Source organism: Pholis gunnellus, assembly GCF_910591455.1.
Source record: "Pholis gunnellus genome assembly, chromosome: 24".
Lineage (NCBI taxonomy): Eukaryota > Metazoa > Chordata > Actinopteri > Perciformes > Pholidae > Pholis > Pholis gunnellus.
The window spans coordinates 10,373,798-10,660,616 of NC_136551.1; the positions used below are offsets into that span (position 1 = coordinate 10,373,798).

The 286,819-nt window shown below is 47.5% G+C and overlaps 13 protein-coding genes across 24 annotated transcripts; 8 read left to right on the forward strand and 5 right to left on the reverse strand.

Annotated features, from left to right (window-relative positions):
• The first annotated feature begins 47,289 nt into the window (after nt 1-47,289).
• On the forward strand, nt 47,290-50,454 carry LOC306715173 (L-threonine 3-dehydrogenase, mitochondrial-like). Of its 3 annotated transcripts, none has more exons than XM_079185450.1 (9): nt 47,290-47,377; nt 48,164-48,345; nt 48,434-48,476; nt 48,583-48,902; nt 49,032-49,204; nt 49,308-49,398; nt 49,514-49,606; nt 49,699-49,875; nt 49,956-50,454. In XM_079185450.1, exons 2-9 carry the CDS (start codon nt 48,171-48,173, stop codon nt 50,093-50,095), a joined length of 1,212 nt encoding a protein of 403 aa, XP_079041576.1. In that variant the 5' UTR covers nt 47,290-47,377; nt 48,164-48,170; the 3' UTR covers nt 50,096-50,454. The 3 variants fall into 3 exon arrangements, with proteins under 3 accessions (XP_079041576.1, XP_079041577.1, XP_079041575.1); XM_079185451.1 differs by lacking the exon at nt 47,290-47,377 and having other exon boundaries at nt 48,011-48,345; nt 48,583-48,653; nt 48,753-48,902; XM_079185449.1 differs by lacking the exon at nt 47,290-47,377 and having other exon boundaries at nt 48,011-48,345.
• Nucleotides 50,455-51,891: 1,437 nt separating this feature from the next.
• cUnh8orf74 (chromosome Un C8orf74 homolog) lies at nt 51,892-53,281 on the reverse strand (the record flags this gene model as incomplete). The annotated part of the gene is made up of 4 exons (XM_079185628.1): nt 51,892-52,038; nt 52,121-52,347; nt 52,436-52,700; nt 53,234-53,281. The coding sequence occupies 4 exons, from the start codon at nt 53,279-53,281 to the stop codon at nt 51,892-51,894; spliced, it is 687 nt and encodes a 228-aa protein (XP_079041754.1).
• Nucleotides 53,282-58,060: 4,779 nt separating this feature from the next.
• On the forward strand, nt 58,061-68,082 carry rp1l1a (rp1 like 1a; the record flags this gene model as incomplete). Its single annotated transcript, XM_079185629.1, has 8 exons — nt 58,061-58,270; nt 58,434-58,826; nt 58,918-59,161; nt 59,269-63,806; nt 64,063-64,938; nt 65,022-65,711; nt 65,808-66,203; nt 67,669-68,082. 8 exons carry the CDS (start codon nt 58,061-58,063, stop codon nt 68,080-68,082), a joined length of 7,761 nt encoding a protein of 2,586 aa, XP_079041755.1.
• gckr (glucokinase (hexokinase 4) regulator) lies at nt 59,121-86,049 on the reverse strand. Of its 3 annotated transcripts, none has more exons than XR_013767691.1 (20): nt 75,455-75,582; nt 74,911-75,060; nt 74,764-74,832; nt 74,620-74,688; nt 74,335-74,408; nt 74,089-74,155; nt 73,942-73,995; nt 73,723-73,817; nt 73,529-73,634; nt 73,324-73,442; nt 72,865-72,963; nt 72,622-72,719; nt 72,361-72,428; nt 71,422-71,518; nt 71,233-71,342; nt 71,082-71,159; nt 70,620-70,763; nt 70,221-70,355; nt 69,952-70,141; nt 59,121-59,143 (listed from the first exon to the last, which is right to left on the reverse strand). XR_013767691.1 is itself a non-coding variant. In XM_079186036.1 (20 exons), exons 2-20 carry the CDS (start codon nt 75,503-75,505, stop codon nt 70,028-70,030), a joined length of 1,797 nt encoding a protein of 598 aa, XP_079042162.1. In that variant the 5' UTR covers nt 75,506-75,526; nt 85,917-86,049; the 3' UTR covers nt 69,639-70,027. The 3 variants fall into 3 exon arrangements, 1 of the variants encoding a protein (XP_079042162.1); XM_079186036.1 differs by lacking the exon at nt 59,121-59,143 and adding an exon at nt 85,917-86,049 and having other exon boundaries at nt 69,639-70,141; nt 75,455-75,526; XR_013767692.1 differs by lacking the exon at nt 59,121-59,143 and having other exon boundaries at nt 70,015-70,141; nt 70,620-70,818.
• xkr6a (XK, Kell blood group complex subunit-related family, member 6a) lies at nt 82,383-87,840 on the forward strand (the record flags this gene model as incomplete). The annotated part of the gene is made up of 4 exons (XM_079186037.1): nt 82,383-82,966; nt 85,933-86,129; nt 86,783-87,200; nt 87,336-87,840. The coding sequence occupies 4 exons, from the start codon at nt 82,383-82,385 to the stop codon at nt 87,838-87,840; spliced, it is 1,704 nt and encodes a 567-aa protein (XP_079042163.1).
• Nucleotides 87,841-94,734: 6,894 nt separating this feature from the next.
• On the reverse strand, nt 94,735-99,863 carry enpp4 (ectonucleotide pyrophosphatase/phosphodiesterase 4). The gene is made up of 8 exons (XM_079185372.1): nt 99,733-99,863; nt 98,678-98,915; nt 98,287-98,583; nt 98,071-98,175; nt 97,526-97,724; nt 97,256-97,429; nt 96,900-97,169; nt 94,735-96,613 (listed from the first exon to the last, which is right to left on the reverse strand). Exons 2-8 carry the CDS (start codon nt 98,912-98,914, stop codon nt 96,513-96,515), a joined length of 1,383 nt encoding a protein of 460 aa, XP_079041498.1. The 5' UTR covers nt 98,915; nt 99,733-99,863; the 3' UTR covers nt 94,735-96,512.
• Nucleotides 99,864-100,776: 913 nt separating this feature from the next.
• On the forward strand, nt 100,777-107,767 carry clic5a (chloride intracellular channel 5a). 3 transcript variants are annotated; one of them, XM_079185972.1, is made up of 7 exons: nt 103,205-103,441; nt 103,796-103,847; nt 104,885-104,994; nt 105,358-105,483; nt 105,574-105,680; nt 106,214-106,377; nt 106,464-107,767. In XM_079185972.1, the coding sequence occupies exons 2-7, from the start codon at nt 103,830-103,832 to the stop codon at nt 106,626-106,628; spliced, it is 690 nt and encodes a 229-aa protein (XP_079042098.1). In that variant the 5' UTR covers nt 103,205-103,441; nt 103,796-103,829; the 3' UTR covers nt 106,629-107,767. The 3 variants fall into 3 exon arrangements, with proteins under 3 accessions (XP_079042096.1, XP_079042098.1, XP_079042097.1); XM_079185970.1 differs by lacking the exons at nt 103,205-103,441; nt 103,796-103,847 and adding an exon at nt 100,777-101,362; XM_079185971.1 differs by lacking the exon at nt 103,796-103,847.
• Nucleotides 107,768-109,564: 1,797 nt separating this feature from the next.
• mgat5 (alpha-1,6-mannosylglycoprotein 6-beta-N-acetylglucosaminyltransferase) lies at nt 109,565-160,013 on the forward strand. Its single transcript, XM_079185773.1, has 17 exons — nt 109,565-109,702; nt 116,710-117,202; nt 119,652-119,816; nt 127,905-127,981; nt 129,450-129,539; nt 131,284-131,355; nt 132,931-133,092; nt 134,081-134,250; nt 134,657-134,791; nt 137,930-138,063; nt 140,784-140,917; nt 148,941-149,090; nt 154,201-154,347; nt 154,428-154,544; nt 155,375-155,449; nt 155,570-155,727; nt 155,957-160,013. The coding sequence occupies exons 2-17, from the start codon at nt 116,962-116,964 to the stop codon at nt 156,153-156,155; spliced, it is 2,226 nt and encodes a 741-aa protein (XP_079041899.1). The 5' UTR covers nt 109,565-109,702; nt 116,710-116,961; the 3' UTR covers nt 156,156-160,013.
• A 38-nt stretch (nt 160,014-160,051) lies between these two features.
• On the reverse strand, nt 160,052-170,064 carry LOC306715196 (transmembrane protein 163a). Its single transcript, XM_079185479.1, has 8 exons — nt 169,858-170,064; nt 168,237-168,356; nt 164,617-164,660; nt 164,437-164,528; nt 163,348-163,444; nt 160,827-160,938; nt 160,429-160,570; nt 160,052-160,141 (listed from the first exon to the last, which is right to left on the reverse strand). Exons 1-8 carry the CDS (start codon nt 170,045-170,047, stop codon nt 160,081-160,083), a joined length of 858 nt encoding a protein of 285 aa, XP_079041605.1. The 5' UTR covers nt 170,048-170,064; the 3' UTR covers nt 160,052-160,080.
• A 1,148-nt stretch (nt 170,065-171,212) lies between these two features.
• Nucleotides 171,213-177,381, forward strand: LOC306715202 (cyclin-T2-like). Its single transcript, XM_079185488.1, has 9 exons — nt 171,213-171,621; nt 172,161-172,242; nt 172,337-172,465; nt 172,986-173,046; nt 173,200-173,262; nt 173,382-173,427; nt 174,831-174,994; nt 175,258-175,328; nt 175,433-177,381. Exons 1-9 carry the CDS (start codon nt 171,464-171,466, stop codon nt 176,474-176,476), a joined length of 1,818 nt encoding a protein of 605 aa, XP_079041614.1. The 5' UTR covers nt 171,213-171,463; the 3' UTR covers nt 176,477-177,381.
• A 12,241-nt stretch (nt 177,382-189,622) lies between these two features.
• zranb3 (zinc finger, RAN-binding domain containing 3) lies at nt 189,623-246,137 on the reverse strand. Its single transcript, XM_079185986.1, is given in 23 exon segments — nt 189,623-190,138; nt 190,807-190,938; nt 193,558-193,750; nt 194,441-194,559; nt 196,914-196,931; nt 196,933-197,116; nt 201,252-201,394; nt 203,817-203,921; nt 210,708-210,835; nt 215,807-216,034; nt 221,247-221,703; nt 222,447-222,620; nt 222,754-222,933; nt 223,478-223,597; nt 226,406-226,525; nt 229,282-229,416; nt 233,377-233,548; nt 234,912-234,997; nt 238,141-238,372; nt 240,212-240,390; nt 240,637-240,655; nt 244,683-244,856; nt 245,981-246,137. Coding segments are annotated over 22 exon segments (3,369 nt in total). The 5' UTR covers nt 244,829-244,856; nt 245,981-246,137; the 3' UTR covers nt 189,623-190,039.
• A 199-nt stretch (nt 246,138-246,336) lies between these two features.
• On the forward strand, nt 246,337-278,305 carry r3hdm1 (R3H domain containing 1). 6 transcript variants are annotated; one of them, XM_079185390.1, is made up of 26 exons: nt 246,337-246,420; nt 253,798-253,957; nt 257,092-257,284; nt 260,183-260,200; nt 260,779-260,868; nt 263,182-263,305; nt 264,191-264,269; nt 264,564-264,623; nt 264,809-264,949; nt 265,087-265,195; nt 265,352-265,447; nt 265,770-265,795; nt 265,970-266,023; nt 266,518-266,744; nt 266,847-267,116; nt 267,221-267,372; nt 268,397-268,771; nt 268,873-269,005; nt 270,994-271,151; nt 271,382-271,515; nt 273,126-273,229; nt 274,083-274,264; nt 274,845-275,001; nt 275,850-275,947; nt 276,052-276,136; nt 277,033-278,305. In XM_079185390.1, exons 3-26 carry the CDS (start codon nt 257,132-257,134, stop codon nt 277,299-277,301), a joined length of 3,294 nt encoding a protein of 1,097 aa, XP_079041516.1. In that variant the 5' UTR covers nt 246,337-246,420; nt 253,798-253,957; nt 257,092-257,131; the 3' UTR covers nt 277,302-278,305. The 6 variants fall into 6 exon arrangements, 5 of the variants coding, with proteins under 5 accessions (XP_079041516.1, XP_079041518.1, XP_079041520.1 ...); XM_079185392.1 differs by having other exon boundaries at nt 271,385-271,515; XM_079185394.1 differs by having other exon boundaries at nt 276,052-276,123; nt 277,033-277,169.
• A 539-nt stretch (nt 278,306-278,844) lies between these two features.
• LOC306715313 (uncharacterized protein) lies at nt 278,845-281,158 on the forward strand (the record flags this gene model as incomplete). Its single annotated transcript, XM_079185630.1, has 3 exons — nt 278,845-279,046; nt 279,598-279,692; nt 279,796-281,158. 3 exons carry the CDS (start codon nt 278,845-278,847, stop codon nt 281,080-281,082), a joined length of 1,584 nt encoding a protein of 527 aa, XP_079041756.1. The 3' UTR covers nt 281,083-281,158.
• Between the last annotated feature and the right edge of the window lie 5,661 nt (nt 281,159-286,819).

A 286,819-nucleotide genomic window follows, 5' to 3' on the forward strand; every position in this document is an offset into this window, starting at 1 on the left:
TACTCAAGGTACTGAAAGTAAAAGTACTCATTCTGCAGGAAGATGATATATAAAATATTATTATATAATATATATTATCAAATTATGTATATAATTATTTAAAAAATAATATGTTATTTTATTTTAATAATATATTTGAAATAATATGATATAATAATAATGAATATTATATTATATTTAAACAGTATTATATTTATTATTTGATCATAATATTATTTAAAATATATATTATTACCTTGTGTTAGGATATATGTGCAATATAGGAATCAAGGCTTTGAGCATCACTGCTGTAATTAAATCAATTAGTGGCCTAATTAGGAAACAATGAATCCACGAGTACTCTCATTGTTTAATAAGAGAGGGACACACTGAAGCATACAGGTGCAACGTGCAAGGTGTTTAGCCTCTCTCACACACACACACACACACACACACACACACACACACACACACACACACACACACACACACACACACACACACACACTTGACACGGTATAGAGTGATTTTAAACCCCTTACATTCTACACATGGCTTCCTTCAGTTTTTCTTTCTTCCCCCCACTGAAGTGCTGCTGGTGTCCATCTTCACGCACACATGCGGGCTGACAGCTTATCCTACCTCCCACATGGGTGACAGGTGTCAGGCCCAGTGGGAGCATTTACAGCCCTTAAACCCTTGACATTTGACCCTTGACCTTCTCTACCCTTCCCCCGCCCGCCCCGAGGCACCTGCAGTGGCCCAGAGAGAAACTCTTCCTGCGAGGTGGAACCTGTCGTGTTGATATGTAACTGTGAGGAATACTCGCGGTAAGGAACCATGTTTATGAGGCGCAGACGATCCACACCAAGGAACAAGCTTTCATAAAAAAGAGACACGCGATCAGCAAATAACATGATTTAAAAATATATATATAAGTGCAGTTAAATAAATGAAATAAAAAGGACTAAATGTTTGTGAAATACAGACGCTGAAAAGTACTGTAATAATCCCACAAACAGGGCGGGGCAGTTATGGCTGCTGCTCTGGTCTGAGCGAGTGAACAGCCAATCACGGAGCTGTATCCGCCCCCTTTTGCCTTCAGTGACACATCTTGCACATATTTTGACATAAAGAAAACTGCTGGAACTAAATAAATAATGAAATCTAATTGTGAGACAAAGCAGTTTTCAGTTTGAGTTTAAAAAAATATATTATCTCACAATTTCATGTAACGTAATACAATATATATATATATAATATGTTGAATATTCATAGGATTATTTATCTCATATCGTCTTGGATCTCCATAGTAATATTTGTATAACTTGCAGTCTTATTTTCATTCTTCTGTCTGTGAGTTGTTCTGTATTATTCATAAAACTGCAAAGAAGTTTAGTTTTTTATTGGTTCAGGAGAAAACGCTGGACTTTTAAAAAACTTTTTCTGCAAAAATCAGGATTTAAGACTGAACATGACTAGTCCTCAGTCTGTGAATATTTATTTTTTATTGTCTTCTGTATTTAATTCATTTTTACCACTTTGGGCCTCCATATTAATCACATCATTGTTATGTTTTATCCTAATAAAAAGGCAGCGATTTGGACAGTTATTCTCAAAACGTTGTTGCCATTAAGTGAAAAAGTGTATTAAAACCTTTTTAAATAGGTTTTCTTAAAGATCTGCATGACACACAAACAGTTCTACAGTCACAAAGAATAACCCTGAACCCCTAGACCCCTGAACCCCTAGACCCCTGGACCCCGGACTCCTGGACTCCTGGACTCCTGGACCCAAGTCTCAGAGGGCAAACACGTAACCGCTTGTTCCTGCCACTTGCGACTGCTGATGTGTTTATGCACACCGAGGTCTTTATCAAGTGATCAGACATTAACATGCGTACAGTGCGTACAGCCGCGCATAGAAAACACAACACACACACACACACACACACACACACACTGGAATGACACCGAGCAGCTGGGTGCAAAGAGGGACAATCGCTGTATGTGTTTTCTGTTTTGGGCGCAAACCGGGTAAAACTTAATTAAAACTCACAATGATTTGCATATGCATTGTGTGTGTGTGCGTATGTGTGTGTGTGTGTGTGTGTGTGCTGGAGAGTCAGACCCCCACCCCTCCCCGGTGTGTTGGCAGTGGAGTGAGTTTAAAGAGGATAAACACCCCCTTTAACTCTCCCCTCATTTCCTCCACGGCCTCCTTAAATTAATCTCCACACACACACACACACACACACACACACACACACACACACACACACACACACACACACACACACACACACACACGGCTGGCTGGAAGTTGACCCTTGACCCGGGACAGATTTCACGGATTATCCCTTTTTTTGTCCGAGCGATGCTTCCTGATCCAACCACTTTGCCTTCATGTTAGAGGAGAAAGGCTCCCTCCCTCCTCTCCTTCCTTCTTTCTTCTTCTAAGCTTCAGCTGGTAAAGCCTCCGCATGCTTCACCTGGATTGCCGGGATTTGCGACCGCCGCCGCCGCTGTTTCTGTAAATCGCATAAACACAAAGGAGGCTGGAAAAGACGGATCGAGGGGGGGACGCAAGAGGATGAGAAGGACAAGTGGGCAGAGGGAGGTGTGGAGGAGCAGAGAGAAACACATGTAGAGGAAAAGCAACGTTCAAGCATCCGTTTTGACGTGTTATTTTGCCTCAATGAATAAGTCAATGCGTGGAAAATCATAAAGATTTAATTCCGCTCGTCTATATTTCAAGATTTTTCACTGGAGAAAGAAAATGACAAACAGAATAAAGGGAGGGGGGGTAGCAGAGGTTAAGCCCTGAGAGAGGCCCAAAGGAGAGGAGCAAAGAGACAGAAAGAGAAAATAAGATGAAGACAGGGCTTTAGCTGGGAAGGGAGGGAGGGAGGAGGAAAGTTAAACGCTTCACCCCCCCCCTAACCTTTGAAGTGAACAGATTGCTTCCAGGGCAGAGGGAGAAGCCATTTACCCTCCATATATTCATGTCCCCGGTTAAACAGCCGACTTAGGCACAAGAATGGAGATTAGCTGCACTCTCAGCATCTCATTACATCCTAAAGGAAGCCATTCAAGTGGGCTTTAACAGCTGTTTTCCCCTTTCACACAATACAAGAAACAGTCGCACAAATCTTTTTTTCCGGTCGTGGAGCATGAAATAAAGAACAGCCCGACGTCCATGCGCCGTGGAGCGGCGGCAGACAAGACGACAAAATACGACCAACAAACAGCAGCGGTGTGAGTGACAGAGAAGCTAATAGGAGCTTGTTACCTGTCAATCAACGAGCGGGGGAAAGAAATGACATGGCGTCCCTCTCTGACCCCTCCCCTCGCACTGTGAGTGACGCTTTGATTGGACAAGGCGCTTTGAATATAACATCTAACAGGGCCTTGTATCCTGTCAGTCACAGGTCCTTTCAGCTCCGCTGCCTCCTCAGAACACACATTTCAGAGGTTCAGTGTGAGGCTGCGGCACACTGCAATAATCATTCTGTTACTGACAATGCTGCTGCAGTGACTCCTTTGATATAATTGGTTGTACATCAAATTGCTTCAATGCAATGTGCATTGTTGTATAATGTAGGAAAAAAATATTGAATTAAAAATGTATTTTTATTTGCTTGTATATTTATTTATTTTGGTTTTATTATTGCTGTGTGTATATTTATCTTATTTATTTATTTTACCTTATTTTATTTATTTGATCTATTTTATTTATTTTATTTAAGACTAATTACAGCAACATGCATGTAAAAGGTGTAAATTGACAGACTGTGTTTTTGGTAACAGAAGTTGAGTAAAGTTAAAAGAGTTCTGACTCACGATGGACAGTCAAAACCTGGTGCTTATATTACCCACAATGCAACTCATTTGCTGACTCATGGAACAAAAACAGCATAAAATCAAAGGTTTTCTCTATGAGAGACAAAACTGCAGCTAGAGATCAAGAGAATTAATATAGTGAGTATAAGGACATGTCCGTAAAGCACGCCAACCTTCAAGTGCACAAGTTTGTGATTAAAGTCCAACTGTATGTGTGTGTGTGTGTGTGTGTGTGTGCGATGTAGGAAACAGCACAATAAAACAAAACAGACCGGAACACATCAAACTACTGGCTGGCCCCTAAAACGATGAATGCGTTCTTTGTTGCTTAATCTAAAGTGAACTTGTGCTATTCAGTAGTGTGTGTGTGTGTGTGTGTGTGTGTGTGACTGTCCGTGCGCTGCAGTGGAGATCCCTGTGCTTTGACAAGAGGTTAGCAGCGCTACAGTAAACCTCAAGTGAACCGTTTTGTCTGATTTTCCCATCAAAATAATGGAACGCGATCGGGTTTCACCGCGCTGTGCCAGGGGAGCGTCCGGGCTCCCAACATGTCGGGGCCGGCTTCAAAGACTCGTGGCCCTTGTGCACTTGGCCTGCCCTGGCCTCCACGACTTGGCTGGCTGGATGACATTCCTGGCTTGTATCTGCTTCTTCTTTATTTTATTTTTACATCCAACCTGTTGCTCCCGGAGCAAACTTACAGCAGATATTTAAAAAGAGAAGAAAAACGGGAGTCAGGAGGATGGAAGCTCGAGGAATGATGAAACGACTCGGAACGTTTGCGGGTAAACCCGAGCTAAAGACTCGAACGTCTTGGACCGGAACATGACAGGAAGTGGGTTGAAGATTCCAACATGGCCGCCCTGTTCGGTAAAGCCAGACGGAAAACAAACACGTGGAGCGACAGAAGGGAGTGAGAACAATAGCTGATCGAGTAAATCTACAGCAAAGCAGCACTTTGACTCCAGCTGAACATTTGAATATTATTGTTTGCTATTAACACATCATCTGTCACTATTTGCACATGTCCCAAATGCGGTAAACCCCCGTCCATTTGGTGCTCGGAGCGTGTTCAAACAAGAATTGCGGACAGACGGATGCAGTGCGATGCACTGCAGAGAGCTCATTCTGCAGTGCTGGGTGTCCTGCGGCCTGCAGCGTCACTACTGTCCCTCTCATTTGGAAGCGCCTGGAATGTGTGTGTCCGTGTGTGCGCGCGGTGGACAAATGAAAGGAGATCCGGGTAATCGGAGTTGACGCGGCAGAGATGCACTGTTCTGAGGAGATACAGGACTCGGAGATCCAGGCCTGGACCTGATTGTCAGCTCCTTGTAATCACTCTCATACTTAAAGATACGCAGAGACCGACCGAGGTGAATGAGTGGCACGCGGACAAATGGCGAAAGACAAGATGTGTATTGAATGCAAGTCCCCCCCCCACCCACAAAATCTGGTTGTGATATTAAGATACGCATCGCTTTACATTCCTCGGGTCATCGAATGCGGCAGCCTGCAATCACTGCCGCGGGTTACTGGCAGACCATCCCAAAAATAGAGAGGGGAGAGAGACGGCCGGATGGCTCTGTGGTTAATTAAAGGAACCGACATTCAACTGGAGAATGTGGGTTCAAGTCCCATTTACTGTCTGCGAGCTTGAACCCCGCCGAGGAGTCCTCGAGCAACGCGTTGAAACCGGAGCGTAACGGCACAGAGAGAAATGAGGATTCTAGGACATTTACCTAAAACCTGGCTGGCTTTGGAGAGCTTCTGTGGCCGAGTAGAGTTAGCGTGTTAGCTGTTAGATTGCCAGCTGCACCAGTTCACCCACGAGCCCAGCGAGGAGGCTGGCGCAGGCGTCTGGAAGTCTAAGTGTGAGTTGCCTCTGGTAAACCATGACCCAGTGTGTATGTCTAGGGCTTTTATTGTGAAAGGTAAGGACAGAAGGAGTGGTCATGGTTGAAAAGAAGGCTCCCTGTTGTTTGATAATCCTCATAAGGCGCAACTCATGACCCCAGGTCACACTGCGGGGGACGTGCTGAACGTTGAATGCTCGTTCCGCACAACGTGATTGGTTGACACCTTTATTCGTGTTGCGAACGCTCGTAAAAATCTGCCTCGTTCCGAAATACATTATGTTGCTTTTTCATAATATCACAAGTTTCGCAACAATTAAAAAAGTTTGCAAAAGACAAAAAGTTTGCGCAAGAATGTGAGATAAAAAAAGAAAGAAGAAAAAAGAAAAGATTAAATGAAATGTCATAATTCAGATGACCTCATATCATCGGAACAGAAGACGTCATGTATCTATAAAGCCTCGTTACATCATCAGTGGGACCTGGATCCTGTTTCACAGCTCATGGGAACCAGACAGTAGCTGGAGGAGGACAGCGGTCCCCCCCCCATGGAGACGGACAGGAATCTGAAAGGGGACACTTCTGGAAATTTGAGAGCAGTCGGTGAACTTTTTGAGCAATGCTGATGACGGCATTTTTTTTTTTGGAGAGCATGAAAAGGCGCCGCCGTGCGCAGGTCGTGCTGCGGTGCGGCTTCTGACTCTGGTTGAGGCTCACGCCCCCAAATCACACGAGACGTTTCCTATGAAGCTGTGAAAGTGGATCCATTTGATGTCTCGTCTTGGAGGGACGTAATGCTGACGCACGAGCATATACATTCTCCCACAAAATACGTTTTAAAGGCGGATACTTAAACAAAACGTGCCAACAAAAACATATTAATAAAGTGACTGCATATCAACATCAGTGCCTGTAACAGAACCTGAGTTTGGGAAATATAAATGCTCTGTTTTTGTAAATTTCAAATAAAAAGCTTTGCCGCGACATCGTTTCGACCTTCCATCTCCTCGCTCTGAAAGGAAGATTTGTACAGGATGATATCTGGGACATTCTTCTGTGTCTTGTCCACACACACACACAAACACATACACATATATATATATATATATATATATATATATATATATATTCACACACACAAGCATCCTTTTTAACCGCAGGAGCATCGAGATAAATAAAGCAATCTAAAGCTGGTCACAGCGCCAAGAGCTGTAGCGAACGTGGAAGAATGCAGATGTCAACATCTCAAACTGGTCGCAAATTGGCAGTTGTGACACTACTGAGGTTACCGCCTCCCCCAACCCCAAACCCCCACGACCGTGTTCATTATTCAGTTTGGAAAAAGCAACCGTGGATCTCAGGTTCAAGTGAGGATACAAATGGTGAAGTCTGTCGGGGGAGAAGAGACATCTGTCATTCGTAAGAAAAAGTAAGAAATAAAAATGCCTCCGGACATTCATGGAGGAATTTGGAAGAGAAGAAAAGATGCTGTAGAGGAGGAGGGGATGAAAAAGAGAAAGGCTGGAATAAGACAGCCTGTTTAAACACATTGTGTCAAATACGAGGGAAAAAAAGGAGGTGATGAAAAGAGACAGCGAATGAGAGACGGGGGGGACGGGGGGGCATAATGGAGGAAGAACTGATTTACTTAACTTTATTACAAAATGGCCCTCATCCTAAACTTGGGAAGACTATTACCCAAACACCAACGCTACATGAACGCCAATCACTTGGACGATCCGTTCTCGTGGTGAACGTAATTCATTTTGTCACCCCCCCCCCCCGCCCCCCCCCCCGTCACCCCAAGAGAACAAACACTGGATTGAAACCAGGAGGAAAGAAAAGACGCAACAAGGAGCGGAGAGAGCGACGTCCATCAACGCTGGAGCGGCTCCAGGGCCCGAGATTTATTTGGAGTGTGTCAACAAAACGCTTTTTATTTTACCCTCAATGACTCTTTGCAAGAGAAAGCATTGGCAGTCGGGGTGCGTACGGGTACTTTATGAGGTGTGATGACACGGGGAGTCCAAAGATAAAAGTGCATGGATGAACTCTCAGCGACTCGCTCCAAAACCACAGGTACACTTCCTCGTTAAAGTGCATTTGACTGTACAATGACAGAAAGTGAGAGGACTTAGCTGTAATCTCAGACACATGGGCTTGGGCCAGTGTGGAGGACTGAGAGGGATGTATTGGCAGAAATGGGATATAATATTCATAACTATGTTTTTATTGGTGTATAATCAAGAATCACTGTGTTTTCGCTGGCTTAGAATGAGCCCTTCATATCCTCATAGGGAGTCATAGGGACTCTTCACGGAGTCCGCCGTGTTCCGACGGCAGCCCAGAGCGGACAAACCAAACACTAGAGTTCTACTAGTTCTAGAGAGAGCCTTTGGCCTTTCCACGTTACCTGAAGGCCACCGTAGTTCTCCAAAGCGTATTAAAGAGGGAGGGGTACGGCACCGCTGGATGCCGCTATATCCTACACACCGCTCCTTTAAGGGCATTTAGCTGATAATACTTCCCCATTCAAATGGAAATACTCGAGTAAAGTACAAGTACCTAGTGAGTTTTTAAAGAACTCATTACCATTGAATGTGTTTTTATGTTCCACTTAAAGAAACGCTACTGTAAGACTATGAAGCCCTGCTGTAGAATATGTCACCTCATCATTCTCTAAATTAATTTGCAGGGCTTGGCGGAGCGGCTTTCAGACAGCTCATGTGAAATATTGCCGCCGAGGGACTCGGGGGGGTCGCAGAACTCCTCACGCTTCAAATTCTGATGGTATTAGCTTAAATTAAAAGACTTTGATAGGGTGGATATTTTGGTTTGCAGGCAGACGTACCTCGATGGGCCAACGTTGATGTTGACTGATGGCATATGCAGGCGCAGAGATGCACACACACACACACACACACACACACACACACACTAACGGAGACGGTGCACTGCAAACCGTCAAATGTCAGCAGCCACTCTAAACCGTGACACTCAGACATGTCAGCATAATAACATAAAGTGACTCGATTGCAGCCGGTAGTAAACCCCGGCACAGTTAAATTAAAGATAGATGAGGGAGAGCATCCTGGGTAATGGAGGACAGCCTGTAGACGAGTGCATTACATCGGTTCCAATCTCGTCTCACACGGTGTGGGAGGAAAAAAAGGTCGTGAACTATTTGGAGCGACATCCATTTGAAGTAAAACGACAGACGCTAAACAGCGGCCTCATTATAGGATCATGCTAAATGCTAAACCACTGGTTATCATTGAGCTAACACGCTAAGCTAAGAATAAGAAACTAAAGTAAAGCCGGGTGGGTATTCATCCACTGTGACTAGATGTGATTAGTAGCTAGCGTAGCATAGAAGTGCTAATGCTAGTTAATGAGGTGCTTACCTACCAGGCTTTTCAATGCCGCTCCCAACTTCCTCAACCGCACCTCAAGGAGGCTTCTCAACCGATGCGTCTGGTTCCGCTTTCTGTTTTTTCGGGATTCGAGACAGAAAGCAGTTATTGTGATGTAGCGTCTCGGGCAGAAACATAACTTGCATGTCTCAAATGCAAACAGACACATGCCCACACATGTGCAGCGCAAAACTCTGTGCAGTTGACTGATGACTTAATCGGTCTCAAAAGACGGAGAACTTCATCCCCATAAAAACGAGTTTTATCAATACACACACACACACACACACACACACACACACACACACACAACCTCTCCAAATGAAGGTTTAACAAGGGAGACATGGATAGCAGAGTGAGTGAGATGATGGTTGTAATGTCAGAGACAGTCTGTCCCACATGGTTCCCATAAGTGTGTCTTTTTGTACGTGTGTGTGTGTGTGTGTGTTGCATTAGCGGGACGTGACTTTAAATCACCATCATCTTTCAGAGCGGATGAAGTTTTGGGGGGTCGTGGCGAGCAACGGGGGGGTGGGGGGGATGCAGTAGATATTTAGACGCCAACACACACATCCGAAACGCCTACACACACACACACACACACACACACACAGAGCAGTCGAGTACATCTTGATCGCGCTGTCAGCGATCAGCGCCAGCACCCTCATCTCCCCCGTCCAAGTTCATATTTCACTCTCACCCTGTCCAACAGCGCACACATATTTATCCACACACACACACACACACACACACACACACACACACACACACACACACACACACACACACACACACACACACACACACACACACACACACACACACACACACACTCACACACACACACACACACACCGTTTACTACGTGGGTCACATGTTGCAGTGATCCGACCCCGCTGATGATCTGTCTGAGCACACGGTGGATCACAGTGGACACGCACGTCATTAATAAGTAGATAAACATGAGCGAAAGCTCAACACGGTGACGTGGGAACACGTTTTATTTCTGTATGTTAATGTTCGTACGTACGAAGTCACTTATCAAGACAGAAACTTAACCGAAAGATAGACGCTGTGATTTATGAACAAAAGATGAAGATTAGCAGCAATATATAACTAGAGAAATGAAAGATGTATCTGTGATAGGAAGGTGAACGTATTCAAAAAGTAAAGTAAGCCAGTGAGGGGAAAACACTCCAAGATGAGAACTGGCTGCGGAGAGTTGCTGATGCGGCTTTTTGTGTTTGCTATCAATTTATTAGCTGCAGAGTTGCAATCTGCGAGACGATCCGCTGAAATGCAAAAAGTAAATACAAGTGTGCCACCGCAAAACAACGCTGACTAATGCTGATGAGTCGCGCTTCATTTCCTCAGGAGGTACACGTGCAAAAGAAGAAGTTTAATCACGCGTTTAAGTGTGTTAATGTGGAGCATGATACCGAATGACCTCTGACCTCGCACAGTTCCGACAGAGAAGAGAACCCTCCCGGTCGAGTTAATTAACAAGCTAACCTTTGTCTGCTCTCGTCTCGGGGCCGGCACACGTTTGAAGCCCGGCGTGAGCTGTATGCGCGCCGAGCTCCACGTCAGTTTTGCGTTGACCTATTCCTGCTTCGGGCCCCCCCCCCCTCCCCCGTAATTAAGTGAATTATCTCGGCGACGACAGTGGCATACATCCCCAGTGGCGGGTAGAAGGCTGCCGGCTGGCTGAAGACGCCGCCCCTGACAAAGATGGCCTCTCTGTACGTAGATAATGAGGCAGGGCCCTGACAGGTGGGCCCTGATTAGGAGGGACGGTCCTGCGGTGGGCGCGGAGGTACAGCTCTCACACACACACACACACACACACACACACTGTCCCACCACGGTAAACACACTCATCAGCACCGAGGCTGCCCCCCCCCCCCCCCCCCCGGAGAAGGAGAGCGTGTTTGACATCGTTAATTGGCTTTTTCAGCGCAAGGATTCAGGGAGATGAAAAGCTTTATCAAGCTGAAATAATTAATTTTGCCCTCGCCACCCCGAATTCGCTGACACTTCACTTTTCTCAGAAAATGAAGAAGGGGAGAGAAAACGACTACTTCCCTTCTCCCCCCCCCCCCCCCCCCCCCCCCCTTTCTCGATTCAATCCCTCTATTAGCTTTTTTTATGCTCGGGCCCGACGAGACGTATTAACCGAGGTAACGTGCGTTTTTGTATTCTAATACAATTAAAGGGAGATTTAATTAACTTGAACCTGTACGAGGGGGGAAAGGTTAGCTTTATCTCAACCATTTACAAAGGCCATAGATTAGAGGGCCGCACTATGTGCCCAGTGCACCGTGCGTATTATTTCCAATTAATTCCAAATGACTGAGAAAATGTATGGGCGTTTGATAATACGCCATCAGAAGGACTAGAACCTGAATCACTCCTATCTAACAAAGCTCTGGTTGGATAATTAGTTTAATTAAGCTCTTTGAAAAGACACCCACATGTTGAAGTGGTGGAAGTTTAAACTACACCTTTGAGTTTGACAATGTGGCCAAAGATTGGAGGTTAGATTGGAGGTTAGATTGGAGGAGAAGAAGAACACATTGTGTTTGAAATGACAGCCTTGCCCATAAAGATCATTTAACTCAAGTACGTTAAATGGCACTGATTCGCTGCCATGCTTTGATCACTGGTGGGTTAGTACCGCAGTTATCAGGGATCAGGGACAATAGACAATTTCCCTGATAATGCTGCATAGTGGAAAGTTGAAGAGTTGAAATCGGCAGGAGGAGAGCTAGTTAGCGTTAGCGGTTAGCAGCCATGGCGGCAAAGTCCTGCTTGGCTAAAGCAAACATTACGGAGGTTGCATTGAGTCACACTGTGATGCGTTCAAGCTCTCCTCGGTAAAAAACGACTACTGGGAGAAGATCAATTATAACGTTATCACGATGTAATCTAGGGAAATGTAGTTTTTGGCAAAAAAAATACCTTGAGGCAGAGCAACAGAGGCAGAATTCCACCGGTACTAATATCTTCTACTTCTGGTGTTGAGACATCCCTAGTTTAGGTATGAAGATGGCGGAACCCAAACAAACATGATCATCTAAAAGTAGCATGAAAGTCATCGTGGAGGAGCAGAGCACCAACCATTCATCAGAATTGGTATTCAAGACTACCTGAGAGTGAGTCTCTCAGTGAAATACAGTTATAATGTGTTTGATTATATTCCATGTCGCCTCCTTCCTCCTCTAATGGTTAATAACAACAATAATAATAATCATAACACGAGCTCTCGCAGGGCCCTTTGTGTATTTTACCCTCCCCGGAGCAATTTGAAGAATATGAAGAGACTGAATAATAGAGTCAACTCTTGGCGTGCACACACACACGCACACACACACACACACAGAGAGTATTCTCCGAGCCTTCTGGTGGCAGAACAGCGAGGGTTCTGCTTCACTTCCCATGTGGAGAAGCTACATATTAAACCAAATTCGTGTGTGTGTGTGTGTGTGTGTGTGTGTGTGTGTGTGTGTGTGTGTGTGTGTGTGTGTGTGTGTGTGTGTGTGTGTGTGTGTGTGTGTGTGTGTGTGTGTGTGTGTGTGTGTGTGTGTGTGTGTGTGTGTGTGTGTGTCTCTCGTCTTCAGCACATCTTTAGGCTACTGCCTCGCCTCAGCGGCTCCCACACATACACAATATTCAACCTCCTCATTCGTCACACGCTGCGCCTCCTCTACAGGAGCTGCGTTCAAGCTAATATTCTTAGCAACAATTAATATACGTGAAGCTAAAACGCAGCTTTGACCCCCGTGTTATTTGATTAAAGTGTATCAATTATTCATGCTGCGATAAGCAACGGCAATTAGGATGAACGTGGAGCGCTTGTGTACAGTTGTCCCCGTGGTAAATGTAAACGACTGGATATTATTTATCAGTATGTGTGCCGGCGCTTTATTACTTCTGGAACCACGCGACGGCTTCGCAGCGGTTTTAATTAAGAATAATTGTTTTCTTTACAGACGCGCTTAAGGAAGAGCTAATTAAATATAATGCATGTCCCGCAAGAGCACAGAGACAGGTTTATCCACAGCGGGATGTCTCCGAGTTATGCTCCATCGTGCGTCAAAGTTTCACAACTCAGACACCTGAGACGGAGAACGCAAGGCTTTTATTTAGTCATTTAGACGCAAAATCAAAGTGTGTATCCTTCGTTCAAACATTAGAAAATGGGCTTTTTCTTTGACTTTAATAATCCAAGGAACGCCGACTCATGCTCCATTTCCACAACATGCCTCTCCAGAATCCACGCGGAGCGCAGTCCTCTGCTGCTGCAGCTCCACTGGAGCCGGCTGGGGGTTAAGTGCATTGTTGGTCCAACCTTGACAGAAGTTGTTAACAGAGGAAAGAGGAGCTTCCAACAAGGGATTCAATCCCCCCCCCCCCCAGTAGGTCGAGCCTCCTGTGATTCACTTCTCCGTCGGTCTCTGTCTCTGTTCACGTGTTACTGAACCGCTCCTTACATGTGCTCAGCGTTTAGCTTGGAAATTATTTTAATGTGCAAATGTGGAAATTGTTTGCTCCGTTTAAAAAAAAAAAAGGATTCTCAAGAGGGAAGCTGGTGTTTTAAAAAAAGAGAATCGGCCACGTCTGCAACGCAAATAAAAAGGTGCCTCCAACCGGAAACCCCTCATATATAAAAAGACTGCAACAATTTAAAGCTTCAATCTGCAGCGTTGCACAACATTGTGTCAACCAAACCAATTGATTGAGATTCCCACTGCGGCCCACGTAGCAGGGCGTTTAAAGTGTGGTTTCTGCTGCATGAACTGCAGCTGCAACTATTGCTGACTCAAGCTTTAAACATCTCAACCCAGGGTCATGTGTTTCTGTCTATAAATAGGAGAACTGTCAGTGAAGTGTTGCCTCTTCATCTTCAATAATTAAGAACTACAAAAACACCTGTATTCGTTTAATATCAATGATTTAATTCATTCAAATAAATAACATGAAAGTTAAACTGTTTGTCAAGACTTAGATGAGAAGATCGATACTACTCTCACGTTTGCACATTTGTTACGGAGCGAGCTGGGAGATGATTAGCTTAGCTTAGCATAGAGACTGGAAGCAGGGGGAAGCAGCACGCCTGGCTCTCTCCAAAATGGCAGATTATTATTTCAAAAGGGAATTATTTTACATTTGGGGATACAAAAATTTGCTCTCTAGCCAAGAGTTGGATGCGAAGATTGATATTTCTCAGCGGGTGATTAGCTTAGCTTAGCATAAAGAAGGCAGAACAGGGGAAATAGCTGAATGAAGTGTTATGTGCCAGACTATAATTTTTTGGCGGACGCAGTGACTTCCTGTAGTCTTGACATTGCCACATTCTCATAATCATACACATATTCGTATACTCGGCAAGGAAACAAAGCATATTTCCCCAAATGTCCACATTTTCCATCCAGCTTTCTGCACACAGATCCATACCGGTCCCGTCGCGCTTATCAGTCGCTCTGTCAGCGAGAGACAAGAACAGTTGGCTGGGTTCATATCTGTGTAATCTATCTTTTCAAGTTGCAGCTTGCAGGAAATAGCCACGTCCTCTGTGGGCTCCGTGTCCACGCTGGCCTGACGGCCGCTAATTGAAAACGAAGAAATAATTACTGTCTTAAGAGTGATGGAGGAGACACCGGGGACTCCAAGAGAAGAAATGTGGGGAGTCCAATGGGACGAGAAGTCTCGCTGGGAGTGAATGGGTCCACTGGGAATTCCTCCATTGTCATTCAGTCAGCACCCAATGGGATCCGCACACATTTATTTATTACTCTATCTATATATATATATATATATATATTTTTAACTCGCAAGCACCAGCGCACACTGTAAATGTGCAAACTTTTAACGCACGGCTCACGTATTCACGGACACGACTGCAGTCCCGGGGGGGCCCGGGACCAGCAGGCCGGGCATGTGTGCACGAGTGCCGATAACAAATGGCGACGGATCGGCGGCTGCGTCCCGTTGTCTGAGGAGCAGTTGGCGCTCCGGCCGTCCTCATCAGCAGATTTCAATTGGCGGTGCAGTCTAGCACGGAGGCCGCCATCTCTCCGCGGACCGCCATTTACATTTATCACCCTGCTAAAGAGGCACATAAAACAGAGCTTCAGAGCCTTTTTGCTGCGCAACTCTTTTCCATGCCGCTCTCATTGTTTTCCTGATCTTCAACAAAACGTCCGGTTCTAGTGGAGACAAAGGACGGGGATGGATTTTGATGAGAACGGAGTAGATGAAAGCCCTCGCTCCATCCATCTTGTTGGGTCGGACACTCGACTCGCCCCCTTTGGCCTTTCAGCGGCGGACCCCGGCACCCACCTCTCATCCCCACTGACAAATGAAATCAATGGGCCAAAAAGCACCACTGCTCTGCATTTACCGCAACAGTATTGTTTGGAGATATCTCAAAAGTATTTCAGTTAGCGTCCATGCTTCAGTAAAGCACGACAAAGCGTAATATAAATTGCGCTTGCGTCACTTTTTTCCATGCAGGGAATCCAATGAGGTTCACAAGCGGTTGCTTTATGCCTGTAGGCCCTCAAGCTCTAAGCTGAACACTACAGAGGGGTCTGTGCAAGGCATGGGAATGTGTGTGTGTGTGTGTGTGTGTGTGTGTGAAACAGAAGTGCAGACTATGAGCGAGTGAGTAGTGTATAATCTGCAGAAGAGCACGGTCTAGTGGCGTGTTTGGAGCACGGCAGCACAGGGCTCAGCGGGAGCAGACTGCCTCTCGGTCTTTTGTCTGTCGCTGCTTCGCCCCAGCAGCCGGCCTTTTCTCACACACACACACACACACACACACACACACACACACACACACACACACACACACACACACACACACACACACACACACACACACACACACACACACACACACACACACACACACACATCTCCGAGAGCAGGCTGTCTTTTCACAGCAACAACAAACGCTCTCCTCGCGACATGCCGCTACATGGGAGACGCCGCAAATAGCCGCCCCGGTTTTTTTTTGAGCAAAACATGTTTTGCTGTGGGGACACTGTCACAGCAGCGGGTGTGGATGGAGTTGGGTTTTCCGTTGTAGGAAAGGACCACAGCAGACGCTGGCTATAAACTGCAGCCTTTTGTTTCGGATTCTTGGTATGACAAATCCATTTTGGCCGTTATGTTTCCATCACGTCTCCTCTCTTTTAAAGTTTATCAGCTGTGAAAACGTCGCAGGACGCTCTCGCCTTCACCTCTTTAAAGAGTTTAGTATCCGTTACGCCGTCGCCAAACCTCGTTGACCTCAGCCAGAGGGGCAGGGTTAGTCCTCTATAGACCCTCTTAACAATGGCTAACAATAGGACCAACTGGCCGGCCCTGTTCGCATCCACAACAACAGACCACCAGCGTCCCACCGGCCGTGACTCACTATTTTGAGCGCCACCTTTTGCCACCGTACATGTTGTAGTCAATCACGGTGCGTGGCACACAATTGCTGTCGCTGCACTGCTTTGTTTCGTCTATTTGTCTTTTCTTAGTCGGTCTGCTTCGTCATGTTTAAAACATATATGTCCAAAACAGTTGGTACACGTGTCCCGGTAAATAAAAAAGTGATTGATATGATGAGGTAAACAACCACTAATATAACACAATAGTCATTCTACATGATTTTAATGAGGTTAGTTTTTAACATATTAGTTTCTCAAAGATGAGTAAATTCAGCATTTGTTGGGGGACTATTTTCAGCTGCGGATTAATCCACATTTGGGGCTCTGGTGAGTATTTGCAGCAGCAGGACGGTGTGTGTGTGTGTGTGTGTGTGTGTGGCACCGAGTCAAAATAAACCACAGTGTGTGTGTGTGTGTGTGTTCACGGTAATGAAGTCGCCGCGTGCAATGTGGTTTAGCTGATGTGTTTTTAATAGTTTTTGGACAGCAGCGGAGCAGGAAGAAGATGTTTGTTGTAGCTTTGGCTGCACAGACTTTTGTTGAATTTGTTTATTTAATCAGCATGTGACAAAGTGCTAATATGATTATTTTTTTTTCTTATAATTGTTATTCTAGATGTTTTCCATTTATGCCCTCGGTGCGCTTTCCCACCAGCTTTATTTGCCAAAATCAACAATTATCCAATTATCCCAGATAGAGCGCCGTCTTTCTCATTCCAAAGGGTCTTGAAGGCATACAGTCGATCATACATGTCCCATGAGAGCCTTTACTATACAGTATGTATACGAACACAGCAGGTGTTCGCAGCATTTACAACTCTATTGTCTTTTATTGTCTTTCCATTGACTTTGTACACACATTTTACAGCTACTTTTTTTCTGCAGGGATTCCCTGACATGCACCATCAGAAAGATTGCGCGTGTCCCTTTGTGTCATTTCAAAAATACGATTTGAAAGTAGTTTTGATGAAGGATATGAGATCGCATTTGTGGATGAGAATCGGAGGTTCGATATAAGTTGAGCTCACACTGGGAGACACAAAGCCTCCTAATTTCCTCCCGGTGCAGCGGGGCCCCGGCCTCGGCCAATCTGCGGAGTCTGCCGGGAACCCCGAGGGACCCGCCAGCCACCAGCTGACCGACCAAGCGGCCTGCTCAGAGGCACAATTAGAGGGTCTTTGTTTCACCCGGAGTGGCTCTTTGTGCCGCGATTTCGCCTGGTGCTGGAAGGGGGGGGGGACGTCATCAGTCACTGGCTGAACGGTCCGAGCGAGGGGGAGAGATCACGCACACACACACACACAGGTTTGGAGGCCTGTGTCCCTGACGGCACCCTGCGGTGCTTCAATAGGCAGCTCCCACTTCGCTCCTCTTCGGTGTAAGAGGGTGCTAATGTCATGTGGGTGACGGCTCATCGGACGATTCCTGGCTGTCACTTTCCGGCCGAGTGCAACCAGAATTTTGTCGGATTTCGAGAGCTAATTATGCACCTAACCATAACTTTGATCTTGATCTTTTCCTTTCTCATCCTTGTAATTACATACTTGTGGAAACTTGTGGGGTGTTTTTGCACACTGAGCCGTTAAAAATCTAACCATGTACAGCTATTTTCCCCCTTAAAAATACAAGTTTTTGTCCCTCAACCGGGACTGAAACACGACCCGAGCGCTTTTTTAAAACACCACCATCATCAACGCTCCTCCGCCAAAATAAGACGCGACCTACGCCAACGTTAACAAGCCGAGACCTCGTGGCGGGCGAGGCGATTCGTTGCGTCACAGCGCTTGCGGTTGCAGCGCTCCTGACTGCAGCGACGCGAGGTTGCGGCTTTGCGATCCGTCAGAGAAACAAACCTGAGGGAGCTGCGTGTGAGAGCAAGACATCAGACATGGGAGTGGAACAGGCAGACAGATAACAATATCTTTGTTTTAGGGGCCCGGGGTTTCCGTAAATTGGTGAACGGAGCTCCTTGTTGAAACGCTGTCACCCGCTGCCGGCTTTGTTTACACAGCGCTTCATTTGATTGAAGATATCTCCTCAGTGTGGAATCTGCTCGCTCGGCTTTACGGCAACGAGCGCCCACAGTATGTTAAAGGGGAACCTAAATATTTGCAGCATTTCGTTTTGGAATCGGCGTAAAGGTCAGGCGTGATCTGGTTTGCGGCGGGGCAAGAAAGGTCTAGAACTCTTTCCTTCGTCTTCAGATTACGTCCCTGCATTGTGAACTACGTCGCGGGGAGACGTTTGCGCCAGGAGACGGGGTTGCTCAAATTAAAACTCTAAAAGGCAGTCAACCCCCGAAACGCTGATGGTCAAATATATTCCAGACTGTCAGAGCTCCAGTGATGTCTCCAGCCATGTACATCAGACGTCACAGATGTCAGATCAGAGCAGTCATGATAAGCCCGAACCCCCCACCATTCCAGCCCTTCTCTCTTTTATTATAATTGTACTTTACACGGGGCCAGGTCTGGATTATGCCATGGTTGACATCATTTGATTTCCCCTCCCAGGAGCTCTGAAAGTGCTCCATTAGAGTTATTGCTGTTGGGGCGCCTTGCCAACGCTAGCAGCCTGTCCCCGTTACCAGACTCACCTGCTGAGTGTAATCTGTCCCCGTTAAGATTAAGCCAAGTTCAGATTTACACACAGAGCTCGTAGAAGAGGAGGGTTCATTTAGAGCTTTATTGTACGAATGGTTAAAGTGTGTATTCGGTGTATTCAGAATTGGTTCCAGAGATGGAAGAGACACCACTAAAGCCCCTAAACACAGCTCTCTAATCCCATGATTCGCTCGTGTCTGTATTATGGCTACACACAAGACAGGCCGTTCTCGATGAAGACACGCAAAACCGACAACGTGCCATAAACCATCACGGTCTTCGGGAAAAGAGGCCATCAAAGCACGTCGAGGCCCTTCGCCAAGGCGTGGAGGCAAAACCGGGCCGAGAATAGAACGGGGCAGTAAATCAACGGGAATCCTTTCTGTTCTTTTCCTCCCGGTTCTGGTCCGCATGTCTTACCAGGACGTGTTGTTTTTCTCAAGATGGAGGACAGGCAGGGGAGAGGAAGAGAGGGAGGAGTGTGTGTGTGTGTGGATAAGAAGGGGGGGTTGATTGGGGAAGAAGAGAAAAAGGAGGTGGAGGGCAGGCGGGCGAGCAGGACAGTGACATTCACGCGTTGCGACGTGGCGACACTGACAAGGTGTCCTCCCCGCCGCTCGGCCAAGCTGTTATCACAGTCGGCCGCCGTTTCCAGGTCGCAACCCTCAGCGGCACCGGCATTATTGGGTCGCGGCTTGGTGCCACGGCCCAGCCCCGGCGTGGGCCGGCGATCGCCATTGTCCGACGGTGAAGCGTGGCTTTGAGATACTGAACACACACACACACACACACACACACAGGCCCACTGATCCGCCCTGGCAACCTCCTTAGCAACCATCTGTGCTGCTTTGCCATGCTCGGGCTCGGGCACAGCGAGCGACGGGCATGCCTTGACACGTCTGAGTTAATGGGACAAAACGGAGGCGCACAAGAGGACAAAGGGACTCGCGGATAAAAGAGCGACAGAGGGAGGTGCGGCGAAGAGAAAGAGGAAGAGGGGAACGAGTGGAAGTAAAGAGAAATACTTCAAAACCCACCGAGGACAAACTTACTTTGGGGCCTTTTTCTTTTAAAACACAGTCCTGGAATCCTGGATAATGTTAGTTTGTACATTATTTATACCTCTTATAGTCAAAGATACATGATTATTGGAAGAGAACACGTGAGCATCAATAAAAAGATTACAAAGTAAACTATCGTATCGACCCATGAGACCACCCACACAGTGACCTGTATCACTGTAAATAAACTGCAGGACGATGTTGGACGCGCTCCGTATTTATCACCGCGTTTCTAAGATTGTGTTAAACAGAACAAAAGCGGTCCTTTGCTTGATGGCAGGATCTCTCTCCATCTTGCTTCTTTCTGCATTCAGCACCTTACCCCTTCGACACCAGCGCTCGTCTCACCTAATCAGTTATCTTGTCACTGCATCGCCAGCTATTACCATTACAACCGACAACAAACCTGTTGCTGACAAAGCCGCGTGCAGGCTTTTTTCTTTTCTTTCTGAAGACGCATGAAAGGGGGGGTTTTCTTCTGAACGAGCGTCGCGTTCGGTCGACATTGAGCGGCGTTCTGAAAGGAAAAATTAGCAATCGGGAACACAGAATTTGACGGACTCCGATTTCTTAGCTGAACGTTTGTCGACTTTTCAATGTGATTTCCACCTCGAGGGCGGTTCAGAACGTTGACGCCCTGGAGGTCAACGCTTGACGGTTTCGCTTGCCGACGCTACAGACGTGTAGTCGGGGGTTAGGGCGGGGCCGGGGGTGGGGGGGGCGGGGCACGACGCCATATCACATGCAGATACATCTTCCCCCTGTCGAATACCCCGGCTTGTGTCGCCTTATCAGCGCTGCGCCAAAAGGCCTTCAGAAGCAGTGAATCGGTGACCTCGCATCTTCCCCCCCTTCCCAAAAAAAAAGAAGCCTTCTTTAAACATGCAAACGCACAAACGCCGCCTTTGTCACGCCGTACACACAAATCAATCCCCCAAACCCCCCCCCCCCCCCATCCAAGAGGCAGAGGGGAGCCACAGACAACTCATGATGGAGCCTCTTTTGATTGCGACCCGAGTTCGGCGGCATTCGTTCTCCTCGACCAGGTCTGGCTCGTACAAAGCAAGCTCCAACAACGCACTTTTATAAAAGAAGTGTGCATGAAAAGAAAAGAGAGAGCAGAAAGAATACGCGGGATTAGCCGATATGGGACTGCGCATGTCCACAGCAATAAACCGTGATGGAGAGACGGTACTTCCTTGTAAATTTTGCCCGTTTTCTTCTGTCTCGACCCGCACAACAACATAAAAAAATCTGTTACCCTGAGAACTCCCTCGCGAACAAGCAATGTCAAGTCAAAACTAGAGCAAAGAGAGCGCCGCACCACCCCCCTGGGTCGCGCAGGCTGTGAGATCAAGCGCTCATCATTTCCCCCCCCCCGGTTTAGCTCTTTTATTTACTTCCTCTGAAGGGTTCGAGCAACGAGGGCGGCTAAAGAGCGATCGACTCGAGGATATGATGAATGTAGCAGATGAAAATGAGGGGGGAATTCTGCGCCATGCCAACTCTGAACCCCCCCCTCCCTCCCTCCCTCCCTCCTCCTCTTTTCCCTTCTCTCTTTCTTTCACCATCTTGCACTTTCAAAGAGCCGAGAGGCCATAGCGAAAGTGAATGAACCATGACCGCAGGCAGATGCTCCCCACATCTCTCCCTCTCGTCGGGGCCCTTCCCACTTTACACCCTCCATTTCCCACCACTAGCTCGACACACCGCCGTTCCAACGAGGCATGCCAGTTCAGCTCCTTTCAAGTTGTCGTGGCCGACTGTAACTCAAAGCGGATCTCGAGACCTTGTTCCTCTACGCTCTCGGTGTTTAGCTGACATTTGTAGTTCGGTGTACAGATCAGGCATCACACGTTCCCCCTGCTTCATATTTCAGCCCTTAACATGCTTTTAAACGCTCATTGTATTGTATACGGTGGTACAGTTGAAGTTTTTGCGACAGTGACATTTTGAGTAAATGCCATTTGTTAATTTCTCCTAATTCCCTCTGGGCACTCGCAGGCCAAATGAGCACAGATGGGACATTTTCAGCCTTTTGGAACAGCTCATTTGACTGATTTGGATTCAGAATTATTGTTTCACACTCTACATAGCACACGGTGTCTCCACTCAGGACATTGTGGAACTTTTTGAATGAATAAGTATTATTACATTTTGTGTAACGGAAATAAACCAAGTTTCAGTTCACTGGAACAGCTTCTTCCTTCATAATAAAATCACTGCAGATATAATCTGCAGCACAGCTGACCTCCTTACATTCATTACCTTTTATTTACTGTTTTGTTAAACTACTGAATTTTTTAAATGTTTATATGACCCAACAAGATAAACGGGAGTAGTTTGACGTTTACGTTTTTAACCTAAACAACAAAATATATTTTCTCCTTTTGGTGACATTTGCAATCCTAATTTTTTACTAAAATGTAAATAAGAAAGTGTACTTTGTGTATTTTGGCGTGATCCAAATACAAGAGATGATTTGTACTCATTGTAAGAGACCGAGGACTCCCAAAGCTTTTCATAATCAGAAGCACATTCACCGGGCTGCACCGTCTAATACAGTTTGTAGCAGAGGTGTTAACACCGACAAGAAGTATTTGAGCTGTGTACCAAATATTTGACATGTATTTAGTGGAAGTATTGCTGATGAACGCTGACACATAAAATAGGTCTGTTTTTGACTCTGTAGAGAAAAGCTTTTTATGATGTTCAATTTATTTTATTAGCTTCTTATGAATAAACAAATAATAGTTTAATGTTACACCCAACCTGCACATTGTTCAGCACTCATCCCAAAAGTCTATCGCATGTTCTGCAAAAATTGTGTCAGTACAAAAGAAGTTTTATTCAATGTGTGTGTGTGTGTGTGTGTGTGTGTGTGTGTGTGTGTGTGTGTGTGTGTGTGTGTGTGTGTGTGTGTGTGTGTGTGTGTGTGTGTGTGTGTGTGTGTGTGTGTGTGTGTGTGTGTGTGTGTGTGTGTGTGTGTGTGTGTGTGTGTGTGACCACGACCCGTTTCAGGAATCGGGCCAATCGCTGGCAAGCAACGGGGGCGGCGAAGCGACCCAAAAATCCACTCTCCTGACTCTCAATAGGTTTCTGCTGCGGAGCCAACAACACTGCCTCATGCCCCCCCCCCCCCACACACCTCCCCCCGCTCTGCCAAAAACAATGTTTGTGTGTTGTTTCCGGAAGACTTTCTAATTCCAAGATGCTGTTTGGAATTAGAAAGCTCCGCCTGAGCTGATTAAAAAATGTTAGCGAACCAAATTATTTATTTTTCTCTTTAGTCTCACTAAAAACACTAAATCTGGGGTCAATTTGTGTCACGAGTACATTTCTTTTCACTGGTTTAATTTCTCAGTTTTTCTTTATTACCCAAGGAGGTTCATGTTTTGTTCGTCTGCAGGATTAAAGCGACTGGTTTTCATTGAGGAGGTGGGAGGGTGCAGCATGGGCCGAGCAAGGATTCGATTTTGGAGCAGATTCACGAAACACAAATTATTTTCTCACTTTTGTTACGATCGGGCATCTTTCTGCATGACATTAAAGGTCGAGACCGTAAACACGTTCAGATAATATTCCAGATCAATGTATTTCATGTGGATATCACTCTCCACTCATGTGGATTTTCTGTGTTTTACATATCAGTGAATGAAACACAGAAGCTCTTTGTCACTACTCTCTGTTACTCATATCATATATTCTGCTTTTGGACATTAAATAAACAGGGTTTCATGGCACTCCAGCCATGGCGTTTTAAAATACTATCAAGAAAAAAGAAGAAGAAGAAGAAGAAGATTGTCCCGAAGCTAAACTACAAATGCACAAAAAAAAGAGCAAACGCATTACACTTTATTTTTTCATTTCAAATGCAGCGCAGCCTTTACAGGCCAGTTTGAAAGCACACTGATATGGTTTTACTAAATCACACACACACACACACACACACACACACACACACACACACACACACACACACACACACACACACACACACACACACACACACACACACACACACACACACACACACACACACACACACAGTATTGTGAAGGACATGATATGGGTATAATCCCTCCATATAAAAAAAAAAGCAGGCAGAAATCCGTCCTCCACCAAATAATTCAGTAAATTGAAACCACTCCGTTGGCGTGATGTGTACGCCGTGTTATTGCTCGAGACAACTTCTCTGTTTGGAGGAGAGGAGGCTTCCTCTCTCTCTCTCTCAGTAAAGAATATCCTGATAAAAAGGTAGAGCAGATGAGAGGGGGAGGGAGGGGGGAAGGCGAGGTGATACGGCGCACAGTGGAATTTCATTTCCTGCCTTGTACGGAGAAAATAGTATCAGCTGGGAAAACCTGGCCGAGAGATGGGAGATCTAGCCCCCCGAACATTGATAACCATTTGTTCATTTCCTGACAACAACAGGGGTGAAAAAAATAAGAAATGGAATAGGTTGAGTCTTCCCCACTCTCTCTCTTTTTTTTGTTCTGCGCAGGAACGGGAGTCTATTTCCCCTAATCACACAATCAGTTATTATTGGAGGGAGCGTCGTCTGCATAGCTGGGGGACGGGAGAGGAGACGGGGGTCCGCGGTCAAATTCTCCCGCTCCTGTGTCGCTTAGCTCCCCCCCCCGTCACTTTTTCCTGGATTTGCATTTTAATAGAAGGCCTTTATAGACTTCTCGGTGGCGTTCGTGGCACCACAAGTGGCATCATTAAGTGAACTAAGCCGGATTAGAGGCGATGCCGAGGTCAGATACCCGTACGCCATAACAGAACCCAAGCTTTCTCCTCCAGGATTAGACAGAGAGACGGCGGCGGGAGGAGGGAGAAAGATGAGGGGAGGGAGGGGATCCTTTTTTGTAGGGACAGAGAGGAAGAGAGGAGAACAACTAGAGTGATAAAAAAAAAAAGCCAGAGCAGTGGAAAGAGAGGGAGACATGAAGGGGAAAGAGGAGAGACGGGCCGCGGCAAGGTGATGAATTGCTTGTAAAGTGGCTCCTCTTCACTCTCGCGCCCTGTATTTTTGGCTCCGGTTCCACTTTGTGATATAAAGAGCAAACCTGGAAAAAGAACAGTGTTTGCAAAACACTTCTAGGCAACCGGAGAGGCGATAGGACCGTTCACACGCGGTAGTCTCAGCTGAGAGCTCAGTCACAGGAAGGACTCTCATTTAAACTCCACAATCAGTCAATGACCGACCAATCGGAACAACACAGCCAAGACTTTGCAGTTTGACTGACTAAATGGCTTCTAAAACAATACAAATGAGAATCCTGCTGACAGCGTTGATCTCGTCTTTGATTGATCCTACTTGCAGCATCGCGCCTTGGTTAACGCCGTTATTCACGCTTAAAAATGTCTCTCGTACTCTCAACTTTTAGCTTGGCATGACTGAAAGTCTTTCAACTGGTTCTGCCGTCTTGTTTTCCAATTAACCTTTCCGGAGGTCCAACCTTTGCATGGAAAGACACGGATCAATGCCCACGATGATAACCGTCCGCCGAGCGCCCATAACCCACTGGAAAAGTGGCTTTTGTAAAAAGAAGGCTGTGTCAATATTAACTAGCGGGTGTTTGCCGTCGGTCCACAGGCCCGGAGCGTGCCAGGTGCACATGTGAAGGGGAGGTTTACTGGAGCGCTTCGGGCAACAAAAAAAAGTGTCGGGATGGACTGACGTTAAAAACGGCCCGGAAATAGAAAGTAGCCTCGGCGTCCAAGTTTATGTCGGCTCAGTGTCTCCGCACGTCGTCATTTAAACGACGCGCACCGCGTGAGAAGACTGAAGAGGGAGCAACAATCAGGGGAAAGCACACACAGCGGGGACAAAGTCGGCACGGGTGTGTTTAATTTGTCAGAAAGTTGAAGGCGCATTCTTCTATGATGCTGCAAACGACGGAATACAAGAGGTCACACGAAGGGATGCGATCGAAGAGAGAAAAGATGTGCTTTCATCACGCGTCGGCGAAATACACCAGAGCACAAAATACCCAGATGTCGTTTCCGTATGTACAAAAGTGTGTGCGTGCGTATTGTTCATGAGCCTAACGCGGCGTGCTGCGCGGGGATGAGCGGCCCGTCACTCAGCGGGCGTCAGGCCGTAGAGGTCACACCCCGACAGTTGCAGGAAGAAGAGATTATGTGTGTTGTTCCTGTGTGTGTGTGTGTGTGTGTGTGTGTGTGTGTACTAAAAAGGCAGAGATTATGCATTGTGATATCAAACTGGGGTAACGTAGCGGACGGTGTTTGCATACAGGGGTGCCACGGCCTCGCGGGTTACGGCTTTAATCCCCCCCCCCCCCGCCGAATCCTCGCCGGCTGATTTGGCACTTTTTCAGAGTATTAGGCCACCAGGCGAGGAGGCTTTGTTTACCCCGACAGACGAGTCGCCACGTTTTTGATGAGATCCCCGCAAAGCCTCCAGTTTTTCCCTTTACACCTCTTGTGCAGGAATTATTCTTTCTACTTCGGTTCACCTCGACGACGTCGATCCTGGTCTGAGACATAAAAAATACAAAAAAAATACGTATAAAAGCAACGCGCAGTTGAAAATAAATACAAAATCCAGAAAGATTGCAGAGTTGCTTGTGACTAATCAAAAGCAAAGACAGGTTGCACATTTATATTAATAGTATTTTGGTGATATTTTGATGTTTAATGACGCTCTGCTTCAGACCAAAGGGAAACGCTCCGCCTTGTCTTATTTCTAGCTTTTTCCGGAGCTTTCACCCGCACGTCATGTTCTTCCTCTGCAGATGAAGATTGCTTTGTCGTCATCATGTGACGTCACTATGCCACTTCAGTTGCATGATATCAGGTTAGTCGATCTCAACCCGTAGGTGAGCGATGCGGCTGAAAGCTCCGGCAACAGCTAGTAAGGGGTTCTTGACTCAAAGCCTTTAGCTTCGGCTCATTCGTTATTCACATGAATGATGTGGCGATGAACACATGCATGAAGCCTGATTCTCACCAGCAGCAGACTCAAAATCACAAAGAGTACTTTGTGGGGAAATGAACTAAAGGGATAAAATAATAGATTCAAATCAATAGTAAAAACATGGCTTCACAGTTGCTTTGATTAATGCTCTCTCCTGGGATGATAAATTAAAGTTGAAAACTTTCTGTACACATTATTAACCCCCCATCTTCAAACTCATTGCGAAAGCTGCAGGCTTATTTCCCATTATGTTGATAATGTGGGCATGGTTTGCCCAAACTCTTTTGTGCTAATTGTGTGTTGATTCAAAAAGCCATTTTCTGTTAGAGTGCACAAATCCATTACGGCCTCCTCCTTAGCCCGGATAATGGGGATTGAATTAATGCGGGGGACTAAAACATGTGGCCCGGGACTCCTGAAGATATGATTGATCATCTTATTGCTGGCTATTCAAGCGCTTTGGTGGTATTAATCGATACCATTACCTCCTCCGGATTAAACAGCGGCCTGTTAACGAACCCAAAGAAAGAAAGAAAGACGTGAGAAGGGCTCCAGTACAACCACTTTAATTTCTAGTTAAACTCTCTAAAGCAGCAACACTGACTACTCCCAGAACCCAACACACAAACCATACTTATGTTATGACTGGCATTTAGTCTGTTAGCTCTCTATGTAGCAAACTGCATTGTCAGTGGCGGAGTCCGCCGTGCACGCACTTGATTCGAATGGTCTGCACATGCATAAGGCAGTGCGAGGGATTCATTCAGACCCAGCTGGTCCCATACGGACGCTTGGCTTCACTTGTTAAATGTGGCGGGTACCCTTTCAGCGCCTTTTTTAACGTGCAGGTTAGTCCGATTGACTCAACGCTGTGAATTCAAACAGAACAAGTCGGTTAGGATTCGTAAAAGACCAGATAGACCAGTGTTTGTTACATAACTTAGAAAAACCTCAACCTTACAAACCTCCTGCATGTACTAACCTAAATGAAATAAATGTATCTGCATGCAGTAATTCAAGATTACAGCGCAGGTACGCGGATGTCTTCCTGATCACGATCTGTGAGGATGCGGCCCTCTCAGTGTTTGCGTCTTCACTGCCAACTAGGTCGCAGCCAAATGATCCGCAACGAACGACTGAAGGAGAAGAGCCAAGCACGACAACAACGGGCAAACAATTCATTACACTGCACGCCGAATGCATGACAATCGCCCCAAAAGGGCAGAGCGTTTAAGGAATAGAGCTGTTGAAACGTAGGAGAACGCATCCGGGGGTTAGAGCGGCAGGGCAGGCGGAGGCTGAGAGGTGTCGGCTAATCTGCTGCAGGGTGATGGAGATAAACAGGACGCCTCCCAGGGAGCGGATGCTGAACCCAGATGGACACGGAGCGGGAGAGACAAGAGACAAGAGACACTGTAAAAAGAAATGTCTTCTTGGCTCTTTTTTTTGACCGTTTACAATGACATTTTCAGTTAGTATGCATGAAAATTAATGACTTTAAATTGGTGTACAGTCAGACTACAATTCCCAGCAAACAGGATGTTTGCCTCTTCCTTTTCTGTGTGTCTGCAGAAGGAAATAAACGTGTTGGAAGCTGGATTTCTCGCCAGCTAGCTCCAGAAAGCTGATCTCCGCGGGCCAGAAACGACAGCGATAATGATGTACCGGTGTGTCCTGAACATTTTCAGGAGGGTGAGATTCAAGACTTAATACGGAAAGACTTGAAGTGAAGGAGACTAGAGACAAGAGGAGAGGAGACAAGAGGAGAGGAGACATCAGGTCGCCTGTCCTGGACTCCTCGGATGTGTCATCTCGCGCTAATAACCCTCATCTGATCGAAATCTCTCGCCTCTGTTCCCTCTCTCCTCTCCTCACCTCCTTTCATACGTCTCCTCCTCTTCTCTCCTCTCTCATTAGACCTTATCTGAGCTCCCACATTCGCTGTTAGTTCTTTTTTTTTTTTTTTATCTGTCTAATTATGTCGCCGCTCACCTACGGAGGGAGTAAGGGAAGCCCTGTGGCATGCTGGGAAGACGATTCTTCTGCTGGGGCCCTCTTGTGTGCTGCCCTCTTGACTTTTACACACCCTCGTCTCCCCCATACACCCGACGCATAAAGACAAGCAGAATGTCCCTACCCTCTTTTCAATGCAGTCACCTTTTCAGAGTCGCGGGGGCCCTTTGAGCCCCCCCCCCCCCCGGTTCCCGAGTCCCCCGAACAGCCAGGCCCGGTGATAAAACTCCCCAGACACTCCTCCATTATGGAGCAATGATAGGAGGTAATGCACACAGACACACACACTCTCCTACAGGAAATACACAAATGCTGCGAGCACATAAAGGAATTCACTCTCTCTCACACACACACACACACACACACACACACACACACACACACACACACACACACACACACACACACACACCCCTGCTTCCTTATCAACCTTTTTCAGTCCCCGCTGCGTGAGCTGCGTGAGCTGCATGTGCTCTTTCTGAAACATAATCCTTTGAAGAATCCAGCCGTCATTGATGGAATATTTTAGAATGCTGGCTGCTCACGATGGATCAGCCCCGTCCCCGTAAAGACGAAGACTACGTCCCCACGCGACGAAGCCGCGGTGTGAACTAGGTTTAGAGGGGAAGCGTATTTCGTCGTGGATTATGTTTGCTTTTGATGCATCACATACGAGTTTCTAATGGGTCTGCGGAAGTCCACTCAGGGAGGAGGTCGGGTCCAAAAACTGATTCAAACAGAAATCTAGGAACTTCACCGTTTCCCTCCAACGTAATCGACGGAAGCAGTTCAGTTGAACGTAAGTTTGCAGGAGACGGGCTGTAAGAGTTTGTCTCATATTTGTACACTCTTTTGCAGAAAACCTTTCAAATTGTACACCATGATAAGAACCCATAATATTACAAAGTGGTGTCTTCAGGCCCCTCCCACACCTGGCACAACAGGTGGATGTAACAAACGAGATGAGGAAAAGCAGCAAAACGGTGTTTTTGTTTAAATAATGGGACAAACTGAATTAATTTCCTTGTTCTATGCAATGTAAGGTGCATCACATGTGTATCTGGGTGTACGTTCTACAGGGGGGATCCTTTAAGGATTAGGCCCCCCCACCATGTAAAGGGTAACAGATAAACTTCCTAAAGGTTTCTGTAGCACTCGTCACAGCGGGACGTCTCACAGACGAGCAAGAGTGGAGCCTGTCAGGGTCAAACCGCTGCAAACCGACCAGGGGGGGTCATCTGGAAGTGTGCGTGTGTGTGTGTGTGTGTGCGTGTGTGGTAGGACCTGCATGGGCGATAACCCCAACACGGATGGCCCTTCCCTATCTGCTCACTTGATCCCAGCACACACACACACACACACACACACAGGAGTGCGTACAATATGTGATTTTAATGAACCTAATCTCCAGGATCACCAGGTCTGTGAGCCGGGAAATTAACGAGAGTAGGTTAAACACACACACACACACACACACACACACACACACACACACACACACACACACACACACACACACACACACACACACACACACACACACACACACACACACACACACACACACGCGGTAGGTTCAGTGAAACCTCTTTCAAATTATGTGTGTGTGTGTGTGTGTGTGTGTGTGTGTGTGTATAGGGGTGAAATTGGTTTTCCTCAGGATTAAAGGATTAAAAAGGCTGTTAGTTCCTCAAAGTACTCCAAATGCCCCCCTCAGTATTCATTACAGCCGATACAAAAGGCAGAGAGGAGCTCATAATGGCCCCGACCTTCTAATCATTTCAAGCAGGGCCCGCTGCTCATCTCTCACACACACACACACACACACATCTTTTATTATCATTATCCACACTATTAGCATGAGATAAGAACTGTCTGGAATCTTGTTTTTATGTATTATTGAGGAAACTGTGGCGTCAAATGTTTGTTATGTTTTTTAATATTAGAATAAATACGCTGGCTGCTGCAACTTCTCTCAACGGTTCCCTGATGCCAACAGGTCCGCAGTGAGGCCTGGACTACTGTAGATAATAAATCAATATCTGTGTGCCCCCTTCACACACACACACACACACACACACAACTGTCCCTTCAAGTGAGGAGGGGGGGGGATTAATTGAAAGTGATTGAGAGCATTTCTCACCGTGCCCTTTTTTCACCCAGCGGGTAGCCACTTGTTCGCTGACAGCAAATGGAGGGATTGGTTTACATTGTGTGTGTGTGTGTGTGTGTGTGTGTGTGTGTGTGTGTGTGTGTGTGTGTGTGTGTGTGTGTGTGTGTGTGTGTGTGTGTGTGTGTGTGTGTGTGTGTGTGTGTGTGTGTGTGTGTGTGTGTGTGTGTGTGTAGGCCTAACAAGGCTGAAATTGATGCCATTTCTTAGGGGGGGAGGGGGGGGGTCTTTTCTTTTGATGGTTGCTGACAGTCGGCTCCAGAAATGACTGCATCGGACGCGGGAAAAGGTCAAAGTCAAGGACGAGCGACGGGGCAAGGAAAAGAGACGAGAGGACAAGGAGACATCAGGACAGTAAAAAACAAATGGAGGCAAACGGGAGGTTGAGACTTAAAGTTGTAGCTGTCAAACATCAGTGTTTTCCCTCCGACACATCTTCGGAATACTTACAGTTTTAACTCTTTACTGCTTTATCTGCTAAAAAAGTAAAATACAGGAATCAAGGGAATAAAATAAAAAGTCCCGTTAGCAGGTTATCACTGAACACCGGCCGCACTACATTCCCCAACTCAATGGTTTCACTGTCTTCAGCTCGTGTGTGTTTTACACAGGCACTACTCACTCACGCATGAAACACCCCATCAGCTACTGCAGGAGACAGGAAACTATTACATGCACGTCGTTTCTCTTCACTGTTGGCACACTGCAGTGATCATAGCCCCCCCCCCCCCCCCCCCCCGTATAGTCTTCCTCCTGCACGAGCGCTGAGGAATACTCCTGACAAAACAAGCAGCGGATCCTCAGCTCGTATTTCTTCTGCCCAGCTCTTCTTCTTTATTTCCCCTCATCATTTAAAGAAAGGGGTGAGGGGGGGGGGGGGGGGGGGGGATGTTTGTCACATCCATTGTCTGGGTGCACAACAGCTGCTCGGGATTCTGGTTATCTCCACATAGGATTCTTCTTCTCTTCCTTCTACTTCTTTTGCATTGCTCCGGATAAGAGCGTCAGCTAAACGCTTAAACTGCATCTGTACACGTCAGCGTTTCTCCAGGTTTCATTGCTTCTTCTTCTTCTTCTCTTTTTTTGGGGGAAGATTGGAGTTTTACTTCTATAAACAGTACGAGAGAGAAAAATGCTTCATAGGCCGAAATAAAGAGTGAGCTTCAACCACGAGAGAGAACAACAATGTGACTAATTTCAGTCTCTTAAAGGGCCACGACGCCTCATGAAGAGGAGTGAGAACTTGTAAACAGTAGGAATGTGAAGGAGCTTTCTAAAAACAGGAGTAAAAATTGCCCCGATGATGTGTAAGGAAAAATGTTATTGAGTTGCATGATGGGAAACGTAGGAGCCAGTGTTTTTTGGGGCCACAAGTCACAAGATCTCAACCACTGCTGCTTTGATTTTCCCCGTTCTTCTTTCAGTCGTTCTCTCGCTTTCTGCTTTTTCATTTCTTCAGCACCAATACACAGACGTCTGCCTCCCTCCTCCTTCTCCTCCTTCTCCCCGTTCCCCTTCTCGTTCCTGCTTCTTTTAAAAAGCCTAATGGCTCCCGTCGTCGGACCCGCGGGTCGATCCCGTTGATCCTCGGCTAACCAGGTGTGATTAGTGTTGGTTTAATTCACCGTCGTGCTGCCATTACTCTGATCTTTATTGATTTCCAGGCGGACTTCCTCCCAGGATTTCTGTCTCTCAAACGGACTATTTCAGCATCAACCGCGATCACGTGATCACTATCCATGTTTTCATTCCTGCAGTGCGTCTCTATGTTTCGCATTATCCCCGCAGTCTGTCTGGCTCTTTGTTTTTTTGAAGTGTCAGAGGAGGCATGGTAGCCCGGACCTCCGTGGCTGAAGCATCCCAGAGGTTATGAGGATGTCGACACAGCAAATCGCAGTCTGATGGCATTCCCATCTGCTCCCAGCTGACCGGGACCAGCTCCTAATAACTCTGTGGATTGGTTTCAGCCTCGTTAAGGATGACCAGGTGGTTCTTTTTGTCACATTAAACCTTTTTGTTTCCTCTTTATAATTGATGGAATGAAGCATTAAATGTTATCTATTGTGTTCAACTCCTCCAGGAATATACACTTTATAAAACTCTATAGTCCCAGTTCCTAACTTTTGTGTAAAAACGTGTCATTACATACCATTTCACGTCTTTTAATTAGCAGAAATATGATTGTAGTCAATTGGAAATCGTGCCATTTGCAGGAGCGCTTCATTGGTATTAGCTGAGGTTTCAGAATGTGCAACCAGTTCACAATCTTCCCGTTGAATATCTGGTCTTTAGCGTGTGAAATACAGTCAAATAAACACGCTCGCATTTAGTTTTAGTCAGATTTCACTGATTCTGCTAAATCAGTCATTTCAGGCAGTAAGTGTAAAAGTTTGACACTTCAATACTTTACAAAGATGTGAATTTATAAACTCAAACTTTCTTGTGGTTGAGAAGCACATAATCTGCTTTAAAGGTGTTTTTTTCCCCCCTCGTCACACCTTTTAATATGAAACGAAGTATCTAAATAGATGAGCTGTTTGAGCAGGAGGACCTACTTTCTCTGTTTGCTGGTGTCTCAGACGGGCCTCTGAGGATTCCGCTCTCTGCGGTTTGCATCTGCTGGTTTGATAATCCAGTGGCTTCGCCGTCAGAGGGGATTCTGGGAGCGCAAACACGCAACAACACACAAACTCCTGGACTGTGACGCAGCCATTGTTCCTCCCAAACAATGTCTTCACTTTGATGTCCGTGATGCTTGGCCGGCCGAGGGGAAGTTTCTTTTTGGTTTTTTTCAATCTGTGCTTTAGCGCCCAATTCCCTCTCTTTACTCCCCCCTTCCTCCCTCCAAGTCTTCACTGCTGGGAAACCAATGAAATGTGATAAAAGACTTTTATTCTCCACATGGACAGTATTTTATATTTAATATCATATCAAATGGGAATTCTCCAATAAAAAGAAATGAGTGAATATTTTGCTATAAATGTACAACACTGCGCAGACACAAGTTCATGTGAAAAAAAAGGAAAGTGTGAAAAGTCATAAAAGAATCATAAAAACTGACTCTGGCAAGAAGACGGATTTTTGTGCAACATTTTTGTCAGTAAATCAAAGACTTTTAATGTGTGATTTATTTATTATTCATAATTTATATAAACTTTCAGGGATTTTCAAGACTCCAGTAAAAGGAGCTCAAGTAAACCCACAATAAGAATAACTTTAAATCTGAAAGGCCTTTTGAAGAAAAGGCTTCTTTTAAAAATAACAGCTAATGAGGATTATCTAATTAATCCCATTTGTGCAGAAATCCCCGGCACTGATATCATGTGGGCATGTTGTGTGTGTTTCACTAAAATGCCATTAAAAAGGCCCTTCAAAGGGCTGAGCCTTTAAGGGGTTCGCTCATTGTGCTGCTTGCGGGGCAACATGCTGGTTCGAGTCCTGATTGACGGGTTCAATCCTCCAATGTGCTTCGGCACAAAAGGTGACAAGCAGAAAGGAAATTGGCTTTTGTCCCCGACTCTGAGCTACTTAACCTGCGCCTGATTTCTCATTTATTCAAATTCAAACTGACGCAAACACGCAGAGTTCATACCGAAAGATGGTTTATTGCCTCGGTTATGTTTTACCTTTGTCTGCGAGCCCTGCTGTTAATTTACACGGTTTAAGCAGAAGATCATTAATACAATTGTATGATTTTCCTCGTTTTCCTTTCTCTTTATTAAAATAATTCATTCCATTCATTTTCTGCCATGAATTGCCCTGCCGTTTTTTTTAAGTATGATATATTATTTTAAGTGTTTAACTCTTTTATTTGATTCTTTATGTGTTGTTTTACATTGTCTTCAGTTCATTTTATATTTTGTCTTCATGCATTTTATGTCTCATGTAAATAAACTTTACTGTTATTTTATTCTGAGATGATTTTGTGCCCCCAGCAAGAAATAAATAAATCCAGACAATTTGAGAGATTTTTTCCATGAAACAGAACAATAATCCGAAGATATAAAAGCTTCCACACATTAGGAGCGTTGCACTCTGTAGGTTGGAGGAGGACCAGTGGAGGCCTGAGGCTCCTCTCCGGTGGGCCTGTGCCGACTCTAAGCAGGAGCTTTGTGCCCCCTTCTGGCAGCTGAGGCTAAAAGTGACCAGCTGACGGGCAGACATCAGACGGAAGCTGATAATAAAGCGGTAATATCTTTTATCCAGCGACACAAAGGACAACTAACACGATCCAAAACATCTTTTACAGATTTCTCTCATACATCCTGTACTCTACAGCATACATGAACAAGAACACATTATTGGTTTTCATACCAGATGAGGAAGTATCTCTTTAACCCTTGCATATACCTGCCCAACGTTAACCCTTACCAGCACAACAATAAACACACACACACACACACACACACACACACACACACACACACACACACACACACACACACACACACACACACACACACACACACACACACCGAGGAACACCGAGGTAAAGACGCCAACTCGTCACATTCATTTCCACGACGGAGGCCGACTTCGCCTCTCTACCTTCCTGATCTTTCTCTCTCTCTTCCACCTGCTTTCCTCCTCTTCCTCCTCTTCCTCCTCCCTCGGTGTCTCTGTCCACTCTGCCCATTTCCCTTCCTCTCCTCCTCTGCTTCTATCCTTTCCTCGTTCCCTTTCCCCCCCGTCTTGACCCTCATATCTCGTCACACTCCCCGTTCATTTCCATGAAAGAGATGCTGACTTTACGGTTGCTCAGCGGGGTGAGACGGCATGGGATGTGTGTACATGTATGTACTGTGTGTGTGTGTGTGTGTGTGTGTGTGAGGGAGTGTGTGTCCATGGGAATGAGGATTTTAACTGGTGGCAGAGAGGAGGAGACTCCGAGTCAAACTTTTATTGTGACTGATGGCTTCCTATTAAAAGGGCCCCGATCACCATGATGGAAAGAGACAAACAGAGAGGCAGAGGGAGGAAGAGGAAGAGGAAGTGAAGGCCGAGAGAAGAGAGAGAGAGAGGGTGGAAATAAAAAGAAAGGAGAGAACACATAAAAAGAGACGGAAAGCAGGATAGTGAGAGAGTGAAGGAATGAAAGATCAGAAGAAGAAGAAGAAGAGAGAGGCAGGTGGAGAATATTAGAGGAAAGATGGAGATTGTGAGACAAAAGAGACGAGCGATGACAAAATAGGTTGTTGTCCTCGTCACGGCCCAAATAGAAACAGATGACGGAGAAGAAGAACAAAAACAAAACCAGATTACATCTGAACCTCTGCTGCTCCGGAGATGCTTCGATACCACTTGGAGAGGAGAAGAAAGTGGAGCGAGAAGCTGTTTCTCTTGTGTTGCTTTACCGAGACCGACTCCTCAAGGCTGCAGACTACAACTACATTTGGGTTGAAAGGATCCTTTAATCTGCCGGTTAATGGCTGCTTTAGTGACCGGCTGGCATGAAAACCTGCAGACGTTTAGGCCTTCATGGCACAACTGCTGGTGAGTTAGGAGATGCACTGCCACATAAATTGTTGCCATGAGCCGGTCTTGTTCTTCTCCAGCCGGTAAGGTTACCGATCAATCACGTACGGGACCGTCGCAGGGGGTTTGAGGTCGTTAGCTCTGAGTTACTGTGGAGACTTCAAAACACACACACACAGCCCAACAAGGTGAAGAAACACCAGACTCCATGCTCCAATTTAACACTTCAGAGTTTCTTTAAATATCAAACGGGCGCTTTTGGAATTCTACATGAACCAATCAAAAAGCATCTAACAAGCTGGAACCAGTGATTGTTTTTTGCCATTTATGCAAATAATATATAATAAATAATATTTCCTATTGTCGTCCGAGGTTGAGCATTTCCACTAATTCCCCCCCCCACCCAGCTGGCCGGGTTCACCGCGGCTCTTCTCACAGCCGGGTCACACTGTTTGTGTTGTCGCCGCGCACAAGCAGGAGGGTAAACAAATCCAGTTTTAATAAGGGCTTGTAGCTCATAATCCTCGGCCGCCAGCAGGTGAGGGCCAACATATGGGGCGAGACCACGACGAGCGGACACACACACACACACACACACACACACACACACACACACACACACACACACACACACACACACACACACACACACACACACACACACACACACACACACACACACACACACACACACACACACACACACACACACACACACACACACAGCAGCTGTCGCTTGTTTTCCGAGGCGAGGCCGATCCAACGAGGACGCCGTGGGTCTTGGGGAGCTTCGCCAAGAGGGGAAGGAAGGAAGGAAGGAAGGAAGGAAGGAAGGAAGGAAGGGGAAAGGTGGGAGAGGGGGAGGGAGAGATATATTGGCAGAAGGTGAAGAAAGGAGGGACTTCTCTCTTTCCAATGTAAGTCCATGTGTTTCCTGCCGCCATTACATTTGCTAGCACAGGCCGATATGTTACACAAAGTACTCCGCCGCCATTATAGTCGGAGTGCGGTATTTTACCGCTGTGCGTTTTAGCTTGACTAATTCGCCACTTTGCCGTTTTGTAAACACAATGCGTTTGAATGGTGGGACTTGTTCATGGTTACTTTGCCCGAGTGTGCTTGATGGCGATAAAACGCTTTCAGCGAGAGGGGGTAGAAAAAAAAGAGAAATCAATTTCCCCCCTGACCGATTTGGTTACACACGGCACACAGAGCTGTTGTCTTGCTCTTTAAGCTTGCAAACACTGTGTTGTTCTGGTTCCATGCGATCCAGACTGGAGAGGTTTTCATAGATCAGCAGCCCGTAGAGGTTCAGTCCTGTTAGTTTAGAACTGAGGGGATTTGAGGTCCAACAGAAAAGAAGCGGCTGCAGGAGCCACTCGGTCTGGTTTACATCTCTGCTTTCTCTTTCCTTCTTCTTGCTCTCTCATACCGTCTGTCATCACTCTCTTCTCCTCCTCTCCTCCCCCGATCCTTTCCGTATATCCCTCTCCATTTCCCCCTCGCCTTGTATTCTTAATTTCTTCCCTCTCTCTCTCTCTCTCTCTCTCTGCCTTCTCTTTTGTCTGCCTCTCCTCTCTCTTTCCTCATCTGCCTCTCCTCTCGCTCCCTCTCCTCCGTCGCAACCCATTTCGGCTTCTTATATGAGCTGTGAAAAATGATCGTCTGCAGGATGAAGTGGACAGAATTCTTCGCCGGGCGTAATGGCCTGACAAAATGAATCGCGGCCTTCCTCGCCATCCATCACCGCTCCGAGGCGACTGCGGTTAAGATCTGTGAAGGTGCTGGCTTATTGATTACTAGTTGTAACTACAGAGTGTCTGATTCAGTGTTCGTGGCGTGGCAGGGTGGGGGAGGGAGGGAGGGAGGGAGGGAGGGAGGGAGGGAGGGAGGGAGGTGGTTTGGCGGTGGGCGGAAAGGGGGGAGCGTGGGCTCTCAAAAATCCTCTTTTGATAGATTTTAAATGGTGAATTATTGATTTCTGTCCGGTCCAAGGCCTGGCCGAGCGGGCCGCGGCCATTTGTCGGAAGGTATAATGCCGGACACCCAGTTCTGCCGGCCACCATCCGTCATTCTGACACGGGGAAAAATGAGAGAGGAAGGGAGTAGAGGAAAATAAATAAATCAGCGGTACAACCCTTTACCTTCATTCAATTCTGGTTGAATCTCCTTCACATGAACCGCTTCATGCATCCAGGTCAAAACATAAGCTGAACTGTGTGAATATTCGGTGTAACACACTGACTCATTGGTAGAATAACAGCAGCGTCCCGTTATTGGGTGAAAGCTGGGACTGTACGAGATGGAGGGCAGTGACCTCCTCAGAGAGCAGACCATGAAAAGGTGATCATTGCTCTTAATTGCCGTCTACAGCGGCAGCATTAATGCGGGCAGGTAGCATTAATCCACATTAAAGACGTTTCTGCTGATTCACTCTCATCTAAGGGCTGCGTGTTGTTGGGCTGATAAACTCGAATTAATAGTGGTTTTTAATGCGGCGGGCCACGATTAACTCATTGTGGTCCGAGCCTCACACGTGCAAAGAGAAGCCACCATTACCACCGCACGAACAGCGGCACACAACACAGAGATCTTTGGGACTTTTGCACCACAAAGTCATTTTAATAATGCAAATGAATACCTTCATGTGGGGAAAACTGAAAGTATACTTCAATAAACAAGAGCAAATGTTTTAGGCATATCACGGAGGAATTAGCAGGGAGCGTTTGTGGAGCGTTGAGCAGCTAAAGAGACGCATCTTTCTCTCAGGAGACCAAAACAGAGCTACATTTTGATAATAATGGTGATTTACAAAAAGGTTAAAGTACAAACATTTAAAGTTTAAGTATGGGAAAACGCCTCAGATACAGCCTGAAATGCTGGATCGGGTATTGGCGAGTATGCAAGTCTACATAGGAACAACAGCAACACGTGTCGCTCTCTACCTGACCCGTACATGCTGCCGGATCGGTACTGAGCATGTGCAAACCAGTACTACGCACTCAAATCAGCAGGAGGGGAGCTAGTTAGCCGTTAGCTGGTGGTCAGCATTGTTTTAATACAATATAAACGTATGATAAGGGCCTTAAGATTGTGAAGGAAAAATAAATAGCTGACAGACTGCAACATGCTGACCTGATGGGCCAGTAGGGGTCGGTTAATCTGACCCGGGTCTGTGTGAAGCAGTTGCAGAATGTGGATTTTATCAACTCAGTCTAGTTGCTGCATGTGATATCCTGAGGATTGGAAATCATACGGTGTCCTGAAAATATGAACGCGTTTTAAATTTGACATTCCAGTTCTGCAACCCAAGCCGTTATAATTTAGATTTGAACCCCACTGGGTGCAATGCAATGTTTTGGTCCTGAGAAGAAGAAAAAATGGGGTCGAGAGCAGGTGGTGACCGCCACCCACGCACCCTCTGCACGTAACACACACACACACACACAAACACGCTTGCAGCACAGAGGAAGCTCGGCCCTGGTGGGAGGTCTGAGGTCTGGCCCTCCACATTCCACAGACAAGTGTCTAGCACCTGCTAGGCCTCAGCCAGCCTTTACTGGCCAACAGATTAGGACGGGCGGACACACTCCAAATCCGTTTACTTTACAGTCTGTGTATTTGCATGTGTGTGTGTGTGTGTGTGTGTGTGTGTGTGTGTGTGTGTGTGTGTGTGTGTGTGTGTGTGTGTGAGAGGGAGAGAGAGAATGCAAATCCATTTTGAGACGTTATTCTGCAACAAACTGTGAAATATTTGGTCACACAGTCGGTCGATCGCTCACCGAATTATTGTCGGTGTGCGTGAATTTGATTGCACTAAAAAGAATAAAACAGTGACATTAAATCACAATATAACAACACAAATGCTTCTGAGAAAAAGACTCATGAACACTGTCTTACACACACACACACACACACACACACACACACACACACACACACACACACACACACACACACACACACACACACACACACACACACACACACACACACTGTACCGCATGGACATTAGAAATGCACACATCCCTTCAGCAGCCCATGTCTGACAGGTGCACATGTCAGTGGTTAGTTCAACCTGGATAAGAGCATTTGGTCTCACTCTGCAGCAGCCAGGCCCCTAGGGTGTGTGTGTGTGTGTGGGTGTGTGTGTGTGGGTGTGTGTGTGTGTGTGTGTGTGTGAAGCCCACGGGCCCCGGTGCTCAGTACCCAGACACTACCCATATTGTTTTCTTCAGTGGAGCTAGAAAAAGGGGAGCCGATTTACAGAGCTGTCTGGCACTGGAGCACGCGGATGCATGACTGACTCGGCCCCTAATGGAGTTTTCAGCTTTTGGATTTACACCTCTCCGTCTGCGGGAGGAGCGGAGAGCGCCGCGTAAGCACCGTCTCTGTCTGGCGTCTTCCTCCAGCGCCATGTTGTGAGCGTTATCAGAGGTTATGGATCCCTAGATTGGACGTTTTCTTGTTTTCAAATCTCTTTTTTGTGCGTTTGTGTCCTTACAACTGTGTTAATATTCAATAAAATACATGCAAAGAAAATTCATCTAACACCAATTGGCGATTCAAACCGAGAAAAGCCCAAAATAATTGAATTTACTGTTACAGAAGACTAGAAAATCTACAAACATACACATTTTTTATTCCCCTACTCTTTACCCGCTCTCACTATCAAATGAAGGCATAGAATGCCCCCAATACTAACACTAATAACATTCTAATGTATTCATTCTAATGTATTCATATTGGACAAGAAGCAACAATGTTGGATAACTAACAACAAAAGCAAAGAGTGTCCCAGCTTCCTCCGAGACAGAAGACCAGAGGACACAAGGTGTTCAGACCTTCACACTCTCCTGTAAACATGGCGGCATGACCATCGCCCTCTTCACAACCACCCGTCAGAGAGCCGGAGCCGATAGCGCTGGGAATCCAACATTTGCGTGTCAACTGGCCTTAAATCGGTTCTGTGTGTGTCGGATTGCTGAACTGCCATCGGGGCAGGTCTGTGTAACTGAGTGCAGCTGCCCCCCCCCCCCCCATCCCCCCAAAGCATTTAGCCTCCAAACTATGTGAAGGAATCCATTCCTGAGCTTTTGGGAAGGACACCATGTGGATGTAACGCTTCTATCAGTGTAGTCCCGATGGCACGGACCCGGGTCTTCATCTGGTCTTAAGGCTGTGGGCCAATCGAAGGTGAGGAGCGTACTGTTCAATCTGTATGACTTTGTAGAACACAACGTCAGAGAGCGAGGGGTGAGCGAGCAGACTCCTTCATCATCTCCTCATTCTGGAGGAGACAACAGCTCGTGACGGCTCCCACAGCAGAAGCTCTGGTCCGACGTTAGCTGCTGGCAGTGGCTAATGAATGCTCTATTAAAGTGATTTGCTTAATCCACTTACATTTCTTCACATTCTCTGGCGCAGTATAAGCCTATTAGGCCATAGAGCTGTGGCCAATCGCTGCGATAAAGAGGGGGGGGGGGGGGCAGAGCAGTACGTAAGGTCCGATGAAATCACGCGCGATGTAAGCCACGAAGAAGAACGAAATCAAACTGATTTCTTCATTGCATAAATATAAATATATATAAATATAGGAGAAGCTTGGATTTGTCTCTCGGGTTATTTGTTGAGAAAAACCGAGACGGATCAAGGTCTCTGCCTATAATTACAAAGATAGCACGCCGCACCCTCTCCCCGCTGGAGAGGCGTCACTCCCTGTCCCTTCATGTTGTAGAAAGACCGTTCTATCAGCACCGCTGCTTGTACATTAATTTGGGGTTCCTGTCAGTCGTGGGGCCCTTCTCCTCCTCTTATCTGGCAGCGTAATATGGGAAGCTGAGAGGCTGGGGAGATACTGCTGAGGGCGCTGGAGGAGACGAGGTGAGGGTAGAGGGGATGGGGGGGGGGGCGTGGATATGAGTATTAAAGAGAAGAGAGATAGATGGGAGGAAAAAGAGAGGCAGGGACGAAACAAGGGAGGCGAGTGAGAGAGGCGAAATGCGTCCCTGCTGGATGTCAAGAGCGGATTCGAGGAAGTACCTGACTCAGTGATAAGTGAATATGGTCTGGTTTCCTATTTTCTCACACACACACACACACACACACACACACACACACACACACAAGCTATTTGTTATCCGGACTGGACTCTACACCGAGAGGCCTTCACCTATCAGCACTATTTGTCCCCGTGTCACAGCCCGCGGATAAATCTTCTCCCGAGGACCCTCGTTTTCAAATCCGCCCCCCTATTACCGAAGGTCCAGCCCTCTCATGACCACATGTGTTCAACACACACACACACACACACACACACACACACACACACACACACACACACACACACACACACACACCTCTGACCCCTTCGGTTGTTTCTAATTAACCCCTCACACACTGTATGTAGCCTCAATTCCCTAAAGGCGATAAATAGGCCTGCCTACAATCCCATTAGTGGCCGGAGTCATGATGGTGAATTAGGGGAACATTGAGTGAACGCTGGGACGGCTCGGGGGCCGAGCTCGTTCACGCGCAATAAGAGCCCCGTTACTTAGGGCCACATTCTCTGGCTTGATCTTCTGAGGGGTTACATCCTTAAAAAAAAAGATCTATTTGTGAACAGCACATTACGGTAATTATATAATGCTGTTCTTTGTACAACAGCCTGTGTTAAAAATATTAGAGGCTTGTGACAAGCGGTGTGTGTTGAGCTCAAATCATTTGTGGGCGGCTTTAACGAGGAGGAGGCGAAATGCAAAGACAGACGCTAATTAATGGAGATGTGTCGTATCTGAGAGGCTTTTATTTTGATAATTCATAACAGTCTACACTGGGTTTTTCTTTATTCAAGCTAAATGTGTTCGAGGAAAATCACAGCAGCTCCATTAATTTGAGAGACAATGGGATTCATTGTTGCAGATTACAATGCTCAACTATAAAGTAATTAGCCACACATTGACAGCATTAACATGCAGCTTGCATGTTAATGCATCCATAATAATATGACAATCATTTCTACTCTGACCGGGGACATTTTGCAAATAGGATTTTGATTTTTACACTATGGGACTGCAATTTTTATCCAAGTAGAAAGTTCTCGATACTCCTCCCAACACGGCCGATTACAAGGGAGACAATAAACGGTGTGCAGCGCGAACAACAATTAGAGTGAAATCAGTAGAGTTCGTATCAAATGCATAATTCAACCACTGCTGCTGTGTGGGCACTTTGCTCCGGGGCAAACAATGAAGCAAATAAGCTGAAACTTTAAGTGTAACTGCGCTGTCTGATTACACATGTGATCCCTTCTATAGCTGCCAAACGCTAGTAAAGAAGAAACGCTGTTTTCCACCATCACACATTGTAAGGAGGCTAATAATTGACTGAAACTGTATTGTTTTGACAGCGTTCGTAATTGCACGAAAGGCATCACTTCATTGTAAAATTATTTATTTCAACCAGGAATAGGTGATTACATTCATTTTGTGTGTAAACAATAATTATTTCCACATGAAAAAAGGATATCTTGTCTGCCGCAGCAAAGAAGAAGAGAAAAAGCCTCCTATTATTTCAAGCACGTACACGAGGCAACAATGAGCAAAACAATCGTGGAATTAGTGCACACTACATCTTCAGATATTTGGCAGACCTCCACGGTGGCAAAAAACAAATGAACAATAAGACATGCATCATCTATTGTGGCCCATTCTGCACAGCTGGAACAGAATCAACCAGAAAAAAAAAATTGGTTCATGTCCAAAAGCTTTGGGTGCAGAGGTAGGCGGATAAATCCGGCTTCATTTACTGCTGAAAAGCAATTTTGGGTGTATTTTTAAGTTCACCATCCAGTAGTTCCTGTAGAGATCACGCAAACTCCAAACATAATACATTTGGGGAAAAACTCATGCAAAAAAACATAATTTGATGTAGATTTAACATCTGATATAACTGCCTTTTGTGGTTATTCTGACAGCTATTTGATATGATGGATAATAAAAAGGAAATGAAAAGGGCACAGGGACAGAATAAAAGGATAAAAGTGATCATTATTTCCTTGCAGGCTGAATAACAGAGGCTCCTGATGCGTTGGTGTCTACTGCCACCTGCTGGCCTCCAGCAAACAGACATGCACACAAATATCTACACTACAGAAGAAAGTGTTTTCAAATGAATCGTGTGTCATAATTTAACATTTAGGATTTGATTTCAGTTCACAATAAATGAAAGCGTGTTAACAGCTGTTGTGGGCCCTTGAACCCACTTTGTCCACCATTCAGTTAGCAATGCACGACACGGATTAATCTGCCCGCGTGCAACAGGGGATACATCACCTGTACATGATTAGCAGGGGCAAGGTTATGACTGACACCTAATTCCATCATAATTATATTTGTTCCGTTCATTTTATGGGGCTTGCGTGAGCACATCTCAACTTTAAACGTATTAAGTTATTCACACCTGTCATTGGTCCAGTAAATGCTCACAACAGCTGCACGATGATTTATCCTTATGTTGAACTTCTGATAATTAATAATGAGCAATTAATAAGCATGCACTTGTTTGCATATATGTGAATGTAGCTGGCTATTTATATCATGTTGGGGGCCAAACTGGGGCCAGCTTCAGAGGGGCCACTTCAATTATCTCTGAAACTAAACATGCATTCATCAGGTAGGATTATTTTGTATTATTTCACCCACAATAATTGCACGTATCAAATACATGACTTACACAGTCCTATCTACAGTAAACTGTACGCTTGGCATGCAAATGTTAGCCAACACAGTATTCCAGTTAAAGCTAATGACTCATTACTGCTCAACAATGAGGTCACAAGCAGCGAACGGGCAGTATGGCTGGCTTCACTTCAGTTTTCATTCACAGTTTCGCGGTGCCATGACAGTGTCACGCGCCATGACAGTTTTAGCTTTACTCAGCTAATACTTTTTAATTAACTTCTTCTCTCACAGACATACTTCTGTAAAGGTGTAATGTCGTCTTTTAACCACAGAGTGGGCGACGTTCACCAGCCGTTACAACCCGGGGGGCGCTGTTTCACCTGTTTAAGGACGCAACAAAAGATATGCGAAATCAAAGAAAACTATTACGTCCTCCTTCGTTAAAGTGACACTAGTAACAGCTGTTTTGGATAGTCGGGATTATAGTGGATTATAGTTGCTCAAATTAGCAACTAAAACAATGTCCACAATATCACTCTTTTTTCGCCATGGTTGAGCCGACCACACACTCCGGTAGGCGCTAATAAGAAGAAGCTAAATGCTAACACGGAAAACCGAAATAGCAGAAAACACGCCAATAACACATTGAATCCAAAGATATCTTCACTATTTATCTAAGTGAAACCATCACAGAGCTGTGAGCAAACAAGCACCAGAACAACACACCAGCTTCACCGCTAATATTTCATAAACTCCTTACCTTTGTGCTGTTTTGATGTAGACGAAGGCATATTTCCCGGGTCCTACTGTTTTATCAACATCCTGTGACGGCTCTGAACTGTTACCTGAATAAATTGGGATCAATCTAACATAGGGTAACTAACGTTTGACCTATTTCAGTTTTGGCCAATGGGTTTGACCCATGGGGGCGGATCACGGTTTTCGATTATTTCATTGGCTTAAAATTCTGTCAAACAACTCAAAGATCGCATTATACACTGCTCAGACTCTTCCGGTTCGAATCTTATGTCACATGCGCAAATCGGCCAATCACAGGCTTTAGTAAGGTTCAGATACATCACGTAAAACTCAAATTCAGACGGAAATGAGCCATGTTTTACAGGTTATTATATGGCCCAGGCTCTCAAAATGATGCCAAACTGCTGTATTAGATAGATTGAACACTATTAGTGATAAAATAAGTGAAATATATAGTTAGATAGTTTATAAAAGTAAAATAAAACACCTATATCGGCTGCTTCTAAAATCAGAATTGACGTTGGCTGACCTCAGCTGACCCTGATTTCTCAGGCATACTTCACTCTATCAAAGCCAATTCTTTTTTTAAAGGACTGCTGACATGTTGTGATTTGATTTAGGAGAGTTTAGGCCAGCTTCTGCATCATTTCAAATCAATAAAAGTGCTTTTTAGGGGGAAAAAAAAAGGCAAACCTGAAAATGTTCAATTTGAGCTGTGTTTAACATTCGTCCAGCATTTACCAGGAACATATACACTGATATGTACACATCTTAACAAAGCTCACATTTATTTGTGTTATTATGCCATTTCAATTATTCAAATAGACCTTGTAGTTAGAGATTTACACTCTCTGGCGTATGGGTAAGACATTTTCAGCAGAGTGCTAAAAATAGGCCTAGGGTTCAAGAGGTTAAAGGGTAATGTTTTCTTTTGAAAATACGGACTTTATTTTGAATGTTGTAACCGGAAGTGTGTGTCTATTCTGGGCCGGCTCGGGAGCCGAGCCTCTCGAGCTGAGCCAATCAAAGTGCAGCGAACCTCCCTTCATAGCCACGCGACTATTTTCATGTCTCAACACAAAACACTGGCTGGGTGAAGGAGTCCCGAGTCGTCTTTTCATTGTTCCCGAGTCACATTAAAGTAAGAAATTAACGTCATATCACTTCACGTTGTTAATCTGAGCCGCGCTGCAACCGTTGCACGTAAAGCATCAGAGCCTCAGCTAAAGTTTACGTCAGACGGTGGACTCAGACGATAGCTAGGCTAACGTTACCCGTTATCTAACGGTCAATGTGTGGCTAACGTCAGTACATACGTTGGTGTTTCAACACGGGTGCAGTTTGCGGCGAGAAGGTCACGTCGAAGACGTAAAGAAAACACGTATAACTCTTAAAACAGGACGTAAATAAACGCGTGGGTAACGTTGCAGTCTTAAATTCGGCATAAACAGTCTGAATGTGTGTACCAGTACTGCATGACGTTACACAGTTAAACAACCATATACGTAACTATTGCAGTACACCACACACCATATGATGAAGGGTGGTCTGGAATACATAAGAAGTGGTGTATATTTAGACCAAGTCAGCAGCAGCAGGCTGGGAGAAGCTAATCTTAGATAGGTGCTGGGATTAGACAAGACTCCATTCACATGTAGTGGAGTTCCTCTGGTCCTACTAATAAATACACACATGTGCCTTTAAACTAATCGACTAGTTTCACACAATGTGCAGATTTAATGATCCAGTCTTAGTACACAAGACAACGTGGACATTTATTAGTTTAGAAAAGCACACACTGCTCTGTACATCAGGGTATCGACACGCTCGTGCCCTTGACAACACCAGCGCGTTAAGTAGGAGCGATGTAACTTTACTGCTGTGCACCATGGTAGCAGATGCACCATAAATGTCTTGTGTGTGGAAGGTGTGCGATGCCGGTGATGCAGTTGCTGAGGGGCGCAGTGAAGCATGCTGGGAGCGGCCCCCGGTGCAGCGTCCAGAGGGTGATCTCGGCAGCACGCGGCGTCTGCTCGTCCTCGCGACACTCTGGGAGAACTCATCCCCCGTCCTGCGCTGATACCGATCACCCCAAAATCCTCATCACTGGTTGGTCATTCTCTGTGTCGCTACATCTGTTTGTTTTTAGGAAGTTTCCTTCTATAATATCAAAATATAACTTTTTTTATCGTTCTAGGAGGGCTTGGTCAGCTAGGGGTAGGGCTCGCCAAGCTGCTGAGGTAAGGAGTGTGGAGAAAAGCTCTGATTTCACATGTTTAGTGCCAGCAGTCTCCTCTTCAGTTGCCATGTTGTCACCTATGACCTCTTCTGATGTTTCACCCTCAGGAGACGCTTTGGAAAGAACAACGTGATCCTGTCTGACATCAGGAAACCCCCCAACCACGTCTACCACGGTGGTGTGTATTCCAGTACAACCTACTGTGTGGAATTCTGCCACCCAAAAAAAAAAAAAGAAGCTTGGGATGAAAGTGTTCGTGCACGTGTGCCCTCCGCAGGTCCGTTCATCTTCTCAGACATCCTGGACTATAAGAACCTCAGGGAGCTCGTGGTGAACAACAACATCAGCTGGCTGGTTCACTACTCGGCCGTGCTGTCCGCTGTGGGGGAGAACAACGTCGCGCTGGCCAAAGAGGTCAACATCACAGGTACGTGCGCGCACTCGCCGAAGCTACCAAAGATAAGCTGCTCTATATCGGATCCTGAAGGCACGTTCGCAGCAGCGATTAGAGCCGCCCTAACGCAGACACTTATGCGCAGCCTCTCTCTCTTCGTAGGTCTCCATAACATATTAGACATAGCAACCGAACATGGTCTGCGTCTGTTTGTCCCCAGCACCATCGGTGCCTTCGGTCCGTCGTCGCCCCGGGACCCCGCGCCCGAGCTGTGTGTGCAGAGGCCGCGCACCATCTACGGCGTGTCCAAGGTCCACGCCGAGCTGATGGGCGAGGTGAGACGCGGCGGCACGGACACGCGGTTTCCAAACACCTTCTTGCGTTTTACCACAAAGTGTTTTGTTTTGTCTTAAAGCTTTGCGTACGCCTCTTTGTCAGTACTACCACCACAGGTATGGGCTGGATTTCCGCTGCCTCAGGTATCCGGGCATCATCTCAGCCGACTCCCAGCCTGGAGGAGGAACCACAGGTGAGCAGGTGGTGGGGGGGGGGGGGGGGGTGTTTAAGGTGTGACCTACCCGAGGATGAAGAGGGTGGAGCTCTGGTGGTGTTCTTAATCTTGATCTGTGTTTTCCATCACCCAGACTACGCGGTCCAGATCTTCCACGCAGCTGTGAAGACGGGTTGCTTTGAGTGCAACCTGCGCAGTGACACGCGGCTTCCTATGATGTACATCGGTAATAAAACTTGATTTTGAACGATAGTCATACTGTGATCCACCTCTTTGTCCTTCATCTCTTGTCCCCCCCCCCCTCGTCTTCCCGTCTAGACGACTGTCTCAGGGCGACTCTGGAGTTCCTGGAGGCTCCCGCTGAGTCACTGCTCAGCCGCACCTACAACATCAACGCCACGAGCTTCACGCCGCACGACCTCGTCCGGGAGCTACAGAAAGCCCTGCCCGACCTCAAGGTCACCTACAACGTGGACCCGGTCCTGCAGGCCATAGGTGACACCGCCGGGTCTAAAGATGTCTCCACTGCTACCAGAGTTTAACAAATCCCTCCCCTTGTCTCCGTGTCTTTTCAGCGGACGGCTGGCCGATGGCGCTGGAGGACGGCGCGGCGCGGCGGGACTGGGGCTGGAAGCACGAGTACGACCTCTCAGAGTTGGTGCGGACCATGCTGACTCACATCGGCGCGGGGAACCAGCTCGCACAAGCCTACTGAGCCTCGCGGAGATTTTATTTATTTATTTTCTTGCAACCCTATTTTTAAAAAAAAGCAGCTTTATTTAAGAGGACGTCTAGCCCTCACTGTCACACTTTAAACAGTTAGATTAATGAAACATATTTAGACCAGCGGCATAAAACCATTCCAGACCTCCTCGTCCGTCCGGCTCATCTCTCTGGTCTTGTCCATCCATCCAGCTTTTATGTCAAACCTGATGCATGCTGGGTACGATCGCCAAGTTACTGAACTGTTAAAGAGAGTCGAGTCCTCTCTCTGTGAATGTATTTACAGTGGGTACGGAAAGTATTCGGACCCCTTTAAAAACTATTTTTTGATTTTAGCAAATGGCTGCAATGAAACAAAGAGTGAAAAATGTAAAGGGGTCTGAATACTTTCCGTACCCACTGTATGTATCTGTGAGTATGCAGATTTGCTTGCCTTAAAAGCCGCCATCTTGAAAACCAGCTGGCTTTGAGCACGAGCTTCACTCCCAGCCGTCCCCCAGTACGTACTGCAGGCACCAGTGGAAACTGTGCCGTACTGTAGGATAGTTTAACGGTGCTCGGACCGTAGTTGCCTGGCATGAAAAATAAGTGTTCAGAGTTCGAGAATGTCTTTCTGTCAGCCACTTCACTTTTGAACTACCGTAGGTGCTTTTAATGTTCATGTTTGATTTCCGTTTTAAGTGATTATGACTGTTGCTTTCGTCCTCTGCGTTGAGTATGTATGAATGTTGAATCAACGGCTGCGCTCGCGGTTCATTTTCGTCCATTGAGGGGAAATGGAGATCTTCAGTTTTTTTAAGGGCTTAGATCTGTCAAGTAGTAAAAAAAGAAAAAGATATGTTATTTATAATGCTATTCTTTGCAGCCTTTTCTGTCAAAACTATTTTTATTTTTTAAATAAATACTTGAATGAAACCAGCAACCAATCACAAGTCTATTCTCATTGTATTTGACAATCAACCTGACAATGAAACGCACCTAACACGGTGGTCACTCCGTCGGCTGTCCCACCTGCGAGGATATTTGTTCCTCTTTGAGGCCTTTTATCTTCAGGTTTTCACACAATAATCACATAAAACTATTTCAATTCAATGAAACAGTTACAGTGGCTACAAGAACTCATTTTAACACTCCTATTTTAATAAGTTCTCCTCTTTGTCTGCTTTCACTGATTTTGCTATGAGGTATAATCCACTAGTTGGGGGAAACAGGCCCCCCCCCCCTTTCCTTCTCTCTGCTCCGCTCTGCTGATCTCCTGTCAGTCCAGGAAGCTCAGTCAGCTCTCTGACGTTCCTACTTTTTTGGGGGTCTATCTCTCCTTTTTATGCTGTCCTCTGATAGCAAAAGGGTCTTAGTTTGGGTAAATAAAAGGGTCTTATTTTGCTCTATTTTTGGGGGGTAAGACCCCCTAAGGATCTAGTGGGGAAAAAGTCCATCTCTGAGGGGGTAAGACCCCTAAAGGGTCTTCTCTTCCCTTTAGAGTGGGTAAGACGTCTATCCCGTACTCTAGTTGGGGGAGAAGCCTGAATCTCTCAGTTTTCCTGCTGATCTAAGGCTGGAAACTCCTCCAGTTCATGTGTCACTCACACACGAGTCCTCTCTCTCTAGAGCAGACACAGAGTGGAACTGGTTGTAACTGGTTTCATCCTGTTCAGAAGAGCAAGGATTCTAAACGTTTGGAGTGGGTATTTTATATAAGGCATCTATGCAGCTTATATGTTCATCACGTCTATCATAAAATAAAAGAGAGCTGAGAATGAAGAGATTAAATGACTTTAAGATTTGACTTTAAGATTTGTTCCGTCTGCGTTGTGAGGACCTGTGTTTGACAGAGCGGGGTTGTGGAGCCTTCCTGTGGCCGGTGGAGCCCGCTGCAGTTTGAAGCTGACAGAGCGTGAGCTCACCTTGATGCTCCCGCTCATGCAGATCTGTGCCCTGCAGCACATGGACATCAGACACATCAGACACATGACAATGTGTTATTGTAGCTGTGTAGTGATCGCAAAGACTTCGTTACCTGCACTAGAGGACACGGCGTGGGCGGCAACTGCACCTCCAGGTGGAGCTGAGCGACGGACGTGTCGGCGGCGGCGCCGCCCACCACCGCCTGGAAGAGCCTCCGCCGGGCGACGCAGGCGCCCGCGAGGAACCCGGTGAACTCGTGCCGGTGGACGGGGGTGAGGTTTAGCAAACACTCGGACAGCGCGTCTCTCACCAGGGGCGATAGTCCGGGTACGTCGGGACCTGAAGGGGTTTTATTAAAAACCAAACAAAGCAAAATAAGACAAAACACAGGAGGAGTGAAACACTGGAGATGAGTCACTAACGTGACCCTTGATCGTGACCTCCAGATGAAGCACCTGTGGCCCCTTCGAGGCCTCCTCCACACAGCACACTGCACACTGCCCTTTACCGTCCAGCCGTGGGAAGATGCCTTTGGCGACCGCCGCTGCCTGGATCACGGCGGGCCAGGGGAAGCCGCGGGCCGCGGCGAACATGGCGGTGTCGTACACAAACTCCTGGTGGAAGCACCGCCGCTCGTCGCAGAACTCGGGCCACGAGAAGTGGTGGCTGAGCCTCGGCACGCCGGTCTCTCTCTGTCACCGACACGAGAACACACAGTCACTGTTGACGCTAGTGCATCATTACAGATGCTATTAAGGTGGTTTGTGTTGTGTTCAGCACGGTTTCTGTAGAGGCTTGTTCATGCTTTATTGTGTATATAGCGTTCCAGCTTTTTACGGTTATAGTCTACTTAGTGACACTTTCCTCTCATACAACTAATAGTTATGTAGTTCAAACAAACATCAGATTACATGAGGCCATGTTATTGTGCTGCATAGGGGAGGTATAGAGTAGCATGTACTTAGTGTACTGGATCTAACTGATGCTCTTATGATTTAATTCCCAGAATGTCACAATGAAAAAACAAAGTACAGCAGAAATCTCACTAATGTAAGTGTGAACCACGAGTTAGCTAAAACTGTAGCTCAGCTAATAGTTAATGGCCTCTCTGTGCTAATTTGTTGAGCTACGTGACGTCATAACAGTGTGCCCACGTGTTAGGGGCCGATAAGTGGCGCGTGCTCTTTGATGGTTTAAACCCCGGTGTTTACTCCACACCGCCTACCTGCTGCCTCGCTATCTGCTTTATCTCACGCTCAGTCAGGGAATCCATCCCGCTACGCGACGAAAGTGCGCTCGGTTGCCATTGGAGACGACGAACGCGGGCGCGTGGGTGGAGCGTGCGCTTACGTGATTACGTCGCACTCACGTCCTGCGTGAGGCAGCTGATGGAATGTTCAGATACTTTGGTGCAAGACGCTTAATTTTCAGGTTTCTGTCATATTACTATTATTATTAAGCATCATATCACATTTCAGTAGCTTGTTACACACTATGATATAACCACATAGCTGTTTGATAAGAGTTTAGGTGACACCTGTTGTTTCCGAGCTTTAATGGCGACTGGTTCGGTTGACAGTTGACAAAAGGCTGCTAAAAGCCCAAAGGAGCGGTCGGTTCACCCTCAAACACACCGCCGCTCTTTAGTTAGTGTTTGTTTAAAAACACCGGAGTCAGGAACGGTTCTTGAACGCAACACGGTTTATCAGTCCGCCGCTACAGATGGCTCGAGCTAATCCTCTTTCACGAGAATCTCACTCCTCCTCCTCCCCTTCTTCTTCTCCTCCTCCTCCTTTCCTTTTTTCAAGAAATAAATCGGACAGTTGGTTTTCTAATGTAAAGACAATGGATTGAGATGACGTCAAGATAGCCGTCTCAACAACACACCACTTCCGGTCACGTATCTCAAAATAAAAGTCGTATCAGCTGAAGAGCCTCTGCATTTTGGTGTGTCTTTCTTTTTACAAATGATTGCGTATTAATTAATCACATTAGAAAGGTAAATGTCATTTTTATTCACATGAAACGAGTGTTTAGCAGTATCTGAAGGAAATGTATTTCTCTGTGGGTTCGTAATCTCTGCGAAATTTCAGGGAATTTTCATTTCATTTGTGCTTTTATAATAATGATTTTCCACAAGATCAATGTATCTCAAAGGGATTATAGTAGTCTGTGTAGCCTTCCCACTCCCTCTAATGAATACTTGAAAGGTTTCTCGACACCTCAGGAGGTTTGTTGCTTAAAAGATATTTGGAGGCTAGAAAACATCTATTTATTTATTTAGTTTGTTGCAGAATAGAATCAGGCGTCAGTATGAACAGTGCTCTTTCTGCACATTTGAAACAAAAAAACTTTGTGTACATTCGGCACTTCTACACATCTGGTTGTCTGGTTTGATAATAGTGTCCTCTTATTAAGAGTTTTTACTCATAGATTCCTTTTGTACTATCTTCCATCTAATATATTTAGCCTATAGGTAGCACCAAACCTCATACTCTTTGTCTGATAGATTTTCTAAATTATATTAAATCCCTAAAATACATAAACAAGAACAAGCTAATTATGCCACTAATGCCCCAGTATTGAGCCTTTTCATTTGAAAGAGAGCTGCTCTTTATGACCTTACAGTGGTGTTAACGATCAGTCAAATGCTTTAAAAAATGTCAGTTTTAAACACATCCTATAAACGTTCCGTTAAAAACTAACGCATTTATTTGGGAGGGCCAAATCAGTGTACTTCCGGTCTGTAAGCCGCTGACTTGACACGTGCCTCAACGTGCGCCTCACAGCGACGATCTGCGGGGAGAACTGAAACGCGCGGCTGCTGCTCTGCTGCTCGCGACTCCACCTGACTTGTAAACATCGTACATGTGAATGTTTTCCTCTGGATGTGTCATCGGCACGTTAATCTCCCATCATTCCTATCGGTACGTGTCCATAAAGGTAAGAATGATCTCTTTTTATTTCAAACTCCTTTTTAAACCTTTAAACTCTTTTATATGGCTGATAAAGTTCTACTGTTGAGAGTGTGTTCATGTAGCTATGTGGCCGTTATACACACAGTCTGTTTGTGTGTGTGTGATCCAGTTGTGAGTATGAGGTGAGTCACACACACCTGCTTATTCGATGAGAGAGGGATCGAGGAGGTGCAAAGAGTGAGTGGACCTCCTAACGTAGGCCACACATCATCATCATAATCTCCCACTTGTTTTCTTCCTCCTTTGTCCTGCTGATGGAACCAATAACACGTCAGCGACTGAGGGCTTTAGTTTCCATCGTCTCCTTGATTTCTCCACAAGGAATCCTCATTAGCAGCAACAGTCTTCCTGTCAGCACAGGACCTACTCATCCCAGACTTCCTGTCTACCCACAAGTCTCAGAGGCTCCGTCTCTCACCAGAGCTGTGAAGCAGAGACCGGTTCATCAGACGGGGAGCTCAACGAGGCGCAATTGTGCAAGAAGGTTTATATTGTGTAGGGGGGGTAAAAACAAAAAGGACTGTATTGTAGATTGTTTTTTGTGAATCTTCCTCTGCAGCGGCAGGAGACTCTGCTCTGATTAAATTTGAAGTTTTAAGGACTTTCGTGACAATGATCCTGTTCTGTTGTTCAACAATTAGTTGCTTTTAAGAGAAAAGGTGTTTGTTTTTTTCAAGTTTTATTTTGTAGGCCCAGACATACTTCCAGAGGTCATTATTGCATGTTCTTAAAGCTGCTCTAATGAATATATATATATATCTTTTTATTAACAATGGATCAAGTGACTACTTGTTTGTGAAAGAGGGTCCCTTGTAGAGTTAAACCCAAAGAGAATTATCAGAGTTTTAGCATCTTTCAGCTCATTGTTTTGGTTTTTACGGGCCGCAACTTTCCCGTATTTGGTTTCGGGCAGCCGGTGAACAACACAGCGGAGCATTTAGCGGCTAAAGAGCGAGCTAGCTTGGGAAGCTTCCCATTGGTAAACTCAATCCTGAGGTGCTTTACCCGACGTCTATGCCGCCGTAATTCCAGTTTCACACCCAAAACAGGCCCAAAGATATAAACATGTAAAAACAACACAAGTGAAAAGATGAAGTAGACCACTCCTCCAGTGATGAGCAGTTGGTGTTGTCAGTGATTTCTAAACCCCCCCCCCCCCCCGCTGTCAGACAGATTGTCTTTAGATTACAATCCTCTCCGACTACAGCCATGTGTGTGTGTGAGAAGAAGATAAAGAAGCTGACAATGTAATATCTCTGATTGCACGTTAACTCACATACAGACGGTAACATTTTACCGCCCTCTCATCTCACTCGGTGATGAATTTGAATAACAACGTTGCAAATTAGCATGTGCCTCCTCGCCGGGTCAGGTGTGCATAAGAACGTGACTTTGTCTTGGCCTCACCATAGCAACCCCCCCCCCCCCCCCCCCCCCCCCCCTCACACACACACACACACACACACACACACACACACACAGGCTCTTAAGCAGGCTTTTCATTCTATCCTTAGCCTCTCCTCCTCATTTCTCCTCCCTTCCCCCCCCCCCCCCCCCTCCGTGCACCTGATTAGACGGCCATTTTGCCCCAAGAGCCGTGGAGACGGGGGCTCTGCTTTACATCTGTGACTCAAGCGTCACGGGTAGCCGACACACACACACACACACTCACTCACTCAAACAGTTAGTTTGGACTCGACCGGTCAGACCCGGCACGGACAGATTCCCCTCCAGCTTGTTCTCATCTCTTTGGACCATGTTTCCTGAATACGTGAGTGGTCACCTGATAGAGAAGTGTTAAGTTTATGGGTTTTTCTGAAGTTTTTAAGTAGCGATTTAAAAAAAAAAGGCTCTTTAGTTGACTTTAAAGTTACAAAGATGAGTCTGTAGTTGACATATGTGACGATGGCTTAGTGGTAAATATATATATCACCAACATGTGGCAGAAATGGGTTGATATGGTAGTGAAAGCGGTTCTTGTTATCTGAAAAAGTTCCCCAACTTGTCTCTATTGTGCTCAAAGGGCGAGTGTTAAAATGTCTTATCAATGTGCTGTTCAGGGTGTTTGTGTCTTTTATTGTCTCGTACACTTTAATAAGTGTCAACAAGACGTTAACTGGGCGACTAACACTGCAATTCAATGTGATTATCTATTGACCAGCTATTGAGGGCCTCAGCAGGGAACAATAATTAAAAGTACAGGCCTTTATGGACTTTATCACCATTTAGTTGGTTGGAAATGATTTGATCGGCGTCACTTTGGAACCCGGTGATTCGCAGCTCGACCTGCGGTGTTTCATGTATAAAGGTGTTATCGGACACGGAGCTGAGGAGGGATTAAGAAGCACAGCGTCACGTTGAGTGTCTCCAGCTAAGAGCAGTGACCTGGCCCGCGGTCCAGCCTCATGGGACTTTAAAGCCTTGCTAAGCCGGCTGATAACGGTCCCTTTTCTTTTTTTTCATAGGTGATAGAAAGTCATCACAGTCATGATTAACATCTTTATCGCTCTGAGCTGCAGCCTCATGAAACGTACGTACTGGACATGATGCAAGCTGCTGAGAAGCAGGACAGAAGGTCTCTGCGTCCAAATAGGATTTTAGACGTGTCCTAGGCCGCTCCACTAAATATAGCAGGCTGAGGGAAGCTCGGTCTCCAACATGTACTGTGTATAGATGAGCAGGTTGCTGCATTTGATATAACGTCATGTGACTATACTTCCCAAAATTGATGCCGATCCATCCGTCTTTTGCCCCAAATGCATTAGATGGAATGAGAATGTGTGGGAATCTTACTCGTTTGATTTGGACGACTTTGTAGAAAGTACTTCCTCTCCTGTCATATGTAACACCCTTATATACCAGGTAGTCCTGTTAGTGGATCTGCTGCCCTGAATCCTCAGTCAAACACTAATTAGTTCCGAGTGTGATTAGAAAGTGTGGGAACAGCAAAGCAAAAGTAACACTTCAATAGGAAATGAATCTTTTGAGAACTTCTGCAGTGATGTTTCGTCAGATGCCTCGACAACGTCTCGTTGTGTGTGTGTGTGTCCCTCAGGTGTGCGTGAGATCGCAGCATGCGTTCGGTCCACGCAGAGATGTGGGACCCCCGGCCCCCGTCTAAACATGCCTCGCCGCGGCCCCCCGCCCATGTGACCACAGCCAGCCCGGCCAAGCGGATCACCTTCTACAAAAGCGGCGACAGCCAGTTCGGGGGCGTCAGGATGGCCATCCACAAGCGCAGCTTCAAATGCTTCGACGCCCTGCTGGACGACCTTTCCCAAAAGGTCAGTGGGACAAGGGATTTCTTTTGAAGATGCACCTGCACTGCACTTTAATCGTGTAGTAGAAAGTGATATTTCCATCAGCTCGGCTCAGTGTTTTTTCCTACATTAAAGCATAGATAGATACAGACATGTACCGTCTACACATGTGTGTTTCCACGTACAGGTGCCCCTGCCTTTTGGCGTGCGGACCGTTACCACTCCCCGCGGCACCCATGCCATCAAACACCTGGAGCAGCTCCAGGACGGCGGCTGCTACGTCTGCTCTGACCAGCGCCAGGCTAAGCCGGTCAACATGGAGCTGGCCGGCAAGCGTCCGACCATCTGGTACCATCACAGCCGGAGGCCCCAGCGGCCCGAGACCTCGTCCGCGACGCCGCCCGGCCATTCCTCCCACAGGCAGCGACGGATCCTGCTGGTGAAGAACAGCGAGCCGGGCATGAGGAGGAGCGTGGTGCTCAGCAGGAGGTCCACCAGGAGCCTGAGGGCCTTTCTGGATGAGGTGTCTGAGGTGATGCAGTTTCATGTCCGCAAGCTCTACACTGCTGAGGGACGCAAGGTACGAATAGTTTTTTAATGTGTGGTCATGATTTAGAGTGTTTTGTTTGCCATTTTAGTGGAAAACTGACACTGTGTGAATTTGTTTCCAGATTGACAGCGTGCAAAGCCTCATGACTTGTCCTGGTGTGTTGGTGTGTGTCGGCCGGGAAGCCTTCAGCCCAGTGCTGGTGAACTTTATCAGGAAGAGCTCAGAGGAAAAACTGCCCGGTCTGGGCAGCAGGTCTCCTGGTAACGGGGCCCGATCTCCTGCTGCTCAAGGAGCGAGATCCCCACCTCATGGAGCTCAGTCCAGAGCCAGCGATAACAGTGAAGGGCCTGAAAGCAAGAAGAATGGTAAGTTTGTTTGGGTAAATACCCGAAACACAAACTTCAATTTCAACAAGAAATCTAAAGTAGATCAAAGAGTGCATTTATATTCCCTTTTCTCTCTCTCCATTCAGTAAACTTTGGTCTGGAGACCAAAAAAAGCATCATCCACCCTCGTTCGGATTCCTCAAACCGCTCGACCCGTTTCTCCTTGTCTTCAGAGAAGTCGTATGGCAATGGTGTCGGCGCATACTCCCACTCCAGACCGGCTATTATGAACGACGACATTGAAAAGCGGGTCCTGGTCAATAAAGACGGCAGCCTCTCAGTAGAGATGAGGGTGCGTTTTCGCCTACACAATGACGAGACCCTCCGGTGGTCTACACAAGTTAAAAAATCCCCATCTCTGACCAATGAATGCTGCCCCCTGAGCCAGACCCAGTCCCATTACCTGCAGCAGGGCCAATCAGAGAGCTGCTCTGACCCTGATTCCGCATCCTTCGACCCTGAAGGTGTGGACTATTCCAACCAACCTCCGCAACGTGTGTTGGAGGGGAACTGTCCCTGCTGCTATCAGAGGCCGGAACAGCAGTACGACTTGTGGGAAAACCCAGCACACAGCCACAGAAAGCCTCCTGTCCCTCCCCCACATGCATCCTGCCGCACTGTGATTCGACACACACACTCTTCTAGCTCTTCCTCGTCGTGCAATTCCAGGAGGGTGGTGCGCTCTCGAGCACGGGTCTCCAACCGCGGAGGAGGTTCGGAGCAGAGCCAACTGGTGCAGGAGGAGATGTTTGTGACGGAGCAGGTTGAGCGCAGAGTGGAGGTGGAGCAGGATGAAGAATCCCATATCGAGGTGTGCAGGGTGAGCCGATGCTGCAGCCGAAGTGAAGTAGTGAGCAGGAAGTCAGTAGAGGATGAGCTAATGATGGAGGAAGAGGTGGAGCGTGCCCCGTCTGTTATCAGTAGCTCCTCACGTGTCCTTCAATCGCTGCAAGAGGACCAGGATGATGACCTGCCACCCAGCGCCTCACAGTGCTGTCATAGCAACGGACCATCTCCCTCCCCAAACTCCCAGACTCGCCTGAATGACGAACCAACAAGCAACGTCTCGGCCGGTTCTGTCCACGCTACAGAACACAGGAAGGGCGAGGGGGAGACAGGAAGCAGAGCCGTATCTGCGGCCTCTTCCGGTCACTGCGGAGCAGCCGACGCGCATTTAACAGCCGAAGCGGAGGAGATGGATCGAGCTCCCAGCCGCAAGTCCAACGTGAGCAAAGCCACGATCGCAAATTCAGAGGAAGAGGGGGCTACAGATGATGAGGATGAAGAAGTAAACAGGGTTGTCAGTGGCTTGTCTGGTCACACTGGACTTTCTCTGCAGTCAAGGGCATCCAGTGTGTGTCCTGATTGTGGCGGGTGCACACTCGGGGTCAACTCTACATCTAACAGTAGAGCATCACAGAAGTCCCACCATTCCAAACAAGCCTCTCCAAAGCTCTCAACATCTCTATCCAGCCAAGAGAATGCAAATAATGGCAGCGATGATGATGGCTCCGAAGGTTCGGCTGTGTCAACGCAATCTAACAAGACCAACCTCACCAGCAATGGCAGCTGCTCTGCAACATCAAACGTCCTGACGGGCAGCGCACCTAGTGCCATGTCCAGAACGTCCAATCCGGAGTTGGCAGTTAGGGCTCCTAGTGCCACCTCAGCCACAAGTCACAGGTCCAATAGATCACACAAGTCTGGCTGTAAAGGCAGTGGTGCAGCAGAAAAAGAGGAGAGAAGCCCCAGTGCTGTGTCGGCTCAGTCCAACATGTCCGCCAAGTCCAGCAGGTCTCACAAGTCCAACAGCAGTGCAACAGTTGACATAAAGACAAGAGAGGAGGCAGAGGGAGAGAACACTGTGGAGAGAGCACGGAGCTCCTTGTCAGCCAAATCTGGTGCTTCGGCAAAGACCAGTGCTTCAGTCAAGATAAGCACTAAATGTGCCTCTCCAACTGACAATACAGCTGTGGAGGAGGATGACAGTAACAAAAGAACTCCCAGTGCACTTTCTGTTAAGCCTGGCACGGCGCAAAGACCCGATAGCGTCCTATCTGCTAAATCAGCAAAATCAAATGTGTCAGCAAAGTCCGGCACATCTCACAGGTCCACTTGCAGTCACTGTGCGAGAGCAGTATCTCCAGCTGATGAACCTGAAGCAACCGGACAGGAAGAAGGAATTGAGGCAGAAGAGCGAGCGGCGAGTGCCATGTCAGCCGAATCCAATCTTTCTGCCAAGTCCAATAAATCCCATAAGTCCACCAAAGCTCCGGAAAGGTCACATTCTCCCAGGTCTGAAACCGGAGGAGACGGAGAAGGAAGGGCGGCGAGTCAAGTTTCTGGCAGATCAGTCAAGTCTTCAACATCATGCAAGTCTAACGATGAAATCGCGGCATCTCCAAGCTCCAGGGAAAATGAGATGGAAGAAGATGAACAGCAGAGTTCTGAAAGTGTAATATCATCTGCAAAGTCTTGCCGCACAAATTCTCCAGCCAAAGACGCGGCAAAAACAGAGGACAGGAGCCCCAGCGTCATTTCGGGGAAATCGCACACCTCTGCGAAGTCCTCCAAGTCACAGAAGTCGAACCGGACCGCAGCATCTCCAAATCCAAATGAAGCGGATATTCCTTCTGCTGAGACGAATGGAGAAGCGGAGCAAAATGAAAATGGCCGGGTGCCCAGTGCCATGTCTGTCAAGTCAAAATCATCAGTGAGGTCCCGTACTTCTCACAAGTCCAACAAGAATCTAAAACCGGTGTTGCCAAATCCAAATGTCACCATTAAATCACCAGAGGGGGTTGATGAGGAAGGAAATGAGACGACGGAGAGAGCACAGAGCGCTGCATCCGTTAAATCTAACGTTTCGACTTCATCACATAAGTCCCAACGCAACGGAACAGCTGTGATTGATGTTGAAACGGCAGATGAAAATGTTGTGGAAGACAATGCACCAAGAAGTAAATCTCAGGGCCAAAAGCTCTCACCCAGGAGTACATGTCCATCCCGGACCCGCTCACCCAAAGCTGCATCCCCGGTGCAACAGTTGTTGCCTGGCCCCAATGTTGGAGAGACAAGAGGGCCCAGTGCCTTGTCGGTTCGCTCCACAACCTCTGCAAAGTCTGGCAAATCCAAATGCAGCTGTGGGGCAGCGTCAGCAAAGGATGAAAAGGAGGGGGAGAAAAAGCAAGATGATGAGAAGCTGGAAAATGAGGAGGATTCTGATCGGGCTGCCAGCATCCTGTCGTCCTCGACCAAAAGGTCGAGGAGAGAATCAGGAGGCACCGAGCAACCGCTGACTCGAAACTCTTCAGGGTCAGTCTCTCTCGGGTTGCCAGAAGACCAAGACACAGCTGACTCAGACAGTGACAAGTCCAGTGTTTCTTGTCACACAAACGCTGAGAGAAAGAGCAGAGTGAAGACAGCAACTCCTCATGTCCCCAAAAGCACAGAGCAGACTTCTACGAAGGAAGAAAGGGAGGGAACGGGGTCCATCGTGTCTCAAAAGTCCAGCGGTAAAACCGCTCACAAGCGCCCAGCAGTCGATATCCCGACTATCGAAACACCAGGAGGGAGTCAGCACAAAGGTGAAGAAGGTGGAGGACAACCAACAGAAAGAGGAGCCAGTGTATTTTCAGCCAAAAGCAGCAGGTCCCACAAGTCGTCTTGTAACTGTGGTGTCAAAGCAGCAGCTCAAACCGAAGCAGGAAATTACCTAGAAACAGGAAGTGTGAGGTCTGTTTCATCGATCAGTAATGGTGACGGAGACAATGACGCTGAAAATCAGGCCGTCAGTAGACCAGCTAGTAAGGCCAACGGGAAAGAGGATCCTGCAGACAACAAGGCAGCTAGTGTCCACTCCGCTCAATCAGGGTCGACAATAAAAGCCTCAGAGAGCAAAGGAAAGGATTCAGTCAAAGATCACAAGGCCAAATCCAGTGGCAGTGTCAAAACGTCCAGTTCTCAAAAGAAAGAAATCAAGTCCTTGAGCCCGTGTCCCGTCCACAGCCCCAGACCAGGCAGCAAAGTGGACTCCCGTAGTGAGAGCATCCTGTCTCACTCTCTGTCCGCCGCCGACATACTGAAGGAAACCATGGCTGCTGCACGGCCACACAGCCGACAATCGAAGGCCAGTAAAACCAGTGGGAAGCCCGCGACGAAAAGTTGTGAGAGGAGCAGGAGCCGGATGGATCAGGAGGAGCTGGAGCTTTCACCTGCCTATCTGCCCAACATTTCCCCCAATGAGGTTGTCAGCGACTGGCTGCGGAGCATTCCCGCAAACAGCAGCATGCTGGCGCTTGGTGATGAGCCGAACGAGGAGGTGGCGGAAGAGAAACTCGCAGAGGAGCAAGTAAAGGAGGAGGAGGAGGGTCCCGGCGAAGTTGAGGTACAGGAGAAAGTGGAGGCCGAAGAGGGAGGAGAGAGAGAGGAGGGAGCCGGATGCGATGCAACAGAGGAGGAGCAGAGTTCAGATCCAGCTCCAGGTGATCCAGTGGAGGCGTCTTCTCGCCCCAAAACCCTGTTGTTGAACGGTGACTCTCTGCCCAGGAGCTTGCGTTCCTCAGCCGCAGTGATGAAAGTTCTCCTGAGGTCCTCTCTGGGTCGTTGTCAGAGCATGCCAGAGGTAAGTCAATTAGTATTAGGCTGCATATAACAGCTATTTATTTACAATATTTATTATTATTATAATCATATTTAAGAGAGAAAAGCACCCAATCTTCTAAATTGAAAAGCTGGATTAAAGACTTTTGGACTTTTAAGCAATTCAAACCTTTCTACAACAGAAATATATCCACATTTAAATAATAATCTTTAATTTAAAGGATACCTAATTTACTAAGATGTTCTGTATGTAACAAACTCTCTGCCGTCTTCTGTAGGTGTCTCCAGTTTATGGGCGTAGACTGAGCACATCAGCCAGGGGTCTCTTGGACTGTTTGGCCCAGCTCCAGCTCATTGAGCCGACATTGAGCCCTGGCTTTGACCCACAGAAGGACCAGCACTATGAGGGTATTATGACCATCCTTCAGTCCCTCTGGCTCACTGAACCCAGGGACAATGAGACAGAGCAGACCAAGGACGTTGGCACAGAGCAGGTGTCTCCGCCGAGGTCCTCATCCGGGTTGGGAATGAGCACTGGCTCGGGCGGATCAGGGAAGGAGAATGGAAACCAACCAAGCAAAACAAAAGAGGCCTCTTTACACGAGGATGGGGGAGCGGAGAAGGTTGTCAAAGAGGAGACGGACGTAGCAGAGGAACCGGCACAAAGTGACGAACAAAGTTCAGTCCTGCCAAGTCTGGACAGCCCAAAAGCCACCGAGAATCCCTCGTCGTGGGACAAGAGCTCTGCTAACGGCGGCTCCAAATCCCCCACCGATAACGAACGGGATGACTCCAGCTCGGCCACGCCCCCGACCATCCTGCGAGCACCCTTGTCAAAAAGACAATCCCAAGACCCCGATCCGGTGTGGGTCCTGCACCTCCTGAAGAAGCTGGAGAAACAGTTCATGAACCACTACGTCGACGCCATGGCGGAGTTCAAAGTCCGCTGGGACCTGGACGACAGCCTCGTCCTGGACACCATGATCGGCGAGCTGAGGGACGAGGTGAGCCGACGCATCCAGAGCAGCGTGGAGTGTGAGGTGAGGAAGATTCACAGTCGCGCCGGCAGAGGGGGGAGATTGCCCCGGCCGCCGCAAAAAGGGAACCTCTCCAGGGAGTCCACCATGACGGAGAAGAGGCGTCGGATATTGAAGGTAATTCCACCAAATCCTCTTTACAAATATCAAGAGACTGCTGCTTGAAAATGCGGAAAGATAACGTTTGATTTCTTTTTCAGGTCATGAAGAACCAGTCATTGAAAACTGCCGAGTGCTTGACCGACGGAGAGACGACGGGCGAGTGCAGCGACCAGCGGAGCGACGACGAGTACTGCCCCTGTGATGCTTGTGTTCGCAAGAAAATGGACGCCCGGCCACTCAAAGTGAACCCGCTGGCGGCCGAAGCACCCGTGATGATGGAGTTTGACCTCCTTAAGATACTGCAGCTGAAGAAAAGCCCTGCGCCTGCAGCTGTGCCCGCTGAATCTGCGGCGGCGGGAGGTGATGGCGAGGTCACAGACGAGGAGGTGAGGAGTTTAGAGGTACTGCAAGAGGTAGAGGAGGAGGAGGAAGAGGAGGAGGAAACTAAAGAGGATATCAAAGCTCATGTTGTTTTAGAGGAGACGATCCCGGAGGAAGATGAGGAAATGGATAAAGAAGAGGATGGGGTTGAGGCAGGAGAAGAGGAGGAGGTAGAAGCTGAAAAGGAGGAAAGTAGTGCAGGTGATGAGGAGCAGGAAGAAACAGGTGGTGAGGAAGCAGGGGGAGAGGAGACATCAGAAAATGGTGAGGAAGAGGAGGAGGCAGAATGCATATGCCAGTCTGCTAGAAATGAAGAGGGAGAGGAGGAAACAGCAGAAGGAGAAGATGCTGAGGAAACTAGCGACAACACAGGTGAGGGGGAGACAGGGGAGGAAGAGGGGGAGACAGGAACAGGGGAAGAGGAGGAGGGGGAGACAGGAACAGGGGAGGAAGAGGGGGAGACAGGAACAGGGGAAGAGGAGGAGGAGACAGGAACAGGGGAAGAAGAGGGGGAGACAGGAACAGGGGAAGAGGAGGAGGAGGAGAGTGACAAGGAGACGGTAAAAGAGGCAGCAGCAAGGGAAGGAGAGACCACTGAAAATGTCGAGGGTGAGGAGGAAGAGGAGTCTGAATTTAAGGAGGAAGAAGAAGAAGAAACGACAGGCAGGGAAAGCGGAGGAGAAGAGGCGTCTGGAGAAACGGAGGATGACAACGCTGCAAAAAAAGAAGAATCCACGCTGGTGGAGGAGTTCGGGGAGGGAAACATCAGCGCCTCGGCAGATGATGAAGATGACGGGGATGAAGGCGCCGAAGAGGGGGAGTCACATGGAGACGAAAAGGGAGGCGAGAGTGAAGAGCAGGGAGGGGAGGCATCAGAGGAGGAAAGAGCCTCATCAAAGGTAGGATGAAACAAATGACCACAAACAAAGTTTATAAGCAACACAAAAACTGAATAAATCGTTTAACATAATGATGTAGCTTTAAGCAGACATTCTATATCTGTTAAGCTATACAACTATTTTGTGTTAAGTCGGTCGGATGACATAAGTGACTGTTCCCGAACAAGAATATACTGAAGTTCTAGTTCGAATACCAATTTGAGCACCACCTATATTTAAACACCGCTGAGTGCCTGAACCTGACCGCCGGGTTAAAGTCTACGGCACCTTTAAAGAGGAATCTGACCTACTGCAGCCCGACCGCTAATTCTAAGCCTGTGGGAAAAGATAATCTCGCTATCCGATTAGACGGACCGAACAAATCTGTTTTGTTAGGCAGCAACACAGCGCTTCTACTGACGGACGTCTGCTGTTGTTGTCAGTCGTTTTCCTAAAAGACCTTCATTGACTCCGTTACTGCAGCCTGTTTTCACTGAATGAGTGACACCGATGTTAATACCAACCATTACTTTTGCTCATGGAGGGATTACTGAACAGGCCAACCGGGCACAGGCCCAGGGGCCCCCTGGCCTTGACTTGCAAGATGTCACTCGAAGAGGCACGAAGAGATGCAAAATGACCACAAAGAAACATAAAACGACCAGAAAGAGACACAAATGACTACAAAGAGATACAAAACAACTACAAAGAGACACAAATTACTACAAAGAGATACAAAACAACTACAAAGAGACACAAATGACTAAAAGAGATACAAAACAACTACAAAGAGATACAAAACAACTACAAAGAGACACAAATGACTACAAAGAGATACAAAACAACTACAAAGAGACACAAATTACTACAAAGAGATACAAAACAACTACAAAGAGACACAAATGACTAAAAGAGATACAAAACAACTACAAAGAGATACAAAACAACTACAAAGAGACACAAATGACTACAAAGAGATACAAAACAACTACAAAGAGACACAAATGACTACAAAGAGATACAAAACAACTACAAAGAGACACAAATGACTACAAAGAGATACAAAACAACTACAAAGAGACACAAATGACTACAAAGAGATACAAAACAACTACAAAGAGACACAAAACAACTACAAAGAGACACAACGTGATGACAAAAAGGCACAAAATGACCAAAACACACACAAAGACGTCAGAGACAACAACCGAAAAAAGACAACAATTACATCAAAGAGCCACAGAAAGACCACAAAGAGACACAAAAGTACGACAAAGAGACACAAATGACTACTAATATACACAAAACACCAACAAAAAGAGGCTATGGTCTTTTGTCTGTGCCCAGAGGCCTGTTGTCTTATAATCCGTCCACGCTTCCACTATGTAACCAACATGCAGCTATCATTACTCAGCATCCCAGTTGTACCCAATTTAGTCTATAACAACGGTTCAGATAATTCACTGTTATCTTGTTGGACCCTCAGGCCCAGGGCGTGACAGCGACCGAGGAAGAGGAGGCCGACGCCGAAGACTCAGACGGCAAACGTCCGAGCGACACCAGCGTCGACGATTCGGGACCCGAGGGGGCCAGGGCCACGGGAGAGGAAGATGCTGTCGAAGAGTTCCAGCCCGAGGAGGAAGGGGACGGAGAGGTGAACAAAAGGGTGGATGGCGCTCTCCTCCATCAGTACACCAGGACCTCTGTGGAGTCCCAGCCCGGCTCCCTGGAGGACGTTGACACAGACGCTCACCATCACCCCGTCATCTCCATAGAAGTGCCCAAAATGGCTGGCGGTGGATCGGCTGGCGGCGGCACGGGTCAGAGGAGGAGCCGCTCGCCGGGCAGGGTCAAGTGCCGCAAACGCAAAGAGACCGACAGCGAACTGGATGACTTTTGACTCAGACTCCCATAAACCCTCGCTCTGTCAGCGACCACGCGGGTAGAACTATGTAGGTTCACAAACTCAAACATTCGAAGCACTTTATCACTCCGGATCGGGCGTAGAATCTCGAAACCACCACGTATCCTATTTAATTATAGATTTTTTAAGTGAATTGTACGTACGAAGGGATATGTCTATTTCTGTATTGTATGTGTATAAATAAGGTATATTTTTGAAACAAAAAAAATAACATTTTTGACACCTATGGGTGTATTATGTGATTATTGAATCATAGAGCCATTAATTTACCAAGTACCTCGGAGATATGTTAGATGTTAATTGCCTGTTTCTGTAGTGTTTAACAGAACCAGTGTATTGATGCTATCAGTTCAATTCTCGTGTATTTTCTTGATCTTGTTTCATTCTCTGGGGTTTGTAAGGTCATCTCCTCGCTGTTACTTAACTACCCGCTTAAATCTGTTGTCCTTAAAGAAGCCCGCTGTTTTAAATCACCTATAGCTCTGTGACCTAACCGGATTACCTGGGAGGAATAGTTTGACTTTTTTTGGGAAGTGTGAGCGAGGCCGAGAGGATCGATACCACTCCAGGGTCTAGGCGCTAAGTATGAAGCTAAAGCCAGGAGACGGTTAGCTTAGCTTAGCACGAAGACTGGAAAAGGGGATCCATACGTTAAAGTTACTTTTGGATCACTTTCCACTCCAAAATGGACAGAAAAAAAAATATTTATTTCTAAATCGCAAAGTGTATTTTAGTAGCTTTATTGTACGATGTAAATTCAGCAATCATACCTCATCAACTCGTCCGATAATGGCCCGGGACTTCTATTCCCGGGTTTGCAGTTCCAAAACGGAGCATCTCTAAGGCGAGCGTTCGGAATTTCAGGTTAAACTCTCCTCTGCTGTTTAAATGTGAGAAGTGTGCGTTTGCAGGACCAGCGTGACGCTGATGCCTTACTGTATCCATGGGTACATGGCGGTAGATCGACGGAAACAGAGAGATCGTGATGAAGTCGGAATCACGGAGGTTGTTCAATTGGCTGGAATGGATCAAATCTGCTCGTTAAAAATGGTGTAAATATATACTGTTGACCCGCTGAATGAGCTGACCTCCAGGCTCCTCCTGTATGTGGTACCAAGGGTGTGAGTGAGTGTGTGTGTGCCTATGCTGCTTATCAGCCTGTGACGTCACCAAGTGAACATCGTGTACCTCTAGCAAATGAATGTAACCATGTCGATGTGAATAAATAAGTGCACAGGAAAGGAGGATTCTCGTGTTCCTAACCCGGAGTGGCTCCGCTCCAAAGCTGCTCAACTGCTCCCAAGATACACAGGCGTCAGGCTAATCCAGTACCTGTGAGCCACAAAGGGATTGAGGCTAATTGACATCACATGGACCGATATGGTAGAGCCTGTACCTGCACATCACTGTTACAGCACACAAGGAGGGGGGGGGGGGCAACGAAGCTTCATAACAAAGTATCAGTTATAGACATTTTAACATAATTCAGTTGTGCGGTTATTATGCCAATCGCAGGAAAAAGTGCATCAGATAGAATTTTTATTCTGACATTTTCCTGATTTAATTGCACACACTACATTCTAACATCTTGTATGTGACGCTACTTTTTTAAAAACAGTGTCTACTAGTACATTTTCAGGTTATTATGCTTGTGTTGAGGTGTCAAGTCTGCCCTCCAGTGTTACAACACGGTGTTGTATTTAAGGCCCTCCACAGGTGCCAAAATTACTTACAAACAGCGTAGTTTTTGGCTTATGATAATCAAAGCAATAACCAATAATGATGACCTTTGACTCGAGTGTCGTAATCACACTAAATGTGGTAGAAATCAGGTCATCTGCTGACCTCTGACCTCTCCGTGGAGGGGAAATAGAGGGATGATTACATGACTGCTTGGGTAGATGACATCCCGCCATGTTGATTATGACAGGCACGCCTCCACGGCCTCCCTCACGATTGGCTGTTGCTCCAGATGAGTCCCCGCCTCCCGGAGAGATCGACCCGTCAGCAAACAGACCAAAGCCAGAGGGACCGCCTACACACGGAGAAGATGTAACAAGAGACAAAGCCTCCAATCCATACGTTGCTCTTTACGCACCGCTCTGCCGCCTCACCTTGGTGCTGCTTCTGGCAGTGCGCGCATGAGCGCTGACGTCGGAGGACGTGATGTCCGCCGTCAGCTCGTCCACCCGGTAGACGGCCTTCAGGAGAGCCTCCTCACACCGGGACTCCGGACCACCGGACAGCTTCTGGAAGCAGAAGGAGACGTCTTTCAGTGTCCACTGTCAATCTACCGATGATTTGAACCACTAACGTACAATATGTCCTGCATTGTTACATAACCTGTGTCAAAATCTAGTTCTAAAAGCTGAATTATTTCATTTCATCTGCATTGTCTGGCTGCACAAACTTACAAGATAAGATTTGGGGCTCATTCATTAAAAGTATTACTCTGGCTTTGTTTTGACATTTTCATTTCAACTGTTATGAAGCATCAGATGGTTCTGACATACCTGCAGTAAGCGTGAGGCCCTGCGGTAGAGTTTGCTGTTGGTGACCTGCAGGTCCACCATGTGGTTCTGGTAGATCTTCCCCTTCAGGACGTGAGCGCCGGTGCTCACGGCGTTCAGCAGCAGCTTCGTGGACAGCTCCCACTGCTGAGAGAGAGACGACCCGGGAGTGATTTGTCTCTACATTTACGAAAGCTTGACTCTAAGGCAACAGTGGGAAAAAAATAAAATAACTGTCATCTAAAAATAAGATTTTAAGAACACGAGAAATAAGAAAAACTGAAAATCGATAAAGAGTAAATTAGTTTTACAGCTCTGCTGGAGGAGGGTGGGAGACAGAGTAAATGAGGCAGAACTGTTATTTATCGTGCTCCAATGAGTCACTGAGTCAATGTGTGTCCGTGTGTGTGTGTGGGTGTGTGCGTGGGTGTATGTGTGTGTGTGTGTGTGTCTTTGCTGCTGTACCATGTGCAGTGAGATCCCTGAAGCAGGTGACGGCCAAGTGAATTTCAGTGAAGATAAACACAGCTTGTTGATGTCATCCTGCAAAATAAAAAAACAGACATTACTAGATTGATGGATGGACAGACAGACAGACAGACAGACAGACAGTTACTTGTTGTTCAGCAGCTGCAGTGTCTCCATCAACCCGATGATAAACGGCGTGGAGGTTGGACGTCTTTTCTCTCACTGTGCGCGCCAGCTCCGCCACTTCGCCGACGTCGCCTGCGGAGAGACGCCGTCAGGACACGTGACATCGATGTGATACGGAGTCCAAACATGAAAAAAAAAAAGAATGTCTCACCCGAGTGTGTGTATATGAGAAGAACGGCGTCCCGGTCATCAAGAGAGGGCAGGACCAGACGCAAGAAGTCCTCGTGTGCTATGCAAAAGTTGGGACCCTAGAGGGCAGAAAAGACACGATATGAAACCTCCTTAAAGGATACACCGTGTACTTTAGAAACACGTACTGTACTTTTTGCGGAGGTTGTTACTTCCTGTGTTTCATCACATCAAACCCAATATTTGATGGCATGTACGACTGGCATCATTTGCTAACTTTATACAACGTAGTTTGCATCGTCAGTGGCGGAGTCCGCCGTCCCAGTGCTGAATTCAAATAGTGTTCACAGGAAATGGCACATGCACAAACAAACTGAACCCTGGGACTTGCAGTACTAAGAAGTTCACAGCGTCCACAGAAATCCTAAACAATATAACTTTAAATATATTAAATAATACATTTTTTTACAAGGTTTTTAGTCTTTTTTTTTACTTGCACATTCCGAGAAACCAAAGTCATAGTAATTCGTAGTAACGCTCGACTGAATGAAGACCACCCAGCGGTGTAATAAAGACTTAAGCAGATTCATTGAAAGCAGACAAGTCCTTCTGGGTTTCACAAAGCAGGTACATACTAATCCTGCTCTGGGTTAATCTAAAAAGTCAGATACGGCGGAGACAGATGTGTCATCACGCGCTGCAAAATAAGAGCTGGATTTTGTTTTAATTGGATTACACTGGATTCCAGTCATATTAATACTCTGTAAGGTCGTGTAAGGATTTCTTTAACACCCACAGATGAGCCGAAGCAGAAAGCTTCGTGTTTGGAGTCGGCTGGTACTGACGGCACTACTGTAGGTGGGAGAAATGTTAAATCTTCTACATTTCTGTACAATAATTACATGTTAATAAACTCTGTTCTTCTGTTTAAATAGTTAATCCATTGTCTCCATTCACATACCAGTGGACCCTCATTGTTGTTCAGCTCTCTGTATCCTCCGCTGATGAAGCCCCGAACATCTTCACAGCCTTTCTCACACACACACACACACACACACACACACACACACACACACACGTCAAAGCAAACTTGGTAAAACGCATCGCCTCTGATCATTAATTAATTGTTTCCTTTATGCCTGATTTTGCAACAATATTATCACCCAGAAAACATGGTCGTTCTGGTGCGATCGAAGCGGCCGGCGCGTCAGACTCCCCTCACCTGCTCCGAACGTGGGGACACACTCGCTGGCGTCGATGAGGCCCAGCGTGCCCAGGGGGCCCCAGCCCAGGTAGCACACGCGCCCGCCACGCCGCAAGCTGAAAACGCACAGAGCGGCGAGTGGTTAGGTTCCAAATGGGTCAAAAAGAGTTACACGAGTGCCATCATCTTATACATTTTAGACGTCTGCAAAACTGTCTAATGATCTCAAAACACAAGGTTACAGTGACAGGTGTTAAAAACCTCTGCCCGGCTGCCTCCAACAGAGCGCCTATCCCCTCTCTCTGAGCGTAGGTGATCTCCAGGGTTTTCTCGTATGCTCCCATGTGCTGCAGGAGGCCCCTGTTGAAACACAAAGGAGCTAACTTTAGACCATTCTGCTACACACTCGGGTACAAAGGTGTTCGGACCCCCGAATGCATTGGTTATGCAATCCAATAAAATATTGGATTTTCATTTTCCTGGAATGACCTCTAGAGGTCAGCGACACACAATGGAAACAAACAATGAAAATGCTGTTGTGTTATAGAACACATTAGCTTCGGTTTAGCATGAATTTTAATGAAGAAAACACTCATTTTGGCTATTTGCTGATGAAGCAATGCACGTGTAGCCACACATGCCTTCTTCTGTATTAACATTATCATAGAATTTGTATATACTTGGGAGACTAGAGGTTCTCGTGGACTTTGAAATGCTCACTTGGGAGTGACGGGCGTGTCCGCGAAGGTGGCAGCGTGAGCAGCGGACAGCACGACCTCCAGGAGAATCTTAGTGGCGCTGCCTCCCTTCATCCTGGACGAGCCGCTGATGGCTTCTGGCTGAACACACATTCACACGCAGTCTTAAGTACGGACACATGCGCCGCTCTCCTGGGTCGCACAAGAGCACAAGCGGAGGTTCTCACCCCGACCGCTGGGTTGATGAGGAAGGCCTTTTGACGCGTGGCGAGCTCCTGCATCCTTCGCACCACACTGCGAAAAGTGAACGTGCAGCCTGGAATGCGCTCATCCCTGACACGTTGTTGAATTTGAGATGTCAAAAAGAAACTTTATTAAAATCCAAAATGGATATTTCATTATGTAATATTATTGCACACACCTGGCCTGATGTGTAGGATTGAAGCCAACCAGTACGGGAGTGTAGACCTCAGGGTGCTGCAGGCAGAAGTCCAGCTGACCTGCAACAAATGGGGCCTAGCGGAGACCAGAAACCAAATGTACACAAACTAGCGTAAGTTATCTGCGTGCAAGGTCCCGACTCATGAATGACCCATGCCCAACACAGATTTCAGGTTTCCGACCAATTGGAGTGACTTACAGATAACCCACAGGAAATACCGATGAACAAGACGCGCTTCTGTCCCTCACAGACCTGCAGGGCGGCAAAAAACATGCAGTGGAGTTATATATTTACACTCACACATATACACACACACACACACTCCCTCTCCAGCATGTGCCTGACCTTCTTCAGACTGAGCACGCCCAGTTTGGGGTCATCTTCAGGAGCTTCTTGGGAGGATAGCAGAGCTCTGAGGAAAATGAGAGAAAAGTGAAGTCAATGTAACTCCATAAAGAAATAATACATTCTTCCTCTCATGTATGAAAAGTTGAATTCCTTTGCCATAAAACACTGCTGTAGCTTTACTTGGTCTAGTATGACCAGTAGCTTATGGTGGCTAACGTTAGCAAACATTAGCTAGATATTTACCTGTCTCCTCCTGCTATAATGTAGGAATAGACCGAACTCTGGTCCAGCTCCCTCAGCGCTCTGTTAAAAGCTGACTAACACACACACAAGCAGAAAACAGCACAGGAAGACATTTTTCCCATAAAACAAGTGAGATTTGTACACATGATTACATTAAGTGTCATTAGCCTAATATTACTGCCGTGGTCTGGCTTATACAATATCAGTATCCGCTCTTGAACACATGCTTTGCTTCCTTATTCCTGGTGGGCAGTGGGCTGAACCACATTTCAGGACAGCTCTTACCGCGACAAGGAAAGCCAGTCGACCAGAAGTCCCACAGCCACTCAGTACGATGAGACTGTCCCGGGGATCCTGTTAAACAAAGACAAGACTTCAACAACACACCTGACTGAGCAACAGAAATACAGACGGACAGAGAATAGATACCTTGAGAATGTGCTCCACCTTCTTAGCAACCTCCGTCAATGTTTCCACCACTTGTTCACTCAAAAGCCTCTAAAAAAGGACACTTAAAAAATCAGTTTCTTTAAAGAACACTTTCAGAATAAAGGTTCATCACAGGAACATCTGTACCTGGTAGGTGGCTCCCGTCCCGTCCTGAAACATCTGGGCGTCGCAGGCCTGCAGCATCCTCACAATGCAATTGGCCGAAGCCCGGTCGATGTCGCGCGTCAGGGGGTTGGACTTCTCTGAAACAGGAAGTGACGGCTCGTAATCTGGGGACTGAGAAATATCAAATATACATTTGAAGAACAATTCAAAGCATTTGCTGCATTCAAACACTCTGTATACTAGCCAATCCAAGACTAGAATAATGTCTTAGTAGTAGTTAGTAGATACTGACAATATAGTTTAACACAGAGGAATAGTCTGACACTTTTTGCTCTCTTGCCGAGAGTTAGACGAGAAGATTGATACCACTCTCATGTCTGCACGCTAATTATGAAGAAATCTGCATAGCTTAGCATAAAGACTTGTGCAGTCCTTGTGCTAAGCTAAGGCTAACAAGTTCCTGACTGTAGCTTCATAGGGGTACAGACATGAGAGTGGTATCGATCTTCTCGTGTAACACCGGGCAAGAAAGCGAATATATTTGCATTTATCACCCGAAACGTACCTCCCACTCATGCATAGCAGAGAGACTGCAAGTCCAGTCTGATCCAGCCATGGTGCGCGAGTCTGTCCTTTTCTGTCAAAAACAACAGTTAGTCACAAGAAATGTGCCTCTGTGTCTGTTCCTGTTTTGTCAGTCACGGGGATCTGAAAGGAAAAGTGTTGGGCTCTATCTGTAGTGACAAAGTTCACTTAAGGACCTTTGAGACTGAGGAGTGAAAGGAAATAGGGACCTCTGTGTCACGCACCAACACAAACGTCCAGAGTATCTGTGGATTGAGAGCGGCAGGAGTTGTTTTTTGCAACTCTTTTATGGGCAAATGAGAGAAATAAACTGCAATAACTCAAAATGTACCAAAGCAACAAAAAAGAACGCAGAGCTCAAACTCTGACAGCGAGCAACAGAGGGTTTGGACACAAACATGCTTTCCAGCCCTAAAAGATCCAAGTGATTCTCAGCAGTGTGAAAATATTTACGCCCCAGCAGATTGTGGAGTCTAATATGTTCCCATCGCTTTCAGAGTCAGTCTGTTTGACGCGAGCCTCTCACTCCCCCGAAACTCCCACGACTGTCTGTCATAACAAGCCGGCTAATTCGCCGTCAGTGACACATGCGAATAAACAACTAACATTATTCCTCCTCGCACTTCATAGACGTAAATCCATCTTTCTCTCTCTTTTTTAACACAAATTGAATTTCACGCACAGTACAGTACGCTGCAAAGGCCCGAGACTCTTAGCAGAGAGCTGCATATATACTACTTGTTGCTGGCTCCCACTGATTATTAATGATACCAGGCATCTGAGGCACAGTTTGGCGCTAACTTCTCTGAGTCAGTCCGACACCAGGGCTGTGCGTAGGGCCGTGAGATAACTTAGTCAAAGCCACGATGAAGCGCCTCCATTTTTATTTGCTTCTCAGTAAACACTTTCGGGGCCTTGGACATCAACACGTTTTCAACCTGTGTTCACAGTAGCTCATGTTCCTCGTGTCTCGACTCGACCGTGGCGCCAAAACCGTTAAAAGGGTCCTTCGGTGGAGAGCGAGCCGCGGTAGCTCCTTTAGCATCCCCGCTGTAATTCTTGACCCAAAAGGAGCAAGAAGGTCACCAACGCTTAAGTGGGTTTATTCTCATAATCCTCTTCTCGTAACACCCTGGAAAAGAGAAATTGAATTTGCTGCCTGATGCCGTCGCTAAGCCAACTCCAAACCACTTGGTTGGAAACAGTTGGTCACATTTAGGGGCTCTCTGCATTTGTGAAGCCCAAATAACACGCACTCAAATAAGCTCTAATAAGCATGAAAGTAGATTTCGCCTCTGTGAGCAGAAAATAAATGAACATGCCTGATTAGTTATATCTTCAGTGTGCTTAGCTTCCCTATATTTGCATTTCCCGACTCCAATCCACCCAGAGGCTTACTGCTGACCCAGGAGCTGCTGCCGCTGCCGATACGCTTTTGTGTTGAACAAAACCAAATCATCAGGCAGCATCTGATCTCCAGTCCTCCAGCATTTGTGGCGGATTCATTTCTGATACATTTTGCAGAGACTACACATGGATCCTTCATGGATGTTTGGGTTTTTACTGCATGTAAGTGCCATTTTTTTGTACATTCTTTGTATAATTTGACACGTTTTCCCTCCAATACTGTTAAGGAAAAGCTTCTTTTGTGGCATATTAAGCCTCATCCTATTAGTTTGGATTTACAATGTGCAGCCTTGACTTTAAGGATTTCATTTCATATCAAACATCTACCCAGACATATTTGGTGTTATTGGCATTAAGTGCAAGTGTCATGGGTCACACACAAACATACGCATATACACAACCATTGCCTCCATCATATACACAACCATCGCCTCCATCATATACACAACCATCGCCTCCATCATATACACAACCATTGCCTCCATCATATACACAACCATTGCCTCCATCATATACACAACCATCGCCTCCATCATATACACAACCATCGCCTCCATCATATACACAACCATCGCCTCCCTCCATCATATATACAACCATCGCCTCCCTCCATCATATATACAACCATCGCCTCCATCATATACACAACCATCGCCTCCATCATATACACAACCATTGCCTCCATCATATACACAACCATCGCCTCCATCATATACACAACCATCGCCTCCATCATATACACAACCATTGCCTCCATCATATACACAACCATTGCCTCCATCATATACACAACCATCGCCTCCATCATATACACAACCATCGCCTCCATCATATACACAACCATCGCCTCCCTCCATCATATATACAACCATCGCCTCCATCATATACACAACCATCGCCTCCATCATATACACAACCATTGCCTCCATCATATACACAACCATCGCCTCCATCATATACACAACCATCGCCTCCATCATATACACAACCATCGCCTCCATCATATACACAACCATCGCCTCCCTCCATCATATATACAACCATCGCCTCCCTCCATCATATACACAACCATCGCCTCCATCATATACACAACCATCGCCTCCCTCCATCATATATACAACCATCGCCTCCCTCCATCATATATACAACCATCGCCTCCCTCCATCATATACACAACCATCGCCTCCATCATATACACAACCATCGCCTCCATCATATACACAACCATCGCCTCCATCATATACACAACCATCGCCTCCCTCCATCATATATACAACCATCGCCTCCCTCCATCATATACACAACCATTGCCTCCATCATATACACAACCATCGCCTCCATCATATACACAACCATTGCCTCCATCATATACACAACCATCGCCTCCCTCCATCATATATACAACCATCGCCTCCCTCCATCATATATACAACCATCGCCTCCATCATATACACAACCATCGCCTCCATCATATACACAACCATTGCCTCCATCATATACACAACCATCGCCTCCCTCCATCATATATACAACCATCGCCTCCCTCCATCATATATACAACCATCGCCTCCCTCCATCATATACACAACCATCGCCTCCATCATATACACAACCATCGCCTCCATCATATACACAACCATCGCCTCCCTCCATCATATATACAACCATCGCCTCCCTCCATCATATACACAACCATCGCCTCCATCATATACACAACCATCGCCTCCATCATATACACAACCATTGCCTCCATCATATACACAACCATCGCCTCCATCATATACACAACCATCGCCTCCCTCCATCATATATACAACCATCGCCTCCCTCCATCATATATACAACCATCGCCTCCATCATATACACAACCATCGCCTCCATCATATACACAACCATTGCCTCCATCATATACACAACCATCGCCTCCCTCCATCATATATACAACCATCGCCTCCCTCCATCATATATACAACCATTGCCTCCCTCCATCATATATACAACCATCGCCTCCCTCCATCATATACACAACCATCGCCTCCATCATATACACAACCATCGCCTCCATCATATACACAACCATCGCCTCCATCATATACACAACCATCGCCTCCCTCCATCATATATACAACCATCGCCTCCCTCCATCATATACACAACCATCGCCTCCATCATATACACAACCATCGCCTCCATCATATACACAACCATTGCCTCCATCATATACACAACCATCGCCTCCCTCCATCATATATACAACCATCGCCTCCCTCCATCATATACACAACCATCGCCTCCCTCCATCATATATACAACCATCGCCTCCCTCCATCATATACACAACCATCGCCTCCCTCCATCATATACACAACCATCGCCTCCCTCCATCATATACACAACCATCGCCTCCCTCCATCATATATACAACCATCGCCTCCATCATATACACAACCATCGCCTCCCTCCATCATATACACAACCATCGCCTCCCTCCATCATATACACAACCATCGCCTCCCTCCATCATATACACAACCATCGCCTCCCTCCATCATATACACAACCATCGCCTCCCTCCATCATATACACAACCATCGCCTCCCTCCATCATATATACAACCATCGCCTCCCTCCATCATATACACAACCATCGCCTCCCTCCATCATATACACAACCATCGCCTCCCTCCATCATATACACAACCATCGCCTCCCTCCATCATATACACAACCATCGCCTCCCTCCATCATATATACAACCATCGCCTCCCTCCATCATATACACAACCATCGCCTCCCTCCATCATATATACAACCATTGCCTCCATCATATACACAACCATCGCCTCCCTCCATCATATATACAACCATCGCCTCCATCATATACACAACCATCGCCTCCATCATATACACAACCATCGCCTCCATCATATACACAACCATCGCCTCCCTCCATCATATATACAACCATCGCCTCCATCATATACACAACCATCGCCTCCATCATATACACAACCATCGCCTCCCTCCATCATATATACAACCATCGCCTCCATCATATACACAACCATCGCCTCCCTCCATCATATACACAACCATCGCCTCCCTCCATCATATACACAACCATCGCCTCCATCATATACACAACCATCGCCTCCCTCCATCATATATACAACCATCGCCTCCCTCCATCATATACACAACCATCGCCTCCCTCCATCATATACACAACCATCGCCTCCCTCCATCATATACACAACCATCGCCTCCCTCCATCATATACACAACCATCGCCTCCCTCCATCATATACACAACCATCGCCTCCCTCCATCATATATACAACCATCGCCTCCCTCCATCATATACACAACCATCGCCTCCCTCCATCATATACACAACCATCGCCTCCATCATATATACAACCATCGCCTCCATCATATACACAACCATCGCCTCCCTCCATCATATATACAACCATCGCCTCCATCATATACACAACCATCGCCTCCATCATATACACAACCATCGCCTCCATCATATACACAACCATCGCCTCCCTCCATCATATATACAACCATCGCCTCCATCATATACACAACCATCGCCTCCCTCCATCATATATACAACCATCGCCTCCATCATATATACAACCATCGCCTCCCTCCATCTCCCTGTCCTCCAGCTGTGGTCGTCATGGCAACCAGGAGGCAACTCTCCAGTGGGGGGGGGGGGGGGGGGGGTGAGCAATTGCTTGCACAGAAACGTGCTTCTGAGAACGAGGAGCAAGCGCGTGCGCGATGAAGATATGCAGCACGTGCTTTGCATATTTCTGAGCCTGTGTGTGTGTGTGTGTGTGTGTGTGTGTGTGCAGTTAGGCAAAATAAATTAGGCGCGTGTGTGTGTGAGTGTCACGCTCGTGAGAGGGCTGGCTGAGCATGCACGTGTTTAAGACGTAGGCTGTGCATTCTACTTCAGTTTGATAGGAATCCTCTCAGAGTGCCCTTTATTATTTCTCTATGATAAAAAAATATTGCTTCTTATCTCACTCTCATTTCCTTCCCTAAATCATCCCTCCTTCCTTCGTCATCTCCTTTTTCTGTGGATTAATCCCCCTTTTCCCCCTCCTCCGTCATCGACACACCCATTTTCTCCCCTAAATCTTCCAGTCATCCTCTCTCTTTCTCGTGCATTCTTCCTGTCAATCTTTTCATCCCTTTGGAGCAGCTTCCGCTCGAATCATCTTTTCTCTTTCGCTCTCTCTTTCATGCTCCTTTCATCTGTCCTCTAACTCCATCCCTCTTCTCCATCCGCGGCCTCGCAGCTTTCTAACTCCCATAGTTCCTACTCTCCTCTCTCTTACACTTACACACACACACACACACACACACACACACACACACACACACACACACACACACACACACACACACACACACACACACACACACACACACACACACAGAGTCCATCCCAGTTTCTCGTATTCCTAAATCCTCTCTATCTCCCTGCAGGGATCACACACACACATGTTATGGTTGATTAGGCTGGCGGAGCCACGGGGCAGTCGGCCCACTCCAGGGATAGATGGAGAGTGTGAGAGGTGGGAAGTGGAGAGAGAGAAAGAGAGAGATGGATGGATGGAGGGGGATTATTGAGAGAGAGGGTATGGAAGGTGGAGGAAAGGATGATGATTGATGGAGAGGTGAATGTCACACGCTGGAAATCTCATTTTCCCTCCTATGAAGGAAACTAGCTGATTTCATTAGAAAACAATCCACCCTGTTCCAATACAGCGTATTGTAAAAAAAAGAAGATATATAAATATATATATATTCTGACGCACGTGCGTGTGCCCGCGTGCAGATGTGACTTCGGGGTTGAGGTTCCTCATCCGGTAGGGGGCGGAGTGAGAGTGTGAGGGAGAAAGTGAGGAGCTGAGGCTGGAGCTGCAGAGGGGCTGGAGCTGCGGAAAGGAGCGGAGCGGTGGCTGCAGCGGATGCCGGGTACCTGCAGCCGGAGTGCGGGCTGGATGAGAGACAGGAGACGGTTGACTGAACGGGAAGGTTTATATTAGCGCGAGTCGTGGCTCCTGGTGTCCGGTCCGCACCCCCACACACACACATCCACACAGTCACTCACACGTCTTAAGAACAGCGGGAGATGCATTACGTCATAGCCTCCCGTCGCCCTAGATGACCGCGTGCGCAGGACGGGATGATGCAGGGCTGCTGGACTAGAACGGGTACGGATTCCACTGCTGCTCGCGAGAGCCCGGTGGCGGTGTCCCGACTGGACGAGGAAGAAGGGGATCCGCCGTCGCGCGGACACTGGCCCTGATGGCTCCTCGCGCCCCGAGCGGGAAAGAGACACAGCAGTCGCCGCTGCACGAGAGCGAAGGGGACAGCAGGTATCTGGGAAGTGACGTGGTATCCGCGCCCCGCAAGAAAGCACCACGGTGCGTTTGTCGTGCATTTCGCAGGAGGGCAGGAGCGGGAAGGGGAACATGGCCGCGCAGTCGGACGGCGGCAAAGCCGGGGTCGGGTACGGCAGCAGCGGTTTCGCGCAGCTGTACGATGTTGACGGCGAGGAGCCGCTGGACTCCGCCGCGATCCACATCTGCCAGTGCTGCCGCACCTCCGCTTGCTACTGGGGGTGCCGCTCAGCCTGCCTTGGCTCTCTCGGAGGGGGCCAGCCCATCGGAGGGCTCGGCATCCGGGAGACTCACTGCCCGCCCCGCGAGCAGCTGTGGCTGGACTGCCTCTGGATCGTCTTTGCCCTCATCGTCTTCTTCTGGGACGTTGGCACGGACCTGTGCCTGGCGAACGAGTACTACCAGAGGCAGGACTACCTCTGGTTCGGCCTCACGCTCTTCTTTGTGCTGGTACCGTCCGTGCTGGTGCAGATTCTGAGCTTCCGCTGGTTCGTGCAGGACTACACCGGCGGGGGGCTCGGGGAGGTGGAGGGGCTGACCAAGCGGGGCGCGGTGGCTCTGGGGTGCCTGTATCCTGGCAGGGACCGCCTGCAGCTGGCCACCATCTGGCTGTGGCAGGCCACCATACACATCCTCCAGCTGGGACAAGTGTGGAGGTAAGGTGGGGTGGGGGGTCACAAACAACAACACACACCTGATCCTAATCTGTCACCACACTCCCTCCCCCCTTTTCACCCTCTCTCACACACGCACAAGCTCTTTCTCACACGCACACACACTTAATGGGTTGAGTGGTGTCTACCCGATGTAGCTAGAAGAAGGCAACGCTTGCTTCACACTGACAGGCAAGAGAGGAAGAGCAAGAGGAGGACAGGGAAAGGCTCTCTGACCCCCCCCCAGCGCTTCACTTACTATCTGGGAATGACAGACAGTTAGGCGATGAAGAGAGACAGTCAGAGAGTTTCTCTTTCTGTTCTGTTTTTTTTTGGGTCACCGTATGAAAAGTGAATTCTGCAACTCATACTGTACAATCTCTAGATACAAATAAAAAGCAGAATGTAAGCCACTGACACTCTGTGCCCTCAATCCACAGTGTCATTCTCAGCACCATGGACAGTCAGGGGTCCTTCGCTGTAGGTGAAGAACAGAGAAGTTGGGGCTGTGTGTGTGCGTGTGCGTGTGCATATTTGTGAACCTGTGTTTGCGTGTGTGCACGCTCTTGTGCGTGTGTGTGTGTGTGTGTGTGAGACCAGTGGAAAAAACGGTGTCATGGCCCTTCCCGTGAGTGTCAGCATGCATGGAGAGTACAAAGAGGGAGAGCATCTGCCCTTCTGGCAACACATCTCCCTCTCTCTCACACTCACACACACACACACACACACACACACAGACACACACACACACACACACACACACACACACGCGCGCAGTTGGACAGGGGTAGGTGCTAATTGTGGTGCTAAAAGCCCTGGCGGGAAAAAACAGAAACACACATGGACCCTTTTGCTCTAATACAGACGCACGTCTTATTTCACATACTTGTTTGTGTAGTTTTAACAGAAGAAGTACTAGCAGTACTAGCAGTAGTACTAGCAGTAGTACTAGCAGCAGGAGTGCACTGTTTGTCTCCCTCCTAGCTCTCTATGCAGGGACAGTGTTCACTCTCATTCCCTTCCCCTCCCCTCTCTCCAAGAATACTCCTTAATGGTGTCCACTTGCCTCTGGGCGGTCAGCAGGGAGAGTAGAGTGATGAGTGTGTGTGTGTGTGTGTTGACATCCTGCTGTGCTACTCAGCTCCTCTGCCTCGGCCTCTCTGTGGTTGTAGGTTTAAAATCGGCCCTCGCGTACACACACACACACACACAGACGGAAACCTCTACCTCCATGCACCCCACCCAGTAGTCGCCCCCCTCAGCCTGCGGAATGGACTCTCCCACGTGGAGGAAGTGGAGGGGCAGGAGATGGAGGAAGAAGAAGATGGAGGAGGAGGGAGTGGGGATGTTTGTGGCTGAGGAAATGGTACGGCCTGATTGAGACGGATCGCTTAGAGATGGAGAGGCTGTGGGGGGAAGGAGGAGGAGGGAGAAAAGGTTGCACATACACAACGCGTAAACTGGGGGGAGGGGAGTAGAAAAAAGAGCAAGAGGAGTGAGAGTAGAGGGGATGAAGATCTACTGTATTCGGTAGGTTTGAAACCACATCCCTCCGTGTTAAGGCATTAAGTAAAGCCTCAATCCTTACCCTGAATACTGGGACTTCCTGTTAACAGATTTCTTTAAAAAGCCAAACAAACGATGCTGGTAATTTATCCTTCATTGTTGAGTCAAGGACAAACATCATTTTGGTGTTTGTGTATCATCTTAAAGCTACATAATCCACTCATTTGGCTGTAAAATGGTTTGGTTAGAAGCATTAACATATCTGAAGACTAGGATAATAAGAAAAGGTTGGAATATATGGGATGGCCCCTCGCCCCTGATCTAAACACAGGAAGTCACTCAAGCATGTTTATTTGTAAAGCACCTTTCAAGCAAATCAAAGTGCTTTACAAATAATTGACGAGACGAAAACAAGACGAAAATGGAGAGACACCGAAGACACCACATTAAGTAGAGAAAATACCGAAAATTAAATGTAAAACTGAATAAATGTATCATGGTAAAACAGTAGAACGCCGGAGAAGCACTTTGGCTCGTCCGTCAGAATATTCACATTGTAAGTTGTCCATGGTCCACAGGCTTGTGCTTGTAACCAAGTATGGGAATGATAATGCGGTCCACATTGGAGTTGTCAGGTAGCAGACACTCCCTCCTCAACGTGCCACTAGATCATTGATTAGAAGCCCTCCCATGGTTGATCGCACACAGGCATCTGCATTAAGACAGACTGCTATGTGACTGAAGTGGCGTGCATGCACATGTGGGCGTTTTCCCAGGGATGCTGCATTATTTATGTTTTGTGAATTAAGCTTGTATGTTTCAAACATGGAGCCGCACTTGCAGACTCCTGCATAATGTAGGAGTACATGCACACACGCGATGACACCCGTGCACGGGTATTAGTAATGCGCTCACGGGGAACCAGGAGGATTTGCGCACGTACATACATAAACACATACATGCATCCACACAGAGTCGGTGAGTGCCCTTGGGCAATTTAATGGAAACCGCTGCCTACATCCCGCCCACATGTACTGTAGTTTCCCACATCTTTGTTCATAAAGATGTTCTATCAACGATCAGACTGTAATGAAACCTAGAAATATTTACAGTACAAGTCCGGTAGCGCTATACATTGAAGCCACATTAGGGCTTCAACTATTGAGTAATCTGTTGATTGTTTTCAAGGTGCTATTTTTATCCAAACCAACGTCCCAGACCACAAGATACTCAGGGTACTATCATATGTGATGAAGAAAAGCAAATGTTTGCAACGATTGATTGTCAAAAAAGAAGCTGATGGTAGCTCGTTTCTGTCTGTAGGATAATCCGATTCATATTTCATCAAGGATTAATGATAGCAGTAGTAGAAGGGACCATCTTAAAACTAAAGGTACAAGCAGGAAAAACGCAGGAAAAATGGTGTGTTTATAATTAGTGCTGTTACCTGTGATCCCCTGCAGGTACATCAGGACTCTGTACCTGGGCATCATGTCGCGTCGGCAGAAGGAGCACCAGCGGCGCTGGTACTGGGCCATGATGTTCGAGTACGCGGACGTCAACATGCTGCGGCTGCTGGAGACTTTCCTGGAGTCCGCACCTCAGCTGGTCCTGCAGCTCTGCATCATGATCCAGGAGAACCGGGCCGAGACGCTGCAGTGTGGGTGGACGGACACGTTTACGAAAAACACAACGCCCTGTTTTCATGTAGACCACAAAGCACATACAAGTCAACAGCTGCACAAACAGTAATTAGCCGTTTGCACACATCATGCTCTGTAATTTGTGGCTGCAGATGGTGCGGTTTTCACAGTGCTTTTGGTTCTGGTAGTCCTAGAAGAAAAGTGCAATCATAGGTGTCCGGGGGACGTGCTAGCCGAACTCCATCGGCCTACTCTTCCTTATTCATCCAGAAAATGTATCATCTAGGCGGCCACCCACTGGTGTTATTCATCCCTATGCCTCTGGAGTTTAGGGACACCTTCTACTTTTATGCAAATATGTGACTAGTACAGGGGGCGGATGCACACAGCAGCTGGGACATTAAAAATAACTTTATGTTTCAGGCTCATACCATTAAGAGCTATTACTAAATGTTTGTCGCGTCACACACTGCTTCTTATTTAAGGATTTGCTAACATTGTTACACAAAACACCCCGACTGACTCATAATCAAATTTGTGTGCTTTTTGTTTCACGAACCATGAAAACTTGATTCTACTTTGCTCTGATTGAGTCACACAGGAATAAAAAGCACCCACATCATCAGCCTCCTCTGTTCTCTGATTTCGCCTCCTCTGACTCTCTCTATAGGCATCTCCTCCCTGGGCTCCCTTCTGTCTCTCGCCTGGGTCCTGGCCTCCTACCACAAGCTGCTGCGGGATTCCCGTGATGACCAGCGCAGCATGAGCTACCGCGGGGCGCTGCTGCACCTCTTCTGGCGCCTCTTCACCATCTCGTCCCGCGTCCTCTCGCTCGCCCTCTTCGCCTCCCTCTTCCACATCTACTTCGGCATCTTTGTCGTGGTCCACTGGTGCGCCATGGCCTTCTGGGTGGTGCACGGAGGCACCGACTTCTGCATGTCCAAGTGGGAGGAGGTGCTCTTCAACATGGTGGTCGGCATCGTCTACATCTTCTGCTGGTTCAACGTGAAGGAGGGCCGGACGCGGTACAGAATGGTGGCGTACTACATTGTGGTGTTGGTTGAGAACACCATCCTGACTGGACTGTGGTGAGTTGCATTTTCTAGCATCTTGAACCTGGAGGCAACTAATACAATATCATGTTTAATCAAAATGTAAAAAGTTATAGCATTAGTACAAGTAGACACCTGAATTGAACCCTGTGTGTCGCCACCATCCTGAAGGTACACCTATAGGGACCCGGTGTTGACCGACTCCTACGCCGTCCCAGCGCTGTGTGGCGTCTACCTGACGTTCGCCGGCGGCGTCCTGGTCATGCTGCTGTACTACGGCTTCCTGCACCCCGCCACCGCCCACCTCCAGCCGAGCCCCGCCTCGTCCTGCTGCGCCCAGCTGCTCTGGGGTCTCCCCCTCCCCCCGTCGGCCCCGCCCACCGCCCCGCCCACCCCGGCCCACATGGCCAAGTCCGAGACGGACGAGGACGTGGCTGAGACGTGTCTTCCCGTCTTCCAGGTGAGGTCGGCACCCATCACCTCCAAGCTAGAGGGCCCGCTCATAAAAATCGACATGCCCAGGAAGCGTTACCCGGCGTGGGACGCCCACTACGTAGACAGGCGCCTGCGGAGGACTATAAACATCCTGCAGTACATAACGCCGGCCGCTGTGGGCATTCGCTACCGTGACGGACCCCTGCTGTATGAACTGTTGCAGTACGAGTCCTCACTCTGACACACACACACACACACACACACGTCAACACACAAACATCAGCACACATAAGCACACGGGCACCCTAAAAAAAGATGGATGTACACATGGATGTTCAGATTTAGAGAAGATTCAGACGCACAACGTCCTACTTGATGTAAGCACACATGCATAACAGCAATCAGTCACACTTTTATGCACACACGTATTCACACACATTCCTTGCGGGCGACCACGACCTGCGAGTCCCATTGCCACGACTCAACAAAGCTGCTTCAGCGCGAGTCCATCTCCTTCCTTGCTCATCCTTCTGACGCTCTATTTCCAACTCCTCTGACCACTCTTCATCTGGTCTCAGTGAATTAATATCACACGTTCGTGCTGAGAAGAATAAAAAACTAAAAATAGAAAAAGGTGCCCGGTTTCACATAGGAGTCTTTGACCACCGCATGCCGTTTACGTTGTGTCGCTCGCACTTCCACGGGTTTCAGTAGAATAAAAAGATGTGACACAAAGTAAGAACGTCACTAAGGAATTTGTGAACATGTCGTCGTTAGTCTAGTCTAAAGGTAGTGTATATATTTTCTATGTATAGAAGGGATGTTTTTTTATGTACCGTGACGTTATTGTTGACTGGGGACAAAGCTGTTGGTCAAATCGTTTTGAAGGGTATGTTGAGTCATCAGGGAGAGCAGCAGAGCATGATGGGAAAGATGGAGACAGAGACACACACTCAAACAAATTCAGAATTCCACTCAAAGTTTGCGCTAAAGGAATGGTTTGACATTTTGGGAAATACACATATTTGTTTACGTGCCATGGTTAGTTATGTTTCTCTCTCATGTCTGCACCGTAAACATGGAGCTGGAGTCAGGAGTCCATTAGCTTAGCTTAGCATATAAACAGCTAGCCCTGCTATGTTTGAAATTAAAGAAAGGAGAGATGAAACACAGGTATCATCTCTCAGCCAGAAAGACAATAAGCATATTTTCTAAAATGTCAAACTATTTCTGTAAGAATGCTAACACTAAAGCATACACGACACACGACGACAGTTAGCAACATCAACTCCAAAAGAGAGAACACGAGAAGCCAAAGCAGCTCAAAATAAGACCTCTAAAACAATGTCATGTTCTTGTTTCTGAATGGCTGTCAATGTGAAACTGTGCAAATAAAAATGTTCTGTGCCAAATTAAAAACTACAGTGAGATAGCTGAGATATTAGCTGAGACAGTTTTAAACGTTTCCAATCTACAGGCCATATGTTAAAGAAATTATATTTGTATTGCCAAGAGGACCGTCACTCTCTCTCACACACAAACGTGTATGCTATGGCGTTAGCATGGAGCTAAATATGATATTAATGCTACCGTTCTTATGGAGACTCCAACATTTTCCAGTGTTAAAGTGAAACACAGTGGCACCATCATCTTACAGATGAATTCCCTTTATGCCGGGAGGTTAGATTGTCTTTAGCTACTCTGTCGGTTTACCTTGCTAGGTAACGCGAGGCTGATTCCTTCTGATCCATGTCTACTACATTTTGGTGTGAAGTCTTAATTATGTTGGTCTCACGCTAACAGGGTGCTGCCACTGAAGCCGACACTAAACAGTTTTGGTCGTTAATCGTCACAACCCTCTCGATGACTCGTCCAATATCAACTCCTCCGAAGCCGCCCACGGCTGAGCTGTGATGTGTGGCTCATTATTTATTTATTTGGTTTGTTTATCCCTGTGATCCAAGCTGCTACATTGGCAGGCGACACAGCACGAGTCGAGATGTCGGTCATCAGTCCGTCGCCGGGGGACGTTGCTCCCGAAACCACACGCCGCTCAGGGGGGGGGGGGCGCCTCGACACCGGGCGAGTAAGACACAAGCGGCGAAAGTGTTTTCTCCAGTCCCACGTCAGCGGTAGAGCAGGTGAAACGCAGCCATGTGACGCCTTCAGATGAACACTCACAAGCTTCTTATTGTTATTAGCTGCTGTCCAAGAGGATCGAGCACGTGAAAGAGAAAGGTGTTGTAAAGAGAGCTAGAAAAAGGGGGACGTCAACATTTTCGGGTGCTTATTTTTCTTTAGTCACGGTGTGTCGAACTGTTTTCAATCAGTAAAATTGACAATTAAATAAAATATTTTTTTCGTGCTGAAACAAATACTTGATTAGTCAATTAATATAATATAATGATTAAATAAATCAGTAATCAAGCAAAAATTAAGATTATAAATACACTTACAGGCAGGAAACCCTGTGGATTAAAAAAAAAAAAAGATCAAAATTGATACCTTTCCTTATCAAAACCTGCCGCCTACATTACCCACAATGCAACTCACCCACCAACACTTCGGTGTTTGACGCTAGTAGCGGCTACTGCTAGCCTCAATCAGAGATCAGCAGCAGGCTGTGGAGGGGATCAAACCGACCCCGACTCAAGTGACATCACTTGAGTCTATCAGTAGGACCCCCCCAAGACTGAAAACAGACTTTGATTGGTAGAGTACGGCCCTCTGTTAAGGACTAAATAATGAATCAAAAAAATGCTCAGCAGATTAATGAACCATGAAAATAATAATTTGTAGCAGCCGTGTCATTTTTCAGCCAAACGTTTAAAAAAAAAATCAGGAGACTAACACCAACAAATGTTGACGTATCCTTTTACGTTAGACCAACGTGAACGAACAGTGAGCTGACATTATTTTTCTGTGGTGCTATAGACGATTTACAAAAACAACAACAACAACAAACAGGACAAATCAGTTCATTTGCTGCCAACTAGATTCAGTAGGTGCGAACGCGCAGCAGAAGCAGCAGCATCGGGTTCATATGGTGCAACGAGCTACGGAGTCAATTGGCTGCTAATCCCACTTCATATGGTGCAAATACGAAACACACACACACACACACACACAGGTACTTATGGTGCAATAAGGGCAGATTGTCCCTTTGAATTCTATGGTGCAACTTGAGTACTGCCTTCAGTTGTCGGCCAAGGCTGTGCCAAAAGGCTCCGTCCGAACGCACAACTGCTCTTCCCGGTTCCTACAGAAGCTATGCAAGTCTCCGACGCTAGGAGAAGTGCTTCATGTACACACACAACACACAGGGTCCCCCCACACACACACACACACACACACACACACAGCAGGGAGACATGCTTAGTACACAGTGAGAAATAGTGCAACAACATGGGATGTGTCCCTACCTCACCGCTTCAACACACACACACTAATGTCCAATGATCCCTTACCCCTTTATAATTTGGGAACAATATTCATATGGTGCTATCGAGTAAAGACGGATGTTTTTTGTATCGTCATGGTCACAGTGGTGTGAAGAATTTAGCCAGGTATGTTTAGTGTTTCACGTTGAGTGTACAGAAAGAAAAGCAGCAACACCCTCCGTCTCTGAGGAAAAAAGCAACAAAGCCTTCTCCGCTCCACAGAAGTGGAGATGGACAAGTCTTCTTTTTGTTTAAGATACCCGAGTCATGGTTAGAGATTAACTTCAGGAGGGCGGTGCTATTGTTTTGGTACACTCTGACGTGGACACGCACTGTACATTAAGCATGGGTTTAGATGTGTCCGAGCACAGGAATCGAAGGAGAGAAAAAACTAAACACGAAGATGCAACATTTTCTGTTCAGATCCTGAATTTCTTGCATGAATGTCTTAGATTTTGAGGAAACACGTGGTCACTGCAGAGGCGTAAAGGTTTAAAGACAGCTTATTTTGGGTTGCAGTCCCACTAGCTTCCCCCCTCTCCCTCGCACTGACCTCTGACCCAAGACCGTGGCCCCCTTCGCACCCAGAGCTCCAGCCAATCAGAGATCAGGTTCAACGCAAATCAGGTCTGACACAACCAAAAAAAAACAAAAACACAGTTCCTTCTTTACAGAAGTTCTCACGTGTGGCATTCAGACTCGGCAGTAGCCTCGTAATCAAAACTGCAGGTGTCATACCTTCTTACCGTCTCCATTTTGTTTAGAAGTCACCCTAACCTTCATATCTGGTCCAAAAATAAATAATGTACACTCTACAGTTGAGTCTGCACGCTCCAAATGAAACTTCACCCAGAAACCCAGAGCCTTAGCCAGGCCCCCTCTGCAGGGAGAATCCAGGCGGTGTCATTGTATGGCTACACATCCACAGCTATGCAAGGTTACAGACAGAGGTTCTGGGCTTGAATAACCTTTACAACAAAAAAAAAATACCACATCACTGTTCTCATGTATTCCTTGTAATTGTATCGCATTTTGTCTTTGTTTGCAAATAAGAGAAGAAGAAAGCTGAAACCAGGAAGTGTTAATGTGCAACAATGCAAACGTGATACATCAGGAGTTGACTTCTTACATTTGTCTGTGATGATGTTGGTAATCTTGCATATCTTTTCTATGGAGTTAATTTACATTTCTCTCCATCAAGTTGGTCTGGGGCGGAGGGTCACTGTAATGTACCTTTAGGGTGTGTGATGTACCTTTAGGGTGTGTAATGTACCTTTAGGGAATAACCAGGAAGGATGCACGGAGGTATGTGCATCCGATTGTGAAACGTAAAACCAGAAAGTTATTTTTTTGTTGTTCTTTGGATAAACATGTAAATGTTCCAGTATCAGGGTCTGCAAAGCATATGAGGCCTGTGGTTAGGCTGTGTGTGTGTGTGTGTGTGTGTGTGTGTGTGTGCATGCATGTGTGCGAGTGCCTTGTGTCCGTAATGCTTCATATGCTTTTTTTCTTTTTCGCCAACGTTTTTGCTTGGTCCGGAGCTGTGAAGTTATGATTACTCGTCATGGTTCTGTAGAACTGGAGAGCCAGACGCTAAGCTGGTTCTGATCTCAGACCAGTTTTGACCAGATCCGAGTCCGACGACGGCTGAAATCCGTTCTTTTTGGGGAAAGCGTCAGGAGTGATTTCAGCGGTTTGACTCAGGTGTGGACACTATAAGCACAGGGCAGGTTCGAACTAAACCTTAAAGTGGATATATCTATAAGATGTACCATGAGCTTTTATTTTGTCGGGGCCATGCTTTTTCTACCGTGTTCTTCAGCTTGAAAAAAAAAATATTTCGATGTGCAAAAGTACCTTTTATGTTCTCGTGGTTGGCATTTTGATTGTAAATACCTTTTTCTGGTAATCCTCCTCGGTTGGATCTATGTTCGATGAGTTGGTTAGATGGCTCTTTCAAAATGTACCGATAGTAAATGTTCTTTATAAATATCCAGAATGTAAGACGGGAGAAGACTGGAAACTGTGTTTTTCGTAGGAGTCCGTGCCATTGTGTTGTCTTGAGTATAAGCACACTGATATTAGATCTGTAGGCAGAATGAGGTGTTGGGAGGTGCAACCAAGCTTTGGTTCCCTTTCTCTGGAAGAGCGATTAGGACGAACGGATGTAATATTTGTCTCTCACATTCCTGATAAACACAACAAATAGTTTGTAATTGTTCTGCAAAGAGAGGCCATCAATGATTAGTGAAGAAGTCAATTTATTTATTCATTCAGAGTACAAAAATGTCCATTTTGACCCCTCTTATTTTGAATAAGAATATTCACCACTTCCATATTTGTACGCTATAAATGAAGCCGGAGCCAGCAGCCGGCTCGCTTAGCTTAGCACAAAGAGCAGAAGCTAGCTAGCTTTGTTCGAAGGTTTAAAAACGTGGGAAGGAGCTTGCTCGGCTCGTTCCAAAGTTGAGACTTTGGCCAAGCTAGCTCTTTCCAACATTTTTTACTTTGGACAAATCCAGCTATTATCCGCTCTCTATTTCCCCTTACTTCCAGTCATTATGCTAAGCTAACCGTCTCCTGGCGCTAGCTTCATAGTTTGTGTACATCAGTGTGTGTGGTATCAATCTTCTCGTCTAACTCTCAGCAAGAAAGCAAATAAGTGTATTTTTTTAATTTGTCAAACTGTTTTTTTAAATATAATACTGTGAAATAAGAGGTAAATTCCATTCACCTCCACTGTATTGGGGTGTAGGCAGATATCTAAAGAGAAAAACCTCTCAAAACCACTTTCTGAGAACCAACTTTTGAGAAAATAATATTTAATATGCGTCATTTCATGTGTCGTATTTGTGAAGATGGACATTTTTGACTTTGCGTGTGAGTAAATAACTTGATGCAATGGTCCTATTTGCAGCGTGCAGCTACATGCCAAACAGTTCAATACATAAGCACATATTTCAAAGTTAAGGAAGGAAACGTTCAGAGGGACAAACCTCACAGTTTTTATTCTGATGGAAGCAGGGTCTGTCTAATCACCCGTCTTCACTGTAGAAATGATGGCTGCCGTCATCGACCGTGTTCAAACCGCTCCTGCTTCATAAAAAACACCATTCAGGAATCTTCTGGCCTTTTTTTTGGGAAGGCGTTCCCGAAATCATAGCGAATGTTTTCTGACCAACCGCAAAAGAAACGGGAGCGAAACAAGACGGCACATCGGGTGTCTTGTTTGTTCGTGTGTTCCGTGTCTACGATAACCGTTAAAGCATTCTGGGGAAGAGTTGAATGATATTTTCAATGGCTCTACGTGGCCAGCGCTGGGAAATGTGTTATTTTTGTTACAATACCTCCTGAAAATAAAGTCTATTTATCTGTGAAGAGACAAAGATTTACAATTATACAGATGACTACATAGAAATAACAGATTTTAAATGATGTACAACAGTGATATAAATGAAAACATGTACAGTTCATTTTGGTTTTGAACACGATACAGAAATGTATATGCGTCAGTATTGAGTTTGATTTTATATATTTATCATTTTATTACATTGTAATGTTGTGACTGCGATGGAGAAAAAAATATAAAGGAATATAAATTAATTTTTCCAAATGTGTGTCACTTTTTCTTTCCATGTAGGGACACTTTTTAATCACAAAACATCACATTTTCAATCAACTTTTATTTTCAAAAATGTTATTTCACAGGAATCTCTCTACAGGCCGGGCAGGATGAGCACTGTGCCGACGTTTTACCAGCTTTTACAACCAGAAAACTAATAAGAGTAACTATGGATGAAACGGCACAGAGTGCAAAGACGCAGCTTACATGCAGCATTAAAAGACCACAAACACCCATAAATATGAACAGTTTGGACGTGAAATTGTTCCTCTTCCCTTCAGCAGCAACACATACGTACACACATAAATAGATGCATGGACACTATATACACGTCACTAAATACATGAAGCAGCTGCATTAAAAGATGAGGCTGGAGATATTCTAAAGTTCAGTTATTTTTAATAAATCCCATGAAAAGATCATCCCTATCCACTCACAATAAACTAATAACCTCCTGGATCAGCTGGGCACTGTGGCTTTGAGCAAACATTCCTCAAAAAAGGAGAAAATAGTGCATTTGTTAGGGTCTACTTTGAGCCGTGGATGAATACACATTTGGTGCTCTCGTGAGTATTTGGGGCAGCAGGACGCTTTGTGTGGGATTGAGTCAAAGGTGCGGCTCAGTGATGTGTTTTTAATAACAATGGAGCTCTACGGCACAGCGCAAAAGGATTTATACGGCTTCAACACACACACACACACACACACACACACACACACACACACTACTTTCAAACATTCATTGTTGGTTTCGGTCTTTTCGTGCGTGGGATTTGATGACAGTGAGAAAAGAGGCATCAGGGAGATTAAGAAGAAGAACGTGCTCCTAAATATTCATTATCACTCGAGTTTCATCTTGTGCTACTCTTAACATCCAGCTGATCCAGGAAGTTACCGCCCCGCATGACGCTAATAAAATTCATTGAACTGCTTCACATTTCATGAAGCAAATCCCTCCGTAAAAACACGTGTGTTGCACATCTCCTCGGAGTGCCTGTTGTGCATCTTAACAACAGTCTTTGGTATCATTAGAATACATGCTTAAGTACAGAATGGATACCTGAAACCGACACTTACTGAAGAATTTGCATAAACGCTCTCTCTCCAAACACCATTCCACTTTACGGTTGGTTACCGCTCACACTATAATTCAGCAGTAAATATACATCAAGTCAGATGTGAAAGTTCAGTTCTTAAATAAGGATAAAAGGAGAATCCAAGTGTTGTTTAGATCACTTGAGACTTATCAGTGTAACAAATAAACCTAAACAGTAACGGCACACGCAGAAACACCATCAAAAGATTTCCAGCGAACAATCTTTCAAGACAAACAGGGTCTCAGTGAGAGTAATATAAATCTTCATTGAGCTACTGGCTCCCTCTGCTGACCAACAGTAACAACACAAGTACAAAAGTCAACTCCACACATACAAAATAAAGATTTCTATAAACAATTACCGCAGAACAATAAAGAATAAATCTCTTAATCTTAAACAAAAGTCCTCTTTTTCTCCCAGAATAAAATGATTAATCTCAATGTTCATCCGACCACCAAAAAAAGGCTTCAATGTTCCCTCAGAGCTGTTCCGTTTCTACAACAAAACACACACGCTTCAAGTCTATAGTAACAGATAGTTTAAAAACAGCACATTATGGAGAGTTATGAACTGTTTCCACAGCAGTGAACGACTGGCCAGCGGTGTCAGTGGGCCTGAACGTATTTAAAACAACCTTTCTACTGTTTATGTGCACATGAACAACACACACACACATGCCTGAGTGACAGCCGGGGGCCTCGGTGAGTAAAGTGCATCATGTGAAGTACCTCTGGAGAGCCCGGCTGGGATCGGTTTACTCCAACAGGGGCTCGTCGTCGTCGTCGTCGTCAACCTGCAGCCTCTGGAAGGGCCGGGAGCCTGCCGGGCGGCGGTACCTCAGGAACCCGAACAGAACTGAAGAGCAACAGGTCCCGTTAGTAGAGCTCAAACAAACCTGTTGGTATTAACTTATCACACTCGAGTTATGGCCACAAAAGAGTTTTTTTGAGGTCACAGTGTCCATTAAACACAAATCAATTCATCCTTGAGTACAAGGGGACGTTTGTGCCAAACTAGAAGGAATTCCCTCGAGGTGTTCCTGCGTTTGAGATAATAGTAATAATGAGTAAATATATAGAACACATAAAAACACACTCTGGATCATTGAATGTGAACAAAGATGCGGTCATGTCGGACTCACCCGTGATCGCGGTGAGCACCAGCAGGACGCCCACCACCATGCCGACCACCAGAGGGACCTCCCAGCAGGTCTCGGCGGTCAGCAGGCACCGGGCCTGGTTCAGGGTGCCGTTGTTGGGCTGCGGGGGCACCGACAGCAGGTGGCACATGAGCGGGTAGATGTCCACGCTTTGCAGGCGACTGAGCCGATAGCCCTCGCGGAAGCTGGGCCCCGCCGCCGCCATGAAGGGGTGCATGCTGGGTAGGGAGTTGTCGTAGCCGTGGTCGCCCACTGGAGGGGACAGAAGGAGAGCGGTGGGTGAAGGGGATCAAATGTCGGGCTATCACAGTAAAGAGGAACGCAATGACGAGACGTACAGCGCGGCAGCTCGGTCCCTCGCTTCACTATGGTCCAGCCCTCGTCGGCGATCACTATGATCGGCTGGATGCGCTCGTTGTTCCGGTAGTGCAGCCTGTCGGGGATGGCCGACTTCAAAAACGCCCTCATGTGGGTATTGCACTTATTCAGCAAGGCGCAGGCGGCCTCCGGGTCTGCAAAGCACAGAAACAGGCGTTTGTGTGAGTAAATGTCCACGGCCGGCCGCATGTTCGTACGCAGGCTCTTTCATCTCGCGTGGGCCCGGTTACCTTGGCGCGGGATGAGGGCCGTGACCGGCGAGAGGTCCACCAGCGTGTAGCTGTCGGGGTGGAGGCAGTCGTCCAGCTGTATGAGGCGCTCGGCCGAGCACTGGGCCATGCCGTGGTCGCTGGTCACCAGGACGTTGACGCGACCCCAGAGGTCGGTGCGGCGCAGCTCCGAGATCAGCAGGCCGATGTTGTCGTCAACCTGGTCGCACACGAGCAGACACACTCAGTAGCGGTTTACGCCGAGCAAAACCTGAAGTGTAGGGGAGCTCTGTAGGAATCTAATGTGAAGAGGCTCGATCCATCGAGCCATGGCTTCGGACATTTCTACAATGAATTTATTGAATCTTTATCAAAATAAACCACTGTTGTAAATAACTGCACAGGCAGGAAACTGCCACTGTATATCTCACTGGTGAAAATAACCTAGATTCAGGTTAAACTGTCTTTTTATTATAAGGATGAGAAACTGATGCTTCCCACAAATACATTATAGTTCAGAGCAGATTTCAGGAACATGTTGTGGTGTCGTTAATTGATGACAGTACCTCCTTCAGCACTTGGCTCATGGCAGTGTCGTTGTCCGGGCCGAATATGTGACCCGACTTGTCCGGCTCCTCCCAGTAGAGCGTTGCGAACATCGCTCCTTCCTCCTGGTGGAATAGAGTGTGTGGTACAGGATGACAATGGCAAAAAAATAGGCGGAATGGAAACCCCGAGAGACACCAACGGGCAAACAGAAGAAGCGCGGTGCGCTTTCCTACCTTTCCGTCTCCCAGCATCCACTGCGTCACGTTCCCCAGCCGCTGTCGGAACGTCACGTGGCTGTCGTAGGGCTGGAAGTGCGACGCCGTGCGGTTGCCGAAGGCCACGTCGGAGCCGGGCCACATCGAGGCCGCCGTCTTGTAGCCGGAGTCCAGCGCCGTGATCCAGAGGGGCTGCGCCTCGCTCCACCACACCGGGTCGGTGTCTTTGGCGCCGGCATGGAAGCTCTTGTGGCTGACGGGGTCGTACATGTTGCTGGCCAGGATGCCGTGGGACTCGGCGTACAGACCCGTCACCTGGAGAGGAGAAGATTCTTGGTTATCTTCTATTCATCTCTATCTTGTTAAAATGTAGTTGCGCCACACAATCAAAACAAGCCGCGGGGGTTACCAGGCTGTAGTGGTTGGGAAACGTCTTGGTGATGAAGACGTTGGTGAGCTGCTCCACCAGGACCCCCTGGCTGTACAGGAGCTTCAGGTTGGGCATGGGGAACCGCCGCAGGTAGTCGGCGCGGAAGCCGTCGAACGACACCAGCAGCAGCGGCGGAGGGCCCTGCCGAGCCGTGCCGTTTCCCGCGCCCGAGGCCCCGACGCCGCACAGGAGGCCCAGCAGCACTTTCAGTAACATCCTGAGGAAGGACAATGGGTTCTCTTACAATTCCATGAGACTGGATGGTGCGCATGCACAGAAGACAGAGTCTACAGCCGCACTATCTGTTCGGCAGGTATAATAAATACAATCGTCTCCATCTCAGTTCAGTGTGTGAGCACAATGATGAAGCCAGTCATCATTCTGACACGCAGAAGCCCACAGAGAGAGAAAGTGAAGCCAAAAATAGGATTTGGTTGTTCCCTTCTTCACCGATCCAACTTTTTCAGTCCCGATACCTCTTCTCACCAACAACATCCTGTTTCATATGCATCAAACTACAAGTCAACACGATTGTGAATGCGGAAACAAGGTGACAGAGGACTAAGAACAGGAACATTTGGCTCATATGCGCATTCTCAGAGGACAGCATCAGAAAGCAGCACGTTTCAGTTCCTCAACGACACAAGCACACCAGTTAAAAGGTGTATTTTAAATTACAAGGACGTGACTGCAGGACTGCAAAGAGCCGATTTTACACACGAGTTGGCCTTAGAAATTAGATTGACAAACAAACATTGAATACAGCCGGAAGACAAGAGAGGCAGGGAGTCTCTCTTTAGAGAGTTAGAAAGAGAAATGAGGTCAAACCACAACCAGGAAGTCCACGTTCGTCACGAAAAATACGATATACACGCCTCTAATAATCACATTAATAAATGCTTAAAACAATGCAGAAGTCAAAGGAATAAGAAATACTATCAGCGGACAAGCCGGTTAGCTGCACGCATAGCATATGCTAGCTTGCTAATGTTACAGCGTTCACGTAACGCTAACAGTTTAATGTATAACGCTACCTGTAAGGGGGCTGACAGCCAGTTGTCCTCCAGACAGTTTCGTTGAATACTGTTAACTGTATAATGTTGTTAACTTTCTCCTTCAGTCTACTTTCGCAGCGACATCGTCACTTGACTTCCTCAAAACAAACGAAACGCGGGGACGCAGTCGAGGTCGAGCTAGCTAAGATTGTTTACGGACACTTCCGGGAACGCATTTCAAAATAAATACCTCTTCGAAATGCCGCACGCCGTGCTTAAAAAAAAAAAAGGTTTTCCATCTATAGTTTCGTTTTCCGTATAATTAACATCTCAAATTATATTATATTGTGAATAAAAATACCGGGACGCATACGAATTTATTTATTTAAGAGTTTGAAAAAACACACGGCTTTTATTTTGACGCACAAATTGCCCGCACTCTGCTCATGTTGTGGCCACCTTGACGTAAGAGTTGAGGGGACGTGTTACACATTTGGCAGTTCAAGCAGCGAATCAGCGTTCAGATTCGTTGAAGGGGGGGCGGGACAAGTATGTGGTTGAACGAAATGTTTAAAAGTTGATTTTTAAACGTTACAGAAGTTGAATTAGGATTTGAATAGCCAGATATTATGCCCCCAGTCTTAATCCAATCAATAAAATCGTTAAAAATGCTTCTGTGAAAATATATTGTGGTGAATTAGTGCATGACCAGCTAGTACACAATACCCCTGGGTTACATTCCAGCATTGTCTTACAATTTGTCAATGCAGGCAATATATTTTAAGGGCAACAATAACAGGTTTCCGGTCCCCGCATTGCATTGCAATGCTCTGCATGCTAAATTGACATAGGTTAGGTAAATTGCTGTATAATCTTGGTTAAAAATGTTAGAAATGGTCCAGTGCATGCTCACAGTCACCAAATGATGAACTCCTTGAAGCTACTGGCTCTCAACAACAATGGCAACAGTATGCCATGTTGTATTCTCCTTTAAGGATCATCACCGCTGTCCTCCCTTGGCATCGCCTTCCTCCCTTCCCTGTCCAAAGTCCTTATGGCTTTTCTGATAAGGTAGAACACGGTTGGCATCACGGTCACTCTGCTGTACACCGCCACATGCTCTGCCATCTCAGGAGGATCTCTGTTTGACCTCTTCACCCCCCACAGAATGGATCCCTTGTACGAGAACCCAGAGTCCACCTACGAGAACCAGTCGTCGGGCGTATACGACTTGACCTACGAGGCGCCGTACGACGAGCCCCCCGAGCTGACCGCAGAGTACGAGAACACCGGACGGGTCAAAGCGCAGATACCGACTCCCCCTCCTCTCCCGCCGCCTCGCCCTCCCACGGAGGAGAGGCGAAGCAGTTCCTCCTCATCCTCCTCGTCCTCCTCCTCCTCCTCCTCCTCCTCGCACGCCGAAGATGAAGACAAAGGTGAGGCGGAGGACTGTAACCGTGAGGGCGAGAGAGAGGAAGAGGAGAAGATAGAGGTGGAGGAGAGCAGCAATGAGCTGAATTGGGAGAGGAGGTCTCCAGAGGCCGGGGCGGACAGCAGGAACTCATCCCGCAGATCCTCGTCTTCGTCGTCATCGGCCTCTGAGAAGGAGGAGCCCGAGGAGAAGCCAGAGCCTGAAAAAGAGGGACCTGAAGTCAGACTTTATGTTAAGGTAGGGAGGAAGTGGGTTTGAACTGAGGTGTCACAATCACATCTGTATCAGGTGCTCATGAACAAGTGCGCTAAGGTCAATGAGGTCAAAGTGTGTTGAGCTTATCCGTGTGTGTGTAAGTGTGTAATGTGATTGTACATCCAGAGCCTTTCACACACACACACACACACACACACACACACACACACATGTATTTATACGTCTTTATGATGAGTCATTTCTGTGCGTGTGCGTGTGTGTGTGCGTGTGCGCGTGTGTGTGTGTGTGTCACTCTGGTTCTAAATATAAGTTAAGTTGAACTGACAAGAATGTTATGACTCAGTGCCGGGTTAGTTGGGGACTGTTCCTGTCGCACGGCCATGTGAATTCCCGTGTGTGTGTGTGTGTGAGTGTGTCCATCTCTCTATCTCTCTATCTATGCTGAAAATTCCCCAAACTCCCCAACCCAAACACACACACACACACACACACACACACACACTAACTGAATTGATTACATAATCTGCACATTGCACGGTAAAGTCCAGTTGCACTGTAGTATACAGCCATCATAAATCAGACACTTTGAAACTAAAACCATAAATGTTAGCACTGTAACTCAGAGGTTACTGCAGTAGAGAAAGAGGGACTGCTCAGTGCTGACTGACTCAAACGTTTTCTTAAAGTGTTAGCATTGCGTTAGCATTGGCGCTTAGCTTTACTTAGTAGCCTTTTATTCAATATAAAGACCAATCTATAGCATATTTGTTATCATCAAATGTCAATAAAAAGTTACTTTATCTCATTAGATACCTTCTGGAAAAAGACTTCAGGGCATCTCGATCAAAATCCATTTATAAACAACTTATTAACCTTTACAACCACAACAGACTCTGTGGATCAACCTTTCTTTAATGATTCATCGACATTTATTATTAACACTTTCGAGGTGTTATTAGAAATTGAGAACACTTTTTTGATTTGAGGTGGCTGATGAATTAAAGAGCTAGCTAACAAACAGACACGGCATTTAGGATGCTGGAGGAGGATTTTATACAACCTGGCAACCCAAAAGTTATTCTTATCGCTGGCTTATGACTGATGAAGAGAGCATTTGTAAATGATTTATTTACCATCATAAAGCCATCAATTATGGCAACTAAACTCTATTTAAAGGTTGTTTTGTTAGAAAATGCTCAGGATTTACACATTAACACCATTTCTCCTGTAAAATGGGTCACAAATATCTAGTTCCATTTTAAGGAAATGCTCAGTAATTTCCTGCAACAGCTGGGCACTGTAGTTTTTAGCGGGCGTTACCCAAACAGGAGGAAGCAGCGCATTTGTTGGGGACTATTTTCAGATGCGGATTAACACACGTGTGGTGCTGTGGCGAGCAGTGAAAGCACCAGTGGGGTATTTATTCAACTACAATGCGTGTGTTTCTTGTAATGAAGTGCAACAGGTGTGGCCATTGACCGTGAGGCTCTTTGACACAGAGGAAGAACATAAATCAAAAACACTTTGTAGTCGCTACACTCATTGTTGGTTTTGTTCCCATGTGATGAGTCTGAGAAGGAGACGATGACTCTCGATGATTCAAAGTCAGCCGGTCAATCAGAGCTGGAGGAGGTGGGAGGGGCAGGGCACCCTTGGGTGACTTGGTCTGCCCCACCCCCCCCACCCCCATCCCTCACAACGCTTTCCGTGACACCCACCTCCCCACGCCATCCGAGGGGGTTATTTTTGCCGACAGTGTCACGCCCCACTGCTGAGGCCTCGGGTACAAATTGAACCTCTCTCTCACACACACACACACACACACACACACACACACACACACACACACACTCTCTCTTGCTGGCACCGGTCCTCAGCCGACACTCTGACAGAGCTGCTATGGGACCAAGCGGACTTCAACACATGGACCTGGAGTAGAATCTGCTGTAAACTGAACCGGCTCACTCACACACACACACAGACAAACACATCTACACACTTGTGGAAACAAAACACACAAGCAAAGCGCGTTTTTTCCTGACCATGACGGATACTGCGGCCGAGGAGGACAAGGACCCTGATATTGAGCTATTTGTCAAGGTGGGGAGTCATGCGTGTGTGGGTGTTGGTGCAGTTTGAGCACGTCACAAGCTGACACTGGATCAGTTCTCTTCTCACATTTAAATTACATTTATGGGGGAACTTTACTGTCTCACTTTGCCTGAAATAGTTTTGGTTTGTTTGTTAAGGTCAAATTGAAGCTGCGTATGCACACTATAGAATCTGTTTAGTGTGTCAGTGTGTGTGCATGTTGGGGGTGGCACCTTTAAGCGCGCGCATGCCATGTTGTTGTTGTTGTGTGCAGATTTTCCATGTGTTAACCTGACACCCACGTGTGCACGGACAATCTCTCTCTTTCTCTCCCCCAATGAATTATTACTGGGGTCCTTTCAGTGTTGAGAGCAGCGGCTTTAAATGGTCTGAAGTCATGATGCAGTGTGTGGAGGTACGCATACTGTGTGTCAGTCTGTTGAGTCCACCGCATGCGCACTCATTTACACTTTTACTTGACTTTCCAAAAAGAAAATGTAATGAATAGTTCATCGTGTTTCATTTTTTTGCAGAGATTTGGACGAGAAGATTGATACCACTCTGCATGCTAAATTTGCCAACTCGTTAGCTTAGCTTAGCATAGCTATAGGAAAACAGCTATAAAAAATGTCTACCATCCCCTCTAAAGCTCACCAAGTGTGAAGTATATGTCTGTTTTTTGTGTGGCTACCTGGATCCTTTGGATCAAGCCAGGCTACCCCATGCCACCGGTCTTGATGCTAAGCTAAGCTAACCGACTTCTGGCTTTACCTTCGTATTTAACATACAGTGGTATGTGTGGTATCGATTTTTATTGTATTGGTTAATTATCAAATGACTCAGTTGATAGTTAACTTACGCACTGTGCTGAAATGAATGGACAGTAACAGCTGTATCGAAAGGTAGAAACGCTTCAAAAGTAAGTGTCAGTGTCTTAAAACGAGGTAAAGCAAAGCAGGTTGTGGTTGAAGCTCAGTGAAAATGTGAGGACATGTGAGGACATGTGAGGACATGTGAGGACAGTAGGTTATAGACATAGCTGATACACTGCTACTGTATTGTACAGTAGGAACCGCACGTCCAAACAGGCAGTGAGGCGACTAATGGAAGCAGCGTGGATTATTCATGTTGAACTCGGTGTCTGATTACAGTGTCCTATTGCAGCCGTGCACGCACACACACACACACACACACACACACACGCAAATACATGCATACTCATACTACTGTATTTGATCATATGTCAATTATAAATGCGGTCATGTGAACACCCAGACCCAACCCTCTACTTCAAACTAAAAGCACCGATTGTTCTTCTATATGTATGTGATTTGATTAAGTGATTGAGTACTTGTCAGTTGTTGGTCAGGAGTGTGTGTGTGAGAGTGTGTGTGTAAATCAGTGTATGTAGTGTTAGTGTCTTACCGTGTCTTCACTTGTGTGCGTGTACAGGCTGGGAGTGATGGGGAGAGCATCGGAAACTGTCCCTTCTCTCAGCGCCTCTTTATGATCCTCTGGCTGAAAGGAGTTGTCTTCAATGTCACCACCGTCGACCTCAAGAGGTAATTATAACCTCATGTCACATCGCAAGTTTGTTATCTTAGCATAGCTGTACTGTGACAATTTAAGTATTGCATGGGCCAATAGACACAACATCCCATAACTCACTGTTTGATTAAGCAGCTTAAGAGCAGCTTTAAGATGTAATGCTTCAAGTGCTCCTTTGAGCAATACGTGACGGTAATGAATAAAAGCCTAAATGGAATGGAAATGAGGCCCGAGGTAGTCGGCGTTGGCAGCAACAGCCTCCGTGGCTGAATAGACTAATAAAAGAGCATCATTTGTTTGATGGAAACTGTAATATTGAAAAGGCATTTCATTGCAGTTTGATAGTAGAGGTTGTTAAATGATTCCACTCTGATTAGGAAACCATCTGACCTTCACGACCTGGCCCCGGGGACACACCCGCCGTTCCTCACCTTCCAGGGGGAGGTTCTCACCGACGTCAACAAAGTAGAGGAGTATCTGGAGGAGATGCTGGCTCCACCAAAGTAGGCCTCACAAGCGTAAATAGACACGTGCGGGGAAAAGGAAATAGGGCGAACGACATCCCAACTAACGCCATGTTCATTGTTTCTTAGGTATCCCAAACTTGCAGCAAATAATCGGGAATCAAACTCAGCGGGGAACGACATATTTGCCAAGTTCTCCGCTTTTGTCAAAAACAAAAGACCGGATAAAAATCGAGGTAAGGATATGGATCAAATTTGCCCCTCTGGGAATTTGCTTTGCACAAAAAACATAAAAGAATACAGAGAGAACACCGTTAACAATACATGACAGCAGTGGTGGACCCAGGTTGTCTGAAGGGAGAAAAATATAAAAAAGGCACAAGCTGCATATAAAGGGTTCCCACACAAAGAGTGCCTTAGCATCACATTTTCTCCACTGGAACGACATCCTAGAGGGCATTTAATCACATTTTCCCCACCAGAAGGGCATCGGGTAGGGCACTACATCATGTTTTCTCCACTGGAAGGGTAGCCTAGAGGTCACTAATTACATTTTCTCCACTGGAAGGTTAGCCTAGAGGGCACTTAATCACATGTTTTCTACTGGAAGAGCATCCTACTGGGCACCAAGCCCCCCCCCGATCATTACGGAAATTGAAAACGGTGCAAGTTAAAAACACATCCAGTTAACATATATATCCATTATAATCCAAACACAAGGTTTAAAGACATGTATGACATTGTAACCTGTGTTCTACGTGTGTTCCAGCATTAGAGAAGAGTCTGGACAAGTGCCTGGCTAAGCTGGACGAGTATCTGAAGAGTCCGCTACCTGACGAGGTTCAGGAGGGCGAATCCAAACGCAAATACCTGGACGGAGACGACCTGACGCTGGCTGACTGCAACCTTCTGCCCAAACTTCACGTGGTCAAGGTGACCTGCTTTTGGATTGGTTTACTTTGGCTTGAGTTCGCATTCTGTCTTGACGTACAGTATTACAATAACTTGTTGTCCTGCAGGTGGTTTCAAAGAAATACCGGAACTATGACATCCCGTCTGAATTCGGAGGGTTGTGGCGTTACCTTGGCAATGCCTACAGCCGAGATGAGTTCACCAACACGTGCGCGGCCGATGTGGAAATCGAGCTAGCCTACAAGGACGTTGCTAAGAGGTTGGGAAAGTGAATGCGTCGCTACCACAGTCACTGTTGTACCGTTCTCTCCATCTGGAGAATCTACTGAATCACTCACAGAAGCATATACAGTCTCACAGAAAAGACACACGATTTAAAAAAAGGTTTCCAGCATCTGAAGTCTGTAATAATACTGACTGTGAACAAATGGAAGAGGCTGGAATAGTTTGTGATTAAACTGCTGATATTTCTATTGGAGATGTCAAAAATTAAAGGTGCCCCAAAAATCAAAAATACATATTGTTCTCTATTTTCCTTCAACCATAGTTCCGACATGAAACTGCTCACGACACGGTGTCAGGATTATCTTGAGTAACCGTGTCAGGATTTCTGGAAAGAGAAATTTATTTCTTAAATGTATTTTCAAGCCGAGCGCCATATCGTCCCATTATATTGGAGAAAGGGCAGATATCTCCAACACTAGGCAACTCACACCAAAACAATCTAAATTGATGTATAGCCCTACAGGTAAGAGAAAGAAAATGTATTTTTGATTTTGGGGTGAACTGTCCCTTTAAGGGTCGTTTTCTCCTGAGCTCTACTGAAGTATTACTCATTTCTGCTCACAGTTAATCTGCTTAATAAACCTTGATGTTCATGCCGTGAATTTACATATGCAATGTTATGCATGAATCAATGTTTGATTATTAAACATCGGTAAGAATGTGTTTCAGCCAAAGCAGTTTGTCTTTTATTGGGGCAGCGTGAGAGATACTCCCTCCTTTGCTTAAAGAATGATCACACCTAATGTATAACACGGATCGTGGTCGTGAAATGATCAGTCTCTTGGTGTATTTCAGATTAAAGAATATACTTTGAATGTGATAAATCAGCCCATAGCAAAAAAGAAAAAGCACCAACTTTAGCCCAGCTGTTGTGCTGTCGTGTTAGTTTTAATCACGAGTGCCTTCGTGGGAATCAAGCTCTGCTCTGCCTTCAGCTCTTCATGTCTGTACAGCTAATTTTATATGAATATAATATGAATGTGATGGCATCAAAGGAGCTGTGTGACACTAATATAAGCTTCATGTTTCTTTAATGGTCGCAGCTCATATTCTTTCTGATGATTAGAACCGTGAACCCACTGTGTATAAGTCGCTTATTTGAATAATAAATCTATTTTCTCAGAGACTGAGCTTGAGAGTTGTGTTTTTTCTTCTTCCCCTCTCTCTCACTGGTACTCACTGATACCCGTGCTAAGAGAATGGATGTTGAATGTGTTTGTCCCCTGCAAATCAAGCTGGACATCGTGCAAATGTTCTCAGGAAAAATAGCAACACAAGAATGTGTTCATGAAAATACATGCAAGGTCGCCTCAGGCGTGTCGTGCTGTCTGGTGAGTCCACCTTTCTTCCTGAATCTGAGGCTGAGCAGTAAATATGTCTTTAGCCATTTAAACATACGCATCCTGACCTCTAACAATCAGTCCTTCATCATCAATGGGCAGGAATAAACTAAAGGAAACCTTAAATGCGAGGACCAAACAATGCATTTCCCTCGAGGCTCTGCAGCGCACACAGCTTTCCACCTTTTTGCTTCAACCTTTGTTATCTCCTCACAGCAGGTTCTCCCCGTCAGCCTCTGTTCCTCCCTCAGCACAACAGAATGTTTAGAAGAAGGTTTATACACCTCACAGTTTTCTATTTTTATATAACTTTAATCTAATGTCCTCAATAATCAGCTGCTGAGCCACCAGACTAAACTCATAATGCACATTATTGAGCAATGCTTTACTTTACATGCCTTCATGAGACCCTTGCTGGATTCCAGCGTCTCTACAAAACGATACAAGGGCCCATTGTATCACGTGACAGCCAGCAGATGGCAGTAAACACAAAGCTTTTATTGGTCTGTGGAGCACATACTTAGGGACCGTCGTGTTTTAGGTCTCCACTTTCGGTTTTTAACTACGTTGATGTGACAAATGTTACTGAACGTCTCTGCAGCTCACGAGTTCAGTCATTTGCACGCCTGGTAGTGATTAAAGATTAAAGCAAGCTTAGGATGAGAGAGCATGAAAAATAGTTATTATATTTGAATACAAACTCAATGTCATTCGACTATACAAGGTTTGTTTGATGTCTTGAGACCTATTGCTGTTAATAAATGACAGATTATTATTTTAACACTACAGAATTTCTTTCTTTTAAATTGAATTCTGACTTTATTTCATGTATGCTTCAGTCAATATCAGTGGTGGGAAATGTATTCAGTAACACCACCACACTGTGAAAAATACAAGTTAAAGCCCTGCATTGATAATACTACTTAATTTGGAATATTATTAGCATAATGTAGTGGAACTACTGTAGTTGGGAGGCAATAGAATTGCTCCCAATTTCGTTAATAGCACCTTTAACGCCGATGCAATGATTTAATTTAAGTAGCATTTTACAGCTGGTCAACATGGAGATAATTAATGTTTTAACCAATAACAATGCATCACTTTTTACAAGCTCATCATTCTAGTGTCAGCAGTCTGAATTTCTATATTTAACACGTCAAATATAGTGGGTGGGCTAGATATGTGTATTTACATATTGTGGTTGAAAAAGTAAATACTCTGATAAAGTTACATCACATGTGTTCCACTCAGCGTATTCGTATTAGTTTGTTTCTGTACGTTTGCTCTGGTTTATGCTCTTAGATGCTTGTTTAACAAAGGAGATGCACTCATGACTTCTAGTAGTTCTCTTGAATATTTACGTTGAATCCACTTATTGTAAGTCGCTTTGGATAAAAGCGTCTGCTAAATGACTGTAATGTAATGCACTGTAATGTGATGTAATGCACTGTAATGTACTGTAATCTGATGCATTTGCATGGTAAATATAGGTCGCTGTCCTCCACCCTTGCTCTTCGTTTTTCTGCGGGCCGCTAACACGTGGATGGTCTCTTACTTGTTCCTCGCGTTCCTGCCAGTGGGCAGAGCGAACACACAGAGGCTCGTGTGCACGGTGTGCTGTGGTCCTTCACAGTCTGATCAACGCAACGACGTCTCCGCAACAAAGTCTTGTGATCGCCTCGTACCACCACCGTGGAACCCAGACAGACCCCATTAGAAAGGTAAGCCCCTCTCTCTCCGTGGCACAGCCCCCCACGGGAGCTCGTTGTTCTGCCTCTATTGTTGAGGAAATAACGCTGGTGGAAGAGGCGCAGTGCTCGGCTGTGTGTGTGTGTGTGTGTGTGTGTGTGTGTGTGTGTGTGTGTGTGTGTGTGTTTGGGGCGACTTGTCATTGCGGCGGTGCGTGTGTTGTTGTGCGATGCGCGGTGGTCGACCAGCTAGCCTTAAAAACATAACAACAACAACGCTACTGTAGCGAGATGCGGCGGAAGCTCGCTCGCGAGGCGGCTGGCCTCAGTGACGCGAACGTGGCCGGTAACCGAGCTGCACCGCTAGCGGCAGCGCTAGCTGCGCTTTCTGCTTCTTGCAGCCAGTTAAGGAACCAGCGCGTTAAGAGCATCATTGTGTCGCGAACAGGTTGTTCAAAGAATGACGTTCAAGGTGCCCGTTTCCACCAGAGGAGATACCACAGAGGAGCGCTTATTATCGCTCTGTGGTGGACGGTCCTCACAAAGGCGGGACGTTGGACCGCTGCACCGTTCAAACATTAACCAGACATTTCACGCTGCTACACGGAAGCTACGGAGGTTATATGTGCTCGGCTTCTCCTTCTCTCTCTCAGCTTCCAGAGAACGATGACACAGACTCACAGGTGTAGTCTGCGGAAGAGACTCGTGTTAATTCATGCCCTTCAGGTCCACGGTGACTTCTGGGAAAAAGGCTCGACTGGAAAGAAAAACTGGCAGGACCTGTATTTCCAGTCACTTCCCACACTTCCATGTACATTTAAACACAATAGACCAGCGAGCCCAGTAAAATCTGAAGTGAGAGCCCAGTGACCAGGATGTAGATGAGAGGCTGCTGTGCATGAGGTCACTTAGCTCACCAGGGCAGTCCAGTCATTTTCAGCCCGTAATCAGGTTAGGACATGCTGATTTGATCACACCAGATGCATCTTGTGTCGTTACCATGCGTGAGTACTTTCAACAGGAAGCAGCAGTCAAAACGCCTGGGATTCGGTTCCCAGCGGGACATTTCCCCACAGAGACAGTGAAGTACATGCCATGTTATTTAGCGTGACCCACCATGGTGCTGATGCTGTGTATAGTGGCCATCCCAAGGTGAGCTGCCCCCCCCCCCCGGCTTTATGAAGAGCTCTTTCAGACACCCTTTTCCCCCCCGCGCTGGAGCCCATAATCCTGAGGAAAAGGAGCTTTGCTTCGGTGGCATGCTTCACTGGCAAGAAATGGTTGGAGGGTGTGTGTGTGTGTGTGTGTGTGTGTGTGTGTGTGTGCCGGGGGGCTCGGGTGGAGGGATGAGGATGGAGGGATCGGGAGGCTGCGGTGATGGAAGTGGAACACTTTGATGGGGCTCCTGTTCTCTCAGCACACATGCAGCGGTCTCCTCGTGGTGAGGTCAGAGCGAGGTGTGGAATCGGGTCTTTCGTGCGTCCCCACGAGACGCTCTTTCTCCAGTCACGTAACGCACATTTCGCTTCCCGACAGTCGGCCTCCTGTTTGAAGCATTTATTCGAACCGGTCATTGGTTGGGCGAGTCACAAAGCCGCCGCTAAATCCTCTCCAGAAGCTGCTTTCATATCACGGGCAAAAAAAAACCCTGAAGAGGTAATAAAAGGAAGATTATGGATTTCTTTTTCAAAAGGCCTTTGCTGTGACCTCGAGCGTTTATCGCATCCTCAATTTCAAGCCTGCTTTTTTGTTGAAAGATTTCCATCACATGATCTGCCTCTTCCTGACATAGAGTCACAGTATGCAGATCAGCAACGTCACTTAGCCACAAGCATAAACTCCTAATACGTCTTTATCATTGTAATAAGGGGAATAGGTTGTTAGGACGGTGGTTTCCTGCACCATGTTGTGAGTTTGAAATGACCCAGGAGGACAGAAAGCGAGGACGTGTTGCCGCGCCGGACTTCTTTGAAGGGTTTTCAGAGGATTTGGATTGCATTAAGAGGGAAGACCGGCATTAGGATCAGCTTTATGTCAGGGAAAGTGTTCTCGGCATGAAGTGCACTGCAGAGGGTTAGGCTTTCAGATTGTCATGCAGTCAGTGAAGGCCCTCACAGTGCAGAATATTCTGTAAACATTTAAGAGCATATTAAGATAGGATTCTTATGTGTGTGTGTGTGTGTGTGTGTGTGTGTGCATCTTTTTCCAGAAATCACTCAAGCGTTGTGCTGTTGCGTAATGTAACGAGGCCGGCTGGCGTTAGCATAACAACAGGGCTTGTATGCGGTGGTGACAGGGAGAAAGAAGTGCCGCCCTCAGCACCTCATCTGCTATTCCTACCCACACTTGTCGGCGGGCCTGTTTTTCGGCATGCAGGTCATGTTCGTGGCCGTCTCGTCCTCTCCCCTCGTGCATGTCGCGGCGGGTTCAACTCCTCCGCGGTAGTCTGAGGAAAGTGACGCCTCGGCAGATGGCTTTGTGAAGAGAGTTTTCACCAAGTCTGTCTGTCACAAAGGGCAGAGGTATGCAAAGAGCCGGAGTGTTGCTCGCATGTGTTTGTTAGCGCCGGCAGACATCCAGGGGGAAAACTCCGGGTCAGAGATGTAATGTAGAGAGCCGGCGTTGTAGTTCCTGAGAATTCTCTGGGTGGTGTTGGACATCATTGTCTCACACAGAAGGAGAGCTTCCCGTCTTGTAAATGTGCGGAGCCTCAAGACCTGCAAGAAACAGCCCGTCTGTTGCTTCCTCTGTGTTCTGGCTTTACCCTTTTGTGTTTTCTTTTGTCGCTAAGGAAACCAAAATGGGTTGTTTTAGAAAAGAAGAAAATTGAGGTGAATAGAAAAGAAGAGGAAGAGACAGAGAGAAGCAGACGTGACAACCTTTCATTTGAATGCTCAACATAGGACCGCTTGTTGTCCACCAGCATGTGTTTACATTAAATGAATTATTCGGTTTTACTTCCTCGTGCATCACCTTCCTCCTTGATCTGACCACCTGACGAACAGGGATTTTAGATAATTAGCGTCTCACATCTCTGGCTGCGAGCTGGACTCGCACCTGTAAGGTGGCGGAGCTGCAAAAGGTGCCCCCCCCCCCATTCCTCTGGAGGGCACCTAATGAATAATTAAGAGGCGGGGCTTGTGTGAAGAAGCCCATTAAGATGCAGAGTCACACCGGTCTCCATGGCAGCGGGGGAACCTCATACTCTGCTGCTTGATCTGCAGGAGAACCTGTGGATTCATCGATACTGAACTCGGTAGTAGGAGACGGTGCTGCTGGCTGTCACCACCTGAAAGCCTATTTATACTCCATAACGGATTCTTTTTCCAAAGCCGATCCATAATTGATGTCCGAAGCTACATCTAGAGCATATTTCCGTGGTTATGCAACGGGCTCTTAGTGTACGTTATTTCAGTCCGGTAGAACGCTCTCTCTATTTGAGAACCGGAGTAATGCACCGGAATTAATCCGGACCTCCCTCCGCCTGCCTCACCTTTCTAAAATTACCCCCTAAACTGCACTTTTAAGGGAGTTATTTTCAGCTTTCCTATCGCAGATGCAAAGGAAAATGGACGGAGTCTTTTCCTCGCTCGGGCCATCTGGCCCCGGTCTTCATTCAGCATATGACCGACGGAAGAAGGGCGAAGGCTGCGTGATTACAGGACCTCGGCTGGAGAGATATTAAAAGCCTAAGATGATTATTTTGACAACGATGAGATATCATCTTTTACTCGAAATCCCTGCGACTTTATTATAAACCAGTTACATCTGTGCGCTCGGGTCAAATAAACCCAAGTGATCGCAACATAGAGCATTTATTGCAAATATTCATACTGGCTTTTACCACGGCCAATCCTGCAGGTGTTTGTTAATCTGAACAGGTGTTTGTTAATCTGAACAGGTGTTTGGTAATCTGGTTAAACAGGTGTTTGGTAATCTGAACAGGTGTTTGTTAATCTGGTTAAACAGGTGTTTGGTAATCTGGTTAAACAGGTGTTTGGTAATCTGGTTAAACAGGTGTTTGGTAATCTGGTTAAACAGGTGTTTGGTAATCTGGTTAAACAGGTGTTTCTAAAAGCTGGAAACTACCTGTTGAGCCATTAAAGGCTTAAATAAAAGTCATCAGTGCAAACACACAAAACATTATTTTTTGCAGTTGTATCCGTCTGTAAAATATGCTTCTGTTATTTCCTCTCTTGGGAGCAGAGCGGACCCTCCTCTCGTCTCGCTGGGCGTATAGCAGCACGACACTGTGGTCGATACTTGAAACCGAGATTATTTGTTTGTTGTAATTTTTAGAGATGTAATTTCAGCTCCGTTGTCTCCAGATTGTAGCAGATATGGGAGGATGCCGATTCCTCCCATGACCGTGAATGATTCAATTGTTTCAGTGCTCGGCGCCTCTTGAGCCCACGGGGGCTTCGCGCGTTGCCTCTTCTTCCAACAATGACACGACGAAAACCCCACTCAGCAGGGTGTTACGTTATCATCTCAAGTTGCGAAAGGTCGTGTATTGTGCGGCCTTAGCTGGCTGTGAACGCGGGTTTCATTTGGCTGTTGCTGCCGAGAGCCAGAGGGCTCCCTGCCAGACAGATGAAGATCCTGAATTAGAAACCAGAAGGTAACGGAGAGCTGATATATGCTCTGCTGCTGGGGGGGGGATAGCCGCACCGCCCCTGTGATTGGAGGGTTTCCCAACAAAGTGATGAGCGTTGAATAAGATGGCAGAGAAAGCCGCCTCTTGACTGACAACTATTCAGAAACGGAAACTTGCATTGAGTTCTGTGTAGGTTTTGGCTCTTGCTCCTCACGCCCCGAGGATGTTATCGGCACTGCAGATTGCACAGCGCCGCTGCCAAGAGGCTCGTCTCATGAATTCACATCGCCCCCCCTTCCTCCACACCGAAACCCTGGTTTTGCACGCATCACAAAGCGAGTTAGTGAGTTAAATGTAGTAAATAAATCCAAAGAGACGTGAATCTGCATTCTTCCTCCTGTGACGTTCCCTGCTTCGTCACAATAAAATGGCCTCTGTCCGCACGGGAGGCACAACACGAGCCTTTTGTCTTCAACGGACGAACAATTCTGCTTGTGTCGTTGTGTCATAACCCTCCGTGAGAGTCCAGGCCCGGTCGGAGGCTGCTCGCAGCTGTCTCTGACCTATTTATGAAGCTGATGGATGGAAGGTGCAGAGAGCCTCTTTTGTGTGGTTTTCTTGGGAAGGTGCTGATGATTCCCCCCTCCCCCGCCAACAGCTCTGTGCCGATACGATCCGTTATTGCCGTGCGTCACTCTCAACACCAGATCAGATTCTAGAAAAATGTTCAGTGCATTATTATTTTGCATCCACGGAGGCGGCTGCGGTCCGGACCTCTGGAATGCAGATGAGAGAACATGGAGCGTCTTCCTGGCTTGATTGCGTGCCGAAAAAGATGATTTATTTTTGTATTTTTGGGGAGTTGCTTGATGCCCAAAGCCAGAGGCGTTTCTCTCGTTGTGCATGGATTGCCTTGAGGTCGTCGGTAAAGACTTGTTGAACTGTTTAACAGCTCCGTGAAGCGCTGCAGGGCGGACTCGTTTTGCATTACGGGCAGCCGTCTGATTGGTTTGGGCCAAATGTGTTCTCATTGGCGCGGTTGATCAGCAGTAAAGACAGCGAGCATGAAATCTCATATTGCAGTTTAATCTTTACATAAATATGCAGGGTGGGCTTTATTCTCTCACATCTCTGCAGCTGCTGGCACACAGGACAGAAGGGATTTCTGGTTTTATATGCACAGCTTTTTAGGAATATTGTCTATTTTTGTGTTTGCTCTGATTGGATCAAGCTAAGTACGCCTTAATAAAGTGTTACACGTGTGTAATAAATTAAATGTGGTTTTGCCGTTGCTACAAATGTGTAAAACAAACAGTACATGCATTGTTAGCAGCAGCCTTAAAGGGTTTTCAGATTGTGTGATTGAGACGGTGGAAAATGCTGCAGCAACAGGAAATGTTGCGGTTTGTGTTTTTGCAAAAAAACGTCTCACACTTTCAGTTAACACTTTCCAGTTCATGCTCGCTGCACCCACGTTCTTTGCCCCTCTGAGCACGGAGAAGGTCAGCGTGGTTCCCCAATGAGTCGTGACTAAGTCCCGACTCGATGCCCCCCCCCCCCTGAGGCCTTAAGCCCTGAACCCTCAGGGACTCGACTGACGTCACCCGGTAAATGGTTGAGAGGCTCCAGTGGCTCGAAATGGTGTAAATACAAACGGCCACTTTACGGCTACAGATATGTAAGATATGAGATGCATGTCATGTCCGATTGTGGGTTTGTATTGACTGATTGGAACGTCTTCCAGTGTTTCTTACGTGCCATCTTAATGTTAATGTTTCTGTGTAAAAATGCATCGTTGGACAAAACAAGCCATTTGGCAACATTACATTGAACTTAAAGATGTTCTGATGGCCGAGTTCAGCAGCAGCTTCCTTCACTTGTCAGGCAGAAAAGCCTGTTGTGCATTTGGCAATAAAAATAAAGAAATAAAGAAACAGAAAAGGCATGTACTTAAAAACCTGTCCGTGCTCTCGCTTTGCCTGCAGAAGATAAATCTCTGGCTATCCAAATGTTTATATTTTGACCCTCTTGCAGTAATCCCTCACAGCTCCATCCATCTTGGAGATCCCGCTGTCTGAGGGAGACGCCGCCGCTCTGCGCTGCCTCTCTTTCAGGAGACGCATTCAACTTTAAATTACTTTTGAAGACCTCAAAGACCTGTTTTTTTCTCTTGCTTTAAGTCTGTATTGCTTTCACGTCAGACACAACCTACGCTAACATGCTATTTACACTTATTCCTCCTTGTGGAAGAGAAGATTGTGGATGGACGTCAGGCCCCGTACATATGCTTTGTTTTCTGAAAATGTATATATGCTATTGATAAAACAAGCTTAAGGAGAAGTTCTCTGGATCTCTTCGATACGTCAGTGCCCCATACGATGAAGTGAATTTGGGATTGGGTCATGATCTCCTCTCATCTCTCTTCCCTGTCTGTCTCCTGCAGGATGCAACAGGCCTGAGTCCAGTGAGATGCTACTGAGCGCTGACGATGGGCCAGAGAAGGAAATCCCGCCGGTGAGGCAAACAAGCAGCCCCCCAAAAACCGCCCGACACCACACCGACTGACGCAGCCATGCCCCCCCTGCCCTCCTGAGTCTTCCTCCCCCTTCTCCCTCACCTCTGCACCCCCCCCCCCCCCCCCCCCCCCCCTCCCTCGGTCAAATCAGAGCCACTGCGGCCCCGTCGTCCGGTCAGCATGGCCACGCCCTTCCTGTGGAAGCTGTCCTCCCAGAAGCTGGGCTTCTTCCTGGTCAGCTTCGGGTTCATCTGGGGCATGATGCTGCTGCACTTCACCATCCAGCAGCGGGCCAGCCACGAGAACAGCGCCGTGCTGAGGCAGCAGATCCTGGACCTGAGCAAGCGCTACATCAAGGCGCTGGCCGAGGAGAACCAGAGCGTCATGGACGGGCCCTATGTGGGCACCATGACGGCTTACGGTGAGTGGCTTTACCAGAGTTTTACATCTTCTTTAAATTGCGGCGAGTGGTTCCACTTGTCTTCCTCCCGAGCAGGCGCAGCGTCGCCTTACGTTCAACAAAACCGGCCCGGGGAGATTTAACGGCAATTGCAGCCGCACAACGGTGTAATAGCACAGGTCCAGGAGGCCCGTCAATAAGTTATTCATGCCGTTAATAGACCTGTATGGCTCGATGGGAGGCTTCATTAGGAACCTGAGATTGGAATTGATTGTCCTCTAATGCCCCGAGAAACAACAGGATACAGTAAAGCTCCAGGAGATTAGAATGAGTTCTCAAAGAAACCAGAGCAATACTAAACATGCACACCCACTCTGAAGGATGGAAACAAACATATTTTGCCCAGCTATAATTCCCCAGACCTATACTTTATTTTTCCTCCAAGAAGAGAAACTCTGCCTGATTACAACATCCTCATCAATCATGTCAATAATTAGATGATGTCCGTGGGTTTCCCTGTCACACGATCCGGTCCGGTTTCCCCTCATATGAGGGATTGATCTTCACAGTCTGCAGACCGCCGTCCCAGCATCCCGCCCGCTTCACGTCCTCCCGTTAGATGGGGAGGCAGCAGGATCCTCGGTGCGTCCCGTGCTCACTCGCTTTGGCCGATGATTCGCCCCCGATGCGATCTGTGGGAGCAGAGCTTCCTCCTTCGATCAAATGGCTCATAAAAAAACAAAACGAACGCGTTTGAATTTAATGTTGCGTCTACCGAAAGCCCATTTGTCAAGTCAAGTCAGTTTTATTCATGCGGCCCCGTATCACGCGTGTTCGTCGAGGGGCTTTATGGTGCGTGCAGCACGCGGCACCCTCCGTCCTCGGCTGATTGGGAGGCCTGTTGAAAAGCTTAAAGCTGGCAGTCTGCCTGTTTACACACAGCGTGCAGCCAATCCTACATCTCAAACAGCTTAGAGAACTTGTTTCATGTCTTAAAATTATTGTTGAAAGTAAGATTTGTTTCCCCCCGTCTAAATTTCAGCTAAAATGCTGTTTTATAATAAACATTTAGTTTAAAATACTTACTATCGTACAATTGTTTTATTGCAGAGAAATCTTCCTCTAGGTCTATAGTCTAGAGAGCCGCACTAGTGGACCCGTCAGTGCAACGCTTGCACACGTCTCTCTACCTGTGACACCTCGTTACCGCACCGCTCGGCAGCTGTTGCGGACTCTTTGTGGCACACCGTGGCCCCCCCCCCCTGCCTCGGACCCGCTCCTCAGGGCCAGAGAGTCGGGACTCGGGAGGACCGGGTTGCGGCGCGCGAGCTCAGATTGCTGGTCTAATCCTCTCCGTCCTCCCGAGGGTGGGAGGTCATTGTGTGCTGTTAGGTCGGTATGATATGGAGACCCCCCCCCTCCTGACAGGCCGGGGCTGAAGCGGATGACGAGGAACAATAGGAATCGCTGATGAATGCCTTCGGGCTTATGCTCCCGTGTAATCACTTCTCTTTAATGCTCACGGGCTTAATGAAAAATCCCAGGTCATCGTGCACCCAGATTATTATCTGAAAAGCAAAGCGTGTTCACCGCTCCGGGATTTGTTTGGCGTCACCTCCTGAGAAATCAGACGTATTTGAGACGGGCAGAGATGTGTCCCCCGGTGTGCTGCTGCTCGTCTGGTAACCTGGCAGCAGCATCCGTGCACAGGACGAGTCAAAGCATCACTCGCAGCGCCGCGGATGCTTCTCCAACATGCCCGCAGACTCGAAGCGTCACGTTTTAATCATTTATTTTCCTACGCAGATGTTTTTACACTGCGCCGTCCTCCTCCCGGCACCCAGCTCGTCCAAATCAGACAAAACGCTCTGCCAGGTCCCCCCCTTCGCCCCCTCGCCAATCTCTCCGACGTGATGAAAACTGGCGCGTCGAATGCATTGCGGCGATAAATCGTATGTGATGGACAAGCTGCAATTATCTTCATCATCTGATGAAAAGCACGCTTGACGCACCCTGGAATCGCTTCTGCACACACGTACGAGCCAAATGCCTCGACGTTACGCAGGACGAAGGCAGCAGCTCAAAACAGCTTCACGTTCCGAACACTAGACTGCATTTTGAATGTATGCCCTCTATGCGCTTTCTACTGGGCAGCTTCCCTTCTAAAATGATCCGTGTCTTCACAGACCCAAAATAAACGGCTCCAGTTTTACATTTAAACGAGCCTCCAGCTGACTGCTTTCAGTCCAAAGACTTCTTCGTAGTCTGGGGATGAAAAGTCCACACTGTAGCTTAACTGACATGCTCTGTGGTGACAGTGCAAGAGCTGCTCTTCCTTCGTCCTGACGTGGAGCCTGATTGCTCATTTAATCAGATACAGATCGACCTTTGACTGAGAGAAGCCGGTTGGAAGCAGCAGTAGCGGCTAACGCTAGCATTACATCATCTGATTCCCCTCCTTTGCGCGCAGATTTGAAGAAGACCCTCGCCGTGCTGCTGGACAACATCATGCTGAGGCTGGGCAAGCTGGAGTCCAAGGTGGAGAACATCTACAACGGCACGGGGGGCAACCTGACCAACGGCACCGGCACCGCCACACCCAGCGCCACCAATGCGGAAAAGGTCAACGTGGCGGGTATGTACTGCGTCATCTCCTTTTTGTCTGATGTGTATGTTTTATACGCTTTCCTTTTTCAGAGAAACCCTGTTCAGGGTGTGAACACGCACAATTATTATAGTAGCCGAGGCCAATTAAAGAAATGAGCCCCCCCCCCCCACGAGGCACACAGCCAGCTAAACCCTGCCAGCATTGCACACTGCACACCAGGCACTTTATGGGACCAGACCGCATCCTTGGACATAATTCAAATAAGGCCTCCCGTTCACGCTGCATGACCCTTTTATTAGTTTTCATTGATTTTCCTGCCAGCTTTCAGATGATGAATTCAGCCCAGCTGAGGGAGCGCTAGTGTTGGTTTTTCTGGGACCCGGGGACCTGCTCTCGGTTGTTTGCGCAGCATTAAACCGTAGGAATGTGGGCTCTGTGCTCTGAGGCGGTACGCAGGGTTAGATTAGGCTGATTTGGTTGCACAGTCACATTTGAATGGATCTGATCCCCAACGACAGCTGCTGCACTGCTGCCTTTTTTATCAAACGTCGACGCTGTTGTGTCACTTTTTACTCTTTTAAGAGTTGAATGTCAATAAGTCGTCCTATTTATGGACATGCGCATCATTCACAGCCCTACTATATTAATACGTTTTATATAAATAATTATATGATTAATCAAACATTAATCCACAATAAAAATAAATACTGTAAAATAAGGTTTTATAATAATACGTAAAAATTAAACAAGAGAAAAATGGAATAGACTCTAGTTGTATAAAATGCTGTGATTGCAGACTAGCCTCCTGTACAACTGCACACAGCGTCTCCTCGAACTGACGAAGCGGCGACACTCCGGAGTCTCCGTCGGAGCGCGTCTCCCGTCTTGGGGAGGGTGGCAGCGCTGCAGCCGACTCCTCTAGTGCTCCTCCCCGACCGGAAGGCAATTACCGAGATAAGAATCGGGACAGTGAGGCGAACACGCCTGGCTTTCAGAGAGGCCTCTATCAAGATGGAGCTGAGCAGCAGCCCTGGGACTGCGCCAAGAACTCAGCTGGGTCTCTTCAGTGTTCAGGCTTTTGTCACAAAATTCCCAGAAAATGCGAATATTTACACATTTCCACCTACTAAAATGGTTGCTACTCTTTTATTTATGCACAAATTGTAATCTTTTCCCTAAAAACAGGGCTGTGGTAAGGCACTTAAAGCTGACTAGAGCGAACGCCAACGACCTGGCACCCGAAAAAAACCTCTTTAACTTGTATTTCAACCGACTCCCTTTTTAAAGGAATTCCACGACAAAGCTCCAGCCTCATGTTGACGTGTGATCAACGCAGCAGCTGCTGTAAGTCCAACTCTCTGGTGATCTCACAGCTGTGTACACGCTGCAGAGCACGGCTTCTTTCTCACGATTGGTCATCTCACAAAAATGTGACCCACACACACATCCCCACACCCCCCCTCGCTCCCATTGTTTTACAGTTGCACTCTCTTGTGTGTGTGTGCTGTAAAAACTGCAAAGAGGTTGTTTTTTTTAGTGCGCTGCAATGCTCAGGAATAGCTCCGGCCTTGTGGCTCTGCCGCGTTTAGCCAAGGACAACAGGCACAGAAGCCCCCCCCCCCCTCACGGGATCAAAACAAGTCGATCTGGCCTCGGCTGCTGCTCAGCGGGAGGCAGATGGGACTCGTTCCAACAAACAGCCCGCAACGCCGCGTCTTGCTGATGGGGGGGGGCTAATCAAATCTCCCCCAGCGGTGTTTCATCCGTGTGGGCTGGTGTGGAAATGTGATTTCCTCCCACACACACACACACACACACTCAGGCGTAGAGTGGCTGTAACGAACGGTCAGGTGGTGATTTGCAGCCCCCTCCTTTTACATTTTTCTTCCCTCTCCGATCCATTCCTCCACCTCCTTGTGTTTAGAGTTGTCAGCTCCACCGCCGCCGCTGCTGACATTTGGCAGATTTGTAGTGACGCTTGGCTCCTTCGGTGAAACAGAGACCTGTGCTTTCACAGCTCAGGGCGTCCTCGCCGCTTTGTCTCTCCCAGCTATCGATCGGCTCGCATCTCTGTTCGCCGCTCGCAGTGAAAGACGAGACCCGAGGTCTCAATGTCAACAAAAGGATGGGGACAAGGACGGGGTTTCTGGCCGGGGGTTACCTCGTGACCGCGCTTCATTTTCAGTCCAAACATTCGCACAAGGATTATTTTCCTGCAAGAACCTGAGCAATGGAACTCATCAGCAGTCGCATTAAGTCACCAGTGCATCTCGAGGGTTAGATTCAGAGCAGGGTTCCTGAAGGCCTGTTTACTTCCTCAGCGCGCGGATCGATACTAATAAAGTACACACAGAACCCACCCAGTGAAAATAAGAGGCTGAGAGATGCTGTCCGATCCCACGCGCTTACAAACACCCACGCAAATACCAACGCTCATCACCCTGCAGCACAAATTCTGCAGCACAAACAATTTGTTTTGCAGCCAGCTGATTTCTACTCGATTTGTATTTTTCACCCTTTTGATGCTTCTGTACTGCAAGTTAAAGCAAAAAAAACCCCACAAAGATGCTGAAGGACAAAGTGAAGTAGAGATTGTTTGTATCCATTTTTCCTTTTCTTGCATATCCTCAGGGACGAATACAATAATACCTTTCCTGTGGCTGCTTCACAATGAAAGCCTCCTCGAGTTTCACACATGAAGTGCTTTTAATTTAAAGCTGCAGCAGTTGGAAATGCTACGTTTGCCGTGAAGGTGACTTGATAGAGTATGAAGAGAGTAAACGCTGAGGCTGTTATCTATTCAATGAAAATTGCACTTACATACATACATACTTGCAACCTTTCCAGTAAATCCCTTGTGTGCCTGAAGAGAACGGCGGACTCCGCCACTAAGAACACTAACATGTAGTCACTGACATGTCAGCTCCTACTTCACACAGCTCATACCAGAGATACCATTGTGATTACATGCTGGGACAATGAGCCGTTGGACTCAAGGTATTTTGGTGATAAGGGAGGAAGGTGCGGCGCTCGATCGCTCTCACTTTAACGGTTCCCTTTCTTTGACTGGGTTCCGCTCTTTTTCTGTGTCTTTGATGCAGTTATTTTGAATGTAATTGCTTATTTCTTCCATTTAATGTTTGCAAATCTTTTTTTGCGTGGTGAGACTAAAATATAATAAAAAAAGGAAATGAATTAATCTCACAGCACCCCGTAGCTATACCTTTAAGACACCCGAGGTAGCAGCTTTAAACAACAACAGAGTCATCGTTCCAAGAAGCTCCTGGTGGAAGAGCACTTCTCAAATCACAGAGGTGCCTCCATCCATGCCCTTTATTCCTTTTTGAAAGTAATTTCTTTCCTTATAGTTAAATATTCAGTAGCTACATTGATTGAGGTCCAGAAGTTGTGGTCTGTAGACAAACAACAGCGTCTGTCTTGTGTTTTAAAGAGAGTGATCTCAGAGCGGAGCCTGATCGTCCATCATTGGACTAGAATATCAGCGTTGACGCTGCAGTGTTTTTCAACACTGCCAGCTGCAGCACAGCAAGAATTTTAAATGAAAGCTTCTCGCTCATCTGTAAATCAGCTCGACTCTAAAGGCCAATCCAGAGAAACACTCTCACACTGCAGGCATGGGTGGGACGGGAGGAACATCTGGGTCTAACGCACCATTGGCTGGGACACGTGCACTCCGCTCTCTCACAGACTCTGCCTTCTTGTTTTTCACTGAGTTTCATTCGGTGACCGTTTTGCGGACTGGAATTGGAGAGATATAATTTCGGGGGGGGGGCTGTTTCAGACGTGGAATGAAAGTTTAGTTTTTATTAACGTTAGAGCTACACAGCACATTAATCCACAGTGTGTATTCCGTTCTCTCCCCCCGGGCTCTCTGCCTTTATTCTCCCTCTCCTCTCTGCGTACTGCACTCCATCCTCTTCCCTCCGTTGTCTCCTCTCCCCTCTGTGTGCCAGCATTCTTGTTGTGCCGGTTAAAGCCACAGCCCTGTAGGAACATCATCAGCATCGCCTCCTTCTACCAATTATCAGCCGTTTCCTGAGGCAATCCCCCCCCCCCCCCCCGTGTTTCTTCTTTTCTTTTTCAATCCACACGCACGCTCTCTCGCGAGCATCTTCTATTCGTTTGGCTGATTTCTCTTCAGGCAAAGAGGATCCACATGCGAGGATGGAGCAGGCAGATGCGGGCACACTTGAACCGAGAGTAGAATGCAAAGACGAACGCATTCACACGTTACGCAGAGCTAAAAACTGATGGTGGGATCTTTTTTTTTTGGGAGGGGGGGGGGTTCTCCTGCATTATGCAACTCCGTGGCTCTCGAGCTGCCTCTCTAGATGACTGCACACCACTGCTAACGCCACCGCTCACAGGAAAATGCAAATCATCCGGCAGTTCAAGCCTTTCATAGGAAGCAGAACATGTTCTATGGAACCATTCGTGTAGCTGTGCTTTTGGTTCAGAGGCGAGAGTCGACAGCCCCCCCCCCCCCCCCCTCGTGGTGACAACAATAACACGGCCCGGCGCGTCCCCCACAGCCCAAACCCGCAGATTTCCAACCAGATCCACAGTGGAACATTAGTCATAGCTCTGCAATGACGGGGAAGCGGATCGAGGGTTTTCTGGCGCCCTCGTGTCCCCTCTTGGATGGTTTCGGAGAGAACAGTGGGCCGATCAGATCGCCCGAGCACAAAAGAGGGATTGATTGCAGCTCGGACGCTGCGCTCTTTGCGGCAGAGAGAGAGGAAACTCAAAGTGGGCGGGGGTGTGGGGGTTACGTGGGGGACATTTGGATTCTTGACAGTGCGAGACATGCGTTTTAACCAGCTCCAAACACGTGCCCCTGTCACACTGCGCGGCGCACATAGACCCGTGTAGTAAGAGAGAAGCAGTTTGGCTGTTGTGCCATGCATTGTGTGTCGATTGTTGTTTTTTTATGTCCTGATGACGTACAATTTCCTCTCCCTATTTTCACCTCCCTCCCCTCTACTCTACTCGTGTGAAGCGAGGAAGTTATTCAGAATGTTGTTTTTTTTAAGGGCATGGAAAAGAATCTGGCAAAGTGAGAACTAGCAGCTATCTGTGGAATCAGGTGGAACTCAGCTAACCTGCTTCGGGGTTATGTTAGGTTATGTTTCGTCGGTATGTTGTCTAACTGTGAGGCTTTAGAAAGCTAGCCTGAGAATAATCCTGTTTTTAGGTGTTCTTCTCTGTCAAAGTAACGCAGTGCTGGCTTTCTGTACGTCATTGTAAACACTGTAAACACTGTAAACGGGAAGCGTTGGACTCGGCGACACTAAGAGAGTGGAACTAAGCAGAGCTCTCCTTGCTCTCCACCTGCACAGCTGAGAGGACGTCGTCCGTCATCCAGCCTGCCTACTGTCTAATTGATGAGGCGCTGCAGAGATTCACACACACACACACACACACACACACCTCTGCTTCGTCTCGCAAAGTGCATCTAAAATGAGTGTCTCTGAGCTCGTGGATCAGAGGACACGGAGATGATGAAAGCTGCACTGTTCACCCCTTTCTGTTTCTTCTTCTCTCTACATTTTATTTTCCAAGCTTTCCGCTCCACAGAGTCGCCATGGCGACACTTTTTGTTCGTCACCAAGGTGCCTTCGCCGAAAACATGTAATGAAACATGTCGCAACACCTCTCTTGTGCGGCAATAGATTTAGTCACTCGAACACTTATTTGGCGTGTGGGAAGGTTTTGTTTGTGACTGAGAGTGAAATCAATGAGGGGGGGGGGGGTAAAGAGAGAGAGAAGTGCACAAGAGAAATGATAATAACACAAACCAGATGTCCTCAATCCAATTTTGGAGTTGTCATTTTTCACATTACCTCATGGCCTTGTGTGTGTAATACCCCGTGTTGCTGACCTGAGTGCTGCGAGAGGCTCTTTGAGGGATTGCGTGTGTTTTCCTGCCTCTGGTTCTCCGTGCAGTGCATTTAAAATCACTTCTATCAACGCCGTACGGCCTCTATTTGGTGCCCGACTGGATGGCGGTGACTCGGGCGTCTGAAGGAGATGAAGGCGCCACTTCACCAAACAACAAATCCTGTTTTTCACATTCACAATCAGAGAGGAGGTATCACTCTGTTGTTGTCCAGGAAACAATAAGAAGCTTTTATTGTGTGCTGTGGGAGTTCATCACCTCCTCTCCTCCTTCAACCACATGGGATTAAAAATCACATTCATCCCCAGGAGTGTTGGGTCTGCTGCTTTAAAAATAGTAGAACACTTGCTCCTTGTTGCTCATTTCAAAGTGGTTGTCATCAGCTGGGCTCGTACAGGCCCACCCAGGACTGAGGCTCATTCATTTCCCTTTAGTGTGGACGGTCACGGAAACCAAACGTCCGGTGTACTCGTCACCTGCTCGTGTGATTGAAAACAAAATCTAACAAGTGGGACTTTTCTGCCATAATACACGCGTATGTAACAGTGTTTGAGCCAAGGATTGTCTGGAACGGGGTCCAAAGAGCTCATTAGGACTTATCTAGGGGATTACTGATCCAGCCGAGGGGGGTGGGGGTTAAAATCATAGACCGTATAAGGTGTGGACGTAGGTTTTAACGTTGTTGGATATCAGCTACAGAGACCAAAACTGTATCTTTGTACCAGGCTGTGAAGATGTTTATTTCTGCTGTAAAGTTGACAGGCTAACATGGGGGTCTATGGGGGACTGCCTCCAGTGGCCATTTGGGGAACTGCTGATCTATATCTAGCGGCGACCGTGGTGCTGACTCATGTGTGTCTGCATCATTGCTACGTAGCCACATCCGACCGTTAAAGGCTGGAGATATCAGGTATCGTGTAAATTGATCCTGTTAACAGCTCTCAGTGTGCGCCGCCCTGTTGTTTACCGACAGGAAGACAGCTGAAACACACACACACACACACACACACACACACACACACACACAGGGGATGTGAACTTGTGTCTTTGGCTTTCCATCGAACCCACTGATGTTTTTTTTGCCGTCACCTCTCTTTTCATCTTGTCCTTCTCTCCCAGAGAGCGTCTGTGAAGTATGTTTCTCGCATCTAATCTAGGCGATGAGGGGGAGGGGTTAACCAGTAGAATTATCTGTCTCCTGCAGCAGCTTTGTCGGTGTAAATGAACCGAATCAACGATGAACATGATGCAGGAGCCTCTGCCCCCCCCCCTCCAGACAGAAGCTTGACCCAGTGCTGATTAGCTTCACACACAAACCCTCCTGCAACGCCACCCACAAGCTCATTACATCGTTCTGGTGTCTGCTGTGGAGCTTTTATCTATTCGCCGCACAGCCTGCAGTCATGCATTATTTATGTTCCGGCTCGCAAAGGTCAGCGGCGAGGACGTTAACGTCTCTGAGGCGCTCAAATGGTGATTATATAGCCCGCGAATGTTAATCCTGGCGCGGATATTGGCTTCCTGGGATATTAAAGGCAATTCAGGAAAGACATCAGCAAACCCCCCCACACACACACTGCACTCGGGTTGCATTTGTTTATTGCAGAAAGCAAACTGGTCGGGGAAATCGTTTCTTAAAAGCTGCCCGTGTTTGCATCATCGTGGGGCTCTGAGCTCTTTGTGGTTTCTGCTTCTGCTGAGTTCACATTGCCAGGTCAAAGGTGATGCCGCTGGCTGACCGCAGAGTAATGGGCGGTCTCCGGCTGTCATTCAGAGATGCAACATGTCTGCAGCACTGAGCTCAGACCACAGGCTGCTGCTCGCGGTGACGACCATTTCGCTGATTAGCACTAAACACAAAGCAAAGCCGTGGCCGATAGAGTGATTAGTTTCTCAGGTATTTGGTCATAAACCACATTTGATTTTGACCAGATGATTGGCGTGAACGATCGTGAACGTCTCCTACAAATCTCAAGAGATGAAGAAGGAAAGAGAAATCCGACTTCCGCGAATTTGACACCATCGACCGGCTAAAAGCCCCAGTATCTGTGGTCCAGGGGCCAGTTTTTCGCCGCTTGTGTACAAGCTACTGGAGGTTCTTTTGTACTCTAAAGAAAGCTAGCGAGCGGTGATGACGCTGGAGAGAACAGGTGGAAGTTTGGAGCTGACCTTATTGATTTTCCTCTTCCTTTCAGACCTTCTAAACGGAGCCCAGGAGAAGTGCGAGCTGCCGTCTTTGGAGGGTTTCCCTCACTGCGAGGGTAAAGTCAAGGTGAATCACACACACACACACACACACACACACCACCTCACTCTCTGTCTGTTTTTATATCTGTGAATAGGTCATTTTGGAAATAAGTCAGAAGAAGAAATATGTAGCGAGAAGAAGAGCATCACAAAAGCTCCTCTGGGCGAAGCAAAAAAGTATAAACAATGATTTCATTTCACCGCCATGGCCCGTGTACGGAAATATTAAACTTCTGCGCACACCGACGCAGGTGCATGCATCCACACGAATAACACGCACAGATGGATGCACAATTTCAATCCGATGTCTCCCCGGAGCTGATAGGGCCCGATCATACACACCATCTGCTCAGCCGGTCCCAATCCTCCACCGATACTGTCAGTGAGCCAAAGCCTGCTCTACACACACATACTGTTCACAAGCTTGCTTTGTTTTGGTTCATTTAACTGTTATTCTGCTGCAGTTTTACGCTCAGCACACAGTTAATAACATCTGACGAATCCATTTTCTCATTTTAGAGAGCTCTTAGGTTGCCGTTTAAGTAAATACAGTGCAATCTTCATGCCTTCGCCATTCCAAGCGAGTCTGATTTCAAGCCCATCTGCCACGTCTCCCCTCTGCGAGCGGCTCTGCAGACTCGAGTTTACACTTCGGTTGCTGTAGCTCTGCACGCGTGATGCACTCCGGGCCTATGAACCGTGCAGGAAAGCTGTCAGCCCCTTCACTCCACACGTATCCCCGGAAGCCCAAAAGTCTGCCTCTTTTCTTTAGCTTCTCACTATTATGTATTCTGGGAGATTCATTCGTCCAGAATGCTGTTTTCACCTCAATTTCTTTCCCACACGTTCACACATGAGCCCCCCCCAGCACAACCTCCCTCTCTTCCTGTTGGCGGAGCAGTTCCACTCGATGACTTGCACATGTATTCGCCGAGAGGCACACAGTCTCAAGCCCCAGATATTTTTTTTTTCTCGTTTGATTCCGGGGATTGAAGCCAGCGACTCTTTAACGCACAGTCCTGCCTCTCGAACCCTCCGAGCCGCCAAAAACAAGCCTGGACTGTTTCCACCCGGAGAGGGAAAACTAGACGCTGTAGATTTCCTAAATGTGCGTTATGTATTCTCCCAGCAACACAAACTGCCCACACACCAACCTGCCCACACACACCAACCCACACACCAACCTGCCCACACACACCAACCCACACACCAACCTGCCCACACACCAACCTGCCCACACACACCAACCCACACACCAACCTGCCCACACACCAACCTGCCCACACACCAACCTGCCCACACACCAACCTGCCCACACACCAACCTGCCCACACACCAACCTGCCCACACACACCAACCCACACACCAACCTGCCGCTTTGCATCCATTCAAAGTATCCATTAGTAGAATGGGGAAACAATGAAGGGCAGAGTTACTTAACAGCTGATGAAGGACATTTGACTGCTATTAACTCACATCCTCCTCTTCCTCAGTGGATGAAGGAGATGTGGAGCACGGACTCCTGCTACGGCAGCTACGGCGTGGACGGGTCCACCTGCTCCTTCTTCATCTACCTCAGCGAGGTGAGCCGTGTGTGTGTGTGTGTGTGTGTGTGTGTGTGTGTGTGTGTGTGTGTGTGTGTGTGTGTGTGTGTGTGTGTGTGTGTGTGTGTGTGTGTGTGTGTGTGTGTGTGTGTGTGTGTGTGTGTGTGTGTGTGTTGCAATGGAGGAAAGTATAAGAAGATGCCGTCACTAGTCGGGTTTCCAGTCAAATGTGATGCAGAATTTCCATAACATCCACAAAAGAAATTCAAACTACGGCGCTGACGCAGAACAGGCAAACATGATGTGTTTTAAATAACATTCAAAGGGAAACAAGTTTCAAAAAAAATTTCTGGCTAAACATGAAAAGACCAACAGTGTTCCAGTCTGTAACTCAATACTGTCTGACGTTCCCTCTCTGGCCGTCAGGTGTCAACTTACAAAAAGAAAAGGTGTGACAGATTTATAGCTATGTTTAAAAAAGGCTCTTATATTCCCTGAATCAGCTGGCTGCTGTCTGTAGCTTTTAGCAAATGTTACTCAAACAGGAGTTAATTGTGTATTTGTTGGGGACTATTTTCAGCGCCCTGACTACGTCCCTGTCACCTGAGAACGATCATAGAAAGCACTACAAACACGCAGAGAGGTGGAAGAGATTTCACTTTTTAATGAGAGCAAATCAGAGTGCGCTGAGGAACGATGCGGGAGATCGAGGAGATGATTCAGTGGGAAGGGAGGGAGAGGAGGGGAGACGAGGAGCGACTCGGCCGCCCCGCCGTCGTCGTCGTCTCCACATTTCTCTGGCAAACGGGAAAAAGCAGCCGAGGGAGGAGCCATGTATTATTGACGAGCGCTAACATATAGAGGCTTGTGTTCCGCCAAGGGACACTTTGAAGGCTTTTAATTTTGCATGATTTGTCATTAATTCCAATTAGAGGGACAGTTCGCCGCCAAATCAAGAACTACGCATGTTCTCAGCTCCAGAAAAACGTCTCTGCTTCTCACAAGACACAACCGCGATGCATACATTCAAAGATCCCCGTAGATCACAGCCGGGATGACCATTCTCTTTCATGTGGACGCTTCCATCTTAACCGGCCGATTCAAGTGAGGATCCCCGTCTGAATTGAGAGCTATTTTCTCAAATGAAAAGTACGATTTCAGTCGTGGCTTCATCTCCGGGAAGGTCAGTAGCCTGGTATGAATATTACATGTGAGCTGAAAGCATTGCAGGGAACCAAAGAAAGCGCGCAGAGAGCCGGCCTGCTCTGTGTGTGGAAATAGAAGTTAGATGGACAACAGCAAAACCCATTAGGGGAAAAACCCTCTTCTTTCTCTGCTCGTGTCCGTCCGGTGTTTACAGAACGGAGATGCTTTATAGGAAACAAACAGCAGATTCAAAACAGATGCGTCTCTGTGAACGTCTCCACCCTGCTCAGCCTCCGCTCCCGTCACGTGATCTCCCGGTTCCCATTGAAATTGGTATTTCCGTGCGAACGGTCTCTCCGTCCGCCGTGGTTATTGTGAGCACACTCGCTCCGGAGAATGCTCACCGATTGCGGCGTATCACTCGTACCTGTCCACCAGCGCGTTAGCAACATGCGTCAAAAATAACCAGATCTCATGACGATGAAGTGTTGCTCGGTTCCACCTGTACACTCGGCTAACGAGAGACACTTTAACATCGCCGTGCTGCTGTCTTTGAGCGACTACGTTTTCTTAAGCGCACACTTCTGTGTTGTGGTTGACAAATGCTGAAAACTAAATGTGTGTTTTTATTTGACAGGTGGAGAATTGGTGTCCCCGCCTGCCCTGGAGGACAAAGACCCTGAACGAAGAATTGGACCGGAGGGGACAGGTGAGGAAACCACAGAGCACACTCTCCAACCAGATGAAAAGAACTTCACTGCATTTTGAGCGTCAAATTTTCAAGTGTCCCGTTTGTGGTCCAAGTGGCTTGCATGTATTAATTTCAAAGAAGCTCGGGTGTGTGTGTGTGTGTGTGTGAGAGAGACGACTCCAGACTCTGTGACAGCGAGCCCCCATTAGCATACATTTTTAAACCGCTATGTCCCGCTACTGAGGCTGATCCACGACGTCAACGCAAAAAAAAAGCGCAGCAGTTCTCGCGGAGCAGGAGCCCGGGAGTGACGGGGCCGTGGGACAAATCTGCAGTAATGATCTTCCATCCCTGCCAACGCATCGGCTCACTCAAATCCCACTTAGGGCGCCTCTCCGGGCCGCCGGGGCTCGCGCGCCAAGGTCCACAGTGGTCCGGGTGAATCGATATTAAGCAGTCTTCATCCCGTCTCTGGAGGCATCAACAGCACTGAGCCCTCTGTGGTGGGGAGACGAGCGTTTGACAGGCTCTGGAGATTTTAATTCGGGCCCCGGATTTTAATAGGTGCAGTCCGCGGAAGTGATTTCCTGTCGCGATGAGGGATGCTGATGCCCCGCCAGCGCCTTGTTTCAGCCGCCTTAGCGAGCTGGTAATGGCACCGCTTCTGCTCCTCCGCTCACTCCGTCTTTCTCTCGGCCACGGCTCGCTCCCGGCTCGTCCGTCTTCCTTTCCGGCTGTGCTCCAGTCCTCGAGTTTCCATATCTGATATTTACACCTTTCATGCTGTTGTGTGCGGTGTTCACACCAGTTGTTTTTACAGTGTGGTGCAAACATGTCCGACAGTAGCCTGGGTCTTATTTCCACATGTTCTATCGCGGGTACGCCACTCTTAGAACTGATGCAACACACGCGATCCTGTGGTCATGTTGATAAACATTAGGACATAATGTCATAATGTCTCTTCGGCTCACTTTCATGTTTACTTTCCTCTTCTCTCATTTCCTTGTTTATTGTCCTTACCTCTCATTGTCTCCTCTCTTGTCTCCTCTCCTCTGTAAAGCCTTCTTACTTATCTGAGCTATAAACTGTATCACTCCTGTGTTCACTCCTTTCAGCCTCCACACAGAGCTCATGTTAGTTGCTACCACAGAGGGCTCTGCGCTCTGAATGCTTCAGTATTAGTTGTTCCGTCTCCATGAATACCGCTCCTTTATCTCTTAAGACTCACTATGTGAAGGCTACTTTGATGCTTTGCGCTCAGGAGAGAAACAAACATGCTCCCTCTATAAACAACTTCCTCTGCAGTCGTCTCTGCAGCTTAACGTGGTTATTATCACCTCAACGCAATGACTTGAACTCCAGCTTCAGTGATTATAGACGGGTTTCTTAGACAAATGGGACACAGAGGCTGACAAATTGTGCAAAATATCAAACCTTCAACGTTCATTCACCCATCCGTTTATCTATTAACACACCCTGCTTCCATCTGCCAGTCCAAGATGGTCAAATATAAGAGTTGGATAACCCTTTTTATCCTGAAGCATGCAGTGTTTCCCTTAACACCGCTGTCTGTCGTTGTGTCCACGTGTGCAGGCGGAGGTCCGGACCAGTTTCGAGGAGCTGTACCGCGTGATGTCCCAGCGCGAGGAGTTCCGCTGGATGATGCTGAGGATCAAGCGCATGGCCGAGCCGTGGGTCAGCGCCGTCCGCTCGCTGGCCTCCAAGCAGAACCTGGCCAGGCGCCGGAGGAAGAAGGTGGGCACGTCGAGATCACGACTGAGTATCGATAAAGTAGTGAGCTCAAATGTATATCCTGCTAAAGATGGGGGAAAGCCCCTCCCCTAAGCTGTCAGCCTCACACACACACTTTATCCACACTTGTGGACCGGACCACTTCTGCTCAGCCAAGTGATGGCGGTGGGAAAAGGACTGACACGGATATTCCATGGCGTCCCAAGCCGGTAGCGGCTCCCGGCACTGAATAATGCACTCCGCGCGCTCCACTTGGCCTCGTGAATAATTCACACATCGCACTCCCGCGACACCTCGGTGCCGATGCAAAGCAGCATCCCCTTAAACAAAGCGGAGAGGACAAGAGGCGAGAGCCGTCATCCGTCTATCCGCGGTATCTCGCCTCTCCTCCCTTACGCTCCGTTTGTCCCGACAAGTTCTACAACTCGGTCGTTAACTAAACAAAAGAGTGCTTTTTTCTGCGGGTGCTTTCAAAGCCAGGTCTTTTTATTTCAGCCGCTAATCTCTCTCGGATAATAATCCGCACATATTAATCCTGGACTAGTGTGCTGCTGGGGCCGGGGGCCGACTGTCAACAATGAAAAATGCGTCGGCCACTTCAAACAAAGCCGGCTATTACTTCCTGCTCCCGCTGAGGAACGCGGTGTTCCCCCTCCCTGCGTTGATCCTGTTTGTTGCAGATGTATTCGGTGTGCACTGTGCACCTGACAGCACACGTTCACAGTCCCCCTCCTCAGAGAAATACGCTTCTTACACCCCGGCGTTTACATCTTTTCTAATGCGAATCCAGCGGGGTGTCTGTGAACTAGTGGTCGGAACATTTGTCTGTCTGCATTTCCTACATTGTTTTGTCTAGAAGGGAATTAAAGGTTTTCAGATGACACTGATCTCTTTTAGCTCCCTCACATGATACATTCACGCTCAATGAAAAACAACCTCATCTCTAACTGCAACTGTAGTTTCATTCCTCACTTTCCCCCCCTTCCATCAGGTCCTGGTGCACCTGGGCCTGCTGACCAAGGAGTCGGGCTTCAAAATAGCGGAGAACGCCTTCAGCGGCGGCCCGTTGGGCGAGCTGGTCCAGTGGAGTGACCTCATCACCACGCTGTACCTGCTGGGCCACGACGTCCGCATCTCAGCCTCCCTGGCCGAGCTCAAAGAGTCAGTACCCACCGAGTGCTGCCATGTTAGCCCATAATACTTATGATTGTTGTGTATCCAGATGTTCGTCTGCACAACAGATGATTCAGGTCAGATGTAGAACATGTTTTCTTTAACACCGACGCAGCCCTTAGTGAGCAGACCGTAACGTTGTTGGTTTACATTTAGGTAAACCAACAACTGCGCAGGATTTGCTTCAGGTTATTTGACTGAGATGAGGCTGGCATTGTCGTTTGTCAAACAATTGCTGTCGGTTTTTCCAGGTAGAGAACGACTGTAACTACAAACTTTGTTACTTTTGTCCTAATGCGTTGTTTAGTTCTTAAATATTGTATCCAAAATGTTCATAGTGTTTACATATGTGGATGGAGGAGAAAAGTAATTTTTAATCCCGAACTCCCCCAAGGATCATGCGCAAGGTCATGGGGAACAAGTCCAGCTGCCCGACCCAGGGCGACAAGGTGGTGGAGCTCATCTACATCGACATCGTGGGCCTCACCCAGTTCAAGAAGACGCTGGGACCTTCCTGGGTCCACTACCAGTAAGTACATTGACATCGGGGGGGAACCTACTTTATCCAGAGGGGGTTTGCTCAACATGCATCGTCTCTGTCCCACTGACTGGCTGTCCAATACTTCCCTCACACGTGTCGACGCACTTGCCGGGACAAAAGGGTCTACTTTCCGCTCAAACATTACCGCAATTTCCCAGAAGGCCGCGGTGGTTGTCTGTCGTGTTGCGACGTTTTCGACTCCATTCTCTTCCCGATTGCTCCGCTGAGGACTGTGGATGAGGCCTTCTGGTCGTTTTTCTTTTCTTTTGGCACAAGCTCTCATCAGCGCCGACTGACAGGAAAAGAGAGGGAACAATAAGTCTAGGGGCCTCTAATGGCCCCGCTGGTTCCTCCTGCTTGTCACCAGGTTTTCTTTGTCTGCGACATAACACCTCCAACTGCATCCGCTCCCTTCTGTGCCCTTGAGGAAATTGATTCAGCCTCAGGCGTAATGTAAGGTCCAGATGCTGTTTCTTCTCCCCCCCCCGCAATATTTCTTCTCCCATTATTGAACACTTGCGGATGTCAAAGCACTTAACGTCGCTGTGCTTTGTGAAACAGGACCTGGACGATGTTCTGTCCTCTCTTTCACTGAACGTTTCCCCGCGTCGCCTTTCTGCCAGAAGCGTCTTTCACTTTGCGGCCTCTTGTTAGTGAATTACATTCTTTGCCCCCGTGGTCTGAGAACCCCTTTTCTCTTGACTTTATGTGTCACACAGGGCGGCAGGGAGAAAGATACTTAATGGACAGAACACATCGGATGTGTTTGCATATCAGACCCCCCCCCCCCCCCGCCCTTCCTGTTTGTGATTAATGTGTTTTGTTGTCGCCGCGGTCTCCTGGCTATCCGTCTTACAGCGCCGTATCTCTGTGTTTCATACCGCTCCGCTCTCAGCCAATGTTGCCCTGTTGTTTTCATTTAATCCCTTCATCCAATAACCGAGTCGGCGTGGCGCTCTCATCTGCATCAGCGAGGCTGCAGGACATGTGGCAGCGTGCAGGACCGGTTCTACATTTGGTGTCAATGATGGAGAAACGAAACTGGGCGACCAACAAGTTAGTCATCAGGGGCGTGTGTCCACAAGTTTGATTTCATCAATTCTCTTCTGGCTGCTCTTTCCGTTTGTCACTTCCTCATCTTTCCTTTGTTTGTTTTTGCCAGTAAGTCACAGTCTGTGTGTATTACTACACAGTAACACTACAATGTAACGCCACATAACAATACAAATAGAGCCAGTTCAAATGCTGCGTCTAGGCCCTGAGTTCTGCTCGGACCGTAGAGTGTCGTTAGCAGACGTGCTCATGTTGCTGCAGGCTTTTGGTTCACAGTCACTTCAACATGTTTAAAGCTTATCAAAGGTTCAGCGGGTGTTATTTATTGCTTGATAACAGTTATAAATCAGGTGAAAGTCTATTAAGTGGAACACATTGTCCATTAATAGTTCACGATGAGGACATATCATCCAAGAGTAACTGGATAATCAGATGTTATTAGCAGGATGACAATGGCAGTAAAATAATCCTATTATTGTGTTTATATCACATACTACAGTGTCTATCTGAAGTTTTATATCTAACCAAACTCGGCTTTTAAGACACATAATTAATTCACATGTCTGTTTATGGTGCAGCTGCTGTGTAGCCTCCAGGTAGTGTCTCATAAAACACAAACTCCCAACAGATCCCAGAGCTTCCTCATCACCGATACGGCCGTTTTATTTATTGCTCGTTTCACGCGGCGGGAGAGGAAGTTATAATTTACGACGGCTGTTGTTATACATTATGCATGTGGGATCCCTTGAGGTGAATCGCATTACCGTAAAAAAAAACCTTGACGACCACATCCCCACTCTGCACAGCTGGGTCGCGATGTCGCATCGAGTGTAACCCGTCGAGCCCGAGCAGCCTCGGCCTCCTGCCGACTCACTGCAGCCATGTTTACATCACGTCACGCCTCCATCTGTTGAGGATACATCGACCGGGGACAGATGAGGGCTGCTTTTCCTCCGGAGGGCTTGTTGTTGTTGTTGTTATTGTTCTGCTTTCAGTCTAAAGTTAAAATGGTGGATGTGTTTCCCAGCTCTCTGCTCACTAAGAGAGGGGGGAGTGTGTGTGTGCATTCATGTCTGGTTACACCTGGTTTCCCACTATTTGGGAGTATTTTAACTTAATTTTATTCAGCCATGATTAAATACCTTCCTTCAGCTCAAGATGGGCTATAAATAGGGTCGTCATTCTAGGATTGTGTAGGAGAAACAAACTGGGATTAATAGCGTGAGACGTTTCTCTAAAGAATTGTTAAAAACGTAGATAATGAAGGACGGGGCCGACCAGACGTGAGCCGACCGGCGTCTAGAAAAGAGAAGTGAGTAACAATGAGCGAGCGAGTGAACGCAGCGCAAAGGAGTTTAAGGTCGTTCCCTCTCCTGGCTGTGGTCCACTTAATGCTGTGACCTTTGAGTCGGCCATGTTGTTCATTCACAGTGGCACTCGTCCACGGGACAGGACTTCACCGTCTGCATTCCTTCAACATTAATACAGCAAAAATGCCAAATAGGATTTTTGTTTTGTTTTATACCATTAAAATACTCCACATGGGATTACCTTGTGACCGGTCCATCACAGCTGGACCGGTCATCATGTCGTGCCCTCCTGCTCCTGTCCGGGTCAGGTTGACACTCTCGGCAGGTCGGCCGATATTTGTCTGGTCTGGACAACGTTCTGTTTATCTTTTAAACGTGTTCAAACGAGCTGGGATTAAAGTCTGTTTGAGGTCTCGTACGGTTGTTCTACAGCGTCCTCTTGATATTAACAACATAAAGAAATGTTTTAGTTGACTCAATGTGATTGTAAATCATGAGTATAGATAAAGGTTGAATTCATGAATAAATACTAACTGTATTTCTAGTTCTTCATTTAAATGGTAAGAATGATGTAACCTGACGACTTTCACTTCAGCTACACTCTAATTGTGTGAACAGCCCATAATATCAACACTGAGTGTGTTGGCACAGAGATGATTCATAAGGGCGTTTGCAGGTTTCATCGATTTCACGAGATTCAAAGCGAACTTGTGGTGCTGGCGTGGAGCGGCCATTAACACTCTTCTCTTGCGTGGCGTCACAGGTGCATGCTGCGGGTGCTGGACTCCTTCGGGACGGAGCCCGAGTTCAACCACGCCCACTACGCCCAGTCCAAGGGCCACAAGACGCCCTGGGGGAAGTGGAACCTCAACCCGCAGCAGTTCAACACCATGTTCCGTAAGTCGTCACCACACACACACACACAATGGACTAGAATGCTTTAGCGCTGGTAGCTCAACTGTGGCGCGAGTGCAGGATTTAAAATGTAATAAAAACAAAAAGAACCCGTCCAAAATCCCAAACACTGCTGCTTGCAGTATAAATCATTTTCCCATCATCACACCCTTGTTGTCTCCTGCGTCTACACTGCCAGTTCTTTTCTCCTCTGAGTGAGATGTTTTGGTTGGAAAAGAGGCATAAATGAAAACCCAGCGCGTTGCTAATGGAATATGATCGAGCAGATTAAAGGAAAAGTGCGAGCTCAGACTCTGTCATCATGAACGTAGGACGCAGGGGCTTTACTGCTGTGTGTGCGTCACTGCTGCCGTGAGATCGCTCTGTAACTGGAGTCAACGGTGGCGGTAAAGCGAGGGAGGGAGGGAGGGAGGGAGGGAGAGAGAGGGGAGCCGGCCCCCTTGGGGTATTGACCTTTTCCCCGCGGCGGAGAGAAAGTGAAATGTTACCCCCGCGGTCTCCGCTTGCGAGGTGAGGCCTGGCGCTACCCAGAATGCCGCGGCACCTGAATGGGCCCTTTATCCCCGGAGTAGGGTATGTCTTTCTCACAGCACACTGGGGCCTTTGCACGAAATCCAGTCAAGAGTCGCGAGGTTAGATGATATCGCCGGTGAAACAAGTGCACGGTGGTTCGGTAGAGTGTTAAAACCGCAGATTGGCATCGCTTCCAGGCACGAGAGACCTCTTCACAACCTACCTTCAGTCTAAAGAGCATGTGTGCCGTGCAACGTTAAAAGAGTAACAGCCTCAAGGGTGAGGAAGTACATATCTCAGCTTTGTGATTGTAATCAGAGCGCGCACAAATAATATTTAAACAAGAGATTTGTGAATCTGAGCAGGTGCTTCAGTCAGCTTGGAGTTACAGTGGCTTTGTGTACACGCCCCTGGTCTGTGCTGTGCATTAAAACTCACCTACTGAATGCAGATGTAACAACGGACAAATCGTGTGCAAGTAGGTAATCCATCCTGGACTTGGATTGGCCATTTGTTACGATTAGGCAGCGCCCTATAAATCCTTGGTCAGAAGTGCGTGGCCTCTGGCCAATAAGACAAGACGAGGCCAAATTGACCTCATTAATCTATTTCAGAGGGGGGGTAGCAGGGAGTGTTTTGTGGTGCACAGTTTGTGTCTCACAGCACAAGTCATTTATAATGAATGTGCTGAATTGCACATATGAGAAGTATCTTTTGGTCACAATACCATGAATTCAAGTCCTGTCAAGTGTAATTTATCAGCTTAAAAACAAGCTTTGGTCTGGGACCTGACTAGCGACAGATATATCCGGACTTTTGATCAAGTCTGCCCTTTAATCGAGATGTATGGACAGACGTGGCCGAGAAACCATCTTTGGTCAAGCGGCTTTTTTTAAAGCCCGTGCCGCAGTGTTTCCCCGCAGCTCGATGCGTAATCCCTCACAGAAATGATGATTAATACCGGTCAGAGGTGGGACACGGCAGCAGATAGTATTTATCTTTGAGGCATTGCCAACTACGTAATTGACCCGTGAGATCTGCCCGGCCGATAGCGGCTGTAAGGCTTGATTGATAACGTCGCTGGCCAACAGACCCTTCTACAGGGCGTAAACAATGAGGACGTCTGGAAGTGTGAGCAACAGAAGTAAGGCAGAGTGCATCAGCTTGTCAAGCTATGCAAGGGCATGAACCACCAAGATGGCTGCCGACACGCAGACGTTCTAGAGCCGCGGGATGTCAGTGAGTGGGTACAACAACATTGAGTTTGCAGATATGTTCGTGGATTTGGTGAAACCTAGCAGGTGACGTCGCACCAGCAAGACATCCGCAAGTAGACCACGTTATCTGTGCTCATGTACAGAAAGTCACAGCTCATCAGCATACGTCTCACTGAACAATGAAGCGTTTGAGGAGAAATTAGTCTGCACTTTTTCGTCATTGTTCAATAATTGCTTTGCTCATTTGCTCTGCATAACACATTTCCTGCTCCCGGGTCCTTTTCTTCTTTCCTTGTTTTATGTTTGCCCAAAGATATTTAGCCGGAGCCAATGTGTCAACTGCACCGCAGAGATGGAGCGAGCAAACATTGGCTTTTCTGTGGAGCGGGGTGTGTTATGTCACATTCCAGCCAACACCCTGATTCAGAACGCGTTTGTCAAACTACTACGTCATTGTTTCCGCCGTTCAATCATGATAGAGCAGATTTCAGTGTCATGATTCATCCTCTATTATCACATAAGGTGGGATCGGTCCAGAGGATGTTTGCAGAGTTTGAATGCCGGCATGTTCCTGAGTTTCCTGAAGATCCCTCTTTTATTTACTACTGAAGCGAATCCCACCTCCCTCTGACTGACTGACCCTAATGTGCCTCTCTAGTAATGGCGGTGTGGTTAAAAAACGAGCCCCGACCACAGCAGCTCCCCGAGGCACTGACACAAACCACACTGTGAACACCTCCGCCTGCTGCAGTCGCTCCACGTGAGCGACGAGGGCGGAGTTTCATTCTGCTGCACCTTTCCTAAATTAGATTATTAAGCATGTTGGAGGTTTTTTTCTGAATCTTTTCTGCCCGCGCTCGTCTTCACGTTGCTTTTACGAGGCAGATGGCGGTGAGGTAAAGAGCTGCCAGCTTTCCGAGCTCCACACTTGACCCGCTCCTCTCGGTTGTTCCCATGTTTTGTTGTCTGCAGCTCACACCCCAGACAACAGTTTCCTGGGCTTCGTGGTGGAGCAGCACCTCAACGCCAGCGACATCCGGCACATCGACGACATCAAGAGGCAGAACCAGTCGCTCGTCTACGGCAAGGTCGACAACTTCTGGAAGGTACTGTCGCCCTTTGATGCACGAAACGTTCGCACATTTGCACCCTAAAACACGCAGAGGGCCGGTTATACGAGTGCAAACCAGGTCGGGAATCAAAAGTTTCCACCCACAGAGACGTCCACATTCTGTACACTTTAAAATACTTCTGACATACATGATCTACGCTAGGATACATACCTGCAGAGGGAAGGGACAGACGGGGTGAGCCACCATCACACTCTGCAGTGAGACTCTTGGGTAAAAGCTCAAATTCAGCTCATCGCCCTCTCCGTGAAGTCCTTCTAATATATTCAAATGCATGCTCACACTGCGGCACAGAGACCGAGGGATTACTGTATCCCAGACGCACAGAAGAAAGACGACTCCCAGACTTGGAGAGATCTGCTCGTTGTTTGGCGTGCCAGGGCTGCGTTGGGGATTACTGGGCCCTGGTGAGCTTTCTGCCCGACGCCGTGTTCGGTTCAAAGCGGGTTCCACTGACGGATCTCTCTCCAGACGTCTGGAGGAGGAACTCGGTGGAGCGATAAGAGACGCTTGTGAGAGAGAATTGTCTTTGCGTGACGTGCGCGCGGCGCAAAATGCCGTCTCACATCAGGACGCGGCGTGATTAAGAGGTGTAGCGTCGAATAATACCGTCACGTCAGGATTCCTTCCACCTGGCTTTACCTAACCTCACCAACTCATTGGCTTTATATGTGAGCAGAGAGGAGATCAAGGGCACTTCAACACTCCCTTGGATGAGTGTTTGTTCGCTCACACGTCCATTTCTCAAACTTGAAACCTTTGTTCTGAGTGAATAATCCACCCAGAGGCCGTTTAAACAGCACAAGGAAGTACAAGTGGAATAGGAAAACATTACCCGCAGCACAGTCTAAATTTAATAGTTAATCTAAAACGTATTCATTTGAATTTCAAAGCCACACTGTAAGGTTTTTTAATCCACAGGTAGCTGCTGTACTTTATGGCTTTTAGTACAGAGTCAGAGAACTCACAGCAGACGAGGGGGGGGGGGGGGGGCATCAGCTCACAGCAAGGGGCATAAGTTGCCAATCAGACTCCCAAGCGTGTTCATTACCTCCTGCTTTTAATTAAAGGGCCATTTTGGAGCCGACTGATAACGAGCTTCCTCCGTCTTCCCTCCTTCGTCCTTTAAAGCGCTCTCCATCTCTTCCTCTGCTCTCGAGAGGCTTCAGTGAAACGTGATGCGTCCCCCGTTTGAAATAGAACCCGGGAACCACTTCAATAAACCTACTTCTCTCACAATGGAACTATATTCAGGTTGTGGGTTTAATTAATTAATGATGTGAAGACTCGCCAACGAACACTTGAGCAAGGCGCAGTCAGCTTTTTAAAATGAGGCAATCTAAATAAATCTCATTTCAGCCCCGATACCGGTGCCAAAGAAATCCTCCTTCTTGCCCCCCCACGTCACTGGACCTGCCCCCCCTCAAACTGAGAGAGGAAGTGCTCCACTAAAGCGACACGTGCAAAGGCCAGCCTCTCCATAACGGCCCCAAAAAGCCTTGTCTTTTCAAAGAGCTTCTTGTACTACATCCTAATAACAAAGTTTATAACTTCACATGTGGGCCGTTTTTATTGTCTGCTTTACAGACATCATAAAGTAAATGAAAAGAAACTTTAGGCTAGATTAGATTTTACAGACTTTGGAACCCGCAAGCGGAATTTCCATCGAAGTCTTTTCCCATTTTTCTTTTCTTTTATTGAGCTGTAAAAATAGAAACTCTGGACGTTGACCGAGCCGGCGTCGATGCAGAAGCTGTTCTGCAGCCGAGCGCCTTTAATCTGGAGGGTTAATGTGGGTCAGACGAGTAATGGCCTCCCTGTCCAAAGGCCCCCCCCCTCTCCGCCTGATCAGTATGCAGAGGTGCTCTGGTGGCTCTCATCCCACCGGTGTACGGCGCGAACCGGTGTGTGTGTGTGTGTGTGTGAAGCAGACTGAGTCATCTCCCGCCCACACACACATTCTCTCATTCAGAGAGTTTTATCAACACCAGCACCACTGGAGTCAAAGGGAGACACAGTTATTGTGACGACAGATGTTTGGAGTTTGGGGAGAAATGGTGGTAAAGCTAATATTTTCTTGTTGTATGTTCTCAGGTTTATAGTTCTATGAGCTCATGTAGACACAAAGTTAGGGATGTTGAAGGTATGCGATCCTTCCGTTCATTGGTTTTCCTTTTCTGAAACTAAAATATCTTTAAAGCCGCGTGGATTCAACCTTGTGTGTCGTAAAAAATGACCCCAACAAGCAGAGAACGTGTACGTAGAGGTCCAGCTGATTGATTATAAGTGACGGCAGCTCAGCGTCCTGCTGGTGAGACCCCAGAATAAAATGACCAGACCACCTCTGAGGGAACTGTTTCCATGGCAACCCAGTTGAGAGCCTTTCCTCTCTCCCTCGCTCTGCCTCTCTCTCCATCCGTACACACACACACACACACACACACACTGTACAAACAGATATCACGTCATCTCTGTAACTGGTGCAGATTGAATTAAAGAACGAGGCGTCTCCATCACATCGCTCAGTGTGTCAGAAGGCGTTTGACGAGGCAGAAGGGAAGCATGGAGACAGGTGAGGATGAGTAGGAGGCAGCAGATCAGAGGACGTGATGAAGAATGATAAACCGCACATAGCTGACAGGGACACACACACACACACACACACAGCGAGCTGGCGTATGCAGAGCAGGGAGGGCAGCCGTCCCACACTTCTAGCCCTGCAGGCTCATAAACACACAACAATGTGTTGCAGCCCTCTTTCATGATTGATAACGGAGTTGAACATTAAACCGTCTGTAGTCGTTGCCGTGCTCGTCTGATCCTGAGTGTCAGGCTGGAAACCTGAATTTGACGTTTGCTGGATCGGAGCGGGGAAATGTTACTGCGGCTGTTGAATCGACTCCTCCCGTCACAGATGCTTTATTGAATTAGGCTCAAGAATATTTCCAACTAGCTGAATGAAGTTGAAGTGTCAATTTGTCAAAGTGTTGAAAGAAGCCAAAGATTCAGTTGATTCAAGCACTGAAAGGAGTTGAAATGTCCGTTGTGTGTCGGTCATGAATTGAGATGATGATGAACCACTTTGAGTGTGTAAACCGAAGTGTAAGCGCTGTAAGCAGTTGCAGTGGGTGTGACCGGTGTGAGACTTGCAAGAAGGTTTTATTGTAGTTCAAAGGTGAGGATCTGAGCCCTGAAAGGGTGCGAAGTCTCAGTTGAAGTGTAAGCATTAAAGGCTGATAAACTCAGTAAACGAAGAGGTGAAAGCAGTCAAGCTGTTAGTTGACACGCAGTCGCAAAAAAATCATAACGAAAAAAAGCGTAACCAGGAATGATGAGTCATGATTAGTCATTGTCCTCTCTTATCCCGAAGTGTGTTCTGTTCCATCGACTTCCTCTACGATGTGACTGAGCACCAGCAGGACGAGCAACTTCAACGTCAACGAAGCAAGTAAATGAATTATCCAGATTTATGAGGGATGCAACCAAACAAATGCGAGAGCACGTCAGGAAGTAAAAAACCAGATGAAGTGGAGCAGCTACGACAGGGCAACAATGAGTAAAATGATCACAGCCTCTGCTCTTAATGGCACCCAATGAAGCATGTGACGTTACAGGTGTTCCCATCTATCATAATATACCTGCTTTTTAATTTATTTCTCTTTAACTGGGCCTGTTACACTGAGATGATTACGCTGCCCACGTATACGCATTAGGGACGCACTTTACATCAATCACAGGGCGCCTCCTCTACGTTCTACATGCTCTGGCCGGCCACCAAACTCCAACAGGATACACAGCGTTATGTGTAATGGGGCGTGGGAGGGCGTTGAGGTAAATAACATCTCCTGACTGCACTCCAAGCGCTTCTGCATACTACTTACCACCCGTGTTCCCCTGGCGGTTTCTCTGTATCCGTCTAATGGGTTTTTAAAGTGCATCCGTTCAGGTGTTTATTTACACGTGCGTCTGTCAGAAGTCTTTTTAAATGGGACTTTTGTGATGGGTCGATAGTGGTCGGATATATTTCGTGGCAGCTGTAAAACGGTGTATTAACGGACTTCAATTCCTATAAATTCTTATTGTTATTTGCTGCCCACTCTTCTTCCCTGCAGTGTTAGAAGACGAGGATTAGAAGAGTATTTTTATTGAAGAATAGCCGCTAACAAAGCCATGCTAATTCAGTGCTAAAACACATTTAATATGCTATGAAGTCTTTAATAGTGAAGCAGCAAAATGAGGAAATGTTGGGTTTTCATCAGCGGTAACTCAACAGCTGGAATCCAGCCCCGGTTTTACCTACATCCTCTTTATTAATGCATTAAATAACAATGTTTCCATAATAAGCTTATGTACACACACATGATCAACGCAATGCAATTCTGGATGTTTTGAAATATCAGTTTTCAGAAAAACTGTTGCTGAGATATAAATGGAATTGATGATGACTCAGAGTGCTCCTGTGCAAATCACAACACTTGAAATGAACCAGTACCGTTATTTCTGACCGGCTCAACATTATGACATCACTGTGTGTGTGTGTGTGTGTGTGTGTGTGTGTGTGTGTGTGTGTGTGTGTGTGTGTGTGTGTGTGTGTGTGTGTGTGTGTGTGTGTGTGTGTGTGTGTGTGTGTGTGTGTGTGTGTGTGTGTGTGTGTGTGTGTGTGTGTGTGTGTGTGTGTTGGGTGGAGTGAATTTCCCAGTTTTGGGCTCCCAGAGTCTGTCAGTTGGAAATTATTTTGGATGGGAAGACGATCAGAGGTGCGTTTGATGTTTGAGTAAGTGGAACCAGGTGCACTCGTCTGCATCCCGATGAGGCAAAAAGCTCTTCTCCGTCTTTTGAGGCAGTAGACTCCGAAACTATTACGCCGATGAGGAACATGAGGAACGAACACGCGGGAGACAGAATTGGATGAATGCGGGCGGAGAAGTGGATTGTTTCCGTTGAAATGTGCAGTAAAGCGAGATTAATCTGCTCCCTCCCTTGTGTCTTGACATCACTACATGTCAAGAGAAAAGCGCTGAGTCTTCAAAATCTGCTCTCAGGCCTGCAGCTCTGCCCCTCAACAAACGTATAGAGAGACGCTCAGAGTGAACGGCTGCTGTAGACTCACTAATCAGGCTCGTTGCTTTATTTCTATATATGAAAATAATTAAGATAATAATCAGTAAACGGTTAAATGTTGTGAGGAAGATAGACGTGACACTGATAGATTTGTTGCAACGTCTGACTCATTCCTCGTTGATAAACTGAGTGCTGTAATGCTAGCAGTCATAAAAAGGGATCATTAGCACGTTAGCTGTTGGTAGCAACCTTCTTTCCCTTTATTTCCTCGCTGTGTCTGTCAGCCTGTGAGCTCTCCTCCCTGGACACCATCCCTCTGCCAACAGCAAGCAGCCGCCGCCTCTCCTGTTTCTTCTCCGAGCCGGCGTTTACAAATTCCCTCTGATTTACAAGGTCATAAAACTCTCCTCCTCCTCCTCCTCCTCCTCCTGCTTCAATCAACCTCTCCAGCTAAAGCAGCTATTTCCCCGAGCACGTGCTCCCGTACAAGGCTGCCACAATCGATCCGCTTCCTGGTTTCAGATTGCTCGTTGCATGTGGTCGGAGGATGCAAGGATCCACAGGGGCTGTCCGAGGACACGGAGGGGGAATAAACTGTCCTGTGATGTTTACGGTCTGTCTTCAGACGCGTAGCTTCTTTTCACAGTGTGCTGACAGCCAAGACGGGATAATGAGCTGCAGAGAAAATCCACAACGGATCTAAAAATGACAACATGTTGTCCTACTTCTGTATTCCTGTCGCGCATTTCCAGCAATTGGGATTTTTACATCTCTCAACGTGTTTCTAGGTTGTTCTCTATTCCATCACGTGTGTGTGTGTGTGTACGTGTGTGTGTGTGCGTGTGAGTGAGAGACCATGCTCCAGAGAGCACCGGGCGAGTGATGCCCTCTGACCGTGAAGCTTTGTGTACGGCAGCGACTGCCTGGAAGCGCGCGCGCACACACACACACACACACACACACACACACACACACACACACACACACACACACACACACACACACACACACACACACACACACACACACACCCTGCTGCCTTAAGAGACTATAGCATGTCTTTACTTTAGTAATGTGTTTGTTTTCGTTCGAGACGAGGTCAGAGGCCTTCGGTGCATGTTTTAAAACAATAAGTGGACTTCAAAATGTCAGCTGATGTAAAAGTGGAACAACTATCTTAAACCATTCAAAAATATGAACATGAAGGAATTATTGTGTTTTTTGGCCTCACTTCCAGACGGGTAAACATGTAAGAAATCAGTAATAACGGTGTTTATTGACCCTTTACTTTTCCGTCACAAAGTGCGAACGTCTCAACTCTTCTTTATTCATCTCATGCACCACCTTCTATAGATGTGTGTGTGTGTGTGTGTGTCTCCTCTTCAGCACCACCTTCTATAGATGTGTGTGTGTGTGTGTGTGTCTTCTCTTCAGCACCACCTTCTATAGATGTGTGTGTGTCTCCTCTTCAGCTGCCTACCTGCAACCTTCACTTTTAAATTCCCTCACACACACACACACACACACACACACACACACACACACACACACATATGCACATATGCACATAAATCCTAGCTCAGCTCCCCAGAGTGAAAAGATTACAGGGTAGTGATTTCACCTTCTAATTAGGACTTCATCTCTCTCCCTCTCTCTCCAAAACACTGACACACACACACACACACACACACACACACACACACACACACACACACACACACACACACACACACACACACACACACGCATAAAGACACCAGGCTGCTTTAGTTACAGCAGGCTGGCTGGAGGCATCTGATAGCCGGGCCTCCAGGGACTCTGATGAGCAGCTACCTGAAATTTAAGCCCCAAAAGGAAGCACTGAGGTAGACACACACACACACGCACACACACACACACACACACACACACACACTGTGCGTTCCACTGTACGCGTCCCCACTGCGGCTCAGAAGGACGGGGGTTCTGCGCTGCGTTTTGGGGCAGGAGACACGGGAACATTCTGTGTGCAAACTTGGCGCGGTTGTGCGGCAGTCATGTCCTCGTTTTTTGAAAATCAAAGGCCTGCTGTGACTCTCAGCGTGGGGACCATCAAAGGCCTTTTAATGGAAGCTCCTGCGGGGCGCCTACGACCAAACTTGACAGTGATCGCCAGGAAAACCGAAGACGTTTCAAGTAAACACATCACGGGCCGGTCCAAGAAACTGTTGGCCTGATGTTTCAAGTCAGTCGACACTTTTAGGGGGACGCCATTATGACATTTTACGATTTTTGCTGCACGGTCTGCTTAAGCCCGACCCGCCCAACACCCTCGAGTCACCATTAGTACTTTACAACATCTTCTATACCATTTGCATTTCTGCCTCAGTGCCCGCCGGACGGTCGCCACGCTGATGGAATTCTTAATCCTGCAAACACGTGAAAGAATGCCAAGGCAAAGTGCAACCGCTGCAGTGCATTCTGAAACATTAAAGGTGCCCTTGAAGATGAAAGCGCAGTTTGGCAGAAAAAAATATACTATTAAAAACATCTATTTTCGGAGCATAAAAATGGTTAAAAAAAGATGATCACTTTCGAACCTCACTGTGTTTTTGCCACGGTGGATATCATTTAAACAGCTTGATTATCAGCAGGGTGGCGTTGGACTTTTGGTTTAAAGGAATCGGACCTTTCTGACGGGTCAGGTAGACTTTAATAACAGGGTGTCGTGTGCACCGGTGCTCCTCATACAGGGCTACTTTTAGCTCCGCCTGCCTTTGTGGCCAGATGGTCAGTCAGGTAGCTCGAACAAGAGTTCACCGGGCCACATAACAAAAGTAATGATCCTGATCCCCTCTCAAAAAAATGTAATCCACTCCAGGACTAGTTTGTAGGAGGATTCTGGTTTGTGGACCTCTTTTAATAAAATAACCTGAATGTTTCTCCCCGTCTGTTCCAGGACAAAAAGAAATACCTCGACATCATCCACAGCTACATGGAGGTCCACGGCACCGTGCACGGCACCAGCACCGTGCACCTCCCGAGCTACGTCAAGAACCACGGCATCCTGAGCGGCCGAGACCTGCAGTTCCTCCTCCGAGAATCCAAGGTGAGACCGCCCAGCTGTAAATTCGACCCACTTATGTCTAAATACAAAGAGTAAGTAATAACTGAAGTAAATAATATTTCTAAAAAGAGACGTTGGATGTTGTTTGGAGAAAAGACTCGTCTCCTTGTGTGAATGGAGGCGGGTTGTAGTTTGTCTCCGTCCTTCCACAGAAGCACTTCTCCATTCACGTCAGGACTTGTCTCCTCTCGCCACTCAAACCGCTCTTATCCACAAAGACAAGGACGCAGCCACAGAGGCTGAAGCCAGGCCGGGGTTGTGCAGCGCGGAGCGAGCTCTCTGCGAGACACTTTACACGGTCACTGAATGTGTGTCGAGCTGTTTCACACTAAATAGCTTTGTTCTGTGGAAAGCTGTGAAGTGGAGAGCATGTAAGACGCTCTGGTATGAGTCCTTTACTGCTTAACTCTGAAGCTATTAGAACAGAAACAAAACAAGTAATGCAAGCATATGTAGTTGTAAATAACGCCTGAAAACCCTCTCAAAATTCCTCATAATTTAGCAGACAACCTTTGATTTTTCCAACTGACGCGAGCCATTTTTAGCAGCTGTAGCTAGCTAGCTAATTAAGCTAGCATTAGCTTCCACAAGCTGGTTGAAAATTCGGTCTCTGGCTGACTTTTTAAGGCTTCATGTCTCATTTGAAAGCTAGAACGCTGCTGAAGGGCTCCAGCATATGGTGCTAAAACACTGAGCTGGAAGCTGCACCCTCGAGGCAAAACTTGATGATCCACGTAGAACAATTGGAAATAAAGGAGCCACATTGTTTTTGTATTGCATTGTGGAACTAGTTAGTCCAGGTAGTATGACGAGCCAACGTAAGGCCTTCTCGGGTATAGCTAGCTAGCGCTCCTCAAATCCAATCAAGAGTGGAGCTGCTAACTTTAGCTGAAACGCTGCTAGCGTCCGAGACAGTGAGGAAATACTGCACAACAGATGTCGCTAATCAACCTGTAACACTACAAACTAATGCAGCTGGTTAATGATGTGCTCCTCCTTCTTGGAGCTAACGCTAGCTAACTACTGCAGGGAGTGAAAAAAAAACTGCCAGCAATGTCTGCTGAAGGTGAAAACCATCGTTACTGCTGGCATTGAAAGATGATGTCTGTCCTTTGGCTCCAGTCTGCATCCTTTTCAGGAGAACAAGGTGGGAGGGAGCTTCGATTTCTTTAGCCTCTGAAACCAGACGCCTTCCCATCAGAGAGGAGAGGCAGACGTCAGACGTTCTCAAGTTCAAACGAGATCACGGTTCAGACGGTTCTAGAGAAAATGACGGCGTGAGATTTAAACACAAAAGATTCTCAACATGCGACGCTTGGCTGTAAAACCGAGGACTTGGTGACTCGGAGGCGCTGACGGAGAAAAGCTAAGGTGTATTCAGCAGTGGAGCAGATCATTGCAGTGTAGAAAACAACTTGCTGAAGACTAAAGTGGAGCAACACTCACATAGTGAGTCTTAGATGTGCTGGATTGCAGGTTAACTGTCTCCGCATAAACTCCCACATCCTCTCATTACACGCAGGTTCTGCGTGGAAAACACCAAAAAGGGGGGAATGGCCAATTAAATCCCACAAAAGCCCAACAGTTCATCCACGGGGCTCACTGTTACCTGCAGTCAGACTGCTGAGCTAATTGGCCTCGCAGGGTTTAACTATCGACAGAGCGGATTGTGAAGGCAGGGCGGAGGCGCTTCTGTGAAGAAGAAGAAGAAGAAGAAGAAGAGGGTGTTGTTGGCGTCTGACCTTTTTGATTTTCCCTCAAACTGAATTTCCTGAAATAAACTGGACACGCTGCTCTGCATCAGAGGAACATTGTCAATGATCAAACCGCTGCAGAGTGGGGCAAAGCTTTAGAGCGACCGTCTCTCCTCGCACCACATCATACATTAACTACAGGTTTGTGCGTGAGGCAAAGTAGAAGTTAAAGTGACGGCTCCTTCCTCGTCTTCATTACTGTCATTATATTCTGCACTCAGTGGCGGGCTTTATATCTGGGCCTTCAGTGCTGTTCTACACTTCTAATAACCTCATTATGACGTCACAGCTACGGGTTATTATTTGTTTCGTGTAAAAGCCGCATATTCACATAACACTGCAACATTTGACAAATGAAATAAAATGTTACATGAAGTTCAACACCTATCATACAAAACACGAAATGCAGAGTGCAGATACATGAATACATGACGGGACGCTGCGTCATTACCGGACAATACAGTCCAAATCACCACGTATGCACAGTGAACCGCGCAAGCTACTGCAAAACTCCGCGAGCTAATTAGTCAGCCTGATGCAGCAGTCGCTCTCCTGCAAGCACCGCTCTCTCGCAAGCACCCCCTCCCGCCCCTGCCGACGAAGGTCCGGCAACAGCCGCTCCTCTTGCGATCAGCAGCACCCCCAATTCAAATATTATTCATAAAAACGCCACGATGGACAAGTGAACAGTAGAGGTAACCAAACGAAGTTCACTTACCAAATGCAGTCTATCCTCCTTTCTTTGTTGACAAAGAGTTTAATCCCAGTACATCAGTTCCAGTAAGAAGTCCTTCTCCATTCATCGACGCCAGTCGAGCCTCCCCAGTTATATTTCGCCTTCACCGCCGGTGGTCGTCTTCGGCCGTGGACCGGCGAAGGGCGGGCCGCGGTTGTGGAGCTGAATTCCCTGCGAACGTGGTCGTTGAGTTGTAGATCCACTCGAGTCTCTCCAAAAGTACCGACGCTCAGTTAAAATGAAACACATTCACAGCCATAACATGTGCAACGCTTCTCCGACGCTGCATACAAATCCTTTTCCTGGCTGGTCAGGGCTGCTAGCTGTGGGGTCGTTTCTTACTGTCCAGTTTGTTCAGAAATGTCCTTCTTGAGAAAAGCGTTGCCAGTAACTCCGCCACTAAATCCGTTTCTCCTCCTTCCGCCATTTGATATTAAAAAAACAAAGCTAGGTAAAATATCTTTCAAATATTTCCACTTGAACTCTGTCTGCTACAACCAAAGCTCGGCTAGCAAGCATTATGTTTCGCGGGCACATAGTCACGTGCCCGCCCACTGACCAATCACAGCACACTCTGCACCTTGCTGGCAGAGAGGCATCTGGACTCTGAGCTGACGTAACTAGGCCTGCAAACTGCTCTGGTGGGGGGCCATGTCCACCACTGTCTGCACTGTAGGAAACAAAACGCGCCCCACGGCAGCCTCATTAGCGCTCTGGGGTCATTCAGCTCCTTTGTGTGATCATCATTTGCGTGAAAGACTCGGATATAAACTTCTATTCTACAGAGAGCGAGTCACAGCACAGGTGGTGTGATGCTCGTCGTCACCGTGGCAGGTCGTCACCTCTTCAGCGGGTTATTTTTAGCTCTTTGTTTGTCTGTTTAGTCACTGCGGTCGATAGCTGCTCGTCTATCTTTGTAAAGCTGAGTAATAACGGAGGCAATCAACAAATACGTCGACATCCATATTGTAGGGCTTTCACAAAATACTTACACAATAAAGTGGGTAAAACCAACAAATAGAACAGAACATGAAGATTCTCCTCCATGTGAGAATTACAAACACTGCTGGCGTATGATGATAAGAAAACGTAAGATGCACTTAATACAACGCTAAAGAACACACTAGTGCTAATAGAAGATCTACAAAGAGGTCGTTTTCAAAGGTGAATCAGCCTCCTAACTGATTAACATCGTTTGCATGCGAGTACCATTGTGACGTTTGTGCAGGTTTGTGTGCGCTTCTCTACGCATGCGGATGAAGTTCCAGCGCTGGCGGTGGTCAGTGGGTCGGGGATACGAGTGTCCACTCAGGCAGGACGTCTGCACCGGCGAGGACGGATCAATAGAACTACGGCTCGGATCCTACAAGACGGATGCACGTTGGAGACCCAAACCTGCTTTAATGCGCACTAACGAGGAGCTTTCAGATGAAGGAAAGGATTCTTATCGACTCCTCGTTTTCACACAGGAGACGCAGGCATCAGGCCTTTCTCCTACATCTCTGCTCCGTCCCCCCTTCTTCATCCCCTCCTCCTCCTCCTTCCATAGAAATAGGGGGCGACTGTTTCTCAGCATTGAGGAGGTTTTGCGCACACACACACACACACACACACACACACACACACACACACACACACACACACACAGACAGAAGAAGTAGTGAGCTTTGCTGCCACCTGTCGGCAGCACTCTGCTCGGCTGTAGGCATTAAACAGAAACGTTTGAGTAAGTCCACACATCAGTGAGTTAAAGGAGCATAAACTAACAACCCAGGTCTGATTATTCAAGTGTATCCGCCACACACACACACACACACACACACACACACACACACACACACACACACACACACAGACCAGCCATTGTAGCCACCGCTACACAACCCCCCCTCCTCCTCCTCGGTCCCACGCTCATGTGGACAAGCTGCCCCGCAAATATTTGCTCTCCCCATCCGGGAGGAGTGAACTTGTTAATAGAGCCTCCGCTTGTTCTTCAGAAGTATTAACTGTAAAGTCTGTGGGACGTACAATAAGTGGACACGGAGAAAACACCCCTCACCCCTCCCTCACATTAGGAACACAGTTTAGAGCAGGATGACTTCCTGTGACTCGCTGTATGAAAAGGATCTTTAGACGAACGGGAGGGATGACGGCAGCAGAACCTGGTTCATGCCGGACTTTTGTTTTTCAGACAAACATCCTTTAACACTTGTGCTTCATTTCCTTTTTAATATTTCCTCGTCTTGCGTAACAAGTGGTGGACGTGTGCAGCCGGTGTTGAGGGGCTGCAGGTAGTGGTGTTGAAGTGCTCCGTCCCATCAGACAAAGCGTCCTCGGTACTCCCTCCTCACCAAACATCCAGCGCCCTTTGAGAGGAATCATCATTAGAGCGGTGTCCTCACATTATCCTGCTTGTTTCCTCCCTTGTTTTCTAGAGAAAATGTGCTGCCTCTGCTGTATTTAGTGCTGATAACGTGAGAGGTTTTGTTAACTGCTGCTATCAGCAGACATCAGAAACGCCTCACACGGCCGGTGGGCTTTTCTAGCTTCTATCAAACCGTCTGGTGGAGGCTAATCTCCATATCTTCTCTCTCCACTGCAGTTGTTCGTGGGTCTGTCCTTCCCCTACGAGGGTCCCGCCCCCCTGGAGGCCATCGCCAACGGCTGCGCTTTCCTCAACCCCAAATTCAGCCCCCCGAAGAGCAGCAAGAACACAGACTTCTTCAAGGGAAAGCCCACGATGAGAGAGGTGAGCGGAGCTCACGGGCGTCTTCTACTCTGCTGCTCAGGATGTGACGTCTAACCTCTTCTCCCTCTCGTTGTCTGCAGCTGACCTCTCAACACCCGTACGCCGAGGTGTACATCGGCCCGCCCCACGTGTGGACGGTGGACATCGAGAACCCTGTGGAGGTGGAGGGGGCCATCCGCTCCATCCTCAGCCAGAAGGTAAACGTGAAGGTCTTCCTCATGCAACGTAAAGGACTTGATCTCTATCTCCTGTTCATTTTCTAAAGCAGTGTGTACAATGAAAAGGGATATAAATAATGACTAATCATGTTAGAGGTACATGTGAGGCTGGCCAGATGTATTTACAGACATACTGTACATACATACAGCACCTATACTGCAATGGACCTGCAACTAATGACTATCAATGAGTCTGCAGGTAACTTTCTGGAGGGAAGTTTGGTGTATAAAATGTCAAAAAGCTGCCATCTCCTCAAACCCAAAGATATTCACTTTAGTCTCTCAGTAAGTCCTCAGTTAAGAAGCTAAAACCAGGAAATCTGATCAAAAATGTCCAGAGTGAGTGAAAGTACAGGAGAGAGAGATCCAGTTCCGTCTTCCCGTCCAGGCCCGTGCATATTTAAAGGGCCGGGACCTCGTGTCGTGTTGTGCTCCGCCGAGCGACTCGGAACAATGGCCGTGTTCACCGGACGAGCCCGCGGAGCCTCACGTGTTCTGTGATCCGTGGAGAGTTGCAGCCTACCAGGCTCCAGCTCAGCTCCCCTCCTCACCTTCCCTCCCCCTCCTCACCTTCCCTCCCCCTCCTCACAAAGACGTAGAGAAAGCATGCGAGTGACTTAGTGCCACAACAAAGGCTTCGGTTGTTGGTCCTCCCCGTTTGAAGTTTCCCTAAATCAGAGTCGGTGGAGGTCGATGGGACTCTAAAGGGCGGCAGATGTTTCACCGGGCTCTCTCTCTCTCTCACACACACTCACACACACAGCGCGTGACACACTTCTCTGATCAGTCCGTCTTGTTTGTGCGATCAGATTGAGCCCTACCTGCCCTATGAGTTCACCTGTGAGGGGATGCTGCAGAGAGTCAACGCCTTCATTGAGAACCAGGTACTGACAGTGAACACTCACTAAAACACCACAACTAGCTGTTCAGCTTCTTTGTCAGCGTCACGATTTGTCAGCTGGTGCTGCGTGTCCAGTAGTGTGACTCCGTGTTGTGTTGTGCAGGACTTCTGCCACGGCCAGGTGATGTGGCCCCCCCTCAGCACCCTGCAGGTCAAGTTGGCCGAGCCGGGACGCACCTGCAAGCAGGTGTGCCAGGAGGAGCAGCTCATCTGTGAGCCGTCCTTCTTCCAACACCTCAACAAGGACAAGGACCTGGCCAGGTGGGACACACACACACATAAACGCTGTCCTCTGTGTTATAGTTGTGATTTTTAAAGCAGCCAGCAGGTGGCAGCACACACCAGGTTTGAATTCAAATGTGCAGTTTGTCAGCCAGAGTGGAGAATTTAAATAAACTGCAGTGTCGTGTTTAAACCACCGGAGGGACCAGTTTGTTTACCGGGAATAAATGCTCCCTCTCTCTCTCCCTCTCCCTCTCTCTGGTCTCAGGTTCGGCGTGGACTGCCAGACGGTGGAGTCCAGTGCCGACACGGTGGTGCCGGCCTACAGCGAGACCCGCCGCCACTGCATCTTCCAGTCCGACCTGCTGCTGTTCAGCTGCGCCGGCTCCCACCAGTCGCTGCAGCGCATCTGCCCGTGCCGCGACTACATGAAGGGCCAGGTGGCGCTGTGCAAAGACTGCCTATAGCACCAACGCGCAGGCCGAGGAAAGGAAACGAGTGTGTTTGAGACTCGTGCCGCTCTCTATCGAACACACTTTAGTGGGAAGACGTCTGGACAGAAGAGACGGTGTATGTCCATCATATTTATTGTCTCCCCCCCCCCCCCCCCCCCCCCCCCAGCAGCAGGAAGTGAAGCAGCCGAGCATCCGCAAGCCCCCCGCCCCCCCGGATTATGCGGAAAGCGCCGTGAAATTACTTGAATCAACAAAAAGGGAGCCGTCGTAGACTTCAGAGTGCTGCTTCCTCCTTTGGTAGACTGCACCAATCAGTCCCCCCCCAATCAGTCCCCCCCCCCCCATATCCACCCCCCCATATCCACCTCCCCCTGGTCTAATCTGACACTGTTTATTCTTTTGGTAGGTTTGCACTGGACTGGCTCGCCAGAAGGCCCACATCCCCACCACACACACACTCACACACACACACACACACACACACACACACACACACACACACACACACACACACACACACTAAAGAAGAACCCAGTTCTACACTGTAACCAACTCGTTGGTCTCGTCCGTGCGATCATGGGAGCGGACCCGATCCTAGGAATCCTTATCCGGACTCTAAAGCAGCGGTCCTCTATCGGGACAGTCCAGTCGTGGATCACCGGCCCCCCTTCGTTTTCACACGTTCACTTTTGAATCGCACACTTGCTTTAAATGTCAGAGTTTGTGTGTTTTCTACTAAAAGGCCAGTAGAGGAGCGTAGAACCGTCTTTGTCCGTCCGTTAGCTGAAGCTGTCGCGTACGGGAGTCGCCGTGTCGTAGACGGAGATGACAGGAAGACTCCGCAGCGTGCAGAGAAACATGAAAACCTAACCGAGGTGTTTGTCCGTTTAAGCTGTTTAAATACAAGAATAAAACTAAACACATCCACGTTCTCCCCCCGTCTGCCAGACAGCAAACTGTCGGCAACAAACATGCCAACGAAAAACCCCACTTCTTGTTTTCTTTAAAGAATCGTTAGGATTCTTATTATAGAAAAAGAAAATGAATAAAAAAAATTCAGAGTTCTTGTGGTGAATTGGGGGAAATGCACTCCGGTGATCTGAGGCTTGACAGGACGTTAGTAACACTGTATATTGTTCATAAGGGTTTTAAAATCTTTCTTTTTTATTTATTTTGTATACAAATCTTTATCTGTGTTGCTGGAAATCTTTTCTTTTTATTTATAGGAGGGTCTTTTTCCTTTTGATAGATTTGTATTTATGGAGAGTAATATAAAGCTTGCTTGTCTTGTATGAACGAGGGTCTGGAGGCTTCTGTCTGCTTCCAGCAGTGATGAGGACACGTTGAGGGTTACGCTCATTTCAGCATTTTTATAGTTTCAACAACTAAAAAGCGATTTGATGTTTCACTAAAGCTAAAATCATGATTGGGTTTAAAGGGAAATCTTTAGTGTTAAATAGCTGTTAACGGGGGATCGTCTTCATCACTGAGTCACTGATGGACAGCGGTGGACAAACAGGAGCCTCGATCACTTTGTGCTTTGATTTCCAATCACTTTTCTGTTTGCACGTGTAAATCAGCACCGTCCACCATCTGTCTTTTGTTTTTTTTTACTTTTGTAAACGGGTCAGCGATCTGCCGCCAAGTTAGCGTTTCAGAGAACATGATGTGCCTTTCCACGGTTTAGTTGGTTCTGATTATGGAGAAACATTTAACGACGCTTGTGATTCGGCCTTCAGTCCCAAAGCGAGAGGATCCGCTCTCTGCTGAGGCCGCGATCGGGTCACGTGAATTTAAATCATGTTATCTAATTTAAAGTTAATACAATTAAAATCAGTTCAATTGAATCAGTCTGACCCTTGTAACTATAAGAATGGATGTTCATTCAGCTCAGATGTTTCCTGTATTCTTCAGAATGTTTTACAGTAATCGGATTACTCGCTTCCAGCAGCAGGTTGAGTTCAGAAGCATCCACGCAAACTCATCATGTCCAGCGGATCAATGAGGAAGAAGCAGTGTGTTGTTACGCGGGGACGGTGGACTTCTACGGTCACACCGGCTGCAGTGAGAGCCTTATTTACTCCGTTATTCTGAGCATGCCGTCCGTCGGATTATCAACCGTTTGGTTTCTAGAGAACCGCATTCGTCTTCGTTAACCTCCGCATCAAACGTCTCCGTTGTATAAACCCGCTGCTTCCAGCCACGCGTTTGGTGATGTTGGTCCACGCAGCGAAAGGTGAAGAACGCAACGACAACTTGTTCTGTTTTCTTTGTTTTCACAGTCGTTGACGAGTAAGAGGGATATAACTTTATTTTTAAATAAACCTTTTTTCTGTGACAAAAGGCTCAGACTCTGGTTTAATATTTGTTTTACATCACAGCAATACAGATTCAGTATTTACACGGCACAGAAGAGGACGGTGTGTGTGTGTGTGTGTGTGTGTGCAGAAAGTTTACATTTGGGCCTCATAAACATTTCAGGCTCAAATATATATAATATAACACCTTAAAATACCACTTTTCTATTCAGATAAAAGTCCTTAAATGTGACAAAACACAAATAAATACGCCGCACAAACTAGTCCCACAGCGCAGCACATTCGGTTACAGTGACTGAAGAACGGTCCTCCTCATCATCACGTCCACAGTCACCAAAACATTCAGCAGTACGATGAAGGTTAGGAGTCAGTTTGGTGATTCATAGTGATGGAATACTAATATATACTAATAAATAACAGCTTCCTCCCCGAGGCCCGGGAAGCCACTGTGCTACAGAAACTCACTTTTGTGCTTTTTACACATATTCAAGTTTCAGGGTAAAACCAACCACCATTAAAAATAAAGACTTCATTCAAAATGTCCTACAAAAGAAGTCTCGTCATAATTGAATCAGTAATTAAGTCCACAAGTTCTAAGAGAAATAAGGGTTTTCCCTTTCAGATCCCAGAGACAAACAGCAGCTCCAGATAAGAGGACACGTGTCGACAGCGTATCAACAATACATGTGGTGGACACAAGGAGTCCAAGAACCCCCGACTCATTCCACTCACTAGTGTCGCTCGTATTACTTCTACTGAATCCCAAATAAAGTGGGGACAAGAAGCCGCTGCCCTTCCAGCATCCAAACCAAGAAGAAACCTTCCACGAACACCTGGTGTGTTCCTTAACCTCCCCTCATTCTGGATTCTATGGATCTATGACATAGACAATGTTTGTGTAATTGGACTTAATATTGACGGCGCTGGAGTCTGCTGCGTTGCATCATGAGCCGGAGGCTGAGTGAGGTCCTGACTTCTCTTTCTGCGACTGGATGCCAAAAAGATTTCTATCGTCCAGGACTGGAAGTTGGCGTTACGCTGCTGAAACGGAGCCAACTCCGGGCTCCCGCCACCACAGTCTCTGTGAATATTGTAAACAGTAACTCACATGTTAGCGAGCCTCTCTGTGTGCTTATATACCCCCCCCCCCCATTAAGCCTCCGCTGCTACATCAGCTACATCGATCACTTTAGAGCACAGCTGAGCAAAGGCCTCTCAGAGCCGTGGGAGAAATGAACTGCAGTGCTTTGACCGGGCGACGAGGTGTAACTGAGGTAATGTAATGTCTCCCGTACGCTGCAGTCCAAGCTTTCACAATCAACTCCCTCCATCTCTTCAACCGTCTTGTTTAAATACAGAGGCGTGAAAACAACAGACTGACCCATTCACTGTTAAAAGACAGATAAAGATATTATATGTACCGAACTGTAAAACACTTAAAAAGGCGGCAAGGATTTCATCCATCCGTTGCTGTCGTCACCGGCCGGAGCCTCAGAGGAATGAGAGAACTGTACACACACTGGAGGACCGGATGTGATTGTCTGTGGAGAGAGTGGACTGTGACCCCCTCCCCCCTCTTCTCCCTCCTCTCCTCCCTCCTCTTCTCCCTCCTCGGTCCGTCACTCAAAGCGCTCGTAGTTCCTGGTTTGTCGGACCCGCGGGACCATGTCGAGCAGCAGCCTGCGGTAGAAGAAGAGGCTTCGTTAGTTGATGCGAGCACTCTGATCCCCGTTCCGACGCGCTGCAGACGCACATAAATTGATTTTATGTTTCTCGCTCAAGGCAGAAAGTCTCAGCGCGTCAGCAGTGAAGATAAAAGTGTTCATCTGAGATGTTTGTACAGAATGTGCATGACCTCTGGTTCATCTTAATTGGTTAATTGGCAGTGTGGGGTGTCAGTGATGTATTCATTTAGACAGGGCAACAGCAAAGCAAACCTTCATCTGCTCTCTCTAGCGATCACTCACTTGACTCCGTAGGCGAGGATGATGAGCCCGATGAGGACGCCTATCGACCCGTCCAGGTACCACACCTGGGGCTCGTGCTTGAACACTTCGGCACTGATGAGGATGGAGAACCCCATGACTCCCCCCACCAGTGAGTTGAATCCTGGGAAAGTTCAAACAAACACGTAGTCAGCTGATGAGGGTTCTGGGCCCCAGTGGACACGTGATGCTGCCTGCTGGGGGCCTCGAGCAGGACACGCTGGGCAGATACTTTAAATGTCTCTTATAGTCGTCAGATACTCAAAGGTCACCTGGAACGTGGCGGTTTAACTCACGCTACATGTCACACTGTGATGGTTGTGTTTAATGAGGGGACAGGCTGAACTAGAAGGTGTTGGAGTATCTGTGTGCGCGCCCACCGTCGGTGATGAGGGCCCGGCTGGTGAGCACTCTGCCGAGCATGAACTTGACCACAGCCAGGCTGATGCACACCAGGCCGCTGATGATGGACACGCTGAACAGGAATTCATCCTGAGGGAAGAGAGGAAGTGAAAAAAATCAACATTTCTGTGTCATAATTAGCAAATTAATTATTGCGTTTTGGCCAAAAACGTCACAGTGACCCAGACCTTCAGCCACCAACATATGACCAGTGCTTCCCTGAGTCCAAGTGTCCTCCAGGCCTTACTGAGGCAACACGTGGTCCTAAATATGAGCTCCCCAAAGCTCACATTTAATGACTTCTTATCTCCATCTCATCAAATGCTCGGCCTCTGAGTTGTAAAGATGTTTTCTTTCTTGTCACACCGATTGTGAGTAAAGAAAAGTAAACGCACAAAGGACGGATGGAGGAGGGGGGGGGGGGCTGCAGAGCACTCAGTGCCTCTGCGGCAGCATTAATATTGCACTATGGCCTCGGAGCCATGAAAAGCTCGCAGACATCAGAGGGGAGATGGAGAGAGAAGCTCAGCATGCTGCAGAGACCTGAGTCAGTGCTGAGCAGTGAACACACGGGGACGACATCATCGAGTCCAGCAAAGACACACGGCGTTCAGACGACATCATCGAGTCCAGCAAAGACACACGGCGTTCAGACGACATCATCGAGTCCAGCAAAGACACACGGCGTTCAGACGGGAGACATTCAGAATGTGTTTATTACTACGAAGAAGCTGCTTCTCAATGCATGCAAACGGGGACTATCAGGTCTGAGCGTCTTTCACTTTGGGCTCATGAAAGACGGAAATGTGGACGCACACACCCACACACACACACACACACACACACACACACACACACACACACACACACACACACACACACACACACACACACACACACACACACACACACACACACACACACACACACACACACACACACACACACACACACACACACCGAGGGAGCTCATGACAGACCGACGCTGCCCAGAATGTGAACACTGTGCTTGACGTTTCCGTTTGACTCCCAGAGCTCCTCGTGCAGAATATCAACGCGGTCCGAACTGTTCTGATGAGGCAGGGCGGGGCCGGCGAGAGCCTCGCTTATGATCGCAGTATTATTCATGACGCGAGTGGATGCGGGGCTTTATGAGTGGAAGTCACAAGCCCGGCGGCGGTGAAGTGTCCTCGACTCTCAGAGGTCACCGCGGCCTCTTCAAATGAATTTAACGTCACAAAGAGTTTGTGTTCGTTGTTTTGGCCGCTAAATGGCATTAATTGGGCTCAGAGGACCAGCAGAGCAGTCAGGTGTCAGAAAACACCTCCTCCACCTCCACACACCCCCCCTCTGTCTGTATCCTCCTCTTCATCGCCGCTGCATACCTAAGCAGCTGCTGCTTACCTTATTAACATTGCATAGCGAGGAGGAGGAGGAGGAGGCTGTGAAAACAGAAGCGTATTTCCAGCGCTGTGATGCTCTATATATAACTCAGACTGCGATGCACCAGAACCCAGTGTGGTGGAACCCGGCTGTGTGACGGAAGACTCAGAAAAACACAATCTGTCTGCCTCGCTGCCCGCTGCTCGCTGCAGCCACAGATGAAGAGATGGAACACAGTCGGTCCGACGCGTCAATAAAGGATTTGAAAACTAATTGAATTTGGAGCCCGAGCGAGTTGCAAAGGGCTGTTTGAAACTCTTAAACACGTGCGGTTCTCAGCGTGGCGTGCGTGTGTTCTGCAGAATATGTAAGAGCATCTAGATTTGTTCATGACTTTAGTTATTTGATGCTCTATGCAGCAGTGATCACACATAGTTAATAGTTTACCTCGTTCACTCCTGTTTCACCAGAGTGAACGAGGGAACAGAGCAGAGGGCCTCATATTTACTCATCCTTCAGATCCCTTTCTGGAGGGAGGACTACTGAGTAAAGCTATTTCAGGAGGTGTGAAAGCTCGCGAGGCTTCACACCTGAGGTTTGTGACATTCTTCATCCAGCACCAGCAACCACACACACACACACTCACACACACACACACACACACAGTCTAATGCAACACTGCATTAAAGCAACCAACTCATGACTTCCCAGAGCCAAAGCGTTCCATCTGTTCAGTCACACTGAGCTCCTCCTCTTGGCCCTGCAGTGACCAGCGCTACGTGACGCCGTCTTATCACGTGAACAGGTCAAGATGGCAACGCGGCGACAGAATAATTCATGTTACGTCAGCCGCTTCATGCGGATCACGGCCTGCATGTTGTTTGTCTCGGACTCTGAGAAGTACACTCAGATTTGAAGACGATATTATTAGAAACGGGCACAAAGTCAACAGAGAGAAGGTCCTCGTCTATGCAGACTCGTGGTCTGGATCAGGTTCTGCCCCCTGATGCAGCGTGAGGACAGCGACCTGCACACCGACACACACTCTGTCACACACGAGCTCTGCAGCTCCGCTCACACCGGCTCTGTGTTGGAAATGAATGGATGAGTCCTTACCACTTCAGGTAGCAGCTTGGTGGCCAGGTCGTGGATGGCCTTACCCAGAATGCACAGGGAGGACAGGATGAAAACCACGCCCAGGATGACACAGGCTCTGTGGAGGAGAAGAGACGGGAGCACATTAGGAAGCCGGATAGAAACGGGGATTAAGATGATCCTGGTCCTGAGACGAGGAGGAGGGTGAAGTGTGTCCCTCGGGAGGAAGCAGCAGATGTCCTGTAGGAACCTTCTACCCAATTAACAAGGTCTCCAGGGAGACAGGACAACAACTGGAGCGTCTGCCTGGTCATGCACGGCCACCGTCGAGTGCTCGATGCAGAAACATGTTCTCAGCCACACTGCTGGTAACCATGGCAACGCCCGACATCACCCCGGGGACTCCACACACACACACACACGCACACGCATCATCCCCAGTAAACACGACTCCATGACTACACACAGCGACGGAACAACAATCCATCAAGTCGCTCATCGCCACGCTTGTTACCGTGGCAACCGCTCTGTACCTGCAGCGTCGCTGCTCATCCAACGAGATGATCCTCACTAACGCGCTAAATACACACAAAGCAGCCATAACCAGTGTGTGTGTGTGTGTGTGTGTGTGTGTGTGTGATACTGGCTGAGCGTCTCCCAGAATTCCTCCAATCAGCTGCTGCAGTGAGGTGATGAAGGATGCTGCATCACCAACATGTGAACGAGTGTTCACGTCGATCTGCTGCATTGATGTAAACCTGCAGTTACACACAATCATTTACTCTATTTTCATTCTATCTTCACTGAATATTTGGTTGTGTTTACATTGGAAGTGAGTGAACGACGACGACTGACATTTGATTTCCAGCTATTATGAATTAAAAAACAGTAAAATAACTGAAAAAGACATCGACACTGTGACAGACAGCTCCTCACTCCCCCCCTCTTTCAGTCGCCTGCTTGAACACCCTCACCATTCCTACATCATTCCAGTGATTTTGATGCCTGGGATTCATAGAATTGAGAACTTGTTTCAGGCCTTTGAGGTGTGGACTCACAGCTGAGCCGGGGTTCTTGACCGGCTCTTTTTCTCACGCTGGCTGTACTCACATGTATTCGCGGTGTGCCGAGTGGACGGCCGCGGCGTTGCTGTAGCGCCACAGCACGATGGCCGAGGAGAACACGTCCAGCGCGGCGTCGAACTGCAGGAGGGGGGACGGGGGGGACAGTTACAGCGTTACACTCTCTTCGTTACGGCAGAAAGAAGTGGAGGATTTACGGTCGACTTACGGCAAATCCAAACGCTGAGGCGCTGTGACGCATGATGGAAACAGCTGGAGAGGAAAACAGAAAGAGAGAGAGACACTGAACAGGTGAGCTTTCATTCCATGTGGAAATCACACACAGCCATCTTTAACCCCCGATCTTCCCTCATATAGGCATGGGTGCTGCTGGGATGTTGACATGAATCAGTGTGGACTTTAAAACACCAGCAGGAACGTCTTTTATTTAGCAGGAGCTGACAACGAGCTGCAGATGTGTTGAAAACATTGTAATCGTCCGCACACCTGCAATGGCGGCGGGGAGGGAACTGGGAAGAGACGGAAAGGAGAGAGAAACGAGATGGAGACGCAGATAGATGGAGGGGAGGGATCCTCTCCTCCTCCTCCTCCCACGGTTATTTTTAGCGAGGCTCACTGGGGGCCAGACGCTCTGCAGAAACACATCGCCTTCTCTCTGCTGCAAGGAGAGAGAAGTGATTCCTTCATCCTCCCTCCGAACCTTTATTGTTTCATCTCTCTCTGGGCTGAAGGAGCAATCATCCACTTCCACTGACTCAGATGAAAAACAGGAATGAAGTCTGCACTTAACACACATGAGCAACCCTTGAATACAAATGAGGAGGTGAAACATAAATAAATCATGTCACAGATCTGCATGGAAACATAGCTACCGATTGAAAAAGATGATCAACAACATCTTTTGGTCAATTTGGCAAAAGAAAGCCACACAATGAGAAACAATGAACGAGGATTCCATCATTATTTCTGACTAAAGGATTTCCGCTAAATGTTCAAATGTTAGATTTGGACTTTGTTGATGTTTCCATCTCCATAAAGACCTCGTGTTGTGCTAAATACACACTGTTAGGAGCACTGTGAAACCAGTGGAAACCAGTTTAACTGCTGTAATTGTGCCTCGGCTCTCCGTGCGGCGACAGACAAGCGGCTCAGCAAACACAACTCGACAGCCGCTGAAACGCAGGTAAACAGAGAGGGCGGCATGGATGTCACGCTTCTGCCAGAGTTGGCATAACAAGGAGAATGTAGCGGGCGCGTGAGGCTTTCTTCTTTGTGTGAAGGCCTTCAACGCGCCGCGCTCTGATGTTGCACGTTCTTGCTTTCATGTTATTATTTTATCCAAGATGTTCGTTGGCAGAGGTCTCGTTCGGGATGGAAACCCCCAGAGACCCCAAAACTCAGAAACGCATCCTCCTCCTCCTCCTCCCTTATTGATTCCCCCCCTCTTTTTCTTCCTCTCTCCTCCTAGCTCCTTCATTAAGCGCGGAGAGAAGAAGCCGTGTGCAAATGAGTCCGCTGCGGCTCGGCAGCCGTCAAAGCAGAGCCCGGCGACGGCTAATTGGCTCCCAAGAAAGCCGGCCGGGCGTCAGCGGGGAAGGAACTACAGCATCAGGCTATCACACACACACACACACACACACACACACACACATATATGAACTCTATCGTCTCCCCCTCCCTCCCTCCCTCCCCTCCCTCCTCCCTGCTTGTCACATCTGACAAGGAAAGGCAGATAAAACAGCGTCTGAGCGCTGCCGGGTTGTTGGTTGTTCCTGGAGCGTTATCAGTGGAGCACTTTGCTCCTCGGCTCGTTTACGTTTTGCAGACACCAGAAGGTGAGCTGGCTGTGACATCCCGGGTCACGAGACGCCGAACTCCTGAAGATCAGAGCGTGGTATCCATCTATTTGCCAAAAGGTGAAACTCTTGCTTGAAGTAAAGTAGAGCCAGGAGAGTTGGGAACATCTACCCCCTGCTGTGGGAGTCGCTCTCATCAGACTGGACCAAAACCTACGATACACTTAAAGCTGCAGCTGCTCGCCACCAACACACTCTCAGATAGGCCCAATGTTTGAATACTGCTAATGATTGACAGGGCCTGATACGCAGCGCAATTAATAATAATTCAATAACTGCTTTGTGGTGATTTGTTAAATATCTAAATGATGCTTTAAAGGCAATACTTCTATTCTCTTTGCCACATATATAAAGACAACAGAAACTGGACTAACGCACCGTGATGGTTATACAACACGCTGTTCTTTCTCTGTGTGCTCTCTACGCCCTCGATCCATCAGCTTCTCCCTTTGAAATATGTTTTATTAATGCAGTTTCCTCATGCATGGAGGGCTCCTATAGAAACAGGAGGAGTGCGATGCTAACAGCTTGTTAGAAGAACAGGATTCTCACACGGTCTTTGTTTGCACTCCCTGGCTGGCTGCCAAAGAGCCAGAGACGTATAGAACCAGGAGCTCATGCGGCGGCTTGTTTGCTCATTAATGTTCGTTTTCCGATGATATGAGATCCAGTGAATCACACGGTCGTGATCATCAACAAGGCATATCAAATGTTGAGCACTGATTCAATGTTTTAATCACATTACCGTCAAAAGATGATGAATGAATGATGTTATTGCATTAATAGATAAAATAACACGAAGCATCTGCAACCATTGGGGCTCAAGCCTCTTCCAGACTGGAAAACACACACACACCAAAGACGGAAGTTGGCCTTCCGGTCCTGCTTCCCCTGCCGGCGCTTCCTTATCGGAACAGGAAGTGGGCAGAATGAAACAACACCGACTGAACTCAGGAAGAGGCTCTGATTTCCAGAATGTCTCTGACCCGAGTGGTCCAACTAATCCAATTCCAATTCCTAATTTCACCCTCAAACAAGACTCCAATTAACGGTTGAACTGCTGGATTGTCTTCACTACGTCGGCCCGTATTTCTCTGGGGAGCGCCAGAAATCGAAAGAAACCAATTATGTGTTGAGTAATGACGGATGTGCTGCGAGTCGGATCACCGCTCTCATGAACGGCACATGAAAGTCTGCATATATTCTCAGTCTCACTCATATCTCTGCACATCTGCAAAGCCACGTTTGAGGTGATTCACCTCCGCTGCAGCAGAGCTCGTCTTCTTCACGCGCTCGTCTGTCAGGCAGACTAATCTGCATTCAGAGCAGGAAGAGGCATCGGTCGAGCACGGCGGGATGTGGTGGCGACAGGCAAGAGACGAACGGAGTCTGTGATGGTTTTAAAGATATCTGACTCAGAGCTTTTCAAATGTCTAAATAATCGGAGCCTTCAAATCCAATTTCACCAATTGGAAGAAGAAGATGAAGCTTGGGATTAGATCTACAAAATGAATCACTTCTATCCTAAATTAGAATTCAGAGAGAGGGAAGCTTTGACACACAGAGACATTTATAAAAGAAACAAACTGATGCAAACATCTGAGAGACAAACAGAACGAGTCACCGCATCCACGCAACGACGAGACTAATACAACTTGACGGCGTTGCGTATTTTTAACTGAGAGAAACTGTCATTTGAAGTGGAAGCGGTGGGAAATTGAAGGGTTAGTGAAACAGGATGTGGGAATGAAGCGTGGACCGTCAAAGCGTTCTTCATGTCTTTCGTTTTTGTTGTTCGATCAAAGGTGTTGGGCGTCACACGGATCTGCAGGACGACACAGTAATTAACAGAAGCGTCCCTCAACTGAAGAACCAGGCGGCGGGCGTCGGTTTTGCGTAGATGTCTTTGAAAGCATCACTTCCTGTCAGCCAGAGGACTCGTCGAAAAGGGGAACAAAAAGACCGTACTCACTGAAAGCTGCGATGGCCAGGATGAGCGTGATCACTATGGAGACCCAGGACACCCACAGAGCCTTCTTTCGGTAACTCTGCGCTTCGTGGGGCTTCAGGCGCATACTGCTTTCCAGGAGACCTGCAGACAATGGCCCAGGGCACAATGACACACACACGATATGGAGACTGTCACTACTATAATAAACTTTAATAAAAAGACTTAAAAGAATTAAAAGACTTTAATAATATGGGTGGGGCTACAAGAGTTATTGTATATTTCTAAGATTCATAGAGTTTCTACAGCTATGCTAGCCACTTTGTGCTTTAAGCTAAATGCTAACATCATCGACGCACATACATACTCACAATGACGATGCTAACGTTTAGCGGTTATTATTTATTTGCTAATTAGCACTTAAAACAAAATGCAGCTGAGGAGGACGGGACTGTCATTGGTTCACGATGTAGTCCTAAAGCAGAGCAGAGGTAAAAACGTCTATTTGAACAGCTTGTGTGCATGATTATCATGACAGACAGTGTTGTTATTGGCAGTGGTATCAGCTGAAGGTGTGTTTCTAAAGTGGCACGGCATTGTACCTTCACATGTTTAAAATAACAACATGCACATATGAACCTCTGTATTATCTGAATAGCTTAGTGTTGAATGCACAATAAAGAGGTGTGTTTATGCGTGGCACTAGGCCCAGTTTAATATAAAACACAATGTCATACAATATATATCGTCGGGGGTCCCTGCTCCATCTCTAGTTCGGGGGTCCTTGGCCTGAAAAGCGTTGAAGCCCAGTGGGATTTATCCTCTGGGGACCATGAACGAAATTTCAGGGCAATACATCCGATAGCTGATGAGATACTTCAGTCCGGGCCAAAGCTGTGGATTGAAATGAAACCGTGTGACCCCGGACTAAACATTGCTTTTTGTAAGAGGTCACAAGCCGAGAAGGTCCCTAGTTTGATCTTTTGAGAGTAACTGTGTTTTGGAGTTAGTGAATTACACATATTATTATTCTATTATTACTCTATCAATAGTTCGTGGCTCTATTCATATGTGTTATTTTCCCTTTCCCGGAGAAAGTCCATTAATTCTGTTCCCCAACAACAGGAATAAATTGTGCCTTTCACGCTTTCCAGGCAGCAATCTCCACTTTTGGTGCGACTGTGAACCCACAGAGGCTTGAAGTGTGTTTGAGTCGTCCAGTCAAATGAGCCTCGTGTCTGCTTTAGTTTAGTCACAGTTACAAGATTGTAATAAAGGAATAGTGAACGGCACCAATCTTCTATTGGCACCCTAATAATAATAATAATAATAATAATAATAATCAGGGTAGTTTGAATGCACACGTTCCATTACAGTGACAAAGATATTGCCCATATCAACATGATCTATATATTAAGGTCAATATCAGATCACTTGGGTGTGAAGCATAAAAAAACACTTTATTCTGTGTCACTGATCCAACTGCTGCTTGTTTGTTTCACTCTTTTCCAAAAATCCCCCAAAAGCCTATAATAACAGCGCAGTAATGTAAAGCATGTGTCTGGTGGAATAAACTGTATTCCACATCTTGCCAGCTCTGTAAGTAATGTATCATATTGACCATCAGTGTTTCCACACCGCCTACCTCCGTCCTCCACGCTGTCCGTTATCTTCATCTCCTGGTCCATCTTGAAACCTTCTCCCTGACTTTCTGTGCTGGGCTGCTGTTCCTGCTGCTGGGAGTCCGTCTGCTCGCACTGCCCGTTCACCGCCGCGGGGTCCACTACAACCGGGTCCGGGACTGCGGTGGAGTCTGGCGGTGCGGCGTCCGTCATCTTCTCGGCGGGTCGCGCGGTTCCAGTTGAGCGAGGCACTCCAAAAATGTCACACCTGGGCGAGAAGTGCAGGCTTCACTAGGGAGACACCCGGAGACGGAGAAGGGGAGGGAGACTCCTTTGCGGGGCTGCAGGTCCAGTTGCGCCAAATTGCACACCGTGAGGCGAAACAAAACCGGAAATGAAGAGATGGTGAACTTCAAAACAAACGCCTGTTTTTCGACGAAAACAGAGAATAGGAAAATATATATAGACTTCTGAGGCTACTTAAAAACATTAGAATTATTCTTTTATCGTTTGCTAAATGTTTTAAGGTTCAAATCTTGAGTTTCCATAAAAAGAAACAGGCTTGCTTTTTATTTTGAAGGCGGTAACCGGAATTGGTGTCGGCTATGTTGCAGTCAAAAACGGTGTGCTGACAAACTTAACGCGCTCAGTCTGGACGAGCAGTAAAAAAAAAAAAAGATTCACAACAGGATGCGATTTTGCGACGTCGAGAAAATAGCCACACCTGGACTCTAATTAGTAAGCCCGGTGGAGTTCACGACACCTGTGCTCGCGCGCAGGAGTCGAAGAAAACTGCCGCTGCGCGTGGGGTAAACAACCTGTCCCATGTGGACAGAGCGAGCCGGCGAACGTGCAGATCGGACCCTGTCACGTGCGCTGCCTTGGTGGTCATAACAAGTTCGCCTCCTTTGTGGAATATGTGATGATGATGATGATTTTTTTTTATGATTTTGCATGTATAATTGTTATACACTAGGATCCTATTTACCTGAACCTACACATCACATTTCCTGAGGGAGTTTTGTTCTCGGTCTCTGCTGCCGCTTAGTGGTAGAAAGAGAGAACTGCAGGCCAGGGGGTGCTATGGGTATTATGATCATTAAGATTTTTCTCTGCTTCTCTTGTCGTATTAATCAAATACACTCTAGAGTCATTGCTCTAGTCTACAGGCTTGGTGGCGAATAGATGGGATACATGTTTACAATCGATATGCACCAACTTTCAAAACAATAGTGGTAAGAAAAGTAGCTTTCAAATGTTTCTCAGGGCTCACAATAATGCAAAGCACAGTTGTGACCCTCAGTGGCTAATCCGGGTATTTCAACCTTAATTACTATATTGTATTTGATACACTAACAAGGAGAACACCAGACGGACTGTCAAAAGATCAAAGTATATCTATAAAATACACCTGAAATAACTAATTTAGTTGTAGACAAAATATAATCCCTTAGAGCAACAATAACGCAAGGCAACGATGAGTGCTATGCGCGCCTCCGGCCACTGGTGGCGCTGTTCAACAAAAGGCTATCCGGTTTTAATCAGCCTCGGCTGCTCGTCCTTCCGGTGCCCCCGTCGCCCCCACTCCCTCCCGATGCTAGCACCGTCGGGCTTGGCTGTGGGAGCGTAATGGCGGTGCACCGGGGACCCTCTACGAAATGGCTCTTCACCCGGGAGCAGCTCGAAAACACGCCGTCTCGACGCGGCGGGATAGAGGCCGACAGGGAGCTCTCCTACCGGCAGCAGGCCGCCAACTTGATCCAAGACATAGGCCAGAGACTCAACGTGTATCCTTTCTGTACCGCAGCGGCTAGCCGGCCGACAGGGTTAGCTCGAGTTAGCATTAGCTTACAGAAGGGCCGGAATGGCAAGGCTGGTTACAACTCATAGTTTAGCGCTAGAAACGCACATAAACGCTCTCGCTGCCACGTAGAGACCTCTCTCCGACCAGACAGGCCATTTAACTGAGCTAACAAGGGGTCTTGATCTAGCTAGCTGGAAGCATTCAGGCCTGGTAACTAGCTTAGCTATTGTTTTGTCTCTTCAGGCTGCAGATTCCATTGTTAGCTTTGTGTGTAGTGATATCAGTGACACACGATTACTGCTGCTGGTTGTACATGTAAGTTAAACCTATCACCACGATACAAATGCACTATTCCGCCTTTGTAGGAGTTGAAGCTTATGGGTTGATTCTGGGGGCTTTAACATGCATGTCACACGTTTTGCTAGCTCGATGCTAACGTGTCAAGGTTTTCTTCACCAAGCCTGTTAGTCGATGTATTTTACTGTATATCCTCCATGTGTTGTGCCTTAACTTCCCACCCAGTTCTCAACTGATCATCAACACCGCTATAGTGTACATGCACAGGTTTTATATGATCCACTCCTTCAGCAAATTCCACAGAAACGTAAGTACCACTGCAGTGTTGGCTGATGCCATAATTACTGGTGGCACCGGCTGTGAAAACTGAACTGAGGTTGTTTTTTTCTTCCCCTCTCTAGGTCATTTCTCAGACTACGTTGTTCCTGGCAGCTAAAGTTGAGGAGCAGCCCAGAAAGCTGGAGCATGTCATTAAAATAGCCCAAGCCTGCATTAACCCACAAGAGGCAGCCGTAGACACTAAGAGCAACGTAAGTCACCGGATGACAGGGAGGCTACGCTCGGCCGAGAGGCTTTAGGAGAGAAAAGAAACCGTTAACCGCTGCAATCGGTTAATTGTTGAGTCATTTGTTCAAGCACAAAGGCCAATTTCTCAATAGCAAGGACATTGCTGCTTTTCTTTGTCTATGACAGTCAAATTAAAATCAGATGGTTGTTGGGACAAAACAAGCAACTAAAAGACGTCACCTTTGGCTCCAGTAAATGGTTTTTATGTCAAATGTGTTGTCGGTAGAAAGGACAAAGATAATTAAGTATTAAGTCCAGCGAACATTTTTCACCACACATAAGAGCGTATGTGATTTATCTGACGTCCTCAAATTGAAAGGCTCCACTATTAGGCCCATGCAGTTAAGCCTGCGTGTCATAAAGGTGAAAGGCGCAGCGGTACCCTCTACATGTCGGTTCTTTACTACCGTTTACAGTTTCCGGCTGGCGGTGCTTTTATTTTGTAGGAATGCCGATTTCAAATTGTTCATTGAACTTTTCCAGGCATTCCAGCAGCAGACACAAGAGCTTGTAGCACTGGAAACCATAGTGCTGCAAACGCTGGGTGAGTGCTACTAAAGCTCGTTTATTGTGTGTGTTTAGAATTGCAGCCACTGTCGTTAATATTTAGTTACTTATTTTAACAAATGTCCACTACAACGTCACATCGTGCTGGCACCGGTGGCTGATCCTCTTCCTTCAACATCTTTTATTGCAGGTTTTGAAATAACAATCGATCATCCGCACACAGATGTTGTGAGGTGTTCCCAGCTAGTGCGAGGTAGAGCCTTCTTTCTCACTTTACTTTCCAAAGAACTGCTTTTAACAACGCAAACCTTTTGTTTTCTTCCTCCAAAGAATTGTTTCGGTCCTAAAATGAACTTTCTCCTTCTTTTACAGCAAGCAAGGACTTGGCACAGACTTCCTATTTCATGGCTACCAACAGGTTATTATCCTGTTCCCATTATTGCACTGTAATGGCACACTATAGCTTCCTGTCCTGCAGGGCCCCCCTTCCTGTGTCCAACGCCCTGTTTGCAGCCGGGGTCCCCGGGAACCCCCCAGCGCGGGGAAGTACCGGGCCCGGCTGCTGTGTGCGGTGTATTGTACAAAGGGCTCCGTGTTGGCACAGAGGGGTCGAATGCACAGCGTGGAGTGTAGTGGTGCCGTTTGCCTCTCACGGTTGTTCGGTACGGAGTGCACATGTCTAAAGAAAGAACTCAAATGGTAGCCTGAATATAGATTGCCACTAAAGAGTCTTAAACTTATAGAGTGCTTTGGTAAGTATAGTTTACAGTTTAATTCTTTGTTGCACATTTGTCACCCTAAAAGAGCTAACAATGAACCGCCAAACTACACTGCAAACTGAATGCTTGTTCTGTGTGGTGCTGCCGTTTTTAATATCTAATCTCGTGCTGTTGTCTTTTTAAAGAGGAAATATGGCGGCTGCAATGATTCTGACTTTCCGCACACAGCTCTTCATTTTGATATTCTTGTGCTGCTGTTGTCTCACTTTAGTGTTTTTACAGAGTCTGCTAGTTTGATAGGCAACTCAGAGATTGATGTTCCCAGCAGATGATGGTAGATAGGATCTCTTAATTTGGGGTTATGCACAAAGAATGGAGTCTAGCTGGAAGTGCAGAACTATATTTACCTGAACACAGCCTACTCTTTCTGCATTCCAACACCGTTTAATATCTTTAAATGCAACTCGCACGAACACAAAAAAAAAAGGGGGGGGGGGGGGGGGGGGTGATTCTGAGACGCTTGATGAACACGAGCTTTGGTGCACAGGAGCCAGTTTGCAGTGTAGTTTGGGATCCAGGGTGCAGAGAACCTAAAGCCTACTCGTTGGTCTTGGCTACCAACGTCAGTGTTTCTCAGTCTTAACGTTCCCACGCTTGATGTTGTGGAGTTAAAACGCACAACTCCTTTGACACTAGTGAGTAGATTTAATTGAATTAGTTTATTAGTAGTGATTTCCTGGAGTTTACGGCTCATTGAGAGATTTAGAAACGCTGTTTTTAATGTTTTAAATTCAAATCAAAGCACAATAATGTGGCCAAATCCACATTCAGTGTGTGTGTCATTCATACACCTAGGAACTTATCCTAACAATTAGATTGTCTTAGCTGTTCCTGTGCTATACGGTAAGGCTGTGTGTGTGTGTGTGTATGTGGTGTGAACCTATTAGTTTGATTGTCGGTGAACTCCACGGTGTGCTTATGCTGCCTCGTTAAACCGTCTGAAATGTTTATGTTGTGTGTGTTGTGTGAAAGACCTCCAGCTGACGGTCGTATCTTTCTCTTCTGCTTCTTGTCCCCCCCCCCCCATTCCCTCCCCCTGCAGTTTGCACCTCACCACCTTCTGCCTGCAGTACAGGCCCACGGTCGTCGCGTGCGTCTGCATCCACCTGGCCTGCAAGTGGTCCAACTGGGAGATCCCCGTGTCCACGGACAGCAAGCACTGGTGGGAGTACGTGGACCGCACCGTGACGCTGCAGCTGCTGGACGGTGAGAGCTCCCAGCGCTGGTTTAATCCGTCTCTTGGACTCGTTTTTTCCTTACTCGTAGAAAGAGCTTGAGGCTCTTTTAGGTGGGGGAGACTATGGGTGTTGTCACTTTGCTAATAACTCAAGCTGTTTCCCCCAAATCAATCCTGACGTTTTTAATTTGTCCTGCTGGCGCTGGGTCTTTACGGGGCTGCAGAAGGAATCAGAGGGAAGTGTTAACAGTGTGGAGAGGGGGCCGCTGACACTTGTCTTCATTGTTTTCAGAGCTCACACACGAGTTCCTTCAGATCCTGGAGAAGACGCCCAGCAAACTGAAGCGGATACGAAACTGGAGGGTACGTGCTTAATACTTGTACGATGGGCAGTTCAGGCAGTGTCACTGGGACAGGTGAGGACCCGTAACGTGTCCATATCTCATGTTGAGTTCTGTGTTTTTTAGGCTATTCAAGCAGCTAAGAAGCCAAAGACGGACGGCCAGTCGGGGGATAGTGCCTACCAGGGGACGGCCTTAGACGGCCTCCCCGGCGTCACCAACTCCTTCTTCCCCTCCACCTCGTCTGACTCCTCGGACATGCCCTCCCTCAACATCATCGCCGCCTCCTACCAGCCGCTGAGCGACCAGTTGAAGAACTGCGGCTACGACAGCTTCTCCGAGCCGCACCTCTCAGACTTCCCGCTGGTGAAACACGAACCCACGAACACAAAGGGCGGCAAACACCAGCAGCTTGCCGCCAACGCCGCCACTTTTCCGCGGCCGCAGAAAGTCTTGACTCTGGAAAAGTACAGGGAGAAACACGCGGCGGTGGGGGACCCGGTGCCGCAGAACGGCGGGAAGGACGAGCCGGGAACGGACGCGTACGCGGCCCCGCCGGCCCTCTCCTCGCACCACCACAAGAAGCGCTCTCAGGCGCAGCAGGGGGGCCACGCGGGCGACGGCAGGAGAGACAAAAGCGGCTCCAAAAAGGCCCGGCTGCCCCCGTCCTTCACCGAGAACGGCTCCGCCGCGGGCGAGGAGCTCAAGATGAGGATCAAGGTTTCGTCGGAGCGCCACGGGGGCTCGGAGCAGGGCGGGACTCTGCCCGGCAAGGACAAGCACAAAGAGCACCGCCACTCCAAACACGGCCACTCGCACCCGTACTCCCTCAGCGGGAACAGCAGAGGGACAATAGAGAACGCCTCCTTGTCTATAAGGGCTCCCGACGTGGGCTCGTCCGGCTCGTCTCGCAAGAGGCCTCACTCGGACGCCGGCAGCCACAATCACAACAACAACCACCACCACCACCACCACGACCACCACTCGTCCAAGAGCAGCAGGAGGAAAGGAGGCCTCGGCTCGTCCCACTACTCGGCGGAGAGCGGCCAGCGGACGATGGAGCACGACGGGAGCAACGGCGCGCTGCCCCCCAACGGCCAAACCACCGACTACAAAGACACTTTCGACATGCTGGACTCTTTACTAAGTGCCCAAGGAATGAACTTGTAACCCTCGGAGAGTCCCGCGGCGTCGTCTAGAATAAGGTATTACCGTGTTTAAAAGAATTTTAAAAGAAATGTATTTGTCTTAAGTTATCGCAATTGCTGCGTCGCCCTCAGTCGTGTCCACACACCGATTATTGAGGATTCTCGTTAAGCTGTCAGAAGAAAAAGAAGAAATGATATGCACAGAGCTGTGTACTACTAGCTTGCAACAACAATAAGTTTTAAGAACGCGACTGAAATAATGAGGTTTTAAACATTCTTTGAGCTGACTTTATGGTTTTAATGTGCATGTTTGAAGTCACACAAAAGGGAAGGCAGAGCTCGTGTTCGCAGCCGTCGTGACAGTTTACAGGAAGTTTTTTTTTTTTTGTATGTTGAGACATTTTGTTCCACTGAAAATCTCAGGTCTTGAACTTTTTTGATATAAGAACGAATCTTCCTCCGTTTGGGTTTTACGACCTGTATCCGTGGAGATGCGTCGCCTCGTCCGTCTCCTGACGCGGTCTGCTTACATTTCAAAGAGGGCGTCGGTGGTTCAAAAAACTAAAATGTGAGGCCGACCCCATTCGCTGTCTATTCGCTGTCTATCGGGACTTCCAAGGCCGCACCTGAACTCAACGCGCAGACTCTTCAGAGCTACCAATGAAGTTTACGTTACATCTGCTGTGAACGTGCATTACAGATATATCGGCTAAAACGTGCGAAACGGCCTCGTGATTGTACCTCGTCAATAGCTATACAGTATGATCCATGTTAACTATCGGAACACACAGATCTCTACAGTACGATTGTGTATATGACTGTAGTTCATCGGTCCAGACCTTTCATTCAGTGTGTCTCCAGATCTAAAGCAGACTGTATTGATGAACATGTCCTCGATTTGTGTATTGAGCCCAAATAAAAAGTGTAGAAGTCGTTTTTACACATCACAGCGACTTTCTGTTCTGAAGTGTCTGACGTGAAATATGGATTTATCTTTTTCTGTTTTATGATTGTTTGGTTTCGATTCCAATTCCTTTCTCAACGGTTTGATCCTCAACATGTTGAGTAGTTAAATAAGTTCAGACCGCACGGTGACACATTCAAATGGCTCGTTTTGTCGAACCAACGATATTTTTGCTTAAAATAGCGGAGAAATGATTAGTTACCGACTACTTGTCTGAACTTAACCCAGGTCCACTTACTCGCTTTTTCCAACTTTCAACCGCAACTCGCTTGTCTTCCTCAGAGAGATAACGTTGGAGAATATTAAAATAAATAAAACTTGAGATAACAACTGAGCTTTTTCCAAAACATCTAAACAAACTGAGGAAGACGATAAGTGGTTGAAAGCTCTGGCAGTAGCTAGTAAGTAGACCTTTAGTGAAAATATACTTTTAGTAAGTAAACATGTCGGTACTATTAAAAAGAAGAACACAGACTCTTCCCGGTCAACATGAAATACTCGATCTCCTTGACTCAAGTTTCACTCTCCATCTTAAACGCAGACCTCGAGCACATATAGCATGCAACAAAAGAAAAGTGCCAAATCATGCAGATGGTTTAATCCCAGCCGCATAACACTGGATTTATTCCCCGTTGACTATAAGCCCCTCGCTGCACGTGAGGATAAAACAGTCACTTTGTCAAACGCGCCAAAGGAAATTGCCATCAAGGATAACCGGAGCGCACAATGGCCACTTCCTGCCTCCTCGCTGCTTCCACGCGGTGGATTGGTGACTTGATTATGTTGCAGGCGGCTCACAGAACAATACTTCTGACATCTCTCTGTACGGGCTGTGTTTAAAACGGAGCGCTGAGGTGATTAGCAGTTGTGCTGCTGAATTAGTAATGTTGATGTCAGTAATGAGGCGTGATTGGAAACACAAGCTGAACCACCGCATGAGCAGAATATTTAAACTAGTTTGGGCTTTTTCACATCTGCGGATGCTTGTGTGTCTTTTTCTACCTCCAGGGCTGTGTTCTTTGTGTTCTTTTGTTCTTTTTGTTCTTGCCGGTGAAGTGTTTGTCAGTGAAACCTGCCATTCAGTGCCTCCAACAAACCCCCTCACGGGGGCTCTCAAGGTTCAAGCTTTGGACTTCGGCGCTCTCGCACAATGCAGCGCGGACGGCTCGTCCGTGGGTGGAAACATAAATCCAAGTTCCTGATAATTAACCAGCACCCTCAGAGCAGACGCAGCGCTTTCACCGAGTATTACCTTTCTAATTTTAGCGTGGAAGACAATGGGGAAATTCAGCGGGCAGCGCGTCAGTGAAAACTCAACCATCTGGACATTCTCGCGCGCTGGTGGGAGGGTGATGATTTATTTTCGGCAACCTCTCGGGCTGAATAAGAGACGCCTACTGCTCGATAAATCTGCAGAGAGGGAAGAGATACGAGCAAGAGAGGCTTTTTTTGTGAGCAACAAATCCCAGAATTAAGAGCCATCTGAAAGGAAGAACGCCGTCCAAGCTCTGACAACTGAAAAAGACGAGAACACGTGCAAGCGTCCCGGACACAAAGACCAGTATTATTACCATTATGATCGTTTCAGCAGCTCAGGGAAAAAGTAAAACGGATGTTTAAGTTGCACTTTTAAAAGAGGAAACGGCGTCTTTTTGATGTCATCCCGAATGCAAAAAGGTGACGACGTCATTTCAATTCATTTAGTTTGGACAAGAATAAAAATGAGCTCATTGGTCAGAGAATTGCAGGTTGTGAACAGCAATAAATCCTTCTTCATGCATACATGGCCGTTTAACCGCCTCCTGTCCAGTAGATGGCAGTATTACCTTTGGCCTTGTACCACCAACAAGGCACAGCAGCAGCAACACAAACATCCAGCATCGCTTTCTCTGCTTTTGGGAGCAAACAAGACGCAGTGTTGAATAACCTTGAAAGAAACCCACAAAGTACAGGACGCCGCTTTTCATGCCACGAAGCCAAGGTGCCTCTCAGCGCACAATAATCTCGTGTGTGTGTGTCGGCTCGCAGGACTTGATCCACCTAATTAACAGAGTCAAATAACCGGACGGCCGGATTGGCTCGGAGAGAGGGGGACATCCGGCTAATGGCGTGCGGGTGATTTCTATTAAAAAGGGGCCTCCAGCGGAGCAGCATACGGGAGCACTTGTGCCCGTATGAGTCTTAATGCAAATGACGGCCAGGAAACTGTGCGGTAAAAGTGGCATGATTATAAGCCATTGAAAGTCCATTGTCATTCCTGTCTGAGAGGTCCCTCTCGAAAAATCAGGAGCTGATGGAAACCCCTCTAAGTACCTGAGATAGAGCCGGAGGGGGAAAACGACTGGGCCTGAGCTGCCATTATGCCATGGTAACGCAATTATATCCGATGATTGGCAGCAGCATAAATTAGCCTCCGTCTTGGTTTACTTTTTGTTTCTAAGGTTTCCCTGTTCCACATGGTGGAGAACAGAGCGGCTCTCTTTCGCCAGCTGCTCTCAGTGAAAAACAAGACATTATTTCACGGTTTCGCTCTGTAATTATTCCCTTTACTACCCCGGTTTACTTTCTCCGCCCTGATGCAAATGCGTCCTCTCGCGGCCCGAACACCAGAGATTCATGTTTGTGGTGGGAACCGCACGGCACCAGCTGTCCTTTTAAAAAGAGACAGCGACCGAAAAAAAACTGTTGATATGAAATGTCTTCCTCCGTACTCGTCCCCGATCATCAATAATTCACCGGCTTCGACATTTGAACTAATTATGGTGCACCAATGGCCTATTTGAGCAGGGTCCTGTCACATGAAAGCCTGCTCGGTCCTTCCTGTCAGCGGTGCAGGCGGCAGGAACGAAGCGACAGCTGAAGCCATTAAAATGAATGGAAAGCCTCTAACAATCGTACACCTCTGACACACACACACACACACCTCTGCCTCACATACACTCAAACACACACACTTTAACATTGTCCTTTGCTGCCACACACACACACACACACAGATGTACCACGCTGACACAAACACACACAAATAAAAGGGAAAAAGAAACCTGAATTGCTGCCTTACACACACCCACACACACTCACGCCGACATGCATAAACATGATGCACTACTGCAGCTCACGCACACACGCACGCACGCACGCACGCACACACGGTGACGTGCCCGCCACCTGTGTGGGTTGTTTGGCCTCCTCATCCAGACCTCTCTGGTTTTAATTAGCCTGCTGCTGAAGTGTTTTCCTTTTTATATCCTCTGAAGGGCGATGATAAAGGCTACAGCCGAGATGGAGGCTCTCCGCGGGCTTGTTTCATTAGGGAGCGCATAATGACCCGGCAATCACAACACCGAGAAAATACCTGCCCTCATAATTATTCTCCTGCTAATGGTTCACACGCTCGCTGTGGCGTCTGTCATCAGCGCCTCAACTGAAAGGATTTAGAAGACTAATAATAAGAAGAATCATCATTATCGTGTTGCAATTGAGTTTTTACTTCTTTTTGTTTTGCCCAAGTGTATGGAAGCAAAGAATGCACATGGATGAGTTACGTAAATCGATTTCAGCCAGATGTCACAGTTAGCTTAGCACAACACAGACTCGAAACAAAGAGAAACGGCTAACCTGTTTAAAAAACCTAAAACTCCCAAATCAACACGTTAACAAAAGGGTTTACCTACATAACAATAAACACATGTAAAACATCTGCTAGCTGGAGCCCCTTGTTTCCAAACGCTATGTTAAGCTAGGCTAAATACCTGCTAGCTTCATAAATAGCATAGACAGTGGTATCGATCTCATCAACCTCATTTATAGCAGCAACAGGAAGCTAGTTTGAGTAAAAATGCTGATAAATCCACTGTACTCAGTAACAAAGGGCAGAAAGACAAATTAGCGGTGAGCTAGCTAGCTAGCTAGCTCGCTAGCTAGCTAGCTAGCTCGCTGGTGAACATACGAGAGCATGTAGGAGATAAAGAGCCTTTACAGGTCAGTGGAAACCTAAACAGAGCTAAGAGGAGAGCGAGTATTGGACACAAACACGACTCCAGATGAACGCTAATATTGGTAAAGCCTGATAAGTTAGCTTCCTTAACCTTATCAAAGAGCTAGCTTTCCGTAGCAACAATCAATGACAAAAAAAAGAAGCCACAGAATACATAGAACAAATGAAGATGTCACATTTGTGCAACTAAATGAGCTTTAATGTTATTCAGTCTAGTTAGACTAAACAAAGGGATGTAACAACACGAGTAACCCTGTTCTGCAGAAGACAAAACATGATGTTCTTCCTCCATTTCCTTGACCTTCCTGACCTCGATTCCCCAAATTGGCGAGTTTGCTCGCAGTGATTTTTCGGAGGGACTGCCAGTTAAAACGACTCGCGAGCGTCTAGGACGTCCTGTACTTGTAAACACGACAGAAGCAGCTATTCGGATCATCAGGTTTTCCGTGGGAGATACAGCGGGGTGTCATCGGCGTGGCGGGCGAAACAAAAACGTTATGGATTATGCGGCCGAGTGGGCGTGTGAGGAGGCGGACGAGTCGGTTATATAGAAAGCTCAATTGGAAAGGTAGGAGTCGAGGCTTTCCAAAGCTGGATTTGGGTCGACAGAGCATAGAAATCTCTTCTTTTTATTTCTCTTCTGCCATCGCAGCGGCGGGGTGAAGCAGCGGGGGTGCTGCCAAGGCTTTATTGATATCTTAAGGTGAAGCAGCACAGATGAAAACAGTGACTCTGGGTACAGTTTGGAGATATGATAATGGTATCTGGCTTCCATAACTACTGCAGTCTCATGTAATATATCACACAATAATTTAATGCTAAAAAGTGCGTCTTTCTCTATTCCTGCTGTGCGAGACAACAACAGCAGTCACAAGGGTTTATATATATATATATATATATATATATATATATATATATATATATATATATATATATATATATATATATATATATATATATATATATATATATATATATATATCGGTGATGCTAATGCGATGTCAGGCATTACAGCACTGACATTGAGATAATGACGCCAAAAGATTGTTTTTTGCCGCCGGAACATCTGTAATCTTCTATCGACATGTCCTCAACAGCAGAGGTGCTTGTGTGTGTGTGTGTGTAACAAAGCTAATCCTCTGTGTGCACGAGAGAGAAATATCCCATAGACGCACCTGCTGCTGGGTAATTCCTGCAGCGTGTGTTTGTGTCCTATTATCTCCGTTTTCCTTCTTTGAATCAGCTTCTCGTTAATTTGACAAAGACTCAATCACTCATTCCAGCACACGTTACAGTACATCTGACACTGTAAACGGCTTACGCAGCACACGCATATAAACCCGACTATAAAGACGCCGTATTTCTTATCATTTGTTTGCCTCGTTTCTCTAAATATGTTTGTATTTACTGGTTGTGTCGTCCTCGTTGCTCCCCTATCTGCCTCTTTTTCTCCGTAGCTGAAGCCGGCAAAGACATTATTCAAATGATCTATGAGAGAGGAGAGAAATGTGAATGGATACATGGATCAAAAGAACAAGACTAATTCAATAAGAAAATCTCTCTTTCACAAATAGAAACATAATGTGTGCGATACACGCTTCAATATGTTTTCATATATTTGAGAAAGTAAATAAAGAGACGATCAGTGTGTCGAACAAAGAAATGAGAAGATTCACGCTTCCTGTAACACCTGTGCATGAAAACTATGGTATGTTAAGGGTTAACTTCATTTCCCTTTGAACTCTGACCCTGTAAAAGTGCTCGTCTTTGCCACTGACGGGCTTGGAAAGCTTGAGTAACAAACAGACGGGACCGAGCGAAAGGAAATGTTCTGAGGCTACAGCCTGGGAACAGTTAGCTTAGCTTAGCATAAAGTCTGGACACAGGTAGCCTGACTCTGTCCAAAGGTAAAACCAATCCCTCTACCAGTAACTCTAAAGATCACCAATTCAGCCCTTTATATCTTGTTTGATTAATTCGTATAAAAACAAGTTATAACATCCGCCATGCAGCTGCTTCCAGACACTGAACATCTTCTGATATCACTAACACACCTGATATGAATCTAGGACACCATGTGTTCAAAACTAGCTAAAAGAAAAGCTGCGTTATATAAACGCTGGCACGGTGAGGACTCTCAGGATTCACTCCGATGCTCCTGCCGTGTGTTCAAAAGGCTTCTTCTTCTCCAGGTAGATCTGGACACCTCGGCCCTTTCATCACGCCTGGCACACCCGCTACCACATAATTAAATAAGATTTATATCATCACATGGAATAATTCTGTGTGGGCTGATGGTGAACGCCGCTAAAGCCAACTTTCCCCCCCAGTTTTTCCTTCTTTTTCTTTTGCACCAGCCCACTCGCACAGTAATTGAGAAACTGGCATGACTGAATATACAGAAGAGAAGTGGTGTGGGTGTGAAGACGTCCACGGCTGAGTGGCCAAATGCAACCCACTCAAAGAGCCGATTGTCAAAAGTACTTATCAATAAATTCCAATGGACATTTGTGACACAGGTCTAATTAACGAGGTTCCATATATGATGAAAGATTGATGACAGATTCCATTCGCTTGTATTTTTAGCACTTAGAAATCGGACTTATTTAAGGACGACTTCATATTTGCCACAATGTATTCGTAATGTAAAAAAGTCTCATCGGCTCTTTGCTAATGATGCTGTACGAGGGAGGGGAGGCCTCACAATAAAGCCTCCAGTTTAAATGCCAGATAATTGCGTCTGCTGCTAAGAAAAGGTGTCCCGTCTTCCTTCCTGACTTAATTGAGCTCATTTTCTAACTATAAAAGCACTCGAGAACGTGCGCCAACGCTGAACAACTCTCCCAAGAAAAGTCTCTCCCAACACTTCAGACTCCAGTTCAACTCGGCCTCTGCAAAACTTCTCCCAAACTTTTGCTGGTTTTATAACAACGGCTACGCAATCATCTAGTGGCAGAAATCCCAGATCTGTATCACCACTAAAGGCCGATCAATTGTTGCCGAGTCTAAAGCCAATCTGGTCCCCCAGTGTCCACTGAAGGGACGTTCACACGGCGTCCAAACGTAACCTTTTTGAGATGGACAGAAGAGCTAATTACGCCGTCGAAACACTATAAAAGCTGCAAACCTGTAGCTCCTTTGTAGATGAATGAGTGAGGACATGTACAAGGGAGGTGAGCTCTCACACACACTTTAATGAGAAATGCAAAGAGGCTGAACAAGAAAGTTATTTTTCAAGCGTTGGTGCTGCCAGGGATTCACTAAATGTTTGAGTAGGAACTAAAAACAGACCGCTTTAGTAGATGTGATCCAAACATGTCTTTGCCAGCTGGAAACAAGGGACCACATGGAAAATGCAACGAGGAAGTTATTTCTGGAAGCCCGGTGTTCAGACGTGCCGTCACATGATCTCATTGAATGTGCGGATGAACACGGAGTCCACCTGAGGGAAGCTGGTCCTCGGACATTTCGGGCAGATTCGTCCGTGGCCCCCGCACCGATGTGTGACAAGACATCCGCCGCCGCTCGGCTGCTCACGCCGCCGTGTTCAAGGCATTATGGGATGCTGTACCGACGGCGCAGAGGACTGATGGAAGACAGCCGCGATCGCCCTCTTCTCATTAGACGCGGGGCTGTCTGTGCTCATTAGGCCGGCGGGCGGCGGCGGCGCAGCGGGGATCTATTCTCCTGAGGTGACCAAAGGTGCTTACGCAGACCTTCCAAGCCTCAGTAATGATGCCCCGGACCTGTCACTCTTGTCACAAGACTGACATGACCTTTTTCTGGCTCAAATAAAGAAGAAATCACAGGGATGAGGCAAGAGATGTCCTATTTTGCCCCTCCGAATTTTTGAAAATCTGCCCAGATTTGCATCAGCGAGCAAACTTTCTGAGCCGCTGGCTCCCTCTTCACAAAACAGTCAACAGGGCTACTTCCTGTGAATTTATCCACGATTCAAACGATTCAAGGTTTCAATCTATGCACACACAGAAAAAGCAGCCCAGACCCATCGAGACCTATGAAACACAAGCTGAGCGTCTGAATGCATGTCTGGAAGCAATCTATGAGAGAAGGCTGATCAATGGCCGCCAAATAAAACAGGAGATGAAAGATGTCTTTAAGGCTCATGAAAGGGGTGGGGGGGGGGGGGGGGGGGGGGGGGGGGGGGGGGGGGACTTCTGTCATACTTCACACGTCATTTATTTTCTTGGTTTATAAGCGTACGAATATGCTGACACAGCCTGCTGTGAGGAAGCGGGAATCTTAACGATAATACAATAGAGACGAGATTACATCAGCGCTGAATTGCATCAGGTGCAGACGCCACGTAAAGAAACGACACGCCCAGTTTAGCCCCCCCGCCCCGCGCGAGCTCCGCCATCCAGAGCGCGGCGGCGTGCATTAATCCCGGCCAGATTGGGGACTGCGTGACTCATGCTCGGGGCCGTATGCGTGATTTCCCCTGGTCCCCCGCTGGGTGAATTGATTGCGTTCTTGGTCTTAATCCGCAGCATGCCATGCATGTTGGGAGGCAGCCGGGGGGGAGCCATCTTCAATAAATAGAATTTGGACTTGACAAAAAGCCACCTCCAGCTGAGCAATGAGAAAGCATCCTCTCACCGCTGCCCCCCCCCCCCCCACACGCTGAATGACATTAGGAAAATGGCCGGCCGCTGTTTACACGGAAGTGCTGCATTGATTTTCTGCAGGTTCTCCCGGAATATCATATGCGTGCGTGACACTCATCAGGATGGATCGGCCCATTTTGGGAAACATCTCAACAGAGAGGGTGTTTTTTTAATGAGATTAATTAGATTGCTGATGAGTGATGGTCCTCCACCAATTACCTGGGCCATAACACCCCCCCCCCCTCCACCTGGGGCCCCGCGCTCCACCGAGCAGCGCCAGCCTTTTTCCTCGTGAGCCGTTATTTTTTTTTCTGCGGCAGGAAAATGATTAATCATCTCGCGGCCGTCCCGAGACGTACGACACGACAATAAAGACAAACAGCCTCTCGTCGGCCGTTGCTGTTTGAAGCCAACAATCGCTTCCTAAACGCCGACTCCGGAGTTCAATTAGGCGATGCGGGGGCAGCCGTATAGAGTACAAGCGCTCGCCGCAGAGGTCCGACCGGAGGTTGGTTCCGTTCCTATAATGAGGTTCTACAGCTCACGTTCCACCAGAACGACTGAATATCAGAGGTCGCTTTGGCAAGACGGAGACGCTGCTGGTCCTGCTTTTCACTCTCCCCCGTGTCTATTTCCTTTCCCTCGCTGAAGGGCAGGGAGGGTCGGTCTCTCTCACACACACACACACACACACACACACACACACGAGAATATGGCAGCCAGGAATCAAACCACAGCAGGACTCGGCCACGGATTGGAGAGCCGGTGGCGGCACGTGGCGCGCCGTGCCGTCCTTTTTATTGGCCCTTCTCCATCACACCTGTCACACGAGATTGGGTTTGTGGAAGCGCTTCCTTCAGCTGAAAAAAGGCCAAAGTAGATTATGGGGGCAGGCGAGGCTGAAATGGAATAACCAATGGAATGGCGCCACATCTAACGCCTTGCTGTCTGAATGCAAATCGTGATTGAATTATGAATGATTTGTACGGCTTGCTGTCGAGTTTGGAACAGTTTCTCTAACATTTCCGTGTCGCGGACCCCTAAAAGCACACATTGTGTCCCTGCATCCCATGAGGGAGGAGCTTAATGAAAACTACAATTACAATAATCGTTATTACACATAATGTAACGTCTGTCATTAGAGAAAGTCCTATGGAACCGAGTTAGAGGGATATTAATCTATTTCTCAATTTGCTGTAGGCCTCCAGGAGCCCAGCACAGGGCCCCTGGAGGCCCTCTGACCCACATTGAGAAGCGCTGTAGCGACCTGGATGTTATCAGAGCTGTATTCCTCTGTGAACGTCCCTTTCTTGTTTCTTGATGTTGGTGTAAAGACAATCTGTACTTCCTGACTTCTCTAAGCGGTCTCCTATATACATTTATTTTTAAAGGCTCAGCAATTTCCTCAAAACAGCTGGAGCTCCTCAAACAGGAGGAAACTTTAATTTGGTGCTCTGGTGCTGTTCACAGCAGCAGGGCGGTGTTTGTATAATTCTTCAGTTCCTATTTATATATAAAAATATATTCAAACATAACTCGAGAGTATTTATTGACAGAAATGAGCAGAGAGGGATTTTTCTAGCAGAGTGACGTCCGGGGTCAAAGGTCAAAGGTGTGTGTTGGATCTCAGTTGTTTATAGTTTTAAAAAGAGTTTAATTTACGGTCTAATTTATTGATTCCTCCCTCCGTCCTCTACAGCCAAAGGCTACTTTTCTGTAGCCTTGCTAGCTTGTCAAGAAGTTTAACACAACTGTCCTTGGAAAGTCTGCAAAACTCCTACAGCAAAAGTAAACACACACACACACACACACACACACACACACACACACACACACACACACACACAGTTGGTTTTGGTCTTTGGTTCACTGCTGTGGTGTTTTTGTATTTCTTTTTAATTCCATTCGCTTGGATTTTCTTCGAATGGCGGCGTTCCTTCCTGTTCTTCGTCACCCCCACAGTGAGACAGATCTTTTTCTAACTATGTGTCATTACTTCCGCCAGATATTTGCTAATTTGGGGCCGAGTGACGCTCAAGAGCACGGCGCGTTGCTACGTAACCCGCTGAAACGACGCGGCCACCGAGGCCACGACGTTGATTGCACTTGATGGGGGAGGAAAACAAAGTAAGTGAGTCGGGTTTCACTCTGGTGCCGCCTTTAAAAGAAAGGAGGAGGGGGGGGGGGGGTGTTAGTGGGGATAGCACACATGCAAACCTCGGCGGCCGCCCGCTCCGGTGTTTGAGTCCGTCTTTATTACCGTCATCACCTGCGGAGGTAATGTTTTTCCTCCGGGCTGATGGGTTGTCCAAACGCAAACAGCGGCGCTCTTTACCCAGCAGACCCTCCGGAACACGAGACGTCTTCATCTGGGCGCTGCCTCATTACGGCTCCTACACACACACACCTCTTCCAACACACACACACACACACACACACACACACACACACACACACAACTCTTCTGCCACAGTTTGATTTGTGTAACGTGCAGAAAAAAACATTCGGCACTACTTTTCCCTCCTCGCTCACTTTCTCTCTCTCTCTCTCTCTCTCTCTCTCTCACACACACACACACACACACACACACACACACACACACACGCACACACACACACACACACACCTTTTGGGTGTAATAAAACAGCAGATCAGAGTCATTGGCTGCTGACAGGGACTGACACTGAGACCGGCTGTTGTTGGAAGGCTGCCTGGGAGATGTTCATTACTCACAAGGCTTGTCGGTTTGGACAGGAGAGGAACAACGGCCTTATTAAGTGGAGACCTGGAGCAGCCGTAGGGGAAATACACACACGCCCACGCGCGCGCCCACGCGGGCTCCCAAAGAAAGTTTGAAGCCGAGCCCTCCGATAGGCTGAGGGAAGTTGGGGGCTGCCAGGAAAATTTCTTTTCTTTTTTTTTTTTTTAGAACTTTTACAACAAATTTGCTGCGCTCAGAGTTCGCCGGCTGACGGACGGACAAACCGCCAGCCGCCCGAGAGGGGACGCCATACTCCACCGCGGAGGAATGCGACGGCCTGGTTTTCACAGGAGCCTGCTGGTATTGATTGGAGTTTTCTGATGTCTGTCTGGCTCATTGTATAACTCTCACAAGAAGAGAATTCAATATTCCCGACATTGCTGAACCCGAAGCCCTGTTTCCATAGTAACTCTGCTCTCCGTCTCTCTAAACATAGCCCTGCTGACTGACTGTAGCTCTCCTCAGATCATCAAGCACGGCTGAAGAGGAGGGAGATGCGTGGACGATGATGTTCTTGACTCGAGGCGATGAAACGATTTGCTCGCTCGCCAGAGCGGCCGACGACGCTTTTGGTGTATTTACAGTCCGAGGCCGCGGAGGAGCGGAAGGAGACAACAGGAGACGGGATGAGAACAGGCTTTTTATTTCACTGGGGTGCGTTCATCCATCTTCCAAAAAGAAAAAGAGGAAGATTTACAAGGCGCTGCTTGTTGAGGTGGCGCCAATGAGGACACTTGCGCTGTTCTGCTGTAAAGTTTTAATCACAAAGCCCCCCCCCCACCCCTAGTTCATCTCTCACCTGCTACTTTTCCCCCCTAAGTTTGCAAAAAAATCTTAAAATAGCAGCAACTCTCTCTAAACAACCTGCTCCATTTCCGCCTCGAGCACAAAAGAAAAAGCGGGCCGTCATAAATCAAAACCACCGCGCCCGTGACGGCTCGGGGACGAAAAGGGGAGCTGGCTGAATTAGCATTTCATGCAGTCGTCTCGTGATTTTCTTCTGTTGTTTTAAAAAAACAAACATTTTTAGGGTAAATCTCCACAGGTGTGGACGGCGATGATCTCTTCACAAATGGATGTAGAGGAAAAGTAGAGGAAGTAGGAGGCGAAGGAAGTCCGGCCCTGTTTTTTATCCTAATCTGTCAGAGAGAGAGCGGCATTTCTGATACTTAAACGTGAAGAAAAGCATGCCAGAAAGCATGGCAGCGAGGACAGTTCTTACTAAACCTCTCATTTCATTTCCTCACGAAGAACCTGCTGATATCTGACGCAACCTTGGAGGCTGCCGCGCTCTTCCTCATCTGGCTGCGTTCCTTGGCTTGCCGAGCCGTCCTCTGTGGAGAGAGAGAGAGAACGGAACATGACGTAAGAAGAGAAATAAGAAAAGAGATCGATACATCGAGCCTCTCGAGATTAAAGCGTCTCGAGTGGCGGCGTTAAATGGCGAGAGGATCCCCTTATCGGGACGAGCAGCTCCCCGCGTCGGTTCATTCGGGTCCGACGTGTTCCAAACACCCACTCTGACAAAAAAAAATAACAAATCTGGCGTGAAAGCAAAGCACATTTTAGGCGACAATGAAAAGCTCGGTTATATATTTTGTTGTAAGAAGTGACCGCGGTTATGAAATATCGACGGTAGGAGCTCAAGAACGGGAGATGATCCCGAAGGCAACAAACGCTATATATCAATATGTCACACCGGCACATCATGTGATGATATTACGGACAATATATAGCTCGGTGAGGGACGGCGTGACGTTTGATCAATGTGCTTGACCATGTATCACATTACCGCCACCACGTGTGATCCTCAACATGAGTGATGAGGCCGGGGATAGAGGAGAGGTCCATCCAGTGTGCCATCTTAAATGTTAGACAAATTGCTTTGGCCCCTTAAGCCCATTTGGCTCTGAAAGTCGGTCGTTATGGGTGCAGGGATGCAGTGTGTGTGTGTGTGTGTGTGTGTGTGTGTGTGTGTGTGTGTGTGTGTGTGTGCACGTACGGCTTTGTGGCACACGGTGCAGAGCGTCTGCAGGTTGTCCAGAGAGCACTGTCCTCCTCCGCTGTAGACCGGCCGGATGTGGTCGACCTGCCAGAAGTCTCCTTCGACCGGAGCCCGGATCATCTCGTTCAGCTGTGGGAGCGCACACACACACACACACACACACACACACACACACACACACACACAGAGAGAAACAGGGAGGTCTCAGTGCGCGGGGCTGGAGGCTTTTTCTCGCACCGCTCTAGATTGGCAACAAAAAAATAAATATCATTTCTTTCTCCGAGTCCTAAAGTGACCTAAATTGTTATTTTGCCGCACGCGCACCCAACCCCCCCCCCCCCCCCCCCCCCACACCCCACACACACACACACACACACACACACACACACACACACACACACACACACACACACACACACACACACACACACACACACACACACACACACACACACACACACACACACACACGCGCACGAGCGCGCGGAGGCGTTCGCGCTAAACAAATCTCTGCACCACAGGGGCACTTCTGCAATGCGCTTCACAATAAAAGAGGATCGAAACAAATACGTGTTGAGGAGCACACATGACAGGGAGGCACATAAGTGGTGGAAATCTACAACAGGAAATAATGAAAGGACGGTTTAAAGGTTGAAAATGACGAGGTTAATGTAAGCCTGTATGGTTTCAAGTGTGATTACAACAATAATTTGCTCCAAATCGATGACGGTGTACTTTGACCCTCTATTATCCGTCACCATAGGATAACTCAGCGACGGCTATATAAACCAGCACAATGAGCAGTCCATGCACATGTAATGCCTGATAAAGACACTGCAATGAGGTTAAATAAACCACAGGGTAATAACATTAAGCTAGTGCTGGCTTTGTAATAACTGGTATTCAATAATACACGTAAATACCACAGCAACACTGTTATTACCAATACTGGGGAAAGGTTAGCATGCTAACACACTAAACTAAGATGATGAACACGGTTAGCATTACCTGCTAACGCATATTAGTAAAAGATGTGAGCAAAGATGTAGTGTATATTGTAGTATTTCCATATTTTACTGTACTTCTAATGAAGTTGTGCATTTAAAATACACCCTTACTTCCCCTGACCCCCGAGGCAGCGTGCTTAGTGCTAATTACCACGTGTTAGCATGTTAGCATGCTGGGACGAACATGAGAAACGTCTCCTGCTAAACATTAGCATACAAACATTGTTATTTTGCTCATGTCAGCATGCTGACACGCCAAACCAATATGGTGTAAATAGTGAACGTAACAGTTGAACATCAGCACCTCGACGTTGTCCCGGTGAGCAGGTTAGCATGCTGACATTTGTATTTAGCTAATACAGCCAAACAGAGCTGCTAGCATGGCTGTAGACTGTTAGCATAGCCTGTCATGAGGTCAGTTAAGGGAGCAACTTGTGAGTATTTTTTTTTAATCATCAATTAATCTCAAATTTGTATTTATTTAAGTCATTTGGTCAGCATAATGTTTAAAATGCTAGGACGTTATGATATGTGACTTTCCATTGTTATTACTGAGCAAAGTGTTTCAGCACAAATGTCGTGTTGACGTATGAAATCTAAATAAAGCTATATATTCTGATTCACTCGTTAAAACGGCAGGAAACGTATTTGAGAATAAAAGAAAGGAATACAGAGCGAGTATGAGAGAAAGCAAGCGGAGAAGCAAAAGATGACTTTTTAGAATTAGAAAGAGAGAGAAGCCTGAGAGGAAGAGTTCAGGGCGAAAAAATCCATTTTCCTGCTTTGAGTGTTACTCTGCCGACATTAAGGCAGCGAGCTGGAATTGATCCCAACAGATTTGAAGAACAGGCCTGCTCATGGGGGCACAGTTCACGTCTCTCACACACACACACACACACACACACACACACACACACACACACACACACACACACACACACACACTCTCTCTCTAGTCAATTGGACCTGCTTTTGTGCCAAAACCGTGCACCTTGCAACACCAGACCTCACTACTACACACTACACACAACTAAATACTGCTGACAGGCACCTAAAGGCCTTACACACATCGCAAAATTCTGACATACACATACTTGCATGCACACACCGAGACAGACCCCATGGTACACACACACACACACACACACACACACACACACACACACACACACACACCAGAACCCCCGGTATGAACCAAAGAATGAGCCGATAATCTGGAGGCTCCTCCACCGCTGCGCCGTCTTATCATGTGGCTGAGTTTGTTTCCTCTAAAGCTCGGCGCATCGATTGGCGCTCCTGCAGCTGCCGGCGGCACAGGGAAGGAGGGAGTGTGTGTGTGTGTGTGTGTGTGTGTGTGTGTGTGTATAAGGAGCGGAGGGGGGGGGCTGGCTTTGCAGAATAACAGCCGACCAAATCAAACAGGCTTACTGGTCGAGGCCTGGCACTGGGAAAAAAATAAAAATGAAATCAATGGGCCCAGCAATCCATTTACTGGGAGCTCGGAGATCAACCTGTGTGTGTGTGTGTGTGTGTGTGTGTGTGTGTGTGTGTGTGTGTGTGTGTGTGTGTAGGTGGGTTGAAAGAAGAGTACAGCGTGCTTTTATTTTTGCACCTACACAAACGCACAGACAAGAGATGGCTCATGTACGTTATGTAGCTCACATCAAGAGGATGTGTGCGTTTCTGATGCTGAAGGTTGGTGCACAGCCAAAAGGACTCCAAAAAAATAAATATGTCCGACCTGTTTGAGTGACAGCTGCGCGAGCCAGGTGTTCTCCAGCATGTCCTTGCGCTGGGAGGGCGGGGCGTCGCGGACCTTCAGGAACAGGTCGTGGGCGTGTAGACCGCAGTGCTGACAGACGCCGCGCTCCGCCTCCAGCACCCGCGAGCGCATGTACGTCTGGCTGGAGCGCAGCTGGAACTCCTCCTGGCACCTGCGGGTGGGGGGGGGGGGGGGGGGGGGGGGGGGGGGTGGGGGGGGGGGGGGGGGGGACATGAATATATCCCCGACTGGAATCTTTCCATTTTCAACCCTAAACAGTTGAGATTCTTTCTTTTTCTTCAGATGCCAGAAGAACGTCGTTGTGGTTTTTACTACTGTGGTTGGATTGAGCATCATTGTGTGGAGGTTTGATCAGAGTCGGGTATCGAGGAGTGAAGCTGGAGGGATTTTGTCCGCGGTCTAATTCAGCGTGACCGTGCGAGGGTAGCATGGAAGGGGTGCGGCGTTTCGCTCAGGGACGGCAAGGCATAGCGGAGACTGAACAAGCAGAAATGTTTCCACTCTGCATTTAAAACATTGTTTGTATTTATGTTAAAATGCAGTGGATTGATCTTGAGAAAAAGGATTGATTTCCAGCTTGTTTTGCACAGTATAACTGAATTTTTAAGGGTGCCAGATGGCTTTGGCACATGACAATCGGTACTCGGGAAGTTTAACCAATTACAGACGCAAACTATTTGAAAGTTAATTCAATATGCATTTCTTTGACCGACATCTCACCAAAGACGACATGGAGTGTCCCCAGAGTAAGCCCCGCCCCTCCGGTGCTCCAAAAGATGTACGTGCATCTGCTGTTCCACACAAGTCTTGTATTGAGCTTCTGAACTGGGCGTCGTCGTACCTGTGGCTGCAGAACCGAGTGTCCCAGGCCCCGCCGGTGGTGGAGCAGGCCTGCTGGCAGGACAGACACAGAGGGACACCCTCACTGTCCACTGCCTGCAGGAAGCCGGACTCTGACGGCTGCTCCTCCTCCTCCTCCTCCTCCTCCTCCTCCTCCTCCTCCTCCGTCTCCGTCTTAGAGGACTCCCCGTCCCGGCTGCGGTCACACGGATAGAGAAAGAAATCTATCACATTAACTGGCTTTATGAAGACAAACTCTTAGAATCATTGATTATTATGCATCACGTTAACAGGAAGACACAGAGGACACTACAGCAAACATTTCCTGAAAATACAATAGATATAAAAAGATATATACAGAAATATTTAGACATAAAAGCCGGTCCTAATCCAATTTAAATATATAATAGAGCACACTTTAGCATTACATATGTTAAGTTATGCAATGCTTAGATAACTAACACGACTGTAAATATGGTAAAATGTGAACGCAGCAGACCTAAGTGTGGGTAAACACTGCGATATCGACAAGAAATGACAAAATGAGGAACTACTTTCAATGTCAGCCTGCGAAATAAATGGATTCCTTCCATTTACACCATCTATTCTGTGCATCTGTTTGATGCGCGGCTGCAGCAGATTTCCAGCCCTTTGTGTCAAGGAAACTTCAAAAGGAAGCTACCTTGACCCGCGTGACAGGCAGCCGTCTGTGAGCCGACGGCGTGTTCAATGTCAGCTCAGCTCTTTCAACACCAGCAACACAGCAAACGCAATTCAATGTTTATATTCATCCAATTTTAAAAAAGCATATATATATATATATATATATGCTTGCTTTGTGTGCTGCAGATGCAGAGTTGATGGACATATGGCTGCTGTGTGTGCGTGTGGAAAATGTCTACATACTGTGTGTGAATGCATCTGTAGAACATTTCGTGTGTGTGTGTGTGTGTGTGTGTGTGTGTGTGTGTGTGTGTGTGTGTGTGCGTCCTTTTGGCAGAGGACAGTGAGTTTGGGCATTTGGCCATGTTGTCCCAGCAGGGTGCTAGAGCCACGTTGGTGGTGACAGATGGACTAAATTCTCTTCCACTGTGGTTTACAATTCAGAGCGAGAGAGAGCGGGGAACAAAGAGACAGAGCACTACAGAGTGAGATTTAATCATTGAAATGGAGAAGAAAAAAAGGAACCTCGCTGCTTCAAAGTTGAGAAGATACCAAGAACTGGAAGTACCGAGAGACAAATACTGTGCCAGCAACATCTCGCGGATGAAAGAGACAGAAATAGACTGAGAACGGTGAAAATATGGTACTTTAGAAAGAAAATGTAACCCAGAAATATGTGTTTATGACTGTAAATGTTGAATGCATTAGCCAGAAAAAAACATACAACATAATAATGTAATTAAAACTAATTATTACGTGTGCTTCACGTTTATCTTCAAAGTCATTTCAATTCATACATGCACAAAGCGAGCGAGCGTGTTGGCAGCTCGGCGTCGCAGTGTGAGGTAACTCGTGCTTCAAACCCCGGAACATCACGCAACATGCCTTCAGCAAACGGAGCACAGCCTGCCGGTGTTTACCACCGAGCTGATCCCCGACGCCGCCGAACAAAGGAAACCGAGAGGCACGGAGAGGAGCGACTGAACGGGAGGAGGATTCTGTTGAGTTCGGGACTGCGACCGCACCAGATTTAATCTGAGACGATCTAGTGCTTCTCCGTTTTAACGTTGCTGATATTAAAGCGAAAACCTGCCATTTGTGCCACAATGGGTTGACGCCTTACTGTTTGCAAATAACACCTCGAAATAACCGGTAGATGTGTGAAATGGCGGAAACTCACCCTGGACTGGAGACACAAGTAAAGTGTAGAAACAGATTCGCATAAAAGCTGATTTAAATCTCTAATTTAAATTTCTGCTACGCTTTTTTTGGAGAAAATGACAGTCTTGCTATATTCTCTTTCTATGTCGTTACCATGCTAGGTATTAGCTTAGCTCGACAGTAATGGTCAAGCTAAATGTTAGCTTTTGCTAAACAACATACTAGCTTTTTAAGTATTTGTTTCACGTCTAGACAGTAACGTCGGCGTTAAACTCCCTTCATGCTACATCACAGACGTTTGTGTGGAACAGCAGCTGCTGCGTCCGTGTGAGGAACACTGTTTGCCGTAGGTTGTCATAGTGATGTTCCATCCTGGGGCTGAGCAGGTTGCAGCTCGTATTAGGGTCTTTATTTACTGTACCAACACGCTCAGCAGGCCTTTGTGCCGCTCACACAGATCTCCATGGAGACAGCGATGGGAAGGAAAATGAAAATAGACCGAAACCCCTGAAGGCGAAGCCGCGTGTTGGCACAAAGCACCTTCATGTAGAGACCATGAAACCTCATCGTTAAAAAACCACAAACGAGGCTGCACGTGATCCGTCAGCTCTGAATAACGTACAGGAATAACTGCAGTGGATAGCAGCTACTGTGAAGCTTTGAGCCTCTCTTTGCCGTGAACATCCGCCCACACAGCCGCCCTTTCACCCACCTCTCCGGAGCGGGTGGCGTCAGCGGAGCGGTGGACCGCCTCTTTGCGAAGAAGTTTTCCTTGGTGACCAGTCGAACGCTGCCTCCCTCCTGCTGGGCCGTGCTCAGGGAGGCCTGGGCCACCTCGGCCTTGCTGAGGTACCTGTGAGAAACGGAGGAGATAGATTCACAAACTCTCTCTGGACAGCGTTAGTAGCAGCTAAAAAGGGAAATCTGATGCCAGAAGCGCGTTTATATTTTCCAAAACTGTGTTTAAACGCAGAACTTTCATTGCTTATTATTAAATTCTACATATTTTCTTGTATTCCGTCCGTCCTCCTCCCCGCGCTGAAGCACTTCTTGCTGCTGCAGCGATCTGATTTCCCCACAGGCATCGTCAATCATCTAATCTAATCCATCCACCACACCGCCGCTTTTTATGGCCCTTGTAATACAGATGCTCTCGGCGTGCAGGTCGAGGATCCCATGAAACAGTGCACGTCAATCTGGACAGGATTAAAATGACCCCGGGGCGTTGACACGGAATGCAGGAGGAGAAAGAGAGCTGGGGGAGTGGGGGGGGGGGGGTTGTTTGTTCTAGGTGGAAGAAAATTGCTGTGGTCTTGAGAGAAAAGTGACCAATCACCAAACGTCCCCAGGTAACATTAAGGCTTTCCACAGAAGGATGATACAACACTAACGGTCCCCTCGGAGCAATTATCCTCTCTCTGGCTGCCTCTACAGGCGGGTCAGAGGTCAGGCGGAGCTGCACCGGCCCTGCAGTTGGCGGGACTCGGCTGCTCGAAGACACGTTGCCAGACTGGATGTTTGCCGACTCAAGTGGGCCGGCTGATATTTTTATTATTCTTTGGTATCAGCTTGGCGACGGTATTTCGTGGCCGTGTGATGATTTTTTTGCGGCTTGTGTAACATTTTGTTCTGTACTTTTATTTAGAAGTTTCTCTGTTGGAGGTGTCTCGTTTCAGCCTTCTTGTTCTAGAGTAGGTGTAACTTTTTTAATTATGTAAATGAAGCAAACAAAACAGCAGTTATAAGTAAGAAAAGACGGATGGGGAGGCGGCCATTGTGCGGCCGTTTCACGGTCAATCAACTCTGCTCACTAACCGTCATGTAGATGGATAATTACAGTTGTGCTTTACAAACATGAACGCTCGCACTGCCACCCGTGAAATATAATCAATAATTGGGGCAACTCCCCGACACATAAGACATGCAGAAAACACATTCAACGCTATTTAACTGAGCAGTGAAGGACTGATACACGCTGCCTTTAGTTATATGTCGAGTTAACCTCATTTGTGCGTTCTTTAATAGAGCTCTATTTAACATTCAGAGCTTTAAAATAGCAGCAAAAAAAGTGTTATTATTATAAAGATATTTAGACATATACCTAAATATGAATGGGTTATTTAATTGAATGCTTACGTGACGTGTTTTTATTCTGACTGCACCGTTTCCCTGACTACTGATGAAACACTAGCCTCCATGAAACGCAGCTATTTAAACAGGAAGGTGTTGTCACTGTGAAGCTAAGCTTTTAATATCTCCACTGGGCCCCACACTGACATTTCCATGCATTTCACTCCACCTCCATCTGGACACAACGCTGTCTCTGGGAGTCGGATGGAAAGTAGGCAGAAAAAAAATAAAGGAAGAGATGGATGACAGGAGGCAGAAAGTGGAGGAGGGAGACACATCAAAGAGGAGAAGTTTCTGTGGAAGCTGTGGGGAGATGATGAAGAAGGCGAGTCTCCATCAAACACACGAGCTCCCTCTGCTTCAAACGGTCCCGGCGCAGAGGCCGGATGAAACGAGACACCTCGCGATAAACTGGAGTCCGACTGCGCTCCTGGGAGAGAGCGTGGATGTGTGTTTGAATGTTGTTCATGCAGCTGGGTGCTCGGACAGAAACGCTGTACACTGAGGTGACTGCTGCACTGCTGGGGATCAAACCTGATTGGCTGATCGGCTAGTTGAATCACAAGTTTGCTGATCTGGGCGGCCCACAAAAAACTGACTGAGTCATCGGATTTCAGAGTTGGTACACTACAGATACCTCTCTCATTTTCTTGCCAGTCGGAGGAGAAGACTGATACCACTTCCCCGTCTGTTTGCTAATTTGTGCTTTTTACAAGGACCAGAAACGTCCTTAAGTCTCCGCTTGTTGCCGGGTAACTGTTCGGCTGCAGCTTCATATTTACTGTACGGACATGACAGTGGCGTCAATCTTCTGCTCTAGCTCCCAGCAAGAGAAGGAAAAAAGTCAAACTATGCCTTAAAGATAACTCGGTGGATGCTTCTCGTTTGACACCCGGCTGCAGGCCGGCGGCGGCAGCCGGTACGCCGACGGCGGAACCCGCAGACGGCAGCCCGGCTCCTCCCGGGCCTGGCCCCGCGGGTTCAGCGCCGGGGGGCCGGGCCCTGCTCAGCTGTGCGAAAATCGAACTAACGAGCTCTGCCGAAGCTGCTGTGATCGATGGCCGCCCCGCCTCCGACTGGCCTCAAGAGAGACGCGGTGCAGAAAATAACACGCACTGAAGTGGGCCACCTCAGAAGAATCATGAAGCTACACATAGTACATGTGTACAGACTGTATTATGAGGACTATAGGCATGCTGCTTGAGACTTCAAATACACTAATAGAGGCTGTGCTACAAACTGGAGGTGTGGAGTTTATCAGGCTGGAGGGTCGAATGAAAGATGCAGTAAAAGTTGCATCACGGCGAGGGTGGGATCTTCTCCGTGTGACTTATTCAAGTCCAAGTTTTTTTGGAAGTGCAGCGCTGAATCGCTGGAGTAAGCTGTTAATATAAGTTGCCATAGTGATGTCCAAAAAAAAGGGCCAAATGTTCTGGTTACTTATCCATCGTTCCATCTGGTCACACGCCGTGCTGCAGTCTATGATTTCTGAATTAATGTTGGATTTTAAGTTGGACTATCCAATGTCTGGGCAAATAATATCGCCCAATGATTTTGTCTGTATGATTACCATCGATGATGTTCATCAGTCAACCTTCTACGTGTTCTTCTGCAACCAAATAGCTCCCATTATGAAGAGAATTAGTATGCAAATATGCAGAAAGGAGAATTCTTGTGCATCCTTATTCTATTATAAAGACGTGTTATAGAAGCAGTGATTCTGTGTGCAGTAATCCGAGCAACGAAGCGCACTTGTGCAGGATGCAAACCCGATTAAAATCCCCCGAACTTCACTGAAATCACGAAGACAACATCCGCGGCGCCGGGGAAGAACCCCGAGCAGAGTGCATCAAGTTTCAGGGCCCGCTGAAAGCCGAGCGGCGAACCGCCCCGCTGAGCCGGAGCCGGAGCTTGATTGGTTCTGATTAGCGAATAAATCAGACAGGTATCAAATCAAGCCGGGCCAATTGCCTCCTACTCACACCTTGATTAGGTTCATGCACCCAAACACGGCCCCCCCCCCCCCAATGAGAAACACTCTCTTGCGGACTCTCTCACACACACACACACACACACACACACACACAGAGAGAGACTACCCTGTAATTGGCAAACTCTCCGTGCCTCGATCCTCGCCAGCTGTAATTAGTGTGCCAGCAACAATGCATGTTTGTCAAAAAAAGAAGAAAAACACACACACACACGCGTACACATCCCATCCTCTCTTCTGCCTCCGCTGACACCCTTTGATACACACCCACACACACCCACACACACACACACTCTATTGAGCCTTCCACAGCGCCCGGGGCAGTTAGTATTTACAAATCTGCCGGTTTCTCTGTGAAATCTCACACGTTGCTTTTTCCGGTTTCTGACATTAGCGTCGGGAGCTAATCCGTCCCGCTGTTTCCAGCATGTTCAAATTATCGCTGAGCTCGGCACAACAGGGGCGCTGGGTCAGACGAGCTCTCGGAGGGGGAGGCGCGTTTGTCCCCTTGTTACGGCCGACAGATGTATTCACGTGACGGGAAGATTTACTTACGTTTTCAATCATTTTAGAAAAAAGAAAATAAAAGGGTCCTTAATCCGCAAATGAACTACACACAAAATGTGAGTAGTAGGAGGTGCAGGGTTGCTAGTGTAGGTACTAAGCTAGTTAGCCGGATATGCTAATGATTGTAGCTCACGTTAAAGTAGAGAAACTCACCACCGTCCAAACTCTTTAAATGTTGATTGTTGCTTTTACAGCAGTACCATGCGCACCTCTTCACCATGACCGTGCTACGGTAACCATTCGCTGTTCTCGGGAACGTAAAGCATTGGAAAGCCAAAGTAGCATGTTTTGTCTTTCTGACCTCTTGGTGCTGGAGTGAGGGCGCTGGGCGGCGGCCAGCTGCTGCAGGCCCAGAGTGGGGCTGTGGAACAGGAGGCCGCCGCGTCGAAGCAGCTTCTGCTTCATGGCGGCCAGGCTGCTCCACTCCTGAACGAACCTCAGCACCTGAGGAGGGGGAGGGGGAGGGGGGGGGGGGGGGGGGGGGGGGGGGGGAGAGACACCTCACTTCAAATTCAATTTCAAGCTAAAACTGAAAAAAAATAACTGCTAGAGCCTTCGTCTCTCAACACAAATTCATAGTTTGGATATTGTGGCAAAAATTGTTGTTGTTTTGTTTTTCAATTTTAGAAAATACACTTTCGAAACAAACAATCCAAACCTGCAGAGCACCGACACACAGGAGGAGACAGTTTCCAGACAGCTGAATAAAAACCCATCAAAGCAAGAGAGAGAGCTGTATATGCTTTCAGCCAAGTCAAGGATTCAAAGAAAATCCACTGGCACAATAACAAACAGCACACCAAGCACCGCGGCCTAATGGGCAATTTAGCTCCGTATATTACGCCCGAGAGCTTTTCTTCCCTCCCCATGGATGATAGCTGCTCTGAATGAAAACAAACTATTCACAGCTAGGTTTGCTTTGTTGACGTTTTTGAAGTGGAATTGTGAGTATTTTGATCGAAGGCAGCAGATTAAAACCAGGTAAAATAATGAATTAAAGAATCCAGCTGTAGTTTGAGATCAGGGGAACTAGAGGCTGATATTCAGATGAAGGCACTTGGACGTGAGCCGAGGGAAAGATCAGAGGTCAAAGTGCTGCAGTACGGACGTAACGAACCGACTGATGGAGAAAAACCCGGCTCCACAAAGACCGGGTTTGCCCGGTGCAGCTGAAGACTCCGGACAAGCTTCAGAAATATGCCAACAGCTCGGCGAGGTCATCAGAGGTCATCAGAGGTCAGCAGAGCGGCGAGGCGCCGGATCAGATGTCAGAAGTCGTGACTGAGGAGGAGAGTGGGATGCCGTTTTCAGCTTCATGCTACTCCGATGGTCGGCCGGGGGTTAATAAGTGAGTATCAGACATCGTGTGGGCGGAAACTGGGAGCGCTTAGATTTATCACTGTGAGGCTGGATGAGGGCAATATTCTGTATAAGTCTTATTGCCAAATAAATAAAGAAATCCCATAAAAATTAATGTATTCTATCACGTAATGTTTGTGTATCAAAGCCTGATGTATCTCCTTCCTCTGTGCCATAGCGCTCCATTGGTTGTGTAAAAAACTATTACTGAGCCACGTTGTTTACCGGCCGACACGTCCCTTCATAACCATGAACACACACACACACACACACACAACACACACACGTAGTTTATCTCGACTCAATCCCACATACACCATCCTGCTGCTGGAATCACCCACTGGAGCACCGAATGTGGATTAATCCGCCGCTAAAAGTAGTGCCCAACAAATACGCTATTAACTCCTGTTTGAGTCACGTTTGATGTACAGTGCCCACCTGTTCTAGCCTCATTATGTATACATTATTCATTCCCTTAAAAAGATTATTCTGATATCATTTCAAGTTTCTTTTTGCCTCTCTTTGCTTGTGCAGAGTGCAGGTGAGCGCTCTACCCACCGCCTCCCCTTCCCCGCATTAAGCTCGCCGGCCCGCTATTGATTTTGATGGACAATTGGAGTGTAAACAGGGGGCGTGAATGATGGGTCGGAGCGCAGATGCAACTCACGCCTGCGTTTTACAAAGCAACATAAACAACACGACAGGCCCGGGGTGTCTGTCGGCGGCTCCGGGTTACCGCCGCGGCAGATTGCAGGATTTAATATTGGCCGGGGTGGCGCGCGGGGGTCGTTTGAGGCGATGATCCGTCTCGTTTAACGACCGCCATAAAGCGGCACTTTCTCTCTCTCGCTGGTCCCGAAACCCCCCCCCCCCACACACACACACACCGCCCCCTCTCTTTCCTCCATCACCCCCCTCCCTCCCTCCCAACGCCTCCTCCCTCTCCCACTTCAGGCCCTGCGGTGGTGGAAGTGGGCGTCCGCGCTACCACCAATCCGTCAGGCTCCCAACGCCGCGCTGCTGCTGCTGCTGCTCTTCCTCCTCCTCCTCCTCCTCCTCCTCATGATCATGGGTGTCATTAGTTTCACGTGACTGTAATGCACACTTAATAACCCCGTGCAGCGGTGTGCCTGGTCTTCACTGGGTCAGTGGAATTGGCGAGATAGCCCTGCAGACTGCGATATCAAACTAAATTATCTCCAAAATGAAGGCAGCCTCTGGGCCTGCTCGCAAAAAAAAAAGAAAAAACTCAACTACACTCTCGAGCAGATGTAAAATTTTCTGTCATCTTGGAAATGATGTGAAGTCATATGCTTTCATATCTTTCTAATCAATCAAAAGAAGGAAATATTGGCACATTTTACAACCATGTTGAATCCCCTCCGAGGCGTTTTCTGCAGTAATGACACATTAACTAGCTACACGTCCCTCGTGCAAACGAACCCCCCCCCCCTACATGCACGCCCACGCACGGCCATGAATATCAAAGCGCCTCATGCGCGCAGACCTGCGTTCGATTTTCCCGGCGCCGGCGGAAGGCCTCGGGCAGGTCGTCCCAGCTGGTTAGCTTGATGTCCAGCGGGACGAAGCTCAGGTTCAACGGAGTCCCGTCCTACACATGAGCAGACAGAGAGGAAGAGGACGGCCTCAAGCTAAAGGTTTGTTACCGCTGCTGCTAATACCACCATCACTCTCACTACTACTGAGAGATATAGAAATATACACTTCTACTTCTAAAGGGAAATACTATATAGAATTATCTTTCCAATTATTCTCAGCATATCAATCAAGCATACATATCATTTATGGGTTTTTTAAATTTGCATTATTGATTAAATGTTCTCTGCAAACTGTAAACCTAAATTCAACTGATAACAAAAATGCAATGACATATTTAAAATCACATCAAAGCACACACAACTTTACCACATGAACAATATAAACGTATCATTTGTATTTGGGGTTTACATGAATTACAGCTCATCACACTGGGACTATAAATGGCACTATGTAATGAAAGCAATGCATCTTAGTAGAGCCAAAATGCTGAGATTTTGATTTATTTGTCTCTTTTTTTTTTGCGTAAATGCCAAAAACATAGACCGGCTAAAACGCCTCTCAGGGCAGAGCGAGATCAACACACTTAGTGTTAACGGTACACTGTGGCACCACTACACTCCACACAGGCCCTTCATGGTTCTTTGGAGGTTCCCGACTCGCTGCTGAGTCACCTTCGTAACCAAAGCGAGTGCCGCTAAGTGAATGACGACGCAGTAACTGTTTCACTTGCCTGGCAAGAATAAATGTCAGGGTAATAATGTGGTTATATAAGAGGGACGGATTGCCAACAAACCTCTCAGATGCTGTCTAATAAATTCCTTCAGGAGAAGAGAGAAGGTGGGTGTCTTTTCTGTTTTCTCATCAGCTGCAACAGGTGGATTTATTTTACTGCTAACATCACCTTCTCAGATAGCAGAAGTTAAGGCTTCTGTGAACTAGCAGGATAAAGTCAAATCCTACCGTGTTGACATGGACATTCGATCATACATACATACTGTCCTCTCATAGTACAAGTCAAGAATAGCATGACGGTTATTTGACTTCAACATTTTCATGTTTGAACTGTAATCATTTTTCTCTTGCATTCTCTCTAGTGTCCACCAGGGGGCGACTCCTCTGGTTGTATAGAAGTCTATGAGAAAATGACTCTACTTCTCTCTTGATTTATTACCTCAGTAAACATTGTAAACATGAGTTTATGGTCTCAATCTCTAGTTTCAAGTCTTCTTCAATACAGCATGATGTTCATTTAGTACATGATGGTCCATTTAGAGTCAAACAGACCATAAAGCAGAGGATGCTTTAGGGCGGGCAGCTGTGATTGACAGGTCTCTGCTGCTACCTGAGCCGTAGACTGCGTCTCTACGTCACTCATCCATATTCCAAATATGGTTAAAAAAAACACATGGCGACGGCCGCAACCCAAGATGGCGACGGCGAAAATCGACGAACTCAAGGCTTCATAACGGCAGTCCACAAACCAATGTGTGACGTCACAAAGACTACGTCCACTTCTTATATAAAGTCTATGCCACCAACCTGTAATACTTATGACCTTCCCATCGGCCTCAGCAGTACTTGTGTTTAGTAGCAATTAGCAAATGTTAGCATGCTAACATTCAAAACTAAGATGGCGAACGAACGCGGTTAACGTTACACCTGCTAAGCTTCAGTCAGCATGTTAGCATTTTGCATTGAGAGCATGTTAGCACACTGACGTTAGCATGCAGCTCAAAGCACTAGCATGTTTGACTCTCAGGGTCCAATTCACAAAAAGCTTAACCTGCACAAACAAGACAAAGTCTGACAAGAGGCAGGATGCAATGACAGTTTAAACAAATGTCTTCCCTCTCACTCCACTAAAAAAGTACAAATTGCACGATTTTATGAGCGTGTTTGCACTTTAATATCATTAGCGCAAAATCTTTCGTAAATCAGACCTTGAGACGCGGCAGATAGTGGTTGCAAATGACGCGCAATTCATGGCTCTACAGCGGCCGCAATCCATTCTTTGTGAATTCCCCCATGGGTCTCGTTCCCTAATGCACATCTGGAACGCGTGAGAATGAAATGTGTGGAACAGGTTGCGGGTAATAACACACTGTCGCTATTGAGAAATGGGAGCCTCGATTGTTAAAGCCTTACACACTCCTGAGAACAGAAAGAAAGAAAGAAAAAGTACAAAGGAAGTAGTCATTTCGGAAATAAACTAAACTAAATCACAGCACCAAAGCCGTCACTCTATAATTAAGAGCCAAGGAACCAGGTTTATAGCGTTTAATTAGTTACATTGTGTTCGGCACCTCACCTTGTATTACACTTCAGGTATTTCCAGCCGAGCGATCCCATTCCTAATGACTAACCTGCAGAACTTATATACAATTACATCCAAGTTCTGTAATCTGTCTTGGTTGCCATGGTATTTTCTGTGGTAACCGAGGAGCTCGTTAGTGATCTCACTTGTCTTTTATTCTAATATATGTACACTTTGAAGATAATGCTTCTCCTGTGACAGTATGCATGCATTAGTAGCAAACAAATAATGAGGGTTTTGTGAAGAGTATAAAGAAAACGGCATAAACCCACAAGAATGCACCTTGCTGTGATTATGGGTAATCACGCCGCCGCAGCTCGGAGGTATCTGCAAAATAATAATAAAGAAAATGTTCCAGCTTATTGCTGCTTCATTAGCACTAACTACTGTCAATTTGAAGGCTGAGAAGCCACTTATACTCGGTGTTAACTTCACTCGGGTGACAGCGACTGTGCCAAACATCGGGGACAAGAAAGAGGCCGAGCAGAGAATTTAGGTAAAAGCTGCAATATGGATTCCGGCTAAGAGCCACTTCAGCCACTTCAGCCACGGACGGAGAGAGGACAAGCAGGAGAAAAGATTAAGTTTAAAGGTTAATACCTGCCGGCAGCCGACTCAGGGATTTGAAAGATACAAATCAACATTAGGACGTTTTTTTTTCTTTCTGTGCCGTACCCTCGGTGCACAGAGGCCCACGTGTTTATTTGGATTATGGCTAAATAAATATCATGGAGACTCAGGGGAGCGGCGGAGCGGGTTGTGCTGTTGCAGCATGAAGCAGGAATTAGAGCCTTTCTAGATGAGAGAAAACAGGGGCACTATCCTCCCCATTGACAAATAATCGATCACTATTTAATATTTCATTGGGTTATAATGAGTCAAACTCATTTCATCTCATGTTTGGGACAAATACGACAGGATACCGGAACTGGCAGAAATAATAATTCTTAAAAAAATTCCTTTTTTAGAAGTTCAATGTCGCATTTCTTACTGCACAGCTCTCATTTAAAGACATCTGCAAGCTCAAGCTAGCTACATATATGAATTCAAGCGAGAAAAGGAGGCTGCTAGCATAAATAATGCTAACGAGGCTACACGCAGTTAGCTCCTGCAGGTAGTGAGAAATTAACTGAGTTTGTCCCAGACCATCGCCAGGTGGCACGGTTTAGAAGCACACCTTCACACGTATAACGTTAGCATTTAAAAAAAGGGAGTGACGTTAGCATGTAGGAATTTTCTGTTGTTTGCAAGTTGAGCGCATATAAACGCCCTTAATCTGTAAATGTGTACGGTTAGCGTGGACTTCCTGTGGTTTAACGTCGAAACAAACCCAACACTAGACACAAAAACTATCACCAGCGTATTCAAATCCAGGGCTCAGACGAGACCGCTAGATGCTAATAGCAATGTGCAGTCTGAGCTAACAGAAGTTTCCTTTTTGGGATATTATCCTATAACTATAATTGTTGCAGTTTAACCCCTGATGTTTATCTCCAAATATTTGTTGTAGATGCTAGTAGATGAGTATTTCAGTGTCATGGCAAAATAAGTTCAGCGCAACATAATGACGTCATGAACCCCGCCCTTCAGCTACGCCTGGTGTGGTCATAAACCACCCAGTGACTCCTTGACTAAAGCAACAGTCTGATGTGCAGGAAATGGACATAAAACTCCAAATACTCTCAATATTTCTCATTCGAAACCCGCGGTGACAAATCTTCCTCTGATTGTGCACTGAGCGGCCCCCTGTGAGACTTCTTTGCCTGGTCCAGGATTATCCCGATGTGACAGCTTTCCAGCCAGAATTCCTACAGTTTATCATTTAAACGACAGCGGGGGACATTTATCTCCGCGGCTTATCGTCTCAGCCACGCGTACGCGGCCACTTCTACTGCCGCCAGGGTAATATTCTATTGGTGATTCAGTTCAGCTATTCGGTCCTCTCTATGTAAAACCCTCTTGTCTCTTATCCGCGTTAGGAAGGAATCTGAAGCCTCATGAATGAAACAAAAGGGCGGTAAGTATCACAATCCGATCAATACAGAGGTCTGTCGACGAAGTGGCACTCAAGACGAGTGCTAAGAATGCACGGCAGCGTATTCAGAGTCAGAATGGGGCTAAACTGTAGTTTGTCTTAGTCTAGAGTGCAGGAGCACCACAAACGTCAACGAAAAAAGCCCCTGAAAGGACATTTTACTTGATTATCTGAATGAAATAGCAGGAGTCTTATCACAGAAGCCGAGAGGCCGCCTGCAGTTTGTTTAGAACATAAGATGATTGGTTGCTGTAGGTACAAACCGTCTCCGCTTCCCTCTCTGGCTCGGTGCCGTCGTTGCTCTCTCTCGGTCAGCTCTTTCAAAATGGGCCGACCGATGGAGCTCGTTAGGGGTTTATCTACAGATTTATGAGCGGCGTGCGGCGCTCCGTCACTGCTGCCAGTGTTGCTGTTGCTCATTGCTTTTTGAACAGAGCAGCAAGATGTTCAATTGTTTTTTATGTTTTGAGCAATGTTTGCATCCATTTATTTCACACCGTTCGGTATGTCAAAAACACAGAGAACATAATATTAAAGGGGCACTCTAGTGATTTAGTGCTACACTACGCTTCCATAAAGTTGGGAGATGTGCAAAATACATTTAAAAAATCAATGCCGCAGAGGCCAAGATATATATATATATATATATATATATATATATATATATATATATAGAGACTTTTAGTCTCCAGCTTATGCAACGCAGCCCGCATATTTTTTCTTTCGTGATAATGCACTGTAATAAGTTACATTAATGTTATTTGCATTCTTAATAGTGAAATCACCGGTCATAAATTAAAAGGAACACTTCGTTGTTGCTGGGAAACAAAAGGTGGATGGGTCAGGCTCAAAAACAACACTTTATCCTACATCTCCCATAATGCAACGAGACCCTCTCTCCTTGGTAAACGTCCATGTCTGTCATCCCCACGTTGTAATGAAGGCTTTCTGTTTAAAAAATGTCTTCAAGCCAATGCCACCCTGATGACATCACTATGACGTCATCGGGGTTATTTTCTCAGACTTGACCAAAGCTCCTCCACACTCTCAAAATGTACTACGGAGCCACGGTCACAGGCTTGAGTACTACTTCCCGTTGCAAGTAAACTGAACTCGATATGCAAAATTGGTGGACTGTGCCTTTAAATGTATCTAAATAAAAGAACATGAATGGATTGGGAGAGCTCTCGTTCCTCTGGTAACAGACAGGAGGCAGTCAGGGTTAATATCAAGCATCAAGGTTATATTCGGTTATTTCATGAACCTATAATGACACGACGGAGCATGCTTTTCAAGTCCATCAAAGTGCGGCTTGTAACCGGACCAATTTGAGCTCTTGCAAATCACCATTACCTTCATTCTTAAACTCCGACCTTCTTAATGCTGCCCGCGACTATCTCCTCACATCTGTCCCGTTTGCTAATTGGCGACGCGTGACGGAACTGCACGTCCCCCGTCTTTTTCAACCGGCGTATTGTTGTTTTGCAGCTCTATCTAAAGAGATCTTGAGCTCAGCGAGACCTCCCACTCCCAAAAAAATAAAAGAATTGCTGCTTTGTTCACGGTTTAGTTGAATATGACAGGAACAAGCTGGCGAGGAGCTAAACATCGAGTGGGTACATGCCCTTTCAGTTTGACTTATTCTTGCTGCCTTGAGACCCGACATAAACACCATTGCATCAGAGGCTTCCGACTGTCATTTAACAAGTGAAAAGAGAGTTAGCAGCTTCAAATGGCTGCACGAATATCAGTTTGAAATGGTCATGATTTCAGAGAAGAGGAGCATCATTACCACATCCGGCTTTCTCTGAATGGAAGAACAAATTAAATGCAGCTGCTTTTGAATTCATCACTTAGTGCGAGCGCGTCGTGTTCACCACCAACGGCGACTTGAGTTTGTAGACTGAGGACGGATTTGGTGAATGTGGCCACACTTGACCTGAGAGAAGAATAAATATCACGTAGAGTGGCTTTACAGACGAAATCCAATATGTTTGTTGTTGTGTAAGTGGCTTTCAGAAACGCTCCGTTAACACTTCTTCCCCCATTCGTTTCAGGCCTCGCAGCAATAAAATGTGTGTAGATATTTGTTTTCTTCATGTGGTATTCTCTTTTCTTTGGCCCGGATTCAAATACTGCACACTAGTTGTTCCTTTACACTGGTCCTCTCCTCAGGCAAGAATGTGGTTTACTAAAGGAAAAGTGAAGGATGTTGATACTGTAAGAACAACTGTAAGCTGTAAGAACGCCTTGGTAGCGACCAATCACTGTGTAGCCCCGCCCTAAAGCATCATTTACTAAATGAACATCATGCTGTGTTGAAGAAGACTTGAAACTAGAGATTGAGACCATAAACTCATGTTTACAATGTTTACTGAGGTAATAAATCAAGAGAGAAGTAGAGTCATTTTCTCATAGACTTCTATGCAACCAGACATCCGAGTCTAACCGTTATCCAACATGCACAATCAAACGGGTCGATGCGGTACCTTGGCGTACAGATATATCCGGTCCGTATACTGGCTGGCGCAGAACTGCAGGCCCGGGTAGGCGGGGCCGGCGCCGCTGGCGTCGTCGTCGTCAGCATCGGAGGACGGAGACGCAGCAGCTCTCCGGTCTGCGGGCAGAGAGGAAGGAAGGAGGCCGGTTAATATCTCACTGAGTATATATTATTGGCTCATTATTGGCTCTCACAGCTTTATTGGTGCCTCTGTTTGCTCCTCTGGTGATGCAATGACTCGCAGCCGCATTAAACTCCGGCAGCTTTTCCACATTTATTACACGGAGCACAATATTGAGAAGATATGACATTTGTAGCGCATCATTAAAATGTGTACGCATACCACCCGATATTTAGCTTTATTGCTTTCAAACACTTGATTATAGAATGGGAAATGAAAACAGTTGAGTCATTATCTTTGACATTTTCATATAAATAGGAATGGAAGTCGACTTTGCTTCTTGCCATCACCGGTTGATGTAACAACCAACCTACACGTGGAGGTCGAAACATTTCTCTTTGTATGTTTGAAAGCAGCAGATTGTTTCGAACGGCTGGAGGATGAATATAGAAAAATATAAGAGTTATCTTCAATTACACTTGTTTTTTTTAAAGCTAGTGAGTTTCAATCATCTTGAATGTGCCTCATTGTCAACAGTGGACAGAAAGGAGCATGGAGTAAAGATAGAAACACTCTCAGCTCACGCTGGTTACTGGTCTTAGCGTCAGTTTCTGAATAACTATCAGGTGACAGAATGAGCCGTGCATTTGTGGAATCACGCTTCATTTGTGCTCTACAACACCTCCCCCTGGTTTGACGTTTGGTCCAACACACAGGCGCCGGGTTCAGTTTTTCAGACCTTAAGCAAATAAGGCTATTTTTCCCGGCGTGCCGAGCTGCGCCTTTAATGTTCTGTGAAAGCCCGCTTCTTTGACAGAAACACGCCAATTTACTCCTCACGTTTGTCTCTCAGGAATATGTCAAACAGCAAGGTGGAAACGCAGCGAGGGAGGGAGGAGAGACGGAGAGCGAGTGATAAAGTGACGGTCGCAGAGAGGGAGGGTCATTAATGTCGGCCATGTAGCTCGCTCATCCTGCCAGCATCTAGCAAGAAAAGGTCAGCCGGTGGGAAATGAGAGCGCCGCTGCACGACCACGCTTCATTTAGACAATGACCTATAACACTCTGATAATACTTGCCTTAAATCACTTCACGTGGCCAGTTGTCTGCCGGGCCCGCGAGAATGTGGGCGCGTGTCCGTTCGGCGTGCTAATGGGGGGGGGGGGGTCTGTGACACAAGAGTTTTTCATTGAACAGGCGCCACCATGTACCTGGTGGTCACGGGACAGAAGCAGCTTCAGGAGGGTTGAGTGACAGAAGAACATATGGGTACCAAGACAGTGCTGATTGGTTGAAATAGATGAAGGATACACTACGTTCTGTCAAAATAAGGTGTTAATAAGGGTGTATGCAAAATACATACATGGAAATAATCTTAAACTTGAGCTGAAAAACAATAATGTTCCTCTCGGGCTTCCATAGCATCAGGCCTTTAGTTTACAGTCTTACATTTTATTTCTGTTTTACCTGCTGTGTTGATATATTCAGCATCAACTATATTTCACAGCACTACTATCATCTAACACGCACCACTACTACTCTTATGATCCACCTTCATTGAAACTCTACTTCCTGCACAGATGGCTATTATTTGAGACGTCCGCTTTGAATTGAGAATTTACCGAAGTTACACTCCTGCCGCTGGTTTGCCTAAAATTTGCGTTGCAGTTTGATGCTAAAACTTTTTGTTTAAAAAGGTGATATCATCACGTTAACTCATTTCCTCTCCTTGACCTATCCCGTACAATGTCCATATTTTTCAATTTTATGTTTGCCGCCCTCATAGGTGCAATTTCCCTGGGTCTGGTACACGCTGTTCTGATCTCATCCCGGATTCAGCTGGAATGGGCCACGCAGAAGCATTTTGCAGGACACTAGCGTTTTACAAAATCCCATCTATCTGTCCTTCTACATCTGTAATGAAACCTAGCAGCTCTGCAATGTGCACCCTATATTTGTTGTAAGCAGGTTTTTCTCCCCCCTTCCCTTGTTTGCAGTGGGGGGAACGCGCCAGCTGCATTAAGTGGGCCATTTAAACGATGGGGGCAATTCATCTTACAAAGCCGTCTTATTAGACTGTCACTTACACAGTATGAACAGTGCCTTCAAAACACCCCAAGGGATTTATCTCTTATTTTACTGCGAGAAAAAGAAAACAATGCCTAATTGGACTGAGTCATCTCATCTTCTGCAGGATCGGGGGGGGAAAAATAAAACATTTCCAACTGCACACTTCAAGTGTGAAGAGATTTGGTGCAGCTGATGCTGCTGCAACGTTTTAACTAACATTAAAGGAAAAAAAACTTGTACCCATGTTGGAATGTTTGGGTCATGCAGATAGATGAAGAGACAGACAGTAAGGAGAGGTAGAGGAGGAGTGATTGCCTGTCTGTGCTGTGAGGAAAGTAATCTCAGAGCAATCAAGAGGTGGGGGCGGCCGACAGCTCTGCGGTTTGCCTTCTAAAACCACGGGCAGGTAGAGGAAAATCATTAGGCGCCGCTTCTGACCCCATAGGTCACTTTTATTAGACAACCGCTGTGTTTCGCACTAAACCCACGCTGCCTGAGACACAGTGGCAAAGGTATGCAACGAACAAACGGACTAACCATCAACAGGATGGATGGACAGAGACAGATATGCAGGCAGGCAGACAGATAGACAACAGACAGACAGATAGACAGCTGCATAGATAGATAGATGGAATGGACAGAAAGTTAGACAGATATAGTATCTAGCTAGACAGATATAGACAGATAAAAAGACGACAGATAGATTGATAGCTAGCCGTCTGTCTACCTATACAGAGAACAGAAATAAATCAACAGATAGCTAGATAAGATAGATAAAGTTAGTTATATAGACAGAAAACTAAACATAGCTAATTATCTATCTAGCTAGGTAGCTACAGCTAAACAGACAGGAAAAGAGACGACAAAACAATAGACATACAGGACTGTCTCAGAAAATTAGAATATTGTGATAAAGTTCTTTATTTTGTGTAATGCAATTAAAAAAACAAAAATGTCATGCATTCTGGATTCATTACAAATCAACTGAAATATTGCAAGCCTTTTATTCTTTTAATATTGCTGATTATGGCTTACAGCTTAAGAAAACTCAAATATCCTATCTCTAAATATTAGAATATCATGAAAAAGTATACTAGTAGGGTATTCAACTAATCACTTGAATCGTCTAATTAACTCGAAACACCTGCAAGGGTTTCCTGAGCCTTGAAAAACACTCAGCTTGGTTCAGTAAACTAAATCACACGTATGGGGATTATCACAATATTCTAATTTTCTGAGACAGTCCTGTATAGCTAAAGTAGCTACAACAGCTAGCTAGCTAAATGTCTATCTATATAGACAACAGATAGCTAGACAGATAAAGTTAGCTGTATAGACACAAAGACAGACCCATAGCTATTTATCTATCAAGCTAGTTAGCTATAGCTAGACAGATAGACATATAGCTAAGGTAGCTACAAAAGACAGAAAAATAGACGACAGACAGCTAGCTAGTTATATACACAGAAAAAGACGAGAGCATGATCGACAGATAGCTACATAGACCAGAAAACAGCTAGCTAGCTAGAGAGTTAGCTAGTTACGTACTCAGAAAAATGGACGACAGAATTAGACAGGCATCTAGCTAGCTAGAAACCGAACATGACAGGCAGAGGCAGAGAGACAGATATTAGTTGTCTCCAGGGAAAATAACGTGTCTAAAGGGAGGTGGGGGGCCAAGTTGGCATCCAGCAGTGTCTCTTTAGTGCTGCCGTTTCTGATCGACAGTGAAGCTTTTATCTCTCCCCTAGAGTCGGTCTAAATAGGGGTTTAAAAAAAGAAAGAAAGCGTAGCCTTTCGCTCACATTTAGTATTTCTTTGCCTGTGAGTAGGGCGGGTGGGTTGGCACAGGTAGCCACAGAGATGGGAAATTAACCACTCGACAATCTCTGGCCACTAATAGATGTCAGGGTGTGTGTGTGTGTGTGTGTGTGAGAGGCTCTGAAAGGAAAGGAATCGGTCAAGTTGTTACACACAGATCTTGGGATGTTAAAGGCTAATAGGGGTTGATAGCGTGCCTGTTAAATGGCTTGTGCAATATTCCTTCCGATGTTACGTATTCTACAAAGAGGCTTTAAAAGAAAAAATAGTCCTGAACTGCCATCAGCTCAGTTTCATCCTTCGGTAACTCTGACCCAATATGCCCGCACGCTTTCAGAGGCAACACCCAGGTCACAGGCTTTTCTTAGACTCTGCTAGTCTGGCAATTTTTTCTTCTTCATATTGCACACTGTGTAATTAGTTCTTTGTAATTAGCGCAATTTATTGCTTTGCGTATCCCTTTGAGACGCAACTACTTGAACACAAAGGTCTTAATTTGCAATATTACACACTATGTAATTGGGAATTTGTTTCTTCACATCCCTCGGAGACTTGCAGACATGTACACGTGTAACCAGAGTGGACGGGGAAAGCAGGTTGTGTTTCAAGGATAAGCTGGTGTCAGGGGGGGGGACTTGTACCTTTTATGTAATTAGACCTCAGTCCACTTTATTAAAAAAAGAAACAGCCAATCAGAAGCTCATCAGTTGCCCTACTGGACGGCGATTGAACCTGAAACCCTCGTGTGTACGTCGAGCAGGTCTCCTCAACAAGCTGCACTCCGGAGATAAGTGAAGTTTTACTCAATGTCTCCTGTAGCTTCCTGAGTGCAGAAATAGGCAATAACCCCAACTAGATACTAATAATAGTAAGAATAATAATGGCCAGCCCCATATGGAATGAGATCTAGTCCCTTATTGGTCTGAAGTGACGATATTAAACAGGATTATATGGCAGGTGACAATGCGGCACCAGCCAATTTCCCTAGATATGAAAAGGAGAAGATTGCAGGTGGGATTACTCTGTGTGTGTGTGTGGGGGGAGACATGGTCGCCTCGCTCTCTCTGATTGTTTACCTTTGAGCTGCTGCTTGTCCTCCTCTGCTTCTCCCAGTTTCTGTTTGCCCTGCTCCTCCTCCTCCTCCTCCTCCTCCTCCTCCTCCTCCTCCTGTTTGTCTTGGCGCGGTTTTGGACTCAGGCCTTTTCCCCGGCTGAGCTCCGGCTCCGGCTCTCTGTCGGAGCCGGAGAGGACGACGCACGCCTGGCCGCGTTGGGTCGCGGGCGGTTGCTGGGGCCCGGGTGGCTCTGAGCCAGAACAAAGAGAGGGAGGGAGGGAGGGAGATAGGGAGGGAGGGAGGGAGAGAGAGAGAGATGAAGATGACTTTATTGGCCGAGCCGCACACAGTAATCAGACTTTGAGGAGTTTCATTCCCTGGCGAGACATCCATCATCTGAAGAGTGTGACAAGATGACTGCTGACATGAAAGCAGAACTCAATATGGCTCATTAGTGGTGTTATTAGCCATCATAAGTCCTCTACTGACGACGTTAGAAGATGCGATCGTGAAAAAAAACAGATACACGTGGGCAAGGGGTGTAGTGGAATGTCTAAACGCATACAACTGTGCATTGCTCAGCAGCACGTTGGCAGTGAAGCAGAGGGCTGCAGATCAAACACCTGCCACACACACACACACGCCCCCCCCCCCTCCCTCCACCAGCTCTTCAGATCAAACAGTCAACGTAATTTGCCGTGAGAATAAATTACATTTGTGTCACATTGTTTTGTTAATTGCCCGCCTGCATCATGTGCAATTAAACCTAAACAAAAATAATTGTCGATCGCTGCATCTGTGGTGGCGCTCCAGCTGAGCAGGCGTTCAAACAGCTGATGGTGGCGGAGCGCCAATCGCAGCTCCGGCTATAAAAAAGAAGAAATCAGCCCACGGCACCTTGCGGACCGGCTAGCGAGCTCGTTCTGCTGTCGGACCATTTCGGGTGATTTTCATTCACACCGACTGTTAGAATTCTGTGAAGGTCAGGCAGAAATCTAAGCCACAAAAATGTTAATGGATGCAAGGATTATGCCGTTGCCATTCATAGACTGCATATTATTTCAAATGTAAGCGGCGTTCTGAGGCACAAACGGAGGGTTCACGAGTACGAGTACTATTTTCAAGGTAAAGCTTACGGACAGATCGGCTGCTAAAGGCATGAAGACAATTATCTATAACCGAATGTAAATGTCACTTTCAGTCTGAACAGAACTTCTTACAGAGTTTTTTTCTCTCTCCCCAACTTTCCTAGTTAAATATAAATCACATCCTCTTACAGTATTTGTTGAACTTGAGGTGTGAAATCTAACAAGACAGTAAGTTGTGAGACTCTGCGACGCAGAGGGCTAATTAGTGATCCTGCCTCTCCGTGGCTTGTTTCCTCAAAAGGCCAGCCTCTAGTATGCTCCCCACAAATGTCATCCTGGTCTCCAGGGTTCCTGGCCCCGCAGCTGCCCCCCCCCCTCCCGTCGCTAACAAGCCGAGCGAGACCACGGAGAGACGGCTCAATTTGTGTTGTCCCCGCCGAGGAAGACGTTAACGGGGGGGAAATCCTACAGGGCCGTGCCGCGACTTTACCAGTCAGCCCCCTTGTCCCCCCCCCCCTCCAATCAGGGCCCCATTTGTTTCTGTAGTGGGTTGATTAGGTTCCGGAATTGAGTCTCGATTCCCGGCGCACTAACATACTACGACACACGAACCCTACGTGTGGGCCGGTCGTGAGCTTATGAGGGAAATAATCACACGTCTTTTATTGCAGCCTGCAGGGAGTGAAGCAGCTGCAGCCTGTGGCACAAGAAGAGGAGAGTGCTTTGTCCTCACATGAAACATTTGTTGTTAAATGCTAAAAATTGGCCAGAAAATAAAAAATCTGGACGTCGACAGAGTGCTAGCCGAGAGCCGGGAGATAACCAAATTGCCCTCTCCCTGTATACTCTCTCACGGCAGGTGCCGCCAGACAAATTGCTGGTCTGCTGGTGAAAAAAAAAAGGAGCTGAAGGATTTGAACCGCCGCCCACGCTCTCCTGCCCTGAAGAAAAGCTGCAAACACAGGGAGCTCAACACCGCTGATTCAACCTGAGAGCGCGCGGTTGAGCCGGAGCTGGCTCGGCGTTTACTGGCGCTAAAATACACTTCGGGAGAGCGTTCTCAACAAAGCCCACCCGAGATGTCCGACCCCGTCACATAAAAGGAGCTTATAATGCATGACAGTTTGATTAAAAAACGGTTCTTGATTACTCGGGGATGTGGCACAACAGTGATTCAATTTGTGTCCAATTAATGAAGGCTGTTGTAATTTGGTAAGTTACCCTCCCTGCCGCACAGGTAATAGAGTGCCAACACCTTCAGATGACGAAGACTTGGACTTTATAAGCTTCCCAACAAAGATGTCTCCAAAATTAAAAATAATTTCGATTTCATAACTTAACCATTCGCTAAAACCCCTCCACGGAACAGCAATTGTTTAATCCTAGCTTAGCAACCGTGGGCACGGCGGGCCTGTCAAGGATTTCTCAACATGCCAAAGTGGTGTTCAAGCAGCTGAAGTAAGAGCTATACTCCATATATAACAAGGGTTTGGAGGAAGGTGTCAAAAAGACAAAAACACAAGAGCAAAGGTATAAGGAATGGATTAAACGGTGTGTTCACCTGCTCAAACGTAAGCTATGTTAGATGTTAGCATGCCCGGCTAACTACATTAGCAACCTAGCAAGGCTAAGGCTAACTACATTAGAAAAATACCTGTTCAGGACTGGAACATGCACTACATGGGGACCAAATTACTTCATCAAAGCTTAGGCTAACGTTAGCTTGCTTTTTTTGGGATAGGAGAGTTAGCACTAACTGCTAACAGCTATTCCGGTCAAACCTGTAGCCAAAGATATCGTAGGGTTAGTCGCCAACCTCAGAGAAAGAACAAAACTGCTTCTATAAGACATCTTCTACGGGTTTAATCAACTGGAGATAATGCTGAGTTTTGCCTGGAACATGTAGCTTTAGCTTAAGTCTTTTAGCATGACATCATTTATGGGGCTGTCAGGTGCATATTTCAGAACTGGGACACTTAAAATGACTTTTAGGAACATTTCAAATAACTCACGGATTTAATGTTAATAAGCTAACGCTAGCTAGCTTCAGCTGGAAAGAGAGAAGCTGCTTTGCTTTACTTCGGTGTGAAATTGGAAACCCATTGATACCAAAAACTTGTATGAATTTTGAGCGGCAAATCTACCGCCATTATCACCGCATGTGCAGTTCCTGGACGGAAACGTTTAGCATGCGTAGCAACGTTAGCTAAGGGAAAGGGGCTTGAATTTGTCACTTTGACATTTGGTAGCCAGCTTCAGACCTGCCATCAAGCTTCAAAACTTTCCATCCTAGAAATCGCTCTCATTTCCTGCATCTCATTCTGGTACAAGCGCCTCATGGTGCAACAGACTAACATCCCTCTGCATGCTGACTTGTTCTTCCTCTACAGCTGCTGTGTTGTTGTGTTTTTGCCATGCTGCTCAAATCCACAGACAAGTGAAGGCCACTTCTTCTGTTCCTTTACTTTGAATGCGACCCCAGTCCGTGCACCATGCGGCTGTGATTCTCGGCAACGCGTCTTAATGCCGGTGACACAACTTTCCTTCCCGTCATTGTGAGAAACTGTCGCTCTTGAAGGGATAACATCTCTCATGTTGCGCCCCGGAGCTGATTATTTTCTTACATTGCCACGCGCTGAGGACTGCGGTGCCAAGTTGAGAGATATCTCCATAAATACCGTTGTTACTTCGCGCCACACTGTCATTTACAAATTTAGCAGGTTGTTAAATTCCCCGTCTCGCGAGCTGACACGGCCCCCGCTGCTGTGAATGCAGAGTGGCGTTTGTGACAAAGAAGAGAGCGTGATTGCTGAATAGTTATCGAGCGTCTGCTGAGAATGACATTTTTTAACACTGTTAAAAAATGTGTGTGTGTGTGGGCGAGCGCGTGGGTGTGTTTCTTTTTCCCGGTGACGCTCTGAGGCCGAGGCTTAGTTTGAACTGTTGAGTGCACCGTCCTCACTTCCACTGGACTGAGCTGTAAACGAACCCTCAGCAGAGCCAATATTTACCCTTACACTAAATATAGATCCTGGATTTGCATAATGACACTTGAGTCATTAAAGCGCACTGGTGAGAAATTGAACGTTGGGTAACGCGTATGTACCGTGCATGTGTTTACGGTACACTGAATCCTTTATGAATGGAAAGGAGACGATGCGGCTGCAGCACTGCAGACCCACGTCAAGTGGGCCGAGGTCATTTAGTCACGTATCTTTGCATTCCGATACCTTGAATCTATTTACAGTGCAATTGTTAATTGCTGTTAATTACCTCAGCAGCTTTTAACTGTTGTAAAACGGAATAGTTCCGTTTCTTTTGCTGAGAGAAAATCGCTCTCCTGTCTGCATTGCCGGCAATGCTGATTAGCTTAGCTTAGCACACAGAGTGGAAACGGGGGGAAGCAGCTAGCCTGACTTAAAACACACAGCATTAGAATAATGATAAAACTTCAAGTGCAAAATGCTTTAGGTTATGAGACGTGATGTCATTAAGTGTATGGACATGATGTAGTGTACTTATGAAGCCAACAAAGAGCGTCAAACAAAGCCCCTCATTTCCTCTCGTACACACCGTCCCAGCCTGGCACGGCTGTTTTGTTGGATGAATCATCTTCGCCAACTGCTGGTGTTTTGATTTTTTTAATTTAGTTTGTTTCTTCCCCCACTTGATTTTCAGTGGGAGGCTGTGTCAGAATCCGATGAAGAGCAAAGATTGATCCGAGTGCTTGGAATTATGGGTTTTGGCTGACTTTAACTCGCAGGCGCTCCGCTATCAATACCGCCGCAAAATTAGCGACGCTTGAATATCACCGCTGCTGAAATGGCATTGTATTTTAGGACGGCACCTCAGACATGCCAGGTCATAACGAACGAACCCCCCCCCCCCCCCCCCCCCCCACACTCTCCTTTGCAGGATACAATCATAGGCTGTCAGAGATATCAGCTACAGCCGGCTCAACTTTTCCCAACTTTGTGCGAGACGTTTGCAGCAATAGTGGGCGTCTGTTCTCTCTGCCTCTCCCTCAGCTTGACAGGTGAGAATTACACTGAGTCCTTGTCATTGCAGAGAGAGAGCGAGAGAGCGAGAGAAAAATAGAGAGAGAGAGAAAGAGAGAGCTATTTCAGACTCTGGCAAGCCTGCCTCCATCTTTCGCTATCACGCGTCTCCATCTGGTGAAATCTGTAATGCTGTTCAAAAGTATTATGTCAACAGACTGGTGCGATTGATATTGACAGGGAGGGAAATAAAGAGATGACTGGATTTCAGCATCAGGTGCAGAGATGATGGAAATGTCGTTGTTGTTTTTTCCCCCCGTCCTTGATGGAATCGGGTTTGACATTAGGTTTGGTAATAATTGGGTGGTAATCCTACCTGAGCGGACGCCGGAGGGAGAGTGCGGGAACTCGCACATCTCGCAGTACGGCAGCAGGCTGCTGTTGGAGTAGGTGCAGGCCCCGCAGCTCCACTTCTCAGCGGGAGGGCGGGGCTCCGACAGCCTCCGCGGGGCCATGGAGGGGGAGGGGGCGGGGCCGCCGGAGCCGATCCCCGCAGCCGCCGACCTCCGCTTCCCGCCGCACCGAGACGCGGGGCCCTGGCCGGGCCGCGGCGTCCGGAGCCTCTTCAGCTGCGGGGAGAAGTCCTGGTCGGATGAGAGCGAGGTCTGGGACCGGGACTCTTCACCTCTCTCCTCTCTCTTTTCAGAGTTTGTCCCACTCTCTGAGGAGACAGAGGGAGAGGTTTCCTCATCTTCCCTTCTCTTCCTCTTCCTCTCCTTGCCGCCGCCCGGCGAGAAGAAGGAACGGATGTCGTGCTGCTTCTCTTTCTCAAACTGAGAGAAAGAAAGAAGACGCGAGTAACAATGACATTCATTTCCCCTTCTGACAAAAATACAAAGCAACTTTTGCTGATGCTACAAAGTCTTTGGTTACTCGGGACATAATAATGAGAAAGGCCTGATGATGAAATATGGATCACATGTTTTGCACAGCTGTTTCAATCGGCCGAAATCCCTCTGAAATCCACTGCACATTAGCGAGTTTCTATGAGAGAAAGCACAGATGGAGCGTCTCCTGCCACGCTGACACAGGCCCTGAGACTCGTGACTGCTCCGACTGGCAGCGATTAACTTGTTGATCATGTTAAATATAATACGTGTTGATTGATGTGGTGATTGGACTTTTTTTCTAGAGAAGGTGTTTGAGGTAATGGGCTTGAATTCTCCCAAACCTCAGACATATTCATTATTATTTAAATTTAGACGAGCTCTCATGTTCTTTCCTGATTACTGCACGCTACTCCATCTATTTAAAAAACAACCTTGAAGCGGCTGCACAGCGATTCCCGAACATGACGGCGATCACTCCGCTCCACACTGCGTCTTAAGTTTCCAAAACTGTAATATTTTGTAAGCGTGCGATTATTCACAATCTGTGGAGTGAAGACACGGCTTGTCTTTCTCCTCAAACGGCAACCAAAATATTAAACTTTCTGCCTCCTCATAAGAACGCTTCCATAGATATTGAACATACAGACTCGATAAAGGAAAGACTAGAGGGGGGGGGGCTGACTCACGTGAGTGAAGAACACGTCGTCTTTGGCATCTGCCGTGTTCCCCTCCACCGGCAGCACCATGCTGCTCGGCGTCCACGCGTCGGCGAAGTTGAGGAACTCCCACTTGTCCCGGTCGCCCTCGTCGGCCTTCAGGTAGCCCTTCCTGCCGTTCAGGGTGCTGCCGGTCACCGTTTCCTGCAGAGACAATGCAGAGTTTCCAGCGATGCATCATTCACAGCAAGGATTGCTTCATCGGTGGAATGTGTGGTGACGAAACTAAGGCTGAGCCCAAAGCCCCCCCCCCCCCACACGACGGCACCCACAGCACCTTCCTGTTGAGCATGGCCCACATGACGGTGTCGAAGGTGCCCTTGGCGATGAGGTAGTGCACGTTGACCGAGGCCGTCTGTCCGATGCGGTGGGCCCGATCCTCCGCCTGCTTGATTTGGCCGGGGTTCCAGTAGAGCTCGGCGAACACCACGTGGCTCGCGGCGGTGAAGGTCAAACCCTGCAGAGGACGGACGGACACACACACTAATAAGAGCCCACTTAGAACAAAAATACCTCATTCACCTCAAATGGAGCTCTCCAGCCCACATCCAATGAAATGTAATTTGGTGAAATCCTTTTTTCTTTTTAATAACTAGAATATTAGCAGCTAATTGCCGTATGAGAGCTTCGAGCACCTACTTCCTTTGATTGGAACGCGTGCACACATTTGCTCATCCAGAATAATTAATGTCAAGTTTATTATCGAGAGCGTAACACATTTTGGGCATTTATTTCTACTTGCACAAACCTCGATTAGGATTCCCTGCAACCGAGAGCAGTCATCATTATTGCTGACGTGCACCTAGAAGCCTATTTATTTTACCAAATGTAAAGCACTAGTTCATCCGAGTGCTCATAAGTGTTTCTGATGATCAAATTCAATCTTTTTAAAGACTATTCCAGAGTCATTTGTGAATCCTTGAACAGCAGATTCTTGGCAACTGAAATAAAAAGGAATGATGTTGAGTCATGAGTGTGTGTGTGTGTGTGTGAGTGACTACCTGACCGGCTGCCTGGATGCTGAGGATGGCCACCCGCGTCTCCGGGTCACTCTGGAACTTGTGGACCAGCTGGATTCGTTCGGAGGACGGCACGCTGCCGTCGATGCGGATGTAACCGGCCTGCAGCAACACAACGTTTACTTCTTTGGAGAAAATAAAAAAAACTCTCAAAGATGATAGATGAGCAAGAACCAGACGGTGACAGCTGCCAGCTGTGCAGCTGATGGAACACGTGCTTTAAAGCAGCACTAATATATGTTTTCATTTGTGTTATGTCTCCTTTTAAAAGTCACATATTCTCATTTTCAATTTGAACATAATTAAAACTTTTAAGGCCAGACTAACTAAATCAAATAGGTTATTTATCACCAGCCTAGAACAGGCGGCAACCTCCGGTTCTGACGACTGACGCTAATGGGGAAGTGTCTTAAAGCTGCATTCTCTCTAGTGTCCACCAGGGGGCGACTCCTCTGGTTGTATAGAAGTCTATGAGAAAATGACTCTACTTCTCTCTTGATTTATTACCTCAGTAAACATTGTAAACATGAGTTTATGGTCTCAATCTCTAGTTTCAAGTCTTCTTCAATACAGCATGATGTTCATTTAGTAAATGATGGTCCATTTAGAGTCACACAGACCATAAAGCAGGGGATGCTTTAGGGGCGGGGCTACACAGTGATTGACAGGCTACTGCAGCTACCAGAGCCGTATACGGCGTCTCTACGTCACTCCCCCGCATTCCAAATTCGGTAACTTCTGTTCACCGGTTGCAAAAATTCAAGATGGCGACGGCCAAATCGGCAAACTCGAGGCTTCGTAACGGCATTCCGCGAACCAACATGTGACGTCACGACGACGCCACCCACTCCCGCGGTACAGTCGACGGCCTAGAAGCGCCGAATGGCTGGAAGTGCACCAGCAGATCTGCAGATTGCGAAAGCGCTGTTGTCTGCACATTTCTTTGAATTGACTAAAGGTTCACACGGTTTGCGAAGGGGCCGCATTTAACAAAGCCAGTGCAGATTTGTGCTGGAACATTAAAAGGCACGGGGGCTTTTTTCCCCCATTAACCTGCATTCTATTCTGGTGGTATTTCAATGACGGATGTACGAGCCGGCGGAAAAGGCAGACAAAGAGAGAGCGTCCGTTGAACCTGAACTTGACGATCGCTGAGCTCCTAATGCACTCTTTTGATTCGGGTCCGTCGCTCCTGCGGAGCGGCTCAGTGGCACTGTGCTATGCTACTGTGCTATGCTACTGTGCTATGCTACTGTGCTATGCTACTGTGCCTGCATGAATATGAAGATGAGAGAGAACACAGAGGTCTCGTTTGAGCTTTCCTAGAAAAATAAAAGGTTGAAAATAAATGTGCTCGCAGAGAACTAAGCATCCCAGCAGGTTAGCACAATAAATAAATAACACTCTGAAATCAAACCTGCTGTTTCATCACACTGAAAACATTCACAACTCAGACCAGTTGGCAACGGGCGAGAAGGGAGGGAGCGGTGCGGAGCGTAAAAAACAGCATAACGTCGCGCTCCTGAACGCAGCGCGCCGGCTGTCGTTGGCTTTTTTTAGCTCCGTCCCTGTTAATTGCCGAGTGCGAACGCACCGGAGAGAGAGCGCCTCGCATGTGGATGTGCGATCACACGAAACACCGCTGCATTACAGTTCGACAACACCTCCCCGACCTCTGACACACACACACACACACACACACACACACACGTTGACTTGTGAAGCGCGTTAGTTGTGGAAGTTTACTTTCTGAGAGGGAGAAAAAAGACTTTCTTTAAGAATGAGGAAAAATAATTAACAATCTTAGATGAAGATGATTGATGGACTGCTCGAGAGGTGCTTGATACTAAATGCATATTGTGTTTCAAAATAGAATTAATTATCTACATATTGCACTGGAGTTGCACTACACACCTGAATTTAGCGTATCAAGTGTTGGACGCAAACAACTTCTGACTGCCAACACCTGCTGCACATCCCCCGCTGACGCACAAGGCCGGCTTGTGAGCTTAGCGCTCAGCGCTCCGTCTATGTTAATCACAGATACGGCGAGGATTTGACTTATAAACGCAGCGGGGCGACGGATGAAAGAATAGAACCTAAAGTATGGGGCCAATTACCTCTGGTTAGCCAGGAAGGAGGGGTGAAATATGAATACTGCACATTTAGTGATTACAGGTTTACCGGTAATGGGCAGTACAGGTTCGCTGCAGCTGGAAAAGAAAGGAACAGTGCTCCCTCTCGTTTCTAAGTGATTGATAGGGCAAGAATAACACAAATTCCAGCTCTTTTTAAAACACCTTTTTTGATTTAAGCTTTTTGTTTTGTGTTTTCAGTGAAGAAGCAGTTTTTTTTTGTTTTTGCATCCATCAAAATCAAGATGTTTGACCACTCGAGGCCACCGTACATGCAAAAGCCATCATCCACAATGGCATCCGATTAGCCGATTCTCCCAACACAAAGCACTTCACGGCAAACAAAGAGAAAACATTCGGGTTTTAGAGATTCAGTCGGTCGTGGTTGTGTACGAAGCAGCGATGTCATCCGTTCATTAGCCTCGGTCGGGACTAGCACTATCCATCGTAGGGGGCAGTCTAGTGCGTCTTTTCAGCACTTTGTAAACTCTGTTTTTTAAAGGTGCTGTATAAATAAAGTTGGCACAAACAACCAGAGAAATCAATGCACCGCGCATATAAATACATCTATTAATAAATAAGTCCCTGTAATCAGCCGAGGGGACGAGACTCCTCACAAAGACGTGACCGCATCACCTATCTGGATCGGAGTCGTGCGGAAAATCGGTTTTGGGGTAACATGTCAAGTGTCACGTGTGTGTGTGTGTGTGTGTGCGTGGAAGTGTGTGTGTTGCTTTCGACCCGCTCCAGTTGCCTGCGGAGCGCCTGAGGTTACCTTGGCCTCGACGGCGGCCTCGGTGCAGGCCTGCAGCATGGTGAGGTGGTGGGCGAACACCAGGAACTTCAGCTGCTCCGCCTCCAGCATCATCTTAATGTAGTCCTTCACGGCTCCCGCCTGACCCCACACACACACACACACACACACACAGACAGATACAGAAATAGACACAGATGAAAGAGAGCTGCTGAATCCATCACCACACTGGTCGACCACACGGCACGGAGGAATCGGCCGGATCAGTGAAGAAGCCAATTAATCACCGCGGCATTCCTCTCCGCGTGATCGATTCTCTATTGAATGCCGCGGATCTGGACTTTAAAAGCAGCGAGCTTGTGGAGGCGACCGGGCGGTGGGGGGGGGGGGGCACATTTGTCAGCTCAGATAGTGAGAACAAATCAATAACTCGCAACTTGGAGAGATGTGATTGGTGTGTGTGCTTTTCCCCAGACTCAAGGAGAAGTCACCTTTTGTTCCACAGACAACAGGAATTTACCAACAACTTAATAAAGAGAAAGTCATGAAATTAGATTTATTGTCAGATATTCAGGACATTTTCACCCGTGTGTCAAAGTTCACCAGCTTCACTCTGGAGTCGCTTGGTTCTATTTCTATGTTTTTACTAACGCCTGGTATTTTTCTACCTGTTCGTCTTGATTTATTTATGAAGTCAAATGCTAACACTGCTTAAAAAAAGAAATCATCATAGTGCGGATTCAACAGGATCTTGCGGGCCTGATTGACAGCGTGAAGCTAACGATCTTGAAAAAGGAAGCAGCAGAAGTGCCAGACAGTTAACTGTGCCCTGCAGGTATCCGTATCTATCGTTCCACCGCTCGCTGCTGCCCGAGCGACGGCACCGTGACGGCTGTGCGGCCTGTCGCCGCTACTTCCTGCAAATCTCGGGAGTGGATGTGCTGAGCGAGCGTGTCATTGAGCGTCCGGGGCCTCGTCTCGGAGCCTCGGAGGGGAGGGGGGGGGCGTAAAAAAGCGGCCGAGAATAGCAGCGACTAGTGAGAAATACTGAGTTCTGATTCCAGTCAGAGGGTCCTGTCTCAACACCTACTGCAACCTGACAACCTCTGCTGCCATCACACCTGCTCTGGTGGGAAACCTCTGCTTCAGGCCTGCTGATAATTAGCCGACGCGCCCGATAACGAATCTCATCGCCAGTCCTGCCGACCCCGTTATGATCTGGGGTGTGTGTGTGTGTGTGTGTGTGTGTGTGTGTGTGTGTGTGTGTGTGTGTGTGTGGGGGGGGGTCCTCATTACCAACGGCTCGGGCTTCACCGGGCTTCCTTCCGCCGAGTTTAATTAGTGCACAAACTTCTCGGCTGTCTGAAGCGGCCCCGTTAGAGACCGCTTTAAAGTCCGGCATCAGAGCTGTCCTCTCTCTGGGTAATTGGGAGCAGATGCTTGGCGGGTTAAGCAATAAAAATACCCCAAAGGCGTTTGGCAGCTCCGTCGCCAGGCGGACTGGCAGGCAGGCGGGCCGGCAGGGGCCACGATGCCGTCAAAGTGACAGATATGTGTGAACGTATCGCACCAGTACACCCCTCCTGATGATCCACAAAACCAAAAAAGGAAGAAGGAATGCGTTTTTTTGTTTGTTTTCTGAAGTAGAAAGTGTGTCTCGCTCTTAAAAAAACCAATAGGAGAGGAAATGAGACTGGGTCGGGTGTATCGGCTTTGAGGTGGGTGGTGGTGGAAGGGGGGGGGGGGGCTTTGCAATGAAAGGAGGTCCAGTGTTAAGGCTAAACTGAGCAGAAATCCAATCAGCAAACAACGGCGAGCGCAGAAAAAGATCCAAGCTCGGAGGCAGGCTGAGCGAGCGGCGCGTCGATGATTGCGTTCGGAGGTTATCTCCGGTCTTCCTTGACCTCCGGGCGCGGGTGGGCTGCGACTCCTCGGGGCTCGTCGGGCTAATTGAGAGGACCGCCCGGCTCTTGAACGCGTCACATGATTGGCGAGGGGATGCTGTGTTTGGTGGGAATGTTTACTCAACGCGTGCGTGAGAGGACCGTTTCCACTGAGGAGCGGGAAACGTAAACGCTCGTTAAGATCATCGCCGCCGGTTGCTCTGACCCCAACCTTCCTCATACTGTGTGCATCGAGCCACCTTTCCCCCGCATCGCTTATTTCTCCCTCGTTAAAAGAAAAGAGAGAGCCGTCACTTCAGGCCGAGAAGGCCGGCCCGAGTTCCCATGGCAACAGCATCACAGAGGATGCTATTTTCAGCGCGGCGTGTAACGTCGAGATAAGGTGTAATCATGCCAGGCCGGACGCAACTAAATAATACCTCGGCTGTAACTCCCTACTTTGTCTAAGTGCTTTCACCGGCGACCATTAGGCTCTGTTACCATGGCGATGCCTTCCCAAGCGCTCAGAACACGACGCCATCAGTTCAACACTCCCTGAAAACATCAAACCCGACAAAAGAAAGGGGCATTCTTGCCAATTCGGAGGCGATTTAAACGGTTGCGGGTGATGCACGTGGTGAGTTCTAACTGTGGGGAGCCTGAGAGGTGCAGCACCTCCGTGAGGAAGAGCGGCCGCCGTCTTCCTCACCACTTCTGTGCTCATGAAGAACTGGGGGTAGCTTCACTTAAAACACACCAACTATTAAAGGAGGTTGTTGTGTTTGTGGCTCTATTCGTTTGTCGGGTGTCACATTGTCTAACAGGGTACCGGTTCCATGCGGTTCCAACACTCAAACAGAAGGAAATGTGCATTTGTTGGGGACTATTTTCAGCTGCGGAGCTTTTTCTCCCCACCCTCAGTACTTAATAGCAGGATTCAGAGAAATACTGTTTAATGACAAAGGCCGGGGTTCAAACAAGAAATACTCAAGCACCACCTGGTCCCCCCATTACCTTGGCGATGGCTGTTTGCTTGTACATCTGTGTGACCAGGCCCATGACCTGAGTGAAGGGGTTGTCCGTGGCGCCGCCCCCCGACCCCAGCCCCTTCATCAGCCGCTCGTACTCGGCGAAGCTGGCCGAGGCCTCCTGTAGGGCACAGAAGAGACACGGTGGACACGGTGAGGCCGATGTCCTTCATTTCTCCATCCGCACCTTCTTTCTCTCTCGCTCGTACTTTTTTGGTGATATAAAGGGCAAAACAATTAATGGTGCTGCTGGGTGTCCTACTTTCCCTGGAAGAGAAAGAAAGAAAGAGGGAGAGAAAATAGAGAGGGATGGAGAATTCCCAAGGATGCATCCCCCCTCCCTCCCTCCCTCCCGGGCTGCTGAGCTAGGTGGGTCATGAGCATCTCCCAATTATAGCCGCCGTGTGACAAGCCGGGGTCGAAGATGGAGAAGCAGCCGGGCCGGTACAATAAATCAAAAACTCTCTCTCTCTCTCTCTCTCTCTCTCTCTCTCTCTCTCTCTCTCTGATTGGCGAGAAGTATTTAAGGGCAGGAGTTGGGGAGCGCAGAGAAGGCTAGCCCTGTTTATCATTAAAACACATGGAAACACTCGATTCTTCACGCGACAATGCAACATATGATGTTGGAATGTGACAAGAAAAGCAGCACGCTGTATTGAAAGATTGGGTTTGCTTCCATTTTCATGCATTGACTGCTGCGGGTCTATAATCTGAAGTGAAGAACCCCCTTGACTTTGTCATTACAGGCTATTTTTTGCCTTTTGTCCACAACTCATCTGCCTGAATTCAGGCTGAAAATGTGTTTTTTTTCTTTTCACACATTTTCAGCAAACGGCGACGAACACTTCCTCGAAGCGCTGCATATCAAACGACGCGGAAACTGTGAAGCCATATGGCGGGCTGAGGGAAGAGGTGGTCCGCGCGTGATTAAGCACATAAACACATACATGCAGGGGAGGGTGACGAGTGAGCGAGGTGGGGGGAGAAAAGAGTGAGAAGCCTTATTAATGGATGCTTTTTGTGAAGTTTCACAACTGATTTTTCCTTTTTCTTTTTTGCGCGAGCGGTGGAATGAGAGAGAGGCGTTTGGTGAAACATAAGAGCGTTGCACCATTTAGTGAAATAATTAGCATTTTAGCGGATTCGAAACCTCGTCAAAGTCAAGGACGGCCGGGGGAACGAACGGCATCGCGTTTGCGGCACCTGCGCTTGGACCGTCTCTCAATGTTTATTTCTAATTAAAAAATTTCACATTCAAGGATTGCTTTGTAATCTGCTAGGGGGGGGGGGGGGGGGGGGACCTGAGTGGCTAAACAATCCACCCTTGATGATATTCACTAGACTAACACTGACAAAAGGCCAGGGCTGAAAACGTAAAGGGCAGGAGGGGCATAAAAAGTGTCTGCTGTGGAAGATAAAAGCCGTCATTAGGGAGTAAAATGAGACGGGGGGAACAAGGCTGTACTGGCGAGTGGTGCTGGTGTACATTAGATATCGTCGGCTGGCAAAACTGGGCTTCAAAAGCCAGTTTGTTTATGCTTCATATTGTTCATGTTTTTCCATTTCTCGTGGAGGAGGCACAATGGCCGTCGCTTTGGGGGGGACTGGCCACTTCACATCTCCCTTTCACATCTCTTAAAAACCAGTCCATTTAGCTGGGAGGGTAAAATGGCCGTCTATTCTTCTCAGCGGACAAATACCTGTTTTAAAAAACACTCACCAGCCAAACTAGGAGTACCGCCTCGCGGTGGTGTGCCTCCGCCAACTGTAAAACCACTTCATCGTTTAATGCTATTCAATTGGTCATAATTAGCATTGAGTTATGGCAAAAACCTTATCGGTTCATCCCTGAGTTGGACGTTTGTGGCAAATTTGAAGAATTTCCCTCATTGCGTTCCTGGGTCGGACCAACAGACGAAGACAGGCGGTCGCTCCTTTTGTTTCCGCAAAGACGGATGATCTGCGAGCTCATTTATCCGCAGATGTTTCAGCGTCACAGCTGCTGATTCGGCCAACGTGAGAGGCCAGCGAGGAACGACTGCGGAGAACGACTGCGGAGAACGAGTGAGAAGAACGACTGCGGGGAATGACTGCGGGGAACGACTGCGGGAACGACTGAGAAGAACGACTGCGGGGAACGACTGCGGGGAACGACTGCGGGGAACGACTGCGGGAACGACTGAGAAGAACGACTGAGAAGAACGACTGCGGGGAACGACTGCGGGGAACGACTGCGGGGAACGACTGCGGAGAACGACTGCGGGGAACGACTGCGGGCAACGACTGCGAGGAACGACTGCGAGGAACGACTGCGGGGAACGACTGCGAGGAATGACTGAGAAGAACAACTACGGGCAACGACTGCGGGGAACGACTGCGGGGAACGACTGCGGGGAACGACTGCGGGGACTTTTTCCAACCGTTACGCACGTACGTTCGCTGGCCTAATTGGCACCACCGTGTAGGAACACCGACCATATTTAGCCCCCCCAATTAAAGCGTCCCATAACATTTGAGGAGAAAAAAATCCTGCATCATCACTTTTCATGAGCAACGTCCTTATTGTCGTGTCATTCCTGGGACGTTGGCGTAATTAGAGCTAGGGCTTCCACTCCTGCTGCTTCTAAATGTGTATTGTTCTTTGTGCCGGTCCCTTTGTTGCGTCGACATCGGTGACCCGGCGCAGAGAGCGGAGGCCGGGCGCACAGGCCCGGGTCAAAGCCACATTAGCAACCACGTGTGCTAATGCATCCGGCGTGGCGTGGGAGGCGGAGACCGCAACCATAACTTTGGGGAGGCGGGAAAAATAAAAAAAGAGATGTGAAACACCTACACACCAAACATGACATCCACTCTACAAATGCCCTGGTAGGGAACACACACACATGCACACACACACACACACACACACACACACACACACTGTCTATCTGTGCGAAGGGGTAAAGACGTAAAAAAACGCATAAATGTCCTCTCTCGAGCCAGTGTTTGGTTTGTCCGTTCTGGGCTACCGTAGAACGTGGCGGCGCAACATGGTGCACTATGTGAAGAGGACCATTAGAATATATTAACACACACACACATATATATATTACATTTTTTTGTTAATGCTAAAATATATAAACAATATGAATACAGCTGCCAGCGAGGTGTCATCAGAGCGGCCCCACACTGTAACAGAAATAAAGAGGGAACGCTCCGACATGAAGTGCTAAAAGAAGAGGTGTATGACTTGAGACTGGAGGCGACAGGCCTGGAAATGGACGAGAGAATATTATACTGTATTTTACATCGTCAGCTTTTATAAGGGATCTGCCATGTGACAGATACAGGAGTGTTGGAGCCACAGAGGTGCAGAAGATGCCGTGCCGGAATATGCCGATAAAGTCAGAAAAGCGCGTAAATTGGCAACTCATGATGAAAGTGTTGCTGGTAGAAGAGATGTCCGCACACTTAAATCTACGCAGAGAACACTTTATTTTTAGCTTTCGTTCTAAAAGGACCTTCATCAGAGCGTACCATGATGAAAGTGGTCAAAAAGCGACATTTACAAAATTCTAACAAGAGTTAAAGCAGCAAAATAAATAAAAAGGTGATGAGCAGGAGAGTATCATCTGTATATATATATCATCTTTAATCACTCCCCGTGTGCTGAGAATAAACCCGGAGATAACAGAATTTAATTTTACCTAACAGCGTGAATCTGCCGCATCTCCATTAATCGAGACCTTGCCACGCGACTGGGTGTTTAGACGCGACGCTTTTGGAATTTGCGTCAGGCATGTGTGTGTAAACGTTGGAGCTTGTGCGATTAATCATTCGGTCCATCAACAGAAAAATTGTTTGGGAGCTATCTTCATGGTTAATTAATGGTTTCTCAAGCTGGACATTTGATAATGTCACCTTGGGCTCTGGGAAATTACGAGCGGCACCTAATTATTATCTGACATTCACACAGAGCCATCGACTCGTGATTGGTCTGGAATGAAAACAATTGTTAGCTGCAGCCCTAGAAAATAACGACATCGGCAGAGGGATTGGATGTCCGACAAAAGGCCACATGTTGTCGTCTGACATGTACCTTTGCGGCCTCCTTAGGCAGGTCGAAGGGGATCCGCTGGCGGACTTTGGGGGGCAGCTGCTTGAGCACCTCGGCCTTGAGACGGCGGATCATGATCTCGCTCAGCCGCCGGTGCAGCTCCTCCAGGTTAGACGCCCCGCGACAGTCCCACTGCCTGCGAGACCCGAAGTACCTGTGAGAGACAAAAAAAGCTGTGGCTGCAGATGCATTTTATATATTTCGAAAACCGAGAGAAACTTCCTCAGAAAGCATAGTTATTTACGGCAATGCCCTGGAGTAGTTAAACACATTTAAAACATTCCCACCTGGGAGCTGCCCGGCTCTGCAGCAGCCTTCCATCGTGTGCTGCAGCAGTCGTTGGGGGGGAATCCGTTTTTTTGCTTAAGGGCAACTTTGCAGAGCAGCAAACTATTTTGTCTAATGGCCACGGCAGCAGGTTCATCCCAAAACTCGCCTGGCAACTTTCGCAATCTATCTGCCAAGCGGATTTCTTTTAGAATAGAACTGGCCCTCCACACAAAGGCTGGTCATCTGCCATATTGGCTGGAAGTGTGGACAAACTTAACAAGCCACTGCCAAAATGCGCCGTTTCACACTTCGGTATCTAAACGTGTAGTTTCTGAGGGAAGGGGAAGTGAAAGTGTTTCTGCTTCTGGTTTGCTGAGAGGGGATTTGAACCAGCAACTCCACGGCTGCGGATAACGTCACTATGTGACAAGGCGCGCTCGATCTTTCGCGTGAAAGTTGTGGCTCAGAGCGGCGTCCCCCCCCCAGCCACACGAGCGCTATTAGATACAAAGTGTTATCACTAATGCCGGCGGGCCCATCCACAGCAGAGCTGCCCGGCTGTGATGGACATCCAAAACAATGCATTTGATGTGCGTGTTCACACGTGTAACTGATCGTAACTGGCAGCCAGTTGGCATTTTAACGCTTGGCTTCGGTCGGGGTCTGGCTCCGACAACAAAACCACCTCAACTCAATAGCTCAGGTACAGCCCACCTCATCCCAGCAGACACTTGAAAAGAGTGAGAATTTAACGGTAGATGAGATCTACTGGAAAGTCTGCTTATATCATTGAGCAAGGAATTAAAAGTGTGTAAATAAAATAAAGTTTAATTTGACGATTTAGGAGATAAATAAGATACCACTAAATTTCAGCAAACCAGAAGCTAGATCCAGTTAGCTTAGCCTAGCTTAGCTTAGCGTAAACACTTGAGGCAGCGAGCCTAGATCTGTCAAATTCACCCTGTAATACCGCAACTCGTTTCAACATATTAGCAACGCTGGTAGGTGGGTTAGCTGTTTACCTGCTGCTTCCAGTCTCTTTGCTACGTTACGCTAAGCTAACGGTTTTCCGGCTCTCGCTACACAATTACCTTCAAAGCTAACTCTTGGCAAGAAGGTGAATTAGCGTGTTTACCAAAATGTCAAAGAAGTAGCATGTGACATGTATAGTAGCATTAAACTACACTACAAATAAGTGGGACAAAGTGTGCGAGGTGCACGTTAGCTTGTGTGTGTTGAAGACTCACCTGTAATGGGCGTTGCAGAATTTCTTGGCGTAGTCAGTCCAGGTTCCGAGCCTCTTGGGGTAGAGGGCATCAATCTGCATGAAAAGCTGTGAATCACAGAGACAGAAAAAGTCTTTATCATAAAGATAAACTATAAACTTCATCACTCGTCTCTACTTAAGCTAATGTTACATTATGTTTTAGCGATCCCTTGATTGTCACGTAGCTCGTTGAAGCTAATGTTTGCAAACTTTAGCTAAATGCTGCTAACTGACATGGCTAACGCCGACTCATTTAGAGTCAGAAACTCAGCAAAGTCAGTTTGTGACTCTTCTCAATTTCTGCTACCGTTACTACGTTTCACGTCACAGACACATAATTCAATGAGTTTATCAAAAAGAAGCTAAACTCAGCTAAGCTAAGCAGCTGCTGGTAGTAGCTTGGTATTTAGCGAGCAAGCGCAATCAATCTTCCCATCTAGCTAACTCTCGGCAAGAAAGTGAATAAGCACTGCAAGTCCCCAAATGCTAACAATGATAACTTTTACTTTGGAAAAAGGTATTTTAGTACATCTTGTATACATTTCACCATTCTCATACCACAGCCTTTAAGTTTAGCAGCGTGACTTGAAGATGGCACCCTATTTTAGCAGCCACAACTTCTCACCTTTTACTTTCTGAAAGCCGCGCGCAATAACTCAAAGTACAGAGAGCTTTTTTGGGGGCGTGCTTTAATCACAGACCTTACCTGCGCTCTCGATTAGTCTACTGTCATGAAGTGCATCTTGTGTGCAATGTATTTAGGGTCATGTTGTCCTTCGCCTAGTTTACCAGCCACGCGTTGTGCGACGGTTTATTTGTGTCAGCAGCCAACTAACAAGGTCAAATCGCCAGCGCAGTCAGATAAGGCGCAAAAAAGAAGAAGAAAAGTCATCAAAAAGATCTTTGCATCATTAAAACATAGAAAGTGACAGGCTGTTCTGTCGTCAGCGTTAACGTATGGCATATTTGCAGTATTTTTGAAGCGATGACAGGCAATCATCGGCGAGGCGATCAGCCACACAGTGCGAGCGCTGTTCTAAATTCAGCGCTTGTTCAACAGGAACTTTGCATCCCCCCCCCCCCCGCCCTCACACTGTTGATATAATAGGTGGGTGGAACGAGGGCACACGGTGAACGGTGCAGCATGCCCTGAGCTGTGTGCTAACTCGATGTCAGAGCCACCAGTGAGTAATGACGGCAGCGGGGAGGCTGGCACAGCGGCAGGGACAGGTCTTATCAGGTTTATGCTGCGGATGATATAAAATGTTATATTCGGTTTCAGATTCCAGTGGCAGGGAGAGAGATGATATCTTAAAAAAAAAAAAATAACCTCAACACTGCGGGGCAAGGCGATGGCAAAGACAGGCTGGCATGTATCTCATGCACACACACACACACACATGCAGTATATAACGCGCACACACACTGGCTTCGTGACACACCTCCACATTTCTTACAAGCGCCAACATTTTTGGAATTAATTAGCTGCCTGGGTCTCAGTTAATTATCGCGATCGAGTTGAGGCAATAATTAAGTTTTCCCTGCAGCGACGTGGCAGTTTGATGACAGAGCGGTCCGAGTCCCGTCTCACGCAAGATACTTAAAAGCAGTCAACACGAAGCCGATGATGTCAGACTGGTGATGTAGTCGGTTATCAGCTCAGTTTTCTTTAACACAACAGGGACAAAACTAACAAATGTCACCAAATAGCACCAGATTTAGCTTTACGTCTGTTTTAGATTGTGTTTTATTTTAAATTAATTCATTGCAATCATTGCTTTTTATAATTAATTAAATTAAATATTCTTCATGGTCTCACAGACTACACCACTCAGACTCCTCACTACCAGAGTGTGACAAAACAATAAATAACCGCTGCATGTGTATTAATCCGCAGCTGAAAATAGTCCCTAATACATGCACCGTTTCCTCCCGTTTGAGTACAGAAAGGAAGTTTCCGTCTGAGCTGCTTGTGATTCTGTCGCTGTGCGAGTTGAGCGTGTCTCAGGTGAAAAACAGGTGATGTCACTTACTTCTGTGCGCCAATCAGGATTGAGAAACACAGTCCTGATGAAGCAGATTAGTTTTTGACTGTTAAACTCTTAATAAATAAATAACCATGGATGTTTTTTCCCCCAAAACTTTAACATGAATTATTGCTATTCGATATTATATATATTTTGTCATGAATATTTAATTTTGCAGATGAATACCTATATTATAGGGCCTCTAACTACTGTCGTCATCTTGCCTCTGCTGGGTTTCTTTGTATTGTTCGTTCAATGATTTATCGTGTGTATATATACATACATATATATATATATATATATATATATATATATATATATATATATATATATATATGTATGTATCTGTCAACACAGATATTCAGATTATGCACGTTATGAATAATAAATTATGTGGCAAATCAACTGCATAATTTGTAAACATAGTAAATAAATTGACTTCTTACACTACATTATTAACTACAGCCAACATAAGCTTACGAGCAACACCGTAAAAGCCCAAATGAGTGCTGCTCCCGGGGCCGGAGAGGACGACCGGAGGGAAAGTAGAGACGGCGTGAAAAGCCTCAGCACAGGGCCGTATCAGCGCCCCGTCAATAGGGCACGGTGGACGTACAGTACGTCTTATTGATGCTGTATTGTCTCCTCACGATGGTTTTCCATTCACTTTGTCCTGCAGTGATGGAATATGGCTGCAACCCGCTGCTTCGATGCATCATATATAAAAATGATATAATAAATCATTATGGAGATGGGGAACGGCTCCGGCGCTCTCCAAACACCGTTGTCCTGTGAACAGCCCTTCTTATTGTCTCTAAATTCAATAGCCCCCCCCCCCCCCTTATCCCCCCCCGCGCCTCTTTTTATTACTCGTCTCATTTATTGCAGCGCGGTGTCTTGTTCATATCGGCCTTTGCAAATGAAGTTTTTGCAACAAAAGGTTATTGAAATAAGACCACGGGATCCTGGAGGATAAGTGATGCCGGGGAGAGTTAATTGGCTTTTTCGAGTGTCGGAATCTGCTCCGGAGCAAGTTGCCATGGCGATCTACCTGCGCTGTATTGAGAAGGAGCCAGAGATGAGCCCCGAGTTAGCTCTGTGGCCCTATAATGTCTCTTCAGCAAGGAGAAAAAACTAAATACTAAAAGCATTTCTCCAACTCTGACCATGTGATCAGGTTACCTCTTCAGGCCGACCCAGGGCCGGGGTGCCGGTGAGCAGGATGGCCCGCTTGGCGCCCTGAATGAGGGGCGCCAGGATCTTGGTCCGCGCCGCGTTCCTGGATTTGAGGTAGTGCGACTCGTCCACCACGACCACGGCGAACCGCTGCCTGCTCAGAGCCTCCACCAGGGGGCGCGCGTCCGTGGTGAGCAGGCCGTAGCCCAGGACCGTCACCTTACTGCTGCTGATACGCCTACACACACACACACACACACACACACACACACACACACACACACCATGTTTACAGTCCATTGCTTCCTGCTGAAGAATGGGCTCAGTCATTTCCTAAAACATCTGGGCACTGTAGTTTTTGAGCAAACGCCACTCAAACAAAGGGGCATCGATTGGGGACTATTTTCAGCGGCGGATTAATACACATTTGGTAAGGAGAGCATTGTTAAAGGCAGAACGGTGTAGCGAAGAAACGTGTCACCTGGTGCAACAGTGTGGCTCACCGATGTGTTTTTAAGAGACAAAGGGAGCTCTGTGGCGCTGAGGGAAGACGACACATCGGGCCCGCCTCATCCTTTACACTGTAGTCATCTTTAACATTGACAAATGTGTGTTAACACGCAGAGCTAAATACAAACTCAACATCTGCTCCAGTGCGTATTGACTGAGCCCTCAAGGTAAAGCAAACCAGACTATTTAAAAAGGGTGTGTGTGTGTGGACTTGATAAATGTTACAGCACACAAAGGAAGACACACACACACACACACACACACACACGGACACGGACACGGCCAGGAACAAACGGGCGGTAAAGGAATCCATTCCTGGGCTGTATTGGAATTTAGTATGCGCAGCCCCCCGAACACAAACACGCAGATGAACAAACAAACACAGCGGTGGCGTTCGGCTGCAACGGGACTCAATGAGAATCTCAGAGAATTTCAAAAACCTTCCCAGCATCTGTCAGCTTCTAATTCTTTGTCTTCACCGCGCACACACACACACACACAGCTGAAATAAACCTGAGGTGCATTCATGTTCTGCAGAACAAGTGAGTGAGCACACTGGGAGGAGGAGCTGCATAATGTTTCCTCGCCGTACCGTCATTAACACATCCCGGTTCAAGGACACGTTTTTCCCCCAGAAGGCTTTCACAACTTCATTTTGCGCCTCGTCTGTGATGCGAGGTGGATTTTTTCTCTCTCACACATTCAGAAAGTTTTTCATTCAAAATTAAAAGAAACAAAAAACACACACTCGGGGGAACTCTGGGAAAGTTGGGACGATACTAAAAGTACGAGTCCACGGCAAAAACCCAATCAATACGAACAGCTGGGTGGAAATGAGACGCGTTCCTCCACCGCAGCATTTCTTTTCTTTTCTCTGAAGCCCCCCCCCCCCCCCCCCCCCCCCCCCCGCACAAAAAAAATCCAGCTCTTGTTCAATATTGCAGACGCTGGCGTTGACATGATTTGTCTGTCAGCGCTGTCAAACACCGGGCCCCCGCCAACTCCCGACACCGGGGGACACTTTGAGATTAAATTGTCAGCCGCGACTTCTCCGTCCATCATGCTGTGTGTGCGTGTGACCGAGTGTGTTCATATATATATATATATATATATATATATATATATATATATATATATATAGGAGCCGGAGGGACACTGCCGCAACTTCCACTTAAGTTCAAATAAGGGCTGTGACCTCTCACTTACATAATCCTGCGTATGATGAACATAATCCACTGGATTATGGGCTCTGCTTAGAGATACCCTGGGCACAAGACTGTGGGGCATGAACGTGCAAAGTGGGTCCCTATCTGCTCGATATCATGGAGGGTTTTGACCAGAATTAGCTCAAATGTATAGTTGATACATTGTTACTTTTTAAGTAAATAAATTGCAAAATATTGACTAGTTTCAGCTTCTCAAATGTGAATATTCTCGGGTCTTCACAAGGGGCCGAAAAGATGCGTTCACGCAGCTGTAAGTACACGTTACATGCATGTAGTTGGTTGAAGGGATGAAGGTGGAGTGTGTGTGTGTGTGTGTGTGTGTGTGTGTGTGGGGGACCTACATGGTGTCGCTCTTGTTCTCCACCAGGTTGATGTCTCCAGGCTGCAGCTCGGGGATCCACCGCTCCAGCTCCTCTATCCAGGGATACTTCAGGGACGAGGGCACCACCACCAGGAGGGGCCACTCCTGGCGGAAGGCGTACGCCACGGCGATGGCCTGCACCGTCTTCCCAAGACCCATCTGGGCCGACCAAAACCGAACGGGGAGGGAGAAACGGGTCAATCGCACGACGCCAACTCTGCGGCAAATTGCATACGACGGCCGAGCTGATGCGAGGCCCGAGAGTAATAAGGTCTCAGAATGATTCTGGTGTCAAACGCGATTAGGCACGTGGGAGCGCCGCGCGGGGATGACAAATGAATTTGTAAAGTGCGCAGCGAAGTCCCAGCCTCATTTGTTCCTGAGCCGCCGGTGTGGTGTGCTTACCTCATCAGCAATCATACATCTGCAAGACAGAAGCAAAGAGAGAAAATCGGTCATCAGGCCTGGCCTGGTTGCTATGAAGAGACACAGCTTACATGTAAAAGAACGACAGCAGGAGGGCTTTGCTCAAAGGCACTACAGCATCATTCCTTTTGGAGAGGGCATTTGTCGGTGCCCTCGTCCGGACGTTTCCCGGCTCGTCCAATGATCCGTAGCAGAAACCCAAGGGAGTGGAGGATCTTTACTTCTATTGACCGGACAGTTAAAAAAAAAAAAAAGTCAAGGACGTATTTATGTAAATTTGAATGAAAGTTTACTTCAGCGATTCAACACTTCAGCAAAAATTCAGCCTGCAACACGACTATTTTAGAATTGATCGACATCCGACAGGCCGGTCTTTTCTTTGTAAATCCTTGCTGTGTGAGCAGTTTCACGGTCCAACATCCCAAAACGGCTAATGTCAAAATACCCGTTGTAAAAATGCAGTGAGGGAGTGAGTTTTAATATCATCGGAGAAGCACTTTAGCACATGGAGAGGCTGCTGTAGCCTCGACAGCACATCACATCAGTGAATGAACAATGACGACGTGTTTGAGGACTATTTGGCCTAAATTCATCTTCTAGTTCACATGTTTAAGACTAACAGAACCTTAAACTTGGATAAAAGGGAACAATGAACGCGGACACATTCCTTGGCTGAAGTTGTCCCGCTGATCGACCTCTGCTGCTCTCTGCCCGGTGGATTCGTGGGGGCCTTCAGTCACAACCTTGCGTATTCATAAACGCTTCCAACACCATGTCGGGAGCAAACGGCGCAACCGTGCGGCTCTGAATACCTCAGACACGCTCTCATTATTCTCCCCCCCACCCCCCCATCTCCCCCCATTTCTCTCTTTCAGCTGAGGAACATGATTAATGTGCACCTTGCCACTGGTGGTTTTTCTAATTGCCAGCACACCGGCCCAGTCAGCGCAATGCACACACACACACACACACACACACACACACACACACACACACACACACACACACACACACACACACACACACACACACACACACACAAAACAGTACGTGTGTGAAAAAATGCACACAAAAGACTTTTGGGAAAAAAAAGAAAAATGAAAAGAAAAATGATACACACGCACGCAAACATGTAAGCACACACACACACACACACACACACACACACACACACACACACACACACACACACACACACACACACACACACACAGGGGCAGGTGCTTGCCATTTCCCAGCACATTAATCATCCTCCTTTAAATAACCCGAGTGTCGTCTTGACGGTTTGAGACCGCGAGGATGCTGCGGCGCCGTTGCCTGACGACGGCACGGCCCCGTCTCTCTAATGTTATCTCTGAAACCCACAAGCCCCAAAGTGTCAGGAAACGGTTATAAGTTCTTTGGTTTTTCCTAACTTAAGCACACCCAAATCTACCAGAGTTCCTTTAATTGTGTCACTGGTGCTTAAAATAGACAAAAACATTTGATTCCTCTGGTTATTTATCATCCGTTACGACCATGAGCGTGCATCCATGAAGCAGCAGCCGAAGTTTCATGGGGTTTGGTGCAGCGGTATGCGAGGTTTGCCGTGGACAGACACAGAGATAAACACCAGTCACTCACTCACGCACGGTGACGAAGATCACATTTTTCATTGTGTATAACAGAACGCATCTCCTGCCGTCTTCACAATACATAACACCCGCCCTTACATTACGACCTATAGCAAACGTCGAGCTTAATGAGGAGGAAATGGAATTTATAGCAACTTAAATACAGTAACGGAGAGACTTTCTTGTTTTAAAGATGGTACCGAGCCTTCTGTCTCTCACAAATTTACGGATGTGCTTAAAAGAAAATGACCCCTTTAATAAGAAATGATTTCCACTTATTTGTTCAGGCAGACTGACTGAATCAACGACATGGAATAAACTGTTAAAAGGCCGTAAAAAAAGCGCCCAAACGTAGGACCGTTGGACCCTGGGAATAAGCCCGATGCTACTCCACAGTGTTGGAACAGCAGAGCACTGCGCTGCTGAGGTAGAACTCTGTGTACAGTACTCTATATTAAACACTCACGGGCGTGAGAACACACAGAGAACAGGACTTCAGGTGTTTGGCCGTCGCAGGGAGAGAGGACACAGGCTGCATATCGATCTCCTCTCACGTCAGCAGAGCGGCCTCATTCAATAACAGCGCGGGCAGTCGCTCGCTATAACATTCCGGACAAATCAGAGCAGGGCGGACACCTTAATGGAAGTGACCAAAAGGCCTTGAATGGATGTACTTTCACTCCAAATTGATGTTTTCTTCGATATCTGGCGCACGGTGCTGCCTTCCACAGATGCACCCTGGGTAAAGGGATGTTTTCGGACGGCTGAATACATGCAGATGTCAGCGGTCTGACGGCACACTTCTGCCCAACTTTCCAAACAATACAATCGACCACATCTCGAGGGTTTTTATTGCCACTCTGTGCCACAACTCTCCCCGCATTATCCCTCCTCTAACTCCATAAAGCTCACTCGTCCTCCTACACAGACCGACGCGGCGCGCTCCATCAGTATTTGAATTGCGACGGCGTCTGATGTGATTTTTTGGGGGTTCGGCGCTCTTGGTATGAAAAGACACAACGACTATGACATTCATTTTTTTGATAAGGGAAAAAAAATGCGCCCACGGATCCTCCCACGCTGTTAGATATCCGACATCAATCTATGATGTTCGTTGCATTTCAGGAGTTCTTCATTATAATGAAGCCGTTTATGTCATTTCTTTGTCTGTCAGCCTGCCTTCGACTAGTTCCACCTCAGGTCGTGGTACCCTACATCTCTGCAGCCGCATTGCATTCTGGTCCATTCAGGCTGAAGCGGGTAGAGTCTCTGTTTAGTATCGGTGAGAATGAATAAAAAAAAGGCACTGCCGCTTTAATTTGAGGCTCTTTTCAAGGGTATTGAGTGATCAAATAAAGAACAGCAGGGTGCCACAAATACATAGAAAGATCAAGATTACTGTCAATAAAATGAACATTTTTAGCTTGTAATCTTCTTTACCGTCTGTCTGTTTGTTAGTGTCGTACTGCAGGCTTAACACTCCAACTTCCTAGTCACTGTATCGTCTCACACTTAAGTTAAAATGGAAGAAGTGCCTGCCAGCATGTATATTTATATATCTATATATATACAATCTGTATATATATAGATATCTGAGGGTAGAATGTAAACAAACTAACTGGCATGGTGCGCTCATTCTGCTCTCTACCTATAACGTCTGGTGCTGATGCCACTTCTGCTGCTCTCCAGGGAGAAGCGTTGCTGCTGCCTGTCACATACTGGCGCCAATTGACCGAGGTGGCTGTCCACACGGTGCGCCAAGAGCCAATTGACTTCTGACCCACCCGTGTAACAAAGCAGCGCCTCCCAGTGTTCTCCGGATCAATAACGGCCGCTCCGCATCGCGGCGGCGCTCAGATTGGCTCCCCCTGCGCTGACCTTCAGCGAGAGCCCGAGCGTACATCGACTGGTCGTAGGCGGGGGGGAGAAGTCCCCTTCGGTTCCTGCAGCTGATGCGCAACAATTACGGACTTAAGGGCAACTTAAGACTCCTACATTCTTGACTATTTACTCGCATCTTGGGCCATCGTGCGGTTTTTGGAGCTGGGCTGGGAATGAGAGTTTCCTGATTGCACTATAGAGGTTGGGGTGGGACTGCCTGTTTGGAAGCTCCATTAGGCAAATGATCCATCTAAACATGCCGCCCTATTAGACCAAATCACACACTGGTGCAGCACAAGAGAGGAACATGTGTGACAGATTATAATGACGTTTTGCTGTATTTTCCTCCTCAGGAAGTGAAACGTTGACAACATATCAGCGGCCGACATTTTCTCAACACCATGCCTCTTCCTTGTCATGTTATTACTGACTTGACAAGCTGACCTTTCGTTTTAAAACTACCTTTAAAAAATGAGAAACTACGCTACTTGGCTTCCGAACAATGAGGCCTTGACGTGACCGAGTGCTCACCGTCCGTTCCTGGATAGAGCAAACTCCACTCCCTCCCGTTGGAAAGGCATCAGGCGCCGCAGGAGCTTGCGAGGAAGGCCCGACAGTTGCTGTGACCATCTTGTGTCACAGCAAGAGCTCTGTAGGTCGTTATCGTCCATCTCCATCCGCACGGCCTCATCCGTTTCTCTGCCCCTGGTTTGAAGCAGGAGGGGAAAAAAACATTATAAACTAAGTTGTACAAATGAACGTAGAGCATCTATTCGACATTAAAGAACCCTTTTGTTTGCCGTATTTGTGGTTGATTTAAACATGTTTTATACAAATGGTAATAAGCTTTCCTCTGCTCCTCCAGCACTGACAGGAATGCCATTTTTAGAAGCTGGGTGACGCGGTGCGGTGGACAAAGACGGTCCGAGATGGTAAAAGTCGCCCGTCTCAGCAGCCCCCGGTTACAACAGCATCTTTTTAGTGTTTCCTCACCTCATCTGGCTGTCCTGGTCTGTCCAGGCTGACGCTTCTGCTTTTGTTATTTAGTTACAGATATTGGTGAGCGTACACCGACAACCACACGAATCTTGTGTCTGAAATAGTAACAACAGCACTCGGACAGAAGTCAGAGACACCAGCTGTGGCTACAGTAAATGGCAAAAGTCCTATGTGTATTACGCACTTAATATACCTCAAAATAATAATAATTTACAATAATACATTTATAATTCCATGTAATTGCAACAACCACAAATTATATTTAATAGTTAATTTTCAACCAAAGCCACCTAAATGGTTATAACTTTATATTTAAACTTAAATAAATCAGCGATGTATAATTAGAGGACCTAAAGAACAAGTTGCCTGTTTTGGGGAAAAACAACTTAATACACAATTAAGTCTGCAAAAGAACAAATTTGGAGTTTTAACCAACTAAAGAAGTCAGGTTGGAGCGCGTGAACTGGAGCTAGCAACTCAAACCGGAAGTAAACAAACGTGCCTACAGAAATAAAAGCACCACTCGTACTCAAACCCACAGATTCATTATTTTATATACCGGATACGCATTCATGTTGTATTTGACTCTCGTACCATGTGAGGTGAAAACACGTAGATGTTTATAGAGGAGGAAACTAGCAAGCTAACATAAATGCTCTGCTTTTAGGTAACGTGTGCGATAGCTACACGTCTGCTGCTCTAAGCTGAGCCGGACAGCCACGTGCAGCATGCATCGTGACTCAGCAGCTGTACTCGGTCACTTAACGTACACGTGAAAGTATTGTGCTAGTAAAGCTATACATCTGTTGGTGTATGCGTGGTTTGCCTACCCGGTAATGAAGCGCAGCACTCTAGTTGTTAATGAAACAGCGGACTGAACTGATTCACTAAAAAAAAGTTTCGCGGGAAATGTAAGGTTCACTCGGTTTAAACCACCGGGGCAGCACGCAGTCAGTCAACGCTGAGTATTCAGTGCTACGTCCTTGCACTTTACGAACTAATGTCGTCACAATTCACCTAAAACAATAAAAGGCGTCAATGTTAAATGATGTGTGGGAGAAAATGACGAAATTGTCAAACAAACCGCGAGCATGCGTGCTGCCACAACACCAGCAACGACGAGACGTGACTTATTTCCAACACCCTACGTATCGGACGTGAGGATCTGACGCACTCTGCCCGCCTGCTCGACTCCTCCGTGTCTCCTTCACTCCGCCACTAACACTAGCTACTTCACCCTCGGTTGACGGCTGTGCACCGGTTTAAAGCGGTAAGGCAACATTAGATATCTGCAGTATCTTGTCTTGTCTGACCGGGTTGTTGTAATCATGTAACACGAGCTCGTTAGCAGTAAACATCGCTCGTGCTACTGCGTGACAGCGCAGGTCGCCGGTGTTTGGCCGTTTTTAAGCGTAATGGTCGTTAGCTTAGCACAAGACACGACACAACGCCAAATGTGGCTCACAATGTTGCCTTTTGCTCTGCGGATAAACGCGCACACCTCGCAGGAAAACGCCGTCTCCGAACTGTAAGCGACCGTCCTTAAACTCAGCGTTCGTCCGAAGAAAAGCGAACGGCAGCAGTTGAATGATGAAGCGTAATTCAGTAACTTTCAGGCCTGGTGCGAGTGTGTCTCTGCTGCTAATATGCGGCAACGAGCAGTGTGCACTCACGGTTAGCATTTCAACACACGGAGCCTTCACTGGGAATGCTTGTGTAAATGTCGTATCGGCCGAATGTTAGTTACGTGCATCACGTATCAGGTTGTAACGTCATGTGTTGTCCGGGCTTTGTGGTTTCGCCGACACCGAGCAAACAATAAAAATGGCCAAATGTGTAATGGAGTCTGGTGCCACGAGCTCGCAGTGTAATAGCGAGCGGACGAAATCGCTATAAACGATTAACCAAGTGCGTTTCCGTTGATTCTCCTTGTTTCTGGTGTAAAGCCCAGCACAACGGGCTCTTCAGGGCAGAGACGTGCTCGTCAATGAGACGTTTAATGGTCGATGGAAGACTACGTAGAGAAACAAGTCGCACGCTAATTAATCGAGCCCACGTATTAATAAATGACATATGACGTTAAGTGCGAAGTAGTTCACCAAATACGGGTTCATGTTGTATTTCTGCAGTGACAAAATGTATCGATCACTAAAACAGGCTGAATGAAATTTAATTGTAATTATGATTTTAAAAAATGAATGATTTAGTGCAGCTTTGCACATAATCAACCACAAACAGATTAGCTGGTTTTAATATTAATAAAATAATTCCTTTTATATAGTAGCATCTTCACATCTCCGTTAGACATTATAAAGGTGGACATTGAATGATTTGAAGTAGATTTATGTTGGTGAAAGCACCATAAATACATCTATTATCTCATTTTTGATACACGTGTATAGGCTACTAAGTGACCCACACGGCTGTGATTCCGATGCACTGACCCCGACTATCATCTGTAGGCTTGATGGAGACGCACCGAGAGCTTACAGGTCGCCACCACTGATGGTGTCGTTTTCATTCAGGCACCAGCGGAGCCTGGTGGGTGGAGAGTGGATGCCGGCTCAGTCCCTCCGGCTGCTGCTCTGCAGAGTGGAGATGATGTGTTCATCTTTGCAGGGGCTGGCGGACTCCGCCGCTGCACATGCCGCCGTTGCGCGTTGTGACCGTCATTTCGTGTGGCTAACGTGGACGTTCCTCCGTGTTTGAGGGATGTGGTGATGCAGATAAATGTGTTGTTTTTGTCACAGAAAAAGTGCACTAAATCTTCACTCTAATGCTCGTGTGATTGTCTGGCCTCGGTGTCGCACCCCTCCCGAGGCTCAGAATAAACGCTCATAATTGTTTGCCATAACCGTTTCACCCGGCCGCCGCTCTGTTGACCGTTCATTACGCAGGTTAGGGCGCGTTTGGAGCTGATGACATTATCAGATATTGAAGGGGGTGGGGGGGGGTTGAGGATGCTGTGTAATAGCTTTAGCCTAAGATGTGGGCCCCACCGGCTAAATAATTCATCGCCTCCCAGGGAGGAGAAGGGGGGGGATCTCTCCCGCTCCCATAATATTTGGTCCGGGCCATTAAATAATTCATCCGCCTATCCGTAAATTGTTTGTCCAATCGGTGACCTTTTCCACGAGATCAAGAGGGAATCACAGTAACTAGATTCATCAGAGGCGCAACGAACGGCACGATCATGAGGCAGGGAGTCGGGAAACGGTGCCGGTTGCTAAGTGACAGCAGGAACTTTTTTTTCTTTTTACGCCCACCGTGTTCGCTGTTAATGTCTTGAGTGACTGAACGCACAGCAAAAACAATCACGATGTGGCGGTCTAGACTTGGACCTGAACCCCCTGCGTCTCTGTCAGCCTGTCGGTCACTTAGCGATGGAGGCGCCTCGATCATCTCCAGAGCTCTACGGCGTGTCTTTGCTGCGTGTGTAGACCGAATTCTCGGTCTTTAATGACACAAACAAGCCAAGTGAATTCTGGTGGGGGCTTCAGTTTCCCCCCCGTTAAATCGTCTAAAGGCAGATTTCGGTGGACTGGAGGTGGTTCGCTTTTGATCGTGCACAAGCAGCTGCTCTCCTCCCTCACTGCAGTCAGCGCATTGTTCTCTAGCTGCTCCACCGAAAACGCTCGTGTGAGATTTGCCGAAAGCCGAGTGTCTTTATTGCAGTGTTTTACTCGTCTTGTCTGGGTAATGGGTGGGTGTTTCAGGTGGTGTCTCTCTCTCTCTCGCTCTCTCTCTCTGAGTCTGTGGGATTAGCTGTGTGTGTGTGTGTGTGTGTGTGTGTGTGTGTGTGTGTGTGTGTGTGTGTGTGTGTGTGTGTGTGTGTGTGTGTGTGTGTGTGTGTGTGAGAGAGGAGCAGGGTGCCAGCTTTAATGGGAAGGTGGCCCAGTGAACAGCTCGGCCTCTCAGCGCCCAGCGCCTCCCCATCGACTCTCCACCTGGTCTTTGAGCACCTAGCTGGCCGCGGACGCGGCGATCCCGTCCCCCCATCCTCCTCCCCCGTTTGTCTTTTTTTCTCTCCCTCTTACCGCTCTACCTCCCACCCTCCCCGTTTTTGCTCATCTTCCTCTCGTTCTCCTTCCATCCGTCCCATGTCCCTGGCTGCCCTTTCCTCCTCCCGCCCCCCGCCTCCATCCTAAAGCAGAGCGGCTAATGAAGAGCCCCATTTAGCCGGTGACTTTGGTTCAGTCGGCGCTCCGTAGCACCGGCCGGCCTCGGTCTGCCGTGACTGGCTGTTGAGGCTCTGACATCACACGGGGGCCAGCTGTTGATTTGGCGCTGTCTCCAAGGCTGGCTGGCTTGATGGGTTGTGGCAGGTAAACTTGTGCTAGCACAGCACTCTCCCTCCCTCCCTCTCTCTCTCTCTCTCTCTCTCTCTCTCTCTTTGTGACACCCACTCTCCCTCTCCCTTTTTACACTCCCCTCTCCCCGTGTTCCGCTCTCACTCAGTCGAGCGGGCGAACAGGAGGCAGCAGGCAGCTGCAGAGGAGCGAGCTGGGAGGCGACTCCAGCCTCCTCTCCAGCAAATAGTGCCTCCTGTACAATGGAAACTAAACGGTTGAGTAGCAGAAGGGATGGAGGGCAGAGCTGCCGGGGCAGGTAGGTCCTGCAGCTTCCAACCTCACCTGCTTTTTATTTGTTTCTGATTTCATCTTCATGTTTCTTGCTTATTGTTTAGTTCTGCTTTTTCAACATTGTGTCGTATTGATTTTTCTGCTTGAGGTGAGCGCATGTTGCATTATTGTCAATCCATGAGAGAAAAATCCTTTTCTGCTCCTTGTGTACCATCGCATGGCAGCAAGTGTTCGGCCGTGAGATCCGGCGCGTCGTCGGTGGCCGAACCAGAGCTCCCCAAATCCCCTCGCCCCGGCTTGCCAACGCTGCCTCTGCTTTTCATTAGGAGGATAATTAGCCGAGATCAGCCAATAAGAGGCTTCGCTTCCGCATTGTTCTCCAGCCAAGCTCTTTCTCGCTCTCTCTCTCTTTCTCTTGCTCCCCTGTTTGTTCTGCAGGTGTTGACTGCAAATGGACTTTTAATGAGTCTGGCAGACTTTTTTTTTTGATGAGTTATTCCCTCCTCATAGGGCTCCATAGATTAAAACTGCTAGACTTGCATGTTAGTTTTTCTGTGTTTATTGTTCCACCCCTAATTGCCTCGATTGATATTCCCTGGAAGCTCTCCTGTGGGAAAGGTAATGGATTACCTTGGCGCTCTGCTGTGGATTTAATTTATTAATGCCGGCTGACGGCGCCTCTTGCCTCCCCGCCGCCTCATGCGACCCGGAGGCAGAGCGAGAGGCGCAATTAGAGGCTCATTTGTGCCTGTTTATGGTTTTCTTTCGGCTAATTCAGTCTGAGCCATTAGAGGCAGTTCCTTAAAAACCGACGCTCGCCTCGGTCGCCCCGGAAATCGAGGCAAGCGGTGTGTGAAAGCGATATAATTTCATAAGCTTTTACACTAATCGTTTTTTCAGGTCCAATTACACAGCTCCCCTGTCAGCGCTCGCCTCGCTTCGCAATTAGCAGGAATGGCTCGAAAAAATGGGAGATTAGTCACTCAGTTTAGCGAAACGCCGAAATCAATTCCATCGCAGCGTCACGAGTGCAAACCGGCATTAGCGAGCTAATTAGCTGTTTATTTGATGCCTGGTTTTTATCAGTTTGCGTCCTGCGCTCCGTCGATTCCACTCCAAACCCGCCTCCTCGTCGTCGGTGTGTTTTTTGGGAGTCGGCAATTAATAGCCGTAAAAAACAAACCGCGTGGCAGCACTCGCTGTGTTTTTGAAATGTACGGTTTCAGAACTCAGCCGACGCGTGAGTGGTATTTGTTTCCTCCGTGGAGTGATCCAAACCTCGGTGCGGTCACACCGAGCTGCAGCCCCCCTTCAGCCACGGCGTCACCTTTTGTATTCGAGTCGCTGCTTTTGTTTCCCCCGATGCTCCGTCTAAGTACATCTCTGCAGACACTATCACAGCTGTTTGGCGCGCCGCTGTCCCTTTCTTTATTTTATTTTTATGTGACGCTCGCAGTAACAACAGAAAAGAGGAGTCTTTTTTCTTTTCAAGGTGCGATCTGCATCTGCACTTCTCGCTTAGAAAATCAACGGCGGATTTGCTTCCTGCTCCTTTAGAGGCTCTTGAAAGGTGACTGCTCCCTCCCTCCCTCGTGCCAGGGATGGAGTAGCAGATAGATGAGGGAGGGATTGAGGGTCCTCGACTTCAGTTGAGCCGCGTTTTTAGCTCCGGACAAGAGCGCCGATCCACGCAGGGCAGAACGGAGCGGAGGCGTCGAAGGGAAAGGTCAGCCCTTTAGCAGGAGAGAGAGAGTGAAGGGGGAGAAGCAAAATAAGTGTGTTGGAGTGTGCTTGCTCGTGTGTGTGTGTCTGTGTGCGTGTGTGTGTGTGTGTGTCATCACCAGTGGGCTTCGCCTTGATTGAAAAATGTCTCATTAACTCGCCATCGAGCGCAATCGTGCGTTAAGAGCCGTCCGTTAAGAGCCCGGTGTATGATTAACTCGGCTCAGTTGTCGGCCACCCTCATGGCCCCTTTGTGTGTTTTTGTTTTTTGAGAATAGATTTCCATCAATAATATGCACGCAGCGGAGGCTGTGCGTTGTCGATCAAATCGTGTTTTTTTTTATTGTCTTCCTTTTGATTTGTGCGACATTTATTTCTATGTATCCTGCATTGTTCCCCGTCTAATTGAGCATCTCTGGGTTTTGACACGTTCATGCATTTGTGCTGGTATTGCAGGTGTGATGCATCAGTGTGTGCGTGAGAGAGAGAGAGCGAGAGAGAGAGAGAGAGAGGGGTTGCAGGCGATAAACGGTGGCGTTAAGGGGCGGTGCAACTCTGAAAGATGCCCCAGAGAGCCTCTTTTAAGGTTGCTGCGCTCTGCAGCGACCGCAATACCAATGAACCACTCCCTGTTCAGCCACAGCACAGTGCTGGAGGACGCACCGGTTCACATGCTGTGTGTGTGTGTGTGTGTGTGCGTCCTAAGGTGTGTTTGAAGCTGCTGAGTACCAATCAAACGTAGATGCTTCCCCGCGTCTGTCAAAACTTTTTTTTTTTTTTGCAGTGCATTAGCATTCGTAAGACAAGTCTCCTGCACACACACACACACACACACACACAGAGGCTCAGTGTGAAGTCCTGAAGCCCGCTCAGCAGCTCCGGTCATAAAACCTGGAGTGCCGACGGCCGGACTCACACTGTCAGAACAACTTTTTCACTCTGCGTGCGTTTATAGCTGCAGGACCAGCACCGGATCACAGAGCTGCCCCCCCCCCCCCCCAAGTGCCATTTAGCCCGCCACAATTTCCACGTAAAAAGGTTTTAGAAGGCAAAGGAGCAGGAGGGTCACGATAAGAGGGGAAAAGACGGAGGCTGTCTAGAGCGCTCACAAGCTGCGTGTCCTAGGTTGTGTACTCTCCAGATGTAAGTAATTATAGAAACGACATCAACATTGATGGATGAGTCCTGCCTCGGGCCTCGCACTCGTCCGTCTGCCAGCGCCAGGGAGAGACGCGACAGCCCGAAGAGGATGCCCCGCCCCCCCCCCCCCTCACAAAATTTGCTTGAATACCAAACAGCAGTCGGAGAACTCAACATTAAGCGCGCAGAGATTCCACTTGACCTTTTTTTTGTCTGGTGTGGGGGGGGGTCTCACCGAGACAGTGAGCGGTGCCACTCTGGCTCCCAGCGGTGCCAAGGCCCCCGGCTGCTGCTCCCAACACAGAGCCGGAGATTTTACGGGAGGAGGGAGAGGCAGGGAGACAATGAGAAGCCCGAGAGCGAGGATCTGTTATAGTTATGTTCGTTTATTCCGTTTCTTGCGATACAAATTGGCAAACAGCGGTTCCAGTGTAAACTAAGGATGCACCGATACTGACTCGCCTAGCTGGATCGCATATCGGTAAAATGGGGCCGATCTATGCGATTCTATGTTTCTACGTTATATACTGTGATTTGAATTCCTGTTCATTTTGAAGTTGGTTCACGACTTCATTTGTTTAAGGATAAATAACAATTCAGTACATTTGTCTCGATGTTCGGTGTCACTTCCACACAGGTATCGTACCTAAATATCGGCATCGGGACCTGAACAGTCGGATCGTTGCCTCTCGACACTAAAGCAGTTTGGGGTTTTTGGACTGCTGGTCAAACAAAACAACACATTTAGAGATGCCACCCAAAGATAGCACTGCAGTTCAGCTGGAGGGGAATTTGCTAGAAAACAAGAGCTTGTACGCTGGCGATTTGCAATTTATGTGCCACCAAATGGCAGAGGATTTTTGAGCTGAGAAATGCCATCTTCCCCCCGCCGCTCCCTGAATTCCTAATGCTCACGGTGTTTTTTTTTTACGAGGCTGGCGGGGGGGGGTGCCTCCTCCCGTTGCCTCAGCCGCACTCCCATCTCTGCGCTCATCAATTATTCATGGCGCACAGGCACGCACAGTCCCAGAAATACACACTCCCAACTTTTTATTTTTGCTCCGACGCACAGATATCTCAAAGAGTTGCTGACGTCCAGAGCCCCCGCTGTCAGTCCGCTCGACCCCGGGTGTCAGTGCGCCCCCACCCCTGACCTCTCCGACCCGGCTAACCCCCCCCCCCCGTGCCTCTCTCGCCCGCAGGTCAGCAGGGGTCATGAGGGCGTCGGAGGCCCCGGTTGCCGTTCAGAGCAGCTGAAGCAGACATGGGCAGAGAAGTCTCAAATGGCACCGGCAGGCTCAGCCTCATCGACCTCACCAGCAGCATCCTCCTTCGCCGCGACCACCACTGGCTACGCAACAAGTACGTCACCCTCTTTACTTCTGTTTGTCAAGAATAGGCGGTGAGACGCTCATTTAACCTACACCATTAAACATGTTTATTTCACGTTATTCTCGTGTTCTCAACTGATCTTATTCCCCAAAAGCACATAGAGCCTTTTCCCCACCAGTAGCACAACGTTATCAATAAAATCGTTGTGCAATGCCGAGTCGATCAAAAATAGCCAAATACAAACCGCCTTAAGACCAGCATAGAGAAAACTTTGTCTAATGTTAATGGCAGCCAAGCGTTACATTTCAAACTCGACAAACAGTTTACAGTAATGGTTTGTGTGTCTTCAAACTAATGGTTTGTGTTGGTGCAGAAATCCATTCAGATCCAGCAAACCGAGTTAGAAGTTTACCTCCTGCTACATTATCATATCATGAACGCAGATAGCTATCATTACATGATATATTCCATAATATGACATTACAATATTAAGGGAGCCTTAAATATATATATATATCTAAGAAAAATATGGTGATGTCCGTTTTCCGTCTCCCTCATAAGAGACCAATTTGCGGCTCCTTTTTTAAATTCCCAGCCGTTCTGTTAATGCAACGCTGAGGATCAAATGATGATCTAGATTACTCATGCAGCCAAAAAACATCAGGGATTCTGAACAGGCACGCGGCGCAATTACCTCCGCCGCGAGGGACGAGACGGCGAAGTCGGAATGCATCAAAGTCTGAAGCCGAATTTAGTCCGACGCGCCGGTCCCGTGATGAAATAATGTGCGTCGGAAGAATGAATGATTCGGCGAGGGAGAAGACGGCGATCCGTCACAAGGCCCGGCTCTTGGAAAGAAAATAAATATAAATATATCTGTATATCTGTCCCAAAATTGCAAATCTTCACTCGAGAGACTTCACTCATCAAAATGTCAGCGCCAGACACTAAATATTCAACGGCAGCGCGCGGCACTCTGGAGTATTAAGCTGTTTTTCCTCTCCGAATGTAAAAATAATGTAAAGCAGCAGCAGCCGGCGTTGCTTTTTGTCAAACCCTCTGACAGGTCATTGAGATTCAACACCTGACTCTCCCGGTGCCCAGCTGCGTTTCGGCTAACCTCTTAGCCTCGCGCGGCATTGGGTTAGCGGCGGAGGAGCTCCGGAGAGCGGCGGGCCCCGGCCCACGAGTCATTACTCCCACATAGAGGGAAACCTGACGCGCTCGGCCTCCGATCACTGCCGGGCAAAAGCGAGTCGAGGCCCTGGCTCTGTCGTGAACGTTTCCAGTTTTGATGTGAATTTCGACGAGCCCCGTTTCTAATTAACCTATTAATCATCGCTCTCATGTAGCAGATGTCAGCCCCTCCCTCCGCGTGTCTGCGCGTGTGTTTTCGCTGCGTGGGGGCCCGGCTGCATAATGAGGGCGCATCAGCAGGATGCGCTTGTGCACCGTGACTTCAACACACGGAAGGTCACGGCATTGCACAATTGTTTCATGCAGCGGGCCACAGGTGCAGAGCCGCGAGTGTTAATGAGTTCTTTTATTGTGAAATTTATTTTTTAACACGGCCAAATTAACTTCTCCATGTTTTATCCACAAAGTTTGAACCGGAGTTATTAAATGAACCGTAATCTGGATGCTTGAGCTGCTCTTCTTTGGTAAAACCAGAACGTGATCCTGCCTTTACATACTGCCTGCTGGTAATTCACCTTTTTGTACTTCTGCACCCAAAAATTCAATTGGAAACGTTGCCTTTGCGACTTCAAGCTAATGAAAACACACTTTTATAATATACCTTTAGTATAGTTCAAAATGATTTAGGCTCTTCCACATTTTTGCTCGTGGTGAATCACAGAGGCTGTGCAGTCCCAACCGAGAAGTTCTTACCTTTCACAATAAAAGTTCTAGACTTATATTAGCTTATTCGTCACACTTTAAGTCAGATTAAGCCCCGTCATATCCATGTTATGGGTTCAACAAATTTCAAACTTCATTTTTCCAATTGTTGGTGCTCCAAAAAAACCTGTTTGGGGGCGGTTGGGTGCAGCTCTCGACCCTCCCCACCTCCATCCGATACTTCCAAACATCGATGTCAAAGGTTTATTTTGAGTGGAGGCCCGTCGATGCAACCCGAAGCCGTCTCACTGGACACTAACTGTGCACCCCCCCCCCCGCTGTGTCTTGTCCAATCGCGTCCATTGTCTGCGGCTGAGCAGCTGCAGAGCCGTGAGGCCGACAGAAAGGAGTGACTGATGATCACAGGCTGTGTGGATGACACAGACCGCCCCTCCCTACCCTGCCGGCGGCTTCATAGACCTTCCTCTCGGCGCGCATCGAGTTTCCCCGTCAGTTAAGATCGTTAGTCGCACCTGTGTTTCCACCGCCACGACGACTCTAAATGGCCGCTGTGAAATCGTTAGTCGGGCGGCTCCGTGGGAACTGCAAGTCATTCCCGTTATTACCGCTGCAGCGTCTCTTTCAAAATAAAACCCGCGAGAAAAATGCAGCGCACCACGGATGAAGAGCAGGTGCTTCGCTGTGGGCCTGATTTAATGATGCAGCTTGAACAAGTAAGTTTGATTTATCACTTTATGTAAGAATAGCTTATCTCATGTCAAGTTTATCGTCTATTTCTACTTTTATAGACCTTAATGTTATTGAAATACCTCATATATACACTATACCTTTAATGTAGGCCTGTGTTATTGTATGTAATGCTTCCTACTGTACATTACCCACGGACAGTTTGAAGTTGCTTACGAACTGTTTCTCTGACACCATGTAGAACAGAAGGGTGAGGACAGTGACTGCAGGACTGCACAGCCGTCGGACACACCCAGGACTCTGTGTTATAGTGCTCATGTTTATTTCTGAATGTACAAAGCAATTTAGTTATTTGTGTAAAAATAAAATACTACAACTCATGAAAAGGTGTATTATTGTGTTGGTATATGCATTCAAGTCTCATCTTAGTCAAAGTATTCATTGAAATGTCTGCTACAAGCTAATCCAATTAAACACGACTTGACTGTCTCAATAATATTTGGTCTCTTCAAATTGTCTGTTTTTGGAGAGCAGCTTCCCCAAACATGCAGCCAATGTAAACGTTTTGTCATCTTCTTGTAATTCCTCAAAGAAAACGTTCCTCCCGTCTCTTTCAGGTTCTCCGCATTCGCCAGCATCTCCCAGTAAGACTTTGCAATGAGAATGTCCGACACAGCCGACACTGAAACGATGAAGGTTTCCGAAGCCGCCGACGCGGCCCCGCCCCCGAAGGACAACGCCACCAACTCTGAGGTCGCCGACCAGAGCGGCCGAGACGAACACGGCAGCAACAACGTGAGGGACGCACAGGTAAAGAACTGAGCGAGGTCGACGTTCACACCGACCGGTATAGACCGAACCATCATTTTTTCAGCGTTTCCATAACCCGTCACATAGTCGTCTACTCGGGGAGGTTGGAGGAGCAGGAGTGATTTTTCACTCTTTCCTCCACACTCGTCTCCATGAAAATTCAGCAACCGTCAAACACAAGCTGCCCCGGGGATCTCCTGTCCCCCGCGGCGTTCCAGTCGGATTTTCTCGGCAGCTGCGGCTATTATAAATAATATTATATTATTCCCCCGAAAAGCAAAATAATAATGCGGGGGCTTGACTCTGCCTCGCGAAGGTCGGCCGCTACCGAAACCCGAATGTGGTAAAAGAGCGTTTGCTCGTTGAAACTGGTGAATCTTCATTTATCCTCCGCGGGAGACGGTAAAGCGGCGGAGCTACCGGGGGGGATTCAGGGCACCTGAGATTACTTTCAAATAAACTGCTAATTAATTAGCTCTCTTTGTCATTGCGGCGAATGTGCTTTGGGACCGTGGGCGAATTTGCACTTTTTAATTTGCCCTTTTCAAGTGGAAAGAGGTTTTGAAAGCCTCCCGCGTGAGGAAATCCAGGAAAAGGGAGAAGGATTCTGTCTTTAGGAGCCTAAAAATAGGATTCAGGCCAATCTGACCCTCGTGGTTGAAAGGGAGAAGTCAGAGCGAGGCAGATAATCTGGAGCTCAAATCCTGGCTTATCTACAGACTTCCTGCGTCTACGTTACCCCCGGGCGAGGAACAGAATGACAGCAGCGTGGGGGGGGGGGGGGGGATCAAGGAGAGGAGGAAGGTGAGAGAGCGTGAGGGAAGAATGAAGCATGAAGGTGGCAGTCATTTTAAAGGCACATCCATCCAGAACAGAAGGAGCAGAAAGTTAATTTACGTTACGTTTGTTGGATGAAATAACACAATCCTCCTATTGGAAACATATAAAGTGGACTTCGTAAGCAATAAAACGCACCATTGCTCAATTCAATACACTCGGGCGTTTTGCTGCTGCAGCCTTACTTGGTCTGGTATGACCAGTAGATTAAAGGGGCTAATGATGGCAGATATTGACGTTTGAATGACTACACCGAGCTGGCTTTACGACACCCGCGCGGCTGTAACTCTACAGTTTGACAACGCACCGGGAGCTGCTCCGCCAAGCTACAGCCAGCTCCCGATTAGCTTAGCATAAAGTCTGAGAGACATCAGATTGGTGTCGATCTTCAGAAACAACTGGCCCGTTATCCTGTAATTTCCACTTGTGGCTGCTGTTTAAAAAAACGGCATCTCCCCCTTTTTAGAAAACAAATGAGATTTGAGTTTTTGGTCAAACTTTTCCCCTTTTCCTCAATTCTTACCCCCGAAAGCAAAAGCTCTCTCCCTCTCCTTTGCACATCTCACCTTAAATCGACTTTGCATGCACCCCTGTCTCCTCCTCATGTTTTTCGTGACCTCTTCTTCTGCTCCTTTTCCCTCAAAACTCACCGGGGATATACGCCGCAGAGACACGCCGATGCTCCTGACCTTTTCCCCACTCGTAATTTTTCACAGCGGCGATAGGGGCCGAAGTTAATTCCGTTGCGTCGGTGTAAGGGCACCGGTTAAATGCCTGAAATGTTAAGAAACGGGGGAGGGAGGAGGGGGAGCGGCGGTAGGTGTAACGTGGAAAAGCATTCTGACAGAGGAGAGAGAGAGAGACTGGGTGACTTTGCCACCATCTGCCTCCAGCTCTCCAGCTCCTGTCCTCTGCAGCAGGACAGGTGGCTGCTGGCTGTCCTACTTCTGCTGACTTCAGCCCTTTCCTCCCCTCCCTCCCCCCCCCCCCCACATTCCTTTATCTCCTGCCGGCATTGTTCGTTTCCCCACCGGCCCCACGCCGCTCAATTAGCCGGTGTAGCGGTGCGCTCACAGTCCCAGCCCTCTCCCCCCACCTCCCTCTCCCCCATCCATATTACCTGCCATAGAAAAAAGGGGCGCGGCAGGTCACAGGCGCTGGAGATAGGGGGGGGGTCTAGGTGTTATTTGGCCCTCGAGCTCAATGAGGGAGGGGAGGGGTTGTCCTTTCTGATTTCAGAGGACAGGTGGGAAGGACAGAGCTGTGTGTGTGGATGCATGTTGGGATTAGGAAGCAGAGGACTGGGCTCTGTTACAATTTTGCCTGAAATGGCTCCTGCCAGGTCTCACCCTCCGCTCTGCCATGCGCGCCACTGAGAGACCTTCTGTTTGTGTGTGTACACACACACACACACACACACACACACACACACAGACACACACACACACAGAGCCACCGGCGCGTGAAGCGCAGAGGCACCGAGCTGTCTCACACGCTGCGGTGGCGGCCGGTGTCTCTCCGCTCTCTGCATCTCACCTCCAGCGCCGGGGTCTGATTCACGTGACGGCTAGATGGAGCCGAGAGCAACGTGTAAAACTGACCCGACTCGCTCGCAGCCACATGTCTGGCTTTTTGTTTTCTGCAGTGTGTGTGTGTGTGTGTGTGTGTGTGTGTGTGTGGGCGCCACAGTGCAGCCGCTTTGGTAGCATATGCTTTGCAAAATTAATTCGTGCTCCACAGGAAACGTCAAATGCTCAACTTGAGGATTTCATGCTGCACTAGGGAATTTTTTGCAGATCAATGCGAACACAATAGGAACACACACACAAGTTATTTAGTTTTTTTAGGGTTTTTTTTGCTGCCTTGGTATGAATTTGTTTAGCTCTTTTTCTGGTTTAAGGAGCAAGTAGCGCACACATGCACAAAATGTAGGCCGGTCATATTTAATTCAAACTTCTCCACTTTCTCGAAGTAACAATCCTGTTTGCCCGAACCGAGCTTCTGTGGTTTGTTTGATTTCTCCTCCTGTGCATCTCTCCCCCCTCTCCCCCCCATGGACAGCCCCTGAAGTACTCTAAGGTACGGTACGCTCCGACATGTGCATGCTGTGCGAGGATGCGCCGACCCGTGGAATGTGCACTTTGGGTTGCGTTGTGTGCTGGAAGTTGTACCCGTGTGTCCTGTCGAGCACGCTGCTCCGGACCATTTTTAAAGACAAGCTGCAATGTGTTGAGATGCCGTTACATGAGTGATAGTGGAGGCTGCGGTGTGAATCATGCCTGGGGAAAATAATGTCCCGTGTGCTTGCTTGCATCGCTTGTTGATGTTCCCACAGGGGGGGGGGACATGACACGGCTTGGGTCTATGTGAAAGTGCTTACTCCGTTGTTTTTATTCAGGATAGTTGTGATCAAGTTATCTGCAGCTGGTCTGCAATCATTTCGGCCGTCAGTCACTCGGAGAAAGATTTCTGTCAGCTGAACTGTGAAATGTTGAAACTGTATGAATTGGCTGCAAGAATCGATCGTGCTCGCCGGCTGTTGCTTGTTTTTACTCTTGGCCTGTCACTGTGATGATATTGATTAAATTGTGTGGTGTGTGTGTGTGTGTGCGTGGTTTTAACTGTGCCCACTTACCTGCACCCTTCCCCCCCCTTAGTCCAACCCCAGGCTAAAGCTCGTGCGGAGCCTGGCAGTGTGTGAAGAGTCCTTTCCCTGCCCTATCCCTGAGCCTTCAGCAGCACCTCAGGTAACCGTCTCCCAGCGACCGGAAGTGTATTCATTCGATACCGGCACGTCCCTAACTCGCATGCAACCGCATCCGGAGCAGAACTCATCCGTCATCTCATCAAACGTCCCCGAGCTACAAGCCCACACGCTGAAGTGCTGACCAGGGATCGGCCCTCGATTACAGCGGGCAGACCTCCGATGCTTGATTAGCGGCCTTCGCCTGACAGCTGTGATTAAATACCCGCCGCTCGATGAAAACACCACATCGGCGAAGTGCAGAGCGCCGACAGCGAGCCGGCCGCCAGTTTGCTAAATCAACTCTTTTATATATTTCTTTCCTCTCTGGAGGAACTTTCTCCATTACATGCCACTCTGCACAGCTCCTGGCACGCTTTCACACACACACAGGTGTGTTTGTTCCAGGTGTTTCAGCCCGTCAGCAGCGAGCGTCCCACAACCAGAGGGCGGCTTTTATTCCCACAGAGGTCCCGCATCGCCTGCGCTCACGCGACGGCTCGTATTGCCGCCATCAATCATGTCGGGGAAATTACAATCTCCGCACGTTAGCTGCGAAGGAGCTGTGGAGCACTCTAATTGAATACTCCCGGTATTTCCTCCCCGACCCCGCCCCCGCTACCCGGAGTCGAGACTCCATCTGCGGCAGACTAACCTGGAGGAGGCGAGGTAAAGCAATAAAGAGACGAAGAGGGAGAGCGCCTTGAGCTGTGAGAACACCCGTTCAGACCGTGATCCGATCTGAACGTTTCCCCGTAGTTTGCATTATTGTCTCCGATGTCTAACCGTACGCGTTAACAAAAGGCTGCACGGATCTAAAGACCGTCCGAGGCACCCCCGATTAAAATGACACCCCCTCCCCCCCTCCCCTCCCCTCCCGCTGTCAACTCCAATCAACGGCCGACAGCCGAGGTTTTTTTTCTTTGTTTTTTTTGTTTTGAGACTGACAGGGCGTTCATTACATATTCGTCTTCACGCTGCTTTTCCTTTATCTCGAGGTAAATGGGTGTCGGAACAAACGAGGCAGCTCGCAACAGCTGCACATCAACCGGGCGGCCTCCGTGTGATGCCGAGGGTGGCATTGAGTAGCAAAACATCACCGCGTCGTGCCAGGGGAGAAAAAGAAGAAGAAAAAAAGAATCCTTTTGCTTTGACACACACACACACACACACACACACACGTGCGTATGAACTGGCTGTCACGCAGTTTTTTCGTTCTCTCCCAGTCTCGCTGAGGCAATTAGTCAGTCGCGTACCTCATTTGCATATTACATTTTCACATATATATACTGGAACGAAAGCAGAACGCAGCGTCTCATTATCTTGCTCCGCAGCTGTTACGGGGATCGAACTCGTGACCTTTTTTTTCTTCTTTTTTTACATCCCCTGGTCATGCGCTGCTCTCCCGCCACCAGGTCGCCCTCGTCTCTCCTTCATTCATTCGTTTCTCTCACACACACACACACACACACACACACACACACACACACACACACACACACACACACACACACACACACACACACACACACACACACACACACACACACACACACACACACACACACACACACACACACACACACACACACACACACACACACACACACACACACACACACACACACACACACACACACACGCGCGCGCGCGCTCTGATGTCGGCCTCCCACCGTTGTGCGTTTAATCTACTTTGCGGCGTGCGCCTCTCCAGCTTTCCTTTCAGCCTTTTGTAGGATCGGCTGAAAAGCAAATCAGATTCTGCTCTGAGTCGTGTGTGTGTGTGTGTGTGTGTGTGTGTGTGTGTGTGTGTGTGTGGCGAGGAAGACTGGGGTAAATCAAGGCCGTTTTTAATAGATCTCACCAAAACATCTTCCATTCAGATTGTCAATTTATTTTATTTTTTACCGTCAAAGGATTACAGCGAACTGTTGTTGAGGACTGAAATGTTCTTTCATCATCTGACACAATGATTTCCATGTGTGGTTTGGAATTAACGGACTCATGTTTGGATGAAACCGGGTTTATTGCTGTGATGATATTCCTCTAACTAACCTAGAACCTCCAGGAGAATCAAACGCCCTCATATTTAGTGCCTCGTTTGTAAATGAACCACCTCGTGCCCGTTCTTTGATCAGAGCACTCGGGTCACATTTGGTATTTGAAGCTCTTGTAAAATGCTGCGTGTGTGTGTGTGTGTGGTAACACGCATTTAATAAATAATAAATACCCCAGCAAGATCCGTTTCAGGCGTGAATCGGTCTTTTTTTTTAGTTTTTCTTTCCTCAACCGGAGTTTGTGTTTGCCCGCCCTGCAGGACGGATCTCCCCTCCAGCCCTCTGAAAAGGAAGAGCGAGCCACGCAGGACCGAGCGGAGAAAGAGGACGGCTGCGACAAGGCGGACAAGCCCGAGAAAACGCAGAGAAAGATGCTTTCGAGAGGTGAGGAAATGTAGATTTTGGGTTGTGAGGAGACTCGGGGCAGAAATCTTCCCATCAGCACCTCGGCTTTTCTTTACATCAGGAACACCCGGGGCCTCATTTATAAACATTGCTTACCCCGTGAGAGATGCGTAAAATGGAATTCACACATAGAGAACTTCTATTTATAAATAGAATCGCACTTTTTTTAATATATATTTATTGGTCGCATGCGTCACTTAAAATGAATCCAGATGCTTTAATGATAATCAATGTCACGTCTCATCCTTATAATTATATCTTTTACCAAAAGTAAACTTTTCCTCCTTTTCTTTTTTTCCTCAGTGCCCTCAGGTTTGTCCGAAAGCGCTCCTGCGTTCGGAATGATATCTCATTACGGGCCGATAATTGCCGTGATTCAGTTAATTGCGACGAGCTCAAGGTGTTAAGCAATTATACGGATTCCCACAGGCGGAGTAAAAGGTGTCCGCTTCGCCGCTGATGAGGCAGCCGCCAATTATAGCCACCAGACATGCCCCCCCCCCCCCCCCCCCATGGGTCCCATCCTTTTTGTCGCCTTTTTTTTTTTTTGGTGTCAACTTCGTCACCCGACCGCTTCCTCGTTTCTTAAATGGTTCAGCTGGCAGAGCTCACTGCTGCTGATACAAGCTGCCAGATTAATGTTTTATCACCAATAACCACCACCAAATAGCAACGTCACCCTCAGACTTTTCCTTTTTTCCTTTTTTTTCTTCACAAATAGTCGAATAACGGCCGTTCATCGTTCATCTGTGGCAATAACGGGCCCGGAACATATTATTCATATTCGTATGAATGACATTATAGTCAGAAAATGACGTTTTTAGGGTGGAATCTCTGAACGTCGTCTGTGTCTCTCTTGGTTAGATTCCAGTCAAGACTACACAGATTCCACTGGGATAGATCTCCACGAGTTCCTGGTCAACACGCTGAAGGGCAACCCCAGGTACGCTCCACACACACACACACACACACCTCAAATGAATGAAGTAGCTTTATCCGTGCTGGCTAGCATGCTAGCCGTTAGCTTGCTAGCTACAGTATTCACCATACCCTATGAAGACACAGAGATGGAGATGATTTTATTGTGCTACGTTAGGATGTGAACTCACTGCTACTATCTGATCATTGATTATGTTTCTTATGACCTAACGAGTAATAACATAAATCACTATGAGCCCAATCTATGCGTTTCTGATGTCTCGAAAACAACCTAAATGTGTGTCATGTGTCTATTTAGGGATCGAATCATGCTACTGAAGTTGGAACAGGACATCTTGGACTTCATCAGCAATAATGAGTAAGACACAACGAGATATATATATATATATATATATATATATATATATATATATATATATATTAGATATTATTTAGCAGCTGACCTTACTGTCGCCTATGGTCATGTAAGTAGTGGTGTCGCTGTAGAACAACAGACTTCTACCATGTAGCTGATCCGTGAACCGCCTCGGTGTGTCCCTCCAGAAGCCATAAGAGAAAGTTCCCGCCCATGACGTCCTACCACAGGATGCTGCTCCACCGAGTGGCCGCCTACTTCGGCATGGACCACAACGTGGACCCCAGCGGGAAGTCGGTGGTGATCAACAAAACCACCAACACCAGAATGTGAGCCCCGTGCACTACACTGCCTCAGCCCATCGACACATCTGTAAAGTTGGTTAACATATGTTCGCTGTCAGCGTCTGCTTGAAATTAAGCCACCGCTGAAAACTTGGGTACCCCCCCCCCTCCCTCACCGACAGACCCGATCAGAAATTCTCAGAGCACATCAAGGACGACAGGGCGGACGATTTTCAGAAACGCTACATTCTCAAACGAGACAACTCCAGCTTTGATCGCGAAGACAGCACGGTAGGTGTTTTATTTTCTATGTGTGTGTGTGTGTGTGTGTAAGAATGTTGTTTTTTCTTTCTACCAAGCTGTCACTTTCATTTCTGACATGTTGGTAAGAGTGGGACAATCTGGCATCCCTGACATTTGTGTGTGTGTGTGTGTGTGTGTCGGCAGATTCGAATGCGTTTGAAAGCTGACAAGAGGAGCAAATCGATGGAGGAGAGGGAGGAGGAGTACCAGCGAGCCAGAGAAAGGATATTCGCACATGATGTGAGAGCTGTTTGTGTAGGCGGGGGAGGAGGGGGGAGTCGGGCATGTTGCACAAATCTTTGTGTCGTCTCTATTCATGTGCAAATTTAGTCGCATTTCTCGCTCCCAATTACCGCCGCTGGATTTATGAATTTATTTTTCTCTCGCTGATGTGGTGCTAAATCTATCAAGTCCGCATCGATGCGTTGACGAGGTCCACGTCATCTTTACATCTTTACGCCCAAATGATCATAACGCAGCTTTCAGTGAATGCAAAGAAGAAAAGTCTCTTGAAAATGCCAACAAGAACAAACTGAATTGTGATTTTCTTTTCCGCCCACAGGGAGATCACTTCATGCTAGACCGGAGGTAAGTAGTCACATGATCTCACTGACTCCTGATGCTAAATCTAAGGATGATAGATTGTCAGTTAATTGGCCAATAAGAGAGCTGAAGCTCTTCAGATGGCTTCTCCTTTTTAAATGATGTTCCATCCTGTTCTTTTTTTAAAATGGTGGTTCTCTCTCTCTCTCCCTCCCTCAGCGCTCAGGATGAAGGCGCATGCATGAGCACCCAGCAGAGGCGGCAAATGTTCAGGTAGGTCCCCCCCCCCACCACCACCACCCACCACCCTCCGTCACACATCACTCAGCTCCTTTTCAGATGGCTGCGACCGCAGGCGGAGAGAGCCCTTTGAATCGGCGTGCGCCTTAATCGGCTTGTTCAGGAAGCAGGAGTGCTGATCTGAGGATTTGGGGGGGGGAGAAGCTTCTGTTAAATGGGATTTTCTGCCCGTGTGGGACGGCCTATTGCAACCCCAGAGCTCGCCGATTACACCGTGACTTTTATTTTTGAAACGGCATCGTTTCTTGATCAGGCTTTGCAGTCTGGAGTCAAAATACAAATACGTCCTTTCTTGTTTTTAACAGTTTTCCATTTATAATATTGAACGTCATCGTGAAACGGTTCAGTTACAAGAGGGATCCAAATCCTAACATAATATGTTAAATATACAAAGAAATGGATTTTCTTTTTTAAATATATTGTTTAATCTAAAAGGGTTAAAAAGGCTTTTTTCCATTTCATATCAGGTTACGGGCCGGTCGGTCGGGCGCAAGCCGCCAGAGCAGCTCCGAGACGGAGCCGCGGCACGGCGAGCCGCGGCCGTGGAGCAGCACCGACAGCTCGGACAGCTCCAACCGGCTCGCCCCGCGGCCCGCCATCACCAAGGCCAGCAGCTTCAGCGGCATCTCCCCCGCCCTCGTGCGGGGGGACAGCACGGCCAGCAGCAAGAGCACCGGGAGGCTCTCCAAGACAGGCAAGACGGATAATTTACCCGCAAGAGATGCTCCTCCTCCTCAATTCTGAGGAAACGCAGGACGCAGACGATGACCTCGTTGTTTTCCCCTCCTCCCCTCAGGCTCGGAATCGTGCAGCAGCGTCGGCTCCTCGTCCAGCTCGCTGTCCCGTCCCCAGCTGTCTCTCCCGGTCTCGGCCCCGTCCTGGTCCAGCATCCCCAGCGTGCCCTTGATCCACCCGGCCACCGACACCCGAGGCCCCGGGCGCCCCGAGGCGATCAAGAGCGTCCCGCCGCAGCCCCCGTCGGCCGCGAACGCCACCAGCTACTACGTGCTGCCGCTGGAGGCCTCGGGCATCCCGCCCGGCAGCGTTCTGGTCAACCCGCACACAGGTGGGTGATCCCACGAAGGCACAGGGATCCTGAAGAATTCAAGTGTTTCCTTCCGTGCGATGATGAATTGTGTTTTTCTCTCTCTTCTGAATTGAATCGGACAGGCAAGCCTTTCATCCACCCCGACGGCAGCGCGGTAGTCTATAACCCGGCCTCCGTGGCGCCCGGCGCTGGCAGGAACCCACAGCAGGGCAAAACCCTGCAGCAGCACATCTCCGCCCCGACGCAGCAGCCGGCCAATCACCTGCACTCCCAGGTCAGTGGGCGGGGCTACGTTTCCTCAATCTTTCCTCATTCCTCATGTGAAGTGTTTGTTCTAACCTCACTAACTAATAGTGTTGAATTGGGAGCTGATAGGACGGTAGGAGCTTCACTGAGTTTGATAAGCCCCTCCCACCAGAAGCTGTCCTCAGTCAGGCCTCGTCCTAAAGGCCTTTGCAAAAATAGAAGTGAAGACGTAAAAGGGGTTTAGCAAACGGTCAGTTGAGGCTCCCACCGATTTTTACCAGCGTCCTTCCTCCTGTCTCATCTCCCATCTCTCCCCCTCCCTCCTTCCCTCCCTCCCTCCTTCCCTCCCTCCTTCCTTCCTTCCTCAGCCGATCTGTCCTCCTCTCCAGCTGTCCTCTGAGCCTGTTAACAACCCAACGGTCTCGTATTCTCTTCCTCCTCCTCAGTTCCTGCCCGTCTGTCCTAACCAACAGTACACTGTGGTACAGAACTCCTTTCTTCCATTTTATTACTCTCCCCCCTCGTGTCAGACCTCTATACCAGTTTATTATTTGTTATAAAGTTATCTTTTGCTGTATCTAACAACGCGAGTCTTATTAATGCTCCCTGAAATCCAGCATTACCTTTTCCTCTCAAGCTTCAACGCACACCGTCTTATTATGCCGCCGCTCAACTGTTCAGTTAGTCTCTCATTGGAAAGGTGCATCTGAATCCAGCCGGCGTATATAGATCATGCATTCACTTGACCTCATTTTTGACCTGGTTTCAGTGAAAGACATGCCTCTGCCACTAATTACGCCCGTGGAAAGTCCCATTAATAATTAATTCATCACCAGATGTTGGCTCTGAATAATCCATGACTAAAAAAAACACCTTTTATTTCCAACAACATGTCAGAAGTGAGCCGGACGGCCACACCGCGAGATAAATAGCTGGCTTTTTGGACTCTTTGTCCCCGCAGACCCCGGGTCAGATTTAGACTCCCTGTGTTTGTGTTCTGAGCGGATTTTACGATTCAAGACGTTTGTTAACGCTGAACTCTCTCTCTCCAGCCCGACGCGCTCAACGCTCAGTTCAGTCACATGACTCTGGCGCAGCAGCCGCCCAGCGACGGCGGGGCCTCGGCGGCGGACGCCCGCCACTATCCCGCCGTGTACCACCACCACCACCACGCCTCCCCCATGGTGCTGCAGGGAGCACAGCAGCAGCAGCATCAGCACCCGCAGGTCGCTAGCTACATGGTGGCGGGGCCGCCGGGGGGACACCCGGGGTTGCTGCAGGGTCAGCCCGTCCCGCTCCCGCTCCCGACCCCGGGCCCCAACCACGCGTACCCCAGCTCCACGCCGGGCCCCGCCGCTTTCCCGGGGTCCGCGCTGAACCAGCAGCTGCTCCAGCAGCACGCCTACATCCAACAGCCTGTCCAGCAGGTAGGGTGGCATCTAATCCCGCGGCTTTAAGACCAATCCTCCACGTGGATTCCAACGGTGTCGCACAGCTCTTGGAGTTTCCTTTTGTCGTGTCTTTCCAGATGTCGGCGTGCTACTGCTCGTCGGCCCACCACCCGCACTGCTCCGCCCAGCAGCAGCAGCAGCACTACCGGCCCCCCGTCAACCCGCTGCCCTACAACTGCCCTCAGAGCCAAAGCCTGCCCCAGCAACAAGGTACGAACACGCTTTAACACCCACGTTAACAGTGTTTTCTTACCAGATGATCTTAGTTAACGCAGAAGAATCAAAGGAGGTTTTAATGAACGAGGTCTGCGGCCTCTGATGCCGAGCGACTGCTTCTCCCGTAGAATTCTCAGCCTCGCCGCCGCATCAAGAGTCGCACTAAACCAACAGACTTCTTCCTCTCTTACATTATTTGTTGTTCTCGTGTGTTTCTTCACAAGGGAGTCCGACGGACAAATATTTCCCCCCTTTTCTTTCCTGTTTGTTTTTCACACGTCTCCCCGGGAATCATCCACTTGATTATTCTGTTTTTCTTTTTTTCGCCACAGGAGATGAGATTGTTAGCTCCTGCTCGGTCTTCCTCACACACGCACGCGCTTAACTGGATGTGATGTCGCCCACGATTGCGACTCTTGTACGCACGCTCGTGCACACACACACACACACACACACACACGCACGCACTCTGTAAGTGGCTGCGGCACTATTCTGTCATCTGTCGGCAGCAAATGCGGCTTCCCTGCTGGGGACCCGGGGAATAAGACGGTGGACAAATGAAGCTGACCTACAAAGGCAAAGGACAGCAATTATTTCTCAGGGAAAAAATGACTTCAGTGCCTTGTTTTTCCCTCCTTTTTCTGTGTATTAATTTAAAAAATAAAGATATATAAGACGACTAAAGGTGAAGATATTGCAGCACGGGCTGCGCACAATAAATCAGTAATCAGTGGGGATTCTCTGCCGGCGCAGTCGGGCGTCCACAGAGACACCTGTGAATGTTTCCACCGCCTTGCATCAGACCGCCGCCGCAGGGCTCCGGCTGCAGTCATGGTCATTCTGGGAGAAAATGGTATTCTATGCGGCGCGCTGGTCCTCCTTCCTCTTCACTGTTCGGCAATGACCGACTTCATTTGTCGTCGCCAGGAGGAGGATGCGACGGAGCTTTTGTTTTCTCTTAAGGAGCGATGAAAACATCATCAAGATTGAAAAAGGTGCTTCTCCAATATTGGGATTTGCTGCTTTTCTTTGTCATCTTTGATAACAAAGTGAATAGTTTTGTGTTTAATCTTAATATAAACTAAATGTCATTGCTAGAACGAATATATGGTGAAGTGTACTTTCAATCAAAGGGGGGAAAATCCTTTCAAGGACTGATGCGATGCATACTTTAAATGCGGCAGGTGGACGGCAGCCTGTCCTCTGTTTGGGCCTCTTGAGTCTGAAGCACGCCGAGCCCGAGAGGCGGGATGCGGGGCCGGGACGCTGTCTGAGAGACCTCTATGAATCTCACAGTGAACCGGTCTCTTTTTCAGCCCCTCACTCCCTCACCCTCGCGGGACGCGTCTCAGTCGGGCAACAAGGTAACGGAGGACCGAGCAGGACGGGAATAAAACGGGGGGGGGGGGGGCGCGTTTGATAGTACCATCATTTCATGCTCGGTTGGTGAGCGAAGGGTGGATAAAAATAGTCCCCCCCCCCCCCACACACACCCCCTCCTCACCGAGCACTCTCATTGTCTAGTTTTTCTCTCCCAGGGCGGCAGACTGTAAAGACACCTTCACAAAAGGACGTCCTCTCCTTTTTGTCCATTGGATTACCGTGTGTGTGTGTGTGTGTGTGTCACGAGGGACGCTATTTTTCAGATGTCTCTTTTTGTCACCTTGACATTTAAGCGTTCGATTCCCCCCCCTCCTTCCCCCTCAGGACGGATCCGCGTGACTTTGTCTCCTCTGTGTGCGTTCATTTTCCGTCTCTAAATGGGTTTTTAAGCAGCGCTATAGAAACGTGTCGCCACCTCTCTGTTTACCGCGCTGAACCTAAATATATCGACTTTCTCATTTATCCCCGAGTGCCTCAAACCTGCTCGACTTCCACCGTCTTTCAATCCTCCGCTTCCTTCCTGTCCCTTCTCTAAATGTGAATATTAATGGCGATGTCTTGGTCTCCTCTTCATTCGGTGCCTTTCTCTCTCGCCTCAGTGCACCAAGCCATGATGCCCAACCCGGCGTCCAGCTACCAGGCCATAGTGGGCATGCAGCCGACGTCCAGCCTGGCTCTCACCGGCAACCAGCAAAGCAATATGGGCAACCAGATGCAAGGCATGATGGTCCAGTACAATCCAATGCAGTCCTATCAGGTACTTTTTCGCTTCGCTCTCTTCAGCTCGTTTTGTTCGGTATTGATTGGAGAAAACCAGCGTTGGCTTTTGAGTCATTTGTCCTTAAGATTAGAAAGAATACAAAACAACTTCTGACTTTATTGCTTTTATCCAGTGCTGGATTTAGCCAATAAAGCCAGTTTTCTCTGGTTTTGTTGCTTTATTTGCTTGCTTTCCATGATCACCTAGCTTCTTTTTTCTTCCTGCAGCAGGTTTCTGTGCCACAGCAGACGTACCAGCAGCCAGTGTTTGTGTCCTGTCAGCCGGGTCAGGGGGCGGTGGCCATGGCCGGCATGCAGCCCTGCTACAGCCTGCTCCCCCCGAACCAGCACACCACCATGAGGTACGCCGTCCAATCGACCGCCGGCGCTCTGCACGTCACTAAGGCCACAAGAAAAGAGCTTCATGACTCGCTCGAGATCATATCTCATGGAGATCTCTTTTCAAGAGAAACCGGTGTACAACCGTTCCTTCAAAATAAAAGCACGATTTTCATTTCAAGAGGTTTCGTTCTACTCGCAGGAAGCCCAGTACGAAGGAGCTTAAAGAGTGGTTTTATTGCATTGATACTTTAATATACGGGAGTGATTAGTTTACCATGACCCAGTTTACATTGATCCATTAAGAAATCATTCTGAAGGGCTTTTTAATGAGACCTGATAATAAACCCGCTCTTGATTGATGTCCCTCCTTTTATTGAAGACGGTCGCTAATAGCTGAAGCTGCTTCAGATGAAACTCGATTGGCTCGCCTGTAAATGTACTTTGTCCCAGAAACCGATTTGCAGGTACGTGATGCTGCAGGTGCCTCTTATTTATAGACCTGACGGTGAATCCCCAAAGCCTCCGAGTCAAGGTCATCGTTATTCCCTGTGTGTGTGTGGGTGCTTGTAGCTGATGAACGTCCTCTCAAAGAGCCTTCCCCGTCTTCCTCCGGTACTCTGCCGCGCGCTCTCATTACGGGCTGATTGATAGAACTGGTTCACCGAAAAGCAAAAACATGTAATTAGCTCCTACCTCCGCGGACCCAATCAATCTGGATGGCGGTGTAGGGGAGCGCCGCTGGGACGCGCTCGTACACATGACAAGCGCCAGACGAGGAGAAACGGCCATGTACGATAGTCGTCACCTGCAGAAAGAACAATGTGTGCGCACACACATGGGAGAGAGGTCACCCTCTCTCATGTCCCAGCTGTAAAACGAGGCTGCTTTAGTAGGGCAGTCGGCATGGAAAAAAACATGATTTATGCGGCAGCGAGTTTTCGAACAGCTCAGCGTTCTCCCCCGAGGCCCGGCTGTCCACCTGCAGCCCGCTTTCTCACCAGCTGGACACGAGTCCCTGCAGGCGGGTTTGCTCACGGAGCCGAGCGCCTGCTTTTGCAGATGGAGTTTGAAAGTTAAATTTCAAATTTAATACCCCATCTGCGGGGAGGACGTATACATCTGTGCAGGTTTTTAGAAGTCCTCTTGTAATCACAGAGGCGTGAGCATCGTGTTGGACTACTTCTTCTTCAGGTGCTGAGGCTCCGGAGCACCAGATGCACTGCTGCTGCTGAGGCATCTAACATTCAAAGGGGACATATTATACTTTTAGGTTTATACTAGAATATGTCTACATGCTTTAATGTAAAAAAACTAAATATTTCTCTCATAATGTGTGAATAAACCTGTATTCACCCTCTTTCTGAAACGCTCTGTTTTTAGCGCCTGTCTCTTTAAGACCTCATCCCGTAAACAGTCTGCTCTGATTGGCTCGCGAGAAATATACAGGTCACCTTTCCAAACAGACGGAGGCGGTACATTCCAATGAGCCTACATGTGGCAGAGGAAGGGGAGCCAAATCACATGTTTTCTGATCCAGGCCGTTAATTGGTTAATCCATCCTTTCAGTCCCATTTACCGTGAACGCTGCAGAAAGCCCCGTTGTGAAACACTTCCTTCTGTGTATTCGCAGCTCCACGGTGAGTTTCCTGCCCGCCCAGATGATGGAGCAGCTCCAGTTTTCTCAGACCTCGTCCCCCTGCGTCTCCCAGCAGCACCCAGGCCAGCAGTATGCAGGTACGTCCCCCCCGACCCCCCCGGAGCTGTGCTGGGATTGAACAGCCAGTAGGTCGACCGGTACGTCGACAACAGCGGATAAATAGACCAAGGCGAAGTAAGCGTAGTTTATAGGAATAAAAGTTGCCGTAATGAGCCGTGTTTTCATGTGCTGGCTTTCCGAGGGCTCAGAGAATGGCCGTCCAGGTGGGGCCGTCTCCTTACTAATGACCTTTATTATTCATGACTGATTGTTATTGGGGGGGGGCGATGGAGGGAGCCGTCATGTCCAGCGCCTGTCAGTAATGAGGTTGGATGAAGGTCTCGCGGGCCGCCTCACTCACAGCATCACAGGCAGACTTTTAATTGGCCGGGGCCCGATTTTAAGTCCAAACATCTATTGTCCTTGCAACTGTTGTCGGTGATGATTAATAAATCAACAGCGGCGTCGGCTCTGCACATTTTATAACACCATTTTTTTTGTAAACAGAAATTAATTAGATGGATTTTCTTCTCTTTTTTTGAGTTCACGGAGCAGAAGGTTCTCTGATTGTTAGGTTTTTTTATTCACATTAATGCGTCAAAAATGAATAAAATAATCTGGATAAAATGGATCTGCAGCATTATTAGAGGATTTTAGCAGCAATGGACTGTTCTTGCTTCATGTGGCCTCATAATGGAGGCTCTTAGAACTTAAATGCTCACCCCATTTAGTCTATCAGCATAAATATGATGAATAAATGATGAATAAAAGAAACAGTATTAAGTGTTTTACCATGTCTGCCTGACCTCATTTGCCTATTTTCAACACTATGTTTCAATTCCTGTCTTTTGTGTTTTTTGAAGTAGTTTTTTTCCATGTGCGTTCGTGCAGGGTTGTTACCCCCGGCCCCCGGCGGCGGCATGGTGATGCTGCAAATGACGGCGCCCTCCTGCCAGCAGCCCCGGGCCCCCTCCCCCTGCCAGCGTAAACAGCCCGGCCACAAACACCCGGGCACCGAGCACCAGCGCAGCCGCAGGCCCGCTGAGCTCCCCGCGCCTCCAGACAGCACCCAGGTACAAACGCAGCCCATGTGCATCAGACAGCGTCCAAATGTTCAATAAAACGGCACTCACGAGATTGTATTTATAACCTTTTAATAACCTTTTTGAGGGTTGTCTTGCTCAGTGGCCCAGAGGTTTTCACTTGACAACGACAATTTCCCAACAGTGTTAGATTAAATTATGAAATTGCTCAGGTAGTGTTCGCCACACAGGACAACACGGAATGTGTCGGGAAGTTGAGACGGTCACAAGAAAGCAATTTGGGAGGCAATTTATTTTGGTTGTCTGAGTCTGACAGTGACGCGGGAATTGCCAAAATCCTCCTGCGGGCGGGTTAAATGTCGCAGTAAACAGGTTCCGCAAATGAAGTCGCTGGTGCGGGCGTAGCTTGACAATGAGGAGAAAATAGTCCCGAGCATTAGGGCGTAACGGTACATTGGGGGGGACTAATGTGGCTAGAACGGCACATTAAAGCCACGACTTTGCAGGGGAGAGAAACAGCGATGTTTGCTTTCCTTCTTGTTTTTGAATGAAAGTGTCTCTGTGTTCTCCTCCCCCCCCCGTCGCCTCACCGCCGGTGTGTTGCGTGTAGAGCAGCCTGCCCTTGTCCCCGGCGCTCACTCCCTCGCCAGGCCAGCCGCCCAGCTTCAAGGGCCTCCCGTCAGGCATCTCGTCCATCCCTGTCATGGCACGCCACCCGCACCACCACCACCCGCCGCTCCCTACAGCCTTCTGCCACAGTGGACAAGGTCAGACACAAGGGGCCGCCTCACCAATCACATCATCAGGATAATCCAGACCTCTGGAGTTGTATTTCTCTGTGCATGTTAATTATATTTTAGAGACGTTTTCATGCAAAAATTATTTCATTTGAGCAAACCAAAAACTATTTAGTGCTTAGTAAATTATCTACGCGAGGACACATAATGAGCTCCTCGCTCACCATCCCTGGTCCGTACGCTCTGTTTAGCCAATCACATGATCGGAGGAGGTCGTTTCTGATTGGCTATCTGCTGCTAGGGAGCTACGGAAGCACTGGTAGAGTGCTAAGCAGCCACACTTAAGTAGTGTATACAGTTTTGGTTACATATTTAGTGTCATGAATCTTAATAAAAGCATTATTTTTAAGTTAGTTTGTACTTTTATTAGCTTGCATCCGAGCCGTCTTAGTCGCTAGCTAGCTAGCTAGCCATGTAAGCAGTGGCTAACTAAGCTTAGCTAATGTAATGTTAGCTGACTTGCTAAATACTATTAACCACCTTATAGCGTGCTGCTAAAGAGATTTTAACTCTTTCCAATGAATGTCAAATCTTAGATTTTTAATGCCTTGTCTGTGTCGCTGGAATTACCCAATTAGCCAACTAGCTTAGTTAGCCAATGTTTGAGTGGCAGAAGTTAGCTAACGCTAGCTACCTAAAAAGAGGGCAAGGTTGCAAGCTCATGAACTACAGACGAACGTACAAGTGATTTACCATGTAGTACATTTTAGTTCGCTCAAATCTCACTCCGTATGAACTCACAGTGGACGTTCACCTTCTTGTTTCGACTGACCTGAAGCGCCACCGCTCGTGCTAACTTTTCTTTTTGTGCCGTCTAGGTGAAGCACACTACTCTCTACTGGGCCAACCTCTGCAGTACAAACCCTCCATCAGACCTCCGCTGATCCACACCGCACACATAGTGGCCAAACACCAGGTCAGGCGCATACAAAAATATAAAGTATAAAATGTTCTAATGGATCAGTCATGAGAGTCATTTCCTCCACGGATAACCTCACTGGTTTCCTCTTGTCTCCTCAGGGTCCACTGGGGGTTTGGCGTAGCGGTCATGGGAGGAAGGCCAGCAGAAAACCTCTGTCTTCAGATCTCAGTGTAGGTGAAGCAGGTAATAGGAAGTCCAGAGGGAGGCTTGAGTTTAGTAAACCTCGAGCCAACGGCGGCCATTTTTCTATTTAATTAGAGGTCACAACCGAAAGTTGACCTTCCCTGTACAGAGAGAAGCATGAAAGTGATTTCTATATTGCTAGAAAAATCCGGCTTCATTAAAAAAAAAAGTCCAGGAGTGAAGCGTCAGGATGTCGATCAGAAAACGTGATGAACTCAGCTGCTGTGTGCTCTATTTAGCAGATTGAAATAACGTCAGTTTTCTTTTTGTTGTGAGTCAAAATGTGCTAGCTGCGCTGCCCTCAGCTGCGGAGGGAAGCGTCTTGTTTGTGAATGTAAGCAGAATAAATTCACAGACGGGGCAGAAATCACACCTGGCTGTGGAACCTGCAGCCCCGGCGGTGTTTGTGCCGAGAGTACAAATGTGCTGATTATTTAGAATATGGCGTCGTATTTTTTCTATTTATTTATTTTTTTGCATTATTCAGGTTCTTTTGGCAACAATCCCACTTGTACAATCATCAAGGAGGAGGGGGGGGGGAGGGGCGTACGCGGTGTCGATGGAAAGTTCAACACTTACAGCGCTGCTGTAATATGTCAACGCTGTCTGGGAGTAAGAAAAGCAGCGTTATCTTTAAACTCACAATGCATTTCTTAAAGTGGAACCCATCAGGAAATTGGTAAAAAAACAACAAATGTGCAGGGTATTTGCACCGACCGTCCACCTAAAGCTTTAAAGCTGGCAGCAGCAGTTTATTGAAGCCTCCCAATGGTGCAGGTCTGACTTCTCTCTCCACCCGTGACAGTTGTTTTATTTACTGGCTCTGCTGCTCACAGTGCCATCTGTGTGTGTGTGTGGGTGTGTGTGTGTGTGTGTGTGTGTGTGTGTCCCCGCAGTGAGCAGTCAGATCCTGGAAGTGACGGGTCCTCCGGAGGGGATCGGCTGCACAGACTCCCACCACCTCCTGGCAGAGCTCTGCAGAGGGGGACAATTGATCCAGCGGCTGTCGGACCATCAGCCCCGGCTGCGCGGCGCGGAGACCAGAGACGCTCCCGGCGGACGCCTGGCCTCGTCATACTCCATCTTCGCCATGCTACCCCCCAGACTCGCCGCCCCGAGCGCCGCGCTCCACCACGGCGGACCCCACTTTCGAACTCCGAACTAGCGCCGGACACAACGGGGAGCCGTGTGGCCTCGGACAAGGTCCGGCTCATAGCTGCTAAAACATCTCGGAGCGTCTTAAAGGAGCGCCACGCAAAACGCACATCCAACCACCTGCCTCTGCTGCCTCGGTCTGGACCGCCTCGGTTCAAGTCCCAGACTCTGTCCAAATACACACACAAAATCAAATGTTTGAAGAATGATCGTTCACTTTTATTTTATTTTAGTTCATTTTATTATTTTTCTGGCCAACGGGGCCCCGAGTTTGGTTTTATTTGTGAAAAGCGTCCGCGGCTGCTGAGCTGGCCCCTTCTCTATCCTGAAAAATACAAATAAAAAGTGTAGTTTGCTGTTCAGAAATGAAAGTGTTTGGAGAGCGAGATTCCACTGTGGCTCTTTCGATAGCAGGTGTGTGAGCATAACGGCAGCATCTCGAGCTAAACGTACACATGATCTACTGGTTTCTGGTTCGACAATGTTTCTGTTCCCGCTTAAGACGACGTGAAATTGGGGCCTCCGTACCGTATCGAACTGAGCACTCGCATCAAAGTGTTTTATTTTTTATTTGGCATTCATCAATAACTCCATCATCCGTGTCCAAACCCCCTGAGTCGAGACACTGAGCGGCATTTATCTCCCGACAATAATAAACACTGAATAATAGATGTACTACCTGAATTATTTAAAGTCACTTTTACACACAGTGAATGTTGGATTTGCACTGAAGTGATGAACGGAGATTTGATCGGTATCAGACAGGGCCTGGATTTTCTTTTATTCACCCCCCCCCCTCTTGTACCCGTTTGTTGCACTCGGCCAGGCCACTTTCTTTTATATTTAATTAAAATGTTTATATGCACAAGAAAAATGCAATCGAGTTTGTCACTACTTGGCTTCTTTTTTTTGGAGTGGGGGGGGGGGGGGTATTTTATTTGTGTGAATCATGAGAGGTGTTCTGTGTCTGGTGTGGCTTTTCTTTCTTTTTTTTTGGACTCTAATAAATGTTTGCACCACACGTGTTGAGAAAAGTTTTTCCAATGTTGAAAGGTCGAGCAATGATGTGAAACTGAGGGTGTGTGTGTGTGTGTGTGTGTGTGTGTGTGTGTGTGTGTGTGTGTGTGTGTGTGTGTGTGTGTGTGTGTGTGTGTGTGTGTGTGTGTGTGTGTGTGTGTGTGTGTGTGTGTGTGTGTGTGTGTGTGTGTGTGTGTGTGTAGCAACATTGTGAAGCAACTTTTTGGAAAATGTTGCTCTAGGTTTGTATCTCTGCCTTTAGGGCATTGCAGAGACATTTGCTCTGCTTGGCAGCCTAGTTTCCGCATGAAATTAGCACTTTTGAATAAACCGTCTTCTCGGTGGGTGAAATGTGGAGAAACAGAGACCCCTAGTGGACAAACGCTGTTACTACAGCATGTAACCAACACATGGCAGGGCGAAAGTGAAACTGAACGCTTAACTTTGTGTTCATAGCAACAGCGAGGAGTTAGCAGTTAGCTAGAAGAAGAAGCAGTTAGCTTGTGTTTGCTAGGCCTCACGGTCTGCGTCCGGTAATGGAGAGCGACCGCAGGGAGGAAAGCTCCAGGACGGTGGTCGTGTCCGGGGTGCCCGACCCGTTACCCGTCAGCAGGATGGTCGACAAGCTGACTATTCACTTCCTAAGTTACAGGAGGAGTCGAGGAGGAGACGTGGAGGCGGTCACGTACCCCACCAACATGGCCGGAGTCGCTTTTGTCACTTTTGACAAAGCGGAAGGTAAATAAACGGGTTTTAGCTAAACACAGGCTACAAGCTAATCATACTATAGCGCGTGTCTGTTATTTGTGTCCACCGCGAGGAGCATAAGTTAACAATAAACGGGTTAATAACTGTTTATCGTTAACGCGCCAAACTCCTTTTAAAAAACGACACTTTTTAAGTTGACTTCCTTGTCCAGAAGCCCCAGTTTGTGCCTCAGGTTTATCATTACGTTCAGTCACTAAGCATAAACCAACACCCGCCATCTTTAACACTCACTATTTACTTATTGGCGCTTATCAGCTGCGACTGGGATGTGACGGCAGGACGACAAGCGGCTCCGTGAATGGACATTCCTGCGTAAATGCCTTAAAGTCATTGTCAAATGCGTCTCCTGTTTGTATGCTCTAATTGGCTCCCATGGGAACTACGTAAGAGAGCTGAACGCAGATCAAACACGTGTTCACATGAAGTGCTGCCAGGCTGGTGTGAGTGCTTTAACTGGTCTATGAGAGGCTTCATGAAGCCATCAGTGTGATGTTGATGGACCAGTACGGTACTCTTGGCAGATGCAGAGAGGGTGGTGCGGAAGAAGCGGCAGCTCATGAAGGACGACGAGTTTCCAGACAAGTACCTCCTCACTGTGTTCCCCTTCACTAGAGATGTGAGTGTCAGCGGAGTTTTGCTCGTCTGTAATTTATACCAGACTGACAATTACATGTTTCTCAGATGTAGGATGTTTATTTGAATGTGCTCTTGTGCTGCAGGTGTTTTTGTACGTCCACAGCGCTACGGTCGACCTCTCCGTGTTCGGCAGAGATCCGTCGACGCTGATCCAGAGTCTGAGCTCGGCTCACAGGTCGCTGCGTTTCCGGCCTTCCCCGCAGCAGACGAAAGCCACCGTGGAGGGGCCCTTCTCCGCCGTCCAGGCCCTGAGGCAGGACCTCATCCTCAGCGCCGGCCAGCTTAAATCCGTCAAAGTCTCGGCCCGAGCTGCCGCCGTCCAACCGAGAGAATCCCTTAATCCGAGGGGAATGGCTCACCGCGAGGTTGTCGGCTCCGTAAACTGCGGAGGTTCTGAAGCTAAGCCGGGACCGGAGGGGAGCTCACACGGCTTATCCACACAGGCCACAGGTGAGGCAGCTGAAGTCCAAAGCCCGCTCTCGAATGGGAAACCTCGAACCGCCTCCCCGAGGAGAAAAGTTCCTCATGAGAGTTTGGCCGCCGCCGCCGCCGCCGCCGCCGCCGGGAGCTTTTGCGAAACACACGGCAACAGGGAAGAAGAGCCGAGGGATCGGTCCAGGAGGGAAATGCCCGCAGAATATAGGACAGAGCTGCTGAATGCAGGGCTTACATCTTCCTTATCAGGCCTGGACCTGCACAGAGCAGAGGAAACATCAGCAACACAGCCAGCAGTAGACGGCACTTCAGAAAAACGCACCGGACCAGACAGGATTTCAGCACCCGAGATCAGGGGAGAGAATCCGACGGGCTCCTTCTACAGCAGTACCGACTATCGTAAGGGTCCGGATCAGAGCGGCTCAGCCTTAACCGCTAAGATCCTCCGACCCAAAGGTGCCTCGATGTCCTCAAAGAGCGATGCGGGGGACACCGAAGAGCCGTCTGCTGAGGGGGACGCGTGCGTCTGGGTCGACTCGTACATTTGCAGGTACATCGAAAAGTTTGACAAGCAGAAGTTCGACACATGCTTGAGGGGCCTTAACGCGCGTGTCGTCCGCGAAGGCACCGACCTCACGCGGATATCGTGGACTGAGACGGGCTCAAGGACCTGGCAGGCATCGGAGGACCTCAGGAGTTTGGTGGAGTATTGGCTGCTGATGTTAAGAGTTCATCGGATCGACTTGGACGAGGACGAGCAGCTCGAGAGACACAAACTGATTCAAATCTGCGATGATGCGAATGCGCTGTACCGCAACGTTCTTTACTCGCTGGAGGACTCTTGCGTCAACGTCATCGGCACATCGGTGTCAGGTCCCCTGTTCTGCAGGTGGGTGGAGGAGAGAGTCGCTCGACTCAAAGACCCTCAGAACTGAAAGAATGGGGCACGAATGAATGCAGTATTATCAACGACCACAGGGCGGGGCAGTTGCGCTGCGTGTCACAGAAACCGGCTCCTGCAGTTTGTGTCTGAAATCAACATTCCTGTTAAACTCGCGGTTATTTTTTAATTTTTGAAGTAATAATTACAACTATAGAAATAAATGATACTAATTACACATGCGTCAATTACTCGGACAACTCAGTTCAGGTCTCTTATTAGATAGAAATGCTTTCCTTTTCCCTTTGTCTCTATGGTGAAGCTTCTGTTTAATAATCAGGTCTCTAAACAACCGGTGTTAATCCACACGGTTGTTCTCACAGCGGTGAGGACAAGTCTTAATTAACCTCATCACACCTTAATCACAAAAGATAATTAAAAGCAAAAATTGACGGACGACAACCTGTCTCACATAATCACATCTTCCTACTCTCTTGACTACAGGTTAATTAATCATTCATTGGCAATAAATCATTTTATTTGAAGTGTTTTTATATATTTCATTACAAAATATAATTTGAAGCAGAAAAAAGCAAAACCCCCTTTTGAGGCTTGGTGGTTTATGTCCTGATCTCACTGTAGCTGTGCTGTGATCAGTATCATGTACCAGCGTTGGACAGTAGGGGGCGGTGTGACACTTTCTCCCGCATGCTGAACCGGTTAAAAATAGAGAAGCTGTAGCTGCCACAGTCCTGCTCAGTGAAGCTATTATGGAGGCCGGGGTTTGGCAAGCAGGGCGCAGATTGGCAGGCGAATGATGTCAGCTGGACGTCCCATTATACACCCTATCCCCTCCCCACACACACACACACACACACACACACACACACACACCTTCCAAGGAAATACTGATCCGTACATGTGATGTGTGAAGATCCTCAGTTAAATCGTCTCTCGCTCAGATTATTCAAATGAGCTCGCTCCACAGCCTCGATAATTGATTCATTATGTAGAAATGAGCCACACAGCCGTAATGAACGCACACAAACAGAGACAATCACTCATCTCCCAGACACACACACACACACACACACTCTCTCTCTGGGTTGTTACCATAGGAACATAGTGGAAGAGGTTGCCGAGCTGCAGCGCTGGGCGTCGTTAGGGGGAGGCTCTGGAACACAATGGAAACATCCAGGAGGACGGAGGAATTACATTACAGCAGGAGAACCCTTCATAGGAGACGAGGGGAGGAGAGAGCCTTTGATAGCACGTCTTCAACTACTACCCATCACTCGGGTGGGGGTCGTGGTTAAATGGAGAGGAGGGGTCAATGAGCAGAGCGTGAATTTGGTTTTCCCCGGTCCTCCATTACATCCTCTCCTCATTATGCATAACGTATAATTAGGTAATTACATTTTTGAATAATAACGTGTATGACTTTCGTGATGGAGGTCAAACACAGCAGCAGGCCAGAAAAGGAAGCCAAGCATGTTTCCCTCGGGGGGCGGGGTCTGCTGTGGATCAAAGCTGTGATTGGACCACAGGCGGATTACTGAACAGGCCTATCGGGCTCTAGTGACTGTTGACCGTTCTTATTGGGAAGTAAAGCAAGCGACTACGAAGAGACTCAAAACAACTACAGAGACACAAAACGACCACACAGAGATGCAAAACAATCACAAAGAGACATAAATCAACCACAAAGAGACACAAAACAACCACAAAGAGACACAAAACGACCACAAAGAGACACAAAACGACCACAAAGGGACACAAAACAACCACAAAGAGACATAAAACGACCACAAAGAGACATAAATCAACCACAAAGAGACACAAAATAACCACAAAGAGACACAAAACGACCACAAAGAGACACAAAGCGACCACAAAGAGGCCTAAAACCACAAAGAGATGCAAAATGCCTACAGAGAAAAGCAAAACGACTATAGAGACACGAAACACATAGAAAGAGACTCAAAACAACCACAAAGAGATGCACAAAACAATTTAGAAAGCAGTGCTTAGTGCTGGGGGACACAGCGTTCTGTCCGTGGTCCATGATTGGAAGGTGCCTATCGCCACCAGACCACCTATTGTTCTATTTCTGTGTGTACGCTCGTGTCGTCACGTTCAGGCACACACACCTTGGAGGTCAGAGGTCGTGCAGACAGGCAGCAAGCCTCCGCGTCACATTTCTTTCCCAGTGAGGAATGAGGGCCGCCGGCTGATGAATGATCTTCTCCAGGCGACGTGTGTGTGCACGTTGCAGCCACAGATTGCATCTTAATGATTCTCTTTACAGATCATCACCCTGCCCGGGAGGGGTACGGTGGGTAGTGATATGAGTTGTACCCCCCAACCCCGTGTGGTCTGGGTATTAGGGAGCTGTGATGGAAGAGCCTTGTCGGAGAAATTGGGGGCAACGGACCAAGAAAACAGTTTGTGTGTGTTAGCTGTGGAAAAAGGATGAATAGTGTTTAATTGGTCTCGCAACTTACGACCCATAATGTAGACGGAGCGAATCCCCTTGAATTGTACGAATGTGACCCACGTGTGACTAATGATTAATGTGTAAACTGTGCGCCGTCAGATCGGTATCACCCCACTGATTCCATTTACCGTGCTGCTCTTCATTACTACCATTACTTACCTGTTGTTCCCAGTCACCTGACCTCGCAGCTCCCTGCACACCTGTCCCTCATTCCCGTCGTCACACCTGCCTCTCGTTACCCCATTATCCCCACAGCACACTCACACACACACATATATAATATACATATATATATATATACAAGCCACAGCAAGAGGATGCCATTGTGGATCTGTTGTGAGGGGAAGAGGAATCATTTAAACAGTAAGGATCAGCGTTTGTCATTATATTTTGCGCTGCAATGTGACTCCAGTTGAGGACGAACAGACGATAAGACGCTGCGATGAAGCGGCTCCACGTCTGCTCGGCCTCACTTACGAGCCGATCCAGGATGTGTCGGTGCAATTATCGGTCTCTCCCTCCTGACCGGGGGTGTGAGGAAGAAACGCCTGTTAAACCTTTCGACACCGCAGGCTGCAACACACGGATGACACATGTGCCCCCCCCCCCCCCCGGAATTTAGAACTATTACTTTGCACTTGGATATTTAAAGACGGGGGGGGGGGGGGGGTGTACACAATCTAAAGCAGGAAACAATGACTTCCTATGGATGCAAACAAGGGCCTTTGAGACCTTCATGTGTTCTAGCGTCTCAACTGTTTGTGGAGGAAAGTGGTAGGTTTTGCGTAGGTGAACCTGCGGAAGGATCATTACCGATTTGTAATTAAGTTAATGGCCGAACTGCTTCGCTGTCTGCAGCTGGTCCAAAATATAATGTTATAGGTTATGCCGCCCTGCGTGAGAGCCCTCGTCTCTGAGCTCCATTAGCCCGAACAGAAAAACACCAGAGGCCCATTTCTCAGGTGGCACCGTACGGCGTCAGAAGATTCGTGAGTCTCGGGGTGATTCGAGGCACTCTGTCTTATTTTAAGCTGCGCGCGGTGGTGTCCCGGGAGGCGAAATAGGTCTAATAATTGAGATTTGTGTGAAAAGCACCTGTGCGATTTAACGGTCACGGACATTTTCGGAATTGAAGCCGCCGCACAAACGGCACCGGTCGAACCATCTCGTAATCCATCCTCAAATTACGCACCATGATAGCACCCCGGGTTGATCCGTGACACTGTGAAGGCTCAGGTGTAACCGCTGAGTTCAACACACAGAATTGGACCCCCCCCCCAAAAAAAAGTAAGAACTTTGCCGTTTTTACATCTGCGACAGACAAACGGAGAAATCCAAGAAACTCGGATGACAATAGAAAGATTTACATAATAGTAAAAAAGAATCCCTGTTCGCTCTGTCCGGTGAAAAGAGCCGTGACAGACGGAGGAGAGAGAGAAGAGGTTTTCACGAATCCATCGGTGGCCCAGTGAGCCAACAGGATGTGCCAGCATGGGTGCGTTTGCACATGCAGGTGTGTGTGTGTGTGTGTGTGTGTGTGTGTGTGTGTGTGTGTGTGTGTGTGTGTGTGTGTGTGTGTGTGTGTGTGTGTGTGTGTGATGAGCGCATTTGTATGCTGTCGGCAGCTGAAATCAGTCGCGTGGGGAAGATGAATGGCGCTGGCTTTAAGTGAAATGTTAATGCTGGGACAAAGCACATAGATATATCCAAAGGAGGATGACATGGTACCAACATGCTGGTCGGTTGAGACGCTCCGAGCCGGTGGGGTTCACGGCCAAACGTACCGGAACGTACGAACGCATTCTGACTCTAAGAAATACGTTCACGAAATGTTCAGCGTACACATGTTCGTTCAAAAAGCACTTAGACACAGCGTCTCCTCATCTCCGAGCCAATAAAAGAAAAACACTAACCGCATACATGCGACCTAACCTCGAAAGAGAGCGAACACACGCTGATTTGATTAAAGGTCTCCTGGAAATGTCAGCAGAATTCATGAAAGCGTCCGTCTCCTTCATAAAGCGCTGATCAAAGGCATTCCCCACATACTGCGCCCTCTGTGTCGTTAGCTCACGGGTAAAATCGTCCGCATCTGCACAACATTATTGGTTTTATGGGAGTTTTATAAGTGGAGACAGACCAAAATCGGGGAGAGACAAGTGACATCCCCCCCCTCTTAACTGCAGCCCCTCGGCCCACCAACTCTCTGCTGCATTTGCAAATGAGTCCATTGCATGTACTCGGGCAAGTTTGGCTCCTAATATATTACATATAGCACCATCTCTGTGCATTACCGCATTCTTCTTTGTGTCCTTTTGCACGATTAAAAAGCTCCTCAAAGCTTTGCTCCACAGCGCTACTAGTGGTCAGAAACTCCACAGCGTGCCTTTAATTTGATGCTCAGTGGAATGTAATTGGAACACATATTGTCATACTGTCTCACATACATGCAGACCATTATTCTATTTCATTACGTACACACCAATATTCTTTCTCACATATAACGGCGAGTGTGCGAGTATGATTTATGAACTAAACAGCCTCTCGTATTAATCTCAGCCAGACCCGTAATCTCATTAAAACAATTACCTTTCAATAGAAGGCTATGCACTCCAGTGTTTTCGTGTCTAACCGTGGTTTAATGTGTTGAACTACACACACACACACACACACCAGCCCAACTCACAGCAGGCTGCTCAGACCTGAGGCCACTTCAGTAGATCAAAGACATGTTGGTATGAAACCCCCCCCACCCCCCGCCACTTAAAACCTCTAAATCCCAGCACCACAGTGGCTCAAAGTAACCCCACAACACACCTCTTGCTTTAAGTACTCTTTCCCTTTCAGGAAGGCAGAACAGAAGCCCCGAAAAAGACCCAGCTGTGAGCGGGTCAGCGTGCCTCCTTTTGATTTCCATCCCATTGTCTGGGACGTCCCAACGGTTATGAAATATGCTCGCTTCATGTCTGTCGGCCGCTCTGCGCTGACATTACGCTCTCATATCTGCATGAAGGATTCCCATATTCCAGCACACTCACAGATGCTGACACAACCACACCTTCTGCTTCTACACCCCCCCCCTCTCCCAAGCTCTCCCGGCATCAGTCTGGGCAGGTTTGGCTTTGCACACCGCATCCTCGCCACCGCCTGCTGCTGATTACCAGGCCAACGGTTTGCCGTCGGTGGGGGGGTTTGCAGGCTGAGCTCCAAAGATCGCTTGAATATCATCACAGTGCTGACAAAGAAAAGCGGACTCTCTTCTGGCTGTGTGGCACACCACAGCGACGCTCCTGCT

Bases quoted from the DNA above. Each gene is read 5' to 3' on its own strand.
- LOC306715173 (XM_079185449.1), top strand. From the start codon at position 48,135: ATGCACCATAAATGTCTTGTGTGTGGAAGGTGTGCGATGCCGGTGATG. The intron at 48,346-48,433 runs GTTGGTCATTCT...TTATCGTTCTAG, and splicing joins CCCCAAAATCCTCATCACTG to GAGGGCTTGGTCAGCTAGGG. The intron at 48,477-48,582 runs GTAAGGAGTGTG...TTTCACCCTCAG, and splicing joins GGGCTCGCCAAGCTGCTGAG to GAGACGCTTTGGAAAGAACA.
- clic5a (XM_079185970.1), top strand. From the start codon at position 100,862: ATGGATCCCTTGTACGAGAACCCAGAGTCCACCTACGAGAACCAGTCG. The intron at 104,995-105,357 runs GTAATTATAACC...CACTCTGATTAG, and splicing joins ACCACCGTCGACCTCAAGAG to GAAACCATCTGACCTTCACG. The intron at 105,484-105,573 runs GTAGGCCTCACA...ATTGTTTCTTAG, and splicing joins GAGATGCTGGCTCCACCAAA to GTATCCCAAACTTGCAGCAA.
- gckr (XM_079186036.1), bottom strand. From the start codon at position 75,505: ATGGCTGGATCAGACTGGACTTGCAGTCTCTCTGCTATGCATGAGTGG. The intron at 75,061-75,454 runs GTACGTTTCGGG...GATATTTCTCAG, and splicing joins CTGCTATGCATGAGTGGGAG to TCCCCAGATTACGAGCCGTC. The intron at 72,964-73,323 runs GTGAGCATTTCA...GTGTTTCAACAG, and splicing joins GACACGCCCGTCACTCCCAA to GGGCCTCCTGCAGCACATGG.
- mgat5 (XM_079185773.1), top strand. From the start codon at position 116,962: ATGGCCACGCCCTTCCTGTGGAAGCTGTCCTCCCAGAAGCTGGGCTTC. The intron at 131,356-132,930 runs GTGAGGAAACCA...CCACGTGTGCAG, and splicing joins AATTGGACCGGAGGGGACAG to GCGGAGGTCCGGACCAGTTT. The intron at 149,091-154,200 runs GTGAGACCGCCC...TCTCCACTGCAG, and splicing joins TCCTCCTCCGAGAATCCAAG to TTGTTCGTGGGTCTGTCCTT.
- LOC306715202 (XM_079185488.1), top strand. From the start codon at position 171,464: ATGGCGGTGCACCGGGGACCCTCTACGAAATGGCTCTTCACCCGGGAG. The intron at 171,622-172,160 runs GTATCCTTTCTG...CTTCCCACCCAG, and splicing joins ATAGGCCAGAGACTCAACGT to TTCTCAACTGATCATCAACA. The intron at 172,243-172,336 runs GTAAGTACCACT...TCCCCTCTCTAG, and splicing joins TCAGCAAATTCCACAGAAAC to GTCATTTCTCAGACTACGTT.
- LOC306715196 (XM_079185479.1), bottom strand. From the start codon at position 170,047: ATGACGGACGCCGCACCGCCAGACTCCACCGCAGTCCCGGACCCGGTT. The intron at 168,357-169,857 runs GTAGGCGGTGTG...CATTGTCTGCAG, and splicing joins GGACAGCGTGGAGGACGGAG to GTCTCCTGGAAAGCAGTATG. The intron at 160,939-163,347 runs GTAAGGACTCAT...CTCTTCCCTCAG, and splicing joins CCAAGCTGCTACCTGAAGTG to GATGAATTCCTGTTCAGCGT.
- enpp4 (XM_079185372.1), bottom strand. From the start codon at position 98,914: ATGTTACTGAAAGTGCTGCTGGGCCTCCTGTGCGGCGTCGGGGCCTCG. The intron at 98,584-98,677 runs GTAACCCCCGCG...TCTCCTCTCCAG, and splicing joins TTCCCAACCACTACAGCCTG to GTGACGGGTCTGTACGCCGA. The intron at 97,430-97,525 runs GTAACCGGGCCC...TGTGCTTTGCAG, and splicing joins GGCCCTCATCCCGCGCCAAG to ACCCGGAGGCCGCCTGCGCC.
- r3hdm1 (XM_079185390.1), top strand. From the start codon at position 257,132: ATGAGAATGTCCGACACAGCCGACACTGAAACGATGAAGGTTTCCGAA. The intron at 264,624-264,808 runs GTAAGACACAAC...GTGTCCCTCCAG, and splicing joins GACTTCATCAGCAATAATGA to AAGCCATAAGAGAAAGTTCC. The intron at 268,772-268,872 runs GTAGGGTGGCAT...GTGTCTTTCCAG, and splicing joins TCCAACAGCCTGTCCAGCAG to ATGTCGGCGTGCTACTGCTC.